Source organism: Hoplias malabaricus, chromosome 1, assembly GCF_029633855.1.
Source record: "Hoplias malabaricus isolate fHopMal1 chromosome 1, fHopMal1.hap1, whole genome shotgun sequence".
NCBI classification, from domain to species: Eukaryota; Metazoa; Chordata; class Actinopteri; order Characiformes; family Erythrinidae; genus Hoplias; species Hoplias malabaricus.
Window position 1 is genome coordinate 70,887,854 of NC_089800.1, and position 288,358 is coordinate 71,176,211.

At 39.1% G+C, this 288,358-nt stretch overlaps 10 protein-coding genes across 20 annotated transcripts in view; 6 read left to right on the top strand and 4 right to left on the bottom strand.

Annotated features, from left to right (window-relative positions):
* entpd6 (ectonucleoside triphosphate diphosphohydrolase 6) overlaps positions 1-14,169 on the bottom strand; it is a 19,867-nt gene extending 5,698 nt beyond the window's left edge. Inside the window, exons 1-9 of one of the 2 annotated variants that reach the window (XM_066672670.1) lie at positions 14,044-14,169; positions 11,989-12,315; positions 8,800-8,876; positions 7,909-8,052; positions 6,685-6,760; positions 5,530-5,565; positions 3,863-3,951; positions 1,791-1,870; positions 87-151 (exon numbers count right to left, since the gene is read on the bottom strand). In XM_066672670.1, coding sequence (XP_066528767.1) covers positions 87-151; positions 1,791-1,870; positions 3,863-3,951; positions 5,530-5,565; positions 6,685-6,760; positions 7,909-8,052; positions 8,800-8,876; positions 11,989-12,247 — 826 coding nt within the window. In that variant the 5' untranslated portion in view covers positions 12,248-12,315; positions 14,044-14,169. The remainder of the gene's footprint in view (positions 1-86; positions 152-1,790; positions 1,871-3,862; positions 3,952-5,529; positions 5,566-6,684; positions 6,761-7,908; positions 8,053-8,799; positions 8,877-11,988; positions 12,316-14,043) is intronic. The other variant, XM_066672680.1, reaches the window with a different exon arrangement.
* A 41,511-nt stretch (positions 14,170-55,680) lies between these two features.
* Positions 55,681-61,124, top strand: vsx1 (visual system homeobox 1 homolog, chx10-like). 2 transcript variants are annotated; one of them, XM_066642022.1, is made up of 5 exons: positions 55,681-56,107; positions 57,949-58,027; positions 58,376-58,499; positions 58,979-59,171; positions 60,351-61,124. In XM_066642022.1, the coding sequence occupies exons 1-5, from the start codon at positions 55,729-55,731 to the stop codon at positions 60,602-60,604; spliced, it is 1,029 nt and encodes a 342-aa protein (XP_066498119.1). In that variant the 5' UTR covers positions 55,681-55,728; the 3' UTR covers positions 60,605-61,124. The 2 variants fall into 2 exon arrangements, with proteins under 2 accessions (XP_066498119.1, XP_066498128.1); XM_066642031.1 differs by having other exon boundaries at positions 58,979-59,159.
* A 17,253-nt stretch (positions 61,125-78,377) lies between these two features.
* LOC136697364 (uncharacterized) lies at positions 78,378-82,640 on the top strand. The gene is made up of 5 exons (XM_066672446.1): positions 78,378-78,447; positions 79,808-80,024; positions 80,148-81,224; positions 81,537-81,705; positions 81,946-82,640. The coding sequence occupies exons 2-5, from the start codon at positions 79,808-79,810 to the stop codon at positions 82,073-82,075; spliced, it is 1,593 nt and encodes a 530-aa protein (XP_066528543.1). The 5' UTR covers positions 78,378-78,447; the 3' UTR covers positions 82,076-82,640.
* A 17,022-nt stretch (positions 82,641-99,662) lies between these two features.
* On the top strand, positions 99,663-111,507 carry ube2d1a (ubiquitin-conjugating enzyme E2D 1a). 5 transcript variants are annotated; one of them, XM_066682691.1, is made up of 7 exons: positions 99,663-99,815; positions 103,412-103,475; positions 104,638-104,669; positions 107,408-107,485; positions 107,769-107,874; positions 108,008-108,101; positions 108,941-109,426. In XM_066682691.1, exons 2-7 carry the CDS (start codon positions 103,463-103,465, stop codon positions 109,065-109,067), a joined length of 450 nt encoding a protein of 149 aa, XP_066538788.1. In that variant the 5' UTR covers positions 99,663-99,815; positions 103,412-103,462; the 3' UTR covers positions 109,068-109,426. The 5 variants fall into 5 exon arrangements, with proteins under 5 accessions (XP_066538788.1, XP_066538798.1, XP_066538804.1 ...); XM_066682701.1 differs by lacking the exon at positions 99,663-99,815 and adding an exon at positions 100,687-100,775; XM_066682707.1 differs by lacking the exon at positions 99,663-99,815 and adding an exon at positions 100,717-100,808.
* Positions 111,508-112,079: 572 nt separating this feature from the next.
* Positions 112,080-171,385, top strand: bicc1a (BicC family RNA binding protein 1a). The gene is made up of 21 exons (XM_066682758.1): positions 112,080-112,548; positions 129,100-129,146; positions 141,461-141,530; positions 142,917-142,996; positions 143,198-143,356; positions 145,766-145,819; positions 146,571-146,756; positions 149,490-149,759; positions 151,989-152,120; positions 154,508-154,835; positions 157,253-157,477; positions 158,055-158,254; positions 159,564-159,699; positions 161,272-161,413; positions 162,095-162,200; positions 162,822-162,861; positions 165,492-165,646; positions 166,435-166,597; positions 167,653-167,816; positions 168,127-168,226; positions 170,482-171,385. The coding sequence occupies exons 1-21, from the start codon at positions 112,350-112,352 to the stop codon at positions 170,610-170,612; spliced, it is 3,087 nt and encodes a 1,028-aa protein (XP_066538855.1). The 5' UTR covers positions 112,080-112,349; the 3' UTR covers positions 170,613-171,385.
* A 5,891-nt stretch (positions 171,386-177,276) lies between these two features.
* Positions 177,277-199,484, top strand: phyhipla (phytanoyl-CoA 2-hydroxylase interacting protein-like a). Of its 5 annotated transcripts, XM_066672708.1 has the most exons (7): positions 186,962-186,999; positions 188,610-188,679; positions 188,793-188,984; positions 192,905-193,095; positions 193,208-193,382; positions 194,508-194,625; positions 197,249-199,484. In XM_066672708.1, the coding sequence occupies exons 4-7, from the start codon at positions 192,934-192,936 to the stop codon at positions 197,784-197,786; spliced, it is 993 nt and encodes a 330-aa protein (XP_066528805.1). In that variant the 5' UTR covers positions 186,962-186,999; positions 188,610-188,679; positions 188,793-188,984; positions 192,905-192,933; the 3' UTR covers positions 197,787-199,484. The 5 variants fall into 5 exon arrangements, with proteins under 5 accessions (XP_066528798.1, XP_066528823.1, XP_066528814.1 ...); XM_066672701.1 differs by lacking the exons at positions 186,962-186,999; positions 188,610-188,679; positions 188,793-188,984 and adding an exon at positions 177,277-177,411; XM_066672726.1 differs by lacking the exons at positions 186,962-186,999; positions 188,610-188,679; positions 188,793-188,984 and adding an exon at positions 184,589-184,615.
* Positions 199,485-199,685: 201 nt separating this feature from the next.
* Positions 199,686-205,638, bottom strand: LOC136697559 (protein FAM13B-like). The gene is made up of 7 exons (XM_066672757.1): positions 205,510-205,638; positions 205,084-205,385; positions 204,767-204,850; positions 204,488-204,589; positions 204,040-204,185; positions 202,842-202,943; positions 199,686-201,886 (listed from the first exon to the last, which is right to left on the bottom strand). The coding sequence occupies exons 2-7, from the start codon at positions 205,378-205,380 to the stop codon at positions 201,760-201,762; spliced, it is 858 nt and encodes a 285-aa protein (XP_066528854.1). The 5' UTR covers positions 205,381-205,385; positions 205,510-205,638; the 3' UTR covers positions 199,686-201,759.
* A 3,135-nt stretch (positions 205,639-208,773) lies between these two features.
* LOC136697553 (protein FAM13A-like) lies at positions 208,774-220,264 on the top strand. Its single transcript, XM_066672743.1, has 9 exons — positions 208,774-209,017; positions 211,800-211,980; positions 214,970-215,176; positions 215,552-215,732; positions 217,150-217,318; positions 217,460-217,566; positions 217,815-217,934; positions 218,755-218,804; positions 220,112-220,264. The coding sequence occupies exons 1-9, from the start codon at positions 208,988-208,990 to the stop codon at positions 220,132-220,134; spliced, it is 1,068 nt and encodes a 355-aa protein (XP_066528840.1). The 5' UTR covers positions 208,774-208,987; the 3' UTR covers positions 220,135-220,264.
* Positions 220,265-233,925: 13,661 nt separating this feature from the next.
* Positions 233,926-249,565, bottom strand: slc16a9a (solute carrier family 16 member 9a). The gene is made up of 6 exons (XM_066672769.1): positions 249,543-249,565; positions 247,365-247,624; positions 241,229-241,372; positions 239,108-239,203; positions 237,455-238,300; positions 233,926-234,554 (listed from the first exon to the last, which is right to left on the bottom strand). The coding sequence occupies exons 2-6, from the start codon at positions 247,555-247,557 to the stop codon at positions 234,358-234,360; spliced, it is 1,476 nt and encodes a 491-aa protein (XP_066528866.1). The 5' UTR covers positions 247,558-247,624; positions 249,543-249,565; the 3' UTR covers positions 233,926-234,357.
* Positions 249,566-263,051: 13,486 nt separating this feature from the next.
* Positions 263,052-284,814, bottom strand: ccdc6a (coiled-coil domain containing 6a). The gene is made up of 9 exons (XM_066672781.1): positions 284,395-284,814; positions 279,390-279,539; positions 275,861-275,989; positions 274,662-274,765; positions 274,102-274,262; positions 272,614-272,770; positions 272,187-272,287; positions 270,514-270,635; positions 263,052-267,105 (listed from the first exon to the last, which is right to left on the bottom strand). Exons 1-9 carry the CDS (start codon positions 284,668-284,670, stop codon positions 266,935-266,937), a joined length of 1,371 nt encoding a protein of 456 aa, XP_066528878.1. The 5' UTR covers positions 284,671-284,814; the 3' UTR covers positions 263,052-266,934.
* Positions 284,815-288,358: the final 3,544 nt, after the last annotated feature.

The window sequence follows — 288,358 nt, forward strand, 5'->3', positions numbered from 1 at the left end:
TATTAAGAGATTAGATAATGGCTTATTTATCGGGGGAAATGAGGTCTTTAAAAGCCAAAGATGAGTGGAGATTGAAGAGCACATACCAGGCTGTCCCTCAATCCCTCCCAGCACTGCCAGCCTAGCCGACATCAAACCCAGACCCAGGTAGCTAAAGAAAAAAAAAAAATAAAAAAAAAAATAAGTAATTCTCTTTAATTTCAGTATTTGGAATAAATAAACAACAAAAAATAGAATGCAAATTTGATTGATTGTTTTCCTTTTATTTTGATCGAAATCAAAAACAAAAGTAAGATTAAGGATGACATTTCAATAAATGTTAGAGGTGGGGCGGCACGGTGGCACAGCAGGTAGTGTCGCAGTCACACAGCTCCAGAGACCTGGAGGTTGTGGGTTCGAGTCCCGCTCCGGGTGACTGTCTGTGAGGAGTTTGGTGTGTTCTCCCTGTGTCTGGGAGGGTTTCCTCCGGGTGCTCCTCCGGGTTCCTCCGGGTGCTCCGGTTTCCTCCAACAGTCCAAAAAAACACATTGGTAGGTGGATTGGCGACTCAAAATTGAGTGTGTGTGTGTTGCCCTGTAAAGGACAGGGTGTATTCCTGCTTTGCGCCCAATGATGGTAGGCTCTGGACCCACCGCGACCCTGAACTGGATAAGCACTTACAGATAATGAACGGATGGATGGATGCTTATGCACTTTGTGGTCAAAGGTTTGCAGACACATGCTCATCAAACATCTAAAATGAAGGATATCGCTGGTGAGTCTGCTTGTGCTCTTCTGAGAAGACTTTATGCTTGTAGGCCGAATGCCATGGTGAAATATTGCTTTGAGAATTTGATGCCATTCAGCCTTAAGATCATTGACAAATGATCTTAATGATTTTCAGATCCTGTTTACGATCAATTCATGTGTAAGGTTGCAAAATAAAGATAAAGATGTGTGCCTCTCACAGACTATTAGATCACTCTGAGATTCAACCAGAGCGCTCAATAAACATCATTATATCCAGACTGGTCTCCTCTCTTCACTTTGAAACCACCAGAAGACAAGTTTACAACACAACTCTATAATTTTAATAGAGACTATACAAGTTACGTTTGCTAAACATGGACACAGGGATGTCAATAAGTCCACTTCATTTAAATCGAAGTCTGCCGTCAGCCTGATTTAGAGCTTTATTGGAATACGCCATGCGTACGAGGGATCATTAGAAGATCCCTGTGAAAAGCAGTAATCTAGTAATCTAAGGTCCTGCTCAGACACTTTAATTGGAAGCTTGAGTGCTTATGCTCTAATCATGACAGAGGGAACTGGGATACACACGCACATTTTATCTCTCACTCGCTGTCACACACACACCAAACCGTATTTGAGGAACACAGATATCTAGTCTAATGACAGAGCTAAAAGATTTGCGTGGTGGTCATTAAGAAGCAGGGTGCAGGATTCAAAACTAATCAAAAACAAAAAGGTACACACAGCACTGATTGTGGAAATTTCTAGGCACTACAGGATTTGTTCTGATTTTAATTCCAAACGGTTAATTATTTACTATCAAAAAATGCATTGATGCATTATTTTCCTGTTCAAATAAACAGACCTTGAAATATTTTCCATTTCCAGTTAAATACTTCACAAAAACATGCATGCTAATACCTCCCAAATATTTGACTGCTAACACATGTTCTACATGAATAGACAGGTGTGATTCAAAGCCGTGCTCATGTGCTCCACTTATTATCATTTACAACAATATTGCCCTCACAGGACACCCCAAGACCCACCCACTTTACCTGTGTGAGTAGAGGGCGTGGCTAGTATTGAACATCTGAAACGATGTCACGTAATCAATCGGTGCCATCTGGATGGTTTTCTGTGGAGAATTAGAAAATATATATTCAGCATTCACAATTATAGAACACTGTGATGATAATTTGAGTACACTTATGGAAACTCCAGTTACTAGTGCTAATCTGGCCCTAGTGCTAGTTTTAAATTATCTTTAATGTGGAAACTGTTAAACACAGCAGCAGGAGGACAAGTTTAATTAAGTTGGGTGAGATGAGAAACAGGTTGAATATCCAACTCAGAAAAGACCTAACCAAAGTGTGTTAAGAAGTCAGTTAAGTTCACAGGAGAAAGTACTATAGCTTGTGGAATGTGTTCTTCAGGAGGATTTCTGGCGTGCTATATGGCTACATGGCATTATTATCAGTGGTTTCCTTCCTTGTGATCTCAATAACCAGCAGTTTTTCATTCAAGTCTCTGTCTCCTCTCACACGGCAAAATGGACAAATCACATCCTTGAAGCTGCTGAAGGTGAATTAATGAAATGTTCCGAGCCCTGATCTGAACCCAGTTGAAAACCTTTGGAAGATCATAAGCAACAAAGAAATGGCTCAGAAGCCCACTACTGTTACTGAACTGTGGAGGTACTGAAAGAAGAATGTAAAAAATTCCAACCAGAGTAGTGTGGGAAATCATCATCATCATAATTTTTAAAATGATTTAAAACAATTAATATTGATATATTCTAATATTTTTACTTAACAACATCATACAATTAGCCATAATATGAAATATATTCTTTACATGAGTCGTTTAGGCACAGTGAAGTTTGGTGGAAACCGTCTCTGAATGATTGAACTTACATTTGTAGGAAAAATAAATCTTTTTAATAAATAAAACCATTTAATATTTGTAATAAATATAACATTTATTTAATATAATTCATATTAATATAGCTTTTTTTGTTGCAATAGTGTGTTCTTGAAATTAATAAAAGTGTTTTTCATTGTTTTGTCATATCGCCAAAGATATCGTTCATGAAAATACCCTGAAATATTGCGATATTATTTTAAGGCCATATCGCCCACCCCTAGTGGGAAACTGATGGCATCACGTGCAGATGTCCTGAAAACATTCAAAGCAGAGGCCTCTGTGCTTTGTACTAATTTTTGAAAACCATAACATAAATAAATAAATAAAACAGAATTTTGTAAGCTTTTCTTCCACAAATATTACTGTTCTCTAATTTTGATCAAAGCGCATTTGTATATTGTGATAGAATATTTAAAATGATGAAATAATCATTTTTCACCTACATCTTTTCTAATAATGTTAGGATAACTTTGAATGGACTACGTTTGATTTTTAAATAAAAAAAAAATAAAATAAAAATAAATAAAAAATTCGAAAAATCTCCAAAACAGCTTTCTATAAAAAAAAAAAACATAATATTTGGGTGGTTGAGCTGTAAAGGATTTGCGTCTGAAGAAAGGGGGAAGTGTCTGCGGAGTATGTTTTCTAATTCCAGATGCTTGTCCTACATGATTCCACAATGGAGTTTAATTAGTATTGAACCAAGCAACAAAAAACAAAAATATCTGATGGACAACAGTAAGAAGAAAATCCTGAGTAAGTTGCAACCCGCAAAACCAATTTTGCTGCAAAGCTGTCACGCGGCCTGTCTGTGGAAGCTAGAGGATGGGTAATGACATGATAAATTGGTCCTCAATCCCTCCTCTACATGCTCTGACCTAGTTAAAGAACAAGAATATCACCCTGCCTCCCTCTCACTATGTCCAACAACCCTTATTTACCAGGCTTGCAGGATTAGCAGGGCATTTGCAGATTACAGTATAAGACAGGAGGCTTTCACCATAGTTTGCGAAGTGAGATACGGATTCATTATGAAGTATCACCGCTGGGAACTCTGTGTGTGCTGACAGATTCTGATGAATGGTGCTGTCAAATTTAGCAGGGCTCAACACACTTGGAGAAGAAGTTTTTATTTGCTGGACTTCAAACTCTTCATAAGCAGTGCAAACCAAAGCCTGTGTGTGTTTGTGTGCCTGTGTCTCACCTCATCCTGAGGTGAGAAAGTGATCTGGGTGGAGCCTCCTCCCAAATCTAGCATTCCAACTGTTGGAACTTCAGCTTTATGAAGACTACCTGAAAAGGGAGGGAGGAAAAAAAGCTGGTGATGGCATGATAGTGGATATGTTTCATAAACACAAATCCAATAACAGTTCATTAGAAACTCAATCTGTTACATTAGCGAACAAACTCCAAAGCTGTGTAAAAGGTCTATAAAGGGGGCTTCAACGTGAATGAATGAATTACCAAAATGACCCGGATAGCAACGATTTTGGGGTGGACATAAATGCTGCAGAAAAGAGGATTTGGTAATGCAGTAAGGTCAGTGTAACAGTTCAATATGCTGATCGTTTGAGGCTAAATACAAATATAGAAAATTGGGTTTAAATTTGTTTTTCATTTTTTAAATTTGTATAGTAAGAAAATAAGGGATTTCCTTTGTTTTCCAGACTTCTAATTTTTCATTTCTGCTCCTCAAAATCAGAATTTTAGGAAAATGGGAAAAACGGCTCTTTTGTCAATTGCACCTTTCCTGCGCCTTGTGATGAAAGTGAAAGGACTGTACCATCACAGCGGGGGTGACATGCTCTCTGAGAGTAAACAATAGACATACATAAACCACCGGCTTTCCACTAAACAGCGAATAACATCTTCATAATTAAGGCCCAACATTATACACAGACACATGGAGCAGCAGGGTCAGCATTTACTCAGCCAGTGCGGTCGAACCATCTACACGTCAATAAACGGAAGTCATGCCACGTAGGCTTCTGTGTGTGTGTCTATAGCAGTGTTTCTTGTGGAAAAGCACAAAAAAAACTGGACTCTAAACTTTAATTTGATGTAATTTGCTGACTTTTAATCACAAAATCAATCCTAATTTGTCAAAAAAATAATTGTTATAACCCTTAAACCAGAGAGCAAACCCCCCATGAATGAAATTCACACAGCCCCAGATATTAAAAAGTAAAATCGTTTTGTGTAAATGCTGACGCTGCTACTGTGTGTCTGAGTATGAAAACATTATTCGCTGTTTGGAGGGCAGTCTGTGGTTAATGTGCAGAGAGGTACAACAGGTTGGTCTACCTCGCTGTGTTGGTACAGTCCTATCATTTTGCTTACAAGCTGCAGTAAAGTTGAAAATGAGAAAACGGAATAAAGAGTCGTTTTTCCATTTTTCTGAAATTCTGATTTTGAAAATTGGAAAAACAAAGGAAATCCCATTTTTTTCATACTATACCAAATTTAAAAAAATGAAAAAATTAAGTTTTCAAACCAAATTTCTATATTTGTATTTAGCCTCAAACGACTAGGAAATTGAACTGATAAACGTTACACGAACCCAGTAACTACATAAACATCAAGCATTAATTAATAGCACAGTAACTATTTATTAAGAGTATGGTAATCATTAACAGTAATAGAGGTTTTGTACTACTATAATAAACATGGCTGCTCCCATGAGGGAGACATGCTCTATGCAGCATAAACATTCATTCAGGAACTATGAAGTAATTTGATCTCATATGAATTTAATTTTATAGGAATAAAAATGTGAAAAATGAAAACCATTTTCAAAACTATAGTCTCCTACTTTTAAAAAGGCTGATTTCTACTTTAAACATAGAATTAAAGGAAATGTAAAGAACTTACCTAATAGGAAGTTGATGGTGATCCAGGCCGAGACCCCTATGAAGAAACAGACATCAAAATAAACATTGGTGTGTTGTGTGTTAAAACTTTTTAAATCAGTATAATGCCATCAATATGGAATGCATAAGCTCTGTTTTGATATAGTCAACACACCACATGCTACGTTTTGTATCCATTCTTAAGGCTGCTTAATGAAGATACATAAGTGCACGGCAGGATCTTCGCATTAAATCTCTTCTAAATCGTTAAGAAGTGGTTGAAAATTCACAACAAATGTGGAAAGTTTGGGGCTTTGGCACTTGGGGAAACGAGCAAAATGTCACTTAGCGGCTATAAACTCGTTCCACTTCTGAGCTCACAAATACCACTTAGGCCCTGCATTAACAATAAGTCCTTATGATTCAGAGATGCAGTAATCTGAAAGGATAAGCGGCGGCCAGGAGAGTCCACAATCTCGGCTGTAATCAGCCCAGAGAAAATCTGGTTAGAGACATAACTCGAGTTTTGCTTTCTACCACCACCAACACCTTTCTGAATGATGTGTGAACAGTGAGAGATTTCACTTTTAAAGTATATTCTAAACGGTGTTCATTAACACAACTGCCAATTTTCCCCTCAATAAAAAAACTCACACTTGGCTCTAGTTTTTTTTTTTTTTTTAGCTATGTTTCTTTAAAGAAAATGACATTTGATGCTTGGCAAATTAATGGAACATAATCCGTTTGCGGAGATTACGAAGGGACATTATCCGCTGCACTCGTTACTGCTTTGGAGAACTACTTTAGAGGATTGGATTAAGGCCTCATATATGCATTATATACCACAAAATCTATATGGCTGGAGCCATTATATAAATCTTCAAACAGCAACTTGTTACTTTGTTTTGGATGGTAAAACTTGAGTGAGGCTGTGGGCTACATCTTCTGGCTTTTCATTAAATGTACAGCAATACTCTGACCATTTGGTTATAGAACACACCTACAGTTACTGGCAATTTATTCCCAAAGTACCGCTACTGACAGCTCAAAGTTTGACTCCTGAAGTGCTCATGAATTGTTAGTATCCACGGAGGTTCTAAAGGAATAAGAATAAAACCCCAAAGTCATGTCATGTTGGTTCTATGGGAGGTTTAACATACAGCATTCACGCACATACCTTCATCAGTACCATCCATGATTGATACACTGTCTGACCCTTGGAGGAAAGGAGAAGCACCAAACACCTCCTTCACCTACAGAGGGAGAGAGAGAGAGAAGTACAAAAAGAAGATAGAAGAAGAGATTGAAAAAGAGAGCAGGAGTAAATATGTCTTTAAAAGTGGAGCACATGAAGTATTATGTGATGATGTGTATATCACATTAATGAGACTTGTTTAATAGATTTTATATTTATTTGAGCGCCAACCATGATTTTAAAAAGGACAGATTGAGGGTAAAAAATTAATAAAAATAAATCATTCAATTTTACAAGCAAAGGTCATACAGGTGTGTACAGCCTTAGAAACTGTGTTAGCATTTCACTCAACCATTTAAACCCACTGCACATCAGGATCAACCTGTTTAACTGGTGGCAGGAAACATGACAAAGGCAAATGCCAGTGTCTAATAAAACCAGAGTAAACATGCAAACGCTGAAGGCAAGAACCTGTTCCTCTTCCAAGATTTGAGGCTTGGCTGTCCTACAGGAAAACACCACTTAAACTACCTTCAGAGCCCAAGCTAAGAGAGAGATGGATATTAGTGTGTGCTTCATTTCAAACTAATACAGTGTCTCTAGTAAGGGTGCACCTGAATCATAGGATTTGATGTTGACTGTGTATATAAAGTTTTAATAAAATCGCCCATGCAACTTAATATATTAAAAAACAATGTAAAATTGTTTGTAATTATTTCTCTCTCATAGTTCAGTAAAACTTGTCAATTTTCAATGAAAATCTAAGATTCTATCATTTAATTTAGCAGCACTTTTTTCAGAAAGCTGAGTTTTATTACGATGTGATAAATGTGATAAAACTCACTTTATTATACATTTATACATTATCTACATTTTTTTAGAATTAAAATGTTCTCAATATAAAGAGAACACACCCTGCTTTATTTTGCATTTTATTTTACCCAGTTGTCCGATTTTACAGTTTGCTGGGGTTCTGAATTAAAAACACAACTCATTCCAAAGGTCAAGAGAACAAAGCTGCACTGCTTCACTGCCTGGGACTTTTTACCCCTCTAATTGATGCTTGTTATTGGGCTCATTTGCAGGTGCTCTACATGTTCACACCTTAAATTTGGATTGACTAATAAAAAGCAGTGTCTACAACATTGGGCATGCAGTGTATCTCCAATTTCTGATGTTGCTTAAAGAGCTACATGGTGCTCTGACCTTGTCGAGTAGGTGGGAAGCCTTCTCCCCAGGCAGCAGTCGAAGTCCTGCAGTAGCTTTAAGGGCCAGAGGTGTGGACCCCCATAGAGCAGCGGGTACAGATTCTTTTGCCACATCAAGCAGCTGCAATATTCCGTCTTTACTCTGTAAAACAGCAGCCAAAATCCACATTAGTCCAAGACAATGTGATTAATTGGCAAAAAAAAAAAAAAAAAAAATCACTGCACCATAATTTAGTTTAGCTTACAGAAGAAGGTAATAGTAATAGTGCAGTTGTAAATGTATATATACTGACTGTTATACTGACTTCTAATAGTAAGGTCATAACAAAGGATATGGATAACAACATGGATATGGATAACAGGAATACCACTGTATTTGAGTCTTAAGTCAGCAGTGGTCAGTCACAGACATGTAAAGAGTACTGAGTTGTTACTGCTTCTTTTAATTTAGGTGTAAAGTTTTTGCAATGCTAACTGGTGTCTGTGGGCTGTGAAAATAAGTGCTATTGATGCTAATGTTAATGATATTCAGATTATTTTTAAAGTATCTTTGCTGGAATGAAAAGGGCTTGTATGCTTTCATTTACTATTAGTCACATGAGTTCTTCTAGGTGTAATACTCTCGTAATTCTATGACGCCTAGGCGAACACTACAAAGAGTCAGTCTGATGTGTGAGGTAAATATTCATTCAACTAGTCAAACATTTATACCATCAGTCAAGTACTTTATCTCCACTTAAGCAAGAACTGTTTAAAGGAAGTGATGGAAATGCTTCAATTACTTTTCTGTAATGTGACGTGGCCCCCAATCGTGAACAGCAACCTTTTCTGGTGCGATTATTATTTCATATAATAATTTGTTTACGAGGTAAAATAAAGTGTTTCTTACCTTGTCTGGGTCATCAGCATAAGCTGAAAGTCCAGGTTTTATTGCTTTAAATGTCTCATGTGTTAATTTTGGAGCCTCTGTTAAAACAAAACCCAAAACAAACATGTCAGATTGTACAAAGGGAAATTTATATATAAACATAGCACAAAAAGTAAGAAAATTTGTGTTTGGTAGATTACTTCTTTGTTGTAACAATGCTTCTTGGCAACAAATCTTATACCCTTGGAAAGCCTGTTAATTCCCATTTTAAATGGTGCCAACTTTGTACAGAACATGCATTTGTGAGATGAGCAGTAGAGCTGTGTATGTGGGTGGTGTCCATGAAAAAATTGCCAAATCCTCTCTGCCAGTGCCATATCTCCATAGACAAACATGAAAAAATAGGATGCACTGAAGCAGTTGCACAAAAGCTTAAGGTTTCCATGGTCAGGGCCAAGTGAATGCACGTTATAAACCACAGAATAATTGGACGTGGAATGAAACTGTATTCTCTGTAGAAATAGAGCTCGATCCAATACCTTTGGGATGAATTGTAGTAGTGGTTATGATCCAAAACTATCCAAATCATCAAACATCAGTACATGACCTCCCTCACAACTGCTCTTTTGACTGAATGCCATCCAGTCCTCACAAAACTGTTCCAACATCTGGTTTAAAGATTTCCAGGAGTGTAGAGGATCTTAGAGGCAGTAAAGGGGGACTTAATGTCTTTGATTGCCCAAAAAAAAAAAAAAAAAAAAAAAAAAAAAGATTAAATTAAAGGCCTCATGTCCTACCCGTTTCATTCTGACAGCTCTAAAACAAACGTATCTGGCTTGAGCAGTGTTAGACCATTATTAGCTAATTTTCAAGTATTTACAAGTTGAACTGCCATATTACCATTGAAAAAGCACCAAATTCTGGTCTTCGAAAACTGGTATTTGGCATCATCGTTTTATATGATATTCAAAAGAACCCCATCCAAACAGTATGGAAACAGATTATATAAAACCCATGTGCTCCAAATCTGGGCCAAAGAGGACATTTAGGACTTTGACATTAAGAGATTTTGATTAACTACTGTGAATATGTTGCAAAAAAAGTGAGGGTTTTTATGTGAGTCAAAGTTTTAGCATAATCATATAATAGCAGATATAAACAAATACTTTGGACCAAGATAAAAACCTCCCTCTTCATCGACCTCTCTCTGCCATCAGGCTTAAGTGGAGTGAGTGTGACCATGTGTGTGTGTGTCTGCCAAATAGCAGAGGCTTACAGAAATATTAACATAAATGGCAGGTGCTTGCCATCCATTATAATATGACAATCATAGGTTTAACAATAAAGCCCAAAGCAGCACTTAACTGATTTAGCTTAATATTATGATGCGATAACTAAGCCATTGGCAGAGCGCTGCTGAAAGTTGCAGAAGGTTGGGTAAGCCTAATAAACGCAGAGAAACTGGAGGCAGAAGAGTCGTGTCTGCCCAGATTTAACATATTCCTGACATCACTGTTATATGGAAAGGGAAGCTATCAAAAATTAATCATTTGCAGGTCCACTTACATTTCTGTTGTTTTTAACACTCCTGAAAAGACATACAGTACCAGTCAAATGTTTGGACATGCCCACTCAAGGAGGGTTTCCTTTTACACATATTGTGAATGTACAGTACCAGTCAAAAGTTTGGACACATCTTATTCAATGTTTTTTCTTTATTATTTTTTATTTTCTACATTGTAAGTGAATATGGAAGACATTATAACCATGAGTGAACACATATTGCCTTCTTCGTGTGTTTGAGACCACAGTTCTGTACAGTGAATAGCTCAGCTCCACCAATGACTAATGAGATGATGTGTCCAAACTTTTGACTGGTATACTGTACTTCATTTTACCATTACCATTATCAGCCTCTCTTTATTCCTTACACATGGTATCTTTTATCTGTTTGTGTGTGACATCAGTAAAAACAGGCTGCTTCTGCAGCTTAGTGTCCATATATAATCTTTATAGAAATAGTCAACATATGATAAAACTTAAACAATGTTTGCATTGTAAATACAGCAGCATCTGTGTGCATCTTCCAAGTTTTCATCGGAATTCAAAGGGGACATATTTTTCCCTAATTTCCACAAGTCAACAGAGTTCTGAGGTTGTAATGACATGCTTTGGTCCAATACCACAAGGATCAAAAACCACAGCAATGTTTCATCCACTGTTTTTAATCTATGTTACGCTCTCACATTAATGCGCGTCCAGTGCTATGATTGTGGAGACTCAGATGAGGGATAGATCTAAAGTCTCTGAACTCCATGTAAAATTCAGCACCAACATCAGAACAACTCATTTTACTCCATGTTTTCTAACTTGGCCAGAACAAAAAACAAAACAAAACAAGAAAAAAAAACAGACTGGGTGCATTTACTTCACAGTCCGTGGGTTGGTAGGAGCTCCAGATTCCCAAATTGATGTGTTAATGCGCCAACAATGTATTTTGTTTCACAGTATGTCCCCTTTAAGATAATGTCATATTTACTAAGGTATTCTAAAACAAATTAATTATTAATTAGGGCCTGCAAAACCCTGTTATATTCTGCCATGTATTTACGTATTTAGTCTCCACTTTCTGGCAGCACCTTGGCTTGAGGATGTCTTAAAATTGCCACACGTGTAGAACACAGACAATAATGTTGATGCACTTCTCTGTACTTATTAAAACAGAAAAGTATTTATGCATTAAACACACTACAAAAAAGCCAGTGAGCAAGCTCCAGGCCCTGATTTTTTCATTCAAAACACATTTTGGAAAGCATGCAATTTTCAAATTGCAGGAGATGTTCAGTGATATTCTGTGTTGTCCTCACAATACTCTAAATAGAAAAATTTTACTTGTTAACACAGAGTGTGTGAGCTGGTGGTCTGACACATCTTTAAAGTTCACCTGGAACAAAATTGTTGTTTCTTGGTAGAAAAAATTGTGGGGCTTATTTTATAGAAGATAATCACAATTTTAATACTAACCAGAAAATCACCATTTTTAAGCTGTATCTTAGTACAAAATGTAGTATTTCATGTTCATGAATGATAATTCTGTGGTAGGATAATGGCCTCATGAATCCTTCTTACAAATATCAAAGTTCCATAAGTAAATAAATATATTTCTACGGACTACTGTAATAGCAATATATTATGTAAGTCGAACCATACCATTAGGCTCTGTGTGAAACTGGAAGACATGGATTCTGGTGCCAGTGCTTCCAGCGTCGAACATGATCCCGTATTGGAAATTTTCCCCAACTACTTCTGCTGATGTGGGCAGTTTACGATGATCTTCTCTGGATGGATTCTGTAGAGGCTGCTGGGACAGTGGCGAAGTCTTACTCTCAAAACGCCGTTTAACGTAAGTGAGGTAGACCACCACACAGCCCAGCAGCAGAAAGATGAAGGCCAGCTTGGGGAGCTTCATTTTAGAGGTATATCACCAGGTGGTGGATGTGTGTGCAAAGTTGTTTCTTCAGGCCCGCCCACTACCTGCTGAAAACATAGACAGATTAACACCCACGACAAAAGAAAGAGCAATTGTCATACTGTGTTTTGAAAGCAAACCATTGTGATCCATTGGTCATTTCACCCTTTACTTCAGGCAGCCACATGCATGTTTACCAGCTTCCAGGGAAACAGCTAGTGCTAGCATTTAGGCAGCTTCTGGACTTGTCCACTAACAGTGGGAGGAAACCTGTACTTTGACAGTTTTGTTGTTGTTATTTAATATTTTTCCCTATGTACATTCTACATTAAAGATAAGTAAATATGTGAATATGTACTTAAGTATCAACAAAAACGTATACAAACATACAATACCATTCTAACATTTGGACACGCCAATTCAGGCAGGGTTTCCTTTGTTTTGGGCCATTTTACACATATTGTGAATGTACAGTACCAGTCAATATTTGGACATCTCATTCAATGTTTTTTCCTTGTTTTTATAGTTTTCTACATTGTAAATGAATATGGAAGACATTAAAACTATGAAGTGACACATGGAATTATGTAGTAAACAAAAAATGTTAAACAACCCAGAATATGTTTTATACCTATACTAAATTCTTCAAAGTTCCCACCTTTTGCTCTGATGACAGCTTTGCACACTCTTGCCGTTCTGTTAAGGACTACTAATCACTGAAATTTAAGTATTCCAACAAGGCCACAGCGAAAAAACTTAAACATGCTTGTCAGTACAACTCAGTACATTAATGTTAAAAGTTCACAAAAACCATTGGAAGTATCACCAGAATGAATGTACGCTAGTCAAACTGACACAGAACCAAATAACAGCATTATTTCAGCATGACAAGTTTGGAGAAAGAGTTGTGTGTATGATCCCGTAGAGGTCAAGTATTGTGGTGGGAGCATCTGTAGCAAGTGTACTGAAGCATTACAGTAGAACTCAATCTCACTGACCAAGAAACTAAATATGAGGAGATGGAGGAGCTTTCAACATGACATTCAACTGAAACATGAAGCCAAAATAATTCAGGACAGGTATTTGAAGGTCCTTATATATTCTCTTGACTTTCTTATTGTGTCCTGTGGAAAAGAAAAGCTGGTTTGATGGCAAAAACCGAACGACAAATCTTTAAAAGCTAAATATCTCTTACTTAACTTAATATGTGGTGTCTGTATACATTTTGTAATAAGACTTTTACTTTTTTAGGTCATGCTTATATATAAATAATTGTCTGGTTCATATTATTAAATAAGACATTATTGTTTCCCCTCACTATTTTATTTACTAGTCAAAGTGTGAAATACTGACTAACTACATAGGTATATTTTCAACATTTACCGATATGCTAACCACCCAGTTATTTAGTTCTAATTTCTGACGACTAATATGAGCTTTAAGTACTGCACTATGAATTATTACTCTTAAATGGCGCAGCACTTACACGTAACACTCCACCTTTTAAAGTGCAACAGAAAACTAAACCTGAACCTGCGAACGAGAAACCAAACAAATCAGAAGAAATAACGTGAACATAAGTCACTTATTGAATAGTGGTATCGGTATGCGCCTTAGAACTAGGCTTTACATCGGTTAGTGTTGAGTGAGAGAATATTTTGAATAAAAGTCTCGATGGCAGACGTCCTTTGTTTAAAGAAAATTAACGTTACTGTAAAATACCAATTAATTTCTAGACATATCTAAGCATATAATTCACCTTGCTGTAAAATAACATGAACGTTTATTTGTTATACCTCGCTTTAACTTGCCAGATCGGATTCCTTCTTCTGACTGGAGTCATTTTTAACGTGTTTGTCAAGAAATTCACTCCAAAAAATCCACCCCAAAAAGGACAACCCCCCAGCTAATATTACTCTTTAATACATCCGGCTAATAAAGTGACAACCTGGCCGCGTGTCCCTCTTTGATTACGTTGCGCGTGAGTAGTCGATGACGTGAAAACGTTAAAGGGGCACGCTGGGAAAAAAATTAAGCAATGTTTCGTCTTAGTAATCATGACCGCTCATCTCCTACAGCAGTGCCTCAGCTGTCTCCAAAGTGAGATTTTTTTTTATTAAAGACCAGAAAAGCAACCTTCAGATGATGCAACTTGTAGGTGGGGAATTTCTGAAAAAGAATGTGTGACGTGATACAGTGGTTTTGTCCCATTATTTGCTAATGCTGAAAGACGACAAACTATTTTTAGCCTTTCATTATTATTACATTATTAGCCTTGTCAGTGGGTTTAGAAAGTGCAAAAAGGATGACAGACCGTTTTCAAAAATATGTTTTTACACAAATTATTTTATACCCTACTCCGTTCTCTCTTATAAAACAAAATACTTGCTAAATTTGCTGAAGGAAATACCTTTTAAAATCTTCTAGGATCAGGGAATGAATGCAAAAAAAGAAAAGACCAGAAATGAAAGAAAACAAACAGGTAAGTAACAAAAGAAAAAATTAAAAAAGAAAGGAAAGGAATAAGTGAAATAAAAAAGGAAGGACAAGAGTGAGTGTGGAGGAAACAATGGAATGAAACCAATTTTAAAAAGAAAAAAAATGTAAAATTTTAAAATTTAAAACCAAAACAAAATATGATAAAAAATATAAAGAGTAAAAACTTTAAGGAAAACAGTTTAAAAATATTTATATGTTCACACTAAATATGTTATGACACCAGCAGGGGCAATTGGAATTCAAAATATCTGAATGTTGGACAGTTAAGACCTTTTTATACAAAAATGTTTAATTACAAAAGCACAGTGCACACATCCAGCTGGGTACATGTACCTTTCATTAATTGGTTTTCCATTTCTAATCCTGCAATAGAAAAACCAAGAACGACACGTTGCTCTATTTTGTATGTTATGAAGAGTACCAGAAAATGTAGATTTTATGGGGTTTTTTTTCTTTTCTTCCAGTGCATCAAAACACAAATACAGGGAATATAAGAATCGGATATATTTTTATTTTAGTTCACTATAAATTGGTATTTTGTTTGTTTATGACTAACATACTAACAGGAAGATAACAGATATAGCTACGCGTCACATAAACATCACCATCCGCTTCTGTGGTTTCTCAGACTTACTTTTAGCCTTAGAACACCCTCTTGGGACACCCACGTGCATAGAAATCTTAGCATATGTTCCCCGTCCTTGACCATATTTTTAATTAAACCGTGAAATGGGTCAAGTATGCTCATCTTTAATCTTCCAGCAGAATATCTTCCACTGTTTCAAAGTATATGGTGCTATTAGCGTTAAACTTCTGGTTCTGGCTAAAATCTGCAGCCCAGCACATAATTAGCCACAAGCAGGAATGAAAAAAGAAATCAGCTATTTTTATTTACATATTTTCATTCTCATTTTTGATATTTTTATGTATATTGTTGTATTTAGGTTAAATATGTTGGAGAAAATGTTTTCTTTTCCTTAAATCAACGATAATTATATCATTCAAAATAGGGAAATGGGTCGTTCTCTGTTTTTCTATTGCAGGATTAGAAATCAAAAACCAATTAATGAAAGGTACATGGACCCAGCTATAACTATCCAGTACACACCAGCATTTAGAGTTTTTACATTAAGTAAAGTGTATTAATTGCTTTAAGAGAAGAAAAATGAAATGCAATACTGTTCATATTGTGAGCAATGTATTGCAGATTTACATCTTGAAATGTAAGTATTAAAATCTGTCCTCTAATCTACCATGGGACAAATGAAAAAAAAAAAAACATTTGTCAGTTTCCACTATCCAAAGAATAGACTTAATCGTGTTGATGTGGTCTTTAATTCAGAACTTTAAGGCACATTCAATGCAACAAGTCTGATTCATGAGTTTGTTTTATTTTTTTTTAAACAGACTCTAGAATAATTTTCCCTCTCTTTTTACTCTCAAGAGACACTGCAGAGCCAATTACTGCCACATTGGGCTTTTGTCAATATGGCACCAGCTGGTCTCCCTGTTGAGCTCGTGTTGGGAGGCCATCCTACCTCTGCCAGACCCCCAGTTTAGTTAAAGTTTACTGGGCGGCACAGTTGACCCTCAGCTGTTTTCAATTCATTGGCTCAATTAACCGTCATTAGGCTTGATATGGACAAATCTATGTTCAATAATGGTGCTTTCTCATTTTCTCATGTGACACATGGGACGCCGATGCATGAATATATATTAGCTGAGAGGGTGACCCATATTGAGAGGGTCTGGCTGGGTGTGACAGAGGGGGGAGGAGTGTGGGGGTAAGATATTTTTACTGATATTCAGTTAGTTTGATCAAAACTCTAGGCTATACACAATTTGTATGAAGGTGTAGTAGATTTGGTGCCCTCAGTTGCCATATTGAGTACTGTTGACTATGTTGAGTTGTTAAACAATGTCTGAAAAACATGATTTGGTGACTTATGTATAAAAATGCATAAATGTAGCAGCCAAAATTTAAGCTTGAAATAAAAGCTACTATTAATGTAGCAACAGAGCAGCTGACAGAGTAACAGAAGAGTATACATTAACATTTAAAATCATTTATATTTCTTGTTTTGTTTTTCATGTATATACATTACGTAAAAATAGACTCAAATATTAAATGATGGCTACAGCTACAGTTTTTAGCCAGTAAATGTAATTTGTCAATTTATTGATGTCACACAGTTTCAGAAATGATATAATAGTGGCTTAACATCTTGACCTCTATGTTTGAGGCAAATGTATGATGATGCATGGAGCTAGTATGATGTTATTTTGCTCTCAGCTTGTTTTGCAAACTACATTAGCCTCATAACCCCCAAAAGAAGACTCCAGAAAACCCAAATGATTGGATATAGATTGGATATATATATAATTAGGCCAGCATTAGTACATGCCAAAATATGCTAATTGTCTCCTGTCCAATAGAATTGTGCTATACTGCTCATACATTTATCCCATTAATGTGCATTAGTTCTTTCTTTTTCTTTAAGGAAAGTGTGTACAAATCTAATTCTTTACCCATATATATTAATTTTTAGCTACGTTATTAGCTCCTAAAAAGGAAAATTCAGAACCTTTAGTTGAAGTGGAAAAGTGGAAATTTAATGTTTGAAATACTATCACTTTAATGCAAAATGTCTATAACGCCAGACACTCCTTGAAAGGGACATATGGTCAGAATCAGTGTGTTGTGTGTGTCCCTATCTAGGGCACATGGTTCCAAGGGGCGTCAATTGCCTTTTGTGAGGCCTTTCTCTCTTATCACAGATCAATGAAGGCGGGACAAGCGGAGGTTAGAGGCCCCAAAGACCCAAACCCCCAAACTGTTGCTTTCTATAAGGATGCACCATCACACACACTTGAGTTCACCCATTGTATCCATGGCAGTTATTAGAGAGTTACACCAGCAGTTTGGGTGACCCTCAGCTTTGCATTGTTCTGCTTTATTAATTGGCTAAATGGTGGTTTGCATGGCTGCGAAGTGACTGAGAGAGAGAACTAATGGACAGCAGGGGGACAAAAAGAAGAGCACTAACCCACAATGTGGCTTGGAGGGAAATTAAAACAGATGACATAAGCAAAATTGCATGATAAAATACTTTTGGAGCTACATTAGAGTCAAAAGTTTTGTTCGTTTGAAATAAAAACCTGAAACTGAATGTTCAAATCTTGAGATTACAACAATATATTCAAAATTAAAATAAGCGTAGGATGATTTTTTTTCAGTTTAAATAGAATTTTGATTCAATTATTCTATTTTTTTAAATAAACAATTTATTTTAAATTTTCACTTTCCTATATATTTTGATATTTTAAGTCATATATTGAGAAACAGTTTAAATTAAAACACGATTTAAGGTGGAATGGAACATCAGACTAAGAACCTAGGGAATAAGGAGCTTATTCAGATTTGTTACCGGTTCGCTGCAGCTTTGTCCTGACGGAGCGGACACCATCGCCCGCAAAGTGCCAGGAAACTAAGAGTTTATAGCTCTTTTACTGTGATTGGTGTCGAATGTTGAGAGCTCACTATAAAGGACTTTGCACTAAAGTCAATGTTTTACACTGAATATTGCATATAATGTGAACATTCAGTGATAGTTCTCATTGTTAACACTGAGGAAGCTCCTCCGCCTTCATTGCTATGTTGTCAGTCATTAGACCACGCCCCTCTCCGCTGATGTCCCGCCTCCCACATGAGAAAAGTCTGAAAAGGATCGGAAACTGGAAAAAAAAGAATTGGAAACTGAAAAAAAGAATGTGAAAGTGAAAATAAGATCTGTGACCGAAAAAAAGATATGAACCTTAAAAAAATAAATAAATAAATAAAAAACAAAATCTGCAATTGAAAAATATAAGACTTCAAATAGCAAAATATATAGGAAAGTGAAAATTGACAATAAATTATTCAAAAAACAAATAAATGAATCAAAATTCTATTTAAACTGAAAAAAATCACCCTACACTTATTTGAATTTTGAATTCATTTTTGTATTTTTCAAAGTTTAATCTCAAGATTTTTTTTTTCAAATGAACAAAACTTTTGACCCTAATATAGCTCCATAAATACTGTGAACAAGTTTCAAAAGTTCTTCTGTCAATCAGTCAAGGCAGACTTGGTGTCTAAGAAGCTACAAAGCTAGTATAGCTAAGTAATGCATTTCTAAATGATCACATTTGCAGGAGACTGTCCAGTTTATGAGTAATCTCAAGCATTATGTTGTTTCTGACATTGTATGACATACTGTTATAAAATTATACCTAGCTTGGGGGATGAAGACTACCATGAGCTTATTACTGTAGTGCCACTATTGCAATTTCACATGACTTAACATTGTTGGAGGGCAGCACCACTGCTAAATTAGCTAACTAACATTCTCAGTGGTCTCAAAATGCTGGTTTAACTAATCAGATACCTTTGGGGTTAGGGGGATTTATGAAGAATATAACTTCACTTTCCTGTAGCCTCAGTGACAGTGTCACTTTACTACTTTGTTTACTGGCTAACCACATTCAAATTACACACTGAAAATAGAGCCACTAACCCCGCCATCCTACAACACTGATCTTTAAATATGTAATTTAATCTGTAAGTTTTTAATACATTTTATACCCATTTAGTGGGTCAGACAACATGTTTAATGGCCCAGTAATCTCTGTGCTACCAACATTTTAACAATGATAATGATAACCCCAGAGCAGTGGATGTGGAGATTTGCCTCATAGCACTATTCCCTGCACTTATGGCTCATTATTTAAAAGCACTCTCCATAGTGAGATTAATAATAATCCAACTAAATTATTAAAGGCAGAGCATGTGGACTACTGCTGTATTTATTAATATACATATCATTGCTGTAACAAAGCATTGTGTCTCTGAAATAATAACTTCATAGCACAATAATAGTAAAATTACGTATTTATGAAATGTAAAAATGTGTATGTATCTGTTCTGATCATTTTCAGTTTGTCTATTTATGGCATAATAAAAAATTGGACAGGAACAAAATTATTGCGAGAGAATGAAGAAATGTTATCATTTATTTTAAGTATATGTTATTATATTTATATTGTATTATGATACTTCATTCTTTTGTTCATTTTCTAAAACCAATTCATCCTGTTCAGGGTTGTGGTAGGTCTGGAGCCTACACTGTGTCATTGTGCACAAGGCAGCAACACACACTAGATGTTGTGCCAGTCTATCACCAGACACCACACACACACACCTATTCAATAATGTCCATAGGTGTGAGTAAATGGGTGAATAAGTGATGTCCATCACAGGACATACACTAACAACAGTAGACGCTTTTGTATAGCCAATCCTCCCACCAGCAAGATTTTGGACTGTGGGAGGAAACCAGATTATCCGGGACACAGGGTGAACACACCACACTACTCACAGACAGTCACCCGGAGGAATGTCTGTGAGGAGTGTGGTGTGTTCTCCCTGTGTCTGCGTGGGTTTCCTCCGGGTGACTGTCTGTGAGGAGTGTGGTGTGTTCCCCTCGTGACTGCGTGGGTTTCCTCCGGGTGACTATCTGTAAGGAGTGTGGTGTGTTCCCCCCGTGACTGCGTGGGTTTCCTCCGGGTGACTGTCTGTGGGGAGTGTGGTGTGTTCCCCCCGTGTCTGCGTGGGTTTCCTCCGGGTGACTGTCTGTGATGAGTGTGGTGTGTTCTCCCTGTGTCTGTGTGGGTTTCCTCTGGGTGACTGACTGTGAGGAGTTTGGTGTGTTCTCCCTATGTCCGCGTGGGTTTTCTCCAGGTGACTGTCTGTGGGGAGTGTAGTGTGTTCTCCCTCCGTCTGCGTGGGTTTCCTCTGGGTGCTCCGGTTTCCTCCCACGGTCCAAAAACACACGTTGTAGGTGGATTGGTGACTCAAAAGTGTCCGTAGGTGTGAGTGAATGTGTGAGTGTGTGTCGCCCTGTGAAGGACTGGCCACCCCCTCCAGGGTGTATTCCTACCTTACGCCTAGTTATTCCGGGTAGGCTCCAGTCCCACCGCAATCCTGAATTGGATAAGAGCTTCCAGACAATGAATGAATGAATGAATAAATTAATATCTCTCAAGTCATCAATATCTGACTTAGGGACTTTCTTTAAAACCACTTTCAATGACTATCTTTACATCTTAACCAATTCTGCTTATGGTTTTATGAGGTATTTGAATGGGAAAAAAACACTTTGTTTCCTATAATTTCTAAATATTTTTAATATTGCAGGTGAACATCCTTACAATTACTCTTGTGAAGATGGAACCAGGTCCAAGAATCATCTAAGCTTCAAAGGGGTTTTATATGTGTCTTGCGAAGCCAATTTAGTTTACGATAGTTACAACAAAATTGATAGAAAAAAGTAACATTACTTTTTATTTGATGTCAGGCTAGCATTGTGTTTTCTTTCTTTACAATGTTATCTGTCCACCACATATTAGCTGGTAGCAGGACTAACTCAGGTCAGACTGCCAAAACAACATCCTAGAACTGAACTGAACTCAATTATGATTTTATTTAACCTTTGTAACTCAGTGTTGTTGTTGTTTTCTTTTTTTAGCATGCAGTGCTGTCTTGTAATAGCTTGTTTTCAACTGACATTCAGTTTACAAGCCACATAAACCAATCATAATATGAAGAAGATAGTTAAGCTTTGTTCAAAACAGTGGCTTAATCCTGCTCTTATGGGTTATTCCACTTGTACCATAGTGCTCCAGGACCTCGGTGAGACCAGCGGCCACCCTTGGGTTGTATGGAATTAGATCTACTTTAGGAGAATTAGTTATTGTTCCTTATTACCAGAGTATTTTTTTTCCACTGAAAATTCCCTGAAAATCCTATTGAACAGACATTTTAATTTCATTTCTGGTGGCTTAATCATGTAGCAGCCAACGTAAATAATCCATTGGGATTAGGCAGTTTCTTTCTGTCTTTCTCCCCCCATTTCAGAGATATTTGCATGGGCTCTTAAAGGAACATTCCATGCAAAACCAATAAATTAATATAGATAACATTCTTCTGGAAAGAAAGTTTAAACTGAATTTCCTCAATAATACCATCAACAAAATCAGTCAGTTTTTACTTCTATAGACACTTAACATTTTTAATTGTACTGCCCTTCTTATGCATGGTATTATTATAAAGGTCTTAATATCAATATATATTTTTTATATTGCCACCTTCTGAAGAAAATATGTTTAGATTTTATTTCTTCAAAACATTAGATGTGTTATGCAATGAGTGAAAATGTAATGATAATTTGGCCATTAGAAATGGTCTAAAATTGATTACAAAAATTTTACATTAATGTTCATTGAAAATGAAGACAGCTGTTTCCTTCTCCTGTTAACATATCATTTTTAAGATAGGGCTTTTTTTTCTGAGAGTGGCAACAAACTACATTTTGCATGCAGCTTTCTATTGGAAAAAAGCCAGCATCAGAAAATGTCCTGACACCAATAATGTTTTTCAAATACTAGAACTATACATTGTCAACAGGTGTCAACCTATGGCCTTTGCTTAACAGTGTATAAATATATAAATTATACGTGTTGTTGTGTGTTCTGCTGAGATTCAAAGGCTGGATGTTAACTCACTTGGTGTAATTAGAGGTAGCTCTGTCCAGATGTCCACTTCCTTCATCTAATCCACAGAGAACCCACAGACTTAAGAGATGAAAGTGGAATCTTCTATTAATTATGATTCTAATATACTTATACTGAATTATATTCCAGATAAAGCCTTCAAATTATTTCCCAATAATCCTCCTTATCAGGTCATGTGGAGTAGCTTTACAGTATATGTGTGCAGAAGCAAGCAAGAGAAAAATCACACAGATGTGGGTTTAAGTTCCATGGATTACATCAGGGATGTGCTCCACCATGACACTGAAATAGTTTAAGTAAAATTTTCTTTGAGTTGTTTTTTAGTTTTTTAAGGACTTTTGTAACTCTATAGTCAATGAATGAGTTTATTAATAGTTAATAAAAACTACTAATTCACTCACTGAATTAGTAGTTAGTGTTCTCCTCCAAGTGTGTTAAGCTCCAATGATAATTAGAAGTTAAAAATAGGCAGTGAAGCTTCTTATATGCATCAGACAATGCTTGTACTACTCTTCACCCCTTCATGTTGTGTGATTTTATGTACTGTACTTAACATTTTAAATATTAGACAGTGCCATTATAAGATGTTATTCACTGCACCTAATTTTTTAATCTCATGGCTTGTTAATGTATTCCTAATATAAATATATAAGAAGCAAAAGAAATATTTTAAAACTGTGTGGCTTCCTACAAAACTGCAATAGGCATTGTAAGATAGCTCAAAAATGTCCCATGATGAGGTAAACACTTGTTTTCATTTGCCCTCTGTGCTGTCCAGATTACCCATCATCCCTACTGGGCTTTTATTTGGCAGGGCATTTCAGTGTAAAGGGAGTGCAGATCTGGGGTCTGAGAGCCAGTGCTCCAAAACCTTGTCCAATCTCTTGATTATCATCACAGCATTAGCCTAGCCCAATCCAATTTCCATTCACTAGCATGCTACCTTTTATAGATGGAAAATAAAAGGATAAAGGGGTAATGCCCCTTCGGTTTGTTATATAATTTTAAGAGGAGGGTCAAACCAGGGGAAATATAATAATATTAATGGAATAATTTAATGCAATTTACTTTAGTTAATGTGCTCTCCTTTTGGGGGCAGGCTAATCTGAAGGAAATGTTTAGTAAATCAAAATGGAAGAAGAATCCCAACTAGAGCAAATCCCCTATTGTTCTCTGTCACCAATCACATTAGTTCATTTTAAGAGTCTGAGAGAGAGAGGGAGAGAGAGGGAGTCAGAGTCTGCTGACAGTGTGACTAATAAAAGCATATTTTAAGTAATACATTTGAATAATGGAAAATTGATGCTTCAAGCTTGAAATTGAAATAACGAACATGAAAGTTTGATTCATCACTGTTGTTCATTTGATTCTTTGCATTGAGTTGGCCAAATTGATTAAAAAAAAGAAGCAGTATCTTCTTCGATCTCCTTTCTTCCCTTTCTACAAATATCTTCCTAATTTGTTTGTCTTTTTTATTTTATTTATTTATTTTTGTAAATGATGAATGTTCTCTTTCTCTATCTACCAATAATTAACACCAACATATAAACCTAACATCTCAAATTATGACTGGCATATGATACCATACACACATGCGCATTCAGACTGCCAAATATTAAGATGTATACCCCTCATATCACATCCAATAACCTGACATGTGGAATATCAAAGGAACTATATCTCAGGGAGAAAAAAAAAATAAGATACATAATCACCTTGAATACTTAAAAGCAGATGTATGTCTTCTACAGGAAACCCACTTCCATATCTGAATCTGACCAAAACTAACATACATCCGTACAAAAATTCACCCTATAACAATGTGTCCATGCTCCGATCTCAATTATCTGGAAAGAAAAACAACACAAACCAGTTATGAGAAGGTGTTTCAATACATCCGTGCTTACTGTTCCTGAATTTTTGACTTGTATCAAAGGAGAATGGGCATCTTTCCTAGAGATAAATGATTTGCTAGAAATCTAGTCTACAACTCCTAAAATGATAATAATAATAACAAATAAATAAATATCTTATTCTACATATAAGAGAAAAAGCTAAATTAGAGGAAAAAGATCAAATAAAAAATAAAGCATAATTCTAATCAATCCCACAGAATAAATATATAAAAAGTTTAGAAACTACAAATGCCAGCTTAACGAACTGATAAATGATAGAACCAAATCTTTATTACAAAATTAAGGCACGAAAATATAGAATGCACCAATAAATTTATCAAGTCTTTATTAAGTCTCATCAAAAGCACCAAAGAAAATCAGTAATACCTGTACTGAAGGACCCAATGGGAAAAATGATACAGAATCCAAAAGACATAAACAAAATATTCAGAAATAACTTCTCGACAGCAGAATTATACAACTCATTAAATCAGATGCCAAACAGTAAAATGCCAGGTCTGGACAGTTTTCCTGCTGAGTTTTACAAACACTTCTGGCCAATATTATCCCCACTATACAATAAATTATTAACAGTAATCAAGCAGAAGATGAAATTCCCAAAAATATGAATATGGCAACAATTTCCCTCCAGCGCAAACCTAAAAAGGATCCCACCATACCCTTCAGTTACCCTCTTCTATCACTTATTAATACTGACACAAACATTATAAGTAAAAGAATAGAAATAAAAAACAGATTTTATCAAAAGCAGAAATTCCTTAGACTGTTTAACATAATTCAATATACTACTCAACAAGAATCACAGACAGCCATCATAACTCTAAATGCAGAAAAAGCTTTCAATAAAGTAAATTGGAAAATTTTTAATAACCTAGGGTGACCAGATCTGAGATGGGGGGTGTATGCTTAGCTGAACCTATGTGTGATTTTAGGTCCTTTACACAGTTATTTGCTACACATGGGAAAACATAGGAATTTCTTTTTTAATTCATCTCAGAACTCACATTTACGTTTCGGCATAGCTGCTCGAGATGAGGGTAGGTACATGAGCTTTGCCTGACATAAACAAGGACTACTGACGTGCAGACTGACCAATTAAATGTTTACAGAGAAGGTTATCGACCAATAAGACATTTTTTTAAGTCTAAAGTAGAGGACATGTCCGGGTAAAAGAGGACGTCTGGTCACCCTATAATAACCACACTAGGTGCGTCATAGTGGGGTTAAAGATGGGACTGAGTTACCAGGATGGGGAGAGGGTCCTTGAGGAGTCTGGAATTTTATTTTCGTTTACATATTAATATAATTTAAAGATCACAATAAATGTTCATAACTAATGCGAATTTTAAGTTTTGGGTAAATATATCCGTAGATTGATGGATTGAATTGTGTGTCTAGGGTTACATATAGTGTCTGTGGATAGGCACCCTCACCCTTTGCAAGAAATGGATTAGTCCACCTTCACCGGGCTTTTTAACTAGGTGCGTTTAACATAGCATTCATTCTGCTGAAGCAGCAGTACGTGTTGTATCCGTGCTATGGAAGATGTCCAAGAAAGTTAAAAACCGGTTTTCAAGAAAGAAAAGAGAGGCAGGAAAAAAATGAGGGAAAGCAACTGCTAACAAACTTCTTTCTTACAGAAAGGTGAGCCCAAATGTTGTAAAAACTGCATAACACAAAAACACAATGCCTTATCTGAGGTAAACTCTATATACACTTTTGTTTGCATCGCCTACCACACCATTGAAATATTATACTAATTTGAAAATTAAATAAATATTTATTATTGGGATACAACACAATCAGGTTAATAGCCTAACTCAGCAGACTCAATTTCACAGGGTCATAAGGGTAGGCTGTTAAATTACTAGCTAACTTGTGAAATGCATGGCACTCAGTTTCAGAAACAGCAGCAACAGACCCCTCATCCTCTGAAACTGTGGAATTGAGACAAGGTGAGCCTATAGTTTAAAATGAAAGTATATCATTTTAGCTATTTATTCTGTAATGTGTTTATCAACACTAAAGTCATGCTCTATGTTTTACTGTCGTCTAAGCTTGGCTGTAACCTAATTAGATTAAGAGACTAAAGGCAATTCCATCCAAAGTGTACTGTTTTTGACACATCCATAAAAAAAATTAAATGCCACATAGTTTTGATGATGCAAATGTTAGGCTACCTGGCATTTACAGTTAAGCTTTTAGTCATTCTGCAGATAAAACTAAATTCAGTGAAGTCTTGAGTGATTAGGCTATTTTCTGTTATACATTTAAGAGCTGTTAGATTAACGTGTGGTTAGATAATAACTGGACTGAGCTGGGGGGTTGGTGGTTGAGGGGGAGCCATGTGCACTGCTTGGGCCTAGGGCCCAGAATTTGTTGCTATGCCCCTGGCTACACTACACAAGCTGTGTTTCAGGGAACCATTTGTACAATGGATTAAGACCTTATACACATCACCTATGGCCACCGTAACCACGAATGGGGTAATATCACATCCTTTCACTCTCCACAGAGGCACTAGGCAAGGATGCCTTCTCTCTCCTCATCTGTTTGCAATATTCATAGAACTATTAGGCTCAGCCATTCATCAAAATATAAGTATAAAAGGAAGTCAGACACCACACAAAGAACATAAAATCAGTTTATACGCAGATGACATCACAATCTTTGTACAAAATCCATTATCCTCAATACAAGAAATGATTAAAACTATCGAGATTTTCTCTCAAAATTCAGATTACTGCATTAAATGCTCCAAATCTGCTGTTGTAACATTTAAATATTCCACTGAACACCAATTTCATTACATATTTGGGTGTTAAAATTTCCCCCTAGCTATCAGAGTTGTCCAATCTGATTGAAAACAATATCTGATGGTCTTCAACGATGGCCAAATATCCCGATTTCCTTCATAGGTAGGATAGCCATACTTATTCATTCGTTCATTGTCTGTAACCGCTTATCCAGTTCAGGGTTGCAGTGGGTCCGGAGCCTACCCAGAATCACTGGGCACAAGGCAAGAACACACCCTGGAGGGGCGCCAGTCCTTCACAGGGCGACACACACACATTCACTCACACACTCAGAGTCGCCAATCTGCCTACCAACGTGCGTTTTTGGACTGTGGGAGGAAACTAATTTCACAACAATTCAAAAACATGGAGTTCACATATTTGGAATAATTCTGACTTGTTCATAAATAAGGAAACACCACTTCATGTCATGGAGGCATCACAGATCTTTTTCATCACAAAACACATCATGCAAAACAACCCTTTGGTTTCACTTTCATATCTTATCCAGATGTTTGACATTAGTAGTAATCAATTCCTTGAATATCACCAATTAAACTCTGTACTCAGATCCAAACTTAAAATGACTGGAAACACACTTGATTTAGCTCCTACAAATGTTGACTTTATCAGCATAACCTGTCCACATAAACATCTATAAAAATGATAGAAAATAATATCAAAACCAGACCCAAAAATAACTTTACCAAACAAACAATGGGAAGATGATCTTTCCATCATCCCAAGTATAGATTTCTGGACAAAAATATGCAAAAGTAACTTCCAAAAAATCTCTGATACCAATCTACAGTTTATACAATATAAAATTATTCACAGAACACACTACACTGGACAAAAGATTTTTAAGATGGGATTCACTGCCTCTGAAATATGTACACATATTCACATATGTACACATGTACACCTCGCAGACCACCTCCAACTGAACACTTCAAAGACCAAGGAGATGGTGGTGGACTTCCGCAGGTCAAAGCCTGTCCTGCTACCAGTCACCATCGATGGGGTCGACGTGGAGGTGGTGGACACCTATAAGTATCTGGGCTTACACCTAGACAATAAACTGGACTGGTCAGCCAACACTGAAGCACTCTACAAGAAAGGGCAGAGCAGGCTGTACTTCCTGAGGAGGTTGGGGTCCTTCAATGTCTGCAGTAAGCTCCTCAGGATGTTTTACCAGACTGTTGTTGCCAGTGTCCTCTTTTATGCTGTGGTATGCTGGGGAGGAAGCATAAAGAAGAGGGATGCTGGGCGACTAGACAGGCTGGTTAAGAAAGCTGGCTCTGTGGTGGGGGCTGAACTGGAGTGCATCACTTCCATATCAAACAAGAGGACCCTGAACAAACTGATTAGCATCTTGGACAATGAGTGCCATCCACTCCACAGTATCATAACCAAGCAGAAGAGCTTGATCAGCTGGAGACTTCGCTCACTGCCAGGCTCAACTGACAGACTGAGGAAGTCATTTGTCCCCAGGGCTATTGAGCTGTTCAATGCTTCACTAAAGGGGAGAGGAGAGTTGGACTTCTCTGCATAGTCTGTCTGTCCATTCAACACCACCACCACCTCCACCTCCTCCATATTGCACATGTGTACCTAACTGGACAATAGACAGGTCAACTACTGGACAAGTCAACCAACTCATCTACCTCATGTGTACCTTAATCTGACAGCTACAATAGTAGGTGTATACTTAATACAGGTACATTGCACTAAATTGCCTTGCACTATTTTATTTAATATATTTATTTCTAATTCTGAAACTGCACTGTTATTGCACTGTACTTATATTGCACATTCCATACCCTTTGCATTATCCACACTTTTTCAACTTTTAAATCATATGCTGCACTAAAGAGATCATCCCCAGCTGCTCACAGTATCACAGATTCTTGCCAGGCTATGTTTGATTACTCTGACGATTGATTGATTGATTATTCTTAAGCACACTGTCAACTTCTTGGGTATTTGATTTTGATTTTTTTTTTTTTTTTTTTATTTTTTTTTTTTTAAACTCTATTAGTCCATTGCTGTTTAGTGATTCGTGTATGTGATGTCTAAGTCTGTAAGCTACTGAGACCTTGAAATTCCCCTGGGGATCAATAAAGTATCTATCTATCTATCTATCTACATTGCATGCAGAAATCCAAAGATAACTACATCCACGCAATGTGGCACTGTACACCCATAAAACATTTCAGGAAAGAAATCAAAAGTATATTAGGATCCTGCTTAAATATCACTATCCCACTATCTCCAGAATAATGCCTGCTTAGAGCCATATCAACAATCAGCATAGCAGAGGAAATCTCCTGTTCCGCTCGCTACTCTAACCATCGCCAAGAAAACTGTCCTCAGAAACTGGAAATCAAGAAACACCATTTCTATCAGTCACTGGAAAAAGTTACTTATTGATAATATATCTATGGGAAAATATCAGCTTTAATCAAAAACATTACCGATTACAGCCCCCCCTCCCCCCATCACCTGTACTTGAATTCCTTCAACAGTAAGTTTCCTACCCAACTGAATTGAAAAGCAGAGATCCAGCACAATACCTTTTTTTCCTCTCTTCTTCTGTCCTCTATTAATATTATTATGTGTAATTAATATTATTTTATAGCTATTTTTATTCTATATCTGTTAATTTATGTTTAATTTATGATATATTATCAATTAAAACAAGGTCTTAATAGTCCTCAGAAGAAGGGGGTTGGTGGCAGGCCAAGAAAATAACTGAGTTGAACTTTTCAGTTTTTGCGGTGTTTGTTCTGTGTCAAATAATCCTAATTCAATTTCAATGGCATTGTTTTAAAAAATAAAATCATAAATCAAATAGACAACCTATACAGTAGGTATATACCTATACATATACCTAAGATAAATATATATATTTAAACTAATGCCTTCTCACTAAGCGTGGTGCTTGTATAAAGGTATTTATGATTATAGTAAATACAAAATTTTTTTTTATATAAAATAGTAGGTGTGAGTGAGTTTGAAGAACAATGTTTGATTGCATGAAATTGTTAAATCAACAGCACACATTATTTAAAATCATTATTTATCAACCGCTAAAACTAGGCATTGGATGATAATGTCAATTAATACAGACTCCACGAGGAGAGATTTGGAAAAATTTAAACCAACACATTCACACACAGAGGATCACACTGGAATAATGTGATTGGGTTTATTCTAATGTTGGGGTTTATTTGTTGTTTGTTTGTTTGTTTGTTTTAGCAAATAAACACTTACTGCTCAGATAAATGGTTTTTAAATCTCATAATCTCTGGAGCCTAAAACTTTTGCACAGTATTCTACCTCTTCAAATGAATATTGTGAATTTAAAACTATGATATATATTTTCAGGCTCTGCGTAGAAACTTTTGTGATATTTATTAAGTACGGTCACTTGAAATTTTACACAAGACAAGAAATTAGTGCAATAATGAAAATGCTTTAATTATTGTGGAATTTGTCTTTGTGAAGATTTTGTGAATTGTTTTCACAGCCAGGGATTTTTTTCTACTCCCCTTTTACCATTTATTGCTCACTAGCAGCTTTATTTATAATCAAGAGATCGCCTACTGGGGCGGCACAGTGGAGCAGCAGGTAGTGTCGCAGTCACACAGCTCCAGGGACCTGGCGGTTGTGGGTTTGATTCCCGCTCCAGGTGACTGTCTGTGAGGAGTTTGGTGTGTTCTTCCCGTGTCCGCGTAGGTTTCCTCCAGGTGCTCCGGTTTCCTCCCATGGTCCAAAAACACACGTTGGTGGGTGGATTGGCGACTGGTAGGTGTGTGTGATGCCCTGTGAAGGACTGGCGCCCCTCCAGGGTGTATTCCTGCCTTGTGCCCAATGATTCCAGGTAGTCTCTGGACCCACTGCGACCCTGAACTAGATAAGGGGTTACAGATAATGAATGAATGAAGATCGCCTACTGTGTCTCAGACAACAAGTATGTAATGTGCTGAATGTAAAGTTTATTCATTCTTTGTCTGTAACAGCTTGTCCAATTCAGTGTTGCGGAAATCCCGAAATCACCAGGCACAAGTTGGGAACACAACCTGGAGAGGTTGCCAGTCTTTTGCAGGGCAACACATACTCCCACATTCACAGACACACTCGCATTGTTAGCTCAGTTAACCATAGTCAGTCACAGAACAATCGAAACATTGACTTCTGTTCTTCCTTCAACACAGTCATCCCCACAAAGCTGGTCACAAAGCTCAGCCACCTGGAAATGAACATCCCTCTGTTTAACTGGGATTTCAACTTCCTAACCAACAGACTCCAGTCTGTGAGACTGGGCAATCATAGGTACTCCACTCTCACACCAAACACCAGCTGTGTGCTGAGCCCACTGCTCTTCTCTCTCTTTATCCATCACTGCATTCCTTTGCATATATCTAACAACATCATCATCATCATCATCATCATCATCATCCTCATCAAGTTTGCAGATGACACAACAGTGGTTGACTACTTCAGCAATGATAATGAATGGGCCCACAGGGATGAGATCTAGAGCATGGCTGCCTGGTGTACTTCCAAAAACCTGACCCTCAACACAGTGTTAACCAAAGTACTCATTGTGGACTCCCAGAAAAACAAAGTCTGCACACATTCTCCCTACACACTCTTCTTTTGTGGACCCTCAACATCTCACACCTGGTTAAGAACGTGCAGAAGCATCTTTAGTTCCTGGGTCTTTACCTCCTTGAAAACTTCTACCACTGCACCACTAAGAATATACTGACCAACTGTAAGAGTGTGGTACAGCAGCGCTACTGTGGTTGACAAAAAGACACTATAAAACATGGTGAATACCAATCAGTGCACCATCCTAAAATAAAAGTTATTGTAGAGGTACATTATTGGTCACAAAAGGTACAAACAGTGTAAATGTACCTTTACAGGTACAACGGTGGAGAGATAAGATAAGATAAGATAAGATAGCCTTTATTGTCATTGCATATGTACAACGAAATTGAGCAGCAATCCTTAAAGTGCTTAAACAAACAAAAACAGTAGAAACATGCAGTTTTTTTTTACAATATAAATAACAATTATTGCACTAGCCCTGAGTAGTAGAGGAGATTAATGTGTGTGTGTTTGCTGTGTATTGCACAGGCCCTGAGTGGCTTAAGAGGTATGTGCGTTCAGTTCCCGTACAGCACTGGGGTAAAAGCTGTTTTTCAGTCTGTTTGTCCTGGATGTGATGGACCTGAAACGTTTTCCTGAGGGCAACTGTTGGAAGAGATGGTGTCCAGGATGGGAGGAGTCTTTCAGTATATTGGCTGCCCTGCTTAGGCAACGGGAGCTGAACAGATTCTCCAGCCTGGGCAGTGGACAACCGATGATCTTCTGGGCCATGATGATCACTCTCTGTAGAGCTCTCCTTTCTGCCACTGAGCACCTGCTGTACCATGTTGAGATGCAGTAGGTCAGCACACTCTCGATGGCACAGCGGTAGTAAGACACCAGCAGCTTCTCCTGAAGGTTGTTTTTACTGAGAATTCTCAGGAAATAGAGTCTCTGCTGTGCCTTCCTAACCACAGCTGTGGTGTTGGTGTTCCAGGAGAGATCTTCAGAGATGTGCATACCCAGAAGTCTGAAGGAGGGGACTCTTTCCACACAGTCCCCATTTATGATGAGTGGTGAGGGGTCTATGCGTTTCCTCCGGGAGTCAATGACCAGTTCTTTTGTTTTGGTGGAGTTCAGGGAGAGATTGTTCTTTGCACACCACTCCACCAGTCCCAGGACTTCATCCCTGTAGGCGGTCTCATCTCCACCAGATATAAGTCCCACCACGGTTTTGTCATTGGCGAACTTGATGATTGTGTTGCTGGAGTGGGTGGGGGTGCAGTCGTGGGTGTAGAGTGCGTAGAGGAGAGGACTCAGCACACAGCCCTGTGGAGCTCCAGTGCTGAGTGTTACCCTGGAGGACTGATGGCAGCCTAATCTAACAGACTGGGTGCGGTTTGTTAAAAAGTCTTTAATCCAGATGCATGTTGATTGAGAAAGACCAAGGTCTATGAGTTTGGTCACCAGTCTGCTGGGGATGACCGTATTAAAGGCGGAACTAAAGTCTAAAAATAATATTCTTACATAGTTTCCCTGGTGTTCCAGGTGTGTGAGAGGTGGATATTTGCAAGATTTTATTCTATAAAAGAACACAATATATGTCATGGAGATAAAATGAGGCATATGAAATCAATAACAATAAAAAAACAATAGTAAAATTATTATACACTATTATTATTATACACAGACACTATAACAATTATAGAATTTAGTACAATTATGTTTCCTAATTAAATGGTACTGAAATGTAACCTTGAGTGTACCACAATAGTGACAGTTTTTCTGACAGTGCATTGTTGCTGTATAGCTCCCTGCCATTCACGACCATCAGGGATTCCTCCCACCCTCTGCGTAACCCTTACATTCAGGAGGAGATACAGATGTATCTGGGTCAGAACCAGTCAGCTCAGGTCCAGCTTCTTCGCAGCCACCATTACTGAATTCCTTTTCAGTTTGGTCCAAAACAAAATTGCATAAGTAAATTGTGCCTCTGAACATGTTTTGGACCAAAAGAGTTGGTTTCTGTCTGGTTCAGACTGGACCAGGAAGTTGAGGCAGTATAAATGGCACAGCCAGACATAAGCAGATGATTTAATTAATTTAAGATGATTATTAATTTGGGCGGCACGGTGGCACAGCAGGTGGTGTCGCAGTCACACAGCTCCAGGGGCATGGAGGTTGTGGGTTCGATTCCCGCTCCGGGTGACTGTCTGTGAGGAGTTGGTGTGTTCTCCCCGTGTCCGCGTGGGTTTCCTCCGGGTGCTCCGGTTTCCTCCCACAGTCCAAAAACACACGTTGCAGGTGGATTGGCGACTCGAAAGTGTCCGTAGGTGTGAGTGAATGTGTGTCTGTGTTGCCCTGTGAAGGACTGTATTCCCACCTTGCGCCCAATGATTCCAGGTAGGCTCTGGACCCACCGCAACCCTGAATTGGATAAGTGGTTACAGATAATGAATGAATGATTGTTAATTTATCCATAAATTCATTACCAGAACCATAATATTCTGCTTCAGGGAAAACTATTTCATCAGCAAACATCATTTGATATATAAAATAAATATATATATATATACAGGGGTTGGACAATGAAACTGAAACAACTGGTTTTAGACCACAATAATTTATTGTTATGGTGTAGGGCCTCCTTTTGCGGCCAATACAGCGTCAATTCGTCTTGGGAATGACATATACAAGTCCTGCACAGTGGTCAGAGGGATATTAAGTAATTCTTCTTGCAGGATAGTGGCCAGGTCACTACGTGATGCTGGTGGAGGAAAACGTTTCCTGACTCGCTCCTCCAAAACACCCCAAAGTGGCTCAATAATATTTAGATCTGGTGACTGTGCAGGCCATGGGAGATGTTCAACTTCACTTTCATGTTCATCAAACCAATCTTTCACCAGTCTTGCTGTGTGTACTGGTGCATTGTCATCCTGATACATGGCACCGCCTTCAGGATGCAATGTTTGAACCATTGGATGCACATGGTCTTACTGGAGCAATGTGCAATTAATGTAGACCGGCCAGCAGGCTGGTCCAATTTAGCCATGAAACCTCCCACACTAAAATGACAGGTACTGTGGCATTAAATAATCAGGATAGTTGTTGTGTGAGACTGGAGAGTTTTCTCCCTCATGTATGCAAACCTGAAAGTTAAAACACGCAGAGCCTCTGAAAAATATATATTGCTTTGGAAAACAGTCTCTTTGCTGCTATAAGCTATATGCGTGAAGGTCAGCACATGCACCGTCCTAATCGGGTAGGTCGCGCAAATCGGGTAGTGACACTGCGCGGGTCCAACAGGGTCGCGGTGATTGCGTCACTTTTGGTGCGCACACTCTCGTGCCGTGTTCAGTGCGTCAAGTATAAACCTAGCTTAAGCCACCATTTCACACTGTCTTAGAGTAATGTAGGTTATTACATTGGCTGTTCAGTGTAGTTTCATGCATATCGATCATTTCCATTAGCATTAGCATATTGAGTGCTAAGACTGGACTAAAATGCACCTTGGCTTCATGGCCTTGGAGACCGGCTTTGGTAAACTAAAGTCACCATGAGAGGGGAAAAAAAATCAAAAGCAAATTACGTTGCGGTATTAGCAATAAAATTATGAGGATTAGCATTTCTTTGTTTGGAAAATGAAAAGGCAATGGTAGAGAGGATGATTACTGTTCTGCCTAAAATCCCTTTCGTGTAGAATGACTGGAGCTGAAACAAATCAAATCAACCCGGATGAGCAGCGGGCCAGCGCTAAAGCAGCAATCATAAACTCCCAACTTTAATCATAAGTATTACAAAAAACATATTTCTGGATTAGCAGAGCTGCCTTTAAATAAAAGATCCCAACTTTAGATTATGGCAGTTTCAGGGCTTTTTTTAATATCAGCAAAGCGGGTGAAGGAGCGGCTTTCGCTGGGAAATCTGTTCCAATCTGATTTGCGGTGGTGGTAGAAATGGGGGTGTTTAAAGCTTGTTAAATAATACAGGGTGACATTCAGGCAGCACTGTGCCAAGCCTCCAACTGGACATCAAGCATGCTTTAAGATAGATAACAGGATGTGATTTCAGATGACATAAATTTGTCTTTTAGAAATAACTTCTGCTTTCAAAGTTTTTCAGCTAATGTTAGAACGGTGCTTGATATAGGACATGATCATAACACTGAGTTAAATTTAGGATGATAAGTGTATAGATGGGAACCAATGAGAGCAGTTGGTTGACTGTAATCACTTTTCTGTAAGTCAGATTTTTTGAGGAAATAGTATTGGAGACTCATAATAAGGAACATAAAGTAATGTATGCTAAATAAACTTTCTCTGTAATATGTGACATATAAATAATTAAATTAAATAAAAATTAATTGCAGCAATCAAAAGGTTCTTATCATTACTAACAAGCTTTTTGCTTGTCTTCCTGGGGTTTTGGCCCATTCCACTTCTGTGACAATTTCCATGTTTTTGAAGTTGGAAGACCTTCTTGCTATCACTTTGGTTTTTATTTCCGTCCGCAGGTTCTCAGTGGAATTTAGGTCTGGACTCAGGCTAGGCCACTTCAACATGTTGCTAATGTTTTTTTGTTTCATTCCTACCTGCCTCCAGAAGTTACATAGTGTAGTTTCTGCCGTGCTGAGCCCAGAGTGGCAGTGTTCTGTTGTAAGGTAAAAATAATACTAATAAATATGTAGATATGGTTTTATTGCAATTTACCCGCTTGAGGGCAGCCACAATGTGCAACTGGAGGTTGTCACTAAGTTCTTTGGTTTTAGCAATTACTTGCAATTGACTAGTAAATAATTAGAGAATTACTGGATTGTGTGCTTTTAATGTTGCAGTGAATCAGAATATTCTAGAACATGGTTGAGATTACCAGGAAAAAAAATCTTTGCAAAATATTTCATGCAGTGTAAAAAACTTTGGACAGGCCATTTTGGATTTAAAGAAAAGAAAAGAAACATAGAAATAATTCAAATAATAATTCAAAAACATCTCTAGCACAGTGTCTTAGTCTTTTATCAATTCTTTAGTTAATTTCCAGGCATAAGAGTGCCATCTATTGCTCTGCATAAGTTGTTAGCCCCTTTTCATCGTGTTCTTCAAAGGTTAGGACCCCCACAGGATCTCCACAGCAGGTATTATTTGGCTGGTTGGTCATTCTCAGTGCTGCAGTGACACTGACATTTGTGATGGGGGGTTAGTGGATTTTGTGCTTGTACAAGTAGATCAGACACAGCAGTATCCCTGGGGTTTTGAAAGAGAGTGACACTCTTCACTTTATTAGATCCACCTACCTCACTGATCCACCTTGTAGATGTAAAGTCAGAGACAGTAGTTGCATCTGTAGCTGCATGCATTTGTGTTAGTAATCATCTAGTCCATCATCAGCCAACAGGGTGAAGCCCGTAATAAAAGACACTTATATTTTATTTATGGCATTCAGCAGACGCTCTTATCCAAAAGTCTTTTCAAATACAGCTCTCTTACACTGTTTTATATAATAAGCCAGAGGTTAAAGACATTGCTGGAGTTGCCTAGTGAAGAATTATAGTTTTGTGTTGTATTACACTCCCATTTTCTGTCATTAATGTGTTGATTCTTAAGCTGTTTATTTCATCCCCCTGTGGTCACTTTCTCTGATTGGTCTTTACACAGTAGACGATTAATATCCGGATATAACCTGTGCACTTCATAATTTTATTTTTTTTCTCCACTAACACAGCATGATTACATTAGTGATAAAGGAAATCAAATTATTTAATGCATCAGCAAATGAGGCCAGTCAATCACCCTCGCAGCCGAGTGACTCTTGATATTTTGCTTTTAATTTAAGCAATCCAGTAGAAGACTCATTAGAGCAGTGAGTAGATTAACTCGTAGAGATGTCTGTGGCCTAATGCCTCTCTCTACAAGCATTTAATCCGGGTTATCTTGGCTTTGAGGCCCTCAATGAGATAAGCAGTAAAAAATTAAGTGATGCTTTCATCAGCAAGACACCTCATCATCATCAGCATCATAGCTGCAATATCAGTTCATCTCACTGTTGCATGCTTTAGATTGCATTAACTGATGTGCACTAAATGCAATTTCGTTAATAGGAGAGTTGTTTGTAATATTTATTTCTTCAAATAGAAAATGTGGGTTTGTGTTGCATTTATAAATAATATTATTCAGTGACTGCTTTTAATTTATTTAAAGGGCCAATAATTAATATTATTTCCAAAAAACAACATAATATTTATGCAATTGATTGATAACTTAATTTTTAAATATATTATTTCTACGCAGTGCAATTTAACATTAGAGGAAGGATCAAATTGCTTTGTAGACCCTGAACAAACCAGTTTAGACTCCATAGAGAGGGTCCCCTACATGAGGTGGTCCTGCTTAAAATAGGATTTCAGAATAATCAGAATGTCTAACACATCCAGGGCATTAGTTGTCGGTATAGTGGCTGTTTTATGACAAGTCTCATAGCTGTGCATTTAATTTTCTTTAATATTTAATTCTTATTTAGTTTAAAAAAATCAGTTAACATGTTTTAAAGCCTCATCTTAAACATAATCCACTGTCCGTATTTGATGAATAAGGCTAATAACAGACTGTCCCAATAAGAGCACTAAAAAGTGATCCTAAATGGCCTCATCACCTTGTGCCCCCACCCACGGCATAGTGGAGGGGTCCTGCTGTTGGTTATGGAGCATATGCCCAAAATTAGCTGCAGAATAACTGCATGCTTCAGCCTTGGGGCAGAGAGACAGAGGGACCAGACTGCCACTGCCAGCACAAACATGTCTAAACATGCACTGGTCCGGCCACTAGTGCCTCCTCACAGGAAGCGAGTTCAGGTGCTTGAACTTCATTATCAGTCAGAGATTCCACTTTATGTAAAACTTTAATATATTACTGACTAACTGACACTGTCAGGACTGGACAGAAATTGTGTTTTTTTTAATGGCTAAACTTTTTATAGAGTTCAGAAATTTTTTTCTCAGCATTTGCTAGCTCTCTTGTCTGTTTTCTTGCTGGAAAAAGGTCAGTGTTTCTACATAGTCCTGGCTTGGGAAATGGGAAACAAACTAAATGTCTCAGTCAGGACCTCTCCGCCTCCATTGCTTGCTCAGGCATGATGGAGTAACTGTATCTGGAGTGGTTTGGATGGTGGCGAGACCTCAGAAAATTGAACAGCATTAAAAGAGATGAGGGTGTTGCTCTATTCCTGGTCCATAGAAGGATAACACTGATATATTTTTGCTGTTACAGATTACTTAAATAAGAACTGACTCCAAATTAAGGAGACTGCTAACTGCATGAAATCAAACACAGACCAAAAGTGTTACAAAACTAAACCAATGACAAATGAGTTTCGGTGGTAAGTCAAACCATGTATAGAAACGTGCATTCATTCCTCTTATCCAGTACAGGGTCCAGGTGGGACCCTGGAATCATTGGGGTGCAAGGCAGGAAAACACCCTGTAGGGGGCGCTAGTCCTTCACAGGACAACACACACTCACACCTACGGACACTTTGGAGTCGCCAATCCACCTACCAACATGTGTTTTTGGACCGTGGGAGGAAACCGGAGCACCCGGATGAAACCCACACAGACACGGGGAGAACACACCAACTCCTCACAGACAGTCACCCGGAGGAAACCCACACAGACACAGGGAGAACACACCACACTCCTCACAGACAGTCACCCGGGGGAAACCCACACAGACACAGGGAGAACACACCACACTCCTCACAGACAGTCACCCGGAGGAAACCCACACAGAAACAGGGAGAACACACCACACTCTTCACAGACAGTCACCCGGAGGAAACCCACACAGACAAGGAGAACACACCACACTCCTCACAGACAGTCACCTGGAGTAAACCCACGCAGACACAGGGAGAACACACCACACCCCTCACAGACAGTCACCCGGAGTAAACCCACGCAGACACAGGGAGAACACACCACACTCCTCACAGACAGTCACCCGGAGGAAACCCACACAGACAAGGAGAACACACCACACTCCTCACAGACAGTCACCCAGAGGAAACCCACACAGACACAGGGAGAACACACCACACTCCTCACAGACAGTCACCCAGAGGAAACCCACACAGACACAGGGAGAACACACCACACTCCTCACAGACAGTCACCCGGAGGAAACCCACACAGACAAAGAGAACACACCACACTCCTCACAGACAGTCACCCGGAGTAAACCCACGCAGACACAGGGAGAACACACCACACTCCTCACAGACAATCACCCGGAGGAAACCCACAGAGACACAAGGAGAACACACCACACTCCTCACAGACAGTCACCCGGAGGAAACCCACACAGACACAAGGAGAACACACCACACTCTTCACAGACAGTCACCCAGAGGAAACACACGCAGACACAGGGAGAACACACCACACTCCTCACAGACAGTCACCCGGAGGAAACCCACACAGACACAGGGAGAACACACCACACTCCTCACAGACAGTCACCCCGAGGAAACCCACACAGACAAGGAGAACACACCACACTCCTCACAGACAGTCACCCGGAGTAAACCCACGCAGACACAGGGAGAACACACCACACACCTCACAGACAATCACCCGGAGGAAACCCACAGAGACACAAGGAGAACACACCACACTCCTCACAGACAGTCACCCGGAGGAAACCCACACAGAAACAAGGAGAACACACCACACTCTTCACAGACAGTCACCCAGAGGAAACACACGCAGACACAGGGAGAACACACCACACTCCTCACAGACAGTCACCCGGAGGAAACCCACACAGACACAGGGAGAACACACCACACTCCTCACAGACAGTCACCCGGAGGAAACACACACAGACACAGGGAGAACACACCACACTCCTCACAGACAGTCACCCGGAGGCAACCCACACAGACACAGGGAGAACACACCACACTCCTCACAGACAGTCACCCTGAGGCAACCCACTCAGGCACAGGGAGAACACACCACACTCCTCACAGACAGTCACCCGGAGGAAACCCACGCAGACACAGGGAGATCACACCACACCCCTCACAGACAGTCACCCGGAGGAAACCCACACAGACACAGGGAGAACACACCACACTCCTCACAGACAGTCACCCGGGGGAAACCCACACAGACACAGGGAGAACACACCACACTCCTCACAGACAGTCACCCGGAGGAAACCCACACAGAAACAGGGAGAACACACCACACTCTTCACAGACAGTCACCCGGAGGAAACCCACACAGACAAGGAGAACACACCACACTCCTCACAGACAGTCACCTGGAGTAAACCCACGCAGACACAGGGAGAACACACCACACTCCTCACAGACAGTCACCTGGAGTAAACCCACGCAGACACAGGGAGAACACACCACACTCCTCACAGACAGTCACCCGGAGGAAACCCACACAGACAAGGAGAACACACCACACTCCTCACAGACAGTCACCCAGAGGAAACCCACACAGACACAGGGAGAACACACCACACTCCTCACAGACAGTCACCCAGAGGAAACCCACACAGACACAGGGAGAACACACCACACTCCTCACAGACAGTCACCCGGAGGAAACCCACACAGACAAAGAGAACACACCACACTCCTCACAGACAGTCACCCAGAGGAAACCCACGCAGACACAGGGAGAACACACCACACTCCTCACAGACAATCACCCGGAGGAAACCCACAGAGACACAAGGAGAACACACCACACTCCTCACAGACAGTCACCCGGAGGAAACCCACACAGACACAAGGAGAACACACCACACTCTTCACAGACAGTCACCCAGAGGAAACACACGCAGACACAGGGAGAACACACCACACTCCTCACAGACAGTCACCCGGAGGAAACCCACACAGACACAGGGAGAACACACCACACTCCTCACAGACAGTCACCCCGAGGAAACCCACACAGACAAGGAGAACACACCACACTCCTCACAGACAGTCACCCGGAGTAAACCCACGCAGACACAGGGAGAAAACACCACACACCTCACAGACAATCACCCGGAGGAAACCCACAGAGACACAAGGAGAACACACCACACTCCTCACAGACAGTCACCCGGAGGAAACCCACACAGAAACAAGGAGAACACACCACACTCTTCACAGACAGTCACCCAGAGGAAACACACGCAGACACAGGGAGAACACACCACACTCCTCACAGACAGTCACCCGGAGGAAACCCACACAGACACAGGGAGAACACACCACACTCCTCACAGACAGTCACCCGGAGGAAACACACACAGACACAGGGAGAACACACCACACTCCTCACAGACAGTCACCCGGAGGCAACCCACACAGACACAGGGAGAACACACCATACTCCTCACAGACAGTCACCCGGAGGAAACCCACACAGACACAAGGAGAACACACCACACTCCTCACAGACAGTCACCCTGAGGCAACCCACGCAGGCACAAGGAGAACACACCACACTCCTCACAGACAGTCACCCGGAGGAAACCCACGCAGACACAGGGAGATCACACCACACCCCTCACTGACAGTCACCCGGAGGAAACCCACACAGACACAAGGAGAACACAGCACACTCCTCACAGACAATCTCCCGGAGGAAACCCACACAGACACAGCCAGCTTCTTACCATTCCACCTTAAAAGATACAGAGCTTTCAATGACAAATGCAAAAGTCTGTTCCCCTGTGACACAATAATGTAGTTTGTGGGCTGTGTATGTAATTGTTGATAATTAGCTATGTAGCTTAAAGTTACAACAAACCTTGTCATATCACCTTACACTCAGGCCCGTGGGGGAGGTGAAGACCACTGCGTGCCTACAGCCGGAGCTTGTGCAACTCTAACAAACTGGTGTCACATTGTCCCTACTTTGTACTTCTGTTAGAAATTCTGTTACATTTTTCATTTTCACTTTAATAGTCACTTAAATAGAAACCTGTGCCTTCTTCTATTTCCTACTTTAGTAGAGGTATAAACCTTATGCTTTTACACAGAGACCACATTACGAAATTAATCTACCTTACAAAATGTGGTCAAGGTCAAAGTAAAATATGACCTTACATTTCCAACTTATTGGGAATTTCTTCCTTAGAATTCTGCTAAGTGGTCATTTTGATATTATATTTGCAACAATAATGAAACAATAGTTTAACATTGCTCTCAGGCCCTTGGGGTCTGCCGCATGTCCAGAGCCTGATTTTGTGGAGCTCTGACAGATTGGCGCCATATTGCTTGCCCTCTGACGTCGGGAGTCGCGAGGCTGCCACTCCTCGAGGTTAATCAGAGAGTTGAGGCACGACATCTGCTGCCAAGCAACAAACGCCACAGGGCTCGTGCCACTTCATCAGGCGTCACACTCCCCTAATTACTCTGCGGAATTATTTTTTTTCCTCAAGATTTCTCCTCTCGTGCACTTAATCCAGCCCTTTCCTCCGCCCCACACTTCACTCTAGGTCGCGCCACCAGAGCAGTAATCTTGTGTGTAAAAACTTCTATACGTGCTTATATTATGAAAAACATCTTATTGACACTCACAAATTGTTGATAAACTGAATTTCCACAAAACCCAGCATCATGAGCACATATTGTTTCATATAAAAATGTAGAGGAAAGAATCAAAATCCTTTTGAGGAAAAAGAATCAAAATCCTTTTGAGGAAAAAGAATCAAAATCTGAGTCACGTGGTATAAAAAGCCCTGTAACCTGACAAGAGCTTTAGCAAGAGGCCAGCAAAAGGCAGAATATTAGAAATTTACCAGAAATAACCTGGTAATCCATCAGAAAGATTGCACTTTTTCTTTTCTCTCCACCCAGACACAGGCCATATGTCTCATACCATATGTGATTTTTTTTTTGGGTGACCAGACAAAGACAAGAGGACAGTCAATGTTTCTTTTCCTCTTCTAATAATCCTCCTGTGATTTAATATCATAGCTATTATTATTAACTGCAGATTTTGTTTTCATTTTCCTTTTATAATACTCTTATGATTTCTCCCTATCACTTTCAGCAAAGTCCTGGTGCAGTTAAAGCTAAACTCTCTCTGATTGGACACAAGAGTCAAGAATGTGCTTTATTATGTGTCTATCTTGAAAAACTTAGAATTTACATGAGGCTTTTGGATTGAAATTGTTTTTTTTTTCATTATAACAGAAGATCCATATTAGTTCTCAAAATCACCCAAAGTGGATTGATGACGATTTAATGATGTGGATTTAAGAGGCATTAAATCAGGGCTGTGAAATTATTTTTAAAAATTACAGCGATTAAAATCTTATAAGTCCCTTAATCACATTTATTGAATTTGCTTATATTTGACCCAAAAGTATAAAAAATGGAACAAATGTGCATTGTTCAAGACATAAGACTACATATAACAAGATTCATCAAAATGTATTTATTACTGTGTGTAATTCAGGTGACCATCCTTGAGATGTTAACTTTAACTATTAACAGAAGGGTTCTTTCTTCAATACAACACAGAAATACTGATAGTCAAGCTATAGCTATTTACTCTATATTACTATATACAGTTACACTACAAATACATGTAAAAGTACTTTTGAGTTACTGCTTCTCAAACATTCTGCAGTGATGCCTGTGAACCATGAATGTAACATCCAAAAGACATTTGATCAGAAAACAGCACAGTTTGGTTGCTGTTATCTGCAAATATTCTAGTTAAATTATCCACACTGAGATTTTTACACATTTTAAACAACAGTAGAAAGGTATGTGGACATTATATATTTATTATATTAATACATTTATACAATATTTAGTGTTTTGTTGTTGATGTTTATTTCCTTTGTTTATAAAGAGTAAGCATATTTACTTTTGCTTGCTCCGCATTACAACTTTTTAAACAGAAGATGACACATTTCATGCATTGTGAATAACTTTGGACAGGCCATTTGGTAGCAACTGGGCTTCAGTTAAACAAGAGCTATGGATGGTCCAGAGGGACAAACACTAAACAAACTAACACAGTTAGTCCTCTTTATGGACTAACTGTGACACCCCTAAATTGACCACTTCAGATGTCTGGTTCTTATAACCAGGACTGGGAGTAGTTACTGACCAGCCACCTATGGGCCTATGGGACGTCTGCTTATGTAATATTCTTTCTGCACTAATGGAATTTTGAGTACGTTTTCCTGTTTTGCTGCATAACAGCTTCTGTTCCGTGGGTGAACCTTTAGTCTTGATGTTGATACATTTCTGTAAAGATTTGATGACATTCAGAATTTAGAGCATTACTGAGAGTTAGGTGCTGATTTAGATGGCAAGCTATAGATCACAATATCCACTCTAACTCATAATTTATTGAATGGTAGCAAACCACTTCAGAGAAAACAGATTCAGCATTCTAGAGCCCAGTTCTCTGCACCTATTTTATTTAAGGCTTTTCTAGGTAGATAATACAAGACTGTGTCCACAAAGTTTGGTCCTTAAAATACTTCCAGAACTGACTGATGCAATCCAAAGGCAAGCTAAAAGTGTGGGGTTTCACAGGTATCCATAAAAGTCTTTTAATGCCCAACAGCAGGGAGAAACTATTTGTGTTTTTTCAGTGTTCCTGAATGTGACAGTTGGCTGTCTGGTCAGCGGGACATTTCCCCAGCCTTTTAACTTCGTCCTACAATGGACACTGTGATGATTCATTTCTAATTAGCACACTTTGAGGAGGCCCTGCGTGTATGTGTGTATGTGTATGGTGGTGGTGCTGGGTGGGGGGGGGGGGTCGAAATAGAAGGCAAGAGAAAGAAAGTGAGCGATCACTTGTTGATGGGCTAAATTATTCAGACAGGCCTGAGGTGGGAGGAATAATGGCCACATTGTTGGTTGACTTAACTCAAGTGGACAGTACATTTATTGTCTTGTTGCTGGAGAGCAAGCAGTGGCCTCTCCTTTCTCTCTCTCTTTCGGTTCTCTCTCTGTTTATTGCTTCTTCCCAACTCTAACTCTTGCCCTTGTCTTCCTTTCTTTTATTTCTTTTGCTGTGGAGAATGAAAGGCATGGAGAGAAATCAGCTCTTACATGCCTATAATTATGTAACTCAACGCACTATTAAAGTTATGTTACATAATTGATGATTGCACTATAAGCATTATTATTGTTATAATATTTTTGAATGTTTTCGTTATATTACTTTTGCCTGCTAAATTTTCCCAGTTTTTCAGGTGACAAACCAGCTCCAAAATCTTCCGTTTGAATGTGAATGTGTGCAGCTTTTTGACTTGTTTGTGCATACAAACATTCTAATTCAATGATACAACAACATCATTTTAAATAATACAACAACCACATTTCCCCATTCAGTTTACATTCTGTATGTTCTGTCAAAATGTCAAATATTTTAGTGATAAAAAAATGGCAAATTTAGAGTGGATTTAAATTTAGGGTCTGAATTATCAGCATGACATAATTTCCCAGAATTTAAGAAGAAGCATTACCAACAATTAGTTCATAAGTATTAGGTGTACAAGTAAATATAATTGGAATTCAGTATAGAAAATATTCTTTAGTTTAAGAAAAGCAAGAAGGATTTATTCTTCACTGCGTTCATTATGATTTGGGGACAGCTGTGGTCTGGTGGTTAGGGAACTGCACTTGTAACTGGAAGGTTGCCTGTTTGATCCCCACAGCTGGCAGGTCATGACTGAAGTACCCTCCCCAGGCCCCGTGGCTAGTGCTGCCCACCGCTCAGGGCAAGTGTGCTCACTGCCCCTAGTGTTTACTATTGTGTGTGTAAATGTGTGTTTCACTGCACGAATTGGGTTAAATGTGGAGAATAAATTCCTCTGTTTGCAAGCACAGTGGCCAATAAAGTGATTCTAATTCTAATGAGTTCCATCAAGGAAAAAAGGGCTGTAAGTAATGTGCATCAATTGGTTCTGTTCTTGGGTTAACATTGTATTGTGTGAGTTTAGGTTTAGACAATTTAAAGATGCTGGTTTTGATGTTAGCGATCGTGAACATTAATACTTAGTTTTTAGGTTTTTAGGTTAACAGTAACCATTCATTCATTCAATATCTGTAACCCTTATCCAGTTCAGGGTCGCGGTGAGACTACCTGGAATCATTGGGCACAAGGCAGGAATAGACCCTGGAGGGGGCAGCAGTCCTTCACAGGGCCAACAGTAATCATAAAATGACAAAACAGCAGAAGAATGTTTGAATTTTAAATTACAATTATACTTTATGTTAAAAACTGCTTTAAACTTACTTGTACACCTAATATATTACCATTTAGCATAGCGCACAAATTCTGTGTGCTGGTCAGGTGAGTGCCCAGAGATTAGCTGCGTGAGGGTCAGCTCAGATCGAGCCAGACTGTCCACTGCTTCCTAAAGGGAAAGTGTATTTGGGGAGTGAGTTTATTTGACCAGCAGGTCAGGGGTCAGAGGATTACCTCAGCAGCCAGAACACAAACTTGTTTCAATTTTCCAAAATGCACCAAGAATAAATATTTTAATACAGTCCTATAGGGCTATTATTGTAAATAAGAAGCTGTTCATAATGACTTGCCTGGTTAAATAAATAAATATTGGAAATATTACCCAACAACACATGAAAATCATAGTGGTCAGTAATCTGGAACCATAGATTTGGTTTCTGTTCCATCTGTCTATAGCCCAAACATCTTCAGAATGTAGGATTTTAACCAAAAGACAATAATGCTGTTTGTTGTATCCTTTGTGTTCAATAATACATTTAAAAAAAAATAGAGCTTAAGTCATTAATATGTCAGAATGCACTTGTAAATGACTAATGTAGGTTTCTTAGAGCCAGTAGTAAAGGTTACAAAAACAAAATAAAAGAATAAATACCAAGCCACGCGCCTTTGCGAACAATGCCCTTATGATCTATCACATTGGGCAAAGTAATATCCCCTTTTGTCCTCCGCTGAATTAAAGCAGGCGACAGCATAAGGCTCAGAGAGTATCCAATATGTGACACAAGACTTATAAGCAAAGCAAGTGCACGGTCTAATCACTCTAATAGCGCTTTAAAGGACGTCTAAGGAGCGTGCGTCTTTAATCATAATCTACGGCTAATGCGGCCTTGTCCGTACGTTATGCTGTTTGTGTTTTTTTTCCCCTGCGACAGATTTGAAGTGTGTCTTGATGCAGCCTCCTTATAGACATCGAGGGTCATTAGCGGCTCCCCTGTCTAATTTAACCCCCCCAACATAAAAAATCTTTAATCCTGGGCCTAAGAGTTGTTTACATGACCGAATTAGGTTAATCTAACAGGAGCCTATTTGCATAAATGTGCATTTTTGAATAATTAGTGGGGCAGAGGCGGGGTATGGGATTGATTGGCGGATGTATGTGTGGTGGGCCCTGGGATGGGGGTGGGGGGTGAGACGCATGGCCAGACAATTGTTGCCCCCCGATCATACGGTAAACAATGGACCAGTAAAACAATTGACAACAAAAACCCTGTTAGGTCTGGTGTTTGGTGGGCTTTGTCAGGATTGACCTAGGACATAATCGGCCGTCTGGATGCGGAATTACAGCCTCAGCAATTGCTGCTATCACTTACAGCACCAACAATCATGTACACACTCCGCCACCATGCTGGACACGCGCTAACAAACAGCCACAGGCTCCATCTGCCCAATTACCCTTGCCCCTAATATTGGACATTAATGATGCCCTCTAAAAGTGTCTATCAAAAATTCTAACTGATTTAAAACCTTCATTATTAGGTTTTCTCACATAATTCTCAAGAACAAACGCCTCTAGTTATTTGACTTGCCTGGCTTTAGCTTTCATCATTTAGCAACACAAACACCACACAAACACAACACATTCCAACTGGCATAAGACCTGGGTTAAAAGCAGAAAAAAAAAACATTCATACGTTTCATTGTGAACACATTTACATTTTCCATTTCGCCTCATTTCTTTTGCTGTTATTAAATTTTCCATTGCATTCAGTTTTTCAAAGAACACTACTATTATTTCACTCCTCCACAGTTCAGTCTTTAGAAGCTGGTTGGGTTTTTCGGCTTTTCACAAACTCATTAGTTCATAAAATCTTCCTTTGTGTTCGTTTCCTTTTCTCATCTAGGGCTTCAGGACAGTACAACATCCTTTCAGACCCAGAGTCTTGAGTTGTGTACTCACAGTTGAGCCTGGTGGGGAATTTATCAGATAAGGCACAAGCCATGCTTGATTTCCCTTTAAAGAACATTTGTATTCAGTATTTTAGCATGTTTGTGTATTTTAGCATAGTAGTTTAGCATGTTTTTATTCTGTACTGGATATATTTGTTAAGCTTGTTTGAGGACCTAAGGTTAGTCCATGTCTAATGTGTGTGTGTGTGTGTGTGTGTGTGTGTGTGTGTTTTCATTAGAGCGCGTGTGTTAATTAACCCGTTTCACTATGTCCCAGGTGGGCTTTTCACTTCCTTTGTCTTTATTCTCCAGAGAGACAGAAAGAAACGCGTCCCAACGCTTCACACACTCCCACACACACCAGTCATTGTGCATTGTGTGTGCGTGTGTGTGTGTGTGTGTGTGTGAGAGAGAGAGAGAGAGAGAGAGAGAGAGAGAACAAGAGAGAAAACAAAAATTGATTTAATGTGACCCATTCAACCCACCATCCTGCTGTTCTGTAACTGACTATCTGTTAATGAGTTAATTGATTAATTATTTAAGCTCTGTTTCTGCCTGTGGATAGAGTTAGAGTTAGGGTCATTTATGTCCCTGATATTGTGAACAGCCCTCATAGTAAGTGCCTTCAGCTTGTCCATCCACACTAAATGTCCAAACTCTGTCTCACCTAAGGGCACCATGCCCAAAGCCAAATGTCTACCAGAGGGATATAAAGCTGCCCAGCTCTAAGCAGTGCAGCATTGGAACTGCATTCTTTGGAGTGATGTGAGCTCCATCTAACAATTTTGGGATGAGGTGTAGTGCTGTTTGCAATCCTAATTATCCCATTTTTGTACTTGACGTGTCTAATGCTCTTGTGGTGGAATGCCATCAGATCCTCACAGCAAAGTTCCAACATCCAGTGGTAATCTTCCCAGAGCAGTAGGGGCTGTCACTGCAGCAAAGAGAGTTGAACAACATTTTAATACCCTACATTACCTAAGAAATGTCGGATGAACTGGTGTCCAATAGTTTTTGACCATGTGGTGTAGCGTAGCATTCATTCATTTATTATTTTATTTATTATCTGAAAATGTTAAATGACCGTTATTTATTAAAAATGTGCTCTTACTTTATTATCAAGGTTTTGTCTCAAATACAATCTGCTGGAAGGCCGAAGTGGGGCCAGATTCTTGGTGACACGTTTTCTTCGACATCTGAATGACCTCGTAATTGTGGAACATGGAGTGAGATGTCCATCACAGCATGGCTCCTAGGGTTTTAAGGACGGACATGGCCCAAGAACACAAAAGCAAAGACTGTGCACAGCAGGGGGTCTGTTGATTGGCGGTGGGACAAGGGGCTTCACTCTGCTGCTACCAGTGAGACATGTCCCTGATGATTACAAATCAGCCCCAATCTTAATAGTCGAGGCGAAAACATCTGGACAGCCGCAAACCCAGCTGTTTAACCAACAAGGGATATGAGCGAGGCCTGACCCTATGATTTACACATAGAACATTTCCCCTTACAATTACCACAGGATCAAGAACTTGACGTTGAACATCTGCCCAGATGTGGGCACTGCTGGAAAGACCAGTCTCTGAAGTCTCTACATCCGTTTAAAGGAGCAAAAAAATTTTCATTTTCACCTATGTTCAACAAGCGACATTACATATTATTTATTATTTTTTAAATATTTCCTCCCACGATCCAAAACACACATTGGTAGGTGTGAGTGTGTGTTGCTGTAATGGACTGACACCCTGTCCAGGGTGGGTTTCCACTATGTGCCCAGTGATCCCGGGTTAGCTCCGAACCAGCCATGACCCTGAACTGTATAAGGGCTTACAGACAATGAATGAATTAATGATTATGCTAATACTGACCCCTTCTCTTCACCGAACAATGCTCCTTCTGTATAGTGAACACTTAATCCTGATTTGGGACAGGCCCTCCTCTAAAATTAGAGGATTCTAATTGAATTAAACTCTCAGACACATTGCAGTTTCTTTAATAACTGAATGTGGCTGAGATGTTTGATTACAGAGCACACTACCAACTTAGAATGGTCCAACCGTGGATGATTTTTACATATCTACAGTATCTACAAATATAAGTATTTGTTAACTAGCACTGTAGAAAAATTAATAAGCGTATTGGAACACTAGCCAGGCACAAACTAAGAGTTTTAGTATGAATGTTGCTGCACTATGGAAGAATGACTTTTGCATACTAGTTCTAGTGTAGGGGCGGCACGGTGGCGTAGCAGGTAGTGTCGCAGTCACACAGCTCCAGGGGCCTGGAGGTTGTGGGTTCGATTCCCGCTCCGGGTGACTGTCTGTGAGGAGTTGGTGTGTTCTCCCTGTGTATGCGTGGGTTTCCTCCCACAGTCCAAAAACACACGTTGCAGGTGGATTGGTGACTCGAAAGTGTCCGTAGGTGTGAGTGTGTGAGTGAATGTGTGTGTGTCTGTTTTGCCCTGTGAAGGACTGGCGTCCCCTCCAGGGTGTATTCCCGCCTTGCGCCCAATGATTCCAGGTAGGCTCTGGACCCCCGCGACCCTAAATTGGATAAGCGGTTACAGATAATGGATGGATGGTTCTAGTGTACACATATCTGTCCATATTACACACAAATTACACTGGTGGTCTCCCAGTGATTGTGTAAACAGGTTTTGTTCCACATAATGTGATGTATTACTGGTACACACACACACACACACACACACACTGTGGTGTACAGAACCTTGTTCCCTATCTTAGTATTGTACAACAGTATCCTGCATGATGAAAACATTTACTCATATGGTGCTGCAGTTTGTTGCTGCCACAAAGCACCAGGTCCTTGGTTCAATTCTCACCTTAGGTCACTGTCTTTGAAGAGTTCTCCCTGTGTGTTCTCCCTGTACCTCAGTGGGTTTCCTCAGGAGCTCTGTGTTCCTCCCCCAGTCCAAAAACAGGTTGGTAGGATGACTGTATAATTGTTTGTAGGTTTGACTGTGTGAGTTACCTGTGTCTTATTCAGTGAATTAGCTACATTGTTGTCAGAAGTGGATGGCACTGAAGAGAAAACCATACATTTTTGCAACATAGCTGTGGCCCATCTTCATCATCAGGGATGTCCAATTCGATCCACTGCAGGATACCTGCTTCACCGATGATGTAGACACAGGGCAGAACTGCTGCTTAGTATGTGTTTATATACATATATCTATCCAGTTCAGGGTCTCGGTGGGTCCAGAGCCTACCTGGGATCAATGGGCACAAGGCAGGAACACACCCTGGAGGTGGCAGGGCAGTAAAACACTCATAAACACATGATTGCACTGATTGCACCAGCAAAGGTGCACAGAAGCATTATAGACCCTTACTGTGAACTGAGATATCTTAACTATGGCCCTGTTGAGACTGAATGAGTTAACTGGGCAAAGTTTTAATTACAATTTTCACATCTCTCCTCATGGATCTGGACATAAAAAAGGGAATTAATAGAGGACCAACACTTCCTAGTGTGTTGTATTTTCTGCAAACTCTTGACACATGATATTAGGTCTGCAGGATCTCCAATTCACCTTTATTTTCAAAAATAAACACCCAACCACATCTGGCTCAAGAAAAATAGAGAAGTGGTGGATTTAAAAACACTAGGTATGTCTGCAATTTTCTCAAGGCTGCAGGGAGAATTTCACCCATGTGATCAATCTTGAGGGGGAAAAAATGACAGAAGAGCGCCTGTAAAAAAAAAAAAAACTAGGACAGCAAGTAAATGTAATCCCATGTAGAGCTAATGAATGCCTGGGTTCTACAAGCCAGGGTTCTAGAGCAAGTGTAAAGAGACTGGAACCCACCCAGTAAAAAAATGAGCTGCGACACAGTTGGAAAATGGAAAATTAGAGCAAAACGCGATTTCCCGCCCCCCGATGTCACGCTCTCTCAGAGATTAAGAGTCTTGGCGGTTTGGAGAACAATCTTCCGCGGAAAATAATGAGCAGAGAAACATTTACTGATTAGTTTAATCCGGGATTATCCAATCTGATCACACCATGAAACCCAACCTTGTAATCTGTCCCTTAAAATAACAATTTGTCCTCCGCGAGCGGGCCTCCGCGAGCGCTTACAGTGGACAAAGCGCACGAGCGACTTACTGAACACTGTGAGGGGTTGGCTTTAGTGTATTTTTTTGATTAAATTAATTTATTTTTTGTTCATTTATGTGTGTTGTGTTTGTGGGTGGGTGGAGTATTTGAACATTTGACTTATTTGGGTTTACTTCATTTGGATTAATTCGCTTTATTTTGGTTATGTACAATTTAATTTATCCATTTTTGCTATAGTTTATTTATTTTAGCAATTGGTTTATTGTTTTTTTTGCTGATTTGCTGTGTTTTTGTCATTTAAAAAATATCTTGCTCAATTGATCATTATGAGGGGGTGAATGGAGTTATTTATTTTTATTTTATTGAGTCTTAGGTTTGTTGGTTTATTTGCAGCTGTTTATTATATTATTATTATTATTATTATTATTATTATTATTATTATTATTAGTTTATTTTGATTTCTTGGATAGTTTTATCTGAAGTCCAGTGTTATTCAGGTCTAATGTTCATGTAAATGAATGTTACCGGGAGATTCACAGCTAACTCCAGCAAAACACTCAGTTGCTAGATTCTCACTTGGTTATCAATTTAAAAACGTTAATTTTTAGCACGTTTCCATATTCTATAGCATCAGTTGAACCACACACACACACCTTAAAATTAATAACGATTATAAACTGTTTTAAACTTGTTTCTTACAATGTTTTAGAATTAAAACAAACATCTGAACTAGGCCATACCTCTAAACAAACACAAAAACCTAGACCCGACTGTACTATGCTTTTAAAAAAGGAGTTTTATTACTTCGTATATAATAATAATAATAATAATAATAATAATAATAATAACAAAATTGTAATTTTATTTAATATTAATATTATTATAGAATGTTAATCATACATTAATTATTTGTATAAATAAAATATCGAGTATAACACAAATAGCCTAATAATTAATAATAAAAAAATATATATATTTCATTCATTCATTCATTATCTGTAACCCTTATCCAGTTCAGGGTCACGGGGGGTCCAGAGCCTACCTGGAATCATTGGGCGCAAGGCGGGAAAACACCCTGGAGGGGGCGAATAGTAAATATATTTATTATTATTATTATTATTATTATTATTATTATTATGTTGTTGTTGTAATGTGTATTTTACATTGTGTGTTAAATGTGTATAATATTTAGTGGTGTCAGTGCTAGGAAAGAAAAATACCTCCAACAACAATGTCAAAGTTATGTATTTATATATTCGTACGTTAATGGTGCGAATATAAGCGTGTATCAGAGGTTTCTGTGCAGTCTTTTTAAATAAAGGAGCTGGAGGCTAATCGCTAGCTGTGTATGATTTGAGATTAAACGCTTACTGTAGATGAAAATGTAAACATATTTATAGCCTTCATCTGATTTAAAAGGCAGATTATTTTTGTATTATTTGCTGATTCTTATATTTCAGTTTAAAGAACCTCTGATACCGTAAATTAAGAAAAACTGGATACACGTTACACGTTGAGGGGATGTTGCTTTATCCTGAACGGTGTACAATATGTTCATTTAACTAATTACAAATATATTCTTAAAATAGCAAACTACCTGTTTTCTAGCCTGTGCACTTCCCTGGTAGGTGTATTACCTCTACATTTCCTTCATCTTTATTTCTTTCTCGTTTCTTCTCGTTTATTTCTTTCTCTTTATTTTCGTTCTCTCTCTCTCTCTCTCTCTCTCTCAGGTGGTGTTCTCGGGGCTGGTGTGTGGATTACGGAGAGTGAGGATGGGATGAAAGCAGCTTTCCCTCGGCACTGATAGATTAATGTTAATGGGGTAAAAAGGAATTGAATGTATTTGCTTTAATTATCTTGTGTAAGACGATTTGTGTAATTGCTCTTTAAGTCAAAGTCAGGGTCAGAGTGACTGAGAGGTAAGACCCTGCGTCTATCGCTCTCTCTCTCTCTCTCTCTCTCTCTCTCTCTCTCTCTCTCTCTGTCTATATATCTGTCTGCTGATGGAATATCTTTATTTGGCTCCTGCACCTAAAGAGGGTTCTGACCACAAACACAATCTGGTTTTAATCTGGTCTTAATTTGCTCCTAATTTAAATAAATCACTTTTTAAAAATCGCTTTTAATTTTGGCGCGAAAACAAATTTCCCACAGCACTGAGCTCTTCATACAAGCTCATAACCCCCCCCCCCCTCTATTCAGTTAATATCTCCATTAGAATGACTGTGAAGTTCAATTTTGCCAAAGCCCTAGAGCCTAGCAGTAAGAAAGTTACAAGAACAATAAACAACAGCGGAATTACTGATGTAGACGCATAACAACAACAATAATAATGAATATAAAATGTAATAATGATCTCACCCTTCTCTCTCTGTGATTAAATGTGGTGTGATTACTAACAAAATGATTATTTTTAAGTTGCTATGAATATATAATAATCAAATGTAAACATAATGAAATAAATAAATTAATACAAAAAAGACTTTTGTAATGGAGTGATAGCAGTGGAAAAAGCATGAAGAGAAAAGACAGGAAAAGAAAGAGGAGGAATGGAGCAGCGCTGAATCTCTGACCGGATCTGAGGCAGAAATTGGTGGCAATTAATCCGGCGAGATTGTGAGGATATTAAATAAATAAATAAACAAACAAACAGAGAGAGTTCTGATTGGCTGCTGACTCTGGGGCGGGGGTTATAAATGTAGCCCCTCTGCCCCGGGCCGCCCCTCAGTTTGTGTGTGTGCTTCATAGCTCTTCGAAATCGCGCGCGCATTTGTTACTGTGCTTTGATTGTGCTGATTATGGAGAAGGCGCGCGCGCTCGGGGCCGCGGGCCTGCGCGCGAAAGGATTCGCCATCACCGACCTGTTGGGCCTGGACGCGGAGAGCGCGGGCACGGCGACGGGCGGAGCGGGCTCCTGTACGGGCGCAACGGGTGGCGCGTGCACGGGCGCGCTTCCGGGCAGCGGGGGCAGCGGCGGCGGTGTGAGCGCGCTCCCTTTCCCTCTCGGACTCAGCTTCCTGTGCAGCCTCGCGGCGCAACAGCAGCAACAACAGCAGCAGCTTCATCACCACCACCATCATCATCACCAGGGCGCGCGCGGCTTCCTCCCAGCGCACGTGCCGCTGTTGCAGGCGCGAGCCGAGCCGCCCTACAACGAGCAGCGCGAGGACTTCTCCGGTAAGAGCGCGCGCATCTGTAAATTTGAGCGGTTTGACTCTGGAGAATGGAGAGTATTAATCAGAGAGTATTAGAGGTTCCATTAGGGATTCTGGAGATTCTGCACAGGTGTACTGGCGGAAACAATACATGGCAATAAATGGAAAAACGGCACGGCAACTTTAACCCTATAACCCTTAAATATATTTAATAAATTTATATATTTTTAAATTAACATTGTAAAAAAATATATATTATTTCGTTTTTCCTTTTAAAACAGCTCTATTTAAAAAACATACAGATACAGAATAGCCTTTTGGAAAAGGGCATGTAGCTACTTTCAGCTGGATTCAAATCCTCTGCTGTAAATTTTGGAGGAACACTTACACTGTCTGTATTTTTTACAATGCACCTGCATCATTTTTTCTGACACTCTTATTACAAGGGTTCTTTTTTTTAAAGACAGTGGCTCTACTTCAGATAATGAGTTCAGTATAGAACCATCATGAGACAGTTCTTCAGACTTATGCTTTACAATTCCCAAATGACTGTTCACTGGAATTACTGTTCTTATAGGAACCTTTAATGTTTAAACAGGGAACTGCTATTAGGGTTCTACCCCACGCTAAAAGAAATGCAGTAAAGTTGTATAGAAAACATTTCATATTTTATATAAAAATCTTTCAGTTCAATGTGAATAAAAATAAATAAATAAATAAACTCAGTTGGAGGCTCCCTTATCAGAGTCCATAACTGAAGTTCCACTGAACAGCCGGCTTCAGTAACTCATCATATAATCTCGGGACTTCCATTCCATCTGACATAAATAATTCTCACTAAAAAAACTGAACAGCTGAATGTGAATTTAAATTCCCCATCACACCTTAGAATTTCTTCTAATGTCTGCATATTATGAATGGCTTTTTATTTCAACTGAAGGCTTTCAGAGTTTTATTTGAATGGCTGTATATACATATTATTATTATTATTATTATTATTATTATTATCATTATTATTATTATTATCATTATTATTATTATTAGTAGTAGTAGTATTAGTAGTAGTATGTATGTACTATAAAGGTGTCTGGGTGCTGTCCAGTGTTGCTGGTGCTGAAACAAACCCTCAACAGTTTTCTCTGTGTGCGTGTACTGGTCAGCCACAAGAGTGGAGGAAGGCTGTTAGAGGAAAACTGAGTAAGGTTGATTACCTTATTACAGTGGTATTGTGGGTGGTAGGGGGTATATTTGGCAACAGATGAACAATCATTTCTTGAAGTTGATGTTGAAAGCAGCAATGTGCAGGCATAAAGATCAGAGAGATTTTGACCAGATCCAAATTATGATTGTCATAATATTTTGGTAAGTTCATCTCCTAAATTGCAGCTTTTGTGGGGTGTTTGTCGTATGCAGTGGTTAATGTGGTGTGGTACAACAAAGGACATGCAATGGGTAGCCCATGACACACTCACTGGTTGCCCATGACACACTCACCAGTTGTCCTCTTCAGAACACGTTTGGTAGGTACTAAACACTGAGAACATCCCACAAGAGCTGGAATTGGAGATTTGACCAAAAATGAAAAAAAACATGACTATCCCTCCATTACATTTTTCCTGCTTCCATCATTAACTCTGGGAGCTGACTCTTCACTAGCTGCTCGATGTAGTGCACCCCATTGACAGTGCTATTGCAAAGAGATATTGAGTGTTATTCCCTTCATCCATCAGTGGTTTAAATTTTTTGGCAGATAGGTGTGGATATAAAATTAAATGTTACTCAAATCCAACATCATTTAATGTCATGAAAAAAATATATAAATAAATAAATTAATTAATATTAATATTTCGATCATATTTTCAGACGATGACTGTCTCTCTGGGGACCACAATGATGGAAAAAGCTCTGGCAACTCACAGAAGAGGAAGAAAAGGAGACACAGGTAAACCTTCTTTGTCCTTCACTGTAATTGCAACAAGTAATTTTGACCACAAAAAGCACGAATCAAATATATAAAAAATGATTATGTATTATTTTGCTATAATTTTGTAAAAGTACAATTCACAAGAAGAATCCATGTTAAATAACGGTTAAATAAACAAATCAAAAAAGAATAATCTATAAATATAATCCATAGAGTGGCCCCCCCACATGGGGGCAGCCATGATTAAAATAGAGGTTTTTTTTAATGATCTCTGATACATCCAGGCCACTAGGGGGTAATGATTGTGTCATATAGAACAATCTTTGTAGACAATGCACTTTTAACAGTGTCCGGTTCTGGTTACAGGACAGTGTTCACGTCTCACCAGCTGGAGGAGCTGGAAAAGGCCTTTAACGAGGCTCATTATCCAGATGTTTATGCGCGGGAAATGCTGGCGATGAAGACAGAGCTCCCTGAGGACAGGATACAGGTCAGCAATTTAAAGTATATAGACAAATGTTTGTGGACACCTGCTCATATACACCATTTCCTCTGTAATTAGGTGTTCCAGTAAGACAGCATCAAACAGCCTCTGCTAACTAATTAGTAGTTATTCGCCACTCTAACTCATCTTTACATATATGGCTAGAGCTCCATTATCTGACTACACAGTTCCTTAGCACCATAACCAAGTGTTGAGGGACTTTCTGACCTTCTGGCCTATGCTTGGCTTTGAGCATGTTGACTGTAGGCTCATGTGTAGCTGCTCTAGAGTATTTCATTTCATCCTTTTCTAAATAGTGGACAGTGATAACTTAATAAACTATGAACACTTAATAAAATAAATATTTTAAAGCTTTGGATTCACTAATTATGAACACCCAACAAGCACTTTATGACCTGTCCATGGACAATCTGTGAGCACACTATGACCCCCAGTGTCTGAATATCGACTTTCTTTGTTTCCAGGTGTGGTTCCAAAACCGGAGAGCGAAGTGGAGGAAGCGTGAAAAGTGCTGGGGGCGGAGCAGCGTGATGGCTGAGTACGGACTCTATGGTGCCATGGTCCGGCACTCGATCCCTCTCCCAGAATCCATCATCAACTCTGCCAAGAACGGCATGATGAGTTCATGTGCTCCCTGGCTGCTAGGTGAGCAAACAGGTGCTCCACTTTCTCCATCCTATATATGGTTTCAAATGCATAGCTAGTTTGTCTTGTGAAAGAAAGTGCACTGTAAAAAAATGGCAAAAAAGGGCCATATTAAGGACCAATATAATACATTAAAGGTGCAATAAGTAATTTTTTTTTCATTAAAATATCCATACAAATAGCAAACACTATTTTATTTATATGTATACAAAGTGTAAATCACTTTATATAATGAACTTCTAATTGCTTTATAGTCCCCAACTGGAAAAAAAATGACTGATTGCTCCTTTAACTTTGAAAAATGGACCTTCTTTACAGTATACTTCCTTAGTGTCAGGATAACTGGACCAGTGGGTCAAAAGTTTTTATTATTCAACTCCACATGGAATTTTACATTACTGAATCAGCAGATCAAAGATATCTGAAACCCTTCATCTTGAGGCATATTAGATTCTTACTTTTTTTAAATAAAACAATCAATAAATCCACAGTAACAATTGGATATTGTTCAGTAACTACTGCACATCATTTCCTAACCAATATGAATTTGTCAGTAAGCAGTATGAAATACTACTATCAATGTTTCTTGGACCAGTGATTTATTCACTAACCACTGTAAATTAGAAAACAACTGAATTTCAATTTTCTATTCAATGGGGAGGGGGAGGATGGGGGGCTGTTTTCCTACCCTTCTTCAAAAGTTACATAGTACAGTTTCTGCAGTGCTGAGCCCAGAGTAGCTATGACAGGGGCTCTATTAAAGATCAGTGGAGCATCACAATAATTTTGAAACTGTAATTTTAAGGTAAAAATATTACAGTTTTCCTTTAAATACCTGCTATGGGTTATATAGTTACCACTATGAATATTTGGTAACTATTTGAATAATTCAACAACCACTATGAATGATTCTACTATAAATTGTGCAGTAACTACTATGAATTATCCAGTAGCCACTGTGAATAATAGCACTATGAATTAATCAGTAAACACCATAGAATATTCCATAGTTGCATAAACCAATTGTTTTTTCAACAACCACTATGAATTATCTGGTAACTACTATAAATAACAGTTCCTGGGAGTTGAATGGGTTAAACCAAAATGGCTACCTTAAAAACTCAAGCATTTCAAACTCTACTGGTCACTTTTTGAATTTAAAATGACTTGTGTTTTCTTCTCCGAAATAAGGAATGCACAAAAAGTCCATGGAAATGTCCAAGAAGTCTCCGGGATCGCCAGAATCCATACACTCAGACTCATATACAGAGGAGGGGAATGGGAAAACCAGCAACCTCTTATGGTCAGGAGGACAGACCGCATTGGATGAGCCTGAGGACATGGCCATTGATCTGTCCAGCACGGCAAAGCAGGAGAGCAAAGTCACTTTGAAAAGCTCGCCGGTCCGCAGAGAGCCCAACAGTGACTCAGAGAACGAGAACTGAGGACAATCTGAAAAAGTATATCTGTACAGTCGGAGAGAGATATTAGTTTTTTGGGGTTTTTTTTTTGGACCATTGGCACTCAAGGGCTCTGTATCATGGACCTCTGCCTGGACTCTCATGCCATGATCCCCATAATGACCTTGTCCAAGAGGCTTGTTTTTGTGTTCAATTGTTTCTGTTGTTAATATATGTTTTATGCTTAAATATTTTTATGTGATGATCAGAAAAAGACTTATTCATAATGTTAAAGAATCAATCTGTCATTTTTACCATCCAAAACATAGTAGGCATCATGTTTAATGTCTCTGATACATGCAGACCACTAAGTGTTTCACAACATGAAGAACCACTGGAGAAAATGATTTGTTGCTTCTTTAAGCTAAGAAAATCCAAACAGGCTATTTATTTTTATTGGAAATCAAGCACACATTTATGAAGCACTTTATCTGTGTTAATGCTGAATGTCCATTTCTGATCAGTCTTTGTCCACAGCAAACAGCAATGTGATGCCACACAGAAAAACCACATATCACCAAAATAAATTATAATTTTTTTGGCTTATTGTTCAAATTGTTTCTTTTTTTTCAGAACTTTAATTTCCAGCAGTAGCACATAACTCCATTTATATTCAGTTACATTCTTAAAAATAAAGGTGTGACAAAAGGTTCTTTGAGATATGTTACAGAACCAATTTTGGTTGCATTTGTTTGATAATATGTTTAAATTGGTAAAGAACTTTTTAATGGTTAAAAATCCATCCATTTAATCTTAAGGCTCTTTACCAATTTAAACATCTCTTTAACAAACATGGTTCTTGATGGAACCAAAAGTGGTTCTATGGCATTGCTCCAAGAACCCTTTGTTTTTAGGAGGGTAAAGATCAATTTGAGGAATCAGAGTGGTTTCAAGTGATATATACATTTCCAGAAATTTGGCAGCATCTGTTTTTACAACATTTCTTCTTGAATCGATGGTATGAAAAGGGACTTTTGACCCGTTTTTCTGCAGTAGCAGCAATATCACCCCAGAAAACACTGCCCCAAAGACCATTGCTGGGGGGATTTTTGCCCTATAGCCAACACTCTCACTGTGGTGGCACCCTCAAAGGTACATATTCTGTAACTTCAGTTAGGGAAGATGATTTTACTTTAATAAAATTGTAGATTTTAAAGTTGTGCAAATAATTAGAAATATAAATACATATTTAAATAAATAAATAAATATATACATATACACACATACATACAGAGAGAGAGAACACTGCTGTTGGCCTTAAAGGAGCGAATTAATATCCAGTTGTGCTTTAACGTTGAGGTTAAGCTTTAAACCTCCCCCACATAATCGTCTGTAATTCCCACTCAGTGGCTCTGAAATCACGTAATTGCTCTATGACCTTGTTTTTCTTATCGTGCCCTGCACAACATCTCTTCATGTGGTCTCTATAAACAGTAGAGTGAGTATAGTACCATAGTGTCCAAAAATACTATACAGAAACTAACACAATCCTAAAAAATATATTATTAATAGGTAATGGACTATGCTACATTTTTGCTAAAACAAAGGGTTGTTATAGGTAGCTTGCCCTGCCTTTTCTGCAGAAAAACGGCCTCTAATCTTTTGGAAAGGTCTTATTAGATGGTAGAACATTGTGTGTGAAGATTTGATAGCATTCAGTCATAAGGGGTACTGAAGTTGGCTAAATGGTTCCAGATAACACCAGTCCAACACATCCCAGGACCACAGAATCACTGCGGACAGCCAAGTGCTGGGGGGCTTTATATAGCTCTCTCTTATATAGTCTCTTTTCCTTTCATACTGTCCTGTGGTAATATATTGAAACATGTACATTTGTAGACACCCCATAACTTTATTTAGCTACTTTAAGGTACACTAATTTAACTTTAAACAATAGCTGAGACTTAATCCACCCTAAGTTCTCCTAGATCAGAGCATATTAGAACAAACTGGAACTGTGCAGCTTAAATGCAAAAAGAAAAAAAGTGCATTCTCCTTCAAAAACATATGGGATCTAAGCTTCGATTAAGTATTAGATATGTTAGCATCAAAGTAGAAAAATCAAAACTTAGTAAACATATTTTAGATGATGAATTCATAAAATTCAATTATACTGAATCTGAAACATTAGATGTGGAACACAAGTACACTTTAAAGAAGGTAAATTCACAAGTTACAATGGGTGTCTTAAAGCCCCTGGGAACCAATTTTGAAATTAAACATTTTTTTTGTATAATTCGAAACCTAGGGCAGCACAGTGGCGCAGCAGGAAGTGTCGCAGTCACACAGCTCCAGGGACCTGGAGGTTGTGGGTTCGTGTCCCGCTCCGGGTGACTGTCTTCGAGGAGTTGGTGTGTTCTCCCCGTGTCCGTGTGGGTTTCCTCCGGGTGCTCCGGTTTCCTCCCACAGTCCAAAAACACACGTTGGTAGGTGGATTGGCGACTCAAAAGTGTCCGTAGGTGTGAGTGTGTAAGTGAATGTGTGAGTGTGTGTGTGTTCCTCTGTGAAGGACTGGAGCCCCCTCCAGGGTGTATTCTCGCTTTGCACCCAATGATTCCAGGTAGGCTCTGGACCCACTGCAACCCTGAACTGGATAAGCAGTTACAGATAATGAATTAATGAATGAATTCTAAACCTGGGTGTTATGTGAAACATTCAGGAAAGTTTAAATAAAACACACAAAAGAGAAATATGATTAATTTCTCTACCAAAATACGCTCCTCAGAGCTCTCTGTACGTGGTGTGGGTGTGGTCCAATATACTAATGACCATGTGTGACTGACATCTCTCCATCACTTGTAATGCTCCTTACCCAGAGAGTAGTGTGATGTATAAGGGTCTCAACTTGGCCATGGGGAGCAGCAGGGAACACACGGATAGCACACGGACACAGTGGTGGATACTCCAAAAGGCTTATTTATTCAGTGCAACCATGCAAAGCCAGGTCTCTCGGCTCCTAATATTCCATACATGAAAAAAGAAACTGTACAAGATCCCATTGTAGCGTTACTGAAAAATAAGAAAATATTAATCCACTAAGTCAGTAGTTTCTCTCTGCCTGCCTGGACCAGCGAGGGATGTCACATAGTATGTACAGATATCCAAAACAGCATGTTTTAAAGGCACAGCATTATGCTGTTACATAAAATTACAAAAGCTGACCTTAGCTGTGCACAACTGAGAAACAAACACAAACTTATCAGACTGCCAAACACGGATAAAAAGTTCAATAGCTGTCTAACCCACACAGGGTATACGCACAAGACACCCTATCTATAACTGGCATACATGACAGTACAAACGGCATACCTAAGAGAAAATAATAAAACAAAACATGGCCAGCGTTAGGTAAAACAGATTACCATTATAGTAAATGAACATTAGAGGAAGAGGAAAAATAAATAAACTTCTTCTGAATAAGCAGTAGTATTATGCCAAAATATTAGAAAATATGCATTGCAAACATTGAACAACATATAATGACAAAACAAATTTTCTTCCCCTTTTCGTTTTCTCATACATGAATAAGGAATTTAAATGACTCTTACTTAAGGTCAGTTCTCTCAGTATGATATGAACTGGTCCATTTATTCGTTGACCAACCAGATGTAACTCTCGGAACCAGTCGGGGTCTAAAATTGATCTAAAATAAAAGTGAAGGGGTCAGGAAAAGCGTCGGTTGTTGTGTCAACCTGGTGTGTTTTATGTGAAGTGTGTGGTAGGGTAGTCAGGTTGTCAATGTCATCTGGGGTCAAGTCAGCAATGTCAAAGTCATGTTCTGCTGAACTCAGGCCACGGTCAGGTTCAAAGTCAGTCTGGCTGTCAGGGGGGTTGATGCTAATGAACTCAGGAGAATTTGGGCCAGGACTGTCTGGATCGGCCATAAAACTGTCCTCTGTTCCCATGAATCCTGGGGTCTCCTTGCAGAACTGAGTGTGCTTTCTGTTGGTGGCACTATCCCATGTCAGGAAGATATGCTGTGAAGTTTGCAACCGCATCTGATCTGGGGTGGCTTTTAACCCTAACCAGGTCTTCCAGCTAATAGGTTATTGGCTGGCGCTTCAGGTCATAGTAGTGTTTGCTCTTTTCTTGACTTGTCTCCAACACTACATGGACATGATCTTGTGCTTCCTTAAATGAACTTTTCAAGGTCTCTGGGTAAGGCACCTCTGGCTTGCCCAGTACATCAACTTCAGGCTGGGTAATAAGGTCAAGTGGGCTCAAGCAGGGGACTAAAGCCTGTATTCTTGTATGGTGCTGTTCACAAAGCAAAACAAATCTGGGGTAGGTATTTATCCCAGGCAGAATGTTTACCGATTCACCCACTCCGTTGCGTTCGTCTGTGGGTGATAAGGAGTTGTGAGTCTGTGCTCAGACCCAAGGGTCGACAGCACACGTTGAAAGAGCTCACTTACAAAGGGTGAGCTTCGGTCATAAATTAGGAACCTTGGAGCGCCATGCCATGCAAAAATTTCACTCATGAACTTGCTGGCTGCTACTTGGGCTGTGGCCTCCCTCACAGCACTTATCTCCACCCATTTGGAAAAATAGTCAATAAAGAAAATTATGTGAACATTTCCACAGATTGTGTGTGGTAGGGGCCAGACAAAGTCAACTCCCACATACTGCCAGGCTCTCCGGGGAAGGCCAGGGACCATAAGCCCAGCTGGCTTCCTTTGGCTTGGCTTTGTGAGTTGGCAAACTGTGCAGGATATGACACACTTCTTTATGGCTGAGGTCATCTTAGGCCAGAAGAATCTGAGTTTCAGACATGCCAAAGTCTTCGAGACACCCAAGTGTCCTGCAGTGGGGTGGTCATGGTAATACCTCAGCAATATACCCGGATGGACATTGGCGCACACACAACTTGAGTTGTCTCATAGAATGCAGACCACAGAGTGACTTAGAATCATGAAAATACAACAGTCCATCGTGCACAACATACTGTGGATCCACTTCATCACCCAAAGTACTAGATATGGCCTCTAGGTCCCGCAACAGCTTGCCAGTCTCTGGGTCATTCAACTGTAGCTACCTGAGTTGGGGTTTGTTCCTTAGCAGAACAAGAGACAAGACACGAAGGTCAAAGCCTGCTATGACAGCATAATCTGGGATGATATATATAGGCACACTATCACTGGGCATGGGGTTGCGAGAGAGTGTATCAGGGACCTTATTACAGACACCAGGCTTATGGATAATGTTAAAATTGAAGTCCTGGAGATGAAAGGATCGTCTCGCCAGTCTGCCAGAGGGATTAGTCTGAAAAACGAGCCACCTCAGACTGCCGTGGTCAGTAAAAATCATAACATGTAGACCCTCGATATATGGTCTGAAATGTTCTAGCGTGTGCAATGCACGTCTCACATATGCCACAACAATGTATCTGCCCTCCTTATCCCTCTACATTAAAGCTGTGCCCAAACTAGCATCACAAGCATCAGTGTGGATGAAATCGGCGCTTCGGGAAATCGGGGAAAGAGAGTATTGGGGCAGGTGTTAAAAAAAAACTCTTCAGCAAATTCATGGCAGCCTAACAGCTGTCACTCCAAATGAAAGGCACCTCATTCCTTCTCAATGCAAACAGAGGATCTACATGCTCTGCATAACCTGGGATAAACCGGCAGTGGTAACTCCTCAACCCTAAGAACTGGCTAACCTCCTTTACATTCCTCTGGATCCTGAAATCAGTCACGGCTCTCACTTTAGATGGGTCTGGTAGGATGCCACCAGGGCTCACACAATAGCCAAGAAACATAAGCTCACAAAGGCAAAAATGGCATTTGCTCAGTTTCTGGGACAAGCCTGCAGAACAGAGCCTAGCAAGAATTTCACTGAGATCTTTCAAATGGTGATCAAAGGTTGGAGAAGCAACGACAATGTCATCAAGATACACCCCACAGCTCTTGTAAAAAAGGCCAGCGAGGACTGTGTTCATGAGCCTTTGAAAGGTTGCTAGGCATTGTTTAGACCAAATGGAAGCACTTTAAACTGATACAGACCACCAGTGAAATAAACGTGGTCTTAGGCCGTGACCCTGTTCAACTGTCACCTGCAAGATCAATGGTGGAGAGAAACTTCGCTCTGGTGAGAAATCAAGTGATTTGTCAATCCTTGGGAGAGGATAGGAGTCCTTAGCTGTAAGCTGATTTAGTCCCCTGCAATCTACACAGAACCTTGGTTCACCACAAGGCAAACACACAGTGACGAGCGGGGCAGCCCATGGCCCTGAGGAAGGCTCAATAATTCCCTTTTTAAGCATCTTTAGTACCTGATCCTCGATTATTTGCTTTTTGGCTGGTGAGGTGCGAGGCTGATGGGTCTAGCATCGCTGGTGTTAATAAAATGCTCAGTCAGTGACATGTAGCCAAGGTGATCATCAAAAAGTTTGGTAAAACCCTCCAATAATTTCAGCAGCTTCAACTTTTGCTCCGCCAACAGGGAAGCTTCCTCAAACTTTTTACCAAGCAAAGCCATTGGAGCTTGGAGTCACATCATGCAATCATCACTACAGGCAGGGTTATGCAAGTCTTCCACGTTCAAGTCTGAATTAAACACATTGTCATGAATTGTCACTTTTCTGGTTGGTATGTGGATACTGACTGAAGCGTGTTGCATGAAATCCATTCCAAAAATCATCAGAGAGGATAAATTTTGAATTATGACAAACCTATGATAGAATCGCCCACTCTGAAATCCTATCATTAGCCATGTGATTATTAACCTCTCACAGCAGGCACCATCAGCTAACTGTATTGGCGGCACTGTCCAGGATTGGCTTTTGGAGTTGTTAGCATTGTTTTGGGGAACAAGGTCAGCTTGCACAACTGATAAAGAAGCACCTGTGTCCAAAGTAGCAGAAAGACCCATACCTTTTAAGTTTACTTTAACCTTGAACCTAGTGTTCAAAACACTTCAGAAGTGACATCTTCCCCATGCCCAAGGTAAGGCTGATGTGAATGAGGTGAATCTATGATGTGGAGGGAGCCTCTATAAAACCTCCTCCCTCCCCTGAAGTTTCCCTACTGCCTGCCGGAAGATTGCCTGCCAGGAGTCTGGTCTACAGCATCCTCCTGCGGGGCAGTAACCTGGGAATTTGCAGGATTTGGTTCACCAGAAGAGAGACTGCCACACTTAATATTAACCCGAAAGGAGGAACTACAGTGTGGGCATGTCAAAGAGGTGAACCCAGGCAGAGAGCATTTAAAGCAGTATATCTCCATGAGAGGGCTGTTTCGTTTTTGCACATTGGGGTGGTGGTAGCCACTGAGACCAAGGGCAGAGTGTAGCTCATGATCCCGCAGAAGAAGATCCATAACTGAGGGAATGGGTGTGCCATAAAAAGCTACCCTATACCTCTGCAGTGTATGTTTACATATTAAGTCAATCTGTTCTTGTTCAGGAGGAGGGCCTCCAAGTTTATTGTATTCGCTAAACATGTGAGCTACAAATGTAGGAAGGGGTTCCTTTGGTTTCTGGATTCGATCAAGAATGCCTCTCATAACTTGCTCTTGATTGTCAGACGGTAAAAAGGCTTTCATGAAAAGATCACAAAATTGTCCCCATTAGACCATGTGTGCCCTGAGTACAGTAAACAATTTCCTTGGTTCTTTAGACATTAAACGTGGCAGTTCAGGAAGTACCTGGGAATCAGATAAATCAAAAGACGTTCTATATACACTGCTCAAAAAGATAAAACGAACACTAAAATAACACATCCTAGATCTCAATAAATTAAATATTCCAGTTGAAAATCTTAATTCATTACAAATTGGAATGCGTTGAGAACAAAACAACATCAAAACTACAATGTAGATCACATGTAGATCAAAATTATTATTCCATGGAGCTCTGGATTTGGAATCATATTCAAAATAAAAGTGGAAAATCAAATTACAGGCTGATCCAACTTCAGTGGAAATTTCTCAAGACAAGTACAAACGAGGCTCAGTAGTGTGTGCCCCCTACATGCCTGTATGACTTCCCTACAACACCAGAGCGCCAGTGGTGAATCTGTCAATCTTGGTGTTCTCTGGCAAATGCCAATTACCCTACACAGTGTTGGGCTGTAAACACAAGCCCCACTTCTGGACGTCGGGCCCTCATACTATCCTTATGGAGTCTGTTTCTGACAGTTTGCGCAGAAACATGGATATTAGTGTCCTGCTGGAGGTCATTGTGCAGGGCTCTGGCACTGCTCCTCCTGTTCCTCCTTGCACAAAGGAGGAGGTAGCGGTCCTGCTGCTGGTTTGTCGTCCTCCTACAGCCCCCTCCATGTCTCCTGGTGTACTGGACTGTCTCCTGGTATCTCCTCCATGCTCTGGACACTGTGCTCACAGACACAGCAAACCTTCTTGCCACAGCTCACATTAATGTGCCATCCTGGATGAGCTGCACTACCTGAGCAACTTCTGTGGGTTGTACACACCGCCTCATGCGACCTCTAGGGGTGAGAGCACTGACATAATGCAAAAGTGACCAAAACATCAGCCAGAAAGGATGAGAACAAAGAAATGGTCTGTGGTCACCACCTGCAGAACCACTCTTTGTAGGGGTTGTTTTGCTAATTGCCTCTCATTTATACCTGTTGTCTGTTCTATTCACGATCAGTGTTGCTTCCTAACTGGACAGGTTGATTTCACAGAAATGTGAATGAGTTGGTGTTACATTGCGTTAAGTGTACATCACTAGACTGAACATCCTGCGCAGGTGCCCCAAATGTAGCGTGTGTGGATAAACCTAACGCACATGGCGTCGAAGATGTGACTTGGGCTTTGTGAGCACGACAGGCAGCTGGTGCATCTGCAGCTATCCTACTAGTATTATTCCACTGCTCTAGCATGCTTTTCTGTAGTTTCAGCAATACATTCAAATAGTCCTGTAATACTCTCACCTCAGCTTGTAGGGAATGCACCTGATATTCCACCTCTTAAGTGGATCGTTGATGTGGGCCCTGACTTCGGGTCGGCAGTGAGTCAAACAAGTCAGTCCGTGAGCCTGAATAGATGAACATGTTGCATACACAAGCAATACAGGGTAATATGCAATATAAATTAGCTAATACAAAACACACATATAGAACAGTACTCAGCACAAAAATGCACTAAATGTTTGTTCAGAACCCTTCTTAAGTACTATGTTCCACAATATGCAATAACAAAACACAGTGTAACAATTCAGGAAATTAAAGTAATATTTCCAAATTATCCCAGCTTCATGAATAGCATTAATGCAGGACAGACGGTAGAAAATTCTGTCCTGTTAAACACTGAAGAACAAAATGCTGTTTACGTTACCATGGCAACACACATCGAGACAGAGCAGTCGCGGGTTTTTTTCTGGACTTTAACTCTGAACTGTGGTTGTCATTAAACAATAAAATGGCACAGGCGGGTAGAACTGGCATTATACAGCCGTTCATGTACGAACCTACGGATGTCTTTTGTTGTTTATGTGTCTTTGGCGTGGTTTCCTCTAATTATTTTGTCAACATAATTGTACGAACGGGATACCTTCTAGAATGCCCCCAAATTTGTGTAGCTGTTATCCCCGCCGCTACTTTGCTGTACACGCCGGCCGACCGAGTGGGTCTGCCTTCCCCTCTGCTAATCTGCTCTATGCGCCGGTCCAGTGCGGCTACTATCTACAGTGATACTCCGTTAAAATCGCTCACGGATTGTTGCTGCTATCGCTGCTGTATTCAGACTTAATCCATTTATGTTCGTTCTGTATTGTTGTATGTTCGGTGTTTGCTATGTTTGTCTTTCACTACCTCCCCATAGCTTGCTGTATAGCTGGACAACTATGGAGTAAGATTACTGTAAAAAAAAGTGTTCATGCTCACCTACGTAAATGTTTAAGTTGTACACAAAACATACAACTAAAAATATATATAGTATATACATGATTATATACTAAAATACACGATTATAAAGACGCATACGATTTGAATTATTACGGGTACGACTTCTAGATTAAGAATTGGAAAGTGAAAAAACAGTCAAAAAATACGCCACTAATATATCGAGCAGACTACCAAAGACATAGTGCGCATGCGTGGTGGGAGAGCTGTCAAATGAAAGCTTATAGTGTCCCCTTGTGGCCGATATAAGTTATTTTACGATTATATGGTCTTTACCTGGGTTGAAGTGCCTTTACATATTAGAGTCCCATGTCTAGGTTTTATTTTATTTTCATGTTGTAACTGATATGTAAACAGATACTGGATCATGTTTGATAGAAAAGTTGTAGACAGACAAACGAGAGCTTTTTAGTTTCAGGATAATCTCAGGAATTCAGTGATGTCAAGTGTATAACCACATATGTATTTTAGTAGAGGAGATGTGTTTTTCCCAAAATCAAGGATTTAAAATATTTCCTGTAATAAACAGAAATTTGAACACTTGACTGAATAATATTTTGTCAGTAAATAATCCCAAGATCCAGGCCATATATTTGATGAATGATTTATAACTTTTGGAAGACATTTATTTTTGTACAGATTCTTAATCTCCATTCACTTTCATATTTCTGCGTTTTATTTTTGTGTTTTATATTTGAAGCAGATTCTTTATTAGTTGTTCAAATTTTACCTAATAATACTGCTCAGATGAAAAAAGGATAGTTCCAGCTTTCATATGAGACCTTCATCTTGTATCTGCCTTATAGAGTATGAAATTTAGGAAGCTGAAGAACGTGAAGAAATCTGCGTCTTTCCAAAGTGTGTAGAATCAAAAACTTTAAGTTCAGTTTGAAACAGTGCATATTACAGAGAGATAACTATATTCATGAAAGTGACACATTTATTAAAATTAACATAATTTGAGTTTTATTTTATTTTGATAATTTGTTTTTATCTGGCATTTTGTTTTGTTGTAAATTTTTCTGCTTCTGTAAATTGAAGCTTTTGTGCCTAGACCATGATAATAATAATAATAATAATAATAATAATAATTTAATGTTTTTTTCTGTGGTTGAATTATAGTACCAGATAATAGAAACATTCCCATGTTCATGATCTTTAGTTAAAACTCTATGAGCAGGAAAACCTTAATTAGTTTATGAAACTTAATTTTGATGTATTTTTTTTTTATCATGTTTTTGTGTTCATAATCTAGAAGTCGTATCCAAAATAATTCAAGTCGAATGCATACGTTTTTATGGTTGTGTATTTTTTAAGTTGTATTTGTACAAAACACACACAAAACAGACTTTTGTGAACAAATTAAATATTTATGTACGAATGTAGATGAGCATGTACACATTCTTTTTTAAATCTGTCTTACTCCATAGACAGCTAGCTTGCTCACTAATGGCTCCTGAACTTTAGCCCACCAGTCTCTTTGACTCAGAGAGGAGGCGTGGCTATGGAAGCCTTGTGATTGGTCAAGGTAATACTGACTTAAGCATTACCCACTTTTAGAACTGACCACATCATCTTCCACATCAAGAGGACTGTCATATTTTTGTTGTGTGTTTTTTTTTTATTTAAACTTTGCTGAACATTTCACATAACACCCAAATAAATAAATAATTAAATACAATCAAAATTTAAAAATGGGTTCCCATGGGCTTTAAGCTTCCATTATATGTTAGCTAAGTTAACTTCCAAGATCCTCCAAACCTCAACCTACAACAGTGATTATTTTTATCAGCCAGATACTGTTATTGTGTCTGTTATTGTGTCCTGCTGCTCAAATGTGTCTCCTGAGATAAAAAAAGTCTCTTCTTGGGTTTTAGTGGAGTTCTCAGTAAAGTCACAACCAGTGCTCAGATTTGCCAGAAGAACTAAATCCTACCAACGTTCTTATTTATCTCCTTATCTCTGCCCTCTGTCTCATGTATCCTGTTTGTCTCGTTCTATTTCTCCCAAGGAATTGGAAGAGAATTCCCATTAAGTCTCCTGAGTCATTACAAGGCAACCTACAAGCAATAAAATGTTCCTCTGGGGATCATAGCTCACATAAACCAATCACTTCTCAGTCTAATCAACAAATGTATCTGATTTGCTTTGGTCCTGTTATATTCATCTTTCATTTATTAATAGACATAAAGGCATTAGACATTAGGCACTGATGGTGTGTTAAAGGTAATTTCAAAATAGATTTGCGTCAACATTACGAGAGTGATTTGTTGGATTATACAGAAGAGAGAGAGAGAGAGAGAGAGAGAGAGAGAGAGAGAGAGTAAAAATCTATTAGCAGAAGTGAAGGTTAAAAAAACAAGGATTAAAAACTCTCAACTGGGAATTAAATCTATTAAAATATCATCAATCACTACTTATCCCAATAATCCCCCAGTCTCTCTTCCGCCGCCCTTAACAAAATAACAGTTATAGATTATGGACCCACTTTAAGCTCCTATTCAGAGCTGTTAATCCTGCCTATTGTTAAAGATACACAATAAAACAAAAAATAAACAATGAAAAATAACCAGATTTTGGGACCGAGAAATAAATGTAAACAAATCTGCAACCCTTCAACCCTCAGTGGAAATACAAAATAAGGTTTTGTTTAACTGCTTCATAAGGCTTGTGCTTTTGGTGTATGCATCAATCACTAAGTTGAATAAATAGGTTATATAACTAATTTATATAACTATAATTTTTAAAATAAGCACCCACAATAATATCCTGCTGGTGTACAGTTAGAGACTAAAGCCTATCTGCTGATGTGTTAGTCCAGTCTGCCAATGGACCAATAGTATCTGGACAAGTGTGGGCCTGTGGTCAAACACTGACTGGTTTGGTGAACAGGCAGCCTGTACACATACACCTATCAGCTGTAGCATTAAGATCACCTGCTTCTTTCTACACTCACTGTCCATACTCTCGGCTCCACTGCCACAGCAGTGCTGCTAGAGTTTGTAAATCCCTCAGTGTGCACCAGCCAAAAATATTCAGCCAACAGGATTGTGTGGGTGAATGATGCTGTGTCCTATGATGAAGGACTAAAGATGACCAACACAAATTGTGCAGTAGCAGATGAGCTACTGTCTCAGACTTTACAATGCTCAGCATCCATAGCTAAGCTGACATTGATCAAGGCACACTGTGTGTGTGTGTGTGTGTGTGTGTGTGTGTGTGTATGTTCACTACAGCAGACGGGTTACCTGCAAAGATTTTTTTTTACTGTTCTGCAATAACAGACAAACAAACAATGTGTGTGTTTCTTGAAAACGTGGCCAGTAAATGTAAAATATATAACGTAAATTCTAAGTGCTTAATATTGCCAGAGAGTGGAGGAACAATATGCTTCTAATAAAGTGGCCAGTGTGTGGAAGATAAGATAGCTAAAATGGCCAAATTTGTTTATAATAAAGTAGCCACTGGGTGTCTAAATCAGAGTTTCTGATAAAGTGGCCATTTATTTCTGAAAGTAATATCAGGACAACATTAAAATTGACCACCTTCCAGATAGCCATATGTTTCAGTGGGTTGGGCCTGTTTAGGGCCACAAAGAAGATTGTTGTTGTTAGCATGTTAGCGGCTTTAAGATGGGACCAAATTAGCCATGTTTGTCGGATGTTTTGCAACATCTGTCTCCCTGTGGGCGGTGTGTGTGAGGGAAGGGAATTGTGTGCAGAGGAGGGATTGACTGCAGTAAAAGCTGTGTGTGGTGATGTTTGTGATAATAATGAGGAGAAACGAAGGGACGTGCTGCTAATTTCTAAGTAGCTTAAAAGCTCAGAGAAGCTCAAACACATGGATTCTCCCTGCTGCCCACTGGCAGTTTGGTCTGCCTTAAAAAACAAAAAGCTCATTTGATTTGGCAGTGGCCTGCTGATGAAATGGATGGGCAGTCGGGAAACTTGCCAAGGACACATGTATCATCATAGCAATGGAGAAATTTAAATGCACATGTTATAATAAAACTAATGTCAACCTTCCACCAAATGAATTTTCAAGCAAGTTCACAGTTTAGACACATTTTCAAACGCAGAATAAAATGATAGGGGTTTTTCTAGAGCTGTGGCCCAGTCATCTCAATTGTTTGGTGTATGGTGGTGGGTAGCTGTTTTAAAGGAATACTAAGTAATATTTTTACATTAAAATTACAGCTTCCCGCCTGTATTCCCGCCTTACGCCCAATGATTCGAGGTAGGCTCTGGACCCACCGCGACCCTGAACTGGATAAGCGGTTACAGATAATGAATGAATGAATGAATGAATGAATGACCTGTAATAAGGAGAATAGAGGCTCTGTGAACCCACAACCCCAAGTCCCTGGAGCTGTGTGACAGTGAAAGTACACTACTGTAAAAATGAACTGCACCTGGCGGAACCCCATGAGTGATTTTTTTTACTTAGTGTTCCTTTAAAAAAATAATAAAAGAGGAGGGGTGAGGGAGGACCGTTAGTTTCCTACCCTTTTCCCAAAAAATACATTGGGCTCAGCACTGCAGAAACAGCACTGAGGAACAACAACAGAAGCTTTGTTGGTACTCCCATTTACATTTGGCCTCAGGGTCTACACTTTGACTGTTACACTGATGATATTCAAATCTATGTGAGCACCTTCTAGTTGAACACCCCATCTCTGGTACACTGTAAAAAATGACTGTGAAATTAACAGTGAAATGATGTAAAGTCATGACAAAAAAACATTGTAAAGTGGAAAACAAGGATGCAGTGTATAATTGACAGTAATATGTAGTAAAATGATTAAGCAAACAAAACTGTTAATTTTACTATAAATATATGTTAAAACAATCCCAAACTTATGTTGAATTTACAGTTTACTGTAGTTTAAACTGAGAAAAATTGCAATAATGTATACAATAAAATACAGTAAAAATTACAGCATGGTGGTGTTAAAATAATACTTTTCATAGGTAGATTTTATTTTATACAGAAAAAATCTGTAACATTTTACAGATTTATTGTGTTAATTTTCAGGTTGTACAAAAACATTGATTTACACTGATCTGCCATAACATTAAAGCCATAACATTAATTTTTTTTTCTGCTTCCTTTCACCCTGTTCTTCAATGCTCAGGACCATAACAGAGCAGGTGGATCATAGCAGTACAGTGTGGTGGTGGTGGTGTCTTAATGTGGATCAGAAAAAGCAGTGATGCTAGCATAGTCCACCAACCACAAATAACCAGCCAAAAGCATCCTACAGGCAGTAATGAATTGACTGCAGGACAGCCAACACAAACCAAGGAGCAAGATAATTACTATCTCTGATTTTACATTTAGAAGGTGGCCAGACAAGGTAGGCATGTCTAACAGAGTGGACACAGTGTTTAAAAACTCCAGCAGCACTGCTGTGTCTGATCCACTTGTACCAGCAACACACAGTAACACACCACCAGTGTCACTGCAGCGTTGAGAATGATCCACCACCCAAGTCATGTTCTGATTGGGTTCTGAACATTTAAAAAGTGGGTGGAGGTATGCAAAGCAACAAACAGACTACAGTGTAAATTTACAAAATACATATTTTCAATGGAAATGATCAAGTGGACAAAAAGTGTACAAACAAAAGCAGGTGGCTTTAATGTGTTTAGCTAAATAAATAAAAATAATATAATTACAGATTTAATTAGGTCCATAAATATTAGGACTTCACCAGTATAAAACACATTTCCTTCCTGTTAGACCACTGCAAATTTATTTTGAATTTAATTCTTATTTTGAGAGTAATTACAAATATTATGATTGTAATTGCCTTCATTTGATCTTAGTCTTCAAAACGGACAGTTACTGATCATCTGCTCCTGTATATTATTTTGCATCACCTGTGCATTGTGATTTGTAAAGTATGAGATTTGTATTGTTATTATTACAGAATATTAAATTTTGTTTATGATCTATATGATATATATGTTATAAAAGTAATTATAATGATTTTTTTACTTAAAGTTTACATTCCCGCGAAAAAAAACGTCTGTTTGGATTTCAAACAAGAAGAACTCCCTCTCTTCAAATCACTGTGCCGTAGTGTTTGTTGCTGTTCTTTCATTGGATTACTAGTTATCGCGTAACAAGTAAATCTCGCGGGATAATTAAACTCGGCGAAGTTCACCCGTCGTTGCTGAAAGCGCGCCCATTTCGTCAGTGAGTGGAGTGTGAATGTGTTGACATTGTGAATCACGGTATGTTGCACTGGTAGACGAATAGTTCACTTATTCTGACTTCTGTTGGTTTGACCGTTTGTTCTCAGAAAGGTACTAGCGAATATTTGATGAACCAGTGTTTAATTTTCATTCATAAAAATCCAACCGTTACGCAAGAAAGAAACTATAAAACGGGGGGTTATTGTTATCACTAGTTTGCTAAAATGATTACCTGCCGTTTTTGTAGCAAATCACTTGATTCTTTAAGGGGGTATGTGTTGCATTGTAGAATTCATAGGAACGAACCTCATTGTTTTTTCAAATGTGTTGGCGCTGACTGCAAGCGGACATTTTGTACTTACGCAGCTTTTAAAGGTCATTACTATCGGGTTCACCATGTGCTTGCACCCCCTGTTACTGCTAAAGCCGTTGTCACGGATTTTAAATGTGCAATTTCGCTGTGTCAGCGCCAATTTCACACAGTAAGAGAACTTGTATCCCACTTAAAAGAGCATATAGTTGAGGGGCGATATGTGACATGTCCAATAACAGGTTGTAAAACTACGTTCGCAGTGAAATCATCATTCACTGCTCATATGTCCAGGAAACATAGAGCATGTTCAGTGGATAACATAAGTGACATGTACAAGGAAACTATTTCTCAGTCTTCTGCTGCCTTTGCATACGAAGATGCTTCCCAGAGCTTACATGATGCAACAAAAGAAACCATTGAAATACCACCAAATTTTAAAGAGTCCTTTCTTAAGAATATGTGTTTATTATACCTAAAATTGCAAGGGCTGCTTCTTCTTCCTGCTTCAGCAATACAAACAATTGTTGAAGAGATGCAAAATGTACACGAGTTAGGACAGGATTACACTTTAAGTAAAATACATTCACTTTTAAAAAATGACATGTGTCTACCAGATGATGTTATTGCTAAAATTTGTGAGTGTGTGAAAGAAACTGATCTGTTTTCTTTCTGTCATCAGGGACCACTGAGAACAACATATTCAAGAGCTCAAGCATTCAAAACTTTGTTCAAATACATAGAGCCTAACAAAGTAACATTAGGAAATGATGAAAATATGACACAAAAATTTGCTTATTACATACCTGTGAAACAAACATTGAGTAGCTTATTAGAGTCAGATTTATGGAGTATTTCAATGTCACAACAATCTTTTGAAACAGACACAGATGCTTTTGGTGACATAAGTGATGGACAGAACTTCAAGTCCAATCAGTTTTTCATTGAAAATCCAAGATGTCTGAAGCTAATTCTGTATCAGGATGCTTTTGAAATTGTCAATCCCCTTGGCTCAGCTAAGAAAAAGCACAAAGTTGTTGCAGTATATCTTTCTGTTGCAAATTTACCTGTTCATGTGCGATCCAATACTGATCATATGTTTCTTGTTCTGTTGTGTGGAGAGAATGACCTTAAACAATTTGGATATTCTAAGGTTTTCTCCGAGATGTTGGTGGATTTAAAAGATTTAGAGGAAAATGGAATCAATGTAGGGGGTGAAACAGTCAAAGGGGCTCTGTATTGTATTGCTGGTGATAATTTGGGTTCACACAGCATTGGTGGGTTTACTGAAAATTTTAGTCGGTCGCAGTATTTTTGCAGGTATTGTGAAATCACACGGAATGAGTTTCAGAGTGATGATCCAAATATATGTGGTCCACAGCGCACCCCTGAGAGTTACAATTCTGCTGTTGGTCAGCTACAAGTGGAAGACAGACAAGACACCAAAAGCATAAAGGTAAAAGCTGTTTTCAGTGATCTGACATCTTTTCACGTTTGCCAGCCTGGACTCCCCCCTTGTTTAGGCCATGACATATTTGAGGGTGTCTTAGCCTATGACATTGCACTGTACTTGAAATATTTCATAAAGAAAAAGAAATGGCTTACATATTCTCTTTTGAACCGGCGTATCAAGCAGTTCAAGTACAAAGGACCTGATGCTCTCACAAAGCCATGTGCTGTCAACTCTGAGCTGTCCAAGCTTTCAGGTCAAGCCATTCAGAACTGGAATTTTTTAAGGTTGCTCCCTGTATTGATTGGTGACAAAATACAAAATCCTGAAGATGATATTTGGCAGTTAACCCTCCAGCTTAAAGATATTGTTGATATGATTTGTGCACAAAAGATTTCATTGTCACAGGTAGCCTACCTTGACATTATTATCCAGGAGTATTTGGAATCAAGAAAGTGTTTATTCCCCGAGAACACGCTAAAACCAAAACACCATTTCTTGCGGCACTATCCAGCCCTAATTTTAAAATTTGGCCCCTTGATCAGGTTGTGGACCATGCGTTTTGAAAGCAAACACAGCTACTTCAAGAGATGCGCCAGACATTTGAAAAACTTTAAAAACATCTGCCTAACTTTATCTGAAAGACATCAGATGTTCCAGGCATATCTTTCAGCTGGGCCAGGGTGCAGTCCACTTTTGCAAGTCAAAGACAGTTGTACTTTTTACCCCAGCCTGTACAGTGATGCCATTAAACATGCAGTGAAGGATTTTGTCTTTTCAGAAAAAGACACTAGTGTTTCCACAGACATACAGTATAAAGGTACTTCATATAAAAAAGGGCATTTCCTTGTGGTAAATAATGAAGAGTCCATGGAGTTTGGAGAGCTTCTTATTATTTTAATTCAAAATGATTCAGTTGTGTATTTTGTGACAGATGTACATAAAGCTGACTATCTTTCTGAATACCATCTGTACTCAGTGACAAAAGGGAATTCAAGGTTGCAATGTCTTAACATTAATGACTTGGTAGATTTTTATCCATTAACATCATATATTGTTAGTAATAACCAAGTAATTCCCCTGAAACACAGTGTGCTGTCTAAATAAACATTACTTTATCCACTGTGGTTTAGCAGTCATAGAAATTTGGCATGCGTTCTTTAAAAAAAATTGATAAAACACAATTTGGAAAAATACAAAAATGACTGCAGTTTCTTCATTTTAGATGCAGAGAAATTATAAGTCCTCACTGACATATACTCAGAGTAGACATTTCTCTTGTTGTGTCAGTTGACCAATTTTTTTTTTAATGATATCTTTCATTTCTAATATTGAAAACGGGTGTCTTTCTTCCTTGAATCTAAAGATGACTGATGCAGAGCAATCATTACTGCGCACTGCCATTTCTGAGGTGTTACCTGACCTTCCAGAGGTGACAAAAGATATCCTAGAGGAGACCTTACAATCCCTTGGGGTGGAGACATATTGTGACTTTCAGTTTATCACGGAAGCTGATTTGCTGTCAGCGCTGAGGCCAGTTCAAGCCCGTAAAGTTGTTGCTGCTTGGAAGCTGAGATATTCAGGTATGGCAGTAGAGAATGCAGCCACTGCTCAAAGTGGCCTGCATTGAAAAATCAATTATAAGCAGTAAAAGACTTAGAAACGTTCATATTGTGTTCTTGATATGTTTGTGTATGTTTTTGCAGGCCAGACTCCTGAAACCAGCAACTCACCTGTTGGTGCCTCACTGAGCACACACGGATTCTTCCAGTGTGTTTCACCTAGAAGTTCATCCTCAGCCTCTTCCAACAGCTGCCCAAGCCCTGATATAGACTGGGTGGATACTTTCATGATTCCATGGGAGAAGTTCCCAGAGGACCTAATGCAGTCATTAGAGAGAGGAAAACGACCAAGTCCACGAATGAGAAGAGAAATGGTCCGGATTGTAGTTTGTGAGATGATGCGAAAAAGTTCTTGTGTAAGTAAAAGGAATACTACTCAAGTTGCCAAAAAGATGGTGGCAAAATATCCAAATTCTCTGCAAGACATAATAGAGGGAGATGTGATTGGCTCAGGGTATCACTCTCTAGTCAAACAATTACAAAATAGGATAGAAAATGTGAAGAGATCAACAACCCCAAAAATGAGAAAACGAAAGAAATGCACTGAGGACTCAGACACAGATGAAGTGCCTCCAGAACGCAGAGCAGCAATCCAGGACACATATGGGTGCATAAACTGGGATTTAAAATTCCTGCCCCTTGGAGAGACACCTGAGAGCCAGGAAGAAAAGAAAGAAAAACTGAAGATGATGTCTCAGCAAACTGAAGTAAATCCAGAGGAGGTCAAACTAATTATGAAGGTCACTTTCTACACGCAGCGTAAACAAATCAACCAGGGGAAAGATATAAAATATCTACTGGAGGAATGGCCATTTTTGTTCAGTGAGCTTGGCATGGTGGTTCACTTCAAGGAGCTCACTGGAATTGGACTTAAAGAGACTTTCACACGAAATGTGGATATGAAGGGGAAACGGCTTCTGAACTACATGAAGACTGTTTGTGTCAACAAGAACAAAAAGTTCCTACAGGCTGTGTTAAAGCATAAAACAACAGTGGGAGAGGTGAGTGGATGCTCAGAAGACATCAAAGAGATGGTGTTGCTTCTATTGTCCTACTTTGATGAGAAGGAAGACGTGATGTTCTGTTATGTGGAGGACACGTGCCTTGCTGGAGAAGTACAGATGGACCAAGTTCCCTTGACTCCCACCATTGTTGTGTGTGGTAAGTTAACTTCCTTGCTCTTTAATTTTTTCTGTAGTGTTTGTTTTCATACTTGTTTTTTTTTCATTTTCTTTCACCTGTTCTCTCTCTGACACATTCAGATTGCACATGGTTTGTTAGTGTATGCTCTTAAGTTTGTTTAAAGTGGCCTTAAAAAGCCTTACATTCCTGCATGCTTAAAAGCATTTTAATTCACCTTTAAAAAAAATAAAATAAAAAAAACCTTTCCACTAAACTGAGTATAAATGTTTAGAATTCTTTAAAGTTATTTACTTTTTTTTTTGCTTGCATGTTTGTTTGTTATTCTGTTAGGGCAATCCTGCTATTCTACAAGGCGGTTTATGCTGAATGTGGATCGAAGCATTGTTCAGGATAAAGTCACCTCTTTTGTTTCTGCTCTGTGCATGATGTTTGGGAGCTATTATTGTTTCAACATTCATTATCCGTCAGACCTGGCATCAACCTTGGAGTTTCTGCAGAGGTATAATTTTTTATTTTATTTTATTTTTATTGATTTATTTATTTATTTTTGATTGATATTATCCAATATTTTTAATTTACTTAAATAAAACAAATGTAAAAGTAGCTGCTACAGTGGAGACTTGTATAGTGTTTGTGCGTGTGTGATTATTATTATTTATTAATTTACCCACCCCCCACTCTCCCTCTTCCATTACTGAAGGCATTTTAATATTCCATTGTTTTTCTTCTATATCAAAAGGTGTTTTTTCTCCATCAACCCAGAGATAGGCACTAAAGTGGAGAAGACAAATACATCTCGTCTTCATGTGAACCCTAGAGTCCTTACCTTGATCCAGGAGCTTTCAGATCACGAGTGGCTTGATGTCTGATTATGGACTAAACTCTGTAAGGTTTATGGCAAGTGATTTGCTCTACTCACAGTTTCTGTTGATTATCTGCTTAATTCTTCTGAAATTGTTTATCAGTTTTATTAATTTTGCAAACAGTAATTTGTTAGTATAGCTGTTCTATTCTTAAAATCCTGAACACTGCTCCTTTTTAGTTTTTTTAGTTAGCTATTTCTAGTTATTTGTATACTACAAACACATTTCAGATTTACCTCATATATATATACACAAACACACATAGCTTTACGCCACTCGCAACAGACACTCGCATGCACTGCATAAACTACACACATTTAAGAGCACTCCAAACAGACAGACAGAGACACAACACAAGCATTCGCACACCTCAAGCCCCACTTAAAGAAACTTGCACCACATAACACTTTCTCACACACTACATAAAGTACAGCCAGACTCTCGCATTCATCTCACACCATGTACACCACACACTCATCTCACAAGCCATACATATGCATTCGCAAACACATATAGACAACAAACACTACAGACAGGCTTTTACATAATTTCACACAACACACATTAAATTAAACACACTCACAGCACAAAATGCATACAACCCACACCACACACATACTCACAGAAACATACTACATACACCAGACTCTCACTTATTTCTCACACCATTTACATGCCACACGTACACTCATCCACAGACACACTCCACACTACACATATACAGCTTAAATAAACACACTCGCACCACAAAATGCATACAACCCACACCACAAATATATTCTCACACAGATACACACCACATACACTCACGTATTTCTCACACCATACATATGCCACACACATGCACTTATCCACAGACACACTCCACACCCCACACATACACACACACACACTCACATACCCAACACTACAAACACTACACAGATTCTCACAGGTATCTCAAACTACAGACACTGACTTCTGAACTACACAGATTATCACATACTGCACAAACCTTAGAAAAAGCTTCAATAAACTAGCAACAGCCTTAGCATTGCATTTAGCCCTACAATACCTTAACAATGGTATAGCAAAACCTTGGCTTTCAAGCTCTTGGCTTTGGGGCACCAACTTAATTATTTCACAAAATTCTTTTTTGTAGTTGCTTTTGTATTCATTTTTATTTACATGGCTCAATTTAGTATGCTGGTTTTAAGATAATGGTACATTTTGTACTGTCTAGTCTATTACGAAAATACAGTAATGCTTAAAAAGTGCAGTATATTCCTTTCCTGATTCATATTTCTTTCTTTCATTCTTTATCCTTTTGTCTTTTTGTTCCAGTAAGAAAATCATAATGTCACATGCTCTGTATTCTAATGTTTATTAAGTGTGTGTGTGTGTATATATTGGTGTTTGTTTTTGTTAATGACTTTGAGGTTAATAAATCCTTGGAAAAGCATATTATTGGATTTTCTTTTTCTTACTGTACAGTTTATTTAGCATTGCTTTTTTTCCAATTATAAATGCTTTAGCATTTCTGGTCGGGAACTATATGAAGATATTGTAGTTTAAATGAAATTGATATTAGTCAATAGAGTCATAGAACAAATGTTATATGCTTTTAAATCCTAAAGAATACGATAATAAGAAATTCAGTTGCAGTATTTAAATATTTATTTTACTGTAAATATGTTTATTAATACGATAAGTAATATAAAATAATTAAGTAAAATTTGCATAAATATTTTGTGAAATGACAGTTGCATAATGAGACTTTTACAGTAAAACAATGTTGTTATTTTGGTATTTTTCCATGTATTTGAAAGGGAATCACTGTAAAATAAGCAACAACAGCATGTAAATTTTACTGAATGTATTAGTTTATTAACGGTATGGTTATGCTAATTTAGCAGAAAACTGCTGTTGGGTTTACCAATTTAAAAATGTATTTTTTAAACTTTTTTAAAGTTTAAAACAGTAAAATTTACAGTTTGCTCTGTAAAATGTTTTACGTTTCTAATGTATTTTTAACAAAATTATTCTGGTAACCACAGCTGCCAGTTTTTTTCCGTAAAAACAACGGAATTTTTTTTACAGTGTATCCTTTATCTGAGACTTAAGGAACTGGTGGTGTGTTCTCCCTGTGTCCATGTGGGTTTCCTCCGGGTCCTCTGGTTTCCTCCCACGGTCCAAAAACACACGTTTGTAGGTGGATTGGTGATTCAAAGTGTCCGCAAATGTGTGTGAGTGTATGTGTCGCCCTGTGAAGGACTGGCGCCCACTCCAGGGTGTATTCCTGCCTTGCTCCCTGAGATTCCGAGTAGGCTCTGGACCCACCGCAACCCTGAATTGGATAAGAGGTTACAGACAGTGGCGATTGCTCTAAGACTGCAAGGGAAGCTCAGCTTCCCCTAAAATGTCAAAAAATAAGTGATCAAATATATACTGTTGTGTGTACATGTCATCGAATAAATATGCACTACAACGCGCTCAACTTTTGTTCAGATTCAGTTTCTTATCACTGGTAAAGACGCGGCTTTCCCGCAGATTCACAGTGCTTTAAACAGTGAGGACGCTGAGCGTCCACAGAGTTCAATAGCGAAGCAGCGAAGTGCAGCGAAACGAGACGAGCCATTGGATAAATGCTGGGCTTTGTCCCGCCCATCGGACGCTCAGCGTCTCTGGGGGTCTATGGGGCAGTGGGCTGGCCTCGGCTGGCCCGGACGCTCAGCTTCTGCATGATGATTGGATGATCTGTCTGAGGCGGAATCCCTTTTTGATTGACAGCCAAATGAGCGAATCAGTGATCCTTTGGTGTAAAGATTCGTGGGAGCACAGGCGGACACACTTCACATGGGCCAAGGCCGTTTAAGCAGCCTAGCTCTGCTGGCCATTGAGAGGGCACTAGTCAAGTCTCTGGAAAAGACGCCTCGTTGGTACGACAGGGTCACAGATCATTTTCTTGAAAAGGAACGGAGGGTAGAATTTACGTATAAATAAACAGACACATTTTATGATGTAGGCCGAAATTAAGCTTCCCCTCCTTGAAAGACCAGCATCCGCCACTGGTTACAGACAATGAATAAATAAAAATATTAAAGATTTTGGGTCTGGGCACATGCAGAGCTACTAAATATCAATAGGTAGCATAATTTGTCAGGACAATTAGAGATATTTTAAAATGCTTTTTATTAAAAAGCGGAAAGCACAAACTGAACAGCTCACTTTCACTGAACTCTCCCAATTTGTTGATTATTGCTGGAAAGTAACTAAAACTGCTTGAAAAGTCGCTAAATGGTACAAGCTGAAGTCCTGCATTTACAACATATCTCTTTTAATGATTAAAAATTACATTTGCTACGAGACATCTTCCTTGATCCATTTTCCTTTCTCAATAATTTAATACTGTGTGTAAGGGATGGTGGTGCCCTCTAGTGGAAATACAAGGCAACGGCAAGGTTGTATAAACAAACAAACAAAAAAATGTCAACTTAATTTCATCTAATTCTCCTCAATGAACCTAAACCTATTTCACAAACATAGGAATGAATACTGTGTGTATATGCAATGACTATGTATGGAGTCATTAATAACCACCAGTGTTTTTCCAAAACACAAGCCAATCAGATAGCACTAGGCCCTGAGAAGGTAGGAGATGGAATCTGGCAGCTTTACACCAAATCACACAAAGCCCAAGCTGATTACCTCTGTACCAGCAAACAAACAGGAACACAAACATGTCTCTGTGCTGTTGTGAATGTAGATGCAGGCTGTAATTCTGTCTGATACTCTGTTTGTTAGTGGATTAGCTCTAATTTTGCGATTAGTGCTCTGAACATCTGCATGTTCCACAGAAAATGTATCATGGTAATCCTATTTTGCCCTGAACACACATCATCTTCTTTTCTTTTGTAAAACACAGCTCTTAAATTTGGACTATATGGTCACCCCTTAAATTCAGTGAATTCAGTAACTTTGGTGTCACATAATCAGTATAGAAACAAATTATAGAAGTGAAATTGGGACATTTTGGGGCAGTTGCATGAGTTTAAGGTTACAATACTCAGTGCAAAAGCCAAACACTGAGCTGTGAAGCAGTGCAGCTGTGTTCTCTGGAGTTACAACACTCTACTCAATGCCTTCTTGGTGATTTGTCATCCAGAACTATTCATCCAATATCAGTACACTCTCAGAACAAAAGGTACAGTGGAGAGTTACATTATTCTCATTAACGGTACAAACAGTGTTTTAAAGTCCAGTTTAGGAACGATTCTCTTCTCCTGAAGCAGAAGGGAATATTGCTTTCCAGGTGTGGATCATCAGATGGAGACTGGACAAAGTGCGTCACTGACACATGCTTGTCCACATTTCAGAAGAATGTCTCTGTTCTCAGCATCTGGAACTCGACTGCCTTCCTACTGTCAAGTGTTGAGTTAGGGTGCATTCACTCTCGCAGGAAGGTGATCACAACAGATGCATCAGCCACCGGCTTGGGGTCGGTATGTCACCACAGGGGGTGACACACGCCCACACATACACCATGGGACGAAATCAGAGCAAATCATTTGCCATTTATATCACTTCTGTAATAATAATTAAAAAAAATGCACAACCTCTGCTACAACTTGGACATTTTTTTAATGAAGCACAGCACAACATTTTTCAAAAGCAGTAGATAATGCTCATTAAGCAACTATAAAATATATTTTGATGAACAATAGTTTGGGTAAGCTGTTTATTACAAAATACACAATTTATTACAAAATAATACACAATTTATTACAAAGTAGTAGAAGTGAACAAATCTTAACAAATTAAAAGTAAAAAGACTGAAATATTATATTTTATTGGTCTAGGACATTGGCTTTTAAATGTAATCCATATAATCTGAAGTTCTATTATTTGAACCTAACGCATTTGTAACAAACAGTATTTCTTGAATTTATAAGAACACTCTTAAACAACTTTTTTACGTTTTCACAAATAAAAGGAAAAATGTTATTTTCATATTTGTATGTGTGGGGCTATGTTTTTGTTCATTTGTTTTTTAGCTCCTGTCCTGGTGAATGACCTGTGCATTTCCTGGTATTCCTTGCCCCCTAATGTTTGATGTAGGACTTATTAATCATTAAGGTTTTCAAGAACAAGAGATAAGGAAAGTGGATACACTGGACATTCAACAAGTGATTTACAATACAACAAAAACAAAACAATAATTAGAAAAAGAATTAAAAAGGTGATGCTTGTGGGATAAATTTATATTTAAAGTTAATATTGTTTACTGGACTTACACCTCAAGCCAACCCAAAAGTTGGTGCCTATGTTACTGCAGAGTTCATCCAATTCTCAAATTCATTATAGATGGAGTGCGTTGGCAACCTAATGCAAACTGTGCAGGTATTTGTTTCTGGGAGCAAATACAACCTGCTGCATGTAGAAATTCCAGAGATGGAGAATCTTGAAATCCCTGAGGTGGGAGTCTGTCAAGTCCTGAAGCAAAGATCAAAACTCTTTCCTGGGTCACAGGCTTACACCGGCCTCCTAAAACGAAGTAACAATTGATCAGAAATTATGTATCACTTACTTACATACACATCATCTAATGCCTACTTTCAGCATGATAATGCTGACAAAGCAAAAGTTTTCATGACATGACAGTGACCTGAAAAAATGTTTTTGTCAGCAAAGGAGGCTCTACACTACAATGGTGTTTCAGGGATAAATACTCAGCCCTCTGCCACATCAAGACCAGATTGTGATTAGTATTTAAACCCTGAATCGGTGCAAGAACATGTTTCTTCAGAAGGGGGCATGTAGTTTCACAGGAAAATAATTAATCGATCTGGAGCACATGGAACTCCGATGTGCCCACGAGGCTCCATCCTGTTACAGCCCATGGACAATAAAGTAAAGCCATATGCATCACAGTCAGGGGCTGCACTGACGGATTTAGTTGTCATGTCGTGTGGATGCATTTAAAAAATAATTCTGTGCACTTCACTGACTGTTTCTTTCACAAGTCACACTATGGTACACAGACGTAGTGTGTCTGTCTAGATATTATAATAAATAATAACCCCAAAAGAGTTTCTGTAAATATTCTGATTTTATTCTCAAAATACTGACCTTTTTTCTCAGAATTATTCTGAGATTATTCTAATAAAGTAACTTTATTCTCTGATTTTTCACCGTCATACTACATAGTAATAGTATGTTGCTCCTAATAAACTGTTTGGTAAGTTAATCTGATACACATATATTTTAATGAACAATGATGTCACAGGGGGCGGCACGGTGGTGCAGCAGGTAGTGTTGCAGTCACACAGCTCCAGGGACTTGAAGGTTGTGGGTTCAATTCCCGCTCCGGGTGACTGTCTGTGAGGAGTTGATGTGTTCTCCCTGTGTCTGTGTGGGTTTCCTCTGGGTGACTGTCTGTGAAGAGTGTGGTGTGTTCTCTCTGTGTCTGTGTGGGTTTCCTCCGGGTGACTGTCTGTGAGGAGTGTGGTGTGTTCTCTCTGTGTCCGCGTGGGTTTCCTCCGGGTGCTCCGGTTTCCTCCTACAGTCCAAAAACACACGTTTGTAGGTGGATTGGCGACTCAAAAGTGTCCGTAGGTGTGAGTGTGTGAGTGTGTGTGTGTTGCCCTGTGAAGGACTGGCGCCCCCTCCAGGGCCAATGATTCCAGGTAGGCTCTGGACCCACCGTGACTCTGAACTGGATAAGGGTTGCAGACAATGGATGGATGGATGGATGGATGATGTCACAGGAAATACTTGTAGAGACAGAGGTAAATGCAGTGTAAGTTTTATTAAATGAACAGGACACGAAGGGAACAAAACAAAGAATAAACCAACAACTAATAAACAGAATGTGCAACTTCATGACAAAAACACTAGACACAGCCAGAACAGAGACTCACGACATGGCTTATAAACTATAGAACAGACAAAGAACACCTGGGAGGGGAAACAAGAGGGCCACAAAGGAGACACTGATGAGAAGGCGGAGCTAAGGACCAATGTGGTGCTAAGGGAGAGACAAGGGAGGAGAACAAGAACAAAACTAAGAGTTTAAGAGCCATGAGCTCCTAAGCACATGACAAATAAGTTAGAAGGCAGAAATACACTAAAAAGGACCATTCATGACAGAGACCCCCTCCTGAACCTAGAACCCCCACTAGAACAGAGAGCTAAAATTAACCTAAACACAGAGAGCTAAATCTAAACCTAAAAGAATTTACTAAGACAAAAGAGAACTGGTATGTAAAATGGTGGACCAACACTGAGACTCAGAAATGTAATATTAGGTGATTTTTCTCAATAAATAAACTACCGTTTTATGTAATTTTAGACATTTGTCCAGAGTGTGTGATGAAATGACTAATTTCAAATATACCTTGTAATGAATACATCTTCAAATTGCAGTTTGTTTACATTCATTTAGTGATTGAGAGTTCTTAGAATTAACTTGATGTGTTCTAATGTTATGGACATGAGTAAAGCAATAGGCTCTTGAATACGGCAGAAAAAATATAACTGAATATTATTAGGAGCAGCACAGTGGTGCAACAGTGTCTTGGGGTTGTGGGTTCGAGTCCTGCTCAGTGTAACTACCTGTGAGCAGGTGTGTTTTCCCCATGCTAGGCCTGAGTGTGTGTCGCCCTGCAAAGGATGTACACACCCTCCAAGGTGTATTCCTGCCTTGTGCCCAGTGATTCTGAGTAAGCTCCTGGCCCACCGCAACCCTGAACTTGATATGTAGTTACAGACAATGAATGAATAATTACAGATACAACAACATCCTGCCCTTACTGACAGTGCAGCATCACTGAATGAGAGCCATGCACTACAGTATCAGCTGCCAGAGACACCCAAACTGCATGAGCCCCACCTGAATCTTCCAGCAACATTGGAGAAGCTGGTATATGCAGGAACAAAGCTGTCACTTTCCCTGTCAGCTAGTCCTCAGGTACAGAGAAAAATCAGCCCAGATTCACCTCCACTACCATCTACTGCCCCAAGGACTCAGCAACTCTCTTCCTTCCCACTACACTGGTCAAGGAGGTAGTTAAAGCTGCCTCTATGAAGCTCAGCCAGATAGATGAATTACTTACAACACCTCAAAGAAAAAGGCAAGCTCGCAAAATCATCAAATAGGAAACATTGCTCTCTATCTCATCGTCAACAGGAGCTCCACCTACCTTCTTCCAATGAAAGGGAAGAGGCCACCTCAAGTAATCAGACAGGTTGATAATTATTGCGTCCATGCTGCTACAGTGATAATGTCAGCAGTCCATATTTTCAAGCTTGGGCCCTGTGAGTCTGTGATGTCTCCCATTCCAGTACTTATCAGAAACAGAAAGCACAGGGAGCACAGAACAGATAGTGTAAATATTTCCAACCTAAAGTATGTCCTTAGACATCAGTCAGATCTGGAACCCAAGTCCATTGTTTTAAAACTAGCTCTTCTTAATATTAGGTTACTTACAAATAAATAATTTACAGTGTATATATATGTATTTAGTATGATGTATAGATATATTTATGTAGACTGTATGCAAACATGTCTATATATATATATATAAAAAATCCCCTATTTTGCCGCGTAGAGGCCACTGCCCGACAAAAAGCGGGATTCATTTGATAAGGTGATTCGGTTGAGTCATTGGTTTGATTCAGATTGAATCACTAAGTTGATTCATTGAGGTGACAATTTGATTCATTTAAACCTTACATTTGTTTACATCAAGTTTATGATACTTTGTTTCAAATTTCAACTTGTAGAAATTGATTCATTAATTATCACCGAATTTGTTGAGTTTGGTGATGGTTTGATTGAGTTTTATTCTAATACTTGAGATTTTAAAATTATTATTGACAATGAGATTCATTTTATCTCCAGTTTGATTAATGGTTACCGGTTATTGATATGAATTGAGTCATTATTGATTTGAGCCAACCAATTTGCTTAATATAAGATCTGATTTAACATGTTTTAGAACATGTGATAACTGAGAAATCAATATATCACATTTTGAAGAGTTTGCGCTATTAATAAATTTATATCACCTTTGTTAGATATGCATGTGTGTGAAACCCCATGAAACCTGACATGGTATGGGATAATTATAAACTCATGTAGCTAAACACACAGCTTTCACAGCTCCGGTCGCAGCCACACAACTTCCTGTAATAGATCAAGAGAAACCCACTCTGCAGGCTATTCAGTCCACTGCCACTGGAGCAGAGCAAGCTCAGTGGTCCAAATCAGGGTGCATTAAGCAAAATAATGTATGGGTACACACTGCAACGAAAAGACCATGTCTCCCAAAAACATACATGAAAGGGTTAATTGCCATTGCTCATGGGAGATATCACATAAGCAAAAGGGGGGAATAATGTATACGATAGCTAGACATTGGTATGCACCAGGACTCTCTACAAAATTTTTGTTCAACATGCCACACATGTGCAGAAAACACACACAGTCACACACCACCCCTGTCGCAACAACCTGTAGGTCATGCCCCATCTCCCAACATTGGCAGATTGATTTTGTGGAGCTGCCACCAGCAGAAGGGAAGTGGTTTCTCCTGGTCTGTGTATGCATATTCAGTAAATGGGTTAAGTCCCTCCCTCTGGTCCTCTGGCAAAGCAGAACCAGACCACAGAAAAGAACTGGTCTCAGTGCCTTTGAGATAGTGTTTGGCAGGCCTACCAACACGAGGTTAGGTCCACCTCCACTTGATAATCAGTTGCTTGACCCACTCTCTCACAGCATATTGTGTCTCGAGACGTTTCTGCCCTTATCCAAGCAGGTGCAGACAAAGGTGGAACCGACCCAAGTGGACTGGACCAGACCAGGTGCTCCTAGTGACCCACACGGCCGTGAAAGTGGAAGGACGAGGGACGTGGGTACACCATACTCACTGCAAGAAGGCTCCAACCTCACCTGAAGAAACAACAACTTAAGGGTGATAATAATGGTCAACCCCAAAGGACTAGTAATGATGGCAATAGGACTGGGCTGTCTGCTGTCCATCATAGGGACACTGTGTTTTAACCACTAAACATGACTTTAGTGGCTCTGATGAGGTGTACTTCAGACATCCAGGGAAGAATTCCTGGCAGTTTGCCAACTTGCCAATTTTTTTGGCACTATGCCAACTTCACAGCCCATACATCAGGTGTAAAAAATATTTGTTATGCTTGTGCTCTGATAACACACGCTGCAGCTGACCCGTTTGTTCTTGAAATATACAGACACATATGACACAGTGAACGAAACTTGGCTCAATGGTGTTCATAGGAATGCTGATGCTTTTCTTAGAGAGAAGTGAGGACAACCAGAAGCTGATGTTTAGCTTAGAAAAACCAATACCAGGGTTTTCCCAATTTGTTTCAGACACTTCAACAGAAAAAAAACAAAACAAAACACTGACACAGATTCGGAACAACGCTCTAACAACGCCCACTCATTATTCACAATATTTGATCGGCTGAGAAATCCAGAACAACAGGTTTAACCCAGAACTATTCTCTGTCGAAAAAAGTAATGAATCTGCAGCAATAAAATTCTAAATATTCGGCAGGCAATCTTCAGTACGGCTTTTGACAGCAGAGCTGTTCTGATACAGCCTCAAAGTTTGAAATGTACCCTGTCTGAATTTACTGCTATTGATCTGAAAACAGGAAACTGTCCAGCAGCTAAAACCATCCACATGCATTAGACGTGTTGCCTGCACACTTTATGAAGGAAGTCTTCTGTTGTCTATCTGAGGACATACTGCAAACTGTAAATGGGTCTTTACTTTCAGGGATCTTCCCTCAATCATTAAAAACTGCAGTAATCAAACCTCTCTTAAAAAAGAGCAGTTTAGACAGCACTCTCCTGAACAAATACAGAACAATCTCTAATCTTCCGTTCATAGGCAATAGCGCAGAAAATTTCTACATGAACACTATTATTATGATGACTTCCAGTCAGGCTTCCGTCCACATCACAGCACAGAAACTGCCCTCAAAGATCCTAAATGACATCCGTCTGAACAGAGACAGCGGTAAAATATCTGTGTTAGTGCTTCTCGATCTTAGTGCAGCATCCTTTTAGACAAACTAGAGAACTGGGCGGGTCTTTCAGATAACAGTTAAGATCGTATCTAGCAGATAGAATCTACTTTAGTGCTTTTGGTAACTATTAATCAAAACAAACATTGGTGAGCTGTGGTGTTCAACAAGGATCAATTCTTGGGCTTCTTCTGTTTAACCTTTACATGCTACCACTTGGACAAATCCTTAAAAATAATAAAATCGCCCATCATAGTTATGCAGATGACACTCAGATCTATTTAGCTCTGTCACCAGGTGACTATAGTTCCATTGACACTCTCTGCAACTGCCTGGAATCAGTAAATAACTGGATGAGGGACAGCTTCCTTCAACTAAACAAAGATAAGACAGAGGTGATTGTGTTTGGCAGTAAGGAGCATAGACTTAACTGCTGAGCTTAACAGCAGAGCTCTAAAGCCTAAAGGCCAGGTCAGAAATCTTGGCACAATCCTAGACTCAGATCTCAAATTTAATGGCCAAATAAAGGCAATAACAAAATATGCCTTTTATCACGTTAAGGACATATCAAAATTCAAAAAGTATGTGTCACAACCAGACTCATTCATGCATTCATCTCTAGCAGGCTGGACAACTGCGATGGTCTCTTTATGGGACTTCCCAATCCACAATCAGGCAGCTGCAGCTCATTCAAATGCAGCAGATAGAACTCTTACCAGAACCAAGATAACAGAGCACATCCTGTCCTTAGGTCATTGCACTGGCTCCCAATTAAACACATGGTTGATTTTAAAATGCTATTAATTGTTTATAAATCAAAAAACTGTCTCAGACCAAAATATATTTCAGATCTGCTAGAAGCGTATGAACACAGCAGGCCCCTCAGATCACTCTGGACTGGTCAGCTAGTGGTGCCCCGGGTCAGAACCACACAGGGGGAGGCAGCTTTCAGTCACTATGCTGCCTGCATGTGGAACAGACTCCCAGAAGACATCAGATTTGCCCCAAATATTACAATCTTGAAATCTGTTCTCCTGTGCCTTTGAGCAGCGTTGCACTTAGAATTAATAAAAATGTAGATCTATTTATTTATTTTTAGTACTATTTTAATAACTGTCCTTTTTTATTGGACTGTTTTATTTGTCTTTTATATTTTCATTTGTTTTTAATTTTACCGAATAGCTTTTAAATAATTTTTATTTTAATTTTTATTATATATTCTGTTCTAATTCTATTTTAATACTTGTAAATAGTTATTTTCTTTTACTTTGTTAATTCTTCTACTGTAATTTTTCTGTATCACTCTGTAAAGCACTTTGAATTGTCATTGTGTATAAAAGGTGCTCTATAAATTATCTTGCCTTGCCATGAGAAGGTTCAGGCTGCAGAAATGCACTCTCTGCCGTACATGCACTGCCAGCCTATTTATGATGTCAGTGAACTCTCTGCCACTGAAACTGAATTATGGGGTGTCTATTGAGGAATACATTTCACCTTCATGTGCATGGCTGATATGAACACTACACTGACTTAAGCAGTTTATCGTCTGGTGCAAAATTAACTTTATGGTGAAAGGTTTTTAATATGTGTCTAACATTTTGAATTCGTGTTTTGGCACATTTACTTAGGGTTTAGCTTTATTCATTTTTGATTTTAATTTTAATATTAAAAAAATAATAATATCAGAAAAACCTAGAGTTTAACAAAACAAAACTGCTTATTGCTATGAGCTTCGGATTGTAAACATGAACAAAGCACACACGTGAACCGGGCGCATTCCAACCTACAGAGAAATAGGGAGCAGGCTACACACTATAAACTGCTTATGTCTACTAAACTTATGGTATTATAAGTCTACATATATTTTTTATTATTTTTTTTTTTACTGGGTCTGTTTTTTTTTTTAGAAACAGTAAGCCACTGCTCTGCTGCATGAAGCACATTAATAATAAAGCTACTCTAATTAACTATAGAGCACCAAAACAAAGATGACACCATTTTAAGATATCGCTCGACTTGCTGAAACAACAAAACAACTGTTAGGCGTTGCCGTTTATGTCATTGTGGTACAGAGTGCATGTCTGCAGTCAGATTCTAGTGGTCATAAGCAAACAAAAAACAACAAATAAACGAAGGCCTGTCTCATCTATAATGAAGCCATAATCTTTACATTTGGCATAATTCCTAATCTCTAATCCACTCTCCAGGTTCTACTTCTGATTTTTTTAAAGTGGGCACTGACCTGATCTCCTCACCCTTAACCTCTCTACACCCAACCACAATTAAAACAGGCATCTGTATTAAAGGATTGAGGGTCTTGTCATGCTTGTGAGTCTACATTAGGTTTGCATACTTTTCTCTAGAATAATTTAATTAGTTTTTCTGAGTAGTGCTAATACATATGCTTATTTTGAATCTGAATAGCTACTAAACTAAGACTGACTCTCCTGCATAAACATGTTTGGAGAGTTTATCACAGGATGCAGTGGTTAAAGCAGCAGCACCAGTCACAAAAGCAGGAAGGAAGTGGAACCCACGACCAAGACAATATGTTTTAACCTAATCGTTCACAACTGCCAAAAAATGTCAATTAAACTAATTTAGTTATTTGTAATGGTGCAAGCAACCTACAGTGTTCTAACTTGCCCCAAGTTGTTCATAAGTGAATTATTAATTTCCTTAAATGGTCACACCCTTGAATGATGAGACAGTGACAAGCAGCTGAGGTTCTCCACCTCCACAGCATGTGAGAGTACAGTTCCTCCCACTCGAGACGCTCCCTATTTATTACTGCCTGTGTTTCTCAGGCAGACCCAGGTTCTGTGTCAGGATGAAGCTCCTCGTTCTGCTCATGCTGCTGGGTTCCAGCAATGCTAGGGTTGTTCACTCTTTCAAAGAATGTAGTCAATTCTTCCTTGCAATCCCGATAGCCCCACAACATGGAAAACCTAAAATGATCACTCCCACTATTCTAAAGGGAGAGAGGTATAAACAGATTTGTCAGCGTTATAAGGAAGAGGATAGATTTGCAACACTTTATGATACGCAAAAGCGGATCCCTGTGTATTCTGCCTACACCTACAGAGGTATTGATTATGCCCTTCATAAAGACCCTCGTTGGAAGTTCGAACCTCAGGTGAGTGTAATTTGTGAGGATTGTAGAAGATTGTGATAAAATAAGGCTTGGTGCTCTTTTACTCTAGTGATATTTTACCAAGAGTATTTCTAATTTTACAATAAAAAAGATTTGCTCTCTGTCCAACTTTGATGCTTTGTTCAATTACATTTCCTTTCTCTTCTTACATTTTGTAACAGCTTGACCTTCCAATAACTAAGAGTAATGCAGAGATGTCTGAAAACATACAAACCGACCAGCTTGTTAATCAGGCTCTAAATAAAGACTATGAAAATAATTACCATCCTGAAAAGTTCACTAGAGGACATGTGTTTCCAAAGAGCTATGCTGCTAATGATAGACAAGCAGACTCCACCTTTACACTCACCAACGCAGCTCCACAAACTGAAGAAAGCAACAGCGAATGGGCAAAACAAGTGGAGAGACCAATGAAGAAAAACATAAAAGTTTTATGTGTGTTAGATGCAAACACTCCAGCATACATCGTGACTGGAGTCGCCCCGAGTCAGAGATGGCTGCCAATAGAACGTGAGAATCAAAGAATTGTTAAAGGCATCAATGTTCCCAGGTATTTCTGGTCCGCCTTTAACTGCATCAGCAAAACCACAAAGCAACGAATTTCCCATGCTTACATTGCTGAACAAGCTTTTGAAATTACTCCTGGGCAAAAAGTTGAATTTAACAGCACAGGCATGCTCCAAGATAAAGACATAAACCATAAAATCACTAAACTTTACAAGAAGGACTTCAAAGTGTTTGGTTAATTCTTAATTAAATCTTATTTTTAAACAGTTGGTCTCTTTAATGCTGTCCTTGCACTTTCCTCCTGACATTGTATCTCCTACCTTGTAGTCTTTAGACTTTGAAATACCTTTACAGTTATGCAGAAATATAGTAATAGTGAGGATTAAGTGTATGTGTGTATAATTAAAGATCTGAAAGTCTGAATATTATTAAAATATTGCTGTGAAACTCTGTTATTTACTGTTAAATATAAAAAACACTTTTCACAGATGGTGGAACTCTCAAACACCAACAGAAGTCTCGTTCCTTAAACTCATATAAGGTTGTGCTGCTCTGTGGGACCTGTATTAAAGGTTTACTAAAACACAATTTGTGGTGAAACCCTTTCAGTTTTATTTATTTAAGATAATCATTATTTGTTCCACTCAGCTACTCAGTCCATTCAGGTTAAGTGCAGATACATTTCCCATTCTTTCTATTTTTTACTGTTTTGGGAATAAATGCTCAATGATCATCAAGACAGTGGGGCAAGAAAAAAACTGCAATTTTGAGGGACACAATAAATTTATCTGTATTTTGGAGTTAAAGCATTTTGAAATCAGATGACTTCAATTAATAAACAACTAGGCATGTAGAGCTTTGGTCAGTGTAGTATAAATAACATATAACACCTCTCTCCAGTCTCAAACATAAATTGTCTTGGTTTTTTATGATCATGTGTTTCGTAGAAAACATAAGTTAAAGCTAAAATGCAATTCCCACTGTGTTACTTCTGCTTCATCACAAACCACACTAGCACCCTACACAAGGCAAAAAAATACTGTATAATTATTAGAAGGGCATTCTGTAGTCTAGAAAAAAAGTGCATACTGATGTGATTTGAGACACAGCCAGTGAAACTTTTAAGGTGGAACAAAAACGACAAATAAGAATCTGACAAATGAAATAAGCTTACCAAAAATTCTTTAGTGTGTTCAGGCTTTCAGCTTTGAAAACATTCTTTGTGTTTTCCATCTAAGAAAAGCCAGTGCACTGGCAGGAACAGTGGGGTCGGTGGGAGTGAAGGAAGAGCACTGTCCTCCTCCCTCAATGCATGACTGAGGTGCAATTGAGAAAAGCACCGAACCCACAACTGCTTCTTGGGCACAGGGGATGGCTGCCCTCCGCAATGGGCGTGTGATCGCAGACCCTAGTGAATTAGTGTGTGTGTGTGTGTGTGTGTGTGTGTGTGTGTGTGTGTGTGTGTGTGTGTGTGTGAGAGAGAGAGAGAGTATTCACTGCCACCGATGGGTTAAATGCGGAACACACATTTCGTTGACTCCGGTAAAGTTGGTTTCATATTCGCATATTCAGATTTCTTTCTTCAATAGCTCTCAAACGGTGCATGCAAATGACTTAAAACTTGCAAAGTATTGTTTTTGGGATCCAAGACAAGCAACTACACCTCAGTTTATGTCAGAATTGTTTGCCATTTAAAAAACACGAAATATATTGTTTTCTATGGGCTGCCGCAATCTCCGCGAGAGCTAAGGGACCGTTTACAAACTACACTACACAGTAAAAACGAAGGTGACGAACCTCACACATGATGTATGCTACATCTCTTACCTTGATAAATTTAACCATTACTGGCCCGTGATGATACATTTAACATTACAAATTTCAATAGCTTTTGAACCTTTGATGATATTGTTTCAAAACTAATTGTATTTGATCAAGTGCCACCCACATGACATACTACACCTGTTAGTTTGGTAAATTTAACCCTTACTGGCCCGTGGTGATACATTTTTCATTATAAATTTCAATAGCTTTTGAACCTTTGATGATTTGGTTTCTAAACAAATTGTATTTGATCAAGTGCCACCCACATGACATACTACACCTGTTATTTTGATAAATTTAACCCTTACTGGCCCGTGGTGATACATTTTTCATTATAAATTTCAATAGCTTTTGAACCTTTGATGATTTGGTTTCTAAACAAATTGTATTTGATCAAGTGCCACGCACATGACATACTACACCTCTTATTTTGGTCAATTTAACCCTTACTGGCCCGTGGTGATACATTTTTCATTATAAATTTCAATAGCTTTTGAACCTTTCATGATATTGTTTCTAAACAAGTTGTATTTGATCAAGTGCCACCCACATGACATACTACACCTCTTATTTTGGTCAATTTAACAATTAATGGCCCATGATGATGCATTTTTGAGAATACATTTCAATAGCTTTTGAATGTTTATTGAAATTGCTCAGAAAGAACATGTAGCTGTTTGAATGAAGTAATGGTGGGGTAGGCAATAATTTGAGCAGGTTTTTTAACAGGTTTTAAAATATTTTTATTGACCAACTGTCAATATTTTGCAGAATGTAAGTATATACACACAAAACAACAGCAATAGTTATAATCCAAAAAAATTACTTTGAATGTAAAAATTAAGTTGTCTGACTCATGAGAGACATAACTTTTGCCAGAGGTGTACATACAGTAGGTGTATGCAAAACGTTGGTGTTTCCACAGGATACATTTAAAGAAAGCTGGAGCAGACATTCCCAGAAACAGACAATTGCATAAACATATTCACTGTAGGAAATAAGCAAAAACGTGTCTTTTGACATATGCTGTGGCAACATTTTTCGTTGGGCTTTTATTTTGAAGTGAATACAAATCCTGTGTCTGAAACGAATGGAATGCTATCTATCGAGGCAGTATTCCGAGGGAGGGAAGAAGCATAGCGAGGCTAGTCTGAATTGAATGTAGAAAACATTTGCGCGACCTGCCCGTATGTAGCATTGTGTTCCAAAGCAGAGGTGAGCTTTATTTTGAAGAGAGAGTGTAAACATAAACATGAGTTAGTTAAACAGCTGAAGCAATGGCACAGTATATTTATTTACAGCTGAAATATCCGTGTATATATGCTGAGATAGTCCGTTCAACCAAAAAGGGCTGCGTCTATTTAAAGACTTCCTTTAAGAATAAATTAATGAAATATCAGAGATAAATCAGTACATAATATACTCTTAAATGTATAATATAGCGACAAACACTGCCTACGAATGTTCCTTCGCCGGTTTACATTTAGATAAACATTACAATCGTTCTTTATATTTATACATTCATTCATTCATCGTCTGTCTACTCGGAATCACTGTGCGCAAGGCGGGAATATACCCTGGAAAGAAGGGGCACCAGTCCTTCATAGGGCGACACCTACGGACAATTTTGAGTCACCAATCCACCTACCAACGTGTGTTTTTGGACCGTGGGAGGAAAACGTACCACCGGGAGGAAACCCACGAGAACATGGGGAGAACCCTCCAAACTCCACACACAGGCAGTCACCCGGAGCGGGACTCAAACCCACACCCCCTGGACCCTGGAGCCGCATTATTATTTTAAACATATTTTCTCGAAATAAACAATAACAATTATTACCACATACATCAATTATAAAAATAATTATAAACCTAGTTACCTTGGGACGAGCAGCTAAGTAGTAAATTGATGCAAATTTCAAAATGTTATGTTGCTGTTTCTTCTTTTTACATGTGTATAAGTTATTGTGTGAGTATTAAAAAATTCTATTATTTTCCTTCTTAACATTTTATTTCAGTTATATTACTGAATATGTTGTTACCTACACTTGACGGCAGTCAGCTCTCGGTATCCTAGCAACGTCATGCCGTGTTGTTGCCTTTCGAGCCTTCATGTCTAAACGCTTCCTTCTAATGCTCTGACTAAGGAGACAACTTAGACAACACGGCATCGAGGTTTATCCCTTCTGTTTCAGACACAGCCGAAGAGTATTAACAGATACTATATTTTTGTTGGACTTTTATTTTGATGTAAATAGAGACCCACTGTATGTGTATACATGTGTGTGTGTGTGTGTGTGGCGCGCGCGCGTGCGTGAGAGAGAGAGTGCGAAAGAGGGAGAGATATTGGTGGGTGTTATGGCTCTGAAGAGGATCCAGAAGGTAAAATGTCCTTCTGTAATGTTTATTGAATGATAACTCGGCGGACAGTTAGTCTTGGGAGTGGAGGGCTCTTTAGCTCTTCACCCAGTGCGGCTAAAGGCGGTGTGAATGTGATTTAACGTCTGTTTATCGGAGCTGAGAGTGACAAAGCCGGCTGTGTGCTAAACTGGACAAGGCGTACACTCTCAGCTATGTTTACCAACATCTGTCTGCTTCTGATACCACACTCTTCCTAATAGCATCCCTCCACGTAACTGGGAGTCTGAAGTGTGTTACCGAGATGGAGCCCCCACGATGCTAAAACAAATAATATTTTAGAGGCTTAAAACATTCCAGCGGACATTCAGCTGATTATATCGTTCCCCCAAGTTAATGCATTCCCTCAGTTGAATTAATCTTTACTTCAATTTATGAAGTTTGTCCTTCAGTATAAAAATAATCCACTGCTCCCAAAACATCCCAAACTGACACTTGAGACCTTTCCTAGTAAAAAATATTGAGACTTAAACACTTCCCTCATTTTAAAGGGGACATTTTGTTTCTGTTGTTATTGAAAAAATACTTTTTCAGTGCATTAGCATTTACATATTTGGGACTGCGTATCACCCCAGAAACTGTAAAATAGGACAACTCAGTCATATATCAGAATATACGGGACCAAGTGAGCCATCCTGTTTCTGCTCAGCTTCTGAAATAATAAGGGGAACCAATCAAAGTGCTGGACCCACGTCCACAAGAGAGCTAAAATATGGTATTAAACAATATAATAAAACAGGCATGACAAGAGAAATAAGAGAACTGAGCAAAAACTGAGAAGATGAGAGCAGAACAGTCAAAATTGAGAGCAAAAAGATGTTGGAAAAAGAGAGTGGAGAACTACCAATAGGTATGTTCTGGAATTCCAGTCAGAGCTAATCTGGGCCCAGTTTCCCAAAAAACGTCTTAGTGTTAAGATCATGGTAACAGGGAGAGTGTTCAGCTTTTAAATTTGGATCATTTTTATAAGCCAATATCTACTAATATTGACACTATTCCTATATTTATTGTACATTCCTAAAAAGTATAAAAGGTATGATACATAACTTTTCCAATTTAATAAAACTTTTTTAAGTGAAAATCAATATTTCGTAGACGTTATTGACCCTTTGCCGTGGAACAGAACAGTTGGTGTGTTTAGGCCCAAATTGGGTATTTTTACAGTGTTGACTTCAGGAATCAAAGTACAGGTTATGTGTTTTGGGAAGATGTTTAGAGACAGTTGTAATTATATGGCTTGCTCTAAAGTGTTTGTGCAGCTATGCCATCAGTTGTCATGCCACTGACAAACACAGGGAAGGGTTTTCTAAGCATAAATAAGGCCTAAAAGCAACTTTAGATGAGGTCTTTGCCTTGTGAATAAAACAGTAAAGCACATTTGTCCCTGAAGCTTAATTTTTACCATAAAAGAATAGCGTAAGATAAAGGATAGCTTTATAGTCCATGAATAGACAATATAGGTCCCACACACGAGGGTGGCCATATTTATAATAGGTTAGATACAGAATCTCTGATACATCCAAACCACTAGGTGTCAGTATATTAACATGAAGAAGAATCATTACTGGACTGAAAGCTCATTTAAGTGCATACTGTAGTGATATATTTAATACTAAGCCTCTTTTGCTGTTGTAACACATTTCATCAAAGAATTAATTAGATTTTGTTCCAAATTTCAAAGTAGCTCTATCTCTAAGATATTAATTAGGTCATTAAGATTGGTTTAGACAAAAATATGGGCTCTTATGACTAATAACCGACTAATAACCTTAGGCTTGTTTCATTGTAGAGGATCTTACAAACTTTCCTAACAGTGGTAGTGACAGGAACCAGATGTCGCAATGTCTACACAACACAAATACAGCCATTTTAATCACTGTCCAAGACCAAAAAGTCAAACTTCACCTGTCTTCAGGGTTTAATGTGAAGTGATGATAATGGTAAATCTGGAAAACATGTTTTTATTTCCCTAATTATTCCTTGTGTATACCTCTTTGACAATGGCTCAGGCATCAGGCATTCAGCTTCCTGTGAAGCTCCCTTAAACATCTGGTTCCATTTACCTTCACTGTTCTTTAAAACCTAACCATTCCAATCAAACCACACCCAGCAAATGTTATCATTTTAACCATTGAATTATTTGGGAAATTTGAAACATCAGTGGATTTCCCCTGTAAATGACTTTTCCTCCAGTTCACCGGAAGTGAATTGGGAAAAAAAGATGCTAATGCCGTCAAGCTGTAGAGTGCCTTCTGGCTAAATTCCTCCAAACTGACTTCATCTTCATCATTTTGAATGAGGGATTTTTCCATGGAACTTTCCATTGCAGTATACAAACATTTGGAAATGTTGTATAGCCTGTTTCAGTTGTGTGTGTGTGTGTGTGTGTGTAGGAGTTACAAGACCTACAGCGAGACCCTCCTTCACAATGTTCAGCAGGACCAATGGGAGAGGATTGTGAGTGTTATGTTTCTGCCTATCTCAACTAGAGCTGGACAATGTATTAAATGTTTATGGCTGTTATACAGTAACTTGTTTGTAGATTATTGCAAACATCACAGTCCCATTTTTTTTTTCAGCCATTTGAAAAATTGTATTCCTGGACAATCCTCTCGAAAAACATACAAAGCTATGCAAAATTTGATGCCAACAAAAATAAGCAAAAAATGACTATTCTAAATGAATTCTCACAGAATATACACCTTATTGACATATTCTCAAACAGAATTTTGTGTGAAGTTCAAAGGAATCAATAGCCAGTTTGCCCCCCTTTGCTGCGGCAATCTCAAATGCCTCTCCAGCTGATCCTAAATGTATTGGATATATTCCATTGCTCCACAGGCTCTTTCCTTATGTACAGTTTCTCCAGTGGGCAGCACAGTGGAGCAGCAGGTAGTGTCGCAGTCACACATCTCCAGAGTCCTGGACGTTGTGGGTTCGATTCCCGCTCCGGGTGACTGTCTGTGAGGAGTTTGGTGTGTTCTCCCCGTGTCCGCGTGGGTTTCCTCCGGGTGCTCCGGTTTCCTCCCACGGTTCAAAAACACATGTTGGTAGGTGGATTGGCGACTCCAAAGTGTCCGTAGGTGTGTGAATGTGTGTGTTGCCCTCTGAAGGACTGGCGCCCCTTTCAGGGTGTATTCCCGCCTTGCGCCCAATGATTCCAGGAAAGCTCTGGACCCACCGCGACACTGACCGCGACACTGAACTGGACAATGTTACAGACAATGAATGAACGAGTTTCTCCAGTGCATCCCTTTATTTTGCAAGCTTTTTCATGTAGATTATACAAGCTGTGTGTGCACAGCTGAATGTTTGCTTTTACAATGGGTGTACATAAAAATGGATGGATTCATTTTTTAAAATTTTCTACATATGTTTATACAGTCTTTATACGTATCTTTAACGTATTAAAATAATCAAAAAGTCGAGATGTAAATTAATCGTAACTTAACCACATACCTCAAACAAGATAAACTGCAGTAAAATGCATGACTCTGTTGTTTTGCTGACTAAACCAGCACATTTATAGAATGTTTATTGATGTTTGTTTTACTAAAAATCTAAATCTAAAGGGGAAAGAATAGAAGTTTTCATCATTCTGCTGTTTTCTTAATTTCAGTGTTTCACTGGCAGGCTACCATAATGGGACCAGTAAGTAAAGTGTTATTAATAATAATACATTACATTCATACAGCGCTTTTCAAGAATCCAAAGACACTTAAAAGTTACAGGTCATGTAGCAACAAACAGAAAACATAACATAGACAACAAGAAAAAACAAAACAAAAAGCAAACATTTATAGCACTGGGAGGTTGAATGCAAGGAAGAATAGGTGAGTTTTAAACAGGGACCTAAAAGAAGACAGAGAGTTTGACTGCTGGATTTGTGATGGAAGAGAATTCCAGAGATGGGGAGTGACTCTGGAGAAAGCCCGCTCTCCTAGGCTACGAAGGAGACAAAAGTGGTGGGAGATTTAAGGCTTTGTACGTGAGCAACAGGATTTTAGACTGAATACGGTATTCAACAGGGAGCCAGTGAAGATTATAAAGGACAGGTGTGATGTGTTGATGCGAGGAGGTGTGGGTAAGAAGGCGGGCTGCTGAGTTTTGGACCATCGGGAGCTTATGGAGAGAAGAGTAATTAATTAATTAATTAATTAATAAAATTAAAGAGAGAAGAGAGTTACAGTTATCAAGATGGTTTGAGATGAATGCAGAGATGAGTTTTTAAGCAGCAGACTGAGAGTGGGATGATCTGATTTTTGCAATGTTTCGTAAGTGGAAGAATGAGGTTTTAACAAGGGAGTTAACATGTAGATCAAAGATAAATTTGGGTGTCGTCTTCATAATAATAAACGTTCAGGTTAAAGCAACGGGTGATTTAACCTAGTGGGAGAATGTAAATAATAATCAACAAGGCTCCCAGCACAGAGCCTTGAGGGACACCATGTGTAAGTTGGTTAGCCACTATTCTTTTGAGAACTTTTGAAAGGAATGGGAGGTTAGAGATAGGGCGAAAATTGTTTTAGTTATTCTGATCAAGACCAGGATTTTTGAGGATTGGAGTTACTGCTGCAACTTTATAGATTGAGGGGATGTGGCCATGGAGCAATGACTGATTAATAATGGCTGTGAGGTGGGGGACCAGAGTAGTTATACAGGCTTTGGTTAGGGGTGTAGGGAGTGGATCAAGATGGCAGGTTGTAGTTTAGATTTAAAAATAATTTCCAAAATGAGTGAATCAGTAACAGAAAGCAGAGAAGAAAACCGGGGGGTCCAGAGGCAGTAGGGGTGAGTAACATGGAGAGAAAGTATAGGTTGCAGGAGTGGTAAGTGACTCATTAATTTTAGTTATTTTACGTTCAAAGAAATTAAGAAAAGAGTCACAGAGTTCAGAGGAAGAAGTTTTTACTGATAAACTGATAAATAATCAGTTCCATTGATCATACAAGAACATGTTTTAGTTCTAAATTTACAGGCTGTAGTCCCCCTGGTGCAAAAGATATTTTTGCTGTCACATAGTTACAGGGTCCTAGGGTTTTGGGTTTGAGCCCCACCTCAGGTGACTGTTCGTCAGGAATTTGATGTGTTCTCCCATGTCTGTGTGGGTTTCCTCTGGGTGCTCCTGTTTCCTTCCACAGTCCAACAACACACGTTGGTAGGTGGATTGGCCATGCAACAGTGTCCACAAGTGCGTGTGAGTGTCTTGCACCCAATGATTCTTGCTAGGCTCTGAACTCACCACGATCCTGAACTGAATAAGTGGTTACATTCAGTGAATGCATGAATTAACTTTTAGTACCAAATTGATAGAGCAAAAATCTTATTTTTATTTATTTTTCTGTCACTTAAAGGAATACAATGTAAGAATTGTCTTGTCTACTGAGCAACCCCTACCCGCTACTGAGTATAATCCACGTTTACAGTACTGTCGTGAAATCAAGTCTCACACACACCTCTCTCTATATATATATCTCCCCCTCTCTCTCTTTCTCTCTCTCTCTGTCTCTCTATCTCTCTCACACTCACTCACTCAGTGATATTTACATAGTTTGCGAACAGCTCTTGGGGCTTTAGCTGATGTCGAACCAGAGGAATGTGTAATCGAATAAAATAATTGATACATGATAAAACCCACATATCGCTCATAATACACATTGGACCATGTTATTACAACCATAAAGAGTAACATTGGTGGTAATCTAGCCATTATAACCACAGCAACAGATAGAAAAACACTTATAACCAGAATCCGTGTCTAATGCTAAAAAGTGAGCTAATCCGGCTAAAGTTAGCTGGCACTACCACTCGCCCTGGTTAATCAGTAACTCTCAAAAACCTGATTATAATGCTGTTCTCAACCAAGCTTAGGTTCCACCAACACAAAGTGTAATTCTAGTCATTTATTCCACACAGCAACCGGAGAAAAGCATCAGTGTCTAATGCTAAAACGTGAGCTAATCCGGCTAAAATTAGTAGCCACAAACCCTGGCTCACTGCAAAGTAACTCTCAAAAAACTGACTATGGCATTTTCGTCAACAGAACTTATCACTAACTAACACCAAAAAAACATGAAAAAAGGGCAACAAATACTTACTAGTACATCTTGTCCTCATGTCTGTTTATATAATATTATTAATATATGTAAATGTTATTCTATCAATATGGAAAAATGTTTTCCATAAAAAGTTTTAAGCAGTGTATTTATATTATACTACTACAGGGCAATACATTCCAGCTGTAAATTTTAAAAAATGTTAATGTTTAATAACTTTTTAGGGCAGTCTCATATCCAATTTTATTTTTGTTAAAATCATGCTTTATATTATATGATTGAAGCTTCTATTATATTTTATCTACATTAACTTTTTTCTTTTTTCTTCCACAGGGTGACAGTCCATATCAGGGTGGAGTTTTCTTCCTCACCATACACTTCCCCACAGATTACCCCTTTAAACCACCAAAGGTAAGCGGAGTTTGGGAAATAGGTTGTTGGATATATTCTGTATTAAAAAGGAGGTGTGTTGTGCAGTATATTTATTATTTTTATTATGATTTGTAGCAGTAGTACTTAACCTAAAAAATTGTGGGAACCATTAATCGTCCACCTCCACCTACTCTTCCTAATCTAGCTCAGTAGAAGCATCATCATCTTTATCTTCATCAATAATACAGTCCTACACCTTAATGAGCACGTTAGGCACTGTCTGATACACAAGCCCAGATTTCAGTTCTTGTTTCTCTCTTAGGTTGCCTTCACGACAAAAATCTACCACCCAAACATCAACGGTAATGGCAGTATCTGTCTGGATATCCTTCGCTCTCAGTGGAGCCCTGCTCTTACAATATGTAAAGGTGTGGATTCTACAAATTTACTGTTCTGTCCCTATAACCTCCAAGGAAAGACAAACGCAGAAATTCTCTAATCAAATGTTTCTTAAATTTTACAGCCTCATGTTTGTTTGTTTCTGTATTTTTTTGGTTCTAGTTTTGTTATCCATATGCTCACTGCTGTGTGACCCAAATCCAGATGATCCTTTAGTCCCGGACATAGCGCACATCTACAAATCAGACAAAGACAAGTAAGAGACTAGTCCCAGGACAAACTAATTTCATTCATTCATTGTCTGTAACTGCTTATCCAGTTCAGGGTCATGGTGGATCTGGGCCTACCCGGAATCACTGGGCGCAAGGCGGGGTCAGACCTTGGATGGGGCACCAGTCCTTAACAGGGTGACATATTCACTCACACAGTTACACCTATGGCCAATTTTGAGTCGCCAATCCACCTACCAACGTGTGTTTTTTGGACCGTGGGAGGAAACCGAAGCACCCGGTGGAAACCCACGCAGACACTGGGAGAACACATCAAACTCCTCACACACAGTCACTTGAAAAAAAAGGGACTTGAACCCACAACCTCTATGTCCCTGGAGCTGTGTGACTGCGACACTACCTGCTGCCCCACCATGCAGCCCCAAAATACTAATTTGCATAAAAAGTTTTAGTCAGTGAACTACCCCACTTGGCATCTGTATTGTAATAACGAAAGAATAAGCCACAAGCTAAAATGATATGTAATTTACAAAGGCTGACTTGTTAATTGTCCCCGAAACTTTACTTTTGTGACATAATGACGAAGAAAAGATTTCCGATGTTTCCACTGAACAACCTGATTGCATTTTGTACATATAAACAAATTGAGATTATGATCCTTTGAACACACTCAGAAAAAGTTGGGACAGAGGCAGGCTTACCTCTGTGTTACATCACCTTCCATTTAATTGCACTGTTTAGTCATTTGGGAACCGAGGATACCTATAGTTATAGTGTCACTAGTGTTTTGCCCATTCTTTTCTGATACAAGACTTCTGCTGCTCAACAGTCTTTGTCTGATTCTCCTCTTTATGATGCACCACAGATCTGGACTGAAGACAGACCAGCCATTCTCATTCAAAGCAACAGACTCTATAACAGGTTGCTCTGAGCAGGGCTGTTTAGACAGGGAGAAAAGGCTGATGCGTTGTTTGATCCTTGTGGTATTTTGACCAAGGAATGTCACAGAAGACCCCCAGAGCTGTGTTAATTGGTGAAAAAGGGGTAGAATATGCCACCATCGTATATATTTTATAAACTTTTTATTTTCCTATGTTTTAGTGTTGCAGGCATAAAATTCTGAATGTGTTCATATTTACAAAATAAAATCAAGTTGTACAATAAACCATTGGGAATCTTTTCTTTCTGCTTTTGTCAGTTAAATATCACAAGGCCAGCTTTTTCATAGATGGGGTTTGTTCACAATTTACTCCTCACCCATACAGTAAGCGGTTATTCGATGTATTTTTCATGTTTCTTTTTTTGTTTTTTGCACTGAAACTACAAGGGTAACATAAATAACATGTCACTGCATGCGTAAATCATCCCATCCTTGTCTCAAGAATTCACCCTCACGTTTCAGTCTTTCTACTCTAAAGCGACTTCTTTATTTACAACATGGAATATCAGGTGGATTGGCTATTCAATGTGTCCACATATGTGAATCTGTGAGCATGTGTTATGCTTAAAGCTAAACACTGTATTTTCTTTTTCTTTGTCAGGTACAACAGACTGGCCAGAGAATGGACTCAGAAATACGCTATGTAACTGCCCCAAATTGGACAGTCAATGTTTCAAGGAGTTGCACTTGGACAATAAATGCAGCTGTACTGTAAACCACCTGAATCAGAACTGGTGGAATGTCTTTGGTTCTCATACCACAAACACACACTTTTTACAGAGGATGTCCTGTAGCTAAAACTGAAACTGCTTTACGAAGATAGAAGCCTTTCACTTTTTTTTTAAACAGAAATCTAAAGGAGTGTGGGAGTTCTCATCACCTGGCTATTGCTGAAGGGAGTTTGTGAGTAGCCATATTGAAAACTACCAAAAAGCCTACCATGAAAATGATTTCTGTTTCCTGTTATAGCATTATTGTATAGTATTGAAAACTATACTGGAACTGTTTTTATTATTTGCATTAAAAGTGGCAAGAGAATGTGATGGTTTTGGTTTTGTTCTGTGGTCATGTTGATACATGGAAGTGAATCTAAGGTTCTGCTGTTTGAGGTTGTTATTATTGTTTTATTGTCTATGACTCAACAATGAGGATTACGCTTGGGTTTTGTTTGTGTAATATAACACGTCCAAAAGGACAGGCTAAGGCGTGTGTTTGATTATAATATTTTTTCAGTAGAAACTCCAATAACTACATAATGACTGAATTTCTGCATAATGTAATTGCTTACTTATGTCTTAGTTATAAACAGTTGTTCAGAATGGTAATGTGAAATGTACTGACTTGTGATGGGAAATCTCTACACTACAAATATGGGTATTGCATTTACTATCCAAAGTGCATACATCTTTAGAATTTTGTTTATTTGTAAACACGCAGAAGAACTCAGTGAGAAATTGTGTTTATCTTCATCTTCCCAGTTTATCCTTTACAGGTATCTGTCACTGCTCCATTGCCAAAGATACAATGTACATTTGAACTTTGGCCACAGGAACACAGATTTATTTGGTTAATACAAGCTTCCATTAAAAATAAGCACCATAAGCAACATTAAACTTAAGTACAGAACAAAAGATCAGTCTCAATAACTTTTTTAAATTTTTTTATTTTAACCATTAAATTATACAGAAAATGTAGAAAAAAGCATTCCTATGCAGTTCTAACATATCTGTATAGTGAAGTTTATTAGCTAATAAATGGCACAGCCATGGCACATATATATCACTATATATATATATATATATATATGCGCATATACAGGGGTTAGACAATGAAACTGAAACACCTGTCATTTTAGTGTGGGAGGTTTCATGGCTAAATTGGAGCAGCCTGGTGGCCAATCTTAATTGCACATTGCACCAATAAGACCATGTGCATCCAATGGTTCAAACATTGTATCCTGAAGGCAGTGCCGTGTATCAGGACGACAATGCATCAATACACACAGCAAGACTGGTGAAAGATTGGTTTGATGAACATGAAAGTGAAGTTGAACATCTCCCATGGCCTGCACAGTCACCAGATCTAAATATTATTGAGCCACTTTGGGGTGTTTTGGAGGAGCGAGTCAGGAAACGTTTTCCTCCACCAGCATCACGTAGTGACCTGGCCACTATTCTGCAAGAAGAATGGCTTAAAATCCCTCTAACCACTGTGCAGGACTTGTATATGTCATTCCCAAGACGAATTGACGCTGTATTGGCCCCAAAAAGAGGCCCTACACCATACTAATAAATAATTGTGGTCTAAAACCAGGTGTTTCAGTTTTATCGTCCAACCCCTGTATATCACTATATATACTACTTAACGTATATATATACATTAAGTAGTGATATTCTGAATGAATGTTTTGGTTTAACCCTTTCTAAATCTCCTGGCAGTCTTGTTTTATGTCTATCATCTCTAGTTTTACCAGTGAATAAATACTTCATACGTCAAGTGTGCTGTACATTTGATCAAGGAGAATATCTGGAGCTTTGTTCTTCACACTAGCTCACAGCATATCTACTACATTTTAGAAAAATGTAAAATGTTTTACTTTTACTTGTTAAATAAAACATGTTTTACTGTATTTGTTTTTGTGGACTAATTATGTATAATTTTATACAAGCACCATGGCTATTGAGAAGATAAATGATTTTGAAATATTCAGTACTGTATATCTGCAAATAGTGAATTAAGATAAAGATGAATAGTTCATTTACGTCAATTTACAAGCATTAAGGGATTCTGATCCTTGGAAATAAGTAAAATATGTCATTTCTATGAACAGATGTGTTTTAGGTAGTTAATTAACAAATTATGGGTAATTTCCCCCTGCTTTTAAATAGTTCAAATGTGTTTTACACTCTTTACAAATAATTTGTACTGTTTGTCTTTTTTCTAGAATCGGATAGAATTCAGTCTAACGTTCATTGTTTCTGTGGCTTAAAATGGAAACGTGTGCGCGCGCGCATTCGCGTGGAGCGTGGAAGGCCAGTGGAGTGGAGGCGCGCGCTGAGGTTTTTGAAAAGGTTGATGTGAACATCGCGCTGGAGCCGAATATTTCCGTCCGCCACCGTTTCTTCTTATTTCCACTCTGGGAAAAAAGCTGGAGGAGGGAACAGATTTCGTTCTGAAGGGAGAGCCCTGAATATATCACAGAACCGGACCCGAAGACGAGAAAAAAAGCAGACATAAGACGCCAACTCGTCTCCGTTTACCGTTCTATGAGAATCTCGGTGTTTCTGTCCGTGCGGAGCATCGTGGCTTCAGAGCGCGGGCGTTTTTACTCGCCATGGCCGCTCACATCGTCACTCATAGCGGATTCTCTCCTCAGTCAGACCCGCGCTCGGGCTCCAACAGCGAGCGGAGCTCCGACTCTCCGCTACCCGCTTCCGAAGACGACTCCAGCGACCACGTCTCCCCTCCAGACCCGACCTGGACGGAGGAGAGGTTCAGGGTGGACCGCAAGAAGTTAGAAACAATGTTACTTGGTTGGTATAAAGAGAAAACTGCAGCTGGTATCTTTAGAAATCCTCGTTCCACCTTAAGTGGTGCAAAAGTTAGTGAGGTTCACGCTTAAATTAAGCTCAGGGTGAATATTTATCTAAATTTTATCTTCCACCTTAAAAGTTAAAGGAGTTCTAGGTTTAATAAAGTTCAGGTCGACATTTTCTTCGAGTTCCCTTTTCACCTTAAACCACACATCAGTTATAGCGTATTCGCCAGCTTTGCTGAAGTCTGCGTTCCACCTTAAATGGGGCATTCTGGTGCACCGTTTAAGGTGGAACGGAGAATTTGAATAAGAGACCATCTTCACTTTCATGTATATGTGAATGAGAAGGAACTTTCCAAGACAAAAGGAGACACCTTTCCCCCCAGTCTTTGATGGAAGTGATTGAGTGTTATCTAGTAGTCTGTGGTGGAAATGAAGAAAGTGAAGCCTGTCTTCTTTATTCGCCTTCGGTTTAATCCGTTTTCAGTTCGAATGCGAAGTTACGAATATTCGAGAATTCGAATCAGGAGCTAAATAAAGCCCGGTCCACAGACGCTGCTTAGAGGATTCCTAATCACTCATTAATGTATTTCTCATCTCAAGTAATTTAGTTTTACTTCTCAACATTAATTTATAACTTAGATATGATTTTTAAAACTCTCAATAAGTTGCAGCTCTTGAATCTGGTTTAAGTTACCAATTGTGACAGTGCTCCTTTCAGTCAGCAGAGGTCACTACTGAGTTACCTTTGTCCTTCAAAGCTTTCCAGGTTTTTCCATCATAAAATATGCATTGAATTGTGTCTGGATTAGTGGTTTAATTTTTTGCCCTTTTGATGACATGCGTTGTCACAACTCCCAGTCAACGTATAACATACTGCAATAATTTTTACTACCTTCCTGACACTAACCTCTACTAACACTGACTGTGTCTTGGTTAACTCCTTTCTGTTGTCCTGTCACACTTGACACAGGTTTAACTAACCCTTCATTCTTATATGAACTGCTTTAAGACTCATGTTTCTCAGAAATAGACGTGCGTCACTGGTCCTCCGTCTAGTGATGCAAGTGTCCTATTTGTTAGAAACATTCTGAACAATATAAGTATGACTCAAATATCACTGCTATCCAAAGAAAAACATGTATCTTTATTTTTGTCCATTTTAAGTTTACTACATCATTTTGGAGATGCATGTTTTTACTTGGGGCAGCACAGGTAGTGATGCAGTCACTCAGCTCCAGGGACCTGGAGGTTGTTGGTTCAAGTCCTGCTCTGGGTGAATGTGAGGAGTTTGGTGTGTTCTCCCTATGTCCACGTGGGTTTACTCCAAGTGCTCCAGTTTCCTACACGACACATTGGTAGGTGGATTGGTGACTCAAAATTGTCCATAGGTGTGAGTGAATTTGTGAATGTGTGTCACCCTGCAAGGCACCCACTTCAGGTTGTGTTCCCTTGGAATTTTACTTAGAATTTCTCCATTCAGGTGGACAGTCTACTATTACAGTATCAAAACATGTCCACTGTGTTGTACATTGTGCTATGCTTAAGTAATATTTAGAGCATTAGGGCTGTGCAGGTGGAGGATTGCATGATCAGAATGCATTAACACTACAGTTGGAAAGCATGTTTGTCTGGAAACAGCTGTCCTTTTTATGATTAGTATTCTGGAAATACTTTGTTCTTTTGTGTTTTTTCTCTACCTTTACACTCACTGGATTCAGAGATCAATGTAGGGTCAGTTATTGTAGGAAATACATGAACCCCACAACCCAGAGCTGGCCCACTAGACTTTAATGTGATGTCTATTTTTTTCTCTCTCTCTCTCTCTCTCTCTCTCTCTCTCTCTCTCTCTCTCTCTCTCTCTCTCTCTCTCTCTCATTCATCCTGAATGATTCACTGACCAGCCCACATGTGTAACATCATGTGGTGTTGTGATTGGCTGGCAGGATTTGTGTATTTGGGACTGTCTTGTGATTGGTCGGACTTTGGAATGGGTGTGATAAGAACTTCATTGTGTGGGAAGCTCTGTTTTATTGCATGTGAAGTAACAGCAGATCTTTTCCAGGAAACGAGTGAAGGGGGAAAAAACGAAAGCATCTTTACTCTGTTCCATAACATGTTAATGTAGTGTGCCGGGAATCAATTTGTGTGGCCTCACAGTTCACTAAATTGTGAACTGAATATGAAACGTTTTTAGAGATGTGAGCAATATAGATGGCTTTATTAAAATTGTAGCCATGATTTTAAAATATCATTTTGGCTACCTTACCCTATATTTTCTCATGTAACCCAAACAGAATCATACACATTTTATCACAATGGCATTAGGCTTTAGTGCACACACACACACACACACACATAAATGTCTACGTAATACTTTGTTTAAGGAATTATGTATTCTAAATAATCCAGATTTAGCCTTAAATTGTAGGTATTCCACAACATGCTCCGAATCACTGAGCAGCACAAAAGAGTTAAATACACTCCCAATTCTAATGAAGTTGGGACGCTGTGTAAAACATAAACTTTTTTCGCAAATATTCACTCATTTTGAATTTGACACCTGCAACACGTTCCAAAAGAGTTGGAACAGGTGAATGTTTACCACTGTGTTACATCACCTTTCCTTTTAACAACACTCAGTAAGTGTTTGGGAACTGAGGACACTAATTGTTGAAGCTTTGTCAGTGGAATTCTTTCCCATTCTTGCTTGACGTACAACTTCGGTTACTCAACAGTCCGGGTCTCCATTGTCGTATTTTGCGCTTCATAATGCGCAACATATTTTGAATGGAAGACAGGTGTGGACTGCAGGCAGGCCAGTCTAGTATCCACACTCTTTTACTACGTGTTGTAACGTGCAGAATGTGGCTTGGCATTGTCATGCCTAAATAAGCAGGGACATCCCTGAAAAAAAAAATACTTGCTTGGATGGCAGCATATGTTTCTCCAAAACCTGTATGTACCTTTCAGCATTAATGGTGCCTTCACAGATGTGTAAGTTACCCATGCCATGGGCACTAACACACCCTGATATCATCAGAGATGCTGGCTTTTTAACTTTCCGCTGATAACAATCCGGACAGTCCTTTTCTTCTTTGGCCCGGAGGACACGACGTCCATGATTTCCAAAAACAATTTGAAATGTGGACTCGTCAGACCACAGGACACTTTTCCACTTTGCGTCAGTCAATCTCAGATGAGCTCAGCCCCAGAGAAGCCGGCGCTGTTTCTGGGTGTTGTTGATATGTGGCTTTCACTTTGCATGGTAGAGTTTTAACTTGCACTTGTAGATGAAGCGACGAACTGTGTTCACTGACAATGGTTTTATGAAGTGTTCCTGAGCCCATGTGGTAATATCCGTTACAGAATGATGTCGGTTTTTAATGCAGTGCCGCGTGACAGATCGAAGTCATGGGCGTTCAATGTTGGTTTTCTGCCTTGCTGCTTGCAGAGATTTCTCCAGATTCTCTGAAACTTTTGATGATATTATGGACTGTAGATGATGAAATCCCTAAATTCCTTGCAATTGTACGTTGAGAAACGTTGTTCTTAAACTGTTGGACGATTTGCTCACGCAGATGTTCACAAAGTGGTGAACCTCGCTCCATCTTTGCTTGTGAACGACTGAGCCCTTCAGGGATGCTCCCTTTATACCCAATGACACTCATCTGTTTCCAATTAACCTGTTCACCTGGGGAATGTTCCAAACAGGTGTTTTTTTTAGCATTCCTCAACTTTCTCAGTCTTGCCCCTGTCCCAACTCTTTTGGAACGTGTTGCAGGCCTCAAATTCAAAATGAGTGAATATTTGCAAAAAACAATGAAGTTTATCCGTTTGAACATTAAATATCTTGTCTTTGTAGTGTATTCAATTGAAAATAGGTTGAAAAGGATTTGCAAATCATTTTATTCTGTTTTTATTTATGTTTTCTACTACGTCCCAACTTCATTGGAATTGAGGTTGCATAAGCTTGTATTATACTAGCCCTAAACAGTAAGATTTTTAATGTACTAATTAATAATACATAGTATAATCATATTCCCAAACATCCCCAAAATGCACTCTTCATGGTTAGCGCATGGCACAAACCAAATTTGAGCCCAAACACTAAGATTAACCTCTCAGTCTTGTTCAGTTATGTAGGAAATAAGTGTGCATGTGCTTTTGCTAACTAAAACACACACACACTCGCTCACATGCTCCTCTGTTTTGTGTTGCGTTCTTGGCGCAGGTGGTGTGTGTGAGACCTGCTAATGGTTCTCAGATGCCTGTTATTTGCAGCCTGACTGGCAGATTCTACTGATATCAGGTTTTATTAACCAAGTTCTCTCTGTTTAATGTGAAACAGAATGTCAGATCAGTCAGAAGAGATTTGGTTCTTGTTTGTGTATCCAGGGTTTTTGATTTACCGAGATAATATTTGTGGTCTACAGAAGTAGCATTAGCATCCCCCAATAAATATTAGCAACATGTTATTAAAGTCAGTGTTTATTATAGTACAGTTTTCTTTGTGATGGAAGCTTATGGGAAAATAAGATTTCCCATCCTTGTCACATGTTTTAAAAAGCAGTACAAACTGCAGACGTCCAGCTTAAAATATAACATGCCACATGAGTGTGTAAAGTGTCAAAATATTAATACGATACTTGATTTCAAAATGCACACTGTATTAGGGATGTGCATGGGTACTTGCAAAATCAGTTAGACTGTATTCAAATACTGAAATCATTATTCGATTATCTGTTACCATTGGACTTTGCAGCACCAGACTTGCTTACAACAGTTTGAGGAACTTTGTGCTCTGTTGCTGAAAACATCCTGCACAGCTGCTTAATCCAGCAGAAGGAGAATGTAGAGCTAAGTATATGTCAGTGACATACTTCCATATCACAAAAATGTGATTCCTTTGAAATACTACTACAACCTAAAATCTAGCAGTCCTAGATCACTGCTCCAAAGTGAGCCTCTGTGTGAGTAAATGTGGAATGGGCTCCGTTCCAAAAAATGTATGATATCTGTGGGCGTGTCTAGTTGTAGAGCAGCAAGGAGCAATGGCAACATCCACGAAGAGCGTACTGTGTAGCCTTCTTCGTATTCTTATTGCCAAAGGTTGATCCATGTTTGCTTTTTGGAGAAAAGCAAATGTATTTAACAACAGCACAAATGCTCGCAGGTTGTCTATATGCTTTGCCATCTTCTCACTCCTGTTTACTCCCTCTGTTGATGACGTATTCTGTGACGTATCTTCGGTTCCACTAAAACTGGTGTAAACGCAGGCTGGTTAGCTGAAAAGCACCAAGGTTCTTATAAGCCTGAACGGAACCAGAGTAAAACATGGTTTAATAAACCCTCCTGCTAGAGGAAAGTGGACATGCAGGTTTAGGACTTTGTATCTCCTATTTGTTAAACGGTTCATTAACTGCTATGATAACACAAATATAAAAATGATTAGAAATACACATGCCTAGTATGTATCAAAATATTTTGCTCTTTTGAAATTTACAAAAAAGTAGAAAAGAGCAGAACATCAGCAAACTGTATTAGCTTGTTTTAGAATCTGTTATGACAAACTTCACAGTGATTGGGGGAAAAAAAGATTTTAATCATGTAGCCAACCCCTAATGTATTATACCCACATCAGAGGGCCCTAAAGGCACATTTGGCATCAGCATGTAGGCAGGATGCAAATGTATACTTGTGTGGGGTCAAGTGAATGCAGTTTTAATTCTTGTGGCTCATGTATGTGTGTGTGGTTGGCTATTTTCTGTATGTGTATGGATACAGGAAAAGAGGTCTGTTAAGGGAGTATGTTCCTGACTCCCACTCAGTTGACTGATGCCAAGCAAATGTAGTTGATGTGGACAGGGTGGTTTTTGTGTTGAGTTGTGGATATTTTCTCTCCAAAACCATCTCACAGTCTACAATCAGTAGACATTCAGACTTGCATTCAGTTTCATGTAGGACGTTGATTCCCAGAAAATTTGATTATAATCAGATGATATAGTAGGTCTGGGCTATGACAGATACATTTTTTTTTGGCAATTATGCTTTCATAAGAATGAACAAGTGTCATAATTATGTATGGTTTACCAGTGCCCAGATTGCCTTCATGGCACTAATATGCGCATACATCGCAAAAATCCTCAAAAGTTAGTCGACGCTCTTCTAATGAGTGATTTCCATCTAGTTGCTTCATCTAATTACTTTGGGAGGAGTTGGGGTGAGTTAATTTTACCCATACCACAGGTGCTACAGTGTAATTGCTCCACTCTAAGGTGGAACTGGAAATTCAGATACATTTTTTGGTCGTTTGCGCTGCTATTTTGCTTGTGATTCCCCATGTATAGCATATGTAAATTCATAGCCCTTCATTTGAAGTGTGCCCCTGAAAAATCTCAGTTTCAAGGGGTATTTATCCCTACCCCTTGCCCCTACCCCTCTTTCACAACAGGACCTGAGATCCTCCTAACCCTAGGCAAAATGGAGGGATACGGCTAAGGGGAGAAAAGGGATTCACACTTGGAGTGATGGATAGATAGATAGTGATGCAACGTCAGTACCTGACCTCACAAAGGTCCTTATGGCTGAATGTAATCGAATCTTTACAGCAATGCTGTAATATCTAATGGAAAAACTTTCTCTGAAGATTAGCAACTGCAAAGTCCATAACCGAATTATTCAGCAATACGAAAGCAACTGCACTCCTAAAATTTCTGTCAGTAAATAGATAGCTGCCTCAACATATCTAAAATAAAGCAGAATTAGTAAATATATCTTACTAAATTTCTTGCCATGAATGTGATCCTATGGGCAGATATGGCATTAATTACAAACTAACTCTGAAGGGTAGACACCATTACTGCAGCAAATGGGGACAAACTAGAGGACAATGTTGAAATGTTGGAGAAGTGGGCTGTAACATGAAACTCATTGTAAATCTTGGTAGTTTAGGTTTTAAAAAGATCCAATGTAACATTATTGGCCAATAAGCAAGGTTTCAATGTTGTTATCTGGATTAAAAATTGGTCTTATGCTGTGTCTAGTTCATACATTTTCAGCAAGTTCACATGGGTATGATGACATTAATAGAATGGTACAGGTCAGTAAGATTGGGTGCTCATGGTTAAGGGGAATGTTATTCATTTTGAAAGACATTACTGATTGTTTATCAGTACTTTGTTCCTGCTCCTGATTTTACTACTTCTGTTCCTGAGAAATGTGGTACTTGCCTTAAAGCCCAGAGCTGAGAGAAACACATTGTGCTAATTAGTTACTCCCAGTCACTTGCTGGCTCAACACATTCCTCTCCCATACACACTCTTTCTGACACACACACACACATATACACACATATTTATATATAAAGGAGTTTGCAGGAGATCCGTTATAATCAAGCTGTGTGAGAGCCTGCATCTCATTAACAGAAATTCAAAAACTGAGCATAGTTTTTCTGAACAACATTCCATACAGAACAGGAAAGAGATGGAATCAATGCCTATTCGTCTCTCTCTCTCTCTCTTTCTTTCTCTCTCAAGCACACACAGTATTCATTTTGCATTCTGTCTGGTTAGTGGTTTACTATTTTAGTGTATTTCTGTTGAATGTGAATGCTCATAACATATGTTGGTATATATATTTTATTCTGGAACATGTGCGCTGATGCTAAATGTATGATTATCTTTTTATTTTTTTTAAGCAATGTCTCAGTAAAAATGTGTGCACTTCAGTTAGCAATTTTTAAATATGATTAGGGACAACAAGATTTTCAGATTTTTTTTTTATTTATTTATTTTTTTATATTTAAATAACTTGACCTTTCTTGGTACACTGTATTGTAAGGTATTTCATTCACTACTATTTCATTTTCATTGCTACTAAATATACCAATGTCATGTCAGTTGTTTGTATTATAATAATAATGTGGAAGCAAATTGGGAACAACAGCAACTCTGCCACAAAGTGGTAGGCCACCTAAAATAACAGAGTGGGGTCAGCAGATGTTGAGGTGTATAGTGCACAGAGGTTGTCAACATTTTTTAGACTCAATTGCTACAGATTTCCAAACTTTATGTGGCCTTCAGATTAGCTGAAGAACAGTGCATAGAGAGCTTCAGGGAATTGCTTTCCATGGCTGAGCAGCTGCACCCAAACCTTAAATCCATCCATCCATCCATTATCTGTAACCGCTTATCCAATTTAGGGTCGCGGGGGGTCCAGAGCCTACCTGGAATCATCGGGCGCAAGGCGGGAATACACCCTGGAGGGGACGCCAGTCCTTCACAGGGCAACACAGACACACACACATTCACTCACACAAACCTTAAATCACCAAGCGCAATTATAAAGTGTTGGATGCAGTGGTGTAAAGCATATGGCCACTGGACTCTAGGGCAGTGGAGATGTGTTCCCAGGAGTGACAAATAATGCTTCTCCATCTGGCAGTCCGATGGATGAGTCTGGGTTTGGCGGCCAGGAGAACGGTACTTGTCGTACTGCATTGTGCCAAGTGTAAAATTTGGTGAAGGGGGGATTATGGTGTGGGGTTGTGTTTCAGGAGTTGGGCTCGGCCCCTTGGTTCCAGTGAAAGGAACTCTTAATGCTTCATAATACCAAGAGATTTTGGACAATGTCATACTTCCAAATTTGTGGGAACATGCTTGGGAATGGCCCAACTGTTCCAACATGACTACGCACCAGTACACCGAGCAAGGTCTATGATTGGAGCTTGACTGGCCTGCACCTTAACCCTTGAACACCTTGACTGGGAGCCAGGCCTTTTCATCCAACATCAGTGTCTGACCTCACAAAATCTTTTGTAAGAATGGTCAAAAATTCCCATAAACAAAATCAAAACAAAAGAAGAGTTGAAGCTGTTATAGATGCAAAGGGTGGGCTGACATCAAATTAAACCCTATGGATTAAGAATGGGATGCCGCTTAAGCTATTAAGTTAATATGCGTGCGAAGACAGACGAGGGAATACTTTTGGCAATATAGTATATCTCTTGGTATCAGTTTAGTTTTAATCCAGGATTAGAAGTTATGTAAAAAAAAAAATACAATATTTATACAGATATGTTTTTGAAAACCATTTGTAAAATTCTGAGATTAGTGCAGCCAGTCAGCTAAGACCTCATAACAGTGAAGGAGCTGGAGGCATCAAGTACAAAAGTTTCTGTATGTGGTATTAAAATAGTATTACATAAAAAAGTACATTGACATAGTCTGAAATGAAAGAAGTCCCTGCACCAAGACCAGCAAGCAATAAATTCTGTCATACACATTTTTGGCCATACCTCCCACTCAGAGAAAGAGAGAGATGTGCACCACAGTTCTGGAGCTGCAATGATAAACAACTAAGACCACACTTGCTTTTTGATTTTCAGTGTTTGTACACAGCTTCATTTACAACTTTTTTGCTGCTTTACACATAAGGAAAGTTCACACTGTTCTCATGTTCTGTGACTTACCAGAGGCTGATTATATCTGCCCAGTGTCATTCATATGACTTCAATCTTAGACAAAGAGTTGGTTGCTGTTTGTTGTGAGGGACACACATCTGTGCAGTGTTTAGTTGCCCTTTCATTCGTATAGTTTTGTTTTAATTAAGTTTTTTCTTAAAGAGCTTTCAATTGTGGGGAAAAAGTTAAAGGACCCCTTTAGTCACTTATGTTAATTCCCTACTGTGATATTGAATCTTTCTTAGTTTAATGGTCTGTATTAACCATGAGTAACGAGATGTTGCTTCTGTAATCTCCTGTGTTCCTTCTAGACCCCAACCCCCTTCATACACAGATGAGCCCCTTATTTAGTGTTGGAAAACATGCAGTATTAACCACATGACATATTGGATCATTAACTTCTGGTTTATCAGGTTCTGTTGAATTTTTGAAATTGTAATATTACAGCTCCATCCAGGGTGTGTTCCTGCCTTGCGCCCAGTGATTCCGGGAAGGCTCCAGACTCACCACGACCTTGAACAGGATAAGTGGTTACAGACAATGAATTAATGTAATATTACAAGTATATATACCAAAAAATGAAATATCGCAGTGTCATTCTTTTACCCCAATATCATGCAGCCCTACTGAAAAAGCATGTTCAAAAAACATGATTGCAGATTCAAGTAGATTTCCAGAAGAATATTGTGAGAAGTTTTTCCAAAGCTGCAATTAGTGTTTGATTTATGTAAACAATTAGAAGATCAAGTTCTCAAATACTAATTATATGTAAACTTTTGATGATGTGACAATATTTTATAGTAAATTAGATTAGCTAGATGCCCTATATAAATTACGTGTGCTACATTTTATGTAACAATATTTATTTGTATTTGTCCCTGTCAAAAAAACCCTGAAATAGCTATTATTTTGAAATAGTTGTTTGTGCAGTTTAACTTTGTGAGGTGAAATATGTAGAAAAATCTTTTTTTTTTTTACAGTTTTAAATGCTTTAACCTAGGTATTTGGCATCTTTTGTCCTCATTTGCATCCAAATTAGCACATGGCTGTTTTATACTTGTGTTTGCTGGTTTTTGTCTGTCTTAGTTTTTAAGTTATAGCCGAAATCATACATGTTTTGGAAATATCAGAAGGTGGCTCTGCATCCCCAGACATTTGATGACGTGTGTGTGTGAGTAAATGTATGTAGGATATAGGGCTGCAACTAATGATTATTTTGATAATCGATTAATCTGTCGATTATTTATTTATTTATTTCGATTAATCGGATGAAAAGGAAGACAAGCCAGATTTGGTTTCCTGTCTGTTTCTAGCATATTCAGGACACCATCAGTGAGAACAACTGCTTGCTGTAGTGTGCAGATCGTCTTCAAAACATAGTCAGCAATGCTGGGCTGTTTTTATCTGAGGTGAGAGAGAAAGTGTAAATATGAACATACATCTTTTTAAAGTTAATAACTACTGATCTAAAATGCAGACAACAATACAGGCAAGTTGAAATGACATAAATGGATATTGGGTGATGCTGCCATGTGCTGAGAATAAAAGGGAAATTCATCTAACACATGATCAGATATCGTTAAGATATTTAAGATTTTAGAGAACTAATGTTGTAATTATATAAGGAAACACACAACCTAAAAAATTAGCGTTTACATGAAGAATTAACCCAACCGTTACATTAATTTTATATTTATCAATATTTAACACAGTGTATGTAATGTAATATACACTTGGCTGTGATACTCAAACACTAACACGCAACGCCAGTCAGAAAAGACCTTGAAAAAGGGCTTTAAATATATTATTTTCAAAAAAAGTTTGGATTTTTTTTAACTCTGAATGTAACTGCCGCCACATTTAAGGTGGAACGGAAAACTCGCTAAATACAAGAGTGATATAAATTTACTAAAAATGAGACATCTTGTTTGACTACTCTAGCAGGCTCTAGTGACACTGAGTGAGAGAAAACCTAACGTCGTTAATGTTATCTTGACTAAAACTACGGCTTGTTTTGGAACTGCTGGTCGAGCTGACACATTTAAGGTGGAAGAGAAAACTCGGGGGGAGGCTAAGGCTTGTTCGCTAAACACGAGTGTAATATCAATGTACTAAGAAAAACAAATGTTTAACTACTCTAGCAGGCTCTAGTAACATTGAGTGAGAGAAAACGTAAAATTAACTTACTATACGTCATCTCTTTCACACATAGCTCCAACAGGCTTCATTTTCAGGTGCTCATGCAGTGATGTGATGATGTGCTGCTGTGCCATGCGGGATCAGCTGTGCACATTTTGCTCCTAACGCTGTTCCTTGAAGGCGTTAATGTAAAGTGTTCCCATACTTTTGATGACTTGGGTCCTACATTTTTCTCTCTGCTTGTGCAAACATTATCCTCTGCTGTGACCGCCTCCGCCATTTTTCGAACCCTTCTTCCAGAGTTCGTCACGTGTAGCAACTGTTCCTATGTGTATAATAACTTAGACCCAACTAATCGATTATTAAATTAGTTGCAAACTATTTTAACAATCAATTTTAATCGATTAGTTGTTGCAGCCCTAGTAGGATATTATCTTTTCAGTCCCTGCACTGTACTTTCCACCTTGGCTCTCCTTGGTTTTTTCCTTTTGTATTTGTCCTCTCTTTTTCTTTCGATAGTTGCCAGATTGTGATGTTTTTAGTGATCAATGTATCTTGTTTTAAAAAACAGCTCCAGATCAGATGATAAACACACTTCTGTTTAGATTGGATGCATAACAGTTGATAAGCTTAGATAAAGATTATTTCCTAATTTAATTAGCTCAGTTTTCATCTGAAATTTGATAGTATCTGAGTCTAGTAGAGTTGTTGTTATTATGGGATGTTTTATTAATAGTTAATGTGTGAATACGAAGATAGAATGTTTACTAAATTCCCTTTTGATTTTATTATTATTATTATTTTGCCTATAACATGTTTTACTACATTGCTGGATATGTGGCCAATGCGCATTTCCAGTGTTTTTCATGTATCTATCTGTTACTGCTAATGCATAATAAAATGTACAAAGTTGGACCTCGTTTACCTGGATTAACCTTGTGACGAAAGATAGTGTTTATTTCTATAGAGTTACAAATCGCCTAAAATGTCTACAGGCTTTCCATAAACACAATTTTAAATCAATTATTGGTCAGATTGGTCGGTCTGATGTCGGTCTCTCTCTCTCTCTCTCTCTCACACACAACACACACCCCACATTCTTTTGGATCTTTCTCTTACCCTTTCAACCCTCAATATTAGCAGTGCAGTTTGTTGATGGAGCCAGTGGCAGGGCAGCTGATGAATAATGTATTTAATGAGTGAGCAGCTGATGAGTGTTCTGAGACAGTGGTTCAGTTCCAGAGGTCAGCGTGTTTGATTTGTTTTTCGGACAAGAACCCAGGGCTTCAGCACATCCTGTCTGGAGCTCCAGTGCGTTGCTGAAATATGAGAAACATGCTTATGATTATCCATGTAATCAGGTCTTCCTTGTTTCTGCCTGGCTGGGCTTCATCTAAGTCCTTCCTTTGGCAGCAGAGCAGAATTCCCAGATGGACAAATGGGCTTTTGGCTAAGTGATTTGTGGTCAGAGCGTAGGGATGGATGAAGGGTTTTTCACTGGTTCTCTCTCTCACATTACTCTTACACTTCCTTTTTTCTCCTTATTTTATCTCAGTCTTTTGGTTACTCTTTGTCTCACGCTCTCTCACGTTTGCTTGTTTATCTTGTTATCACTCATTTTTATCACAGTCACTCATTTTATTCCCTCTTTGTGCTTGGTGCTAAACAGAAATACTTATTGTTGTGTTATTTGCTCTGAGACCACCCTCTATCTGTGATTTTGTTTGAATGTTGTAATAATCCTGTAACACATGCTGGTACATTTATATCTTTAAAATTTTGTTGGTAAAGCTAACTTATTGCTTCTCTAAAAACACAAATTCTGCTAAATTTTCCAGATGTTAATACAGTTCTCCAAGGTCTTAATAAGACATCTGTGATATGCATTGGACAAAATATAGCAAGGATCAAATATTGCAGCACTCTTCTTGCCATGTCTAAGCACTCCTGCTCAGAATGATCAGTTTTAGTTCCCAGTTGAGAATTATTCTCTGTTTACTCCAAATTTAAGGTGCCCAGGACAGAGGCACGAGGAGCAGATAAAACTGTTTTGTGCCATTTTCACAGTGTTTTCTTTCTTCTCGGTTCTTGTTGTCTCCAACTTTAATCAGTACTCTTATTTCTTTGAGCTTTGTTTTTTCTTTCTTTCTTCCCCCCTCATTTAATCTTGTCTTTGCTCTCTCACAAAAATGGGTCCAGTGCTGTGAGAGACTCTGATGAGGGGGGTGAGACAATTTTGAAGTGGTTGCTGCCTATAAAAGTTGCAGCACAGAATCAGAACATCTTGTATTATCCCATGTTTTCATACCTTGGCAGATCACACAAAAGCTCACTGAGTTTTTTTTATTTCAAAGTTTGTGCATTGGTAGGAGCTCCAGATCCACATGTTACTGTGTACATTCACTAAACAAGTCCCTTCTACAAAAATCCCCTGTGAAATATTTCCTGTGGTTTTTCTAGTGCCAGATCTCATTTGGTCCAGCATGTGTTTTCATTTTTCACTTCTTTAACGTTCCTGCAAAACATCTCTACTGCCAAGAATGTGTGCTGTGATTTTGTTATTTTGTAATTGAATTTGAAGCACTCCATGTATTTCATTTGACTTGAATAGGAAATATCTTATTAATTGGGCAGTGTACAGAGCATTTTTAAGCCATGCATTTTATTACCTTTACAACATATTAGGATGTTGAACATTGGAAGAAACCAAATCGATAGCCTAGCACAATGGACTTCCAGGTATGGGTTGACAGTATGGCAAACGTACAACCAAATACTTGGAAAGTGTTGTGCTATAAGCAATATTTATCATTTATCACTTTTTAGAAGTTGTACGAGAATGCACCAGTCAAGTGGTAGTGACATGTTAAAAATCTTTAAAAGATTTATTGGTTGCAAAAGTACTTATTTATAAAGCCCCTAGAGTTGGGCAGTATAACAATAATACCATATTCAGCAGTATTTAATAATGTGGATGGTATCTCAATATGAGGGTGCTATTTATAACGTGTTTGTGGTGTGCCGAATTTCTGTTCTGTGTCAAGGCCAGAGTTTATTCATGTGCATTTATAGTTTTTCTCAGTCACTTTGGAGCATTTCTCGTATCATCATTTAAAGTTATACAACTTTATGTGCATTTCTCAAAACATGTCGTACAAACAGCACCACATCCTGGATTACCAGCAAATACCTGTAACTTGCTCAAAATCCTGTCCCAAAATGAAGTTTTTATGTCAATGAACATGTCAGTGTCATCAGAATGACAAGATCGTGTGTTGTTGATTATGAACAGGACAGTTAAAATGTTTAGCCACATTGTCAGTACATCGGTAACTCTGCAAGTTATTTCTAAATGTTTTTGATGACAGCGAAAATGCTCGGGGCTGCATTTTTACTGTGAGGTGCATATAGACGGTACAAAGATTCATTACAGTATGTGGGAGATTTACTGAAAGAGACTGGACCAGATTCACATTCCTGCTCTTTACTGTTGGTCAATGACAGACCAGAAAGTCAAGAAGAGACTGTTTAGCACAAATGATAAATAATCCAATCAGACAAATCAGTAATATCAGCATGGGAAACACCCTTTATGCAGAGATGTACATATAGGGCTGCATGGGGAATTACACTGTAGTCTTTCTAGACATCCTGATGCTCCTGCCTGTTGGGCCACAGATTTTCATGACGACTGGATCAAAATTTCGGAATGTACCGACTTATGCAATGAACTACTGCCTGGATGTTTTGGGGTGGTGTGTGTGTGGGGGGGGGGGGGGGGGTTAACTGTTCAGCAGGGGACCAATCTTATCCCAAAATGATAAAAGCAACTGATAATGTAAGAGAGAGCAGACAACTGTACAACATCATCTGCATGATTAACAAAAAAATGTGCTGTTTGTCCAAAATGAGTGAGAAACATCTTTTATGAGGTGTACATGTACTACATGATGGATAGTTTGAAGACGTCATTTTGAGAAGTTTAATTTTGATCTGAGGACTTCTCCAAAGCGACTGAGAAAAACTGTAAGAGAGCCATAGGGAGGGGGCACTGTGGGAGCTCACTGACTAGTGATGTTATACTTTGAACACAGGTGGGGAATATCCACAAGCAGCCCATCACAGTTTTTGTTTAAAGAGAAAGGAAGTAAGATGAAACCAGAAAATACTCAGAAGACATTTTACTTAACTGTATGCTCACAGGTATGAGGCTTTATCCGCTAAACGTGTGTAATTTGAACTCCGGTTGCTGGAAAATCATCTGCTGTGGTGTGCTAAACAACAACGGTCTCTTGGCTAGTTATGCTTCTAAACAAAGTAGAACCATCTTATTTTGCTTACTTTCTCTTTCATATTGTCAACATGCCTCAGTGTGCACTGTCTGAAAACCTTCTCTCAAAAGTGGCAGTTTACTGACACTGTAGACTGGTATTGTAGCAATTATGAATGCATTGTATTCCAATCATGGTTACTGACACACGCAAGCAGCTTTTATAGAGCATGACTCCATCACAGAGAATTTTACTTTTAACTATAATTTTCTGTTTGATTCAGACTCTTTTTTTTAAAACATAAACACGTTCCCTGATGCAGGTGTTTGTTTTAGAACTGCAAATTACAGAGTGATTCCATAATATTTTCCTAAGAATTGAGTGAGTACATATTTTTTTCCTCTACTTGATCTTCAATAAAAATGTTACTGACTACAACATTTATATTTCTTTTTTGTTTTATATTTTTTCTTAATGCCAAAAAGTTGGAACTTTGAAAAAATATTGTGTGGCATGTCTCTGTGATTAATTTGTTTCTACATAATTAAACTATGTAACACATCCCCCAAGGGTCGTGATTCCGTAGTTTCGCCAGGGGTTTTAGTATTGCCCTGTAGCTGTTTCAGTTATATGTGCTGATTTTAACATTCTCTCTCTTTCCCTATTTCTCTTGTAGCTGTCAGTGAAGGGAGAGTAAGTGGAGGAGAAGATTTCTTTCAGAAGGTAAAGTTTTTTTTTTCATGTTTCTTGCAGTTGAGATATATGTTGGGGTCTGAATTTTATTTAAATGTATCCAACAGTAAGTTCTGACAGAGTGATTTGATTAGACTAAAGATGTACCATGAGTGCTGATATCGTGTGTAACAGCACTGGGACTTCTGACTCTCCGCATATCACTCTGCTTTACAGGAGCAGGGCTAAATACTTAAACAGGTCAATGCACATGTTATCAATATCTGGCTTTGGTTATGAAGACCTAAACAAAGTAGCAATCTAGTGTGCAATGCAAAAGATTTAGCTGCTTACAATGGTCTAATTCCAGTCCAGGTGCAGACCAATCATTGTGGGCAGAGCCAAATAATTAATTAAAGGGGACATATTATAGCTCTTTTTAAACAAGATAGAATAGGTCTATGGGCTATACAAATATGTTCATGAAGTTCTTTGCACAAAATCACTCTCACATAAAGAGATATCACCAGCTCAGTTCTTGCCAGTTTCAGTCCCTTTGAGAATGAACCGTTTAAGGGCTCTGTCAAATAAGCTGTGGCTGGCCAAGCCCCAGCCATTTCATGTTTAGCCCCAGCCATTGAGCGTTTGCCACATGTAAAAATGACAGAAACCACGCTATCTAAAAGGCACTATCCAACCCTATATGTTCGACCCAGAGTCGGACCCAGAGCAAGAAGAGGAGCCACTTAAAGAGCTGGTCCAGACTTTCTTAACTTCTGAGCCAAAATGTGTCCCTTTTTGACAATTGCACCTGACCCTCCACCTGACTCTCCTTTTTTTGGCTTAAGAATAAACAGCCAACCATATACAGATCAAAATGCGGTGTAAAAAAACTATATTTATTAAAAAATCAATATATAAATAAATAGTTTTAACATAATTAATTCTGTGATGAGCCCTCCAGCATCCAAGTCAGCATTTGTCTGATTCTGTAACAGCTGCAGTCCCTAAGGTGGAACAGGAGAAAAAGCCACAAATGTAGCTGTTTATTCTGCAGCTTTGTGTCACTTTAAATGATGCAGTAGTTTTATCCAAGCGCCTGTAACTGCTTAACTGTTTAAGGTGTTTAACGAACACTTCAAATAAGCCTATGTTAGTGTGTGTGAATATAGCGGCAGCATTTAATGTGGAACTGATATTTCGAAGAACTCAACTTAGCACTTGGAAAAGACTACATAATTTTTTAAGATGGTATAAAATGGTAAGCAACGTTTAGACAGTACTGGTGTGTTTTGGGAAGTTTAAACGTGTACTAGACAGTATAAAAACATCAATATATGTTCACTTTTCATCTTCAAAGTTTGGTTCATGACGCTGTGAACCTGTGAGGCTTTTGAGGTCGTGGAATTGAGTGGAATAGAGGTCACCACCTCTAAATATTTTCCTGTGGCTGTGGCATAGACTATTATTATATTTATTAACAATCCAACCTCGAGAAGAACAGTCACAGGTTTCCCTCACTGCTGTTCCTGCATCTCAGTCTTGTGGATCCTTTTTATTTCCTGAAGGATGGTTTCTCTTTATCTTCTGATTATTCACAAACTCTCCCCCAACTTGAGACGAGAGGGCCTTCGTTAATTTGTGGGCCCATACGCAACGTGCGTAGTGAGCGTATTTCCCCAGTGTGACGTTACAATAAGGGAGCCATCCAAACAGCTCGTAGAAGCATATGATTCCTGACACCAACATCTTTCAACTGACTCACAGAAAACAAATGGATGGTTTTATTCACGCATGGAGTGTTTATAGGAGCAGTAGAGACCCAAGTGGAAATACAAAAGCACACAAAATGTGAGTTTTGCATAATATGTCCCCTTTAAATACAAACCGGATTCCAAAAAAGTTGGGACACTAAACAAATTGTGAATAAAAACTGAATGCAATGATGTGGAGATGGCAAATGTCAATATTTTATTAGTAATAGAAAATAGATGACAGAAGTTCTGAGAAAATGTAACATTTTAAAGGAAAAATATGTTGATTCAAAATTTCAGTGTCAACAAGTAGCAATAAGTGGCTGGAAAAAGGAAATTGAGCATATAACAAACAGCTGGAAGACCAATTAACACTAATTAGGTCAACTGAAACCAACTGTCTCTCTGAAACCAAGATGGTAAGAGGATCACCAATTCCACCATTGTTGCGTAGAAAGATAGTGCAGCAATACCAGAATGGTGTTACCCAGCGTAAAATAGCAAAGACTTTTAAGTTATCATCATCAACCGTGCATAACATCATCAAAAGATTCAGAGAATCTGGAACAATTGCTGTGCGTAAGGGTCAAGGCCGTAAAACTCTGGACGCTCGTGATCTCCGGGCCCTTAAACGTCACTGCACCTCAAACAGGAATGCCACTGTCAAGGAAATAACAGCGTGGGCTCAGGAATACTTCCAGAAAGCATTGTCAGTGAACACAATCCACCGTGCCATCCGCCGTTGACAGCTGAAACTCTACAGTGCAAAGAGGAAGCCATTTCTAAGCAAGCTCCACAAGCTCAGACATTTGCACTGGGCCAGGGGTCTTCTAAAATGGAGTGTGGCAAAATGGAAGACTGTTCTGTGGTCAGATGAGTCACGATTTGAAGTTCTTTATGGAACACTGGGACGCCATGTCATCCGGACCAGAGAGGACAAGGATAACCCAAGTTTTTATCAATGCTCCGTTCAGAAGCCTGCATCACTGATGGTATGGGGTTGCATGAGTGCTTGTGGCATGGGCAGCTTGCATGTCTGGAAAGGCACCATTAATGCAGAGAACTATGTTCAGGTTCTAGAACAACATATGCTCCCATCTAGACGTCATCTCTTTCAGGGAAGACCCTGCATTTTTTAACAAGATAATGCCAGACCACATTCTGCAGCAATCACAACATCATGGCTACATAGGAGAAGGATCCGGGTACTGAAATGGCCAGCCTGCAGTCCAGATCTTTCACCTATAGAGAACATTTTGCACATCATAAAGAGGAAGGTGTGATAAAGAAGGCCCAAGACGATTGAACAGTTAGAGGCCTGTATTAGACATGAATGGGAGAGCATTCCTATTTCTAAACTTGAGAAACTGGTCGTCTCTGTCCCCAGACGTCTGTTGAGTGTTGTAAGAAGAAGGGGGGATGCCACACAGTGGTAAAAAATGGCCTTGTCCCAACTTTTTTGGGGATTTGTTGATGCCATGAAATTTTGAAACAACATATTTTTCCCTTAAAATGATAAATTTTCTCAGTTTAAACTTTTGATCTGTGATTTGTGTTCTATTCTGAATAAGATATTAGATGTTGGCACCTCCACATCATTGCATTCAGTTTTTATTTACAATTTGTTTAGTGTCCCAACATTTTTTGGAATCCGGTTTGTAAAAGCAGGTTATGATTTTGTTTGTTTATTATTACTGCTCAGTAATACATGAGACTTTTATAAAAGCAAGATCACCCTTGTAATTGTGCAGTTAAATTTAATGTTTGCATGGAATTATTTATATTTCAAATTTTGAGATTAAACCTCAAGGTAGATTTTTTTAAACAATAAATAAATAAATGTGCACATTCTAATAAACACTATTGAAATATGATCAAATTATCATAAAATTATTTTTTTAAATCAGCTTAAAATGCATGAAGATGCAGCTAATGTTAAGCTGTCTTTTCCTGATCTTGAGGCCTGCAATTAATAACCTTTTCAAAGGAGTTAGCTGCTAATACTGTCTTCCTGTCATTGATCAGTCTAATTCACTTTGTATTAATTATTCTTATCTTTCTACCCTTCCCGCTTTTATCTTTGTTCCGCTTTGATGAGACATATTAACTTCTCAGTGTCAGGTTCAAAGTAGCGTGTGATTAATTCTCATTGCTTTGCTGTCATTGGCTGCTTTAATGGATTTCCTGGAATTAGTTAGACATGTTACAGGAGTGATGAAATGCTACTGAAATGAGACTAAACTGAACCCTATGTACCGTGTGGTGTCTGTGACTGTGTGTTGGACATATAGGGCATGTACAATGTGTTTCACACAGGTGCTGACATTTATCTTTCTGGCTTTAGACAAAACATTTACCCCTATTTTGCTTTGTGTAACCTTAAGATGCAAAGGAATTTCTGAACCATGGAAACTTTCAGTAATAAACCTGCACTGTTTGAAATCAGGCTGTTGTAATACCTTTGCCAGCTTTTTAGATTTATATGGAGCTCAAGCACTTTTTTCCCTTTCCATTTCACGGGATATGGGCAGAGAGCAATAATGTCCAAGATTGATCTGAATTGGAAGAACTGACCTTCAGATAACACTTGTGTCATTTCTCTTCCTTTTAGATCTACTTGCTCCCAGAGATATACCTCAAGACTTGAAAGTATTATCGACTATACATACAGAATTAAACAATAATGCAGTCAAGGTGTTTAAATTTTGCTGAGTGCCATCATCAGGAGCATATTTTTATTTGTACATTTGTTTTATTTTTGTGCAATATGGCAAATATATAATATTACTGTACTATGTTCAGTTCTTTTACAACACATATTTTTGATATTTAATTTCTGGAGGGGTGGTATGGTAGTACAGAAGTACTGTCGCTGTGTCTGTGTGGGTTTCCTCCAGAAGCTCCGGATTTTCCAACAGTCAAAAAACACATGTTTATAGGTAGATTGGTGACTCAAAAAGTGTCCATATGTGTGAGTGTGTGGTTGCCTGTGATGGACTTGCGCCCTCTCCAGGGTGTGTTCCTGCCTTGTTGCCCAGTGATTACGGGTAGGCTTCCCACCCACAGCGAACCTGAACTGAATAAGTAAGAATAAGAATAATCACACTAAATATGTATTGTCTGTTGCATGTAAGTATGTCTATAATGATTAAGTGTTTACATTTACCCCTAAGCACAATGGAAGAGCTAGATGAGTGTGCATACCTAAACAAAATAACATATATATATATATATATATATATATATGGACTTAACTAAATTGTGGTCAGTTCAGTTTAGTAAAAGAATCTGACAGCGGTATGTTTTTAGACATTAAATGAAATGGTGCACCTCTTTAGCTGTGTCTGTGTGTGTGGTCTGCCGGAGATCTCCCACATCTGCACTCTGCCAAAAACAGCAGCAAAACAGGGGCAGTGGGAGGGTGCGAGAAATACCTATGGAAAATCCTACTGTAGGGCAGCATGGAAGAATGAGAGCTTGGATATGGTCCTGGTTTAAATGAGACGACTCCATTTAAACCCAGTTTAAATCCTTGCTTCTGTGTAGAAGTTTATGTTCATATTTGGACCAACTGCTTTGGTATTTCCATTCTTTTTGTCATTAAGTAAAATTTCCCAACATGTAAATTTTCCCGAATTCACTTTCTCTGCCTTAAGAGGATCTGCTAATCAGGTTGCATTATGGGATGTGTAGTTCATATAACCAAGTCTTGTTAAAAACAGTCCTCCAGGTGACTGTCCGTGAGGACTTTGGTGTGTTCTCCCTGTGTCTGCGTGGGTTTCCTCCATGTGACTGACTGTGAGGAGTGTGGTGTGTTCTCCCTGTGTCTGTGTGGGTTTCCTCTGGGAGTCTGTTTACAATCTGCTCTGACTTTAATTTGAGCTGCATCTAGTGGCGTGCATGCGCGTCAGTATCTGCTTCATGGGGTCTGTCCCAAAAAGTGCCCTGTATACAACATGTAGGAAATAGTAGTGCGCCATTTCAAACACACCTATGCATTGGTGCTCTTTGTAGCTGATACCGATACTGTGTTTAAGTTCCAGTATCGGTGCGGATACCGATACAGTATCGGTGCAACACTAATTGAAAGTTAAGAAGGTTTTTTCCTTCTCCTTTTAATTGTACAGTGACAGTATATACTGTCCATTTGATGAATTAGTGAAAGGTTCATTAAACAGCAGGAGGAACAGTGAAATCATTGTGGCTATGCAGCATTCTTCATTTTCTTAGTCAGATCCTGGACATTTCAAGAAATCTTGAACATGGTGTGATATTCCATAGCCTTATAAGGCAGTGTCCTGTTGTGTTTTGTGTTACGTAGCTCTGGAAATGCCTTTCTTTCCCGTTAGAAATGTGACAAAAAAATCTGTAGTCTGTTTAGGTAGTTCACAGTTCTGTTGAAATAGAGATTGCAGCATTTGCAACAGCTGGGCACATGTGATTTAAGGCAGCAGCTGTGATCTTACACTTTTTTTTGTATGTTTCTCCATCTCATGGAGAATGTTTCCTTTTATTTTTGTAACACAGACCAGGAACATTTACTGTAACTCAAGAGCCCCAGAGCTGATTAGAATTAAGAGGAGAAATAAATTCTTTAGTGAGACATTGAACAGAATATTCATGGGTTTTCCTAAATGTTTCCTGTAAGTGAAAGCTTGAATGAATAGAATGATTCAGATTTGCGTGAGTGTATGTACCTTAGAGAATTAACACATGCCTTGTAAATTGTGTGAAAAATATAAGAATGTGCAAAAGTTAGAGGCCATCATTAATTAATTCACACATCACATAGCTATTATGTACAATTATAATTTTACTATATTTTAAGAAAGCAGAAGGTGGATGTCAGTAAAAAATTACACAAGAGCTTTTACCTTTGTTTTTTTTTCCAGGTTTTTTTTTTTTTGTTTTTTTTTTTTTAAAGAATAGTTTCAGGTTTTTTTTTTTTTTTTTTTTCATGCCTCCAAAATTTTCTGACTTAGGATCCACATAATTTCAAACACCTTAAATGATGTAGAAATCTAGGTTCTAACATGATGGCATTCACTTTGCTACAGTAACAGCTACAACTCCTATAGGAATACTTTACAATAGATGTTGGAACATTTACAGGTGGAACCATTTAGTGGCATTCAGCCACAAGAGCATGAGTTCAGCTCCTCAATTTGGATAATATGTTTTAGATCACAAATACCACTCAACTCATCCCAAGGTAAATGGATGGAGCTCCATGTTGCCAAAGAATAGTTACTAATCATGCATTGCAAATAAAGTATGTTATAATCATAACTATTGTCATCATCATCATGACCATTACCATGAGCACTAGCAGTACTCTGATTGAATGTCAGTTGTAAAGGTCTGTGTTGACAATATCTGCTGTGGCTGTTTGTTGAAGACCAACAAAATTATTAACATTCAGTGCCTCTTCCCAACTTCAGGAAAAATAGATGTATTGTTAGCCACAGATAATGTAGCTTGACATAAACACTGTGAACTTTAGTGAGTATAAAATATTGTTTTGTTTTTGAAGTGTTTCCATGTGGAACCATAATGCCTGTGAGAAATTCTAAAGCCAAAACCTCTTCTGTGAGATCTGCAGTTTGGCAATCACTGTTTAGGCACTGGAAGAGCATGATGCTCGCAAATGAGAGAAAAAGAGAGATGTGTGCGTGCATGAGAGAGACAAAGCACTCCCTTACTGCCCAAAGCTTCTGGTTAGGATGTGGGAAAAAAGGCCAGGGGCCGTTATAAAAAGTGTGTGCAAGCGAGAGAGAAATATTTCATAGAACAAAGCTAGAACTGGGATCTGGTTTGTGACATGAATTTTATGAGAAATTCATCCTCAATAATTTCCTACAGTCTTTCAATGATAAAAAGTATGAATGATCATAACTTACAGTAAAGTGGATACCAGGGGGCCCTGTGAAGTACTGGCGTCCCCTCCAGGGTGTATTCCCGCCTTGCGCCCGATGATTCCAGGTAGGCTCTGGACCCCCCGCGACCCTAAATTGGATAAGCGGTTACAGATAATAGATGGATGGATGGATACCAGGGGGAAATGGATTTAGTTTTTCAGAAGTTGCTTAAATGTTTTGGTGGTTTATTTTGTTAGTGAAGGGTGGCACTGGTAGACTCGCTGTCAAAAGGCTCCAGAATCCTTGGGTTTTGGGTTCGAGACCTGCTCTGGCTGTCTGTCTGTGAGGAGTGTGGTGTGTTCTCCCTGTGTCTGAGTGGGTTTCCTCCGGGTGACTGTCTGTGAGGAGTGTGGTGTGTTCTCCCAGTGTCTGCGTGGGTTTCCTCCAGGTGACTGTCTGTGAGGAGTGTGGTGTGTTCTCCCTGCGTCTGTGTGGGTTTCCTCCGGGTGACTGTCTGTGAGGAGTGTGGTGTGTTCTCCCAGTGTCTGCATGGGTTTCCTCCAGGTGACTGTCTGTGAGGAGTCTAGTGTGTTCTCCCTGTGTCTGTGTGGGTTTCCTCCAGGTGATTTCCTCCAAATGATTGCCATATTGGTGACAGTCTTGAATGAATCCGAAAAAATACCTTTTGTATACTCCTATTGATAACTTCTTTAGTGCCCTTTTATACTGGTTTTAATATTGTCTTTTTGTTCCATGTTGCTTGCTTTATTTCAGATAAATCAGATTTATTTCACATGTTCAGATGGTCCAATTTGCTTTGGTTCTGCAGGACTGAGCTTAATCTGTTTCCGGAAATAACCCCAAACAGCTCTGCACTCAACCATCACCTGCCCACAGTTTAAAAGTGTCTACAGCAAGATGTTGAGTTGGCAGACATTTAAGGTGGAAACAAAATTTCAAGCAAGAAGCTGGCAATGAGAAAGTCATCCCCATCTTCATGGCATGGTTGAATGGCTGGCTTTAAAATGATTTAAGGTGACATCTGGTCATAAAGCTGCAAGACTGTGGCTATTTCAAAAGTTTATTGAAATGTTTTTTTCCCTAATGTAATTGCATTCATGTTTAGTGGCTTTTGTGCTGTAAGCTTGGGATTGGCCAGCCACATTCTTTAATTTCCATAGAGCATAAATGTCCATATTATTCATATGGGTTGTACAACCCCAATTCCAATGAAGTTGGGACGTTGTGTAAGACATAAAAACAGAATACGATGATTTGCAAATACTTTTCAACCAATATTCAATTGAATACGCTACAAAGACAAGATATTTAATTTTCAAACTATAAACTTTATAGTTGTTTTGCAAATATTCACTCATTTTGAATTCGAGGCCTACAACACATTCCAATAAAGTTGGGGGATGTTTACCACTGTGTTACATCATCTTTTCTTTTAACAACACTCAGTAAGCATTTGGGAACTGAGGACACTAATTGTTGAAGCTTTGTAGGTGGAATTTTTTCCCATTCTTGCTTGACGTACAACTTCAGTTGCTCAACACTCCGGGGTCTCCGTTGTCGTATTTTTTTTCCGCTTTATAATGTGCCATGCATTTTCAATGGGAGACAGGTATGGACTGCAGGAAGGCCAGTCTAATACCCACACTCTTTTACTACGAAGCCACGTTGTTGTAACACGTGTAGAATGTGGCTTGGCATTGTCTTGCTGAAATAAGCAGAGATGTCCCTGAAAAAGATGTTGCTTGGGTGGCAGCATTTGATGCTCTAAAACCTATATGTACCTTTCAGCATTAATAGTGCCTTCACAGATGCGCAAGTTACCCATGCCATGGGCACTAACACACCTCTATACCATCAGAGATGCTGGCTTTTGAACTTTGCACTAATAACGATCCAGAGAGTCCTTTTCCTCTTTGGCCGGAGGACATAATGTTCATGATTTCCAAAACCAATTTGAAATGTGGACTTGTCAGACCATAGGACACTTTTCCACTTTGCGTCAGTCCATCTCAGATGAGCTCAGGCCGAAATAAGCCGGCGCTGTTTCTGGGTGTTGTTGATATATGGCCTTCGCTTTGCATGGTATCTGGTAGATGCACTTGTAGATGGAGCGATGAACTGTGTTCACTGACGATGGTTTTCTGAAGTGTTCCTGACCTCATGTCTTAATATCCGTTACAGAATGATGTCAGTTTTTAATGTGGTGCCATCTGAGGGATCGAAGGTCATGGGAAATCAATGTCAGCCTTGCTGCTTACTTGCAAAGATTTCTCTGAATCTTTTGATGATATTATGGACTGTAGATGATGAAATCCCTAAATTCACTGCAGTTGTTGTACGTTGAGAAATGTTGTTCTTAAACTGTTGGACGGTTTGCTCACGCAGTTGTTCACAAAGTGGTGAACCTCGCTCCATCTTTGCTTGTGAATGACTGAGCCCTTCAGGGATGCTCCCTTTATACCCAATCATGACACTCACCTGTTTCCAATTAACCTGTTCACCTGGGGAATGTTCCAAACAGGTGTTTTTTAAGCATTCCTCAACTTTCTAAGTCTTTTGTCTCTGCCCAACTTTTTTGGAACGTGTTGCAAATTCAAAATGTGAATATCTAAAAAACAACTATAAAGTTTATTCATTTGAATATTAAATATCTTGTCTTTGTAGTGTATTCTATTGAATATAGGTTGAAAAGGGTTTGCAAATCACTGTATTCTGTTTTAATTTGTTTTACACAATGTCCCAACTTCATTGGAATCGGGGTTGTAAATTGAAAATATAATATTCTTATGTATTCTCACAGGCTTCTACATTTAATATTCAGTATTTCATTTTTTTATTTTTAAAGCACATTATTGCATTAGAACAGGCTCATTTGCATATGTTGCGGTTTCTCACACGATTAAAATGTACTCCTACCAGTTGGAACTAATAAATATATGTTTACTGTAACTTTCAGATCAATAATTATAAAATTGTTTTCAAAACTTAGTTGTTAGGTATTGGATAAATTACATAAATATTTATATTATTGCTTCTAAAGTTATGGCATTTTTAAACTAACTTGGTGGTTCTAAGCTTAGTATATGTCTTTGTGGTAGTGCTGGAAGCCATTTTTTTTTTTTTTTACATGAACAAAATTGTGCTACTTAATGATTTTGCCTTTTGGCTGTAAAAAAACAAAAACAAACAAACACACACCAAATAGTACAAATACCTGGTGGGCAGGCTTGTGTTTGAAAAGGATCTTGGTGTGTCTGTGTGTACGTGTTTGTGCTACAGCTCCAGAGGTTTTTCCAACTCTCTAAGAACACCTTGAATACATTTGTCAGATTTAACTTTTCAGCATGGATATTTTAGCTTAACAGAAACATAAGTGTGAGGGTAGACATTGCGGGTGTGTGTTAACTGTCAAATCTGTGTTTTGTCATTCGTGCCTGTGCCATACGTGTGTGTGTATGTAAGTTGGCTGTACCATACATTTAGGGTATTTAACATGCAACAACTCCTGATTTCTTTTTTTTTTTTTTTTACTTTAATAAAACTCTAAGAATGACTGTCATCCATTCATAGCAGCTATTTTAGTGCTATTATATGGTAATGAGAATTTGACTCTCCAGGAGATCAACAAATCTTGCATTTACATTTTTATTTTGTTTCTCATGAGACAAGACGCTTGAAACAAAGTTACGTGTTTCCTTTATCGATAATCACATTTACCCAAAAATATCCAAATCTCAAAATTAGAAACACATACCCAATGAACAAATATCTGAATACCTGAATGTTTGGGACCAGCTATTGTTCAGAAAATCAGCTCTCAGCACCCGCAGTAAAATTAAAGCTGCACTTTGGCTCCCAGCATGGCTCTGCTTGCTGAATCGTTCGCTAACTTGTACATACGCGGTACCACTAAGAGTGTACAAAAATAAACCAGAGCTTCTTTGAGGTGTAAAACTGAAAAAAAATGAACTGTAGCTTTGCCATGCTTTGTTCTATTTAGGTTGGTGTAGCATGTTAGGCTGTTTTAGGCTTCGTTCAAGACTTTTATGTTGACCAGGCTGAATACATGTGGAAAGGAGGGTTGCATTTATCCAAAAAACGAATATCCGAATCTCAAAATTATAAACTGAATACCTAGCCAATGAACAAATATCCAAATTTTTGGAGCCAGCCCTAAAAAAAAAACAACAAAAAAAAAACAAAAATAAACAACACAATTTTTCAGTAATTCAGTATCAATGTATATATCGTAATTTAAAAACTTTCAATAACAATTATATGATTATTAAACATTTAAATATTTCAGTATATTTACTTACAGCATCTGTCACTGACTGACGTTCATTACAGGGTGCTGCCCAGTTAATCCCCCTCAATTTTAAGGTTACATTAATATTAATATTGACAAAACCCAGGAGGTAATTGTTTGATGGGGATGTTGTGTTTCCTGTTTGTTCTTGGCAGCGTTATTGTGGATTTTCTTTTGTTTATAGCGATATCAGGATTATATCATATTGACTGAAATTTTAATTTAATATAAAGTGTTAATTCAAAATGTTTTCTGCTTGTATTTTCCTCATATCAATACTTTATATCAGTTTGGTATCTTAATTTAATGAGAGCTGTATTTGCTCCAGTATATTCAGTTACATTTTTCTTGAACAATACCACATTGTATAGTCATATATATAGAATAAGAAAATGTGTGTGTGTGTGTGTGTGTGTTTTTCAGGTCATGGATGAAACAAGCACTCAGATCGCCTGGCCCTCCAAATTGAAGATTGGAGCCAAGTCCAAAAAAGGTCCAAAAACACCCACACATCTATACGACACCATAGTGCATCTGTGTATTAGTCAGATTGTGTTAGTCATAGAGGGGAACAGTGAGAGGCAAGGTAAAGAAAATGGAACTAGAATAGAAAGTGGACAAAAACCTCTTTTTGTTTACTTTCTCACACACTTGTGTTGCTGTAATTAAGATTTGTTTTACAGGATTAAAATGTACTAATAGTAACTACTGTAGTAATACTGTAATTTAACCTAAACCTATGACTTTTTGGATGGTGTTAGATTTACATGGGATTTTAGGTCCATATCGATCCTAAGGAATAAGGGCTAAATTATTTCCCCTTGGAAAAAGAAAGTTTGTAAAAACATTGTAAGGGTATTTTGTAGGTACATATATCCATTTACTGCAAATTGTTATTATTTCATTCCATTATTGTTGTGGCTTTGTCTGTGTATACGCTCAATTAAACGGTTTACACAGTACACAAAGTTTTTATGTATGAACGTTCATGTCTGCCTGCCAGAGACTAAACGTTTGTGTACAACACACACACACACACACACACACACACACACACACACACGCATTAACAACATATTCTGTAACATGCCATTTTAAACCAGCACACATAAACGTTAGTACACACACACATACCATAAGCTGATGACTTCCATATGGCAGGAAAAGAGACCTGATACACACTCCCCACCCCCAAACTACAGCTCACGGTGTGCGTGTGCCCATGCATGTGCACTGCAGGGCAACCGTCAGTCATCTTAACAATTTAATTTTTCTTTTATGATTTTAAGATTTAGATTGAATTTGGATTAGAAAAAAGGTAACATTTCAGGAGAAGGCAAACTCTTATGAGAGAGAGAGAGATGGAGATTGGGTAAAACAAAGGAGAATTCCATCAGGTATTCTTAACAAACAACAGGCAATTGTAGGTGGCTATTTTTAGAGCAGGACTATAATCCTTATGTGAATATTGTCGTCTGTGTGAGGAACTGAGAACTGAGAAAAAGTATTGCTTACTGGAATAAGTGTATTGGTTAGCAAGTGTGTATGCACATGTGGGAAAGCGAGTAAATAAATGACTGCTGTGGCTTTGACCCAGAACTAAAGCTACAGTAAGCTACAATAAGTACATTTTATGAATGCTTCTTTGCTTGGGTTCAAGTGGCCATGGCTGCACTTTATTCCAGTTAGTTGTAGCAATTGAGATATATTTCAGAGTATGTATAATAGTTTAAAAAAATATTTTAATAAAATGTAATTATATTTTTAGTAATTTAATTACGTAATTTGGGCTTTAAAGGTCACATAATAAAAGAAAAAAGACTGTCCTAAATATTTATTGCATTATTCTGAAATGTGTTTTTTTTCTTCATCCTCCTAGATCCTCACATCAAGGTCAGTGGGAGAAAGGAGGATGTGAGAGAGGCAAAGGAGAAAATTATGTCCGTGCTTGACACAAAGGTGAGGCAAGCAGAAGCAGCATTAAATAAACAATAGCAATACACAATAGCTGTATTTGAAACAATTGTACAGTTGTTCATTAATCGCAGTCACAGTATTGGTCAGAAGTCACAGTTAGATATTCCCCAAACTGTCCCGCCCTATTGTCCACCCACCACTTTCACTGTGATTTCACTGATTATAAATTTCTGACTCCTTCAGAGTAACCGTGTGACCCTGAAGATGGATGTGTCTCACACAGAGCATTCCCATGTGATCGGGAAGGGAGGGAACAACATCAAACGTGTGATGGAGGAGACAGGCTGCCACATCCACTTCCCTGACTCCAACAGAAATAGCCAGGGGGAGAAAAGCAATCAGGTAGGTAATACATAAACAAGCTCCATCAGGGGAAAGTCTCATTCAGAACCTAAACTCAGATATCACAAACAAACTTTTCAAAAAAACAAAACTGCCCAAGTGACTACAGCTAACCTCTCGATTTTCACTGCTGACCCAGTTTTATATTGATCTGTGTGTCTGTGTAACATTTATTATGTAAAACAAAAGTTGAGAGGCTTGTTTTGCACATAAATATAAAGTAAACATATATATATATATATATATAAACAATAATTTATAGCTTAAAAGAATGACATGCAACCTCATTATAGTTAACCTGCCTTAAATTCCTGAAAAATCTCTGTAGTATTGGTTTCCTTCATTGTAAAGCAATATTATTTGAGTCACCTAGAAAAAACGGCAAGGTGTCGGTTTCTATTAGTCTCTAAATCCTGCCCATAATTGGTCTAAGACCAGTTTTAGCAACAAGTTGATATGGTGACACGGTCTGGTTAAAAACAGATCCATCAGCATTAACAAGTATTCAATAGATATCTCTCTTTTAGAAGGGCAGATAAACTTGCTATCTAAATAACTGGCTTCAGTAATAAATAAAAAAATATAATAAATAATAATCACATCATTTTCTGAAATGTGCTTTATTGCATTGTCCCGTTTTTATAACTGAAGCTTACAATAATGTATATTGTCACTGTTCTAAGAAAAACATGTACTTTCAAAAAAGTAACTTTACAGGAGAAGGACAAAACCCATAACTCTTTAAGGAAGCCAGTGTAAAAAGATTCTATTTCAAGTAATTTTGGATCATTTCTATTAGTCCATTCATCATGAAATTTCACACCGCATGAAGGACAGCTGCTGAGTTCAAATTATGTAGTAAACTAAATATCCACAAAAATGGAGATACATTTTCATTGGACAGTGTTATTTAACCGCTAATTATTGGAGTTATTGGATGAAGTTGTGGTCAAATTTGGTAAAAAGCATACAAAATATTAATGTGTTAATAGTAGGTAGCGTTGCTGTCACACAGCTCCAAGCTCCTGGGGTTGTGGGTTCAAGCCCCATTCCGGGTGATTGTCTGTGAGGAGTTCTGTTCTCACCATGTCCAGGTGCTCTGGTTTCCCATGGTCCAAAACACATGTTGGTAGGTGAATTGGCTAATCAAAAGTGTTTGTAGTTGTGTGTGTGTGTCACCTTGTGAAGGACTGGCGCCCCCTCAAGGGTGTATTCCTGCCTTGTTATCAGCTATTTCGACCTTGAACTGGATAAGTGATTACATACAGTGAATGAATATTTTCTATTCTTGCTTGTTATAGGATTTTAGCTGCTCAATATCTTACAGTCTCCATTATAGTATTTTTCTTTAATTCATTCATTTTCTGTAACTTCTTATTCAGTTTAGGGTCACTGTGGTTCTGAAGCCTACCCCGAATCACTGGGCGCTAGGCAGGAACACACCCTGGAGGGGGCGCCAGTCCATTACAGGACACTGCACACTCACACATTTACTTATACATTCACACCTATGGACAGTTCTGTTTGTGTGTTTTTGGACTGTGCGAGAATACAGAAGCACTCAGAGGAAACCCACACAGACACTGGGAGAATACACCACAGACAATCACTCAGAGTGGGCGTGAACCCACAACCCCAGTACCCTGAAGCTGTGTGACAGCGAAAATACCTGTTGTCCGGATCCATGATTAAGAAAAAGAATTCCAAAATTTGATTCATCAGACCACAGAACACTTTGCGTCAGTTCATTTTAAATTAACTTCCAGAGAAGGCAACAGTGTTTCTAAATCCTTTTTGTTTATAGTTTCTTAGTTGCATTTGTGAATATAGTGCAAAAATGTGTTCACAGGCAGTGGATTTCCCAAGTGTTTCTGAGCCCATGCAGTGTTTTTTCACAACAAAGACATATCTGTTTTTAATGCATTGCTACCTGAGGGCCCAAAGATCACAGCCACCCAATATTGGCTTTGGGCTTGCCCCTTGCATATAGAGGTTAATTATATCATGTACTTTTACATGATAAAGTCCCCAAAATCTTTCCTATTTTAAGTTGAGAAATGTTATGCTTGAAATGTGGCACTGTTTTTGTCTGCAGTGTTTCACAGCGTTGTGAGCATTGCCCGATATTTATTCCAGAAAAACACTCTGAGAAGCTACTTAATTTGCCAAAGTAAAAACACACAACTTTTTAACCCCTGTCCTAATCTAATTGTATTGTGTTGTTGGAATAAAATCAAAATGGGCGCTTATGTATTTTTTGAAAAACAGCAAAATTTCAGTTTCAACATTTGAAATATTGTCTATGTTCTATTTTTAATTGAATGTAAGATTTATATAGGTTACTACATGTAATTAATATCTAGTGTGTTTGCAGCTCATGACAGTATTAATTCTCTCTCTCTCTCTCAGGTATCCATAGCGGGGCAGCCAGAAGGAGTTGAGGCAGCAAGGGCTAAAATTAGGGTAAGATCTCACTGTGATATACACACACACTTTTGTTTTGTTGTAAAACCATATGTCTTGTTGGTACATTCTCTAAGTTGTTTTATCTGTCACTGTTAAGCACATTGTGTTTTGATCTACAGCACTGTGCAGATATGTGATAGCACCAAATGTTTATTGTAATTATTCCATTCAAAACTGCTGTTTTGACAGCAAGTACGTACTTTACTTTTTTTCAGAATACCTTTATAAGCAGACTACATGCAAGATAATCCATATATAATCCATACATAAATGAAAAATCAAATCAAGTTCCCCAACTAAAAAGTTTTGTTATATTAATATGCAGCATGGTGGCACAGCAGGTAGGTGTTGCAATCACACAGCTCCAGGGACCTGGAGGTTGTGGGCTCAAGTCCCGCTCCGGGTGACTGTCTGTAAGGATTGTGGTGTGTTCTCCCTGTGTCCATGTGAGTTTCCACCGGGTGCTTCGGTTTCCTCCCAAGGTCCAAAAATACACTTTGGTAGGTGGATTGGTGACTCAAGTGTCCGTAGGTGTGAGTGAAGAACTGGCACCCCCTCCAGGTTGTATTCCTGCCTTGTGCCCAATGATTCCGGGTAGGCTCCGGACCCACCGCGACCCTGAATTGGATAAGCGGTCAATGAATGAATGTTATATTAATATAATTTAGCTATTTTCAAAGGTTTGTATCAGTTTAAAAATATTTGTAACACTTCTTTTCCTCTGTTTCGTTGCAATTTAAACATCCAGGAGTTGTTGCCATTAGCTCTGATGTTTGAGTGTGGTGGTCTGCTGGAGTCACTAGACTGTAACTCTCCGGTCATCCAGCACATCTGTCAATCCTGCAATGTCTCTGTCGCCTGCAAACCTCCCTCTCAAGTCTATGGCAACACAGCCATTATTCGAGGCAACCAGAGCAATGCTGCTGCAGTCAAGGTGAGAAAAGAAGAGTAAAGAATTATAACAATCATCTCTGCCATGATAAAAACTTTTTATTAATTTTTAATTTCCTTACAAATCAGAATGCTGCTGCAGACTATAGTTAATTCCAGAAAGTGTAAAAGTCCTGCATCACCAAATCCTAATTACATGGAAAAAATTATTACTGTTATTTTAAGAAAAAATATGGGCAAGATGCTGCAGACAAAGATGAGGAAAAGAAACAGAATTTTAAAAGAATTCTTGAGCCTTAAGTTCAGAGAAAGAGCGAGAGAGAAACTAGGTCATTGTGCGGTAAGTTAATATGAAACGGAGAAAGTCTGGTTTTACTGTGTAGTCTCCAGAAATCACTCTCACACTCTCTCTCACTCACACACACACACAGAAGCTATCTTCTCAAACACGCGCCCAGGAGTCTCTCATTTCTCCTCTGGTATTGTGAATAAATGGTTTTGATGGTTGTGTTGGTCATCCCAAAGGATTTCTATGTGGTAAGCAGCATTTCTGACATGGGAAATGATTCCCAAGTGTATGGCCTCATCTGAACTCCGGGTCTATTATAGGGTTAATGGCTGTTTCTCATTTGTGCCTAATACTTGAGTCAGTCAGGACCAATTCTGACCCTACTTTGGGATGGGGCTAATTATCACAGATTTGTTTTCTTTCAAACTGTGAATTAATTTGAAAAACCTATATATCACCTTTGTGCACACAACTGTGTTGGTTTTGTGTTGGATAAGAAGTCTGTCTGTGCTTATTTTATAATAAATTACCCGGAAATCAACTCTCATTCAGCATTTTTTGTTACTGTGGTAGGTCCTGCAGGATGCTGCAAATGAGCGTTCTTAATTCATGTAAATTGTACATGACATTCATTGTTTTGCAGTACGTCCCTATGTCAGTGCTCTAAGGACTTTCTAGTTCCTTGATATTGCAAGACTTGAACAGGAAAGTAATATGCCAAACCAAGCTAGAAGACAGTAGAGCCAGGGAAAACAGATTTTATACACAGCTTAATGTTCCAAAACCTTGGGAAAATGGCACAGGGTCTGGAAACTGTCCTAAATCTCCTCATTATTATGATAAGTAAAAATGTAATGCATCTGAATTATTTGATTATTGTGTTGGATGCAGAAATTTGACTTTGTGCTATTATTTTTCCACAGAACAGTGGAACATGGACAAATACAAAACAGTCCATATTAAATGTATAAACTGCTAAAGTTGGGACATAATTTAAAATGCAATAAAAAATAATAATAAAAAAAAAAAAGAACCTGATTTGTTCATGCTCTTGAACCTTTATTTTCCTGACGGAAATATTTTTTTTTCCAGCTATATTGTATTTTGTTAATATTAACAACATTTAGTATGTAATGCCTGCAGCAGACTAATATAATAAGAGTGAAAATGTCAACGATTTTGATTGATAACCTTTCAAATCATTCCATGATAAGCAGGACAAAATCAAAGGTAAAACTGATTGAGGCTCAAACAGTCAAACATTTGTCAAAAAGTTCAAAAAGGATATTTTTCTATACAGCATTGCAAATAATTTAGGTTTTTAACAATCTGCCATCCATAATATAATGAAAAGTCTCAGGGATTGCAGAGAAATTGCACTCTGTGTAGGGCAAGGCCAGAAAGCAGTCTTACATTCTTGACCTTCAAAATCTTACACAGCATTGCTTTAAAAACTACCATGCTACAGTGATAAATCTAGCCACATGGACACTGGAGTACTTGAGAAAACATTCAGCATTCAACACTGTCTGCCACTGCATCAAGCATCATGAAATCTGAAACTTATACAAGTTGAAAACCATTCATGAAATGGTCTGGAAGATATGGCCAAAATGCACATCACAGTTAATTTTGTGTGTGTGTGTGTGTGTATGTGTGTATACATATACCAACAGCATGGATGTCTTATATATGTGTAAAACAACTATGGATTCCATCAAAATAACTTCTGTTCCTGAGATGTCTGTGGTTACTTCAACTGGACAATGCCAGCCCTCACCATGCATGTTGTACCAATGTGGCTTCATAGAAATATTGTGTGTGAATGATCTAATTCCCTGCGGTCCAGATCTGTCTGCAATTAAAAATGTGACCCATCATGAAGAGGAGAATTGGACAACAGTGGCCACACACAGCTGAAGCCTTGTGTCAAGCAAGAGTAGACAAAAATTCCACTTGCAAAACTGCAACAGTTATGTCCTCTGATCCCAAATAATCCCAAAGAAAACGATGTTGAATATGCCCCTGTCCTGTTTTTCTCTGTTTGTATTGCAGGCATCAGATTGTAAATTTGTTTATATTTACAAAGGTTTTTCAGTGAAAATATAGAAAATCCATTCATTATACATTTGTCAGTTAAATCAAGGTTCATGAGAAAGAATAAATCACAGGTTCTTGTTTTCACTGCATTTTAAAGATGTCCCAACTTTTCCAGAAATGGATGTGTATTACTTCAAGAAAACTGCCTCAGAATTACTGATATTTAATGTCCACACTTAAGTAATTTAGCCACAGCATAATGCAACATTTTCAGACATTATCAAGGACTCTTACTGGGGTAACATGGTGTTTATTTCCAGACTGCCACTCAAAAACTTTGTAATAAACAGGGATGTGTTTATATATTTGATTTGCTTCATAGACACATGTGTTTTTGTATATCTGCCTGTTTGTGTGTGTGTGTGTGTGTGGGTTTTTATTTTTCAGCGTGGTACAGCTTTGCTGTTGGATCACCTGACTGGCTCTATGTCTGGATCTGTTGTGGTCAGCACTCAACTCGAAATCGCGCCTCAGCACCACCTGGCTCTGCTCGGTCGGAATGGAGCGAACCTAAAACACATCACTCAGAGCACCGGTGCCCACATTCACTTCCCTGACCCCAGCACACACTCACATACACATGGCCATGCTCGCCGTTCCACCATCTATATCCAGGGCAACATCGATGCCGTTTGTGACGCTCGCCAACAGCTCATGGTAATCGCACACATTTTAATATGACACTAAAATTAATATCTCTTAGTTTTGGAATAAAAGGCAATTATTTCTAACTATTTAGTAAGGGTTCAAGAAAAGGGTTTTCTTATCCTTCATCTTCTTTCTTCTCCTCCTCTTTTTCTTTTCTATAAATATTGCTGCTGATACTTCAGGAACATCATTGATTTTTCCAGAAGTCCAACTGAGGTAATGTATCTTCATAGGCAGTTAGCTAGGTGGATATTTAAATACTGATATTTGTTTTCTTTTTTTTAATAATATGGCTGTTCAAATTGCAAAATCTATATGTATATTTTTTAATTTCCTAGAAGACTCTGCATTAGATTCTCATTAATTTTTACAAAGTACATTTACAGAAACATTGTGTTCTCCCTGTGTCTGTGTGGGTTTCCTCCGGGTGCTCCGGTTTCCTCCCGCTGTCCAAAAACACACGTTGGTAGGTGGATTGGTGACTCAAAAGTGTCCATAGGTGTGAGTGAATGTGTGAGTGTGTGTTCCTCTGTGAAGGACTGGCGCCCCCTCCAGGGTGTATTCCTGCCTTCCGCCCAATGATTCCCGGTAGGCTCCGGACCCACCGCGACCCTGAACTGGATAAGGGTTACAGACAATGAATGAATTTACAGAAACATTGTTATTTTTTGCAGACTACAGTAAAAACGTGTGATTTGTTAATTATATCAAAGCTTTATTGAAGCTTTATTTTGTAAAAAAATAAACAAATTTAGTTTAGATGCCTATAAATTAAGCCAAAGAAGCCACCACCTTTCCAAATATCAACATTTTGTAAAATCATTTAGTATACGGAGTATACTAAGTTTGCAATTGCTATTTTTCCTGTTTGTGCTTGACTTCAGCTGCTCAACAATCCCTGGTTGTCATTGTCTTATTTTCCTCTTCGTGATGCAGTGACAGAGTTTCTCTGTTGTCTTTGGTGCTGAGAACTTGACATACACTGACAGATTTACCTGGCTTTACCCATTAGTATTTTGTACAGTAGATCATGAAGGCCTTAAATTCTTGTACACTCATATATACTCACAAGTTTAGTGCAAAGTGGTGAGCCATGACACCCTTTTTTTCTTTATATATTTTCTTACATGCAGTGGAATGTTCTTTATAACTTTTTTAAACCTATTGGTTTTCTTTACCTCTGTCCTGGTGCTTTTGAAAGTTCTTGCAGGCATCAGATTGAAAGTTTATTCAAATTTTAAACTAAAAACGATGATTATTTAATGCATTTAAATTCTTCCTGTAAGGTCAGGGGAATTTATAAGTCACCGTTTTTGTTTCACTGCATATTACTAAAAATCCCAACTTTCCTGGAAATGGAATTTGAAGTTTTATTCTGGCTTTTTCCATTGGTCTGCTGATTTCCCACACTTATTGGTTTCTTTTTGGCTTCTGTCTCTTTCCCTCCCTCCTTCTCTACACTTCTGTCTTTCATTCCCATGTTTGGTAATCTCTTTCTTCTATCTTGTCTGGGCAAGCAAATGTCCCTTTATGTTCCAAGACTAAGTTAGCCCTTCATTACTTTTAGCAGCATCAAAGACAGTGAAGACATTGGATTTAAGAATGATCTGGTACTGCATCATATTTCAGATGGAATTAGCTTTACTGCTGAAATTTCAGCAGCTGGCATAACATGCAACACCTGGCAAAGCCAGATGTCGTGTTGAAATCAGTGAGTTTCAGGGCTGGTGTTTACAAAGTACAAAGTATTTCAAACTGGGAGTAGTGGTGCAGCTTTTTTATGAGGCTACCTCAGGGTACTGGTTGAAGTCTCTCCTGTATCTTTTCAGTACTGCTGCATTTATACATTTGGTTCAGTTTTATTTGTATTGTGTCACCATGAATCAGGTTTGCAAATAACAAGACCCTAAACCCTTCTTTCTGTTTGAACCACAAGCCACAGTGAGCTTGGTGGACGCTAATCACTCAGCGTTAACTGTGTGACCATGCAGATTCTTCACTCAGATCTGGGCACATGTGGGGAGGAAGCTCAAATGTATAAGTAGGCCAGTTGACGCACAGCTGTGTGTCTGTGTGAAAGAAAGAATGGCTGAAATTATAGAGTATACCTCTCCCAGTGGTACAGTGTGGTTTTAATGTGAGTCTGCAACGGCAGCTTGTGTTTTTCCCTCACTGAAGTGAATGAGAAATGCAAGGGCATGTTTTTTATATATCTGTGTTTTTGTGTCTTTGTTTCAGGGCTGCCTTCCACTAGTTTTAATGTTTGATATTAAAGAGGAAGTTGAGGTAGGGACACAGTGCATCACAACTCTAATGGAACAGCTTGACGTATTCATCAGCATCAAACCCAAACCCAAACAACCCAGCAAGGTAATACACACTTGCTCATGTCGATATGCCGAATGGTTAAAGGGGCATATTTTGTCTCTTTTTAACACAGTTATCTGGGGTCTCTATGGAATGTCTTTGTCCTGCTTTGGTCAAAATACTACAAAGGTCAACTTTGCTTACTTGGCTTTCACCATGTTTAATCAGTTTACCTTTCTCTGTGTTGTTTGTTTTGCTCCATTTAACCTGGTCTTAGAGCGTTCACATAAATGTAGGTTGAGTGCTGTGATTGGAAAGGGTCTGGACAATTTTGAAGTGTCTGCCATCTACAGAAGATGCAACACAGTATCATAACGAGTTGGTAGGATTTACACATCCCCAAATTAAAGTAATTAATTTCTTCATAATATCTCCCCTTTAAGGGGCCATGAAAGTATTTTTTATAGCAATTATTTACATGACTCCTAAAGGCCTGAAATACGTCATGAGAGTCTGAACTAAAGCTAATTAAACAGCAACATCAACTATAATAATAATAGTACATTTTGTTTGTTTAATGCTCTTCAAGAACCCAGAACACTTATAGTACACAGAACAAAGAACAGCACAGATACCAGGTGAGACAGTACGCTGACATGTGGAGAATCACATGTTTTTTAAATAATATATGGGAAGTAAAAGTGTGAAAGAGACATGCTTTATGATCATTTTGCAACCATAAAACAGAATTGAATGTATTTATATGTATTTAACCCATCCGTGGCAGTGAACACACACGCACTGGAGATTAGGGGCAGTGAACACACGCACACAAAGCAGTGGGTAGCCATCCTCAGTGTAGTGCTGGGTGATTATGAGCACAAATCAATATCACGATTAATTGTACATTTTACCACGATTACGATTAATGATCCGCTATTTTTTGTATTTTTGACCCATAGTTCAGTGATGAGGCTTGTACTGTAAATATGCTCCAGTATTAAAGTTGAGATATTTTTTCTAGTGTTTTGCTGGGTGCTTGTTCCGCTCGTTTTCTGAGCACTGTTTATATTTGGTGGCCGAAACAGTTTTTTCTCAGCGTTTACATTTGACTTCTTTTAGTTCAGTGTCGTCTTAATTATGTAAATATAGCACGTCCAAACCACAGACGCTGTGTTTTTTTTTTGGTTTGAATTGCTCGTGTTGCTTGGTTGGCATCGCTGTTTAAGTTGCTTCCATGTGGAAGATAGGGGCAGAATCAGGATATCAGCTTGGTGTCATGGTTTTAAAAAGGGACAGTACCAGAATACACAGTGGGGACATAACAGAGGAAAAAAAAGCTAAAACAATTGATATTCTCAATATAGACAAGATTATGTCGATTAGAAGTTCTGAATATTGATTTTGATTAATTGTCCAGCCCTACCTCACTGCCTAGGGGGCATTTTGATGGTTGCAGTCCTGTTGTGGATATTCCTGTCAGTCATGTGATTGAACAAGCCTGCTCCTCTAACTGTTAGGCCGCAGCTGCCACATTTATTATAATTTTCACTTTAATAAATAGTTTACTACTTGTTTGGTGTTAAAACTGTCTTATTCCCTCTCTTTGTCAAACTTCCATTTAATATGTCATTGAATAAAAAAAAGCTGAGGAGTATTAATATTGGTCCCTTGAAGAGTTGGATGGTGTCCAATATTTAAAAATTGTCTTATAAGGGACCACACTATGAAGAAAATATTTTTTTGAGTGCAGTAGCACTTGAATTTGGGGATCTGGATCTCATATCAACAAACTACACTAAAAGAAAACAAATCTGAGGACAAGATATAAAATAAGCCATTCTGATTGTGTCTAGCCTTCTCACCTGAGTCTCTAACCACAGAACTTTACCTGCTTTTATGTGAAAGAACAAGGTCAATCTGAGCCAAAGTGTTTCAAAAATGAATGTGGAGAAATGAGGTTACTGACAAAATGTGCAGAAAAAAACCCAGAAAAAAAGAGTGACAATTATTTAAAGCCAGCTTTTGTGCTCCTTGTGCCTCACTCCTGGGCACTTTATTTGAAAGTGTACAGAGGCTCATTTTCAATGAATCATTCTGAGCACGGCTTTTAGGGTAAGCACAGTGCTGTGTTGTTTGACTTTTTGGTATTTTGACCAAAGCATGTTTCATTAAAACCTGATTTTTAATGGGGGGGGGGGGGGTAATACTGTATGTCTTCTTTAATGTATATTTCTCATCATCAAAAAAATAGTAAAGTGCTCAAGAACATACTTTAGAGTGTTTATGTAGTTTTATATATTCTTATATATTTTATGTGTGTATATAAGCCTTAATGCTGTTACTCTGGATTTACAAATATATTGTTTGTATTTATTAATTTATTTATACATCATCTACACATCATAGCTTTATTTTTTTCTCTTTGTATTTCTCTTTTTTGGCCTTAGTCTGTGATTGTGAAGAGTGTTGAGAGAAACGCAGAAAATATGTACGAGGCTCGCAGGCTGCTGCTGGCTTTGGAAAGTAACTGTGGAGCCTCTCCTAGTCCTCCTGTCTCCCTCTGTACCTCCATTTGTCACACTGCTTCTGGAGCTCCTTTTTCTTCTGGCACCTGCAGTGTCAAGGTTAATGGACACAGCCCCTCATCCTCTGTCCACAGCACTTCATCCTCTGTCCACAGCCCTTCATCCTCTGTCCACAGCCCTTCATCCTCTGTCCACAGCCCTGTGGGGCTAGACATCTTGGCTTCAGCTGGTCTGGGGCTAAGCTCTTTAGGTAATGCAGTTTTACACTTTGTCTTTACTATTTATTAAATTAGACCTACTTGAATTTTACCTTACACAAAAATTTTGATTATATGTGTGTGTGTGTGTGTGTGTGTGTGTGTGTGTGTGTGTGTTTTGATAAAGTGACACATACTCCTTTTCTGTACAGAGGGTGAACGTGTTTTATTAACATACTACTTTATTTCCTTTAGTCTGATGAATTTAGATTTGATCCATGTTTGTACATAAATTATGGAAAACGGAAGTGTGCTTTTATAATTCTGTAAAAATGTTGAATAAAACAAGCAAGAAATAAAGGTCTGTTGAATTGAGGTTGAGTTAGTTCCAACAGTTTGACCAAGACTTCCAATTTAGACCTCTTATGGCATTTAGTTCCTGGTGGTGACTCTCACACTGCTGGAGTTTCAAGTTGCAGCTGGTCTTTTTCCAACCAACTATTATTATTTAAACAGTATCATTTGCAATAAGGGTGGGCGATTTGTCCATAAAATCATACCATGATACTTCAGGGTATCAGGGTATTTTGGCAATAACGATATTCTTAGCAATATGATATATATATAATATTAAATATTTTTATATATTAATGTAAACATTTGTTTATTGTGTAAACAAGTCAGAATATATGTATTTCACATTTAAAACATTTATATGATATTAACTTTGACATTAATTATGATCAAGGATACGATATGACACAGGCCTAATTAGCAGAATAATTCAGAGCTGATTACTGTGCATCATTCACATCTGAAGACTACTCTAAAGCCTTTGTGCTAGTAGCTTTGAAATACTGCGTGTAGCATTAGTTAACTCTACAGAATCTGCTGTGTTGCTCCATATCTGAGTGAATCGTAATTACTACTGTCTGTGTCAGCTGATTACAGCTTATACTGCCAGACAAGTCCGAATTTAGGTTCTTGTTTACTTTGAGTGCTCTGTGCTTTGATAAGTCTTGATTCTTCTTTTTACACATAAAAAAGCCTGTTCATGTGACTGGAGCTTATAACTCTACAGTCAATTTTTTCTGTGTGTATATTAAGTTCAGTAAAATAGTAAAGAGTCTATCTGGGTAATGTTCTCCTGTTTAAAAGGAGAATGTACTGATTACAGCTTCTAAGTATATTCCTTGATTTATGGCTAAAGAAATATGGGCTGTGGACAGGTTCCCCATCCTGAATAATATATTTACTATTGCCACTAGTGCTCACATGTTTTTCTCTGCCTAGGTTACTCTATATTATAAATCTCAATGTTCCCCAAAGGAAAATCTTGGCTTACAGTATACAGCCATCTTTTTTTTTCTTTTTTTTTTTGGTATGTGGTACAGATGTGAAATCATTTGACCAAAATTATCTCTTTAACCCTTACTTACTTTGGATGACTGGTAGGACTTGCAAAGTCTGTACTGTAAGAACTGCAAAAAAACTGTATGTGAGGATATGACTATGAAGTAGGTAGATCTCATTGGTGTTTATTTGTGTAGCATAGTGTAGCACAACACTGCTCTCCAGGTTGCAGACTGGTTGCTTTCGACCCTACACATCTGTCTGTCTATCTACAGTCAGAGCTGATGCTATAGGTTGATTGTTTAATGTTATACATTTTATTACATCATGATATCATTATATTGATAAATGCATTAAACTAGTGTTGTCACGATACCAAAATTATGGCTTTCGATACGATACCTGCCTAAAAATCTCGATACCGATACTTAAATGATATCATCGCAAAAACTTAAAACATCAGGTAAACCTAATGTAGTTTCTCTACAAGCTGCAAAATCGCTGGTATCTGCTTGTTAAGTGTGACACCACATGTGACGTTTCGCCATTTCTGGATCTAATCGTGCCTTCACCCCATGTCATAAGATGCCTCAATCAGTTATGAGATTTCAGTTCAGGAGTTCAGATAAAAGGAATAAATTCAACATAAAAGGAAGCAAGCATGTCTTTGGCAGCACTTTTTACAAATTTGCAGATCATTCTCTCTAATTGAGGGAGCTGTGTCTCCCGGGAGCAGAGAGAGAGAGATCAGTCCCACTGTTCCAACGAGTTGTGCTACCATCGATTCTCTTCTATAAAAAGTAGCTTAAGTTTGTACAGAAAGTCGCTAGTGCTAGTCAGGTTTAGTTTTTAAATAACTCGCTTAAATGTCTGAAAATACCCTAAAACTAGCTGCAAAATCATTAATGTTAATGATGGGAGAGGAGGCAAAGGGTCATGGGCGTACACTGCCCCCTTCTGACACTCCTAGATACATTTCTATCTACACCGTGCAACACTACATTAAACTACATTTTGAAGGTCTTATAATAATTGGACTTGATTTTGACATTTACTGTACAGCTGAGTTTTTGTCTTTGTTCTTTTATATGCATTTGTATTTATCTATCCTCTGCAGGGCTTTTGGGTTCCTCAGGCATTTCCAGTCATAGCAGCTCTTCACCCCCGAACCCAGTTATGTCTGGACACAGTTCTGCCCTAAATGGTCCTAACGAAATGGCCAACACATTACAGAACAGCACTCACACACATTTAAACACACCTGTACATACACACAGTCTCACACATTTACACAGCCCCTCCCTCTGGTCCAGTGCTCTTAGTACAGCAACTAGCACCGAAGGTAAGAAGACTTTATTTATCACAGTGTATTACATAGATCTTCTTAAACAAATACACAGTAATGCAAGTGTTAATCTATTAGATATGTCTTTAAAATGTTAAAAAAAATCACCAGAACAATAGTTTACTCGATCTACACACAAACAATTACCTTTGAAACTAATGTAACACAGCAAGTAGATATATTTACAGCAGATGTATCAAGAGTTAACTTAAATCTGAGTGTTTAGTTTTCTGCAGTATTTGTATTAGTGCCTGTATTATATTTTTGTCTCACGTAAAGAAGGTATAGTTAAATGTTGTCTGGATATTTTAAGTATAATTGCAACTTTTTTTTATATATAAATGAACTGGAAGCATCCCACACTGAAACATATCTGCCTCCTCTAGTGCTCCCTCTAGTGGAGATACCTATGCATGTAGCATTTATGATCATAGACCCTGAAATGGAGAAGCGGAGAAGAAAATGATGATGATGATGATGATGAGTTAAATTCGGACGCAAAGCTAGACTCACATTGATCATTTCTCTCTCTCTCTCTCTCTCTCTCTCTCTGTCTTTCTTTCTCTTTTCTCAGGGTTCTCTGTTCTGATGCTGCAGTCTGCCTCTCAGGGATCCCTCAGCAGTTTGCTGCTGTCTGGAAGCCACAGATTCAGCCACAGCGCCACACACACACTCGCACATTCACCGACACATGTTCACACACACACTCCTTCTCCTCCTCCTGGTCTCGCACCTTTACACAAACCGGTGACCACAGAAAAACTCAAAACACACGTGAGTGTAGAATCAAAATCTGTCCATATGCTTGCATTATTGTTGCTTTTCTACTGCATGGTAACAACTCTGCTTGGCAGAGTTTTTTTTTTTACCACTAGGCCCATAGTGTACCTGGTTTTTGGAACCAGTATCTTTTTTTTTAATGTACTAGCTCATGTGTGGTTCAAATTGAGCTGTGTAGGTACTAAATATGAAGTGTAAACCTTGCAGAGCACTGACTGCTCAGAGAGACTTGTCAAAAATAATGAAATTCAGACCTCCAGCACAAACCCATGTGCAAGCTACAGCAGGGATCACATTTGCATTTATCTGACTTGCAACGGCAGCTCATAAAATTGCACCCTGGTCTATTGAAGAGATTCAAATGCTCCTTAAATTAATGGTCAATGGAAAAATTCCAGTGGGAGGTGGATGTGCAACAAAAAAGGAAATAAAAACTCTACGGAATCACATTCAATCACAATGTGTAAATGGCGTTACCATTGTTGTGGCTCCCGTCTGAAATGGGGTGTTGTGATGTCACCAGCTGCTATTTGGGGTGAGCTGTGCTAGTATAAAAGTGACCAGTGACCAGTGCCTCATGACATGCCAAGTCAAGTAGGTACCATGCAATGGAAGAGCATCACAAGTGAGTTTCTTCTGGTGTGTCCTTTAAACAAGAAGCAAATTTCTAAATAAAGGATGCTATAGTTCCTCTCTAGATTTAATAATATTTTGGTAATGATCTGTAGACATGGCAGTTGTTCAGACTACAGTTAATTTTCCTGCTCAGGGGTGTACGCATCAAAGCAAAATTTCTCAGATGACCAAATAATTTAAACCCAAATTTGAGGGTTGCCCAATAGGAGTGTCCCTTTGGGCTTAAGTTATCTGGCTTAACTGAGAAATCTTGCTTATACAACAATAAGTATACATTCGCAAAGCAAGTAAACGTAGCCCAAATCTGATCTGTTTCTTCATATGTGCCACAGATGTGTTATTTTTGTGGCTGTGTTTCAATCTATTTGAAATCAGATTTGGGCCACTTACAAATGTGGTATTGAGATCCGATCAATATCAGATCTGTGGCCAATCGACTACAAAACACCTGTTTCTCATTCATGAGAGCATAAATCTTGTTGAGTGATTTATAAAACACATTATTTACAGTGTGAACAGCAAAACAAAAATATCAGATTTGATCACAAACTCAGATTTGGGCCACATTAACCTACTGTGTAACTGTAGCCTAAGAGACTCGTAACATTTCTTTAGCCTGCTTATGTAACATGATTACAATGTTTTTGTGTGTCTGTGTGTGTGGCAGATGACAGGGTACAGGGGGATATCATCAGTTCCGCTTACTGAATCTATGCTTGGCTCCACCCACTGTGACTCAGCGCCAGACGTTAATGGACACAGCCAATCAGAAGCTCTCTCTAGCAAACCCACCTCGGACGAAGGTACAGGTCACACCTTTGCTATGTTAGTTTATACATCAAGATCATATTCTGATCCTATTAAAACTCCATCCCTTAATCATTGTTTATTTTCTGATAACTGAGGCTCTCTTCTTAACTGTTTTGGTGTAGTTTGGTGCACCTATGACTTTTGATTCACGTGATATGTATAAAAGCCCTGGCAACACCACGGTATCTGCACCTTAATGTGTAGGAGACCATAACTTGGGTTGTGCAGAGGTAGGGGCTGGTACACAGTTCTATACAGTTGTCACGATACCAAAATTATGACTTTGGATACCAAAACTGCCTAAATATCTCAATACCGATACTGAAACTATACCACCACAAAAGCCTAAAACACCAGGAAAAATAATGAACCTCCTCAGGGTGGTCGGCAAGATCACAGGTATCTGCGTGTTAAGTGTGACGTTTAGTTATTTCTGGGTCCAGTCGCGCCTTTGGTCCCGTGTCGTAAATTCATAAGACGTGTTTATTTTTTGAATAAAGCTGAATGCCTCAATCAATTACGTGAGCTCAGTTCAGGAGAAAAAGGAACAAATTCAACATAAAAAGGAAGCAAGTGTGTCTTCTGCAGCGCTTTTTGCACATTTGCAGCTCATTCTAATCTGTGTGAGCTGCCATGCAGACCGACTGTGCTGCTCCGTCTCTGGAGCAGATGAGCCACAGAGAGAGAGAGCTCTCTCCCGCTCATGGTCAGTCCCGGTGTTCTAACGATTTGTGCTACTGGCGATTCTCTTCTACATAAAGTAGCTAAGGTTTGTACAGAAAGTGGCTGGTGCTCGTCATGTTTTTTGTTTAAATAACTCGCTAAAAGGTCTGAAAAGTCACTAAAACTAGTGGCAAAATCCTTAATGCAGGGAGAAGAGGCAAAGAGTCGCCTGTGGCACTTGAAGTACTGGTACTACTTATATGGGGTGTTGTACCGTTTTAATGACAAAGTATTGAGATACTTTTCTAGTATAGTATATACAGTGAATATCCCTATTCCATCAGTGACTAATGAGAAGATGTGTCCAAACTTTTGACTGGTACTAGAAAACAAAAAAGAGCTCTGTGGTCAAAACCTAAACCATGATGAAAGAAGTTAGAGGGAGTCTGATAATTTGTGGAGCATCAGATCTGTCAGTATTATATTCACCTATGTATTGGACTTCATAGGTGGAGTTCGTAAAGTATAATAAAGAGAGTGCAGGTATAGTAAAGTTAAAGTAAATTAAGTATTTCTCACTCTTCTCTCTTTCTGTCTTTCTCTCAAACACTTTCTCTCTTTCTAGCAGCTCCGTGCATCTTGTTCAGATAATAGAAAGAGTGTGATAGAGCAACGCCTTGTACTTTTAATGTCAGTCAATCGTTTAAATCCATTGTTCACAGCCCAGTTCATTTCAGTTTAATTTAGTCACTCCAGAGCTCTGTAAATATGAGAGCCAGCCAGACCACAGGAGGTGAAAGAAGACAAAGATAGGACCATGAAGAGCAGATATTTTTGTAGTTAGTGGATATGTCTAATGATGACTAAATATACCAAAGCACATTTTCCTTCACTTTTCCCAGGCTCAGATACTTTCGTTGAAGTCGGCATGCCCAGGAGCCCGTCTCATTCAGCCAGTGGCAGAGAGCTGAAACAGATGCTGGTGTCGTCTGGTAAACGACAAGCAGTTGAACTTCTACAGGACACCAAGAATTCCCATCTCCAGTATGTTCATCAAAATCTTCTGTGTTGTACTAGAACAATACTATATGCCCAACATGATCCAAATCCTACAGACCTCTAGTATTTGTACAACATGGTTTACATAGCTGTGAATCACTTCCAGGTGATTATTAGTTCCATAGTTAAATAATAATACTGTTTACATTAGCATTAGTTTCTGTATAGGTTGTTCCTCTTCCACTAACAATCATGGTATGGAATGAAATTTCAGAATCTGCACACACATCACAATTTCTATACTCATTCAAATGAGCTAAAAGTCAGAATACTCTACACAGTTTGTAACATTTGTCATCAACTCTGATTGTTTACATGTGTTCCTGACTGTTTCCATGCTGTGCTCCACTTGACTAATTGTGGCTGCTGATTAAATCAGCTGTTATTGTTTACAGATCTACCACATTCTGCTGTTGTAAAGGTTTGAGAATGAGTACTTACAGTAGGATACTATGAGATATGCAGCAAACTGGAAACTGTAATTAGCCAGAGAGGTGGAACGAGAATGTGTGCAATTGGTGCTTAACATGAACTTTCTCATTCACTGACCACATCTCTCTCTCTCTCCCTCTTCCTCTCTCTTCAATCAAATGTTAATGGGGTTCATAAAAGTCATCTGTTAATTGCTCTCTTCATGGGTTACTGAATTACTGTATGTGTGTGTAGTTCAGAGTGCTTGCTGTCGAATGCTGAAGCTGATTCAGTAGCTGATAAGAGAGCTCCAGGCAGTGAGAGAGCAGCAGAAAGGAACAGAATGGCACCTCATGTACAGGTACAGACCGAAATAAGTATGAGCATAATCTTTTAATATTGCCTTGCAGACTTTCTTGGTTTAATACATAAAATCACACTTACCCAAATGTATGAGGCACGTTTTAAAGTTAATTTTATTCTGGAATGTAATAATGTTAAAATTAGAATGCATTGCATATGGAGCCACAAAATCAGGAATACAAATCCTGATAAACACCACAAATATACATTGCAGTTTACCTGCATGAGAACACATGTATTTATGTGTTAAAGATGTATTTATTTATTTTAGTTTTTTCTCTAATATTCTAGTATAATGTTCTAGTATAAAATATAATATAAGAGACATATAATAAAGCCAAAGGCCACCCTGCTTAAACTGGAGAGAACAATCATGGATGTGGCTCTGTTAAGAAAGTATTATTTTATTTATTTGTTCATTTAATTTTATTATTTTTTTTTTTGATATATAAAGTTTACTGTGTTTGGGCTATAGGCTGCTTTATTGTCGTCTACTATTATTTGGTGACTGTGGAATTTTTTTTTCTTTAGTTTTGTTGTATGTACATACACGGTTATACACATACAACAAATGTATTTGCCTTCAGACTCAGTGTTGTGTGTTTGTGTGTTGTATTAGGCTTACGATTATGAACAGAAGAAGCTGCTTGCTACTAAAGGTTAGTGCTGATTTGTTCAAAATGTTAAATATATGTTATTAGTAGGTACTAGGGTTGTGCGGTTTAACGTTAATGCCATGTACCATGGTATTTAAAAATGTCGACAGTCTCTTAAAATGAGGGTGGTACTTATGAAGTGTGTTGTGTGTCAAATTTCAGTTCTGTGTCTTTAAATGGGGGGGGTGGTGTGGGAGCTCATTAACTGCTGATGTCACACTGTGAAAACAGGTGGAGAATAGCACATGCCCAGTAGCGCACCGCAGTTGTGACTTTAGCAGTGGGTTTGAGGTATGAGGCTTTATCCTCTAAATATGTGTGTTTTGAGCCTCAGTGCCTGGTAGTTGGCCAGCTGTGCTTCTAAACAGTGTAGAACAGTCTTTTCTTCCCTTATTTTCTACATTTTCTGTTCCTCCAGCACAACTCGCTGAAATTTGCTCTCTCAGAAACTGTATTTTTTTTTTTCCCTCCATTGTCAGTACATTGTCCGGCTGTGCTGAGCTAAACTGCATAGCGTGAACTCTCAGAAAACCCTTCAATTGACTTTGTGCTCACAGATTATGAGGCTCAGTGCAGCCTGACATTGCACTATTGACATATGAAATATTTCTGATACAGATGCAATACAATTTTCGATACATTTTTCTTAATTGTAACAAAAAAAAAAAAATAAAACACAAAAAGGGATAATTATTCTCACACAATGTATGTATTTGATTACATGAGAAATCTCATTCTCATACAGCACTGAAATTATTCTAAAGTGAAGAAGAATACATACACTACACAATAAATTTGACACACTATTTATTTTCATAATTTCAGTTACATAAACTGTAACGTGGCACTTCATTTTCCCTGATTTCTTTGTTACAAAAGAGCTTCAAGGAATAACCCTGCCAGAGTATACTGCAACATTATTCTCTGATAAATTACAAGTTAATATACTAGTAATTCTTTGTACAGTGAGGAATAAAACAAATACATGTGTAAGTTAGTGTAGTATACATGACAAACTGGAGAGAGGATTTTTTTTTCTTTATTATAATTACCTCAGTGTAGTTTTGATGATTTCTGAATTATAATCTCTTCATTTATTAATAAATGTTGGAGCCAAACTTTGCCATATGATTAATTTGTGTTGAAAATGAACACATTAGTCCTAACAGCACTTTTTTAAAGCTTATATGTAGATTCTAAACAGGCTCCATTCATTAGGCTGTATGTGCCAAACCGAAACTAACATCTAAATGTTTCCAATTGTAAAAACTCTCTAACTTGACGTCAGCTAGTTTAATCTACCTTTCTTTCCTTCCTCTCCTCTATTTCTTCTCTTTCTCTCTTTCTCTCTCACTCTCTTACTTCTCAGGTGTGTAGAGAGAGAATTTTTCCAATTCCTGTAGTACTCACTCCAGACTAAAAGCACATTGTTTTTGAAACAGCGGTTTCATGTAATGATTTATATTCAAGCGGTGGCGGGCCTCTGCTGCAAACTACATGTACTGGAAACAGTGGAGCCAGACTTTAGGACTTTAGATTTCTTCGACATGTTTTTTTTTTTTTTTTTAACTTGTTAGGCACGCTCTCTGCGTTTGTCACTTTTTTTTTGCATTTTATGCAAAGTATCGAAAGTCAGCACCAACATTTTTTAGACTTTTCGGTACTCTGTAGTACTGTAACTTTTTGGTCGTTGCCTTTTTGGTGTCGAATTTTGATACCCAGCTCTAACAGGGAATGAATGACTGAGCTTTATAGTTGCTATATATACTTATAGTTTAATTTCCAATCCAGTGTACTTATGTACAGATCAACCAAAATATATAAAATCTGTTTTGCAGTCATGTTGGTTTTTACTACTTTAACTTCAGTTCTTGCATGTCTGCATGTATTAAACAGGTTTTTTTAATAGATTAATAACAATCCTTTTTTGGACTATTAAACATCCATTATCTGTAACCGCTTATCCAATTTAGGGTTGCGGGGGGTCCAGAGCCTACCTGGAATCATCGGGCGCAAGGCGGGAATACACCCTGGAGGGGACACCAGTCCTTCACAGGCCAACACAGACACACACACATTCACTCACACACTCACACCTACGGACACTTTTGAGTCACCTATCCACCTGCAACGTGTGTTTTTAGACTGTGGGAGGAAACCGGAGCACCCGGAGGAAACCCACGCGGACACGGGGAGAACACACCAACTCCTCACAGACAGTCACCCGGAGCGGGAATCGAACCCACAACCTCCAGGCCCCTGGAGCTGTGTGACTGCGACCCTACCTGCTGCACTACCGTGCCGCCCATCTATCACCGCCGAGTGATACTATTCCTCCAAAATAAAGACATTGAGTAGATGCTCAGTTTAATAAAGCGAGAAAGATCTGAGTTGTCATAAATTGGCTTGGGGGTGGTCACAGCTGAATGCCTGAGTTGGTGATATGAGAAGGTTTCGAGGAGACATCTATGTGTGCCTGTTTCTGCACAAGCATGTTCATGTGGTTGTGCAGTTCTCCATGACACATACAATTAAGAAGCCATGATAAACTTAATCAGTTGAAATAAAATTAAATAAACAGTACTTACAGCTCTAGAGGACTCTTTTTAACATTGTTGGGGTGTGCTTCTCAGCCATGCTGAAGAAACCAGTTGTGACAGAAGTGCGGACCCCAACCAACACCTGGAGTGGTCTTGGGTTCTCAAAATCTATGCCTGCAGAGAGCATCAAGCAGCTTCGCAGAGTCAGCCATGCACCATACAAACCTGCCATCAGAACCACATATGAGGTATATATGATCCAACTCGCACAACCTTTCACCATAGCCACCAACCATGGACTCTACATTTGTGACTTAATCTTGTTAAAGTTCTTGTTAATTCATCAAGAAATGACACTTCTCTCGGACGATACTAGATTTGAAGCAGATTAAGTGACAGATTTATAATCTAAAGGTGCTGTTTGTACTATTATTTATTAATGACTATATTTCTAACTGCCGCTGCTGTGCTTCTGTATTCAAAAATACGCTTTACAGGAGGTAATTCTGTGAAACTAAAAAATATTTTTTAAAGGTTTTCATTCTGTTTGTTGAGTAAAACTAGTGCTGGACAATAATTCAGTATCAATATATATCGCAATATAAAATGTTTTAATAACAATGTAATGATTTTTAAAAACATTTTCAATATTTCAGTATTAAATACTCTACAACATTTCATTGTACTCAATTTCAAAGTTAGTTTTAAAATATTAATATTGTTTGATGGTAATGTCATGTTGCTTTCAGCATTTTTTCTGTGGCTTTTTTATAGTTCAAATTGATATCGGAAAGATACTGTATTGACCAAAATTAAGAAATATATTGTGATATAGATTTTGGCATTTCTGAATGTGCCCATGCAGAAAAATCATGGTGAATCCAACAAAAGCGAAGTCTTACGCATATTTTCTTTAAGGACAGAAAATATAATTTTGTGAATTTGAAAGTGAATAATAAACTGCTCTAATGATTAGTATGTTCATGCACAGGTACTTGTTCTTATGTTTGTTTGCTTATTTGTATTTGAATGTCAGGGTTCTCCTCTCTCTTGTGCTGGTGGTGGGGAGCCTCTGTGTAATGGGAGCAGTGGCGAGAGCTCTAGAGAGATATATGGCAGTGCTGTTGTTAATGGTAACGGAGCAGCAAATGATTTCCAATCTGCCATCAGCTTTCCAGAAAGGAGCAAGAGCAGGGCTGGTGAGAGACATGTTATAATATTTGTTTGTATAATAACATGGTTACCATTGTTGCTATCCTTTTGGAAGATTGGACTTTGAGTCTCCATGTGGGAAATCACACAAGAATCTGTACCATGTTTAAGTCTGAGTTTAATTTTGTTCAATTATTAGAGGCGCAGCAGATAGAGTCCCTGTCACACAGCTCCGGGGTCCTGGGGTTGTGGGTTCGAACCCCGCTCCGGGTGACTGTCTGTGAGGAGTGTGGTGTGTTCTCCCTGTGTCTCTGCGGGTTTCCTCCGGGTGACTGTCTGTGAGGAGTGTGTTGTGTTCTCCCTGTGTCTGCGTGGGTTTCCTCCGGGTGACTGTCTGTGAGGAGTTTGGTGTATTCTCCCTGTGTCTGGGTGGGTTTCCTCCAGGTGATCCGATATCCTCCCATGGTCCAAAAACACATGTTGGTAGGTGGATTGGAGACTCAAAGTGTCCCCCCTCCAGGTTGTATTCCTGCCTTGTGCTCCGTGATTCAGAGTAGGAATGAATTAATTATAATTTATTAGTGTAGTGCCTTTTTTTAAAATAACCATTATTGAAACAAATGAGCTTTTCGTTCACATCAACATTGCTGAGACAAGTGTTACAAGAAAAATATCCCTCAGAACATGATGAAGAAATATTGAACGTAACCAAGACTCAAATGAAGGACCCACACCTCCCCTAGAAAATATTGGAGCAAAACAATAAAAGCTATGTTAAAAGAAGTAAATAATAAATAATTATGAAGTTAATGTTTGTACAATAGTGCAAACAGACCAAAACATTTATTTGAATTTATTTGAATACACAAATAAAATTTATGTAATAACGCAATTTCATCTATCTCTGTTATGTGAATGGAAGTTTGACAGACTATATTTATAGTTGAATACTATAAATATTAATGTACATTAAACCACACTGTTGGTTTGGAACCTGCTACATAATGTTGCTGTTTGCTGTTTAAGATATTATTACTGCTAGTCAAACCAGTCAGGATAGAAATGGCAGCAGAATTTTACTGCCATGCCTTTGTTTTCCCAGCTTTAGATCAGTTTTTGAGCAGCAGTAACTATATGGACTGCATCACCTCCATGTCTGGCACTAAGAGCTGCTCTCTAAGTTCCTCTCTGAAAGGGACAGATCTTCCAGAGCTCTTCAGCACTCTGGGACTGGGGAAATACACAGACGTTTTCCAGCAGCAGGAGGTAATTGCACGCATGCACACACACACACACACACACATGGTAGGTACGCTGTGTTACATCAGCATTTCTGAAAAGCTGTTTTCCTCATGCACACAAGAACGGTGACAACAGCATTTTTTTGTTATTTCCACCTTGGAGAGCTTTTTCAAAAACCTCCTTTTTCATTGACCTAAAATGCAGCTTTCGTGTAGACAGGAGGCCAAACTCCTTTTTTAAAATTGCCAAACCATGTGGATGGGGTCTCAGTGATCACACTGTGCATACTAGCAGGTAGCTAATTTAGTGCTTTGTGTGTGTTTGTTTGTTTTAGATTGATTTGCAGACATTTGTTACACTGACGGATCCAGACCTCAAGGAACTGGGTGTCACAACATTTGGTGCTCGTAGGAAAATGTTGCTGGCCATCTCAGGTGTGTATGTGTGTGTGCATATCATTTGAGGGTTTGCATCATTTCATTTACAGAACATGCCTACAACTTTGATCATTTAGGTTTTGTCTATATTGTGAAGCAAACAACAAAATAACAGAAAACATCAGTGTGCATAACTTTTCACCCTTAAAAAAAACAGTACTTTGTATATCCACCTTGTGCAGCAATTACAGCTGCAGATCGCTTTGGATAAGTCTTTATGAGCTTCTCACATATTGACATGGGTATTCTTGCCTATTTCTCAAAGCAAAACTGCTCCTGCTCCTTCAAGTTAGATGGTTTCTGCTGTTGAACAGCAATCTTCAAGTCCCAATTGGATTCAGGTCTGGGCTTTAACTAGGCCATTCCAATACATTTACAAGTTTCCCTTTAAACCACTCAAGTATTGCTTTAGCAGTATGCTTCGGGTCATGGTTCTGTCGGAAGGTGAACCTCTGTCCCAGTCTCAATTCACTGACAAACTGAACCAGGTTTTGCTCAAGAATATCCATGTATTTAGCACCATCTATCTTCCCCTCACCTCAGACCAGTTTCCCAGTTCCTGCTGCTGAAAAACATCCCAACAGCATGATGCTGCCACCGCCATGTTTCACTGTGGGGATGGTGTTCTTGGGGAACACTAAAATAACACATCCTAGATGTCAATGAATTAAATATTCCAGTTGAAAAACTTTATTCATTACATAGTGGAATGCGTTGAGAACAAAACAACATAAAAATGATGAATGTAAATCAAAATTATTATCCCATGGAGGCCTAGATTTGGAATCATACTCAAAATAAAATTGGAAAATCAAATTACAGGCTTATTCAACTTCAGTGGAAATTTCTCAAGCCAAGTTCAAATGAGGCTCAGTAATGTGTGTGGCCCCCACATACCTGTATGACCTCACTACAACGCCTGGCCATGCTCCTGATGAGGTGGCGAGTGTTCTTCTAAGGGATCTCCTCCCAGACCTGGATTAAAGCATCAGTCAACACCTGGAAAGTCTGTGCTGCAACATGCCGTTGGTGGATGGAACGCGACATGATGTCCCGGATGTGCTCGATTGGATTCAGGTCTGGGGAAGGGGCAGGCCAGTCCATAGCATCAGTGCCTTCATCATGCAGGACACTGCTGACACACTTCAGCAACATTAGGCTAGGGCCTACTGTACCAGCATATGGTCTCACAGTGGGTTTGAGGACCTTAATGGCAGTCAGGGTACCTCTGGCTAGCACATGGAGGGCTGTGCGGCCCTCCACAGAAATGCCTCCTCACACCATTACTGATCCACTATCAAACCGATCATGCTGGAGGATGCAGCATGCAGCATAACGTTCTCCACAGCGTCTCCAGCCTCTGTCACGTCTGTCACATGTGCTCGGTGTGAACCTGCTCTCATCCGTGAAGAACACGGGGCGCCAATGGCGAATCTGTCAATCTTGGTGTTCTCTGGCAAATGCCAATTGCCCTGCATGGTTTTGGATTGTAAGCACAAGCCCCACTTGTGGACGTCGGGTCACCCTCATGGAGTTGGGTCACCCTCACTTTTGTGCAGAAACATGGATATTAGTGGCCTGCTGGAGGTCATTGTGCAGGGCTCTGGCACTGCTCCTCCTGTTCCTCCTTGCACAAAGGAGGAGGTAGCGGTCCTGCTGCTTTGTTGTTGTTCTCCTACATCCCCCTCCATGTCTCCTGGTATACTGGCTTTTCGCCTGGTATCTCCTCCATGCTCTGGACACTGTGCTGACACACAGCAAACCTTCTTGCCACAGCTCACATTGATGAGCCATCCTGGATGAGCTGCACTACCTGAGCAACTTCTGTGGGTTGTAAACACTGTCTCATGCTTCCTCTAGGGGTGAGAGCACTGACAATATGCAAAAGTGACCAAAACATCAGCCAGAAAAGATGAGAACAGAGAAATGGACTGTGGTCACCACCAACAGAGCCTCTCCTGTAGTGTAACTGATCAGGAATTAAATGTTTGGCAAAAATTAACAAACAGAATGATTGGTTATTAATGGTTTTATTAATGGTTTATATACCAAAAATGCTTTTCTAATCATATTAACATATTTGTTGTGCTTTTACAAGTAATCATAATTTGATTAGAGGTACATTTTTCTTATTGACTAAATTGATTCCTAAAGAATCAGAATAAAATGTATTCATTGTTTGGTCAGAGATGTTTGTCTTTTGTTGTAAAACACATCTCACTATATCTTTCTTTTTCTATTTATTTGGACAGAGTTGAATAAGAGTCGGAGGAAACTCTTTGAGCCGACAAACCTTTATTCCTCTTTCCCGGAGGGTGGGCCGAGTTCATGTCTCTCGCGGCAATTCCACTCTGATGTGGCGAGTGTGAGTGGACGCTGGTGAGCTCCTGGTCTCCAGACCTTCAGGACTCAGCCATGAAACCCCCCCACTGACAGTGCCTCAACCTGGGCTGCACATGCCCCAGCCTCTAGTCTCGCCCCTGCATGAGTTTGTAGTGAGGATTACTACAAAAATGTATAGAAGTGTCAAAAAATTAGAATAGCCTTAAAGATATGAAGGGTTAGCTGCTACTTTATTGATTAGTGTTCATATTTGAACACATCAAATCATGAATATTTGATGCAGTATTAATTCAATAGGTGCATATCAAGCCTTATCTGTTTACTGCGGAAGTAAGAGTAGGCAAAACAAAAATATATATATATATTTTTGGTACTCCTGCCATCTCTGGCATGTATCAGTATAAAGCACTTTAAGACAGCTTTTAACTGTGGTTCCTTCAACACGTCTGATCAGTTTATATGCGTGTGTGTTTTCTCATATGTCCAAGCCATTCCAAAGCACTTACCTTCAGTATTTCGAGTTTTGAAAGTGGCAGTGATCAGTGTTGTAAGGCTGCATTTATTACAGTCTGTGTTTTTTCAGTTGTAGGATTTATGTAGGAAATATGTTTACCTTAAGCATCATGAGTTTACATTTTCGTCATCTCTGTGATTTGTCCGTCAGAAGACCACTATTTCTTAGGTTGATAGCTTTAGATCAAATGGCAACAACTTACAGCACTGCAGTGTCCATAAAGTTCACGAGAACAAATATAGTCCTTCACAAGCTATAAACACCTTTTCCTTTAAGCATCATTTGTCATACAGGTTGCATTTGCCCAATTTTATATATATATATATATATATATATATATATATATATATATATATATATATATATATATATATAATTTTGAATTTTGCACCTGTGTCAGATAACAGGTTGTTTTATGGTGGAATCAAACGGTGAAAAATTGTCAACTGAATTGGGTGTTATGTCAATTTGACAACAGCCTTTATGATAAAGAATGTGGAATGGGATAAGCCTTAATGGCAGGTTTATGTCGGTTATGTACCCATCTCATAACCTTATAGGAAAGTGTTTCTGAATTATCATTAAGGGGTCCGTTAGGAGTCAAATACACACATTTTATGTTTACCATCATGACATCAGTCCATAAATCAGTTTGCCTAAAAATATGACTCTGCAAGAAACCTCTTTATTTTCTCCAGTTAAAACCAGAGCAGAACTAGTAAAGAAGACCCCGAAATGACCCATATCTCAAACAAATTTAAACTGTTTCACAATCTGTGCTCTTAATCTAGGCTTACATTAGGAGATTCTTTATTTCTGATGAAATTTCCCCCAGCAGTTCTTAAATTCCTGGCCTTTTTTCAGTCTTAACACTAAAGTAATTTCCCAGGACCATAAGTGTATTTTTGAAATGTTTACAACATTAATTGGAATTAAATGCATTTTGAGACGTCTTGATGGTGAAATGTGTTTGCATCAAATTGACTAGGGTACATCTTCGTGTGTTTTGTATTTTCTTACACTTTTATATTGTTTATTGATGACTAAACTTTATTTTACTTTTTACTTTGTAGCATTTGTTTTACATTTAATTACATTTACTCTTGTTTTGTATTTTTATAAGGTCAGGGTTTGTGCTGTATTTTTTTTCAGAATACAAATGTATGTATTCAGTAACTTAGAAGAAGGATTGCCATCAAATGCCTTATAGCCTCTTCATTGTAATGCATGCAGTTTGAATATTTTCCTGCAAGGGCTTAACTGTGTAAATGCAATCAAATTCTTAGAAGCCACTTTGAAGAAGTGTAGGTTAGCTTACTATTGTGACAATCCTGATTGTATAACACGTTATTATTGTTATTATTTTATTTTTACACACATCTGCTTTTACAGAATAGATGTTGAACAAGATGTACTATAATTAGCCTTCTTCAATAATTCTTTTGTTTTGTTTTTCAGCAACCTGTGACTTGGGTCATTTGTCAATACTGAAAATGTAGATTATAGACCTTGCCATATTTTACTCAGTAACACCTTACTGTAGATGTGTTTTCAGAAGGTTACATAACACCTACATAAGCCTTCTATGACATCAGACCTGCTTTTTCTACATCGACAGCTATAAGTTTTGTAGATGACTGTAGGTTTCCGACTGTTGTCATAAAAGGCTCGCGTAGCTGGAAACAGTGCAAAAGTGAGCCTTTCATGACATAAATATCTACAAATGTTTATTCAAAGTAATGAGTCAGTTTCACCCAGTGATAAGAAAGCTGATGTTTGTTGGAAGAAGCCTTTACAAATGTTTGTCGTGAAAAGCTTATGCATATGCCACGTAGTCTTATAAACAAACATCTTCAGTAAAGTGTTATCAGATGCTAAATTAATTATAAACTGCCAGATACAACGACTAGCACATACCCAAGAACCAATAAGTGTTAGGTATAATTTAAGGAAGCAATTAAGGCTTTATAAAAACTTACATTTATTATTTGACAAATGGTGCCAGTTTTGGATCGAGTTCATTTCAGCTGTTTGTCGAATGGTTTTGACTCAAGTGTTGACTGGTTTCAGCAGTATTTCAGTAGTGTGTTTTATAAATGAACAACTGGGTTGTTCTGTTGTTGGTTGTTGTCTCTTTGACCCAAAGTGGAGGACTGTGGGAACTGTAGTGGTTTGCCCACTCCAAAGCAAATGCCAGAAAAGACCCTGCTTTGGATTATTTGACAAAGGGAACAAAAATTGTGTCTTTGCCTTTAAAAAAAAAAAATCAATGTGTTTCTAATGGAGAAAAAAAAACGATATGTTGTGGTTGTGTTAACAATGTCATCGTAAGGATCCACCCCAGTAGCAAGAAGATTAAATACTAATGTTCAGAAATAATGTTCACTAAGTGTGGTTTTGTCCTTTTTTTAAAAAAAAAAAATATATATATATATAGGTTTGCATATCACTAGTATTTTATTCCAAACTACACAGTCTCCTCAGCAACTTGAAATATTACAATGTATTAAGCTCTGATTGGTGTGTCCACTCAGCTTTGCGGATAATATTCACCTGCAACAGTTTAATGAAAATCCATCTAAAGCACTGCTCTATTTCTCAGTTGATGTGACAGATCTGGACAGTTTGCATTCTCATCTGCAGCATTACAAAACAGCAGCAGTTCATACGCTCAAGACACTGTGAGCTGGCCATGCTTTGTTTGCCGCCACCTTCCAGAGGCTTTCTGTGAGTGTGTGGAATTTGCGATGACTAAAAGTTACAGACACAGTTCAGCAAAACTGGCGGGAAATAATATTTTTAAAAATCATTTCCAGTTCCAGTCCTTGTCCCTAAGAAAATTTAAATCAAGTAAAAATAGAGGAGTGATTGACTGCCACGGCAGTGTAATTAAGGCCTAGCATCTCTCTAATGATGATGATGACAGTTACTCGTATGCACCCTTCACACTAGCAGGCGACAAGTTGTTTACCGCTACATACTTGTCTCTTGTTGGTGTGTTCAAGGCACTTACATTGTCATGTGTGGGTGTGTACAAGGTTCAAACTTCACAGTTCACCAGAGACACAAACGAGTATCTGCTATTTTATTTCATACTTAACTTTTTAAATATTTTGAATTTTTTAAATTGGGGGGAAAAAAGAAAGTGTTTATTAGCTTCTCTCCCGTGTTTAAAAGAATACTGCTGAGAAGAGGAACAAAAAGGTAGGGACAAAATGTGGGAGCAGGATCTGGGGACTGATGACTGCTGCGTCTGTAATTAGGCAGAGGAATTGGTTGGGACCAATCATTGATGATGTGTCATAAACCATTTGCATTAAGTTGAGAAAATCTGAACTCTGTCACTGAATCTTGGCCACAGATGGCATCCTCCCATAGGAAATGACTGGTTGCTTGTTGCTCTGTTGCCTGTCAACGTGAATGCACAGTTAAGATGTGTTCAGACTTGTCAGCTTTTGTTTGATTAAAAATTACCAAACAACGGTTCGTTGAAGTAAGAGTAAATGCTCCCTGTCAAACTCGTGTCCACACCAAACAAGCGTCCCGTAAGCAGGTGGGTCTCACCTAAGCTGGGGCTGAAACAACACCCCAGTAAGGATTGAAATAAGAGTTGGGGGAGGAACAGGCTTTAAGTCAATGACTGGGGTCCCTGTCCATCTTGGGCCATGTGTCAAGGTGGAGTTTTGAGGAGGTCAGTGCTGTGGGTCTCTTGGATGAGCCAGTGGCAAAAGCTGCCTCTGTTGTGTTGAGTCACTTCACCTGCTATTGCATGCCAAAAAAACACAGTAAGAAACTTAGTAGTTGCATGCCTCATGCTGAAGCTTCTCTCTCCTACTAACTGATAGACAGTGTTTTAATTCTCAGACCCTGGGTGTTTCACCAGTTTGGAGAGTGGATGTGAGCTCTGGAGCAGCTCGAATGGAGCTTGTGTGGCTGGGGCTGGAGATGATGAAATCAGCAATGGACACTTGTAGATTTAGCTGGACGATGGGTCTCCTCTGATGTATGGTGCCATTTGGCCTTGTGACTGCACTCGGGCATTGGGATCCACACTGACTGCATGGAAAGTGCCCCCTGTTGGCCTAGGAAGTCTGCCATGCACCGACTGGCCTGGCTATGACTATGATGGCAAGCATTTAAAGTTATTTGAAAGGGAATGGCTCCCTCTTGTGGAGGACGTACAGCCTGCTAAATGTGTCTGAGTGAGTTACTGAGAACAAATCACATACAAATAAACTAAAAAAACAAGAATAAAACAAAACATACAACAAATATAGGAACTAAACTCAAAATAAGATATAATAACATATAAATTAATAATATAATTCAAAGATAGAAATTACATTTAAAAAATGGATAAGAATAAAACTCAAATGAATAAAGAGTGGAATATATAAGAACAGTAAGTAATAACTAAAATAATAAAAATAATGATAAAAGAATTAAAATAAAATAAGATCAAGTAAAACACTCCTGGACATGGAGCATAGTGTAAATACGCTGCAATATATAATGGTCCATTTGTACCATTGTGTATTACCATTCTCCTCCAGCAGTGGGCAGCACTCTCCCTGTGTCATTGCCTCAGCCTGAATTAGCGATATATTTGGCAGGAATTTTGAACGAGGGAAATGAATGGCCTTTCACTAAAGCCCTCAGCGGGTGCTGTTATATATATATATATTATCTGTCTTGCTGTCTTGTATATATTCGATATTCGTATTTGTAGTATCCTGTTCGCTGTTTTCCTCCCCTCCTTTTCTTCCCCTATCCTTTTGCTGTTCATGAATTTGATTCTTTCTCTTTATCACTCACTTTTTTGCTCAGCCTTCACTCACACTCTCTCTCTCTCTCTCTCTCTCTCTCTCTATCTATCTCTCTCTCTCTCTCAGTGTTAGCGCGCATTCACAGAGTTTAGGTCTCGTGCCTAGCCGCGCTGTGGAGGCGCGAGACCCGTTTGGTACCAAATAAGGACATAAGCGCCAGACGCGGTGACGTCACCGTGAACAGACAAGGAGAAACGGAGGGGGGAGGAGGGGCATAGAATATGAAACTTAACGGCAGCGGAGGCAGGAATGTCGTTACATAACTGAGAGGTTTAGATTGAAAAGAAAATGTATGTGTGTGCATATACACAATACACATACACACTATATACACACACACACACACACAATTTGACCTCTGCATTTAACTCAGCCATGGCAGTGAACACACACTCACGCTAGTGATTAGCGGCAGTGAACTCACACCTGAAGGAGCGGGCAGCCATCTTAAGCTCCCGGTGAGCGTTTAGGGGTTAGGCGCCTTACTCAAGGGCCTTTTATCCATGGATGTCCCAGCCGCTCCTGGGAACCTCCGGTACCATTAGGTCACGGCTGCCCCAGTGCCCCAGTTTGTGTTGGTCGTCCTCTAGTCCTTCATCTGGGGACACAGGATAGTGTTGGCTGGATACATTTTGGTTGGTGGACTATTCTCAGTCCAGCAGTGACACCGAGGGGTTTAAAAACTCCAGCAGCGCTGCTGTGTCTGATCCACTCGCACCAGCACAACACACACTAACACAGCAACACTACGTCAGTTTCACAGAGGCGCAGCGGTGGTTCTGAGCATTGAAAAGCCCGGTGAAAAGGTGCAAACAAAGTAATTGTAATCGTAGAACTACAAAGCGCTCGTGTATGGTGAGTGGAGCTGGGAAACGGAGACATTAGTGAAAGCCTAGGTGTAAAATTGCACACTTTCTTGTGAGTGGGGGCATCATAGGAAAACACCTGAAGAGTAACAGGAGTTTCCCAAACTGCAGCACCGAAAATGATTCAGAGACAGAGAAAATGGGACCCCAGATCATATCTATAGCTGTTTGTGTCCTCCTCAATGTCATGGGTCTGAAAGAATGTGCATCTGTTAAGGAGCATTTACTGAGAAAAAAACGTAGAAGAAACCGCTGGTATCTTCAGATGACTGGATTGAGGCGGATCTCTCACTCGTAGGGGATGCTCATCAGTGAGACTGGGGGTCAGAACCTAGAGAACATTAGTGGAGCTCGTGCTTGTGACGATTCAGTGACGCAGAGAGAGAGAGAGAGAGAGAGAGAGAGACTGACTCACTCCAGAAGGGTGAGGACCGCTCGTGCCTCTCGCTCTCTTTTCCTCTCCAGCTCGCGCCAAAACCGGACAAATTAAAAAAATAATAATAATTAAAAAATATAAAGAAAATTAACCCAGATTCCTCGCTGACCCCTCACGTGCCGGACGGACAGACATGGAGGCTCCGGGTCTCGTGAAGAATGTGAGCCTGGAGTCGCTCCAGCTGTGCGAGAGAGACGGTAAGAGGAGCCCGTACGCCGGGTGGACCCGCCTCGCCTCGCGCGCCGCGTTGCGTTTCGCTGCAGATCACGTTCACTTGTCACTCTCCGAAATCCGCGTTCAAACGTCTGCCGGCTCATCTGGGCGTGTCATGACGCGTTGCGTTTATTGCACGAGCTTTAAAGTAGTGGCATGCCATGCCGAGTCACCATCAACACCTTCATCCTCCCCACCATCATCATCATCATTACCACATTGCACATAAGCTTTACACTGCAAGGGTGGCTGTGTTTTTTTATTTTCTCATTCTGTAGCGAAACAACGTGCCTGTATTGCACGCGGCGGGCAACTCGAGCTGGGTGTTGCATTATACGAAGCGAGAAATCGCCGCATGCTGTGGTCATCGACCCTCTTCCTGCAGGGTTCACTTCCATCTAACACATCCTTTAGATAATCAGGCAGTCACTTCCAAAGAAAAAAGATTAGATCAGGTGAATTAATGAAGGTTAACGAAGAAAGGTAAATGACCAGGAGTCCATTAGTGGACGATTGGTGCTCTGTGCCATATTACCTCAATCCATAGAAGACAGTCAGTGCACAGTCCAATGCAAGGGGGATTTATACCCCTCCGGCCGATGACTGGCATTGAGAATGGTGACCTTAGGCTCATGTGCAGCTGCTCCAGAGCATCCCGATCTATTGGTCACTGCTTTGGAATAAACTCATTGTAAAGGAGATGGAAACCCATGGGCACGTGGGTCTTCTTCAGCACCACGGACAGAGCAAGTGCCAACGCTGTGGTCAAGTGTTGAAATGGACTCTGGATAATGCACTATCCGTGGTGCTGAAATAGACTTACTCTATTTGATTCTAGTGTAGAAATGGACTCCAGCAAAGAGGATGACTGCCATGGTGTCCACAGGACTTCTGCTGCTTTAATAGCATAGTCGATATGAAAGGGACTCAGGTGTACAAATACAGTGTTCAGTGTCCTCATGTCTGTAGAAACAATGGACTATAGTATTGAATGCTAATGATGCCAGAAACAGACACTGTTCTCTCGTGCCGAAATATTTTCCATATTCAATACTCAGATTTTATCTTCCAGTACTACAGTAAATGGGACTGAAATTGACTATGGACTCTATTAATTGATGTTAAATGCATTTTTGTGTAGAAATTAACTCCTTAGTTATAAGTGAATTGAAATGCTCTCTATCCGTGGTGCTGAAATCAATTTTAGGGTTGGTATTGATCATCTGAAATGGGCTTCAAGTGCTATCTATGCTTCTAACAGTAAAGGCTCCGGTCTTGGAGCTGAAATGGTATAGAAATGGACTATGCTTTAGAAAAGGATTCTAGTTGTGGTGTCGAAATGGACTATATTTTAGAACAGGACACTCTGGTATAGAACTGCACTTTGATATCAGGGTTGTAATAATGTATATTCTAGTGATGAAAAAAAACCCTCTTTGGATCTGTGTGAGAAGGCAGTGACTTGACATTTATTTATTTATTTTTTTCAGCCTCCTCTCAGAAGCGAGGAGCAGATCAGTGTTAGTAATGCAGGGATTCTGCTACAGGATTTTCTTTTGCACTGAGCAATTTAAAAGGAATACACAAAGATTACCCTTAGAAATGAGCAGCAGAACATCATAAGCACAGAGGGAGCCACACACACTCTTACATTGCTTATTTAAGGAGTTAGGATTTTATTATTGGTTCATTTGTTTGTTTGTTTGTTTAAAATGACAATTAACTATATGACAATAAAAATGACAGTATACGCTACTATCGCTGACTTCAAAATCACCATCTGTAAATCGTATAAACCAAAATGTACACATACTTTTTGATTAAATATTATCCCCAATATGTTCACCCCAGAAACATGTTGGTATGTTGATTGGCGACTGAAAATTGTCCATAAGTGTGAATGAATGTGTGAGTCTGTTTTGCCCTGCCAAGGACTGACACCCACTCCAGGTTGATTTCCTGCCTTGTGCCCAGTGATTCCAGTTATGCTCCGGACCCACCACGACCCTGGTGGAGTTCTGGTAAAGTTAGTGTTCTGAATAAATTTGAATAAAAATTAATATCTTGAATTTAATTAGAAAGAAAAATACATCCTGAATTAAGGTCCATCAAAAGTAATGTACGGGAAAATGTTCCAGTAGAAGTCTGAATGGATCTGGCTGTAGCTCGTGTGGGTGTGTGTCTGTTTTATTTTATTTTATTTCTCTCAGACCCGTGTATATGAGTGTGTGAGTGCGTGTGTTATTTTTATCTCTCTCTGGAGCTCCATTCGCATATGTCCATCAGGGTCACTTTTATTTGCATTCCATGACACATTCACAGCATTTCTTTCAGTACACTGAGTGCTGTGTGCCATAGAAATGCATCTGTTTATGTTTACACCACTGTGTAGCTGTAGGATTCCCCCAATCACACATAATGCCACCAGCCTGGGAGAGTGAGGAGTACAAGCCTTCTCCAAAACATGTGAAGCCAACTACTGTTTTTTTTACTGAAGAGGTGAATCTTCTAGTAAATGTGGTTATAAAATTGAAATACAATTAAAGTGAACATTGAGTTTGCAAAGATGCCCAGTATCTTGTTTGGCCTGCAGCCTCCAGAATGGAGTTTGAATAAATGTAAAAGTCCAGAACCTTAATCCAGATATACCCTGACAATAATTAAATGTAATAATTACATGTATTATGTCAGAAATATCCTTCTTCAACTGAGTGCTCAGTGTAATGACCCTTACGCATATGACCACAAACACTCGCCTAGAGGGCAGTGGTGGATTCCAGTCTGGAACTGCAGGGCCAAAGTGGTCAGCAGCAGTGGCTTGCTATCATTCGGCTGCTCCTGTGTCCTTCAGAAAAACTGTGTCCTTAATCCCAAAGTGCTGCAGGCAGCTCCAGCACAACATGCCTGAGCAGTGAAGAGGAAAAAAGAAAGATGGGGAAAAACACTTTTTCATTCCTCCAAGCCACAACCTCCATCACTTTCTCCTTTTAAGAAAAATACAGCCTCCCTTCCACTGGGCTGTGATCTAAGAAAAGAAAGCTGACATAAGTATAAAAACTGCTAGGGACTTTAATGCATCTCAAAATACAATACTGTAATAACGCCAAAAACAAACTGAGACACCATCACAAGCAATACAGGGAAATGACCAGAGATTATGTTTTGATCATACCAAAAACTATACTGAAGTAACATGAAAAAAACAGTAGGATAGTACAAAAAACCATACTGCAATAATAAAAAAAATGTGTGATAATACCAAAATCAACACTGAGAAAACACCAAAATATATACAACACCTACACTGCAATGATATCAAATATATTATGGCAATAATAAGAAATATACTGAGATAACACCAAAAACAAAACTCCACTTCCCCGAGAACATCAACAAAAACACCAGTCCATTAACCAGAACTTTTTCAGTATTAACTCCAAGTAAAATAAACCATACTGTGTTTCCATGCCTTCCCGGCAGACAATGAGTAGAACAGAAATGGTTTCATGCCTCTAGAAGTAAAGTTTGTGATCTGGAGTGGACCACCACTGTCGACTACAGCGGAGGTAGTTTGCATTTGACATTTGGTGGGAGTTGTGGAGACCATTAGCAGTGGCGCTATAAACTATGACATTGTGAAATGCCCCCTGTATTCAGGTTCATTTAGTTGCCTCCAATACATTTAACTTGATAAAAATCTTTGGTTTTTAATGTCTCCAGCTAATAATAGCTAGCGGCTTTTGCTGTAGTTGCTAATGTCCTGAAAATGGTAACCAAATAACATTAAAAACAGTTAATTATATCACTTGCCACACAGCCCTGGGTTCATCAAGGTCTTCACCTCAGATCATTTTAGTGGGTTCTCCCTGTGCATTTGTGTGTTCCTGCTTTGTGTAGACATTAATATCTGACATAGAAGGGTTGGTTCACGAGTGGCAAACCATCTGCCGATGTCAAACTCTGAACACTTGAAAAGTATGTTTGGTTGTTTCTTCTAGCACTTGTAGCAAAGAGATTAAATGCTAAAGAGAAGCAGAATATTTGTGTGGTAGATCTGCCGTAAATAACTGCTGAAGAATGATTGTGAATCGCAATTAAGGGCAATAATATCGCAAATCATACTAGCAAAAAAAAAAGTGATTATACAAAAACATCTGGAACATTCTGCTCCAAGCATGATGAACTGCAATAATGTGTTAGGGGTAGTTTAAAAAGAAGCAGTACCTCTGAAGACACGCCTTCCTATAGCTTTGTAGCATTGTATTGATGGACCACTGGAAAAAACGCTTTCTTAAACTATTATAAATTCAACATTGTAATTTAATTACTGACTGACTGTTGTTAAGAAAAGATGGCAGTAGTTCTTTTGGGCCCATTTGTTTCTTATGTTATGCTAATGCTAGCACAATGATTCATCATGTTTTTTTCTCTTTATTTGGAGAAGAAAAGGCCTGTAAGAGCCTGTCTACATCAGATTTAATCAGTCATTACCACACAGGCTTAACAGTGCCCCTCTTTTTTTTCTCCCCAAGTGTTGTTTCTTCGCTTTTATACTCCTGTGTTTTTGTGGCACGGCAGAGGCGGGTTAGCTGTTTTCCTGAGTTAGCAGCTAATGGACTGAAGAAAATGAGGAGTGAATGGTGCTTAGGTTTGGCACATAATTTTGGGAGAAACAAAGAAATGGTGTTCCCTAGGTACAGGCAGAAATACAGAGGCTGGGGAGGGCTGCATTTTAGACATATTTTTTTTTGTCTTGTAGCTACATTACATGGCTAAATGTTTCGACACCTGATAATCCAACATTTCTACCAAAATCAATGGTATAATAATAATAAGGATGTTTGTCACAGTGAGAGCCTCTAGTTTTCTGGAAATGTTAAAATGTAACATTGATTAGTGCTGTTGAAATTCTTTGCATCTCATCTTCTTCAAAAGTATTGGTTCCATGGCTCCAACTGCTGGGATACTTCACGCCACTCTCTCCATGCTGCTGTGATAAAGTCACATGGGCTGAGGTGTATTTTGAAAAAGCTTAGTCACTTAGCACAGTTTGACACTGCATCAAGAAATGCAATCTGACATCTTCCTACCCTCCTCCAGAATTTATATAATACACAGTGTTCTCCCTGTTACAGGTCAGTGCAGCATTACAATTATTTTAAAGCTGTAATTTTAAAGTAAATATTCTCCCTAGTGTTCTTTTAAAAGGAAAGGTGATGTAACATATTTGTAAACATGCCTCAGTCCCAGCATTTGTCTGGAGTGTACTGCAGGGACCAAATTCAAATTTGTCCATATTTACAGAATCAATCAATTAGATACTTGTTATATTGCATTTTACAAAAAATCCTAAGCTTTTTCTAGAAATGGGGTTTGTGTTATATATGATCAGTTATAACTAATCTATACATTAGTTTAGATTATTTTTCAGTTTGATGCATCATTGTTACACATTTAAATCTATATATTAGCTTATTCTGAGAAAATATCCTTCAAATCCTAGGCCTAAGATCAAGTCAAAGGTCAAGTTCTGGTCCACCATCTGCTTATAGACAAAGACTAATGGCTCATAATTGAACTCATATTGTTCAGAGAAGAAAGACGGATCGCTAGATCTAATGTACACAGAGTAAATCATTTAATCCGTTTTTCCAGGAACGTGCTCTCTTGCTGTGGATGGATTCCCTTGACAGAATTCCTGGCAACCCTTGAGGAATGAGCCTGATTTAGGCTCTGTGGTGGCTACAGTGTCATTCAGACACATTTAACCATAATTACAGCCCATGGCTTTAGCTACATACCCAACACCTGTTAAAGCCCCTGGGAACCCATTTTGAATATTTTTAAAATAATGTTAAATGTGGGTGTTTTGTGAAACATTCAGCGAAGTTTAAATACAAAACAGAAATATGATTAATTTCTCCTCAAAAATGACCAGTACTTCTCTCTTTTCAATGTAGAATGGGCAGTCCTAAAAGTTGGTTATGCTTATGTAACTATTACCCTGACCAATCACAACATTTTAAAATTAAATCGTGACTGGATTTACATTACAAATAGCTGCAATTCATTTATGGTTGGACATTATTCTAAATTAACATATCTCTAATTATATTTTGACTTGGTGAAATAACAATTTGAGATATATTTAATTACAGTATGGTGAGTGTAAATGACATCTGAACTTAATTATTGACTGTTTTAAACTTACATTTCAGATATCTACAATTAAATTATAAATAGTCAAAAAGTAAATTAGAGATATCGTTTGTATTTCTGATATCTCAAATTATAATTCTGACTTGTCAGAATGTAATTGTAGATATCTTAAATTATTATTCGAGTCAAAACGTAGCTGACTTACACGGCACATTTTCACGCCATATAAAAGTTGCTAGGTCTACATATTATAGGGGACTTTCAGTAAAGTCATTTGCAAATATGTGGGTTGCTTTTTGAGCTTGGCAACCGTGGCAACCGTGCCAGCACATGGGGGACTGATGCTCGCAATGACTAAAATTCAGATGAGAGTGTCTTTTTGACTAGTCACAATATAGTTTTAGACATTTTAAATTACCGTTCTTTCCAGTCAGATTGTATGGCAAGCCTTTTTTAAACATTAAATAGCTTCGGTTAGTCCGACCATCTTTAATGAAATGCTAGTTTTGACTAACAATTACGTTTGGACTAGTCAGAATGACAAGATATCTGCCTTTACAATCTGACTAAGAACAGTACTTTAAGATATCTACAATTATAACTTTTTTAAATAAAATGTAATAATAGTAACTCTGTCTGGCATGAGCCAGCATATTTATGACCATTTCTTGCTATAACATTTTGTAAAGAGCTTTAAAATAGGGTAACCAGACCTGAAATGGTGAAAAAAAGGACACGTCTCGGATGAGCTCTCGCGAGAACTTACATTTACGTTTCGGCATAGCTGCTCGAGATGAGGGTGGGTACATGAGCTTTGCCTGATGTAAACAAGGACTACTGACGTGCAGACTGACCAATTAAATGTTTCCAGAGAAGTTTAACGACCAATAACGGTAGCTCTAGAGTCAGACCGTCCAATCAGAAGATTTTAGGCTACTTCGCCACGCCCCCTTCTCACTCAAGAGAACCAATCGGAGTAGGGAAGGGGGCGGGACTAGTTTGTGAACGAAACGCTTCTCCAAGTTCTATGTAAGTTCTAGAAAAACAAAATCCCGGACGTTTGTGAAATTCCGCCCGGACATTTTTTTAAGTCTAAAAAAGAGGACATGTCCGGGTAAAAGAGGATGTCTGGTCACCATATTTAAAAAGCATTGAGCTCTGTAGAGCGCAGCAGGTAGTGTCGCAGTCACACAGCTCCAGGGACCTGGAGGTTGTGGGTTCCATTCCCGCTCCGGGTGACTGTCTGTGAGGAGTTGGTGTGTTTTCCCCGTGTCCGCGTGGGTTTCCTCCGGGTGCTCCGGTTTCCTCCCACATTCCAAATAAAACACACGTTGGTAGGTGGATTGGCGACTCAAAAAGTGTCCGTGAGTGTGTGTCTGTGTTGCCCTGTGAAGGACTGGCGCCCCCTCCAGGGTGTATTCCCGCCTTGCGCCCAATGATTCCAGGTAGGCTCTGGACCCACTGCGACCATGAACTGGATAAGTGCTTACAGATAATGAATGAATGAGTCTCTGACGGTTTATTTCACATTTTAACAGTTCATTGAAATATCAAGGATTTTGATATGGTCGTTTTTGGAAGTCAAGTAACCTTACATTTAAACGGTTTAGCTACTTTTTAAGAGGTCAATCGATATAACATTTTTACATTATCTTATATTACGGGACAATTTAAAACTCGTGGTGTAGTCTGGGGCCGGGATGTCGTAAACCCCCACACACAAGCAAGCAAATAAAGGTTGAGGTAAGATTGAGTTAAAATATAATGTTATATTTTTGTGAAATATTATTAGGGAGCCCATGTTCCTCCAAAGGACACAATAAGTATAGATATGAATAAACTATTCAGTAGGCCCCTTTGTTTGCGTCCTTAGATTTACAACCTGACAGCTAATTTTACTGAAGCCTTCAAATTAAATTTTTCTTCTCCTTTAGTTTGTTATGAAAATTAAATAATTCGTGTTTTAATTCTTAAAGACTATGTATTTTGAGAGCATATTTAAAGTAACCAACTCGAAGTAAATTTGAAATGAGTCGGTTGATTTTGTTTGCATTAACGGATAAATTTAGGCTGTGTCTCAAACGGTCCAGCCTTCCTACATAGTGCACTACACTTAGACCAGAACAGTGACTTCTACACAAATAGTAATAGATGTATATCATAATGGACTAATACTAAAGACTGGATTAAAAAAATTAGCTACTATTAGAAATGTAATACACTATTTGTGTGTAGAACACTTTTTATCAAGACCCACAGCCATGCACTACAGAGGGATTAGGGTGTCATTTGAGATTTGGCCCTATATTCCTTCATTTGGCTTTTCTCTCCTGTATACCATGTATTGGTACTACTATGTATTAACTGAAGAAAATATTAAGGTTTAAGCAAAAGTTGTTAGCTACATCTATAGAAAATTTGATTACTACTAAAATCTAACTTTTAAAATACTCAAAGCAAATTAATCTAAACTTAATTAATTTAATTAAAAAATGTCAGCTTCACTTTATGTGCACATTTCAGGGGTGGCCAATAAAAAGGATCTGTTTACTTTCATTACAAGTAAATACATCTTCTTCTCTGGTAAAACTGCCATTTTACCCCTTTCCAAAAAGTTGGGACACAATATTTATAAAATGTTAAAACTGGAAAAAAAAAAGTTTTTATGCCGCCCACCCCTATCGCCCGCCCCCCCCCCCCCCACACACACACACACACACTTTGAATTTGATGCCAGCAAGAAGTTCCAAATAAATTGGGACAGGGGCATATTTACCAATGTGTTGCTATATTAGGGAACTGAGGAGACCAGTTCGTTTAGTTGTGATTAAGTTGTGAATTTTTTCTCATTCTTTTTGATACAGGATTTCAGCTGCTCAACTACTTGGGGTCACCGTTATAATGTTTATTATTTCATAATGCAACATTATAAATAACAGTTGTTTTTTTCAGTGGGTGAATGGTCTGGATAATTTTAACTCCCGGACTATTTTACTAAGGAGCCATGCTGTTGTAATTCATGCAGAATGTGAATTAGCCTTGTTCTACTGAAATAAACAAGGCCTTCCCAGGAAAAGAAGTAGTCTGTAAGGCAGCATGTTGCTCAAAAACCTGTATATATTTCAGCATGACTTCACAGATATGCAAGTAACCCATGCCATGTGCACTAATGCACCCCATCCATAAAGGCAGAAGTTATATTTAAAGGAGGCAGTTAAGGACATTGGGGTGGTGGGGGTCTAGCTGATTAACATATAAGCTGTGTCTATGACACAGAGAGAAAAAACCTGGGTGTGTCCGTGTGTTATTTGCTTTTTCTCTTATCTCCCGGAGACACTCACTCTTTCAGAGAAGGAACCGTTAGTTATTCAGTTTGGAGGAATGTGGCGTGAATAATGATCTCAGTCCACACCGTGAGTAAAATTTAAAGAAAAATATGATATGCATGATAAAAAACTTATCTTAGCAAGTGAAATCAACTTAAACATAACCAGTAGTGTAAATATATCTCATTTTGTTAGAATATTATAACGTTATTCTAGATGTTTTCTCACTTGTCTGTCCTGCTTAACCATTGAAAGTGTCTTTATCGATTGGCAAATAATTTGTGGGTAATTTCAAACAAGCAAAATTATCAGACAAAACAACAACTGCCTGGTTTGACCATACAGGAGCACTTTGTAGTATACAATTACAGACTATAGTCCGTCTGTTGCTCTGTATACATTGTTAACTCTCCTTCACTTTGTGTGTGTTGTGTGGGTCACCGTTATAATGTTTATTATTTCATAATGCAACATTATAAATAACAGTTGTTTTTTTCAGTGGGTGAATGGTCTGGATAATTTTAACTCCCGGACTATTTTACTAAGGAGCCATGCTGTTGTAATTCATGCAGAATGTGAATTAGCCTTGTTCTACTGAAATAAACAAGGCCTTCCCAGGAAAAGAAGTAGTCTGTAAGGCAGCATGTTGCTCAAAAACCTGTATATATTTCAGCATGACTTCACAGATATGCAAGTAACCCATGCCATGTGCACTAATGCACCCCATCCATTAAGGATGCTGTCTTTTGAACTGTGCACTTAACAAGCTGGATGGTTCCTATCCTCTTTAGCCCAGAGGATGCCACACCTCTTATTTCAAAAACGAATTTCAATGTTTGATTTGTCAGACCACAGGACAATTTCCCTTGCCTCAGTCCATCTTAAATGAGACTGGGCCCAGATAAGGCTGCAGCATTACTGGATCTCTTTATATATAGTTCTTCTTTGCATGATTGAGTTTTGTCTTGCATTTGTGGAAGCAGTGGTCAACTGTTCACAGACAGTGGTTGTGGGAAGTGTTTCTGAGCTCATGCAGTTACACCTTACTGAGTCATGAAACATTGCTTTTGGTACTTGTCTCTTATATATAGAGACTTCTCTGGATTTTCTGAATTGAATAAAATAAAATGTATTGTCCACAATGTGGAAATGCATCTTCGATCACTCATAGCATAACAACACAATACAACATATAACATCCACAATATATACACAGTCACATATGAAGAAATCCCCACGTTGTCTACTATTCTACATTGAGGACCATCATTCTTGTATTGTTGGGCTATTTTCCTGTGGAGTCTTTCAGAGTGGTGAACCCCTCCCCATCTTTACTTCTGAAAAATTTAGCCTCTCTGAGATGCTCATTTTTAACCCCAAATTATGTCACTGATCTGTTGCCAGATTAATATTCTTCTTCTTCTTCGGTTATTTGTCTTTACCTGTCTTTGGTTGTCCAGTCCCAACTTTATTTGGAACATGTTGCTGGCATCAAATTGCTGAAAAAATTTCTTAGTTCCAACATTTGACATTTTGTCTCTGCACTATTGTCAATTAAATGTAGGCTATAAATGATTTTCACATCATTGCAAGCCATTAATGTTTACATGATGCCGAATGTCCCAGCTTTTCTGTAAACGAGTAAATGAGCCATCCCACCACTGTGAGACCCTGTGATCTGATCTTGGTGTTTACAGAGCCAGTGAATAGAATGACCTCCCAGACACCTCCAACTCTCGACAGACTGTGGCCTTCTTCTGTGTCAGAGTGAGTCAGTGTTGATGAACACTCTTCAGTCTGTTTATGGCCAGGAGGAACTGATGTTTGATCCAGATAGGATTTGAATAATGAAATTAAACTCTCGTCATATTGACTCCCAGTGCAGGGTTCTTCTGCTGATGATGGCTGCTGATGGTGATGTACGAGGCTGTGAATTGCACGGAGAGTTCATCTGTCTCACATTAAGACACCTCAGCCCATTTACACAGTTCATTCTGTAAACGTGCTCTACTGTCTACAGCCTTCAGCACGGCTGTAGTGAACGGGAGGGAACAATCTGGAACAATTAACAGGTGATTTTTGGGGCTGGTCCTGAACACTCAGGATGATGCTGGCCAATGAAAGCAATTTGGGAGGTTAGTATTCTCCTCCAATCATGTTGAGCACTTTGGAAAAGATGCTTTGTCTGATGTTTAGTGTCTCAGGAGGAGCTGGCATGGTAGCATTATGTGATCAGGAATGACTTAGCAAGTCAATGGAATTAACAATGACTAAAATGTGGAGAAATTGGGCTATGATTTTGTTACCTGGTCGTCTATGGAAAATAGTGCTTTTTTCATTAGCCTTTTGTTGTGCTTTGTGCAAAAGCCGTTGCGAGCTGATATTGCTTATTACTTTACCTTGAATGGGTGGGGCTAAACTGATGAAGGTGAAATAACCCTCTGCTGTAATGCCCATATCACACCATTATTATGCATATTTGAGGTTGTGTACTCTGTTTTATGAAAAATTAATGACTGTATTGGTGTAATATATGATTTGAAATGTTTCTAGGAGTGTGCTTTAATAAATCACTGGTGCTGTCCGTGCCAATGATATTTTCTAGCATTCATTCTAGATTTGAGTATTTGCTATGTTTGAACTACACTGCCATCACTGATTGTTTCAGTTTAATGCATTAAACCCTTCTGGGACTTCTGGGATATTGAGTGCTTTACACGGCTGGAGTCAGTAATTGCTGCAGCTGGTGAAATAGGTGGAATAAACTTCTTTATTAATAATATTCTGACATCAGACTCTGAATGAGATATTACATATTTTTAACTAGATTGAAGATAGTTTGCAAGAAACAAAGTGTTTGAGGTCTGAAAAAAATGACCTGAACAAGACCAGGAGCCATATTATCAGCCCTGCAGATAAACCAATGCGTCTCTCTTTCTCTCTCTCTCTCTCTCTCTCTCTCTCTCTCTCTCTCTCTCTGTGTGTTAGTTTCAGAATGGACTGCAGTCCCACAGGATGCTTTTAGCAATCCAACACAGGACCACAGACCATATATAATCTCTCTCTCTCTTTTTCTCTCTCTCTCTCTGCTCCTCCCTCTCTTTTTCATTTACACTCTGCCTCAATGCTCTTTGTGCTTTTTTCCATAATTTTTATTTATATTTTTCTTTATCTGCCTGTTTCCGACTTTTTTATTGATATTGTTTTCTCTCTACTTTTGCCTTGTTCACACTTGACTTTGTGTTTGGTGACTTCATGCAGGTATTTAAAGCAAGTCTAAAAGCATCTCTCATCCTGGTGCAGCTCTAATACATCAGTAACTGACTCTGTTTGTCCTCGTGTAGTTCAGTGGTCAGCAGAAATGTTGTAATCGATTGGAGGTTCTTGAATTTCTCCATATATTCCATCAGACAGGTCCTGGATTTTGCTGGAAATTTCCATGATCTCTCTTGTGTTCCTCACTTAAAGCACCACATCTCCATTCACAGTGAGAACTTTCTCTTTAAATGGATTGAAATACACTGACGAACCAGCTTGCTGTGTTGCCATAGAAACTGCTCACCCTGTGCATGTGTGTGTGTGTGTGTGCTTGTGACAAAGACATTTCTCTTGTTCAGGGTGTAGCAGCTCTATGATGCAGTAGAGCACCCTTTTCATTTGCACATGGCTTGCTGTTGGATTGGATTTATTCAAGTATCTTATAACTGATATATAAATCTAAAACCATTGTGATTCTCTACTGCCTTGTAATAGGGAAAGTAGGGTCTATAAGTAGGAAACAAATCCCCTCTCATCTTTCCCTTTGATTTGAGTAAAAACGTGTTACATGAAGGGAGCCCCTATCTTACCTAGTGTTCTTTTAACGTCTCTAGACACATTACAGGACCAACTTGCGGATGTCTACTCAGCCAATACTCTCTCTTAAAAGAAGGGTGTTACACAAGGTGTTTGCTTTTGTACGTCTCGTCTCTTCTACAAAAGCTTGACATCAGATGTTGAAACATATCTGTGAAGATTCAATGACATCCTGCAATAAGAGCATTAGTGAGGTCAAGTGCTGACGTTGAATGATTAGTTCTGGTACACATACATCATTCTAGCTCCTCCCAGAGGTGACCTCTGTTACTCCAGATAACAGTGCCACTGCTCCACAGCCCAGTGCTAGGGGTGGCTTGATATCTCTTGATGATAATTGGCATTGGGCAGGTGGAGCTTAGACTCCAGATCATGTTATTTCATTTCGTGGTTTTCTAAGAGATTGAACAAGCTGTGTGTGTGTGCACAAATGTATGTAGCTCAGACCCAGAATTTCCCAGAATACAGGAACTGTCTATGGAAACAACATGAGAAGGTCTATCAACGTTCTATTAAATGCTGCAGGCTTACTGATACTAATACAGTGTACGTTGAAGCTGTGATAGTAATTAACAAAAGAAGTGTCACTTTTCCAGGTTTGGCTCCAAAAGACAAGTGTAAAGCAGCGAAAGGCAGAAGTTATATTTAAAGGAGGCAGTTAAGGACATTGGGGTGGTGGGGGTCTAGCTGATTAACATATAAGCTGTGTCTATGACACAGAGAGAAAAAACCTGGGTGTGTCCGTGTGTTATTTGCTTTTTCTCTTATCTCCCGGAGACACTCACTCTTTCAGAGAAGGAACCGTTAGTTATTCAGTTTGGAGGAATGTGGCGTGAATAATGATCTCAGTCCACACCGTGAGTAAAATTTAAAGAAAAATATGATATGCATGATAAAAAACTTATCTTAGCAAGTGAAATCAACTTAAACATAACCAGTAGTGTAAATATATCTCATTTTGTTAGAATATTATAACGTTATTCTAGATGTTTTCTCACTTGTCTGTCCTGCTTAACCATTGAAAGTGTCTTTATCGATTGGCAAATAATTTGTGGGTAATTTCAAACAAGAAAAATTATCAGACAAAACAACAACTGCCTGGTTTGACCATACAGGAGCACTTTGTAGTATACAATTACAGACTATAGTCCGTCTGTTGCTCTGTATACATTGTTAACTCTCCTTCACTTTGTGTGTGTTGTGTGGGTAGGAGTGATCAGACACAGGACTGATGGAGTTTTTAAGCTCTGTGTCCACTCATTGTCCACTTCTGTTAGACACACCTACTAGAAAGTATGCATAACAAAATTCTGTAACACTGTTTTGTAAAAACATTGCACATATATTTTGGGCTGTTCTTCTGGACAAGGCTAAGTATGGCTGTTTCTGTGTTCTGAGATATATATAACACTGAGACACCCTAAAGCAGCTGTTTTGGAACGCTAGGACACAGCACAAAGTTTAATTGGCATCCTACCTGGAATCACTGGGCGCAAGGCAGGAACACACCCTTGAGGGTGCGCTAGTCCTTCACATGGCGACACACAGTCACACATTCACACCTGCAGACACTTTTGAGTCACCAATCCACCTACAAACATGCGTTTTTGGACTGTGGGATCAAACCAGAGCACCTGGAGGAAACCAATGCTGACACAGGGAGAACACACCTCACAGACACCTGAAGCATGCCTTGAACCCAGAACTTCCAGGTCCCTGGAGCTGTGTGACTGTGACACTACCTGCTGCGCCACTGTGCCACCCAGAATTGTTATTAAAAAGCATTATTAAAGTATTTGAGAAAATATGAAGCATGCTACTAACTTTTGTCCAGGGACTAAGGCAAAAAAATGTTATGTCTACTAACACTCATATTTGAAAAAGTAGAGCCAAGTGAGTACGATAGCTATAGTCTTGGTATTTAAAGCAGACCCTGATTACCATAAAATGCTAGGAGGTCCCCAGTACTTTTAGTACTTAACAAAATATAGGACAGTTTGCATTACAGAATAATGGCCATTCCCCACAAGCTTCTGTATTCATTCTTGGCCTTCCATTTTATAAAGATGATTTCAGTATTTTACTAGCCTATGTTATTTTATTGTCTCTCTCTCTGTGTGTGTGTGTGTGAGTTTAGGTAAGGCAGAGGACAGTGGCGTTGTAGAGATGGAGCTCCCCGTGCCTGTAAACATTCGCATCAGTAACATCACCTGCGACTCATTTAAGATCTGCTGGGACATGGACCCCCGCACCAAAGAGAAAATCACCCACTACTTCATCGACCTCAACAAGAAGGAGAACAAAAACTCCAACAAGTTCAAACACAAGGTACAGTGAAATCATCTAATAAGATAGAAGCTGTTCTGTATTGTTTTTCAAGAATGGAATTGATGTAAATTATCCTGCTCTTACATCTCACCCCTCATATCCCTGTATCCAGGATGTTCCTACTAAGCTGGTTGCTAAGGCAGTGCCCTTGCCGATGACAGTGCGAGGCCATTGGTTCCTGAGCCCGAGAACAGAGTACACAGTTGCTGTGCAGACCGCCTCCAAGCAGAGCGACGGTGACTACGCTGTTTCAGAGTGGAGCGACATTGTAGAGTTCTGCACTGCAGGTAATACCCCATAATAACCATCTTTAACTAACACCACCCTGTGGCTTAAACTTAACTGAATAAGACATGCACATTTAGCTTTCATAATGTACATTTTTGAAAAATATATTCTGAGTTTTGTGGTTTCTTACATTTTAAACATGTAAGACAATAACTAGCTGTACCAATCTCTTGCAGCGGTAAATGCAATAGTTTCCTCTTACATAAAGTTAGTTTTGCTAGATATTCTTGATGCGTTATATGAATCATATTTCAGTTGACAGTAAATGTAGTCATGGGTAACTGATGGTATCTGAACACCAAACACAATTTCATTTTGGACAGTGAAAATGTGGCAGTATTTTATTTCCCCTCTGCTTGATTTTGCAAACTTTCCCCAGTGACAAAAACTCCCTAACAAATCATCTGTGCCTCTGGCATTGGCATAGCAACAACCAGCCAATCGGGTCTTTGTATTTGTGTCTCAGCTCTCTGTGCTTTCTGACAGACCTATGCAGAGACACTGAACATAGACCTCAGTGTGTGGACTGTATACACTTGCCCAAAAGTTAGCGGACATCTGTTACAGTCACTGGGTTACTGTCTTCTGAAATGATGTGAGAGCTCATTATAAATGTTTTGTATGAGACCGAGGGCTTTGTGTTTTCCCGAATCAGCTCTACCTATTATAGGCATTAACATTTTTATCTGTGAGGAGCTGAAGGAGATTTACCGAAGATGACATTTTATTCAAATTGTCCATGTTTTTCACTGGAAAAGGTTAAAAAATGTGGTGACTTTCTGCAAAAAATTGCATATAGCTCAGAATCTTTTTCATTTTGTATTTGTTTTTCCAATGTCACCTTGTAAGGTGTGTAACAACCTTAATCCCTGCTAAATAATATATTTTTGGTAGACATAGATATAGATCTTAATGAAGTGTTTTCAGATGTTTTAAAAGGTTTTATTGTCATGGTCTGTGTTTTATCCGTGCCTTATCAGTAGATTACTCCATTACCAGTATAACTCACAGCCCTAATATGAAGCTGAAATCTGAACAATTGATCCTCAGTTTGATCCTGGAAGTGCTTGTAGTTTAATTATGATTTTATTTGTGCACAACAAGCTGTGTGTCCTACTCTGCAGATTACTCGACTGTACATTTGACTCAGCTGCTTCAGAAGGCTGAGGTCATCGCTGGCAGAATGCTCCCCTTCACAGTTTTCTACCGCAATCAGACCCAAGAGTACTTTGACTACTGCAGGTACAGGAGCCAGTCTCATCTGCTTCAAAACACAAGCATGGCACAAGAAAAGACTACAACACTGAAAGGATGTTTACATTTAAGTGAAATAGGAATACATAATAGAGTTGTAACAATGCTCAAATTATCCATAAAATAATTATTTTTCCACTATGATATTTTTACATTTCTGATACAGATATATGTAATATGCCTCCTTCGAACAACTAATAACAAAATGTAACATTCCAAGATCACATTTCTTTAGATACCTACAAATGCGTAGTTTTATAGTCTCATTTCTCTCTATTTCCTTCTGTTTCACTGAGTTCATCCTTAAGCTGGGGGCAGATTCCAAGCAAGCTATATGTACGATATATGAGCTTCTCAGTACATATAATCTGATAACTCCAGATGATCTCAAATGGAGGTGGGAAGAGGACCTTGCCAACCAAATTCCAGAAGAAGAAATGTGGCAGCAAATTATTAGAAGAGTGAACACATCATCTGTCTGTCAATGGCATTTGGTGATACAAATTATGGTAGTGCAGAGGCTTCATTGGAGCAAATTTAGACGGTCTAAAATTAGGCCAAATTTGGATCCTACATGTGATAGATGCAAACAAGACCCTGCAGATCTATTACATATATTTTGGACATGTCCAAATTTATATAAATTTTGGCAATCCATTTTTAATACCCTTTCTAAAATTTTGGAAGTGCCACTAGACTGTTCTAGACTGTTCACCTTATGTGGCGCTATTTGGTGTTCAGCCACTAGGCGTCCACCTAAGCCATCCTATGTGTAGTGTATTGGCTTTTTTGCACTTTGCTAGCCAGGCAACTAATACAATGTAGGTGGAAAGATCCTCTTCCTCTGACTTACACCCAATGGATCAGAGAAGTTATGTGATATCTCAAACTAGAGAAGATAAAATACTCTCTCCAGAGTTCAGGGCAGAAATTTTATGTGACATGGCCAGAACGGTGGTGCAGCAGGTAGTGTCACAGTCACACAGCTCCAGGGACCTGGAGGTTGTGGGTTCAAGTCCTGCTCCAGGTGACTGTCTGTGAAGAGTTTGGTGTGTTCTCCCCATGTCCGCGTGTGTTTCCTCCCATGGTCCAAAAACACACATTGATAGGCGACTCAAAATATCCATAGGTGTGAGGGGTTGGTGCCCTGTGAAGGACTGGCATCTCTCCAGAGTGTGTTCCTGCCTTGAGCCCAGTGATTCTGGGTAGGCTCTGGATTCACTGTGACCCTGAACTGGATAAACGGTTACAGACAGACCGTGTACCATGGTATTCGATGTGCATAAACGTTTTCTTCTCTCTCTTAAATGCCGGTCGTGGGATGGGAGGGGTTAAAGGGATATGGGACTGTTTGTATTTTATATGCTTAAAATCATTTGATTCCGCTTTTGAAAGTTTGAAAACTCCTTGACTCTAGGAACTACATATTACTAGAACTTACTACACAACTCACCTCTTTTGAATGACACTCGTGATCATGCATGGGTCCATAGCAAAAGCTCTGCCCTTCCCACCCAGGTTACCGTTTTAGAAATCAGCCAGATGTGTAGTTTTTATTATAGATGTTTTTTTGAGAATGGCTCTGAGGAGAACTAGAAGTGCATCTGATGCCTGTGTACTGTCCATTCACTGTTTTTTCTATTTTATGATTAAAATTAAAATACAGGGTTTTTCATTTTTCTATTAAAGTAAAAGAAAAAAAAAAACACCTGGATATTCCATTCAAATTTAGCAATGCCTTTGTTTTTAACCTCCTCTTTCCAGTACACAATAAAATAAATGCTATATTTACAACACTCTGAGAATGAAAGCCTGTGCGCCCTGTCCTGTGTCCTGTGTGCTGTGTGCCATGTGCCATAACCTCAAAAAAGTAAGGTGCTGAACTCAGTGAAACTCAGTGGATCCATCCTTTTATTTCGGGGTAGCACCTGAGAGTGTGTGAGATGAGGACCTGTGAGGGATTTTCCAAGTGTGTTTATTATTTTGTGTAACCAAGGAGGAGGCGATAACCACATGTTTTAGATTTGTTTTGCTTCAACATCAAAATAAATATAATTCATTCATTCATTATCTGTAACCACTTATCCAGTTCAGGGTCGCGGGGGGTCCAGAGCCACATGGAATCATTGGGCGCAAGGCGGGAATACACCCTGGAGGGGGCACCAGTCCTTCACAGGGCAACACAGACACACACACCTACGCACACGTTTGAGTCGCCGATCCACCTACCAACGTGTGTTTTTGGACTGTGGGAGGAAACCGGAGCACCCGGAGGAAACCCACGCAGACACAGGGAGAACACACCAAACTCCTCACAGACAGTCACCCGGAGCGGGAATCAAACCCACAACCTCCAGGGCCCTGGAGCTGTGTGACTGCGACACTACCTGCTGCGCCACCGTGCCGCCCAATAAATATAATTTTCCTTTTAATTTAATTTCAATACCAATTGACGGAATACACGTCTCCATCTCCAATATAATCCTAACTTTTGATAGTTTCAAATAAATATTATTTAATGCTATTAAAATTCTTAACCATGATGCAGCTGGGAGTCAACTGTTCACCACCTCAAATATTTCACCTCCCACGCTCTGTTCCTCTCTCACAGGAATGCACAGGGTGGCCGGATGCTCCCCTCAGTGAAGGACAACAGCGGCAGCCATGGCTCCCCTCTGAGTGGGAAGCTGGAGGGCATCTTCTTCAGCTGCAACACAGAGTTCAACACAGGACAGCCTCCGCAGGACTCTCCATACGGCCGCTACCGTTTCCAGATCCCAGCAGAGGAGCTGTTTGGCCCGGACACGCGTGTGTACTTCGGTGATTTCTACTGCATGTACACGGCCTACCACTATGTGATACTTGTGCTGGCTCCGCGAGGCTCTACTGGTGATGTTTACTGCAGCGAGCGTCTGCCCGAGCTGGACGTGACCAACAACCGCTTCCTGACTCGAGTGTGCGGCCCAGACGGGCGAGTGGAGTTCCGGCATGCTCAGGACGTCATCCTGGAGCTCATCTACACAGAGCCGGTGGAGCTGGGGCAGGGCAGTGTGGCTCAGATCAGCGGCCATCAGCTCATGAGCCTCTCCACCATAAATGCAAAGAAGGATCCCAGCTGCAAGACCTGCAACATTAGCGTTGGACGCTAACAGAAGCGTGAGTTAGACTCTATCCGATCCTTATATCCGACACCTCAAGAACTTGAAAACTAGCATGGACTGATACATAGATTCCTCGTAAACAACTGTGTCCAATCATCACTTAACACCCCATGATGTGCAGCATTAGCACGGGACGCTAACCCCAGTGCTCATGTGTAAGATGGAGTGTGTTTGAACCTTAGATCAGACACATCAAGCGCTTGAATGTTAGCATGGTCAAAGATATCCATACACACATTCATACCACAAACTAACCATCTGTGTCCAACATCCCAACAGCTTCAACATTAGCTTAGGATGTTAATGCAGAAGCTCAGGCTGCAGTGCATCAGACACCACAAGAACTCGAACCTGACACTAGCTAGCACTCATGCTGGACTCGTTAACCAACCTTCCTCACCTCAAAAATCACCTGGACACTCCGGGACACTAACAAGTCAAAAATCCAATGCAAACTCAAGCTGGACTGACTAACCAACTGTTCCTGGCCCTCAGCTCACACACCCCAAGAGGTGCAACATAAGCGTGAGAAGCTAACAACACATGGCTATTCATTAACATAAATAGCTGCCTAGCTTTTGGAATAAATATTGTTCTTGCAGAGTCAGTGTGGGATGCTCATTAAAAACAAAACAAGTAAAATGACTAACAACCCCTAAAATTCAAACCAGCCATCTAATAGAGGCATCCTGCCTTTTTGTTTATCGTCCGCAACACACATTCATTGTTTAGATCTTATGACAAGACCCTCGAGCAAACCTGAATTTAATAAACTCAACAACTTTACTTAAATATTAAAGAATACTTAAATAACCAGCCTGGACTGTATTACGCCAATACTTCGTTTCCTAGCATGGTCCTACAAACATCTCGTGGATGAAGATGAGAACGAGGACCATTAATAAACCCTGACAGTGACACAATGCTGTCCATCCTTCAGTTACCACCACAACCCACAACCACAGCTAGCTACGCCTACCGGCTTCACTTCAGAATGCCAAACAGTGCTGAAGAACATTCACACTGTTGACGTGAGCATCTAAAGGAACTGAGTGCAGGGCGCCATGTCCTATGTTTGGTCCCTTTTTATCCCACATTTTCTGACTCAGTAGGCTGAATTATCTGGATGACTCCCTGCAGAGACAACTGCAGCAAACTCCCCAAAATCCTTATCTGCAGTGATGGGAAAGAAAGGAGGAAGTAGTAATGGAAGAAAACAAAGAAAAGTGACCATCCTTGACCACTCTGGGAGCTCTGTTTGCTCTTACACAAGCTTCTTACAGTCTTTTCAAAAGGAAGGAAAGATAGAAAGAAAAACAAGACACCACCACCTTGCTCATCTTTTCATTTCAGAAAAACAACACCACTTCTACAGCTGGTGTTGTCTACAAACAGACCACTTTTTTGTGCTTGCTCTTACATTTAAGGAGTTGCTTCCCATCTACTGAAGATAATTACATTTTTTTCTGAATGGAGAAACTACTATCAGCGAAGTTTGTCTCTCGTTTTCCAAGCACAGATTAAGCCTTAAGTAAAAATAAAAAGGTTTTTCGGTGGAGAACCCAACTTTATAATTTATTCAAAGGTGAGGTTTAATCTTTCTTTGGAAAAATGTAAGACATTTCCAATTTTCCTTACGGCTAAACCACATCCCACAGACTTTTCCCCTCAGTGTTTTCACTGACTTTATGCTCTTGCACAGACACTTGTTTATTTTTTACAATATTATCGCAGTTCTCCTTTAACCTGTTGTCACTGTTTCTGTTTAGTTCTTGTTTTTATTACAGTTGCCATTTTACTTGATACAAATATTCAGTTCTATTTTCCTGAAAATATAGGATGCTTCTGCATTGGTGTATATGTGTGTGTGTGTGTGTGTGTGTGTGTGCGAGAGAGAAATTTAGTAGCAGCAGCGATTTCTTCTGCATGTTCACCAAAAAAAAAAAAAAATTAAAAATTGACGTATTTTCATTCAACGTTCGTAGACCCTGAAAGCTGTGCTACTGTATGCCAAAGGTATTGTGGTGAGAAACATTTACCTGAACTGTGCTTCACACACCTGAGGTGACTCAAGTCAGACCCTGTAAGGGGAGGTTTCTGGTGATGATATTTTAAAAGGGTCCTTATTCAATGCAACACAGGCATGAATCCCTGAGAAATTATATCCGTTTCTGAGTAAATCAACAGGATTTTCATCAAAAATGTGCAAAATCCAGTCTCTGCAGCCAAGCCTTAACTGTACATATGTTTTATTATTAGTGTTGCACAGCTAGAATCTACGAAAATCAACTGTAAGTTTAGTCAGTGTTTTAAATTTCTATTCTCAAAAAAATGGCACTCCTTTATTCTAAGCCTAAAAATGCAGTCACCAAAATTCATTTGCCCAGTTTTCTCGTACCACTAATAACCTCCTTGTTTTCAAAGTGGTGTGAGTCACAAAGCTAAGTCAGTCTTGTAGCTTCTAAAAAAAAAAAACTAAAGAAGCAGTCTCTGGCAACAAACTCTGTTTGGGTTGAGGGATTGAAATTGTTTAATTACATTTTTCAGCAAACTACTCTTTTAAGTCAACTATTACATACAGTGTTAACACAAGGGTCAGACAGACATGAGCATTTTAAGTTTGATACCAATATTAGGGGACAATTCTGAAAACAGCTTTATATCAGAATTCACTGCCCTTTTGGTTTCTGTTCATCACTGCTTTTTGTTTTATATTTTTTATTTGTTGCTGAATGTGAGTTTGGTTGCATTGTGTGTGCTTGTGTAATACTTACCATGATGGTACTTTGTGTTCATTAGCATAAGTTCAGTTGATATCACCTTCCAGCCAATACACATCTCTGGGACCTATTACTCTTACGTCACTAAGGAAAAAAATATATCTATAGCAACACAAACATTCAAAAGTAATCTTCGAGTGCTTCAGTTCCATTCCGATACTCAAGAACACAAGCGCAGAGAACGATTAGATAAATACCTGGACTCGGCCCAAAATAAGGGTGCATCGGTTCATGAAAACGAGAACGGCCAAAAAAATCATTCATGAATCTACTCGTTCTTCTCAAGTACATTTTCTAGAGAACACGGGTCCATTCATTGTGTTCTTGGTATTGAGAATCAGCCCAACAGTCTTCTTTAATAGCCTATTAAACATCAATATCCGTATTAATTTTGAAATTATGTAATATTGAAAATTGCAATATTTAGCTCATGCAAGATCATTAAACACCTGCTCTATGTTCTGATCAACCCCTAATAGTTACACTGAAGCAAAATTAGCAGCTTTGTCTGAGGGTCCTCCATTTTGTGGGGTGTTCCACCAAATGAAGCTTACATTTACACTTTAAACAGTTTCAGCTTTACAAACATTCCTCCTGCATATAAAGTGAGCACAGCTATAATTATAGTTTGTATGTTTATTTATTTATTATTATTTGTCCACGATAGAAAACATATAATGGTCACTGTTAGAAAATAAATCTAACTGTTAAGATCAACAATTAAATGGCCAGTTTGTCTTCAATAGTGACTGCTGCATTATCACACAGCATTAAGCTAAAAGCAGGCGCTCTGTAGCAGCACTGCAACTCTATGCAGCACAGACAGAAATAAACTCCAGAACCCACCTTTCATATAAAATTCAGATTAGCCTGATGTCGTTTGAGAGCGTCCACCTCTCAACTAATTCTGGTCACTGTGAAAAGCTTATGTCTTGCAAATATCTAAAAAAAAAAATAAGTGCCGTTTTGATATTTGAAAGTTACATTCCATGTTTTCATTTTAAAATAAAAGACTGCATATTTGTCTCAGATTACAGATTTTATAAATAATTTCAAACATTTCCATCTAGTACAGACAGTATTAAAACATCAGCTGCCTGTTTTTTTTAAATAATTTTCCTTTATTAAAAAAAGAAAAATCGATTAAATACATAAGTGCTCCAGCATGGCACACAACGTTTTCACCGGGCTGCTTTTGAAGTGTGTGTCTTCCCCAGTATCCCTTTCAGAAACCTCAGTCTGGCTTTAACAGTCTTGTAGTGGTTGTATTCTGCCGCCATGGGCACCAAGTCTGCTTTCTGAAGTCTCCTTCATGGAAGAAAGGATGGAAAACAAAGAAAAGATATTGAAACACAACACTTGTTCACTCGTTATTGCCTTACTTCAATAGCTGTGTACGGTAATGTTTCAGACTGGACCTTTAAACTGGCTGTACATATGTAAACAATGAAGCCCCCCACTTCTCTTTAAATCTGTCTGTTCTCCTCTTTCTCTGACTATGGGTGGGTTTCACACTGTCATATCCTTTGGCTGATGCTGTTTAGTGAATGTTTTTTTTCCTTGTTTTGAGTTTCTTGACGTGTTTCCTGAAAACCAAACGTGACTGTTCAATAAAAAGCTAAGTCTGAAAGAGCTGCCTCCTTTCCTTAGTGTTTCTGGATTAGTTTATGGCTGGGGCAGATGTCCAATGTAATGAAGTGTGACGTAGAACCACAGCAAACGTAATGCTAAACAGCAACATGAAGATACATCTTCAGCAAAAAATTATTCATTTGTACAATGTAAAAATGAGCTATTATCACTTTATTAAGCTACTTATTAATTCCACCTTGAGTATACTGGAACATTCAACATAGTATAAGAGCAATATTTAAAGAAACACTGGGTAAGATTTGGATTTTTCGCTCCTGGGGCTCCCCCTAGTGTATTTCTTTATAAAAGCACTGTACTGAAATCAATGTGGAGAGGGAGGGGTGGTTTCCTGCCCTTCTCCACAAGTTACATAATACAGTTTCTTCAATGCTAAGCCCAGAGTAGCAATAGCAGAGGCTCTATACTCACTATTACAGGTCAGTGATGCATCACATTGATTTTGAAGCTGTTATTGTAAGATAAAAATATTACATAGTGTTCCTTTAAAAATGGCTGTATCCCTAGCCGCAAGATAATAAACCAATAGAAAATACACAATATGAAATATTTTTACTAGGACATTTGAATATTTCTTGTTCATAAAAGATCTACAGTAGAAAAACGTGTGCACCTGCCAGTCTTTAAAAGCACTGTCTTTTCGTACTCTTTTAGGATCTTCCTCAAGCGTCTCTTCTCTTTCCTTGTTTCTTTTAGTTGCCTGAGGAGCTCTGTCCTAGAATCATACAAAGAAAGATACAAACCAAAGATCAAATGATTTAATATGTTGTGTTTTATTGATTCCGTCTTTAAGAGCCCAGGTGCTTTTTTGCATGCATTCCTCTGTGAACCTGATCCTCAGATCTGCAGTTATGACCATATAATCTGATTGGAGTCTTTGTACTAGTCTTAACTTGTACCAGTCTTAATCTGACCTAGCTACTTGGAAAGTGTCTTTAAAAACGTGGTATTTTCATTGTTAATTTATCTTTCTTTTTTTTAAATAGTACTGTGAAGGCTGGTGTCAACAAATGAAACTAAACACTACATCTTTTCAAACTGCCACTAACACAGCGTCACTGGAGATTAACATGCTTGGAGAACATTAAATGTCCAGTTCTCTTACGTTAGCTAACAGATGCCTACACTGGCATCATTTTGGATACAGAGGGCACACTCAGAGAGAGCGAGGTCAATTGTGCTCAGATGGTGGATGCACTGCCGTTGATCAAACGTGCAATATCCTAAAGACAAGTTACAGTATATAAAGGCGCTATTCCACTGCATGGTACCTACGCAGCTCAGTTCTTCTCTGTTTTATGTCGTATTTTTCATTAGGGAAATCTGGATCCGGGTACTTTTTTAGTCCCTGCTCACTCGTGGTTCCAAGCATGACAAGTAGGTAGTAAACATGACGTGTAAACCGTGCAGAGTGTTGATTGGCCAGCCACAATGAGGCCTCCAGCATAAACTCAGCATTTGTAAAATCGGAATGCTTCAGCAGAGACCACATTTGTTCGTACCCATCCCACAAAAGCAGCAAGTAAAATGACACATTTGTTTTTTGGAAAGTTTCGAATGCTCCTTGGATTTGTGGCTGATAAACTCCAGTGAGAGCTGCCATTGTGGATTCCAAAGCCACAATCTAGTTCCTGCTAGAGATGGTGTTTTGCAACATTACCAGCTACGTTTCGAGGGGAGCTATGTAAAGGGATAAACAATCAGGGACCAGGTCCCAAAAAGCAAGTAGAGCCGAGCTGAGCAGTGTCATATAGCACTGTAAATATCACATCAGTATGGATACAGTAATGGCGAAGCACTAGTGTTTGTACCTGTCGACAAATTGTGTATTTTCTGTCTGAGCTGGTCCCTGTTTGACCTCCTCCATCTGTGATGTGAAGGCAGGGTAATGTTCTGCTTGCATTGACACAGAAACCGTACTAAAAACTGGTTGCTGGCTACAGCCCTCATTCTTTTCCTGCATACACACGCACACACACACACACACACAGATTATGGTCTGTTAGTCTTAGAATCCAACCAATGTCAGTTCAGTAATATATATATTTTAAAACTTTCCAAGGCTTTGAAAACAGAGTGTATATAGGAAGAGCAGCATTTCTTTTATTTATTTAAAATAATTAAAAAAATGTTGTATGCAAAACTTTGGACATACAAAATGTATAAGAAATGAAATATCCATAAAAAATTAATAAATTAACATAAAGATATAATAATTTAGAGAGTCATAATATGTGTGAGTGCTCATGTGAGACATACACTGGCAGTGGTCGTCTGCGTGTTTGAGGTGTACAACGCATGCTTTACTGAACGATAGCGGTCGTAGAGTTCTCTCATCACACTCCTCTCCTCTCTGGACTTCTGCAGAACGAACACACACACACACGGAGCTTATCACACAATTGCATCATACTCACAGTGTATCCCAGGCAGAGTGGATTCAGAGATGTTGGAAGATTGCACTCTGCTGACACACTCTAATGTACGTTTCATAAGTAATTGAACTGTCTGATGTTGTGTTTGTTTAACCACTCCCACCGGTCTGCCATGAAGACCCTCGTAGTAGAGAAGACACTTCTGCAGTGTTATCTTCTCCACAGCCAGGTGAGCCTGAGACATGTCCTAGACAAACACACACACACTCAGAAAATAACAGTAGAGAGATGCTCTATAACTAGACACGTGTCAAAGTAATTAAAAACATGCATCATTTATCTGCTCTTCTCCATAAATGCAAATGTCAGCTAGAATGGTAGAAAGTACCGAAGGTTTGTTCTGTAGAGCAGTGGAACCACATTCTCTGGAAAAGTGGAGCTAAAAGAGAGGCGTGTGTGTGTGTGTGTGTGTGTGTGTACCTCTACACATTCTGGAAGGTTCCGTTCCAATCGTTTGTCTTTAAGACGCTGTGTTAGTGTTTTCACTGTGTCCTCTAGTGCAGGTTTAGCCTGAGACACACTAAACCCCGGCTGGACAGCGGAGAAACTGCAAGACGTTTTCAATCTATCTTGAGCGGTATAAACTTCCAAAGATTCTGGCCAAAGTAGAACTGGGCTCTGCAGATGAATGGTACTCCATCTGATATCTTTGGAATGAGTCAGAGTGGTGACTGTGAACCAGAATGCAGTCAAATCCTCACAGAAATGTTCCACCATCTGGTCTGAAGGGAAAAACTACCTAATAATGTTGGATGAGCAGGTGTCCACAAACATATAGTGGCCTACTGTGTATGTAAAACAAGAAAAGAAGAGATGTGCATGAGGATGAAGATGATGAAGGGTTACCTCTGCTGCTGTGGATGATGTGTTCACAGCTGGGCTCTGTGTATATGACACCATTGTGAGCGTGTGTGTGGTTGCTCTGTGTGTGTACGGATGGGTGACTGGATCCGGAGCTGTGCGGGTGTGTATTCCTGTGCTCAGAGACTGTTTTAACCAGTGTATCACTGATTTGAGTGTGTGTGAGACTCAGGCCATGTGTCTTTCTGGCCTTAGATTGTTGTCTGGTCTCAGGATGTGTGTTGTCTCTTTGGATATGTGTGTGTGCTCTGTGACAGTATGCGTTGTTGTTGTTGTTTTTGTCTGGAGATGGGAGATCTCTATCAAGGAACTGGAGAGGTGGGCTCTGTAAAGAGAAAAATAGATAATTGAGTTGCAGAAACTCACAGTTAACTTTTATCATTTCATTAATTAATTCTCTGCTTTGACTGACAGTCTTGTATTGTCCCTAAAAGCAGTCCAGGCTTCAATGAGGACAAAACTGTAATCCTCAGGGCTGTACAAACACAACAAACGTCTTTTGAATGCAACAGTACCATGTCTCCACAGATTTTCCGTCCATGACCGTGCTGACACAGCTGCAGAATATGGCCCTGTCTCCCCCTCGCGCAGACTCTGCAGCCAGTTATAGTGTTTGTGTTTAGGTGTTTTTGTTTTGATTTGTAATCTTTAATGCAGCTTTACTGAAAAGTTTGTCTGTCGTTAGAATATTTGGGTTATTTTGACTTAAAGCAACAGGTCAGACTGGGTATTTTTGCTCCATGGCTCTTCCTACAGTCGTAGAATATAATTCACTTTTACAGCACTGCCCTGAAATCAAGGGGAGAGGGTGTGGAGAGGGGGAGGGAGTGTCCTATTGTTCTCTAAAAGTGACATATGGCCGGCGCTCTTCCATTGCATGATACCTAATCGACTCTGCATTGCTAGATGCACTTTTCAGCCCTCATCCCTTGTTGCTTTTCCATTAGCAGAGCTCCGGCTCAAATGTCACAAAACCCCGTCTCTATCAAGAACCACAGGCTTTAAACTGTATTCACATGTTGTGGTAGAGTTTTTTCATTTCTTGTTTTATGTCTGCTTCTAGCTGGATTTATTTACTCTGCAATCAATCCAAGGAATTTTTGAACTTCTTCAAAAGATCACGGTGTAATCTGCAGGCTGCCGCTGTGAATCAGACAGGAACAAATGATTGTGGCTGTACCTTGGAGATTTTACAGAATGTTAGTTGTCATAAATGGCAAGTGTGTCTGGCCAATCAGTGCTCTATAAAGTTTACACTTCAAGTTTGGGCCCTACTCAGCATGCTTGGAATGGACTAAATAGTACCGGTTGTATGTACCAGGTGCCAGGTTTGCCTAGTGGAAAAGCAAAAAAATAAAGCAGAGTAGGTACCACGCAGTGGAAAAGTGCTTATAGTACAGTTTCTGCAGTGTTGAGTCTGGAGTAGCAATAACAGAGGCTCTGTTCACTTTATTGTAGATCATTGAAGCATCACAGATTTTAAAGCTGTAATTTTAGGGTAAAAATATTACACAGCTTTTCTATACACCGGTGACATCCAAACCATAATGATCTCAGCTTAGTTCACGTAGACTGACCAGTGAACAAAAATGTTTGTTCACAGACACAGGGAGAACACACCACACTCCTCACAGACAGTCACCCGGAGTGGGACTTGAACCCACAAACTTCAGGTCCCTGGAGCTGTGTGACTGAGACACTACCTGTTGCATCACCATGCCGCCCATATTTCATATTAAACATATATTAAACAAAAAGAATCGCACAAAAAAAAAAAATCATCTCAAACATAAAACTTATAACTTGCAAACAAAATACCCAGTTCACAACGGCTTTTATGATTTAAATGCTCAAATTTTATTTTGATGATCAGAGTTACTCGGAGAAAAGAGAAACATGACAATAAGGAGTGTGAGAGATGTTCCTGTTCCTTTAATCAATGCAAATTTAATAAAGTTGTATTTAACTTCTGCAAAGTCCATTGTCATTTTCACATTTTGTGAGGAAATGTGAATGATTATTTAAAAAATCATTATCAGCAATAATTATATATATTATTAATATTAATAAACAAGAACAGGTGAAGTGACAAAAAATGTAAAATGTTCTTATAGTATGCAGTATAAGCAAAAAAGGGCTATATGTTTAAATATTAGGAAAGGGGAAATTCTATGAGAGCTATTCTCAACGTTTACATGTGTGATATTCGTATGGGCTCCAAACGTGTGAACACAATAAAAGACTGGTGTTTAATACCTTAAAATTTGTAAACATGCATATTATTATATAACTTAATTCATAACATACTCTAAAGCGTTTCGTAATTTTATATCAAGCATCACTATTCTCTCACACTGTGTGTGACACATACTGAGGTGTAATTCATTCACATTGATAAATTATGTGCATTCTTTTAATAGCAAACTGCTAAATACAAACTGTCAATACAAACCCATAGTGAAATTAACATTCCAGATCCTCCTCTTTCTGTAAACATGTATAATATGTTTAAAGATACATTAATTTACTCGTGTTTTATTTAATTATGTGTATCTACTTCTATATATACTTTAAAAACTTGAGAGTTTAAATCTCCTTCAAGATGGAATTGAAAAAAAAAAAAAATATATATATATATATATATATATATATATATTAAAAAAAAGTGCTTTTTTTCAGCAGTAAATTCTGTGGTGGTTGAAGTGAGGGGTTTATATATACGTAAAACACACACACACTCCTGCGTGTATATGCTACGGAGAATCCAACACGTTTAGAGACCAACAGCGTTCCATATATTCGGCACATGCGGAGTCCCAAAGCCAAATAACACACGCTTGCTGCATTTGAGTCGTGAACAACGTCAGTGCACTGAATTGTAACTCAAAAACTCATTAGCCAATGGGAAGGCACCCCTGAGAAAACCCACACACGCGAGAGGTTTGTGCCTAAAATGCTCGCAAAACTCTGGGATCAGAGGCACATAACTCGGAGTGCTCGTGCAGTTCGTAACACAAAACTCAGAGAACTCGCGCACAAAACTGAGAGAGCTCGCGCACAATGGGTGTACTGGCACAGTAGCCGCTGTGACATACTTCCGGTATTAGTGTGACCGCACAGTCACACTAAGTCTACTGGAGAATGTTACCAAGGCAAGAGTCACGGTCTCCATGCCAACATAAATCCAGTCACGTGATTAGCAACTTGTAAACAGTAGGCTCAGGGCAAATGCTAACCGCGCGAGAAGGAGTCACTGTATTTGCATTTGTATCAAGTATTGGTATTTACAGCAGTTAAGAAAAAGAATACGCTCTCAACGATGAAAACTGCTGGAGCTGGCACCAACTGGAGACGCGGGTGGCTTTGCTTGTTAACGTTAATGATGGCTTAAGCTGGAAATCTTATTAATTCATGATGGAAATGTCGAGGAAGAACAACTGTCCTTCACTCGTAGAAGATTAAAATGGGAGCAAGCGCCTCTTTAACTCTTTGTGTAAGTGATTAACATTACTCTGAAGAAAGAACGTCAGCCTCTTCCATAATTGTCCGTTCCACCTTAAATGCTGCAACAGATACATTTTTCTTGCGCCTTTAAAGGGCCAAAAGAAGAGTTTAATGGCACCTCCTTACCTCTTCAGTGCTGGTGGGCTTTACACACCTCTAGCCAATTCTTTGCATTGGGCATGGTGACCTTTGGCTCCAGTGACTTTTTCAGGGTCCCATTTGACAGTTTGCAAACCAGTGGTGGACAAAGTACGCATACCATGTACTCAAGGTAAAATATTACTCCAGTAAAAATAGAAGTCCTCTTTGTGGATCTCCACATAAATGTACAAAAGTATTTACCTCAATGTACTTTAGGGAAAGTAAAAAAAAAAACATGATGTATTATGGCCCTAATGTCCTATTATTATCTTTGCAACAAAACTCATTCTTAACACATTGTAGGTGAAAAGACTGTAGTGTCACTGTTGGTTCCCCAGTCTTTAATAAAATGTCATTAATTAGTCTGACATGGATGAACACAGTAGAAATGGCCACAGATTAAATACAATGAACAAGGTTATATCAACTATTACATACACCCGATTTGCTGCCCCTCCAAACCAACAGTGATCGCTGCCTCCTGAATAATAAACCCAAATTATGCTTCTGTGTTGAACCTATGGCATAGGCAGCACAGACTGAGGTTCAGCTCTCCACAAATGCAACGCAGTGTCCAAAACTGTGCTCTATTTACTAAATAGCATTTTGCAATATGCATTTTGTGGTTCCGCCATTTTGTAGTAGTGTCCGAAAACATAGTGGACATATTTCAGTGCACTCAAACAATCCCACAACGCACTACAAAAAGTAGTGTACAACCCATTTACACTAGTAGATATCAGATTACCCCTAGTCCACTGCATTGTTTGGTGAAACCCCACATGAAGTAGTGTTTGAAATCATTTACTACCCTTCTGAATTCGGTTCCCTACTATAGTGCACTATATAGGGACATACACTGTCCCTGACAAGATAAACTATTTTATAATTTGTTATTACTGTCTAATTTGAATGGAAAAGAATATTTTCTGTCCATAAAGGCATGTGTTGTCTGCCCCAAGTGTCCTCTTTTTGGAAACCATAATATGGTCACTCTACCCCTAGTACAGTTAACTTTTACAGCACTGTACTGAAATTGTTAGGGAGGAGGGGGGAAGGTGTGGTTCCCTACCTTCCTCCAAAAGATACATAGTGCAGTTTCTGCAGTGCTGAGCCAAGAGTAGCAATGACAGAGGCTCCATTCTCCCTATTACAGGACAGTGGATTATCACAATGGTTTTGATGTTGTAATTTTAGAGCAAGAAGTTTACATAGTGCTCCTTTAAGCTCTCTGTTTTGTCTACATAGTTGTAGAGTATAGTTTGAGCTATTTCTGCAATTCTAAAACACCTGTTTTTTAACAGGCTACAGTTATGTTTTTCTAACTTTTTGCCTGGTACTCGTTTTTGTCTTTAGGACTTGTCACCATCGGTGAGTGATTTGTGTTTTCTACAGATCCGTAAACCGTGTATATGAAAATCAAAAGGTACGACAGATTTTCAGAATGTAGCGGAGTTAAAGTAAAATGTCGCCCAAAATGGAAATACTTCAGTAAAATACAGATACATGAAAAAATTACTTAAGTACAGTAACAAATTACATTTACTTCATTACTGTCCACCACTGCTGCAACTAAACGTAACTTAAGTCACTCATTATAAGGGGTGTCTGCAAACGTCTGGTGTGTGACAACTAACTGGTGATTTTGGATTTTGAATATTATAACCTCATGCTGTGCAAAATGTAAATGTTCTTATGTTTTTTTGCAAAGAAGAAACAAGACCCAGAAAATAAATAAATATATTTTAAGAAAGTACCAAAAATTCTGTTGCATTGTCTAGGCCACAGATCATTTAAGACTGAAGCAAAGTGTTCTATAATCCCATAAATCTAAATTTAAAATTGTTCTTGGATGCTGTGTCTTCAAGATTAAAAAGTAAAGAGCCCGCGGAGTTGTTATCAGTGCACGGTTCAGAAGCCAGCATCCTTGATGGTATGCAGGTGAATTAATGCAAATGAAATGGGTGACTTTCACATTTGTAAAGGCACTGTTAATGCTGAACAAGATGTTTGAGTTAACATATGCTGCCATCCAGACAAAATCTTTTTTCAAGGAAGGCCTTGGTTATTTCAGCAAGACAATGCCAGTTCACATTCTACGCATATTCTAGCACTGTGGCGCATTATGATAAACAAAATACATCAAAGGACACCCTAAAATTGTGAGCAGCTGAAATCCTGTGTTAAGCAAGAATGGGAAAACATTTCACTTACTAAATTATAGCATTTGGTGGCTTCAGTTCCCAAAAAATGTCAGTGTTGTTAAAAGAAGAGGTGATGCAACAGAGTGGTAAAAAACCATTTCACATCAAACGCTTCTGAATGACTCTGATTCATTCATTCATTCATTATCTGTATCCACTTATCCAGTTCAGGGTCGTGGTGGATATATAAATATAGTTTTTAGAATATATGTAGTACAAAACTTAATGTGACGGACTAAAAGGGAGTAACGTTAATGTGACTCAATGCTATTTTGGGGCACATTGATTGCATTAAAACTAAGTAGCCAAAGAATATGTGATATAGCCATATTGGTTTAGAATATTAGAAGGGATCAGGTCTAAATCTGTGTGTTTTGCACCAGTATTTTTCATGCTTAAATGGTTTAATGTTTTGCTCATTTCAAGCAAACCCTGTCATCAGTGGCAGTACAGAAGCACAGTGCTCGAGTGAAGCCAGACCCCAGCAACCCAGAGCCGGACCCCAGGGCAGTGTTTGGCGTCCCGTTACAGAGACTGAGAGAGACTGAGAAACAGCATGGTGTTCCTCTGGTTCTCAGAAACATGGTGGACTTCTTGGAGAAGTATGGTGCGTGTGTTGGGTCTTTTCCTTCTCACAGATTACCCTTTGACCCAAATGTAATATTTAGTTTTTCACTGGAGATACAAGGCTTATCTAAAATCATGCATTGATTCAGACATCACACAGCTTCCTCAAATAATGTAGACTTCTTTGTTTGAGTTTATGTTTTGCCACATTCACAATTTATATAAAAAAAATGATTTTTTATACAATTCCGAGGTTGTTACCTCACCATTTGCTTCTCTCCAGTCTGCTTGGTCAAAGCCTGTCGAATGTGCCAGTAAATGGTTATAAAAAAATAAATAAATAAATAAATAAATAAAAAACTACCCACAGTAGAGAAAAGGCATCTGTTTTTTTAGACAACACAGAGACTTCCAAATGTTGAAAAGATAAGGATATTGCTCTATTCCTGTTCCATAGGTGGGTAATAATGACTTATTTCACTTGCAGTTTCAGATTTCTTAAGGTAGAAATGTCTCCAAATTCGAGAGACTGCTAACTGCATTACTGATGTAAAACAACCTGAGTTACAAATGAGTTTCAAACAGTGAATAAAAATTTACAGGCAAGTTAAACTTTAGCCACATACAAACAATTTTTTTTTCTCAAAAATACTGCTCCACTTTAAAAGATGTGGTGCTTCTGAACGTTGACAAACCAGAGAACAGCATTTCCCTCCAATCGTAGATGGCCCTGTGATGAGGTCAGTGAATTGGCCCCATCACCAAGACTGGAATATACATTAAGGAATGTATGTTGGTATTATTACTTACCTTGTGTTTCAGGTCTTGTTCCTAGGGGAATGGCGGCAAATTTCCTGTCTCTCTTTGTGCTAGCCAAAGGGCCCACTGTGAGGTATAGAGAGGGGGTGGGAAGAGCTGGATTCGGGAACCTGTGAAAGGGAAAAAGCAAATAAGTAAAAATACTAACAAACTATGTACATAGATAAATACTTACCAGTGAAGCCAGAATAAGATGTGCTGGGGATATCAGTTATTGGTTATATTGTAGGGAATAAATATCTTCCTGTAAGTAACTTTGTTACCCCTTTGCCAGAGTTGGTTTAGTCCAATTAAGAGAGGGGTGGGTCTAAGTTCCTAAAAGGAGGGGGATTTGTCTGCTGTAGCAAGGGAAGGTAGATGGAACGGCAGTATGGACAAACTAGGTCTGTTTAGGTTTAACTCGCTCTTTTTGTTTATTTTATTTTATTTTCTTTATGGGTACCTCTCTTATTGTGACATCATCACGTGTGCTATGTTTGAATAAATTCTCACGGACAGAGTTATTTTGAGTCCTGCCTGCTCCTTGCTGAGTGAACCCACACTTCTTCAGCCAAACCCTCCACACTTCAATTCTAACATCCTTTTCACAGGCCCCTTTAAGTGATTATTTAGACATTTTAACTGGTTTACAGGGGATTGGTTTAAGGACACCCCAGGACAACCCAGTTGATGCTGTTCTAATGTCAAGGGTGAATCCCATTTCTTATTTTTACCCCTACCCCTCGAGTGTCATCCTTGGAACGGAGTTAAATGGGGCAGTGGTTTAAAATCTTCCCCTACAAAATGGGAAGAGTCTGATATGTTGTCAGGACACAAATATAACAAGAGCAGTGTTTCATTTCCAGGTTATTAGCAGTGCTATGCAGCCATATCTGAGAACTACTGGACTTTTCATAAATATTCTGAACAAAAATGTAAACACAACACTTTTGTTTTTGCTCCCACTTCATGAGCTGACTTCAAAGATCTAAGACTTTTTCTGTGTAAACAAAAGGCCCTTTTCTATCAAGTAATATTTACAAATTTTATTAGACAGCATGATTACTGTACAAGTGTGCCTTAGGCTGGCCACAATAAAAGGCCACAATCCTTCGCATGGTGACACACACACGCACGCTCACACACACACACACACACACACACACACACACACACACATTCACTTACAACCTCACAGCTATGGACAATTTTTAGTAGCCAATCCAATTTTTAACCTGTGTTTGGAGGAACACACCAAACTCCTCACATGCACTCACCCAGAGCAGGGCTCAAACCTACAACCCCAGAATTCTGGAGCTGAGTGACAGCTACATTACGTGTTGCACCACTGTGCCACCCCAATAAGGAACTGCATTACATTCAATCACATTTTTAAATTTAAGCAGACAGTGTCTTTAACTCTTCATATTCTCAAGGATTTCAGCACTGTGGCCAGAGTTTGTGAGCTCCCAAAGTGCCATGTGATGGAACATTCTTGATTTTAGATCCACATTTGGTTGAAGTTTGATTCGTTATTCTGAATTAATTCTTTCATTTCATCTTGTTTTGAAGTGTTTTAACTTACTCATATAACTTAGTATATATGAGGCATCTTCTTGTTCAGTTACATTCAGGCTAGACTAGACACATTTCACGTTCAATTAGTTTACTTGAATTAGTCTGCCGTGAAATGCCCTGTACATAATCATGTGTTGCCTGTTATCCCACCATCTTTAAAATGAACAAATTCAAGCCCCTAGGATCATAGCCATGATATTTAAAGGAAAGGGTTTATGATTATTGGTAGCGAATAACCAGATACTCAATAAGTGCTGATGTTTCTGGCCTTGTGTTGAGGAGATGACTCTATAGTCGTTCATCACCATATTGGCTGTGAGCTAGTGCAGTGTTCTCACAAATTAGTCAGAGAGGCAGATGGAGTAGGAAGATTTGATGTTGATTTATTTGTTTACAAAAGGTTTATACACATGTACACAGACTGTTCATGTAATCATGCATTGTCCTACACGAAGAAAAAAATCACTACACTTTAAATAAAGTGTACAGAGAAGCAAAGAGTCAGAGAAACACAGAGTCATATGGAACAATGAATCTATGAAGTGATCCAAAAGGATAAACATGATTTTAATTTTGTCCAGGAAAACTCTCTTATTCTTTTTACAGGTGATGATGACTGTGTGTGTGTGTGTGTGTGTGTGTAATTTGAGCAGGTCTCCGGGAGAGTGGAGTGTTCAGAGTGAGTGGGTCTGTTTCACGGTGCAGGATGCTCCGTATGTGTTTGGACCGTGGAGAGCGTGTGGACCTGCAGGGAGAAGACGTCCCCAATGCGGCCGCTTTGCTGAAACTTTACTTGAGAGAAATTCCCAATGGACTCATACCAAACACACACAGCACACGCATGCAGCAGGCACTTACTGGTATATGCACTATATTATATGAACATGCTGGGTTTGGGAATGCGGTGCAGGCTGTTTTATCTGTTTCATTTGCATATTGTCCTTGTCCAGTGAAAACATGTATCTCCAAAGACAAAAGGATAATTTTCAATGGAAATCAAGGTAAAAACATGGTATTCCAGGTAGTTTTGGAGCATTTCTATTGGTCTATTCAGCTGCTGTTTTCAAATATTGTAGTGAACTAAAAATGGAGATGTTTTTCATTGGACAGCGACGAGCTATGGACTTTATGTTCAACAATGTTTGCATAGGACAGCTTTTGCATTACAAATCATGAAAGAAATGTTGGTGTTCCATAATATGAGATGTTTGTTATGCGTGTGTTTGTGTGCACAGACTCTAAAAGTGCAACAGAGCTATTCGGGACACTGAAGGATACCTTGAGTTGTCTCCCTGACGACAATTACAGCATCCTGTCGTACCTCCTGAATTTCCTGTCCAGAGTGGCTGCCCACAGCCAGTGGAATCTCATGACCACTGAGAACTTGGCCAAAGTGTTTGGGCCATGTATTTTCCGGTGAGTCTGAAAGAAAAGATTTGTGTGTTTTTCTCTCAGTGTGTGTGTGTGTTTATATGTAAATAAAAACACCAAACAAGTCAATGGCAGAACAAGCTGTTTGGCATTGGCAGAGAGGATGTGGCAAATTTTTCATGGACACAACCCACATATTCAGCTCTACTGCTCATCCCACAAATGCATTCATTCATTCATTACCTGTAACCGCTTACCCAGTTCAGGGTCGCGGTGGGTCCAGAGCCTACCTGGAATCATTGGGCGCAAGGCGCCCACAAATGCATGTTCCTTAGAAATGTGGCACCATTTAAAAGGGAAATTAAGAGGCTTTCCAACGGTATAAGATTTATTGCCAAGAAGCATTGTCACAACAAAGAAATAATCTACCAAACACAAATTAACTTACTTTTTGTGCTATGTTTATATAGTGGTGAATGCCCAAAAGGACTACTGCATTTTTGCAATCATTTTATTTGGTTCTGATTTATTTGTTAAAGTGGATCCAAGCTGAATGGGTGTCCCAATTATTTACATATAACTGCATAATTATTACTTAGTTTTTTGTCATTTGTGTGTACAGCACTTTGGCCAGTGTAGGTTGTATAAAGAGTGCTTTATCAATAAAGTTTACTTATTATTTACTTAGTTTCATACATACACTACGTAATTGTACAGATTTTCAATTCTAACTTTAACTATTAAAATGAGTCTGGATTTTCCTACATTAACTTTGTTCAGTTGTCAGTCCATTTACACTGAATGATCACTAGATTAGGAACATGTACCTTTTATCTACACTCATTGTCCATTTTATCAGCTCCACTGACCATACAGGAGCACTTTGTAGTACTACAATTACAGTCTGTAGTCCACCTGTTTTTCTGCATACTTTCTTATCCCCATTTCATCCTGCTCTTCAATGGTCAGGACTCCCACCAGACCACCACAGAGCAGGTATGACATGGGTGGTTGATCGTTTTCAGTGCTGGTCCTGTGTGTGTGTGTCAGCTTTTTTATTCAGTTCTGAAGGGATTAAGTGTGCAATGCTCTGAATGATGCATGTTCCCCCTTCTGGTGAATCATACGCATTCACTGCAATCCATTTGAAAAGCATGATGTCCTGATATGATTGCATGGGAACTGCATGCTTCCATTTGTAAAAGGCCAGCAGAGACACTTTCCTTCATTCAGTCTGTCCTGCCGCTTGTCCAGGAGGATGGCTGGATTTCTGATTAAAGCTGTGAGAGAGAGAGTCGTGGATTTCCCTGACCAATAAAATACATGCAGCTATTTTCCATAAATTAGGGCCCAAGGCCGTTTTTTAATGCCCAGAAAATAATGCTATTTTTTTTAAAGCTGAATATAGTTGTAGTCATGTTTGTAACTTGTGTTATAATCAGTCTTTGATATGTTTGTGCAGTGTCCCTGAGGGTCCCAGGATGCTGGAAGAACAGGCAGTGTGTAACACCCTCACATTGCACCTTCTGGAGAAGCACGGACACCTGATACCAAACACACACCACTCCACACACAGTGGGGACTTCACACTGCCCACTCCTCTGCTCGCTAATATGACACAGCTACAGAAGGTGAGAAGTAAATGTGTGTGTGTGTGTGTGTGTGTGTATACAGTAGTGTGCAAATGCCATATGCCCAAATGTCTGCACACAGCTGTAGTGTAATATCTTTTTTTTTTTTCTACTTTTTTATTATATATGCTCTTATTCCAGGAGCAGTCTTGTGACCTGCCAAACACATGCCACATGAATGTGGAACAGACCAAAGATATGAGGGCCCAACTAGTGACCACCAATGATGCACAGTCACTGTCCAGCAGGTTAAATCTTGAATTAGAAATTGATGAATAAGTCAATTGTGTGTCTCTTTTGTGGTCTGTATTTCAGCTGAATATTTATAATAAATACGCCACGCATCCATATGTCCAGAGGTTTATGTCCAACACTTCTAGTTAGTGAACTCAGCCATTTAGATAAGAGTAATATATTTTTGCATTTGGTAAATCTATATAGAAATCACTGTTACATGGGACTAAGGTTTATAACACACTGTGTACTTGCCCCACAGCAGTGATACACTCATCTCGAAATCAGATGAGACAGAAGTGGAGGAAGGAGAAGAGAGGACAGGTGGACTGGAGACAGAAACTGAGGCAGAGAAAAAAAATCAAATTAGTTCCAAGCAAGAGTGAGTCTTTTACATGCTACTTTTGTTCAAATAAAATTGATGTAATGTTCTTTGAAATATGTTTAACATTTATGTTTGATATGAAATATGGGCGGCACGGTGGTGCAACAGGTAGTGTCGCAGTCACACAGCTCCAGGGACCTGAAGGTTGTGGGTTCAAGTCCTGCTCCGGGGGACTGTCTGTGAGGAGTGTGGTGTGTTCTCTCTGTGTCTGCGTAGGTTTCCTCCGGGTGACTGTCTGTGAGGAGTGTGGTGTGTTCTCCCTGTGTCTGCGTGGGTTTCCTCCGGATGACTGTCTGTGAGGAGTGTGGTGTGTTCTCCCTGTGTGTGCGTGGGTTTCCTCCGGGTGACTGTCTGTGAGGAGTGTGGTGTGTTCTCCCTGTGTCTGCGTGGGTTTCCTCCGGGTGATTATCTGTGAGGAGTGTGGTGTGTTCTCCCTGTGTCTGCATGGGTTTCCTCCGGGTGCTCCGGTTTCCTCCCACGGTCCACGGTAGGTGGATTTGTGACTCAAAAGTGTCCGTAGGTGTGTGTGCTTGTGTGTTGCTCTGTGATGGACTGTCACCCCCTCCAGGGTGTATTCCTGCCTTGCGCCCAATGATTCTGGATAGGCTCCGGACCCACCGTGACCCTGAACTGGACAAGCGGTTACAGATAATGAATGAATGAATAATATTAGATATGTTAAACATTTCTTTTTTTCTTTTCCAGACACTAAAACATTAGTTATATTTAACAGCTATTTTCACTGGAAAACAAGTAAATAAAGGGTGATCTGTAAACATTTTCTCACTCTCTGCATCTCTCTCTCTCTTTCCTATAGACCCTGTTTTTTTCGAGAAAGACCAATCCTCCCTCACTCACTCAGACACGGTAAATAACAGTGACTATTAAAGGACCTGGATTTTTCTGGATACATTTTTGTTCACTGGTCAGTCTACGTGAACTAAGCTGAGATCATTATGGTTTGGATGTCACCGGTGTATAGAAAAGCTGTGTAATATTTTAACCTTAAAATTACAGCTTTAAAATCTGTGATGCTTCAATAATCTACAATAAAGTGAACAGAGCCTCTGTTATTGCTACTCCAGACTCAACACTGCAGAAACTGTACTATAAGCACTTTTCCACTGCGTGGTACCTACTCTGCTTTACTTTTTTGCTTTTCCACTAGGCAAACCTGGCACCTGGTACATACAACCGGTACTATTTAGTCCATTCCAAGCATGCTGAGTAGGGCCCAAACTTGAAGTGTAAACTTTATAGAGCACTGATTGGCCAGAGACACTTGCCATTTATGACAACTAACATTCTGTAAAATCTCCAAGGTACAGCCACAATCATTTGTTACTGTCTGATTCACAGCGGCAGCCTGCAGATTACACCGTGATCTTTTGAAGAAGTTCAAAAATTCCTTGGATTGATTGCAGAGTAAATAAATCCAGCTAGAAGCAAACATAAAACAAGAAATGAAAAAACTCTACCACAACATGTGAATACAGTTTAAAGCCTGTGGTTCTTGATAGAGACGGGGTTTTGTGACATTTGAGCCGGAGCTCTGCTAATGGAAAAGCAACAAGGGATGAGGGCTGAAAAGTGCATCTAGCAATGCAGAGTCGATTAGGTACCATGCAATGGAAGAGCGCCGGCCATATATCACTTTTAGAGAACAGTAGGACACTCCCTCCCCCTCTCCACACCCTCTCCCCTTGATTTCAGGGCAGTGCTGTAAAAGTGAATTATATTCTACGACTGTAGGAAGAGCCATGGAGCAAAAATACCCAGTCTGACCTGTTGCTTTAAGTCAAAATAACCCAAATATTCTAACGACAGACAAACTTTTCAGTAAAGCTGCATTAAAGATTACAAATCAAAACAAAAACACCTAAACACAAACACTATAACTGGCTGCAGAGTCTGCGCGAGGGGGAGACAGGGCCATATTCTGCAGCTGTGTCAGCACGGTCATGGACGGAAAATCTGTGGAGACATGGTACTGTTGCATTCAAAAGACGTTTGTTGTGTTTGTACAGCCCTGAGGATTACAGTTTGTCCTCATTGAAGCCTGGACTGCTTTTAGGGACAATACAAGACTCAGTCAAAGCAGAGAATTAATTAATGAAATGATAAAAGTTAACTGTGAGTTTCTGCAACTCAATTATCTATTTTTCTCTTTACAGGGCCCACCTCTCCAGTTCCTTGATAGAGATCGCCCATCTCCAGACAAAAACAACAACAACAACGCATACTGTCACAGAGCACACACACATATCCAAAGAGACAACACACATCCTGAGACCAGACCACAATCTAAGGCCAGAAAGACACATGGCCTGAGTCTCACACACACTCAAATCAGTGATACACTGGTTAAAACAGTCTCTGAGCACAGGAATACACACCCGCACAGCTCCGGATCCAGTCACCCATCCGTACACACACAGAGCAACCACACACACGCTCACAATGGTGTCATATACACAGAGCCCAGCTGTGAACACATCATCCACAGCAGCAGAGGTAACCCTTCATCATCTTCATCCTCATGCACATCTCTTCTTTTCTTGTTTTACATACACAGTACGCCACTATATGTTTGTGGACACCTGCTCATCCAACATTATTAGGTAGTTTTTCCCTTCAGACCAGATGGTGGAACATTTCTGTGAGGATTTGACTGCATTCTGGTTCACAGTCACCACTCTGACTCATTCCAAAGATATCAGATGGAGTACCATTCATCTGCAGAGCCCAGTTCTACTTTGGCCAGAATCTTTGGAAGTTTATACCGCTCAAGCCTATGCTTAGCGTTGAAGGTCTGTTGTGTGGAGGGCAGTGGTGCTACTCTTTATGTTATGACAAAAACTTGAAACTTTAAATTTTAAACAGCATATCACTGAAGAATTCCCATCTAGGGTTCAACTCCCAGCTTCCAGTGAGAAAGTCATTGGTAGTTTGTTGTAACTGGCTTAAAGAAGTGTATAAATGTTTTAGACTGGCTTATGTTTTCCTGCTCTTTCCCTCTGCAGTTCCTGTTTGGAATGCTTTGAGTGCCCTCCCTTCTCCTCGCTGTCCACTCCTGATCCAAAATCAGCAAATCGGCAGCGAGCAAGACTCTCAAGCCACCTCCAGCCAATCAAAAAGGATGTAGGAGCATTTCAATGTTTGGAAACAGCCTTTTCTGATTGTCTTCAGTAGATTTGATGTAGTTGCACATTGTCTTTGACCTGCATCATTTAACTTGTGTTTACTCTGTCTGTGTGTGTGTGTGTGTGTGTGTGTGTGTGTGTGCGCTCTGACTGCATTAGCACTGGAAACAGTGCGGATACTTCCAGTGAGACTTCTGCCTCTCTGCTGCAGTGCCATTCTCACAATCTTGAACAAGTGATCAACCACAAGAACAAGGTGTGTGTGTGTGTGTGTGTGAGAGAGAGAGAGAGAGAGAGAGAGAGAGAGAGAGAGAGAGAAGGAGAGACAAATCTCTCAGACTTTCACTCATGACATAACAGTGTTGTTACTGTTATATCATGAGTGAAATTGAGTGAAATTCATGATATGAAATTGATATGAGTGAAACTTAGTTGGAGATATTCTACTACACTGTCGCCCTCTTGTGGCAGTGTGTATATAAAAGTGAATACAAACAATGACAACACTTCGCCGCAATATCAGTAATCTGGGATGAACTATGTCTATATTGTGAAGTGTATAATTGTTAATGTGTCTATGGCGTTCACAGATTGACCACAATGATATAACGGCTGACTCTAAAATGCTGAATCTTAGAATGGACCTCAGTGAAGCCCCCCAGGAGCTCAAAGGTACATGAGGATACTGTTTGGAAATGTACCATGGAAATGTTTTGCTTAACTACAGTTAGATGGTTTTACACTAGAAGGTGGAACATTGCTGCAAGGATTTGATAGTATTCAGGCATGAGACCAATAAAGAGGGCAATCCAACTCATCCCATAATACTGGACGGTGCTGTAAGTCCAGGGAACACTTTGCAAGCACTTGTTATTGGGAATGGTGACCGTAATCTCAGGAGATGCTGCTCCAATGTCTACCATCCTATAAGCAGTGCTTTTTTAATAGTCCCACGCCAGTCGTCAGTTAACTCCCTAAAATCTGTCTGTTTATATAAAAGACACATTTCCAATAGTAGAAAAATCCCAATGCTTTAAAAGTGGTTTAGAGGTAAACTCTACACTTTCACCTTTATTTAGTACATGCAGATATGAGTATTCATCTCCACCCACACCTCCACCTTAGCTGTCTCCTGACTGAGACTGTATCTGGAATACTGCAGTCTCAAAACAGAAAAATCATCCATGACGTTAACTGTTTAGGACTCGGGCGATACGTCCAAAATTGATATCACATTTCTTTTTTTTTTGGGTCGATTCAATTTCATTTTAACCTAAACCCATTTGGCTTTGTTAATATTAATATTTTTAATCTAAATATAGACATTGAGTTCAATGAATTGAGGGAAGCCAAGTTTTGAACGTGTATTGATTATTGAAAATGTGTTTAAATATCATATAATTATTTTTGCAACATTGAATATAATGATTATATTTTGACATGAATTATTGTGCAGCTGATAAATCTTCTAAGGCAGAGGTATTCGAGTCTTTTCCTTCCGAGCCCCCTTTGGCATTTATTTGAGAACGTGGTGGGGGCCCTCAACTCAAACATGTGTTAATATGCAGACTACTACAGTGTGTATAGAAAAATAACAACAATTTAACAACAAGTCATTCCATTTGTCCAGAAGTTTTATATATAACAATAATGAATGAAATAAATAGCAGCACATATATATTTTCCTCTGTTTAGCACAGAATAATACAATTATTTCACTCCCAATCCAGTCCATAAATAATCTAGATTCCATTCAGTCATTTAGGTTTTTATCTTCTTTATACCATTTATTAGATCCTTTACATCATAATTTTTCTTTTTGTGTGTGCTTTTCTGTCTCTTTCTGATGTTTTTGTATACACAAAGCAGTCCATTTTGGCCCTTTGCCAGCAACACGACGCTAAATTTCTCACGCGACAATAATTTTGGCCGTTTATCTTTTATAAAAATGAAATAAATCAACATCACAGATTTGGAGCTTAGATAATAATAGATAATAGTGCATTAAGTTTGTTGGCAGATATGCTCTCAAATTGTTCAAAATGCATGTTTGTTTCCTGTTGTCTACAGACCAGTTATTTGTGTTAAACGTTAATGTGGCAGAGGAAGCCGACAGCCAATGAGGTGTATTGTTTTTGGCACGTGGTATAAACCAGTGAGCGGGAATAAAGAGTTGGTTCAAGCCTGGAAAACTGATGGCTGATGTGTGTGTTATTACTAATTACTGTCGATAAAGTGTAGGCTTCCACGTCAGGATCTCTGCTAACAGGTTATGGGCCCAGTATAGCTAAGACTTGCCCAGAGAAAGTTATCAAGTGTTTTTCCACCGAAAGAAACGTCGCAACGTACAGCGTGTCCGGTGAGAGTTAGCATGCTAACACCATGAGTCGACGGGTCGCCGAGTCAAACAGCCGTTGGTCTCGGCTAGTTTTTGATGGAGATGAAAGAACTATGAACTGTGCGAGACGACGTTTTTGGGCCATCTTCGATTACAAGGACTGAAGGATATCATTCTGAAAGATCCTGCCGAGGGAGAAGGGGGCAGCGCAAAAAAATGCCGAGGCATATGCGGAGCTGATCCAATTTCTGGATGATAAAAGTTTGTCTCTAGTGATGCGAGAAGCGGCGGACAATGGACAGAAGGCGTTGAAGATCCTAAGGGACTGTTATGAAGGTAAAGGAAAACCACGCATAATTAGTCTGTATACAGAACTGACTTCACTCCAAAAGTCTGCCAGTGAGAGTGTGACTGAGTATGTAATACGGGCAGAGGCCGCCATCACTGCTCTGAGAAATGCTGGTTAGACATTGAGTGATGGGTTATTGGTAGCAGTGGTTTTGAAGGGACTGTCAGATTCATTCAGCCCGATTGCTATCCATATCACACTAAGTGAAGAGACAGTGACCTTTGCAGAATTTAAAACTAAACTGCGGAGCTATGAGGACAATGAGAAAATGCGTACTGCAGCATTGGAAGATAATGTTATGAAAGCAGGGGCACGGCCAGGTAATAAACCCGCGTCTGAAATTCCAAGTGACCGGGGCGCCGGGAATACAGACATTGTGTGCTTCAGATGTGGATTAAGAGGACACAAAGCCACAACGTTTCAGCGCAAGCAGTGGTGCAGTGAGTGTAAAAGCTCTACACATCGGGACGCAACCTGCAGAAGGAAACAGCGGCGGGACAACGCGCGAAAAGTTTCTGAGGAACCGAGCGGCAATTACGCATTCCGGACGAGCGACGACGATCCAGGGATTCAGTCAGGGCGTGGTGTCAAAAAGAAAGTTCTGATGGTGCACACGGGGGCAACTTCGCATATCATCACGGATATAGCAAAGTTAATAAAATTCGACGATAGCTTCCAGACCAAGACACACTACGTAGAGCTGGCTGATGGTACAAAGTGCAAGAGCACAGAGGAGATGCAGAGGTTTGCTTGATCGACAGCAGGGGGCAGTGCCACAAAACCACTCTGAGACAGGCACTGTACATTCCTTCATACCCACAGGACATCTTTTCTGTGAAAGCAGCTACTTCCAGCGGAGCGACTGTTATCTTCAAGCAAGGGGAAAATACCCTACAGCACAGAGACGGTACAAAGTTTTCCATATATGAATATAACAGATTGCACTACTTGCAAACAGTAGAAAAATGCGATGACCAGTGTAACAGTTATGACATGAAAACTTGGCATGAAATACTAGGGCACTGCAATTATGATGACATTCAAAAAGTTCAAGGTGTTGTCAATGGTATGACAATCAAAGGTAAAACTGATAAATCAGCTCTAAATTGCCAGGTGTACACACAGGGGAAGTTTGTTCAGACTAGGAACAGGGAGCCTGATGTAAGAGCCAAAGCTCCTCTAGAGCTGGTGCACACAGATCTAGCAGGACCAGTAGACCCAGAATCCAAAAATGGATATAGGTTTGCGTTATCATTCACAGATCATTATTCCAGTGCAGTGTTTGTGTATTTTCTGAAAAGTAAGAGTGACACAACACAAGCAACACAGAGGTTTCTGGCTGATACAACCCCATATGGGCAAATTAAATGTATCAGGTCCGATAATGGAACAGAGTTCATGAGAGAGGATTATCAGGCACTTCTCAACAAAAATGGGATCAGACATGAAATTTCAGCACCATACTCGCCACATCAGAATGGTACTGCTGAGCGAAACTGGCGCACACTCTTTGACAGACATGGCCAGGTGTATGTTAATAGAGAGTGAGTTACCTAAGGAGCTATGGACTTATGCAGTACAAACCGCAGCTGTGGTGAGGAACAGATGTTTTAACAAATGCACAAAACAGACACCATATCAAATGTTGACAGGAAGAAGACCAAATCTTTCTAAGATGCAGAGACTTGGGACAGTGTGTTATGTTTACAGACAGAACAAGAGGAAACTGGACTTGAGAGGTGAGAAAGGAGTTTTTGTCGGGTATGACAAGAATAGTCCAGCTTACATGGTCTACTACCCTGACAGTGGGAAGGTACAGAAGCACAGACTGGTGAAGTTTGTTACCAGAACAACTGTAGAGAGAGAGAGAGACAAACTCACATGATACCAGGTGATGATGATGACTTTGAAGTACAAAACAGGGCAAGCAAGACTAGAGGAAATACTGATGCTCAATGTCAGCTTCCAGTAACCATGCCTGAGGTGAACAGCCAGTCACAAGAGCGTGAGATCAACCATGAGGCTGCATGTTACCCTTCCAGAGTGAGGAAAAGGCCAGAATATTTGAATGAATATGTAACTGGTGAAGACAGTGGTGATCAAGTACTGACTAACATGGATTATTGTTAGAGTCATGTGTAACATACCCCTGACATTCAGAGAAGCAGGAACCTCACCTGACTCTAAGAAATGGGTCAGTGCAATGGACGAAGAAATAGAGTCACTGAAAGAAAATGACACGTTTACTTTAACCACCTTGCCAGAGGGTAAGAAAGCAGTGGGGGGTAGATGGGTATACGCAATCAATGTTGATGGAACCGAAAATTACAAAGCACGATATGTAGCCAAAGGATAGTCAGAAGATGGGTGTAGATTATGGAGAAACATTTTCTCCTACTGTTAACGTGACCAGTATCAGAGTGTTAATGCAAAAGGCAGCGCAAGAAAACATGATTTTGCATCAAATGGACATCAAAACTGCCTACCTACATGCACCAGTAGATTGTGAAATATACATAGAACAGCCAGAGGGTTATGAGGTGGAATCTGACACAGATAAGAGATTGGTGTGCAAGTTGAAAAAGTCACTATATGGGCTAAAACAATCAGGCAGAATTTGGATGTTACATGAGTATTTGAGTGAAAACAACTTTGTGCAGAACCCTGCTGACCGTTGTGTTTACACAAGGATGACAGAAAATGAGAAAGTGATCTTAATAATATGGGTAGATGACCTGCTTATTGGAGCCAGTGATGTGAAAGCATTGACTATTGTGAAGGAAATGCTCACAGCAAAGTTCAAAATGAAAGACTTGGGTAAACTTAAACATTTCATTGGTATAGATTTTGACCAGAGTGATGGCTGTGTAAGAATGCCACAGAACAGGTATGTTGAAAGAATACTTACAAGGTTGACATGCAAGATTGTAAAGCCAGAGTGACACCCTGTGAACAGAAAGTAAACTACACGGATGGTGCAGAAACGATGGACAATGTAAGGAAATACAGAGAAGCAGTGGGCAGCCTGCTTTATTTGGCTACATGTACAAGATCGGATTTGAGTTTTGTAGTAAGCAAACTTTCACAGTAATTTACTGAGCCAACTGAAGAACACACATGCACTGTGCTTCTGTACTGCCACTGATGACAGGGTTTGCTTGAAATGAGCAAAACATTAAACCATTTAAGCATGAAAAATACTGGTGCAAAACACACAGATTTAGACCTGATCCCATCTAATATTCTAAACCAATATGGCTATATCACATATTCTTTGGCTATTTAGTTTTAATGCACTCAATGTGCCCCAAAATAGCATTGAGTCACATTAACGTTACTCCCTTTTAGTCCGTCACATTAAGTTTTGTACTACATATATTCTAAAAAGTATATTTGTATATCCACCGCGACCCTGAACTGGATAAGTGTTTACAGATAATGAATGAATGAATGATTATTTATGTATGAATCAGAGTCATTCAGAAGCGTTTGATGTGAAATTATTTTTTACCACTCTGATGCATCACCTCTTTTAACAACACTGAAATTTTTTGGCACGGTGGCGCATCAGGTAGTGTCGCAGTCACACAGCTCCAGGGACCATGAGGTTTTGGGTTCGATTCCCACTCTAGGTGACTGACTGTGAGGAGTTGGTGTGTTCTCCCCATGTGTTCTCCCCGTCTCTCCGGGTGCTCCGGTTTCCTCCCACAGTCCAAAACACAAGTTGGTAGGTGGATTGGCAACTCAAAAGTGTCCATAGGTGTGAGTGAATGTGTGAGTGTGTATATTGCCCTGTGAAGGACTGGCGCCCCCTCCAGGGTGTATTCCTGCCTTGCACTCAATGATTCCAGGTAGGCTCTGGACCGACCGTGACCCTGAACTGGATAAGCGGTTACAGATATAGGATGGATGAAATTTTTGGGGAACTGAAGCCACCAAATGCTATAATTTAGTAAGTGAAATGTTTTCCCATTCTTGCTTGACACAGGATTTCAGCTGCTCACAATTTTAGGGTGTTCTTTGATGTATTTTGTTTATCATAATGCGCCACAGTGCTAGAATATGCATAGAACGTGAATTGGCATTGTCTTGCTCCACGGGCTCTTTACTTTTTAATCTTGAGGACACAGCATCCAAGATTAGCAAGAACAATTTTAAATTTAGATTTATGGGATTACAGAACACTTTGCTTCAGTCTTAAATTATCTGTGGCCTAGACAATGCAACAGAGTCTTTGGTATTTTTTTATTTTCTGGGTCTTGTTTCTTCTTTGCAAAAAAAAGAAAAAATATATATAATTATTTTTAAATTAACATAGGCTTTTAAGGATTTGCACATTATAGCATTATAATTTATAGCATTATAAATACATTTACATTTTGCACAGCATGAGGTTATAATATTCAAAATCCAAAATCACCAGTTAGTTGTCACACACCAGATGTTTGCAGACACCCCTTATAATGAGTGACTTAAGTTACGTTTAGTTGCAGCCGTTGTTGCAGCAGTGGTGGACAGTATTGAAGTAAATGTAATTTGTTACTGAAAATTCAGAAAATTCTTGAGCTACAAACTATTTATTTAACATTGTTAAATTGTTTATATAATATATTTTACAAGCCAATATAAGAAATAAGGAATAGGTATAAAAATAGGTATTTTCCTTAAAATGACACCTTCAAAAATACTGTGGCGTTGCTACTACAGGCTCTGTACTAATTATTGATTGCAGCAACGCCTGGTAGGGACCTGCCCATTGAAGGATGAAAGGGGTCAAAAAAGTATCCAAAGCATCATATGGACTGCAGTCTGTAACTGTAGAACAAAGGGCTGCTGTATAGTGAGTGAAGTTGAAAGAATGGACAGAAATATTGTGGTCATAATATTATCATATGACTGTATTCTAAAATGTAATTGAAAGAGCTCTGGCTGACCCTGTGTATCAACATTAATCTACTGGGACAGATCAATGTGACATCGATTTACAAAAAAAAATCTCAAACAGAAAAAGTCTATTATAAATTTATTCAGTACCAACATTTTCTTTAAAATATATTTGGGACCAACACAGGCAAGTTCTAATAAAAATATCTATAACCAGAATTCCAGCACTCACAATTTTCCCATCTGGAATAAAGTAAGATAATTTAGTCTTTCATAATATTAATCCTTAACAAATTCCAAAGACTCCTGCCCTTCACTGCAGCAAAGGATGTTTCCGTATAACAGATAACCATCTAAAGGTTTTGGCACAGAGCATTAATGTAGATTAATGGGACCCCCCTGAATTTATTATTATTTTTTTTTTTGGTCTAGTCTTGCTGTTTTTGCTGTAATCAATATTTTGAAATGTCCCTGCCAAACATATTTTCTCTGATGTGTAGGCAGTTCCAATAAGTAAAAAAGAGGAGACAAACATTGGAATGAAAATAGAGAAATGTTAGCTAGTACATTTTTTACAGAAAATGCACTTTTTATGACTACAGGAATATAAAGTGTTGAATATTGGATATTTTGGACCATGGATTATCTTCGTGGTAATTGGTCACGCCATGTACAATAAAAATCACAACACTTTAACACAAACACATCCAATATTTAATTAAGGTAAAACCCGCTGTTCTGCTGTGTGTACCGGCACAGGAGCTGCTGTTCTGCTGGTGGGCTTTTAAAGGGGATGTGCCACTTTATATTAATTCACTCTTCTATTCATTCATATTGGCTTCCTATTGCACCATGCATAGAGGGGCTGTCAGTCCATCATAGGCCATCACACACTCACCTGTGGAAAGAGTGTGAAAGGACACTCGCCATCAGGAAACTCACTAGACCTTCTCCCCATATACACCGTGTGTGTATTCTGTTAAGAAAGCAATACAGACCGATAGCTAACGATATCAAAGGGACATGCAATAACAACAACAGCTCAACATTGTTAATATGGAGATTTGGAGGGTGGGAGGGTCAATTCTCACATCTGTGGACAATTTTTCACCGTCCCCGCTAACAACGTGTGTTTTTGGACTGTGAGGAAATCCATGCAGAACACACCATAGTGATAGCCCTCACAGGGAAGCCGAGACAGGGAAGGATTCCATGGTAGCTTAGAGGTAATTTTATGGTTTTATGGTAGCTCAGAGGTAAAGTTTAGATCTCTTAGATGTTTCAAATCCCTTACTGGTGGAGGGTTACATGTAGACTGCTGTAAGGCTAAATGGTGTCATGATTTTTTAGGGTTAAACATTTTATCGTTATAAATATTCCATATAAAACTATGAAATATACTACTTTAGGGCTCAAGTATTAATTATATTCATGTCAAAATCACCTTCTGAAAAGTCACAGGCACTGCAATTCTAATTCTAGACTACATTATCAAAAACATTATCTTAAGTTTTAAATGAGGACATTTAACTTGTATAAAATGGACCAATCAGAGGAAAGTAAACATTTCACTGAATACAAGACAACACAACCACAAATAATTCACTCTGATTTTAAATTTAGTGTTCAAAATTAAAGCCAGATCTTCTTGGCTTTGTTGATTATAGCATTATAAACAAGCCTGGACCCTAATATATATAAAATTGCAATTGTACAATTGGTCTGAAAAATTGCAGCAACATATCTTCCTTATACAGTGAATGTTGTGTGCAGTAAATCTTGTGGTGTAGACATTATGACCCCTGGTTCCTATCACAACAGCTGTGAATAAATTCTGGACTGGGATGCACAATTTCATTTCAAAATAATAAACGTATAACCAATATATTTACCATTTAAGAAGTTATAAAGAAGTTATAAAAATAAAAATAATAATTTAAATAAATTCCACATCACTTCATATCCATATAAATCATGTTTTACCATTCAGTGACAGTATTTGAAACTTTCAAACTTTGACTTTGACCAAGACGTTTTTTATTGGCACTTAAAAAACACAACCACTGTAACACTTGTATTAAAAAAAACAAACAGTCTTAAACAGTGTAAATATTTAGTGGCGTATCATTTTTGGACATGTGTAAAACTATTCATATATCAAAAATAAGCCTTTAGCCTTAGACAGAAACAAGCAAAAAAAATATATAATAATAATAATAATAATAATAATAATAATAATAATAAAAATCAAAATAATAATAATTAAAAAAAAAGCTTTTGCCACTAAAACAAAATGTAAAACTCTGTAAATCAATACACTTTGTTCAGTGTGTGTCAAAGAAAAATTTCCAAAGGGCCATTTTCACAAGTAAAGTGCCAGTAAATGTTAAAACAAAAAGTGCAAGAAATATCGTACTCAGGGACCAGCCTGCTGAAGGATGGCTAGGAGAACATCTTTACAAAAGTGGACAGACCTGATTTCTTCTTGCTTATATAATATTTTTTGTCTTTATTTCTACAGCATGTTATATCTACATCGTAAGCATTGCATATCTCATAAGGAGGCAGCATAACCACTAAGAAACTTGCTGTGGTTCTTACTTTAAGAAAAAATATTTCTATGTTTTAGAATAAGGCTATTTGCTGGTCAGGCATAATGCGTATGTGGTGGACTGGGTGAGGAAAAAAGCTCAGTCCTCTTGTAGCTTTGGTTTCACACTGAAATAGAAAAGTAAGAGGAATCACAAAGAGACAGAAAGTTAAATTTGTTGACACGTCTTTTAAGGACTGATTACCTAAATTTGTTCTACAGCACATTCACCATAGAAAGGCACTGTCTATGGAATACTCTCGGACGGCCACACTTTCGACCATGAGTCTTAGTCCCTGGGCACACTGATCCATTTATTTTTGCCTGCATTTAGGCATTCACATAAAAATTTGTTTTATGTCACTGAAAACTGAGGTTTTCGAAAAGAGGTTACTTTGGAAATGCTGACGTCATGCAGCATGCCTGTCTCTGGCTGTAATACAAATACCTCCTCACTCCCTATATGGTGAAGTACATAAGTCATTAAACTACAATTTACATGCAGCTAGCATTAGATTTCAAATTCCCACTTATGAATAAATATAAATGATACTGCATTAGAAATTAATAATGCACTATTATTCCATGACTTGCATAGTGCACTACATAGGGAGTGTGGAGAGATTTTTAATTAACAACTCTGTATTTCTCTCATACTTCGTGGTGTTTTGATGTCTCTCTTTAAGAGGTTTGACGGCCCTGTACTGGACTGACATGATAATGCAGTCGTTTTCGTATTTGCCTGGATGGGGATTTGTTATTTTTTTTAAAAACAACTTATCTGTGTGGATGGGGTCTTAGACCACCATGCCCAATGCCAGGTACTGTCCAGAGGGGGTATCCCACTAGCATTGGAACTGTGCTGGAACTGATAATCCAACGGCAAGGGAGCATGTGTCTACAAACTTTTGGACATAAAGTGTATGTATGAGTAAACAATGAAAAGTAGAAAGAAAACTGTGCTAGGAACGCAACTAGTACAGTTGCTTCAGAAAGTTTTAATAAAAAAATCTAACTCTCAATTTTCTAAATTAACTTCTAACTCCAAATGTAGCTAATCAGCTAGGACATGTCTAAACAAAGGGGAAAATGTATTTAGACAGCAAGTCTAAATCCTAGCTAGCATCATAATGGTCTCTGGAAAGGTGCTAAAAATCTCATTCACCTACACAGCACATCCCTGTTTCACTATCTATCTACAGAGAGACAGAGAGAACACTAGCATCCTGTGGTAATGCTAATCCAAATGTAGCCAGCAATTTCACATACTATGGGCATTCCTATGGCTCTAACACTGCAACTTACAAACTAGTTTTAGCTTACCTCAGTAATTTTGGAGCTAGCTAATTTATGACCGGCCCACTTGTTTTGTTTTATAGCCAAGTCTGATTTGGAGTAAATTTTGTATATTGGAATTGTCTGCAATTTGAGAAACCAGTCTGGAAGTGTCCAACAATTGGGCTGAATCTACAATGGAAACCTGCTTCATATGAATTATGCATTGTAGGTTATAAAGTAAGGGCATATTTCTAACAATTCATAAATTTGAAAGTCATAGGTGACAGGACTAACATTATCTAATATTTGCTCCATTTGGGCATAGGCCCATTGGCATTGACTTATGTTCACTAGGGAGTAGGGCACCATTTGAGATTCATACTTAGGCTGTGTCCTTCCATATTAAATGTACAGCATTAATAAATTCACTTTAAATGGTGGTGTACATGGCATACTATTTAGTATGGGAGTACATTATGTGGTTTTGGACACAGTTTTGTTCTTGGTTAGCAAACAGTTCAAAACAAGAACTAAGCCTTGCTGTTCCAGACTGGAATTTTCAAATTGATTCCCTTCATGATTCCCTGTCAACATTCCCTGGGAGACCATAAGAAATATTTGGACTTTGGCAATGGATGAGAGATAAACAGCCTTGAAAAGACATTGTGCATTATGTAGCTAATCTGAATATTCTATGGTATTTTCTATACTGTGAAAAATTCCCATGTGTCTTTCCTTTATCACATTTCTCATTGTAAGTTTTGTCTGCATACATCTTAAAAGCTGATTATTTTGTCTGGTCAGACTGAGCAAATGACTAACTGCTTGGTGGAGTTTAGTGGGTAATACCATGGCCTTCTATACAGATGTGTAGGGTTTGATTCACAGCCTGGGTAAGCACCTTATGAAACACCAGTAGGAATCCTTTGTGTAGACCCATAATGCTCCATTCGCCTACCCCTGTAACATGGTTTTGTAAGTCTCTCTGGAAAAGAGCTTCTGTTAAATGCCTTAGATGTAGAAGCATAAGTATATACTTTCTGCTAAATGTATGCTACTTCACATTTTTACAAATAAACCATACAGGGTTCTAGAAATGAGGAACAATTATGTGAGATTACAGATACAATATACAGAAAAAGAAACAAGATACAGAAACTATAACTATGCATCAACTGCATTTAAAATCCATCAAACAGTCTATTTTTGTGCGTTTTCTATGCTCAAATCTGGCTCTGGGTGTGATTTAGCTACAGGTAGCTATTCTTAGCTGGTGAGAAAAAGAAAGGAAATATAGAAAGAACGAAGATGAAGCACTGAATGTCAGAGCATGAGGCATAGCATTAAGAAGAATGTTCAGTGGTCAGACTTCAAGATGCGATGGTTCAGCCATAAACAACAGCTGGAACAATCACACTGGCAAAATGGACACTTCTCCAAGGGTAGTTAATTTCCCGGGGTATGTGTAGTGTCTAAAGTTTGTTTGCTTTTTTTTTTTTTTCCTTCACTGGAACTACGAGGCTAATGTAGTTAAAAAAAAAAAAACGACATTATTAGAAAAATTCATTACACAGTCTCAAAAACCACATTTGGACAAAATCCTTGTGTTTCCAAAATGGAAAATTTACAGGAAAACAAAAATTTTGTCCCAACATTAATTAATCACACTTTGTTAACTGGTGATTATAATCCTTCATTACCTTTAAGTCACAATAGCTAAATTAGCCTCGTAGCTATAGAACTAAAATTTGGACACCAAACATTCCTTCACTGTTTGACTATATTTGTTGCAATGTGTACATTTTTCATTTTGGTTGAAATATTGCTCTTAAAGTGGCTCAAGCCACAGAAGCCACTTTGTCACAGGCTGATGTGTTTTCTTTTTCTGTTTCAACTGCAATCACATTACTCTCTTTCTCTCCCTGGTCCCAGCATGGCAGAGTTGCTAGGAACAGGACAATGCCTCCCAGAACCACACAGGACCCACTGAAGAAGAATGCCAAGTCATACGACTGAGTCCAGTCAAAGAACCAGCCTAGGACAGAAAAAAGAGAGATGAAATGAACTAGGAATATATATATATATATACAGTATCATATAATACCTGCAATTTCATTCCCATGGTTCAGACCAAATTAGAAAAGCACATTGTATTTTAGACCCTGGTTCTTACTTACACTGACACATTAGACATTGAACCAACAGTCCAAAAACACAAATGTGATATGGATAAAAAATCTCAACTGATTGGATACATTTTATGGCTTACTATTGGCAGCAATAACTTTGGTTGCGTCAGCTGAACTGCCTGACCTGGGCTGGTCAGTCCTGACTGAGACTGTGTCTAATATTTCAGACTACACACTATTCCCAAAATTACTCATTATAAAATGCATTAATATAGGGAGCTGAATTCAGGATTGAATTGAATTGAAGGTTATTGAATTATTTTGGACTCTGCCTAATGTGAGTTTTTACCAAAGAGTGTAGTGGATTATTAGTGTCAGCTATCCACTAGTGTACATGGGTTGTACACTACTTTTTGCAGTGCATTGTGGGATTGTTGGAGTGCACTGAAAATGACAAGGGCTGTGTCCCAAATGTGTACTACACATTAATACTATACAGAATATATTATGTACTAATATTAACAGTGTGAATTTTGCAGGCATGTATACAAAATAATAACATACTAGCTAGTTTTCATACAGCATGTGATGAGTGGTTGCTATGACAACACACCTCATTCACTCAGAAATGCTGCTATTAACCTTGATAATTCAACAGTAAAACACAATGCCATCATTAAAAACTTAGGTGTAGCCTTTGATTCGACTCTCACATTTGATACCCACATATCCAATACAGTCAAAACCGCCTTCTTCCACCTACGCAATATTGCCAAAATTCGGCATATTTTATCATTAAAAGATGCAGAGAAACTAGTGCATGCTTTTATAACTTCACGTCTAGACTACTGCAATGCGCTCCTGGCAGGGAGCTCGTGCAAAGCGTTACACAAGCTTCAGTTAGTTCAAAATGCAGCAGCCAGGGTGCTCACTAGAGCTAGAAAATTTGAACATATCACCCCAGTTCTCTCGTCCCTACACTGGCTACCTGTAAAATTTCGCATTGACTATAAAATACTCCTCTTAGCTTATAAATCTCTAAATGGTTTAGGCCCGCAGTATCTTACTGAACTTCTCATACCTTATCGCCCGTCACGTACACTTCGTTCACAGGATGCCCATCTACTCTTTGTTCCTCGCATTAAGAAAAACACAGCAGGAGGAAGAGCCTTTTCTCACAAAGCTCCCCAACTCTGGAATAGCCTTCCGGTTACTGTTCGGGGCTCAGACACACTCTCAATCTTTAAATCTAGATTAAAAACCTACCTTTTCAAACAAGCTTTTGGTTAATCACTCACCTTCAGGTTACTCCTTCTATATTGGTGTTCGGGCTGGTTTTCATATTATCACTGTTCTGTATTAATCCTGTCATATCACCATAGCTACAGCATTCTTAGTTAGCTTTGTAGTAATTGCCAACAACGCTGTCTGTCGCTGGGTTCTCTTGCCTGACCAGTGGAAGCTTTTTTCGCAGGACAAATTTCCCCGTTCTTTACCATGACCCTACTAACCTTTTGTATTTTTATTTGTTCCCTTTGTCTGGCCTTCTTTCTCCTGTCTCTCTCTCATGCTTTGAGATGTCCTGCTGCTCTCCAGGTTTTGCCCTGATCCAGCCCGTGTCCTGTACAAGATCCTGGCCTTGCTAAGACTCATACATCACTAATATCATCATCCTCACCATTTTCATTTCTACTTCTCCATCATCACTAATATACTACATTTATATTACTATAACCCCTTCACTTTTACTTCTGTTCTCTATTGTGTCTCCGGTGTCGACCCGAGGAGGATGGGTTCCCCGTATGAGTCTTGGTTCCTTCCAAGGTTTCTTCCTCGTGTGCTGAGGGAGTTTTTCCTTGCCACTGTTGCCCCTGGCTTGCTCATAGGAGGCTTGGACCCGGATCTCTGTAAAGCTGCTTTGTGACGACTTTTTGTTGTGAAAAGCGCTATATAAATAAAATTTGATTGATTGATTGACCTCATGCCAAGCTGCAGTTTTGTCTGCTAATTTTTTTTTTCATAGGCTCCCTCCATATATCTCCCTACACACAGAGTAATGTACCATGTAGGTGATAAAATAACTTTTCTGTACTAAAATAGAGCATTACATGTCAGATAATATATCCATAAATATTCAATATAAGCTACATGTCCCTCTGTCTAACATTTAGGATACTAAATATTAGATAGATACAGTTTTATAAAATGTGAAGTACACTATGCATGGAGTAGGACACTATTTGGGACAGAGCCAAAATTTCCCAGATGTGAGAAGCTCCTCCCTTTCTGTTTCTTGTTGAGATGTGGGACAATAGCACCCATCAAGACCACATTCAAAAATCGACTGGCTTAATGTATGCATTGTGTATTTCTTGATTACTCTGAAACTTGTAACTATGCTACATTCTACAAATTCAAACACTAGCCAACATTAATATTAAGTACACAATTGAGACCCATCTTGTGTTTTCAGATACTAACAAAATGGCAGAACCCCAAAATGGTGCAGTATATAGAGAATAGGGCACAGTTTCAGTTTCAGACACAGTATGAGTGTGGATGTCTTGATTGATCTATCTGACAATCTAGAGCAGAGCTCTTCAAATCCAGACCTTTGATACAGGTTCCTTGCTTCTATGTTACAGTGACTGACCAGTACGCCTCTGTACCTGGCTAATCGGGTGCATTAACGTTTGCAACTATAGTGTGAACACAGCCAGTCATTTTAAAATTAAAAACCTGGATCCAAGGTCCGGATTGAAGACCTCTGTTCTAGAGCAACAAGAATTGGTCTCCATCTCCATACCTACGACGGGAGGTCCCAGCGTGATCCCAAATCCACCAAAGCACATGAGGACACCATGAGCCTGGCCAAGTCGCTCGATTCCCACAATGCGTGTGGTGATGTAGGATGTGAGTGACCAGTTGCCTGAGAAGAAGCCGAGGGCAGCTGACAGCACCTGGAGTCCCAGGTAGCTCTTCCAGGCAGGCATGAGCAGGAGGGCTACCCCAGAGCCTATCAACGTCAAGGCATAGAGGTGAAGCCCACTGACCCATCTCATGTCCACCAGGGCTCCCAGGACAAGCTTTCCTATGCCTGTCGCCACAGCAACGATGGAGACCAGCGGGATGAGGGCCACGTGCTCGATGAGACCCTCACTCTGGGCCACATCTTCCATAAACAGAACTGGTGGGAAGGCTCCCAGGCTGAACAGAAAGATGGAAATGCAAAATGCAGTAAAGGTGCGGTCTTGAAAATACTCTCCCATCATGTGCAGGTAGTCCACATGTGGCCGGAGGCGCCTCTTGATGACCTGGACCACCTGGGAGCACACAGGCTCCACCCCTGACTCCCTGGACTCCATGGAGATCAGGAACTCCTTGACTGGGGACTTGTGGCCAGAGGCTTGTGTACTTGCGGGGTCCAGGGTGATAATAGCAGCTGGTTTGTCATACAGTGGTCCATCTTTGTGAACTAGGGCAGCCTTCTGCTTCAGGTAATAGCCTGGAAGGTCCAGTGGGCGCATGGGACCAGCACAGGCCATCAGGTTCAGTGCCAGAGCACCGACGATCAGCAGACAGCCGTCCAGTCCCAGCAGCTCGATCAGCTCGTTCTGTGCTGTCGCATAAACAAACCCACCCACACTGGTCCCTGAGGAAAAATACAAAAAAACGTCATGTGAATGTACAGACACGACTCTAGATTTAACCCTTTAAACTTATCAGTTCATGTAGATATCTGTATATAACATAATCCATTTTCCACTGCACTTTTACCTAAAATAATGGACCAAAATGTATCAAACAGAACTTGCGACTCTAGTTCTAGTTCATTTTCCACTTGCTTGAGAGACAATTGTGAAAATCGCATTTGACAGTTTAATTGTTTTGGTCATTTTTGACACTCTTGACAGTTAGACAGTGTCCTCTTCAAAATGTGTTGCAGCGGAATTAGCAGCACACTGAAAAGAAGCAGTGGCTGATTTCACAAGGACCCTCAAAGATGCTCGTATTTGCCTTTGCCCTCCCAGCTTTGAAAGCATCAGCTTAAACAGAGCAGATGTAGCTAGTGGTGGAATTGGTAATGAACCAAGTTGGGAAGAAAGCTGGATAATAGTATTAGGTGTTCAAATAGATATTAAAGCATTTTTATGTGACATATAATTGTAATTCAAAATTTAAACACACTCTTATGTATAATCTTAAAGTACGTGTGAGATTTGGTTTAGATTATTTGAATATGGTGATTAAAAAAAATGATATATATATATAATATGTGTAAAAATCTGTCATATTTAATACTATATTATACTATTGTAATAATACAATACTATATAATAAGTTACCATAAAATGACAAAAGAGAGGGAGACTGTTTGAATTTTGAACTGCAATTATACAAACAAAAACACTTTAGAATTTGTATGTATACATTATATTTTGAGGGGATGGGGCCATACCTGTGGTAACGATGCCCAGAGCCAGGCCACGCCTCTTGTCAAAATACTGGCAGGTGATAGTCAGAGTGGCTGCATAGACAAGACCACAGCCAATACCTGACAACAAACAAACAAATCAACAAATAATCACTTAAATACACAAGTCAGAGTATAAATCTGTATCACACTCCATCAAAACAACAGCAAAACCACATCTGATATGTGATATTTCATGAGTAATCCACGAGTTACAGTTGCTGACTACTGTTTGGACTTTTTTTTCCCTATTTCTGGAACTCCATACATTGCAAAGACCAGCAGTGTTTTTTTTTTTTGTGAATATTTCCTTTTCTCAGTAAGAGATTCTAATCAGCTCCACATCCCAAATGATGGTAGGCTTAATCCTTTCTCTGTAAGGTAAATGTTTTTAAGCTGTTTATCTGATGGGGACAGTTTTGGTGCTCTCCCAAGACTTTTAGGGTTGCTATGAGTCCAATATTCTTAATTCTTCATTCTCAGTTTTTAACATTTTGTAAATTGCCCTGCTGTGGGGATATTAAAACATTAGTTTTTCTTAACTTATCTTAAATTCAGTGAATGATCTTAAATCTAAACTTGCATTTAATTGGCATTTTCATTCATTCATTTATTCATCCATTTTCTGAAACCGCTTATCCAGTTCAGGGTCACGGTGGGTCCGGAGCCTACCCACGGCGGGAACACACCCTGGAAGAGGCATGGGCATTTTGACTAAGTTGTAAATAAATGAAGGGTGATCTTTGACTGATGCAGAGTACTGTAGGGATACATTCTGTATATGACATCTTTAAAAAATGCCTAGTGAATCTCACACACAAACAACACACAGACAAATACACACACATCCACATCAGCATTAAGTAATAACACTACAAACTACAGTGTAAATAAATACAGCATGTTCACCAATCGATTCAGGCAAAAACTACAAGCGTATAAACTTCTGAAGGTCAGAGCTGAGTGGAGACACACACACAGACACACATTTGTTATGCCTGAAATAACTCGAGTCATCCTCTTGTTTCCCAGTACACTTAAGCCCTTTGAAGTGTTTAATATAATGCCTGTAGAAGCTGGAGATTCCTGAATAAAATGTGAGAATCCCCTCTGAAGGATCACGCTAAGATCTGAGCCTAGAAAGCTGTCCAGAACATTAGGGTGATCACCCTGCTTGCAAATGCCATATTATTGGGTGTTAAGAAGGAATGTTACATGACACCCACCTGCTTTTCCAGCCTCTATTCTTCTGGGAAGGTTTTACACTTCATATTGGAACACTGCTCTAAGAATTTGATGGTATTCAGGTAAATGTATCACAAGTGAGGTCATGTACAAATGTTGGATCATTAGTTCTGGATCTCAAGCCCCACTCCAACTCATCCCAGACATATTGAATGAATGTATTCTATGTAAGGATCTGTTCTCACAAAGGAAATCAAGTCAAGACTGATCACACTGATACTTCAATATTGATCCACACATAAACCAATGGATTCTCCAGCTCTCTGCTCTCTAGGCATTGCATTATACATTATAAAAAAGGGGGCGGCGCAGTGGTGCAGCAGGTAGTGTCACAGTCACACAGCTCCAGGGACCTGGATATTGTGGGTTCCAGTCCTGCTCCGGGTGACTGTCTGTGAGGAGTGTGGTGTGTTCTGCCTGGGTTTCCTGCGGGTGACTGTTTGTGAGGAGTGTGGTGTGTTCTCCCTGTGTCTGCCTGGGTTTCCTCCGGGTGACTGTCTATGAGGAGTGTGGTGTGTTCTCCCTGTGTCTGCGTGGGTTTCCTCCAGGTGACTGTCTGTGAGGAGTGTGGTGTGTTCTCCCTGTATCTGCTGGGGTTTTCCTTCGGGTGACTGTCTGTGAGGAGTGTGGTGTGTTCTCCCTGTGTCTGCGTGGGTTTACGCCAGATGTTCCATATGTTGGTAGGTGGATTGGCGACTCAAAATGTCCATAGGTGTGAGTGAATGTGTGAGTGTGTGTCCAGGGTGTGTTCCTGCCTTGAGCCCAGTGATCCACCGTGACCCTGTATTGGATAAGTGGTTACAGAAAATGAACAAATTAATTATAAAAAGGAGAAGAGAAGAGGAGAGGTTGTTATTGTACCAACAACGATGCCATAGGAGAAGATAAGGAAGGAGACGTTGGGGGCAAAAGCACTGAGCATAAGCCCCCCTGATACCATCACTCCGCTGAATATAGTGACTGGACGTGCTCCAAAGTTATCCACACAGGCGCAACAGAGTGGACCTGAGAGAGAGAGAGAGAGAGAGAGAGAGAGAGAGAGAGAGAGAGAGAGTTTATCGCATGCCTTAACATTGTTTGTAGGAGTAATATAATATCCATTAATAATGGGAATCTGGTAGTTCATGCTAATTAAATGGCTGGAGCTCTAATCATGATTGACACTGGACAAATATCTGGATAAATTTCTATAGATTCTAGAGCTGGAAACAAATAATTTAAAATCTTGAAAGACCAATAGATTTTGATTCTCTTTTGTATAATTTAAGACACAGTCATGCTCACTCCCTCCCATTGCTAAGGCTTTGAGCATCTGAATTGAAGGACTGACACGTTACCATTGCTTTAGATTATACACTGGCCTAGAAATAAACACAAAACAATAGCACAGTAATTCTGACACTGTCTGGGTTGAGTGGCGCATGCTTGTTTGTGTTTGTATAGAAGCCACGTCTACCTAGACCTACTTTTATATGTGTGTCATCTATTGTGCTGTTGGGAGAGTTTGGTATATGGTGTCCAGAGACAGCAGTCAATATTATGTGTGTGTGTGTGTGTGTGTGTTTACAAAGACATATGAGAATATATTTATCCGATCTGGACTGCTGGCTGGTCAGTCAAGCAAATATACTCTTTGTCTTCTATCATTGTTCTGCTGAAATAACTATGGGCTTCCCAGGAAAAGACATGTCCTGCATCCCAGTAGTGTACTAGACACTAATACTATAATGAAACTACCATGTAATAACCCTAAGTGTGAATTTGGCAGCCTAGTACACAAATTATTAACACACTATGCAGTTTTCCTACTGAAAGGATGTGATGAACTGTTGCAATGACAATGTACCTCATATCAAACTGCAGCTGCAATGCTGTCTGCCATTTTTTACAAACACTGAAACTAATATCATCCTCCACACTGTGTAGCAGTAGACAGTGTAGGTCATAAATTAAAGGCTTCTGCGTTACAATAAAACAATGCCTATTGGTTAATAAAGCTATTTATATTATAATCATGCACAAGATACAATGCAATTATCCTATGCCAATCCATTAGAGCTTCACATAGTGCTCACCACACTCTCTTCCTACCTGCCACCACCAAAATTCCTGCTGAATCCTACACCTCAACACTAAGGTCACTGCGGCTGTTTATGCTGTTGATCCGATCAGCAACCAGCTATCCTTAACAACTATGACTACTCATTGAGACCAGTCCATGAACACCCAAACCACCCACTGTATCACTAGCTCTTCACAGGGGTCATAGGACAGACACATTCTCTCATTGGTGTTTTGCTGAATTAAGCCCAAAAAACCTCCAGAAGGCTCAACAGCGAAGTCTGGCATCCCAGACCCAAGCCCTCCAAGCCAGATTTACAGTCCTATCTTACCCATTACCAACAACAACTGTAAATCCACACTGGCCTCCCTAGTGGCAAAGGCTGTACCTACCTCTACTGGCACCGTTAATGCATGCTCAGTGCCACCAGTTCCATGTGAAATGTACATGCTACATTACCAACAATCCCAATAGCATCTCTACAGTGCATTTCCCCACATAATCAGTGCTCTCCTTATCCATTATACTTATCCTTTTTGTGGCCCATTTGGCTACAAATCCTCTAACACCTATTTCCACCGGTCTTACATGTGCCTGCCACCTGCGTTCCCTCACCTCAGCCTCTAAGTCTGCATACTTCAGCTTCTTCCTTTTGAATGCTTCATCTACTGCATTCTCAAATGTAACCATTAACTCTATGAAATAAACTATTCGTTTACTTTCAGAATAGAACAACACGTCTGGCCTCAGTGTAGTTAACACAATGCACTCTGGGACCTGCGGCATTTTTCCTACGTCCACCAGCAATGTCCAATCTCGTGCTTCACACCATCTACCAATATTTGTAGCCTGCACACTTTCTTGAAAACATTCCCCCTCATGCACAAAGCTAACTATTTTATTACTACAGCCGTCAGTGCATTAACCTCTAGCCCCACTGCGGCACCCCTACCCACTTCCTTATGGCCTTGTTCATAACCCTTTCCATCCTCTCTACTTCTGTGATTGAAACATCATAAACTGTCAATGGCCATCTAATATGAGGCAGTAAGCCAAACTGCAGACATCACAATTTCAACTTCCCTGGCAAACATGATCTATCAATGCTATTAATAGCCTATACCAATTCAGCCTTTGTTCCCACAACTTGTTCTGTATTGTTTAGCGCTGCACTATACCATCTATGTAAACTCTTCACTGGTCTCTCCAGTACTGTAGGGATAATTTCTCCTTCCATTAAAACAATTTTCTTGCCCAAGTTTTCCTTTGACAATCTACAGACTTCTAGACTTGCTTAGTTTAACTTTCAGCCTAGCCAACCTTAGATTATCATTTAACTTCTCAAGCAACCGCTGTGTGCAAGGCACAGTAGTCTTTAGCGTTGTAATGTCATCCATATAAGCCCTAATTTGGGGGAGCCGAGTACTGTCATGCAACATTACCCTGCCTACAACCCACTTAGAGGCCCTAATTACTACTTCCAATGCCATTGTAAATGCTAATGGTGAAATCGTACATCCAGCCATTATCCAACCTATTTCAAATCGCTGCCATGATGTAACAAATTCTCCTGTAGTAAAGCAAACTGAATATCCTCAAAGTATGCTTTAACCAGCCTAATAACCTTATCTGGCACCTGGAAGAATTCAAAAGCTTTCCACATAAGTTTATTTGGCACTGAGCCATATGCATTAGCTAAATCTAGGGAAACAACATGTCCCTACCCTCTTTCTTAGCTGTCTGAATCTGATGCCAGATCATGCTGCTATGTTCCAAACATCCTGCAAAATCAGAAACCTCTGCCTTTTGTACTGATGTATCAATTAATTTGCATGACTTCAAATAAATAGCAAGTCTCCGTGCTATTACACTAATGAAAATCTCATCCTCCACGTTAAGAAGACTTATGGGCTGAAACTATACTCACAACATCTTTCTCTTTAGTGATAAGAATACCTCCTGCTTTTCTCAACTAATTTGGAATGATCCCTTTTTTCCAAACAACAACCATCAACCTCCACAAAAACTTCAAGACTTCAGGTGCATACTTGTACACAAGATATGGCCTTCTATTAGGCCCTGGAGCAGAACCTGCCTTTGCATGATGCACCACATCTTGAACCTCACTCAATTTTGGTGGGATAACCTCAATTTGCTGCTCGATTTCACCTAATGGTGGAATATCTCATGGCAACTCTAGCTCCTTTGCCTCATGTTTATCTATATACATACCACTGAAATGGTCCTCTAATTCCCTATTTCCAACTTTTAAACTCCCAGATTTCTCCTTACCAAATAAAGTCTTCACAAAACTAAATTGATTCCTATAGAATGCTGCCATTGCATGTTCCTTCCTCAAGTTCTCTGCTCTTAACACTGCCAGCCTACACTTAAGCTTGTTCTGTAGTATTTTAATATAATTTCTTTCCTCTTCCCCTGCTTGCCTCCACTGCTTTCTCCTGAATTAGTTTATCTATTTCTACTTGCCATCTTGACCTTACTGTGTCTTGTGCCCTTTGCTTTTTCAGCAACATACCAAACCTTGCAATTCCATATTCGTAAATAACTATACCTAAACTATACAATTTCTTCTCTGCTAATCCCTTCAAACCAGCCACTATACCCACTATACATTTCAAATCATCATTTATACATTTCCACCCTATGCAGCTGGCCATTTTACCTTTATTCTCTGCCCAATTCCTTTCTCTTTCCTCTGGTTAACATTAGATTCACCTTCCTGTACATTTGTGCTGGTGTTCTCGGTAGTAGCAGAGGTGTTGATATCCTGTGAACTGTGGTGAGTAACCTGTCGCTGGACTTCAGCTGACTGATTTGAACAACCCCGTAACAAGTACCCTTGATGAATCCTCAGACCTCTTACTGATGTCACCTTTTCCCATCCGCACACACAATCCTGCAACCTTTTTCCATTTCATTACCATACACAAAGATTGACTCTACCTCATGTGTACACAACTTTGATATTTGAAACTGTACTACGTGCTACATACTTAAACATTAGTGAGAACAAATATTAAGTGTGCAATTGGGACCGTGAAATTCCTGAACCACTAAAGACTTATAGTCACCCACTGCCTAAACACAGAGTCAGAGGCCAATTTCTCATATAAAAAATGTATAAGAGATCCAGTTCTAAACAATGGTTGGTCTCTCCAAAATAGTAACTTTACACACACACACACACAAGTTCAGCCTTTCATTCATGCTTTTTCTCCAGCCCTTTTGCAATGACGGCACTATTCGATTTTGTCTGGTAATAAACCTGACACCTATTATATGTGCACATGCACACACACACAAACACACACAGAAACACACACACACACACACACACACACCTGCTGTTAACTCACAGTAACATGAAACTATAATATCTGACCTTCTGTACAAATACGCAGGGTTGTTTACTGTTTACCTTCCATCACATTCTGTCTGTCTCTCTCTCTGTATCTCTGTCTCCTTTCTCTCTATCTCTGTTTCTCTCTCTTCACTGAATCAAACTAAGCAGCCCTGAAACTGAGCTGCACAGAACAAAACCACATTAAACTTAACTGAGCTGACCTAAATTGAATTTACAAAGTTAAACTGAACTAAACTGAATTAAAATGAATTGAATTCAACTGAATTAAATTGAAGCTCTTTTTCCCAGATGCTGATTCTTTGCCTAGTCTTAAAACTAAGGATCAGCTCCCTGTCCCTGTCTGTTTCTCAGTCTCTGTCTCTCTCTGTCTCCCTGTATCTGTCTTTCTGTCTCTCCTGATTCAGCATGACATTTTCTTTTGCTCAGTAAGACCACACACATAACTGAACTCTGGCTGAACTCTGTGTGTGTGTGTGTGTGTGTGTGTGTGTGTGTGTGTTGTACAGATCAAACACACAGTGATGAGTGGTCAGGGCGCTGAATATCCTAGTGGGGCTTATCAGATCCAGACTAACACTCTGTGCTGACTGGCTAGTGTTTTCTAATATCAGAAATAAACGGTATAACAAAATATGCATTTCCAGCTGTTACAAATGAGGATGGGTTCTAGATATTTAGGTAGAATTAATGTGCACTGAGTTTACTGTTTCCAGGGAGTCCTGAGAAAGGTAAATCATCTCTCTCTCTCTCTCTCTCTCTCTGAACTTTACACGGCTCCACTATCAAGTGCATTGTGCAGACAGAGCAGAAGACTTTACTGCAGTAAATCTCTCTTTATTGCATCAACTGGTTCAAACCAGTCTTGGAACACAGTTTAATAAACACACTCTTTATACAAAACTCTACACATACACACACACACACACATAGACACACAGAGACACTCCCAAACAGGTCAGGTAACCCAAAATTTCCAGGTGCAGGTACGTGGGCAATTATATAACAACGGAAACCTCAGGGCACCTTCTGTTCTACAAGTTTACAATGAGAGTCTACATGAGTCACCCAGTCATCACATTTCTTTCTGAATACAAATTGTGGCGCTTTACAATGACCAAGAAATTCTCCACCATGGAAATTATAGCACCTTAACAACACCACATCCCACACACAGAACACACACACACACACACACATTAAAGTTCCTTTCTAAATCCCCTCTGATATTGTTAGAATAAAACTACCTAAAAATGAACAGAAAGTGTACAAAAATTGTTAAAAAAACCTTAGGTGCCACAACATAACAGGTGCCCTATTTTAGGAGGAATGGAAAATATATATAAGAAATTTCTGCTCTATAATGTAATTGCAGCACCATTTATGGTGGAATGGAAAATTCAGTTATAAAGCTTAGGGGCCACAGTATAAACGCTGTACCATTTTGAGGACCGAAGCCTGAATGTAAAGGCTGCATCATTTAAGGTGGAACAGAGAAAAGGTAAATTAATATTCTGGTGGTTCTATGAGACAAGAAGCATATGTTTACTCACTTGTGATAAGTGCCACCCCAGACACCATGGAGCCAACCCAGGCGGTCATGCCCTTGCCCTCATTGAAGGTGCTGAGCCACTCTGGGTACAGCACACCCACTGACTGTGGAGAGCCGAACGCCAGCAGTTGAGCCAGGAAGGAAGACAGCACGATGACCCAGGACCAGCCCCCATCCAAAGACCCGGCAGCCATCACCACACACTGCTGGAGCAAACACACACACACTCACACACACACACACACTCACTCACACAGGGACCTGTGGAGAGAAACATAAATCACATAAATCATAGCTCATAACTACACTGTACATTTATACTGTACTTTTGATGATGTGTGAGAGAGAACAGCTTTGAGAGATAAAGCGAAAAATGTTTCAATGCATTTTAATATATATTAAAAACTCTCTGCCATGCGATTCATCTATAAGTGCTCACATATAGCCCAGCTCAGAATAAACCAAATCACTTTGTATTAAGCTTCTTAAACCAAATGGAGAGTATTTAAAGAAAACATCTACAATTGTGAGGAAACACTGTTCTCTTCCTGTTACCCACATATGGAGCAGGAATAGAGCAATATCCTCATCTCAGTTCACGGTTTTCAAAATTTGGAGGTCTACTTATTGTCTAAAAACCTCGTAAATGCCATTTCTGTTGTGAGAAGAGAAAGTCTAGCATACCATACCAAGACTTTTTTTTAGACTTTTTTACTTTTTTTTTAGACATTTACACAGTGGTGCTTCATAAACACATTAGACAAGTTTTGTGCATGCAAAACTGACTAGATATATAGAAAATGGTGGAGTAAACATCCTCAGTTTTATGAAAAGTGTTTTTTGATTAAAATTGTGAATGTCACGTTTAAGTGTGTTACCATTTACACTGCTTATTATCCACATAGAAATACAGGTATAAATGCATTCAAAACTGAAATTGAATCTGACCATTGCATTGGAAAAGCACACCTCTAAGTCTCTCTCAGGACTAAATCCTCCAACACAAGAAAGTTTGCTTATATAACTGATAACATTAATAACACAGAGTGTGAAGATCACTGATGTAAGAATATTAATGTAAAGCAAGTTATAATAAACCACCTTCTTGTACAATAAATAAGAAGCAGTTTTTTTTTTCATAAAATTTTATTCGAAATTATCTGTAGGCATGAAAATATTTTTTAAAGAGGGAAACCATCACTAAGCTATCTTATGTTATCATTTTTAGATATTAATATGCTTCATACATCCAGAGAAATATCATAATAATAAATGCTACTGGTGCAATCAGTGTTCTCTCACTCACTGTTACCATACTTAGTGTTCTATATAAAAAAAGCTTAGTGAATGAGTACTCAAATTAATCATTTCAGACACCGCTGAAGTCTCCTGAAACAACAGGTATAAATGGGCTTTTTAACATACTGTTGTCCAGGACCTAACAAAGGGTACTGTATTTTATTCTTCCTTGTTTATGGCTGTGTCCAAAACTGCATGCTACCTTACTATCCACACTACACTAATGAATAGATTTCTAATAGTGACGTAGTATAACTGACATACTGTTGAGTGCTGTAGTTTGCAGTTTTGGACACAGCCACAGCCAGCACCCATTATTAAATTTAGACAGCCTCTAATATGTCACACATTTCTAATCAAAGCATTGGATAGACTGATAGTTATATAAACAGATAGACAAACAGACAGATAGAACTTGACTGATGTTTGAGGGTGGCTGTTTTGTTACAGAAGTTAACAGAGCTACAGAACTAAACATCAAACACACTAACACACACCACACACAACACAATAAACACTAAACTTACATACAGAATAAACACTATCACACACTAAGAAAGAAATATCTTACACTATCAAACAAAGTGACAGCTGTCCTAATACAAACTGACCATTACATGGAGAATAAGAGATAAATATATGAAACATAGAGAGGGAGAAGGGGAAACACAAAGAGAGAGGGAAAGTGGGTTATAAAGAAATAGACAGAGGGGGAGAAACAGCAATAAACAGAGAGAAAGATGGAGAGAGATAACATCAAAGAGAGAGAGAAACACGGAGAGAGAAAGAAATAGGAAAGACAGACGATAATTTAAGAGATGTTAGCTACAATGATAGAGAGAGAGAGAGAGAGAGAGAGAGTGAGAGGTTCTCGCGCTACCTGCCCGGTGTCCGCTGCTCTCGCGCCCTGCTGCAGAAACGCGAACTCACAAACCGCGCTTTAAACGGAGGGCGCGTAGGCCACTCCTCTTTATTGTGTGTTCACAAGCCAATAGAAACCGACTTAAGGATGTTGTGTGCGTGTGTGTGCGTGTGACAAAGAGAGAGAGAGCGAGAGAGAGAGAGAGAAACGGGGGGGTGTATATTAATAACTTTATTTTTTTAATTATTTGTATAGAATGTTGTCACAAAGCAGCTTCACAGAATTTCGGTAAGACAAATTGTGGCATTCATTCATTAATTCATTATCTGGAACCCTTATCCAGTTCAGGGTCGCGGTGGGTCCAGAGCCACCTGAAATCATTGGGCGCAAAGCAGGAATAGACCCTGAAGGGGGCGCCAGTCCTTCACAGGGAAACACACACACTCACACATTCACTCACACACTCACACCTACGGACACTTTTGAGTCGCCAATCCACCTACCAACATGTGTTTTTGGAGCGTGGGAGGAAACCGGAGCACCCGGAGGAAACCTACACAGACACAGGGAGAACACACCACACTCCTCACAGACAGTCACCCGGAGGAAACCCACGCAGACACGGGGAGAACACACCACACTCCTCACAGAAATGTAAATGAAATGAAATGTAAAAATGTAAAAATTCCATTGGCAAGGAATAACTCCCTCAGTTGAGGAAGAAACCTTGGGAGGAACCAAGGCTCACAAGGGGTGACCTGTCCTCCTCTGGTCAATCCATTGGTAATAGATTCAGTTTTGATCTGTTTGAGTGGATGGTAAGCAGAAAATGTGAACATTTCCAGAGTGTGGCTAATGACTCCGGCAGATCTGACTATGACAGCTTTAACTAAAAGGAGAGAACCAGAAGGACACACAGACGCGGGAGCTTCCTGAAACACTGGCATCCCTCCCCTCCATCATTAACAAACCTGAGTGATCGCATGAAGCAGCGGGATGACAGCCCCTGCATCTCAACTTACAATAATTCCCTGTGTCCATGGACCTCCTGGATCTGCCGCCTTTATCTATGGGGGAACATTAACTACCAAAAGATAAACTAAACAAATGAGTTTTAGCCTAGGTTTGAAGATTGCGACTGTGTCTGAGTACCAAACATTTTCTGGAAATCATTCCAGAGTTGGGGGGCTTTATAAGAAAAAACTCTTTCCCAGCTGAGAACTTCTGAATTCTAGGAATTAAAAATCCATTATTCTGTGTAATCGTGGAGGCTCATAATAGGAAATAGTATCTTGAAGGTATTCAGGAGCGAGCCCATGTAGGGCTTTATATGTTAATTACAGAATTTTGTAATCAATAGGGAATTTAACCAGCAGCCAATGAAGTGATGATAGAATAGGGCTGATATGCTCTAATTTCCTAGTTTTAATGAGGACCCTGGCTGCAGCATCCTGACAGTAGTGCATTACAGTAGTCAAGCCTTGAAGTAATAAAGGCATGTACTAATGTTTCTGCATCCTGAAAGGATGAGGTATTTCTAATCTGGGTGATGTTGCGAAATTAACTTATTTCATTACAATAAATAATAACGTGACACTGGTGGTTGACATAACTTTGGATCCTGTGATTTTGCAATTTTATCATATGTGGTTTCTAGGTTGGTTGCTAAGGTATTTCAGATGGTTTGTATAGTGGTTGCTATGTTGATTCAGGTGGTGGCTTTGGCGTTCCTGTGTTACCACTTGTTGCTGTGGTACCACTTATGGTTTGTATAATCGCGCCATAAGAAGGATGCACAAACTTTTGCAACCAAAACATTCCTATGACCAAACATTTTTGTAAAAATCTTGCAAAAATATATCTGATAAAAAGCCAGTGCAAGCATAAATTGCATGGAAGAGTCTAGAGTTGTTGATATCTGGATAAATGTGGGACGAATTCAAAGACAGAAATCTGGAAGATATATACATACAGGGTGGGCCATTTATATGGATACACCTTAATAAAATTGGAATGGTTGGTGATGTTAACTTCCTGTTTGTGGCACATTAGTATATGGGAGGGGGGAAACTTTTCACGATGGGTGGTGACCATGGCGGCCATTTTGAAGTCGGCCATTTTGGATCCAACTTTTGATTTTTCAATGGGAAGAGGGTCATGTGACCCATCAAACTTATTTGGAATCTCACAAGAAAAACAATGGTGTGCTTAACGTTTAACGTAACTTTATTCTTTCATGAGTTATTTACAAGTTTCTGACCACTTATAAAATGTGTTCAAAGTGCTGCCCATTGTGTTGGATTGTCAATGCAACCCTCTTCTCCCACTCTTCACACACTGATAGCAACACAGCAGGAGAAATGCTAGCACTAATCCACTTTCCAGGAAACTGTTCATCAAGGGAATGCTCGGACCTGACACCCATAATGTGGTGGTGCACCATCTTGCTGGAAAAACTCACGGAATGTGCCAGCTTCAGTGCATAAAGATGGAAACACATCATCATGTAGCAATTTCGCATATCCAGTGGCCTTGAGGTTTCCATTGATGAAGAATGGCCCCACTATCTTTGTACCCCATATACCACACCATACCATTAAGATTTGCAGCACCTGAAACTATGGATACTGGAAGCCTGTGATAGCATTTCTCCATGGTCACCACCCATCTTGAAAAGTTTCCCCTCTCCCATATACTAATGTGCCACAAACAGGAAGTTAATATCACCAACCATTCTCATTTTATCCATATAAATGGCCCACCCTATATATATATATATATATATATATATAAGAAATATAATAATATGATATTAAATGAATATATATATATGAATATATATATATATATATATATATATATATATATATATATATATATATATATATATATATATATGAATGAATATATATATTTGAAATTCCCAGTATTAAGAAAACCTGCATTTCCAAAGAAAACATTCATTCATTCATTGTCTGTAACTGCTTATCCAATTCAGGGTCACTGTGGGTCCAGAGCCTACCCGGAGTCATTGGGTGCTAGGCGTGAACACACCATGGAGGGGGTCAAAGAAAACATGTATCTCAAAAATAGTAACATTAAATGAAAGTTTCTATTTATTTTAGATTTTATTTAGTAATTGTAGAGCATTTCTGTTGGACCATATATCACCAGCTGCAGTTCAAATGATAAAAAAAATCTATTTATTTGACAAAGACAACATAATACTATAAAGCAAGTAGCCGTAATTTCAATTTACAACATAATTTTACAATATAATTAAAGATGCATTTATTATCATACAACGAATGCCAATGCTAAGCTCATGAGCATGTCCAACACTGAGGTGATAATCAGTTTGATCATCCATCAGTAGAATTAAGTGTCTTTGAAATACATAACCAGCTTTATAAATTGATTTATCAGTTTACACAGGCTTTAACTGGGCTCAGTAGCACTGAGAAAAATAACTTAATATTATTGTGATAAAACAACAGGTAATTTTATTACATTATTATTTGAATGCAGCTACTGTAGGCTTTGCTTAATCTACCCACCTCAAAACAAGGCTCCTCCAGCCGTCTGTGGTCCCTCTAGATTGCAGAGGTTGTTATTATTTAATGAAGCAAATGTTTCTGGACAACACTGCAGCTCATGGTGATCATGAATCATGAGTGGCCGATGTTCTCAGTAGTGTTTATTGTAATATAGTGTGAGTGGGTTACAATTGTGGGGTGGGATGGGGTGAGGGAGTGGGGGTCCAGGAGCACTGTGTACTTGTACAATTACAGTCTGTAGTATATCTGTTGCTGTGAAAACTTCGTTAGCCCCCTTTCACCGGTCAGGACCCCCACAGGACCACCACAGGGCAGGTATGATTTGGGTTGTGGATTGTTCTCAGTACTGCAGTGACAACTGACATTGTAGTGGTGTATTAGTGTGTGCTGAGCTGGTACAATTAGATCAGAAACAGCAGTGCTGCCGGAGTTTAAAGCCCTGATTCCAATGATTCCAGGTTTATAAACATTAAATCTATAAATAATTATATAAATAATAAAGGAAGACCTACTTGTGTTCCCCGCAATGAATTCCCCACAGTGTGAATGTGTATATAAGTTATAGTCCCCACAACATGACATGATACACACACACATTGAAATACATTGGATTTAACTTATAAAACAAAATATCTTATAAAATGAGAATTCAGAATCATTGTACTTAATGATTACATTCAGAAAACACATTTCCCATGGACACACATAACAGTGTCTTCTCTAGATATACAGATTTCACATAACTGCTAAGACAGGACAGTTCTTCACACACATTACACACACACACAAACACACCTCACGATCTTGTTCATGAGTAGCCACCCCTCAATGGACATCCTGCATGTTTATAACGCTGACAGGTAGCAACTCAAACTGAAACCTGCACAGACATGCCCACACCTGTACCCCAGCCAACAGCTATTGTAACACTGGACTGCGGACTGATAAGGCAATCTAGTCATGAATCAGCAAAAAACACACTGTCCACTGACTCCTAGACTTCTACACTTGATAACACTGGAGATAAGATTACCCCGACAATTATTACATTCATCATGTTATAAAAGATAGAAACTCTGTCAGTATGGAGAGGAATAGGTGCCAAATCGAAAAGCAATCACTGCAATATGACAATGTGAAATGCAGTCCACACACGTCATTGCTTTAATCACAAATTTTAAAAGTCCACAGTAGTGCACTGACTGTCTGACATTTATTGCCCAGTAGTAAAGCCACATCGGTGAGAATTTTTAAAGACATTTGTAGCCATCTTTAAGTTTTTATCAGTTTGAAGACGAACAAGCTTTTGTTTAAAGGGTTAAATGCAAGCCACAATTTGTTAGTATTTGCAAGTTCTGACCACCTCCTGAAGTTTAGTTTGAGATGATACTGGAAAGTTAATCAACCAATGAATATACACTTTGTTTCAAGCAGGTTTTTTTTTCTTTCTGCACTCATTTTGAAAATTATCTAATAAATAATTTATATCATACTACAAAATGTGGCTGAACATTTTCCAGGTTATTTTGCTGTCAAATTAAGCAGGAAAAACATCTGAGAAGTAATAATAATTGCAATGTTCATCCATCAATCCAGAGCAGTTACTACTTCAACCAGTTCAGGGTCATAGTTGGTTGGGAGCCTACCCTAGAAAGGGCACAAGTCCAGTACTGGTGATTATACACTCACCCAGTCACACACATTCACACCTGTGGACACTTTCAAGCATTTATGCAGCTATGCACGCAGTCACTGACACACGCACATCTGTGAACAATTTGACACTCACCCAGTCACAAACACACACACCAGTGGACGATTTCAGACACTCACCATGTCACTCATGCCCTCACCCACACCTGTGGACAATTTGCCACACTCACCCAGTCACACACACACACACCTGTGAATAATTTTACGCACTTATCCAGTCACTCACACCTGTGGATAGTAGGTCCATGCCATATCATATTGTTTGCGATAATATCGTCATAATTTTTTAAATGATATAAAAAAATCAATATTCTGACTTTATGTAATGACTCAGCACAGCAACTGCTCTGTGCTAGTTTTGTTATTTAAAAGTAACCTTAGTTTTAAGGTTACTTTTTGTATAATTGTTTAAGTTTGCTGTTTGTATGCACACACAATCTTCAGCATTTTGGTTGCAGCATTTGATTTATATGCTGCAGAAATGTTTTATAGTGGGTTCAAGTCCTTCTTCGGGTGACTGATTTCAAACATTCACCAAGTCACGCACACCTGTAGGCAATTTCAAACACACACACACACATCAGTGGACAATTTTACACACACACCTGTGGACTATTTTTCACTCACCCATTCACACACACACACACACACACACACACCAGTGGATAATTTCAGACACTCACCATGTCACTCACACTGGACCCTGAATGCATTATTTGCTGTGCCACTGTGTCACCTGGATGTGAAGCTATTAACAGATTTACATATTCATTCGTTTATCCAATCATTGATTTTCATTGAGACATGCATTTTTTTTAACAGTCTAGAGCAGATTAGCACTTTCCACTCCTGCTGAGTGATGTGGAGTGTTGTTACAGTTAGGGTTCTATAACATTGTGCTGTTCTTGGCTGTGAGGAATGAGTTTTTTGTGCAATAATAATAATAATAATAATAAAATAAAATTAAACATTGTACAAATAATACAAAGATCATTTACATAGCAGTCTAAATGTTTCAGTTTCTGTATGTGCTACATAGTCATGAAACTTACTACACCTAATCCCCAACAGGCTGAAGCTGGAATTCAGACTGCCTCTCGTCTTATCTCAATACTTCAGTCCTTCACTCCTTCCCTCCAGTCAGTATGTCTCTCACTCCCTCTCTTTTTTAACCAGAGTGGGCCACTTTAATTCCTGCTCTGGGTGAGAAAGTCTGGGAGTTTTTGGAGAGTTCCCACAGAGCTCCTGCCTGTCATACACATATAATCCCCTGGATGTTGGGGAGAGTTAATATCGGTTGAGGAACGCTGTTCTTGTATGACCTCCATGTCCAGGACTTTCTCACTATAGCTGTACCATAACGTTGGATCAACAGCTTAAAGTAGCTGAATTTCCTAACTATAAGGAATGTATAAACAAAGTATAAAACAAAGGCCAATAGAGGCATTTCACCTTGGATATTTTTTAAAAACTTAAATGCCAAAAAATTAGCTCCTGTTATTTGGTCAGGCTTAAAAACCTTTACTTAACTGACAAAAGTACAAAGAAAATATTTTCATTGTTTTCACTAACAGGCATGATTATATTTTTAGGCCTGGCTGTGTCTTGTTGAAATAACCATGGACTTTCTTGAGAACAAATCTTGCCTCAATGGCAGTGACTGCCTCCACATTAGTGGTACCCTCACACATACGCATATAGTCTCAGCCACAAGTTGACAGTGTCTCTGATACTTTCAGTTCACTAACCCGGCCTCACTGTCAGGATTGTACCCGATGCACTCTGTATATCCACATATACGCACATCCGTGTATCGTGACTCTTATTTGTCTGATGTGAATCAAGACTGCCTCTTTCTACACGTCATGCCAAAATAGCAGGTCCTTGTGCATGTCATTCAGATTTTCCTGCAATAGTAGGCCTTTCTTGGCCACGTTAAGTAGTGAAAGGCACCAGACTCTCCCTCCAGACTGAATTTTTTTCACATTATGTATATTAGGTGTCAGGTAACATACTAGTGTTACTCAGGTTCCTGTTGGTGGCCATATTGTGAGTGTGTGTGTGCATATATATATAAAGTACAGGGCGTAATAGGTTCTCTGCGAAGTCTTGTTCTTGGTTCTGTCCTGCAATTCTAAGCCTTATCTGTATCTCATGTCCTTTTTTCCTGGTTTTTGACATTCTGCTTTAGTTCTTTGGTTTATGAGCTTTGGAATTGTGTTTTTTGGAAATTCTGTATGGATCTTTGAACTGTTTATTTGGTATTGACCTGGATTGAATTTTGACTACGTATTTGGATTATTAAACCTGCACTTGACTGCCTTTTTCTGGAAAGTGATCATTTGTGACATTAGGGACCTACATCCTTTGCAATCTTGCTTGAGAAATGTACCTTGTAAAGAACATGAACTTTGGCAAAACGTAGTGAGCCATGATTAAAATTATTGCCCACATTCTGCTCATGGTGGAGGACCTTTTTAAACCTTTTATACCTACCTGCTTACTGTGGAATATTTCAGAAAGCTCCAACCTACATATTTGAACTTTTCACTGTAATGCCCCTTTCACACATTCACAGTAATCCAGACATGTCCCAGAGTTTACAAAGAGGAGCTGTATGCTACTTTATCCTTAGTAAAGACTCTGGGTAAAGTCTGAGTCAGTGCATGTGAGGATGGCGCAGGGAATGTTCCAGAGTTTCTACTGCAAACACTGCACCATGTCTAGATCACATGTTTCATTTCCCACTGGGAGAGGGTGCCTTCCATTGTGTACTGCACATGTGAAAGACCACCCCTGGACATTTCCAGACCTGATACCCCAGAGTTTCTCTAGAGTTCACATGTAAAGGGGCATTATTTGGCCATTGTCCAACACAGTTGAGGTTTTCACAGGCATGATATTTGAAATTAGTTTATATTTACAAAATTTAATTAGGTTGCTTGTGTTCTCCCTGTGTCCATATGGGTTTCCTCCTGGGGCTGGTGTTTCCTATCACAGTCAAAAAAACACATTGGTAGGTGGACTGGCTACACAAAACTGTCCCTAGGTATGAGTGTGTGAGTGAATGTGTGAATATGTGTCGCCTGAAAAGGGCTCTGTACCCACTGTGACCCTGAATTGGATAAGCGATTGTAGACAATGAATGAATAAACGAAGCTGTTCAATTAATTTATTTTGAACTGAATTTTTTTTTCTGTTCAATAAAGGTTCAAGGTTCAAAACAAGTGACAGGTTCTTGTTTGTACTTTTTATTCATACATACATTAATTTATTCATTGTCTTTAAGAGCTTATCCAATTCAGGGTCATGGTGCGTCCGGAACCTATCCAGAATCACTGGACGCAAGGCAGGAACAAACCCTGGAGGGGTGTCCTTCATACACATACACATGAAGGGTGTCCTTCATACACATACACACATTCACACCTATGAACACTTTTGAGTCGTCAATCCACCTACCAACGTGTGTTTTTGTACTGTGGGAGGAAACCCACACAGACACAGGGAGAACACACCACACTCCTCACAGACAGTCACCCGGAGGAAACCCACACAGACACAGGGAGAACACACCACACTCCTCACAGACAGTCACCTGGAGGAAACCCACGCAGACACAGGGAGAACAAACCAAACACCTCACAGTCACCTGGAGTGGGACTTGAACTCCAGGTACCTGGAGCTGTGTGACTGTGACACTACCTGCTGCGCCACTGTGCCACCCTTGCATTCATACAAATCATGTATTTTTCTCCAGATTATCAGATTAATAAAATTACTGCTCTGTGTGAGTCTGTCTGAATCAGTGTTGAGCTGCTAGTGAGGAAGGACTAGCAAGCTGCACTGAGAAAAAAAAAACTCATCACAAATGCAGCTGCCACAATAAAACTATTAACTATTTACCATAGCAACAGGCAGAATTGTGGCACAACAGGTAGTGTGAACTGTCACATTCAGGTTCCTGGGCTTGTGGGTTTCCGTGTGTGGTCTCCCATAGCACTTTTCCACCAACATGGAACAGGCTCCGTTTGCCAAACCTAATTTTGAACTGTTCTGTGTATTTCAAAACAAAAATAGGTTTCATCCCACCATCCAAAAACCTGTGGTAGGTGGACTGGGTGTGTGAGATTTGCTTGTGAGCATGTCAGTGACTGATGTCCAGTGATGGACTGGCGGCCAGTCGAGGGTGTGCACACAATGTTTCCTCATGGGCTCCGGGCTCACCGCAACCCAGCACAGGATCAAGGGCTTACAGAAATGAATGAATGGATAATAACAATAATAATAATGATAACTACAACACACGTTTATAAATGCTGAGCTTCTTGGTAACTACTGTAAAAGGGGATTAAACCTGCCTTTCCTTTGGTTCCTTCTGAGCTGTTCAGTGACAGGCCACAGAAACAATTACAAAACAAATGCATCAGATCAAGCTGAGCTCTTGGAGCGATAGCAGCTGGACAAGAGCTGGGCTTAATCTCAGTAAACCTTTCTCACACGTAATAATGAGATCAATGAACAAGCAACACTTTGGCCACGCCAGTTTTAACACCCTAGAAGGCCCTGTTTGTTCTGAAACAAAATTAAATTACATTACTAAAGGCAATGTAGATGATCCTGGAGAACTGCTGTTCTCAATTAAGTTTAACTTGAATGTAAGTCTTAATTCACCGTTTTAATTATCATAGAGATTAGCAAATGGTATGGAAACATTTTTTGAATTTCATATTTAAAAAATGGATTAAAACTGTGTCCATCACCTTTAAACATATCACATTTATATTTGCATGCAGTGTTAGAAGTCTTGCCCAACATTCTTATCAATATCTACCTTATTCTGCCACACCTTGTTTCTTCTGCATTTGATTTCCAGTAACTCAGTAAAGTACAAATGCATGGATTAAAGATCAGATAAACATGTGTTTTGAGTGTTTTATAAGAAAAAACGTGAGGAATAAAAGTCTGTTTTAAAGGTTTAAATCAGTGGTTTGTGTGTTTTAAACAAAGAAAATTATTAATGAGGGCTAACCTCAGCTACAGTCACCTTTTTAATTTGAATCAGAAAATTCAAATAAGAGGCTGGAGAGTAATGCTAATATTAGCCTCGTAAACTGACCAATTTAAAGTGGAAATAAACATCTGAATACAAAAACTGAGAATAGGAAACATCTGCTTCCTAAAATGACAATTAAGGTGGAAGGGAAAATAATCAATAAGCAAGATAACACTAAACTAGTGACACATTTAACACTAGAAACGTAGAGAGCTGTGTGTTACTCTGTTGTGAGTGCTCTGTTGATTTTGGTGTGAGAAGGGAGGCACTCAGAGTCAGTCATAGTGGTCAAATGAGCGACTCTCTGTGCTAACACAAAGTAGAAAGATGGGTCCTCCCTTGACATCATACCTGAGCACCATAGCCTGGTGTTCCTGTCTGAGCAGGGGATTGAACCCCACTCTGTTATGCGGGAAGGCCGTGGTGTTACGCACTACACTATAAACTACATGTGGCTAAGAAGTAGGCTATGAACACCATATTTAAGTACAGATTGTGAGCCCTATAACTATACCCTATACACATTTTAATGGTCATCCACTGAGCCCACATCAGCATGTTGACCTCAGATGGCCCATCTCTTGGCCACACTTGTAGACTTGAAGTGATTTTGACTGGCTTTGGTCAGTGGGCTAATATCCAGGTTGCTAAGCAAGAGATTTCGGCACCGGCAGTATTTTAGGTCACACTGTGAAGGGAAGCATCCAAACCATCAACAGTCAGATGAGAGGTGGTCATTTTAGGAAATTCCTTTGGTTCCTCTAACAACTCACTGAAAGAAGCTGTTGGCACTGTGGTGTGTTTACAAGAGAGAGATGAGGCTATAGTGGGCTTACGGCATGTGCACTTACTGTCCAAAAGTTTTGCTTGTATGCTTCTTCAGGAAACAAGGGTATTCAAATGGAGTTAGGGAACTACATGTTGGAACATTGCTATAAGGATATGATCGAAGTCACTAAAACAATAGTGAGACCAGGTATGGATGTAGGAAAATTACATGTGCATCTCAATAAATTAGAATATCATCAAAAAGTTAATTTATTTAAGTAATTCAATTCAAAACATGAACCTCATATTATACAGATTCATTGCAAATATTGTTTTATTTCAAGTGTTTATTTCTTTTAAGTGTTGATGATTATGGCTTACAGCCAATGAAAACCCAAAAGTCATTATCTAAGGAAATCGAAAAAAAAAAAAAAAAAATTTTTAATTTTTAATAAATTTTTAATACAGAAATTGCATGAAATACTGCATCAACACAGCATGGGATGGAGGCGATCAGCACTGCTGAGGTGTTATGTAAGCCCAGGTTTCTTTGATAGTGGTCTTCAGCTTGTCTGCATTGTTGGGTCTGATGTCTCACATCTTCCTCTTGAGAATACCCCATAGATTCTCTATGGGGTTTAGGTCAGGAGAGCTTGCTGGCCAATCAAGCACAGTGATACTGTGGTTATTAAACCAGGTATTGGTACTTTTGGCAGCGTGGACAGGTGTGAAATCCTGCTGGAAAATGAAATCTGCATCTCCATAAAGCTTGTCAGCAGAGAGAAGCATAAAGTGCTCTAAAATTTCCTGGTAGATGTCCACTGCTCCTCAAACAATTACTGACTGGAAACTTCACACTAGACTCAAGCAGATTCCTCTCTTACTTTCATCTGAAAACAAGACTTTGGACACTGAACTGTCCAGTCCTTTTTCTCCTTGGCCCAGGTAAGATGTTTTTGGTGTTGTCTCCGGGTCATGAGTGGCTGGGTCTGTGTGTGGTGGCTCTTGAAGCACAGACTCCAGCAGCAGTCCACTCCTTGTGAATCCCCCAAAATTTTTGAATGGCCTTTTCTTGACAATTCTTTCAAGGCTGTGGTTATCTGTGTTGCTTGTGCACCTTTTTCTACCACAGTTTTTCCTTCCAGTCAACTTTCCATTAACATGCTTGGATACTAGGGCTGTCCCGAATACCTTTTTCAGGCTTCGGTGAATACTCTGAGTGGGGTAGTGTATAATGTTGTAATTAACAAAATCCGTTTCTCGAGGCTGCGCCGTGGCTCAAACACGGCTTCACTTGCTATGCTCTCTAACCTGCAAACTAGCTCGCTAACTAAGGGCACAGAGTATACGCAATCTAACCAGTTTGAGCGGACGTGTTCTAATTTCTGGCACAAAGCTGACAAAATAAACTGTGGCGTCGCCTCGCTTCGTTGTGTGTTGTTTTAGCATGTTAGGCTTTGCACAAAGACTTTTATGTTGATGAGCCTGAATACCGGTGGAGTGGGAAGAGCACCGTTTTTACTGTTTGAATGTTGCCTTTATTAATAATCACATTTATCCAAAAATATCCAAATCTCAAAATTAGAAACCGAATACCTGAATATTTGGGGCCAGCTATTGGTCAGAAAATCAGCTCTCAGCACCCGCTGTAAAATTAAAGCTGCACTTTGGCTCCCAGCATGGCTCTGCTCGCAGAGTTGTTCGCTAACTCGTGCGCTACACGGTGCCACTAAGGGCACAGAGTGTACACAACAGAGATTCTTTGAGGGTGTAAAGCTGAGTAATGAACCGTAGCTTTGCCATGCTTCATTGTAAGTAGGTTGCTGTAGCGTGTTAGGCTGTGTTAAAGACTTTAATGTTGACGAGACATACATGTAGAGTGGAGGGTTGCCTTTATCACCATATTTATCTGTAAAACGAATATCCAAATCTCAAAACTATAAACCGAATACCTACCCACCGAACGAATATCCGAAAAGTAGGGGCCAGCCCTACTGGATACAGAAGAAGGGTGTCAATGACTGGCTTCTGGACATCTGTCAAGTCAGAGGTCTTAGCCCATGATTGTGTAGCCTACTGACCCAGACTAAGGGACCATTTTAAAGGCTTAGGAAACCTTTGCAGGTGTCTTGTGTTGATTATTCTAATGACTTTTGGATTTTGATTGGCTGTAAACCATAATTATCAACATTTAAAAAACAAAAAAAAGCTTAAAATGTAATGTAATAAATCCATGTTTGTAATAAATCCATGAGTTTCACATTGAATTAAGTTACGGAAACAAACCAACTTTGTGATGATATTCTAATTTGTTGAGATGCACCTGCATTGAAACAAGGAAGATGGAGAGAACAGAGTGAGTTTTTGCTTTGATCAGAACTGTCTTTACAGTGATTTATATCAAAAACACCTTTTATATTAATAAGGTTAATTTAATATTTGTCTTTGTCACTTCTGTGGCATACAGCTTGTATAAAGCAGAGTTGTAAATGTTTACAATATTCTACACAGGCACTAAGACAGACCCTCAGGTAGCGCTGGCATGAAAAGAGAGTGGTCCTTAAAAGTGAAGAGGGGAGAATAGACTCACAGCTCAATGATGGGGGATTTAACACACCTTTGGCCATTTGACATTTGCTAGGAAAACCTTAGGCTCACGTGCAGCTGTATTCTCATGCTTTTATGTGAGGATTATAGCAATGAGTGCATCTTATAGTAGCTGAACTCATATGCAATGCATGTTCTAACACTTTTTGACTGTGTGTCTAGGATAAAACACACAAGAGTCTTCTTATATAATCATCACTCTCAAGTGAACTCTTCTACTTCTGAATTACTCCTCACAGTAATTTTGCAAACACACATGATTTTCCCAGCAGCCTCCAGGAGGCCCCTGAGCATGCCCATCAGAAACCCAGCACGACTCTTGGGTCAGTCTCGTACTCTGGTGTTTTGATTTCATCCCTCAGAGCTTTCCTCGTCAGTATCAGGTTCCATCACCAGAGCAAACCCTGGACAGATCTGTACAAACCCATTCAAACTTCTGTTATCACTGTGGCTCTGACTCTGTCTTATGCAATGCAAGGAAAGTGGCTTGGCTAATACACAGATCTCACAGAAGGAGAGTAAACAAAAAGGTTCTCTAAGATAGGTGCCCCGGTCTAATTAAGCATATGATTTTTTTGATTTTCTTAAAGATGCCCTTCATCAGTCTGAATTAAATACTGGACCTTATCAAAACCGTTCTCAGTAGGGTGTGATTTTTATGTCAGCATTTGGAATAATAAATAGTGCTTCAAGTATTTGGCGACTAAAAGCCAGAGAAGCCAAAGTTTTTATGCATTTGAGGATTGTTGTGGTGACTAGGCGCGAAGTAGAAAAGAAAATGTGTTCGAAGGTAGGCGAATGCTATTGTACTAAATATTTATGCCAGAATACAAAGACACAGCCTAGTCATGGATTCAGATTCATGATCTGAATAAAGCCAGATTTGGAATTTCCATAGCTAAACTCAGAACAGCAAAGTATTAATTGTCTAACACTACAATGACCTTATCAAGTGATTAAGACCCAACTGTGAGTCTAACAGCACAATAGTCCTACCTGTCCCCACAATACAGCACTATGCGAGCCAATGCAGGCATCTCTTGACCAGTATAGCACATTTGGGGAGTGAATGTTCTCAAAGCCTTTCGAGCTTGAGACATTGTTGGCATCAGATGGGGGAAGATTGAGTTAATGGGTTGATGGGGTTGCAGGGGGCCACTGCTGAGCTACTGTCACAGATGATTTTGAATGTGATCATAATCTTGAATGTTGCAGTCAAATGTTACAGCAGGAGTTAGAACCCCCACCCCCTTCACTTGGCAATGAGAACCTAACATTTCTCTCACTCTCTCTACACACACACACACTTCAGACCATCGTCAGTGCTGAACGGGGTGGTCAATCTGGATAGAGCCGGTCAGAACCAGGTGAGACCAGCAGAGACCAGAGAGGCTTTCCCTGAACTGCTTAAACTCAAATACCTCAGGGCAGATTAATACACAGCTCAGTGTGTGGGCATTTGTGTGAGAAAGAGAGTGACATAGATAGGGGGCCACACTCAACCAATATCTTCGAAGAAAGTAGTGACGCTGATTTTGAGTTCAGCAGCAAGGGAGAAGTGAAGGTGTGTTAGTATCACACAGCTGAGAGTTCTGATTGGCTGGCTTCATTATAGTGGAACATTGTAAAGATCATACATACGGTCTGTCCATCTATCGTTTCTGCTAAATGTAATCACTTGCATTTAAAAACTATCCGTCCATATAAAGAAACCGACAGTAGGCTGTGCCGTGAACTCATGAAAACCAGTGCATCGGCTCCCACCCTCCAATTTCAAGTAACACATGTTCTCTGTTCTTATTGGCTGTAGTGTATTGTACTCTGCACTTGGAGTCTCAACACTAATCAGAGATGTTAGTTGAATGGTTGGCTATGAATATGTAAATACGCTGGAGTGGCCCAAGCTCCAGGTGGTTGAGGGCTCTCTAAAAAAGCAGCCCTGGAAGAGTCTAAACTTTGACCTGGGAGGTGGGGCACAAGCTACATCAACTAAGGCAGAACTGCAGCCATTTAAGTCCACTCACTGACTCTCAGCATCATTGTAATTTAGGCTCCAAATCCAGTGTGACCCTGAACAGGATGAAATGGTTACAGATGATGAACGAATGAATCGCATTCATTAAAAAAAATAAAGATGTGCTATGATATGGGCACTGTTTTCCCTTCATAGGATTCTTCACTGTTTGGTTGACTCTTAAAAGAAATAAAAGGTTGGGTGATCAGCCCTCCTACACACACCCACTCTTTAATAACTAGCTCAAAGCCCCAGTTTTGTACAAGCTTTTAATTGTAACAAGGTTAATTTTGTTCAAACAGTACCTTGTAGCTCACTTGTTGCTGTTGGTACATTCTGTTTATGACAGTGAAAGTTAAGTTGAGGGCATTTGCTTTGTCCTCCTCATCCCACCCCCCACCCCCTGTTCTGCTCTGGATATTTAAGGTGGAGCTGACAGAGAGGAGGTGTGGAGGAGCAGCCCAATGCCTGCTGACCCGAGACCAGCTTTGACTTCTTAAGACAACTGTGAACAGTCTGATCTTAGATCAGGATTACAGAACTGGTGGAAAACTATGCAGAAGGTCTGAGTTGATGTTTCTCAATTCTGGTGGGAATCTCAGTGGAAACTACTGCAACTTGTAGATCTGCAGATTTAAGGATTTGAAAAGTAGCTCTGACCAGGTTCCACAAAGAAGTATTCCTGTACAGGAAAATAAGTTAAAGAAATGCTCAATTAGTTTTCAGGTGAATCTTTTGAAGTTGTCCAAGACTGACTGCCACCGAACCTTCCTTTTCCTTGTTATAATAACAATTATTAATGATAACCAAATCATTTTAGCGCCTGACACGGTAATGGCTGACACCTATATTGTTAATTCAGAAACATCACCCATTTCCTGCAGTGGGTTGGGTTGTTAGTAGGCACTCCATTTGGTGAGGCCATATTGTTTGATAGGAAGTGAAAGCCAAGACTAACAGTTATGAGAGAAAGTGCAAAACTGGCCTCAGGTCAGCGTTTAAAGAGCAACTTCCACCAACACCAAATTCACACACGCTCACACGGCACTCTTTCAGCTTTATACACACATGCAAAAGTGGCGACAAGTGCTGTCCAAGTTTCTGTTACTGTCTTGAATTTACCCTCTCTACGGTGCCTTATGTCAGTTTTTTCTCGACCTAAAAAAACAAACAAACAAACAAACAAACAAATCAACCTCAGTTTTTTTTTAGACATCTGCTGTGCTTATCCAGAGCGCTTCCCATTTCCCTTCTCGTACTGCAGCTATTTGGGATTGTATTTACACCGGTTTAATGTCGTATTTGATCGTTTTGATGTGTCAAATGCATTTAGCCATTAGTCAGCCAATAAGAAATTAACCACAAGGACCAGGGTTGGGAAAGTGCCGGACAGCAAACCTAAAAATACAAACTAAATAACCCATCCATATGCTTTTCCCCATCTCTTTCATTGTAAAGCAAAAAAACAAAACGCGACACAATCGCTGAGTTTTGGATTTTGAGTCCAAATCAAGACCTGGCTGCGTTCACCTCAGATCTGTTGCTAAAAACCTTAAGTGTCCAGTTCTCCCTCTTGTGCAGTCGCTCCGAAGCCGCTGCCTTTCTTGCCCGCTGTAGCAGTGGCCCAGTGGAGGATGGCCTTGTTGGTGGTGGTTGGTAGCCTAGCCTAATGTGTGGTGGTGCGCTACGCATGCATTAAGGCTGGATAGGGGGCTGCTGGGAGGTGGAAGAGTGGACCCCAGCCTGGGCTGGAGGAGGGAGTGGGGGCAGGGGCTGCTGCTGGGCTCCGGAGTGTGTGTTTGGGGAGGGAGGAGGGGTCGGCCGCTTGAACTTGTCAGGGCTGCTGCTTCTCCTTGGGGACGGCCTCTGTGGAGAAAAGTGGGAAAGAAATGAGAACGTCATGAACGGTTAATAACGCTGCTGGTGGGGCATGGTGTGTTCAGATTTCTGTGGAGGGAGACATACCAGAGATGTTTGTCTCTCTGCAACTGAAGCGCTGGAGAGCACTGATTGGATGCATATATCATGTGGTATAACAGTGGTTATTCATGGCGAAATGGAGGAGGCAGAGAGTAATACAGTTTCTAAACAAGTTATTTGCTGTAAAAAAACAAATGTTTATATATATATATATATATATATATTATTATATATGTTATATAATATTATATATAATTGTTTTAAATATAACAGCATTTATCTTGAGAAAATATGGTAGTAAATATTTAATGCAATAAATGCAGCCAAATTATGCCTCGAAACATTTATTAAAAACAAAGCACTATTGCTTTTTATTATTTTATCTATTGCAATATTCTAACTTTTCCACCTTATATTGATGTCAAAATTTTCTTGTGATATTTGAACATTTATTTTTAATTTTGGGCATTTTCCATTCAGTAATGTATGTACATTTTCAACATTTGCAAAATCTGGATGGAAAACCCACTATATTATATTCTGTCCTTCCTATCTCTCTATCCACCCATCCATCCATCTCAGACAGTCCCACAATCCCTTTCTTCATGCATTTACAAAAAAAAAAAAAAAATGGCACAATGCCAACTAATTGCTGGCAAGAAGGATGGTGCATGTTCTCAGGATCCAAAAATTTCTGTCATGCTATCGTTAAGGTGCGCCCATAAGTGCCTCTTATACCCTTAGAACTGTTGGATAAGCAGGTGTAAAATTTATCAATAATGCATAAATGCAACTGCGTATGCACAAGTGAACCAGTCTTTGACATGAACTTATTGTCCGAGTGAATGACCAAGTGTGTGTGAATGAGAGATGCCAGCTCCTCTGTTGATCTGGTATAATCTGTGCTAGCGGACAGTGTCAAGCACACTACAGAACATCAAAAGGACCCTGAACCTTTTGTCGCCAAAACCAAACATCCCCCAGCAACCATTCAGTCTCCATAGCAACCAGCTCTGCTCTAATCCAGCTCCTTTCAGAACAGCTGTAAGGATCCTAAAACATTTAAAGCAACAATGGCTACAGGGACTTAAGAAAAAACAAACAGACGTGAGATGCATCATGGTGAAAAGGAACAGTGTGCAAGTCTGAGGGGCTCTCACAGTGTGAGCACACTGTACTGTTATTATAGTCCTGCTGACAGCACAGAAAGCACAAAATTGCATCACCAGTTTGTGTTATTACAAACTATGAATCACATGGACCTTTTGTCTCTTTTAGAAAATTTCAGTGTGTATTTATCAAGTCATTTAAACTGCAAGCACATTTGTCATAATGTGTTGGTTTTTTTAAGGTCCATTTTTATTGCCAAGTGGATGAGGCTTTTATTTTGAGCACTGAAGGTAGAGTGATAGACTGTCATTTGGTTGATATTCACACAACAGGGTTTGGTTGCCATGTGTGTCTGTCTTATATATTTGAACTTAAAGAAAAAAAAAACAATCTACTGGATCAAAACCAGCTACAGGGTTTGGACAATGAAACTGAAACACCTGGTTTTAGACCACAATAATTTATTAGTATGGTGTAGGGCCTCCTTTTGCGGCCAATACAATGTCAGTTTGTCTTGGGAATGACATATACAAGTCCTGCACAGTGGTCACAGGGATTTTAAGCCATTCTTCTTGCAGGATAGTGGCCAGGTCACTACGTGATGCTGGTGGAGGAAAACGTTTCCTGACTCGCTCCTCCAAAACACCCCAAAGTGGCTCAATAATATTTAGATCTGGTGACTGTGCAGGCCATGGGAGATGTTCAACTTCACATTCATGTTCATCAAACCAATCTTCCACCAGTCTTGCTATGTGTGTTGGTGCATTGTCGTCCTGATACACAGCACCGCCTTCAGGATACAATGTTTGAACCATTGGATGCACATGGTCTTACTGGTGCAATGTGCAATTAATGAAGATTGGCCACCAGGCTGCTCCAATTTAGCCATGAAACGTCACACACTAAAATGACAGGTGTTTCAGTTTCATTGTCTAACCCCTGTATATCATCCTTTCTCCTTTAACTAGTGAACCACATGGAACCAGTCAAACATACATGACTGCACTAATATTAAATAATGAAAATATTGGTATTCAGCAATATTCTTGCTCTGATTAAGTGATTTTAAAATTCAAAATTAAGTGATTTTATGATTATCATACCAACACTAGTTCTAATAAAGCAAAACTGAGCGCATTTCTAAACACCCCCACATTGTTGTGTTAAAAATATATCTATCAGGTTTGTCCTTTGTGTGTTTGAAGCACACTTGAAATATTGAAGAGGATTTTTAAGGTAGATTTATTAAAAAAAAAAATTACTCTTTCAATGTTATGTTATGTTTTGACATTATTTGTATGTCAAAGAGGCATATGCTGCTCTGTGTAAAGCTTTCATTAAAAAGGGACCAGTAGAAATGCTCAAAAATGGCTTGGAATAAAATCAGCACACCAGCTTATATGAGAAATAAAGGAATATTTTTACCTTCACCTGTAAAAGTTTGACCATGAAAATAAATTTAATCTGAGCCAGACCAAAATATTAGAATCCAGGATGAGCAAAAGTTTGAAATTCACGTAGATAAGCAAATGTGGTAATAGACTGTATCCAGTAATATGAGTGTCTACAACACAAGGACCTTAGAAACCAAAAGTGAGAGATTTACAGCTTTGTCCTTTTCCTGTGTGAATTTCTTTTTTTACCTTTTTAACTTAGTGGCACTTATATACAAGTCAATTCATTCAGGACCAGATAAAGACACACAATACACCCCAAAATTGGTTGCATTTTCTGCTCCTCACAAGCCACTCATCTCAAACACACTCCATTTTGGGGCGGTCAGTATTTTGTCCTGAGACCATCAGCACTTTCGGGGCTTGTTTTCTTGTTTTGTAATTTTTTCTTTTCTCAATAAAGCTTTTTAACTCTACATCATTTCTGACCCACGGTGTTAGAGCAATGTTAGACCACCGTGGATCTCTGCTGATCTGAAGGTAAAAATGGAGCAGGATTCTTTTTTCCTGTCTCTCAGATGATAACTTTAAGTTCTGTTTATCCAGTAGAGGCAGATTTCGTGCTGTTGCCAGGTCTTTCCGAGTATCCACTTACTTTCCTTTGACCGTTCTCCTGCAAGCGGATTATCTGGTATATAGTCTTTTAATATTCACTGACAAATAACTTATTTTTAGACCTTGGCCTTTGCACCGTACAGCAGGGTAAGCCTAAAGGAGTGCTGATGTTCAAATACTCCATGAGGTAGATGTGCCATGTTAGCAGTGTGTGTGTGTATTTAAGCGTATGTACCTGGACTCCATGGGAGGGTCCCGGGTGAATGTGCAGTCCTGGTGGAGTGTAGTGAGGAAGGGGGGCCCGGCTGAGTGTGGCTGGAGGCGTGAAGCCCACAGTATGACTGGCGTATGACAAACCTGCAAAACACAGGTCAAAAGTCACCAACTACTTCAAAAACTTATTATTGACAATCCTTTAAACAAAATTATTAAAGCTAAGATTTTTGCGTTACACAACAGCTGTTCATTAATACAGATAATAATGCATTATACAGTGCTAGAGATAAGCAAGATTATATAATTTCCTGTGTAAAATGTGAAGCAACTTTCTGTTATTTCTATTGTTCTCCATGTTAGCCTGGTAACACCAGGGGACAAATGACGGAGTTATGGCTACTACGTCCATGATGACATGGGGGAGAAAAAAATAATTTCTAATGCTCACATTTTAAAGAAAAAATCACTTTTGCTACTTTCAGAGATGAAAACGTATTGCTACTTTAAAATGAACTAAAATAAAAAGCCAAGCTTCGTTAGATTAAAAGCAATGAGTAATGACCTAATTTGGTTCAGTTTCCCCTTACATTCTTTCCACCTTATTTAGGCCATCACTTGATATTTAATGGTGATCGCCCACTTCAGTTCAAGACTCAAGACGGCTGAGGAAACCGTTCCTTAAAATCTTCAAACAGCAGTTAATGAGATAACAGCCAGACTTTTTCCATTTGTTTAAGACTTGGCAGAGTTCCTGTAGTTCCCTCTTTTATGCTTCAATAATCATTAGCCTACATTAACTATCATCCAGTGTTCTTGTCCAAGTCAAAAGGCACAGTCTGAAGAACAAATTAATTCCTGGAGCCCAGACTGCATAGTTTCCCTGTAACTAGGACACTAGTTTCTGTGAGGTCCTGCAGGACAGGGAAATAAATGAACATGGATAATTCCTAATACATTTTTGTCTGCATCAGCAGACATTTAAGGTAGAATATTTATGCTGTTGTATTCCTCAATCCAAGGACCTTATTTAATAGACACATTTATTAGATATTAAACTTTAATATCACAATTAATGTAAGCAAAGATATCACTATTTTTAAAACGTGTACGTTCAAAATATACTGCTACACATTTCAGCAAGTAATTATAATCCGTAAAAACATTTATAATCCTCAATTGTGTTGTTTTTGTGGAAATATTTGCTGCAAAGACATAATCGAGTTCCCTTTTTAAGGGACATGTTTATTTCAAATATCTCATGGCGCACAAAGGTGAATGTGTTTGAATGTAACGTTAAATCGTTTAAGGTGGAACTTAATGTTAATGTTGGCAGCAGAATACGGAGCTCTATTTAAGGTAGAAAAAAAACTTCAAAACTTAAGGTGGGTGGGAATTCTATAAATTATAGTGCCATTTAAGGTGGAACAAAGAGCATAAACTTATATTATTGCATGGCACATAAAACCATTGATCACCCTGTCCTGAGATTTGAAACCACAGTTTTGGCTCTGTCACTGCACCATGTTTCCCCTGACACAAAACAAACCCATGTTACAAGCAGAGCAGTGCTGCAGACATAAAATAACAGTGCATGGGGCAATCTATATTTTTTATTCACATTATAGGAATAAAAATATCCCAAAATAGCATTCAGTTTGCAAGCAGTGAAGCTTGTTTGTTTTGTACACATACCTGGGGAGATTGGGCGGCTGGAGGAAGGGGAGGGGGTGTAGGGGATGGGACTGGACACAGTGCGAGCTCTCAATCCCTGAGCAGACATCTCATTAAAATACCTACATAGAGACGTTGTCAGAGAGAGATTATTGTTAAACAAGTAAACAACGATAATAACGATGATGCTAACTACTAATAATAAATGTATTAGTCCCTTTTTATATGAAGTAGCAGTTGGTCATTGCTTCAATGTATTAGATTATGTTAAACCTATGTGAAACATAACTGCCCCCTTGTGGTTGACCCATTCTATGGTACATAAACTGGTTCATTGAGTAACAATGATGCAATAAATTTCTTTGCTACACATGACTTTATAGAAATCCATTAATTATCACTTTAATACATATTGTTTGGAAAATGTCTGATTTGTGGATGGTGGTACCTCTCGTCATCCATCTCCAAGCTACTCTCACTCTCGCTGAGCTGCCTGCATAAAGCCTCTCTCCTCTCCATCTCTCTCTGAAGCTTCCTTTGCAGACGCATGTTCTCCTCCCTCATCTGTCGCTCCTCTTCAATGTACTGAGCCCTCTTCTCCGTGTCTGGGACAAGAACAGTTAGAACATGAGTATGAAAAATTGAGAAAGAGCAACAAACTGTAAAAATGTATGTTAGAGAGAGATCTGATTGCTTCAGCATTTTACTTTTTTTTGTTTTCTGCTGGTGTTATTTTAAAACAATGGGATTGGAGTCAACTGAGCACATCCCATAAAGGTTATATTTATGGTTTAAAATATATATATATATATATATTAAAATAAATAAATAAATAATAAAATAAAATAACACACTACAATCTGTCTGTCAAAAATAAAAGGATACATCTACCAAACCATTACTTCAGCTTATTACATCATTGTTTACCCATGTAAATGCAGAGTGCTCCCTCTAGTGTCTCATCAAAAAAAGTACACTGACATCAAAACTCATAGCTGAACTGCCATATCAAAGGGAATTGGATAGATAGATAAATACATAGATAAATAAATAAATAATTATTTATTTATTTATGAAGACACCTGCCAGTAAAAATGACAATGCTTTTCAGCAGAAATAAGATAAAAACTTATTTATCTTAAACTAAAAAACCATAATCCAAACAAATCTCCACAACTAAATATAACATTATAATGAATAAGTGGGCGGCACGGTGGTGCAGCAGGTAGTGTTGCAGTCACAGAGCTCCAGTGACCTGGAGGTTGTGGTTTTGACTCCTGCTCCAAGTGACTGTCTGTGAGGAGTTCTCCCTGTGTCTGCGTGGGTTTCCTCCGGGTGCTCCGGTTTCCTCCCACAGTGCAAAAACACACGGTGGTAGGTGGATTGGTGACTCAAGTGTCCGTAGGTGTGAGTGAATGTGTGTGTTGCCCTGTGAAGGACTAGCGCCCCCTCCAGGGTGTTCCTGCCTTGCACCCAATGATTCCAGGTAGGCTCTGGACCCACAGCAACCCTGAACTGGATAAGCGCTTACAGATAATCAATGAATTAATTAATTAATAAATAAGTGACCTCCCCCCCTTTCAAAGTTCAGTGTTGGGAGATGGTTGTAATTTCTGCCTACCATGGTCCAAGTATTTCCAATATAATTAATGATGTGGGATGTGCTAGGATGACCACAATCCATTTTTAAAGTAATACCAGAAGAAAATAAAACTCTCTTTCTCTATAGGAGCTTATTGACAGCACCAAATTATTTAAAGCCCACAACACTGAGCAGTCTTCTGACTGTGAAAGGATGGATGGAAAAATTGAGTGGAACCTGATATGAATTTCTCCTCTCTTTCAAAGATACAAACCAAGTGATGGTGACAGATTTGATTTTACATCGGGGTACCCATAAATGTGAAATCTCTCTCTCTGTGTGTGTGTTGCTCACGCTGTAGCTCAGTAGTGCGAAGGCTTCGTTTGAGCCTCTCCACCTCACTCTTCAGGAAACGAATGTGCCGCATCATGTTCTCAGGAGAGTCAATCTCCATGGAAACCTCCCGTGGAGAGGGTGGGGCTGACACAGGCTGGTCAAGCTTCTCTTGCAGAATCCTGCCAATGAAAGAGAGAGAGGGTGGGGCCAATGTTAATCAAAATACACCAGCAACAGTAATTGATAAGCATGAAAACAGCAGATGTTGGCCTATGCTTTTTCCTTTATTAAAGCATCAATAAGTAATTTTCTTCCAAAGCATATATAGCATGCATAAAAATGATAATAAATATTATATTTTTTATTTGAAATTTTTGAATAAAACTACTTTGTAGTGCTTGGATGAATAAGTTTATGCTTCATGCTGGTCCCACACCAGTTTGCTGGTCAATAGGTTTATTACAGAATATGACACATCCAGGCCGGTGGGGGTTTAGTAAAATTGGCCTTTTGTAATATGATAAGGAATCAGGAAATGATAAGTCTTTAATAATTATGGACATTAAAGAGGTAAGCACCTTTTCTCAGCCTCCAGCTTGTCCATGCGCTTCCAGAGCCGGTTGACCAGGGCTTCCTGCTCCTGTTCTAGAGTGTTCTCCAAGTCTATCTTCTCACGACGCAGCTGAAAACACACCCATTTTTTTTAACAGCTTTAAGTTTTTGTTGATTACAATTTTACCCACATTTTAGTCCTTCTGCTCATATTTGTTCTCTATCAATTTTCACCTTAAAAGGGATGAGGCTAGCACAAGCTTCCTACAGTAACCACGTAGTTCCACTGCATCTTTTCAACAGTAACAGCCCATGTTGTCACATAAGCTGACAGTAGTCAGTGTAGTGTAGCACCAAACTGAACGATATTAGAAATGGAGCAATATCGCTCACACAGAGAGAAGACTCTTATAATCTCCCAGACACCTATGTCATTGTTGTTAACAGTGTTTTTGTGTCCCAACAGTAAACACTATCCAGGTTTAGCGCTTCCATCCTCGTGCTTGAGCCTCCCATAACAGCAAGGTCTAACGAGGGGTAGCACTAATAGTGCTTTTTCACTGCATGGACCCTACTCGACTCGGCTCACATCTACTCAATTCCTTTTCGTTTTCATGCGACTCACAATGGCAGCTTGTAAAATTACACTGTGGTCTTTTGAAAAGGCTCCTTGAATTAGCCGCAGGCAAAAGACTCCAGCAAGAACCGGACGGAGCAACAAGGAACAGAAAAACTGATGCAGAGCTGTATTCAGTCATAAAATACAACACCAAAAGATGTGTAGAGTGGAGTAAAGCAGCTACCATGCTGTGAAGAAGCACCATGTTTGCTTTAAATGGGATTTCCAGGGGTAAGTTCATGAGCACTGCAAGAGTTGGATGGTCTCTATCTGACTTCTTTTGTTTTAGAATGAGTATTATGTACCAAACCCTCTCATAGTACTTCAAAGGAAATTCCATGACTCAAATTGAATCAGTTTTTGCTGTACACACTTAATATTATATTTCTTCAAGAATTCTCCATCAATCTAAAGAAACCCTTCATGACGTAAAGAACTTTTTAATCATGCAAAAGGTTCCTCGAATTTTCAGGGATCTTTATAGAATAATTTTTTTTTACTAAAGACCCTTGAAGAACTATAATATTTAGGTGTGTAATATTAACAACACAGTCAGAACAGGGTTCGACAAAGTGTTGGAAAACTTTAAAAATAAACGTGACATACTTGTTCTAGGGTGAGCTGCTTGGAGATTGTGTCGTTCTCAAGCTTCTTGATCTTCTTCATCAATTTGTTCACTTGAAACTCCTGCTCTTGCTCCAAATGCTGCTCCAACTCTGCCTTCTCATGCTGGAGCTACAGAGGGCAAAAAAAAATAAAATAAAAAATAGTGAGAGAGCGAGACGTTGAACAGCATTGTTTTTAAGCTATGCCCACAGTGTAACAGATGACTGTACATTATCCAGATGTATGAAGCCATACAAGCCTCAAGGACACTGGAGTATCCAAAACTCAGTGCAGTTTGAAATAAATGCTTGAGGATTTAGACATTTCACCACGACTAACATTCTTCCGAATTAGTCAGTATCTAATCTTGCCCCTGTCCAATAAATCAATAATTCAATACATGAATTTCATACAACACAAAATGTTTTCTCTCCTGAAAAATTGAGAGTTTTCTTTTTTCTTTTAAGAGCGACAATATGAATATAATTGAACACACCAAGAGAGAAAAATGGAACTTTCACACAGTTCCAGTAAAGTGGTTACAGGACTCTGTGGCTTACTAAAATAAATGGACTACATTACGAACACAAATCAGCCTGCATGTTATTTGTACAGAAGGTCTGGTTAAGATCCAGATAATGTGTCACTACGTCCTACTGAGGCACATACGGTGGAGGAGGTGACTCAGATGGCCAGCATTCTTCCCAGCACTGCCTATTCCTGACAAAGCCTTGTTATTTCACTGAACTTTAGACTGTGGCAATCCCCCACACAACTGCCTGCCAATCTTCATACACATGGCCTGCTGTTTTACAGTAGGTTCCTCCAGATAAACTGATCCCTATTAGTACAAGACAAGAGAACTCCAGGCAATAAACTGAATGTACATAATCTGATCATGTGATACCAGTTATTAAAGCCACATGCCAAACATTTTGTAAATGATACAATATCCCCTTTGTCCCCAGACAGGTGGGAACGCAGCATTAAACATCTAAATGTGGCTGCTACAAATGTCAAACTGCTCATTTTAACTAAATTAATTATTGGTTATATTGTGAACGCCAAAATTATGCATCCATTTACTGCTGCATAATAATTTGGCATCTGATAACATACATTTATAATTTCAGCTGGATTTCACACTGCATTTTAGTGCTGCAGGCAGCTGATCTGAGCTACTGCCTTAATTATGCTGTGGGCGTACTAGAGCACAATTGTTGGAAATGCAATAAAGATATGGACATTCCCCTGATAAAGTACCTATAAGATTTTAGAACCTTTTCAAGTGGGTAAATATTTACAGTGACTGGCCAATTTTGAAAGTCTGGAAGCTTGGGAATATACTTCAAGAGGATCTGAGAACAGTGGCTAAAGCCCTGCAATAAACTTGCACAGCTAAAATCTGTAGAAGCACACATCTCAAACCTTCAATGTCATGTAATCACTAAGTCTGAATACTAAATAATTAGACCCAAGGAATCTTGGCAGACTGTCTACAATTGGAGAGAGAGGAAATGTGTCTTTAAAAGAGGACTACAGTATCTTTCATTTCATAGCCCAACACATGAAAAGAAACAGTACAGTTACTGTAAGGCATCTGGTGATATACTCATGTAATGTACACAGACTATACAAACCACCAATGACTAACTCCTAGTCCAAGAGTTCTGTCCAGTTACACACCCACAACACCCACACATCCCCCTTAAAACATGTCATTTGATCAGCTCTAGAACACACTGACTCAGTCTCTCCTTACTCACAGCACCTGCCCAATACCACACAAAACACGGTATCCAGAGTGGTGTCCAAAGCACTGGAGAACTGAATCCTAACCCAACGTAAAGTCCCAGCACTAGCTCTACTCCTCCAATCAAACTGGGATGGAAGAAGTTACATTTTATGAGCTGACATTTTGAACTAGGTACTAAATAGCTTTTATGGTACCAAATGACATCTTTAGCAGGAGTGGGCGATATGGCCCTAAAATTATATCATGATATTTCAGGGTATTTTTACAATAACACTATTCTTGTCGATGACAAAACACTGATAAATAGTTTGATTTCAAGAATACAACTGCAATAAAATAATAGTTAATGTTTTATTTTTAGTGTAAATATAAACTTTTCAGTAAAATTTAGTAGCTAAAAATAAATAAAAAAAAGGTAAACATTTAGTCATTTTGTACACAACAGTAACTTGCCAAGATTTTGATTTTGTATAAAATTATATAATAAAATAAATATATCCACCAAAATACTAAACTGCAGAATGCATGCGTGTAAACAGCAAATGTAAGCAATCACACCATAAAATACCCTGTAAGCTTCACAGTAAATAACAAAAAATATAAAATATAATATGCTATGCTGGGTCAGTAGATCCTGGCTGGGTTAGAGATCACATAGGCTGGTAAGCTCACTTCTAGCCATTTTTCTTCTCCTTGTACACAACTGGGTGCTTCTGGTGGTGAAACAGATTAGTTTTGGTTCCCCCTTTTGCTGTTACAGACATCCTCAGTGTCTAGTGTGGTTTGTTGTACATTTGATATTTGTAACCAAACCCCCTCCACATGACTGGCTCCCCCCTTCTTGGAACCACAGCAGAGTCACTTTCTGCCATTCTTGTGGTACCTAAATGACTCCCATAACTAATCTAGGCCACATTATGCATAATGTCATTGCATAAACTAGTCAGAATAATGCATTTTGTTTTGTTCAATTTTTACTATCATCGCAAATGATACAAAATGGCACAGCCCTATACTTCAGTGTGTGTGTGTATTTAAGACAATAAAAATGCTTGCTTCGAAATCTACTTTAAAGATTGGATGTCCAAATTATCATGTCATCAATATCAGTGCTTCTAAATCCCACATTCAGATTTAAGCCACACAAATATTGGTTTCCAGTTTTAAAAGTTATTAAAAAAAAAAAACGTACGGTTCTAGAATCAGTTCAGAAGTTAGTGTTTCACACATTCACTTTCAACCAAGTATGACATGAGTGTGAATGATTTCAAGAAATGACATGAAAATGTACCTATTTGAGGTCTGTTATAATACCTGGGAAATAACCAAGTTAATGTGTGAACAGAAGTTAAGACTTTATTGAGAAACACTAACATTTCAATCTAGATTTATATACAGTTCCGGTATTCTATTTGTGAGGACAAGAGTATTTGGAACACGATTATACATTTTTTCATTTATTTGTTTAGCATTGTTTTCTGGGGTAGGATTAAAAAGCATGTTTGCAAATTTGTTTCAGAAATTAAGCTGCTGGCTCTTGTGCAAAATATTACCTCCCATTCCTAAGAATATCAAAGCAAGTATGAACACATGCACCCTTAATAGCTGCATGTGTGAATGACCCAAATCCCAAATTCTTGATGACTTTGAGTTTTGTTTGTGAAAAGGGTTTCCAACAACAAGCACGGACATGACTTTCCTGACACTTGGTGTCTCAAATGTCCCACTCAGCTCTGCATGTTTCATTTATAGTTTTCTGGTCTGCTCTCTTACCTGCATGAGTTTCCGGGACAGGTCATTAGTGAGGAACTCCTCTTCTTTCTCATAGTTTACAGCAAGTGTCTCTTTCTCTTTCTGCAGAGCTTGGATCTTCTTGAACAGGGTATTTGAGATGAACTCCTCTTCTTGTTCTGCCCTTGCTTGCTGCAAAAACAATCAAGACACCTTTAGATTTAATTCTTGAGATGCAGTATAAGGAATGAAACTACAGCATAATGAAAAAAAGGCATTATTCGTGATATTATTTTGCATAGTTACAATTGGTGCCACATTAAATGAGGCTACAGTTATTGATTTATTTACTTATTTTCAAACATTTGAGAAAGAATAAGGAAAAAAAGGCTTCATTAAATTAGATAATTGTTTAATAGGCTAATTACATGTTAGTTTTAATAACACATGGCTGTCTCCCAATACTTGAAGGGTATAATTTAGAGGTGGTGGACGATATGGCCATAAAATAATATCACAATATTTCAGGTTATTTTGGCGATTTGAAAACACACTGAAAAACTCTTTTATTAATTTCAATAACACAAAAGAATTTAAAAAAAATGTAAAAGAATTCTGCAATATTATTGTGCATGGTACAATATGGCACAGCCCTAGTATTGTTTTACTACTATGATACACCAATGACATACACAAAAGAGGTTACACCAGTCATTGTTTCATAAGCCCAAATGTGTACAAAAGCCGGAAATGTCCCAAATCAAGGTAACAGACCTGGTGGGAATTCAATTTAGACAGCCACATGCAAATCAGCCCTATGTGAAAAGCTGCAAATTTCCTAAACCAAACAATGGCACCAATATAAGCCCCCCAACAAAGCCATAATCTTTCCACTATTCTTTGCTATGCTTGAAACCCAAATACCAGCTTCATACCATCTCCAGCTAGAGGCATTTGTCATGCCCTAATTAAGAGATTATTTTGCAGCACCCACTTTGGTTTTAGCATTTATCTAATTTATATCAGAGGCAAATTATGTACAACCAAATCTACTAAGGACAGTGGGACAGTCAGTTTTAGATCTAAGCTGTGCTCAGCTCTAGGGAATAATGCTGTTACCCCTTTTAGTAAGAGCACAAAAGAAATGCAACATCACTGGTTTTAAAGACAATGTTCACCAGAGACTACAATCCTGTTCCTCTCTCTTTCAGCAGTTTATATACTATATGGCCAAATACATTGTTCGTCCAACATTTGTTCTGAAATCAAAAAGGTACAGAGTTTGTTCCCCTGTTGCTACACTTCTGAGAAGACTTCAGACAAGACACAGGAACACTGCTGTGAAGATATGATGTAATTTTGTCATGAGAATGTGAGTGAGGTCAGGTACTGATGATGTATGATTAGCTCTGGATCACAAATATCACTCCAGCTTTTCCCAGAGGTAATGAAAGGAGATCCATCTCTCCAAAGAGCAAAGTTCCACAGCTCCACTTTCCAAAGCAAGACCAGGACCCCGTTTCCAGCTGGTCATTTCATGTCACTAATATATGCACTGAATTCTGATAAAGTATTATCCACTGGCATTTCTACTTGGTCAAATGTGTCTCTAGTTGATGAAACTGTAAAGTCATTTCTATAAGAAACAAATCATGCAAATCACTGTGTTGTGATTTTGGGGGTTTGTTCAAAATGAAAGGGGTTTTCTATGTAAAGACAGTGCTTACATGGTGAGTGGTCTTCATTATGAAGGTTTTTGAGAAAATTAGAGGGGGTTTTAAATATAAGGGGGGGGGTGGCTGCAAAAAAGAGTGGTTTTGGTTAAAATGAGAGGGCTTTTCCATTATAAAAAAAGAGGAGTTTGGGTTAAAATGTGAAGGGGTTTTAAATATTGAATGTAGCTTGGCGAAACAGATGGATTTACATGGGTCTAAAATACATCTGACACCGCCTTTAATGGTTTGAAATAAGATTTAAATCTGTTTTAAATGCTTCATTGCTTGTATCGATCGAGATGTTACAGAAGATGAACACATTCCACACTTGTATTTGTATATGGATAACCCTGATCCAGGCATATTTATGATGATCATGACCCATGAACTGACCAGATGTAAACTTGATGTTAAATTATATGCATGAAACAACAAACAAGCAAGAGGAGAGAGACTGGCAAAGTGAGGTGTGGTGGCTTTCCTCGGACCATAATCCACATTTTCTCACATCTCTCAGTTCTGAACAGTATACATTCCATCCCACAATCCTTATTAATAAGCCTGTTCTGGTACTATATCTTACTGCAAATATTAGTGTTTCACTGATACCATATTGGTATCGGCACTAATACTGGTACTTAATCACAGTATTGGTATCGGCTACAGAGATCACTGATACCAAAGGTGTGTTGGAAATGGCCCACTACTCACTATTCCCTACATGTAGTACACAGGGCACTTTTTGGGACACACCCAGTAAAGCAGATACTGACGCAAATTTGTGCTGCTAGATGCAGCTCAAATTTGGATCATAAACAGACTGGGTATTTCAAGTTCACACTACACAACTGTTTATATTGCTTTTTACAGAGACTGATTAATGTCACACACATGACACGACCAGGGATAACACACTAGATGACCGCAAACTCCCCAACCAAACATGCAATTTGTGTGTTCTTGGAGAGACATAAATATGGACGTACAACTTGCCGTGGTTATTGTTTGTGCTGCTATTTGTGTAGATCCACCAAGGTAAAAATACCTGTAAAATATCTTTGGGTCGCGGATGGGAAAAACTGTCAATGCACACTGCATTGAGAGAGTTAACTAGAACAGTTCATAGTTGCGGCTACGTTCCACCTTAAATTCTACAGAAACAGCGGTAGCCACAGCATGTGCCATGGTGTTGCATCATTTAATGTGGAATGGAAAATTAAAACACAGTTGGAATAAAGGCTGTAACCGCATGATGTGTGGTTCACTATGTTCTCCTACAGGTAATAAATGTTGTGCCTGTGTTTACTTTCTGTGCTCTATTCTCATTGGCCATTGAGGGGACTCGTTCAGCTTTGGGTTGGTGGAGAGTTTACATTGCGCGACTACGTCCAAAATCAGACCGAAAAAAATCAAACATTTGACATTTGAGACTGGTCTGAAACGCGATTTCAAAGCAAACATATTTAAAATCTGGCTAAAAGTCATGTAGTGTAAGCCCAGCTTAAGGCATGCCAAAGAACATTGACTTCATTCAAGCAACCACAAAGAAAAATGCTAACACAGGTCAGCAGCAGTCCTTAGAAAGTGCATTTCATAGTCGTGACAGATATCCTCCTGACAGTGTAAAAAGCTGTTCAGTCAGTTTAGACTATGTCTTCTTACTTGTATTTATTACTACATTGTGGAAATTTTTATTTTTTCATGGTTTTGAAACTTTACATTTTTTAACAGGCAATTAATAAAGAAGTAAAATGTTGGTGTTTATCTTCTTATCGATACAGATTACAAATAAAATCTGTAAGTATAGCAATATAAATATGTGGATTTATGGCCACCTATCTAGTAACTAAGATGGATAGAGTTGCTTTCAGAAGGGAAGATGTGGTATCAGTGCATCCGTAAAATATATGCATTGTATAAGTGTAAATATGTCCATAAGCGGTGCTTTTATGTACAGAGATAACCAATTCCTTGTCCCTTGTCAGTAGTTCTTAAAAGTACCCTTTGTTTGTATTTTTAATGACACATTAAGACATTTACTACTTGGCAGATAATAATATAATGACTCTGAATTGCTAAACGTATTACTGCTGCTTTCCTCAACTTATATTTCTGCAGGTGGCTAGATATTGGTGCAGGACTAAAATAAACATCTTAGATCTTTATACTTGGATACAAACGTTAAAAACGGTATTTATTTTTTCATTAAAACTGGAAGCTTAACGGTCAGCGCTTATTTGGCAGATGTGTGACCAGTTATGAGTCACTTGAGTGCTGTTCGAATATATAGCTGAATTCTGGTTCTGCAAATGATTCTCAAACACCTTTACAACATATAACAAGTGAATACAAGCGCTGAAGGTCAGCAGAGCTGGTTATATCACTCATATGAACGGCCGCACCGCTAACTTGCCCAAATTGTCTTTGTTGTTGTGGCTAACTTAGCTTAGCTCAACGTGATAGAACCGAAGCTTGGGGCGCCAGAATGTAACCAATGTACCATTTAAGGTGGAAATGTAATATTTTAAAAAGAAGCTGGATAATAAGAAACCATTTAACAAAATTAACAAAATCTAACACACGTTAGTTTTCTTAAGCGCATTCAGATGAATGAATTAAACGTGCGTAATGTTACATAAAGTAACAAGTAAATAAATATATAACCCTAGCTATGCACGTATTAACCGCTAGCTATGCCAGATAGCTTAGCAACCAACATGCTGCATTAAAAGCTAATATATCAGATATAACATATCTTTCTTTTGCGAATGAATAGGTGACATTTGCTCCTGTGGGTTGAATCCAATGTTAGCGACGCTTGTCATTTTTTGCGAACTTATAAAATAAGTAAAACCAAATAAACAAAGAGTTTACATTAGAAAATATCCCGTTCCACCTTAAATGTAAAGTTAACTGCAGCACCGTTTAAGGTAGACACAATATCCGAACAAGAATCCAACTTTATTGGATCTTTTTTGGACCCTGTCCAACTGCTGCCGCATTTAAGGTGGAACAGAACGTTAGCTAAACTTGAGTATGACCAAATCACGTCTCTTTGGACTGAATCCATCACTGCTGCAGCATTTAAGGTGGAAATTAATAAATTAAATAAGAAGCTGGCCAATCAGGTGTCTATTTTAGCTTCGCTAAAAAAGACTCAAAGTGCTACAGTTTATCAATTCAAAATAATCCAACTTCATCTACTGCAACATTTAAGTTAGAAAGAAAATCTGAGTAAAATGTAGCCAAATTCATTCTTAACAAAACCCAGTCTGGCTGCTGCAGCACTTAAGGTGGAAGGGACAATTCATACACGTTAACTACGGTCTTACGATGGTGACGCTGGCTTTGCGCAAGCTGTGGTTCTCCTCTTGCAAAGACTTGCACTTGAGCTTGAAGGTCTCCAGCTCGATCTTGAGCACTTTGTTCTCCTGCTGCAGCGAAGCGAGGCGGTTGGTGAGCTCTTCGAGGCGAAAGTGGGAGATGAGGACGCCCTGCTTGGGCGCCGCGGCGGAGGCTGAGGCGGAGGAACCGCCGGAGGACAGCGGCGGCGCTGAGCCGCTGCAGCCTGCGCCATCCGTGTCGCTCTCGCTGGCGCTGTCTGCCATCGTCGCGCCGCCGGGGAGCACGGACCACGGAGACCTGAACCGAGCACCGGGGAGGGTGTGCGTGCGTGAGAGAGAAAACAGCACGACAGCTGAGGAGAGACAGCGCGTGTGCGCGAGACCTCCTCGAGAGTTGCGAGAGCTACGAGAGAGTGACGTAAGAATAACGCGAGAGTTAGGGCTGTTGCTATACATACCCTACATCCTGCGAGGTACAAAATGTATACATACACAAGTACACAGTGTTAGTGTGTAGCTCATAATTTGGACACTGTTCTAATTTCGAGTCATTTTAAACAAGGCGGCGTCTCAAACCACCCTCCAACATGCTTAAATATCGGTAATCTTCAGCAATACGTCATGTTTAATTTTAATTAGGGTGTGTTTCCCAAGATAATAATATTTTATAAAAAAGACTTGAACAGAAAAACGGCTGATGCATTGCCAAAACTTAATTGAATTCTCCATAAAACCAATCTATTTAAAAGTTATTTCTAAAAATAAAAATCCCCTAAGGACACGAAAGTGGATTAAATGTAACTGTACACCTAACCTTCATTCAGTACGTCCTTGCAGTGGAAAAGCTCCATTAGTCACCTCACCTACTTGTCAAGTTGATGAATCATTTATCATATAAAGACACCACATGGACAGATTCACAAGGTAAAAAACATGAATTACAACAGAAAGGGTCTTTTTGTCTTATTAATAAAGAGTATTGATAGTATAGTATTTGTATTATTGTATAGCATAGGAAAATGCAGTCTCAACATATTGACCACCTCCATGTTTCTACACTCACTGTCAATTCTCTCAGTTCCACTGACCATAGAGGATCAAGTTGTACTTCTACAATTACAGTCTGATGTTTACCTGTTTCTCTACATACTTGTTAGCCCATCTTCAATGGTCAGGACCCCACTGGACCACAAAAGAGCAGGTGAACAAAAGAATTAGGTGGTGGATCAATCTCAGCGCTACAATGACACTGACATAGTGGTGTGTTAGTGAGTGAATTCGACCAAAATGATCAAACCAACAGCGTATTGTGGGGGGTGTCCTGTGTCCACTGATAAAGGACTAGAGAATGACCAACACAAACTGTGCAGCAACAGATGATCTACTCTCTCTGACGTTTCAAGGTGGACCACCGAGTAGGTGTGTTAGGGTGTGGAGTGGACAGTGAGTGGACACAGAACTCCAGCAGCACTGCTGTGTCTCATCCACCACATGAATATTTAGCAATACTTCCAAAAGTCTTTGTGTGCAAATAAAAAGGTATATATTCGTGATTTAATTAATTAATTAATTATTCATTTTATACCTAATTTATATTTAGCTAGAACTCCTCCTGTCACACAATTGCCAGCCTGAAAGCACATGCTTTTTCTGAGACCTGTGTCATTTTCAAACTGCCACTAACCCAGTGTCATCAGAGCTCATTATGGTTGTAGGAGAACACTAATTGCCAGATTCTGCTAAGTCAGCTAACAGACAAAGAACAAAGGACAAAGAATCATGAATACTCTTTACCATTTAGTCCATTTCATTGTCATGGTGCAAACAATTGCAGGGCAGTCAGGAAATATAGTCCCTCCAGTGAGCAGTACCTGGTATACCTCCAGCAGGGGTCGTCCAGGAACCAACAAAAAGCTCCTCTCAACATGAAGGAGCAATGGTTCTGCTCTTAGCGGATCATGGAGATTGTGCCCAGTAACCCACAAGAGAAAACTCATGTCGACTACTTGTATCTGTGATCTGGTTCTTTCAGTCATTACCCAAAGCTCCTGACCATATGTGAGAGTAGGGGAAGCTGACAGAAGCCCTTCTCAGGTCCTGATGAACACCAGGAACATAGTTTTTGTATATTTTTAACATTATCATTATCCCTGTGTAGCTGCAGTTACTAGAAACACTTAATATAAAATATAAACCCTTTCTAGTTTTATATATTTTATGTATTTACTCAGAATACAATACCATAATCTATTAAACACAAAAACGGGCACACACCCGAATGTAGAAGACTTGAGTTTTTTTCCATTCAAAAAAAAACAACAAAAAAAAAAAATCTTGTGATGATGCAGTCGCATCACTAGATGTCACTGTTTGCATATTTGTAGAAAGCATTCTGCTGTTTCATTCATTAGAACCCAGAGAAACAAATGAACAATTAATCTAAATTAGGCAGTGTTTTTCAGTAATTATGGCATAATTACTCATCATGGAATCCACTATATTTATGGTTTTAAAATGTCTTGAAAGCCTATTCGACGATTGGCAGAATTACATCATGCCTTATGGAATGCTTTCATTTTTCAAATAGCAAGGAACATAAGCTTAACATGAATTACTTAAAACAGTTGTCCTTTCAGCAAATACTGAAGTCCTTTACATAAAATTGCACAGTATTTGCATTTAACCTACACACATCTTCCTGTAAACTTTAGCATTTAACTTATGATACTCCATACATTGTTGTATCTAGATTTGTAACTACCTTCTATAGAGTATTATACAAGAAATATTCATTCATTCATTGTCTGTAACCACTTATCCAGAGCCTACCCAGAGTTATTGGGCACAAGGCAGGAACACACCCTGGAGGGGGCGCCAGGGTGACACACACACACACACACACACACACACACACACACACACACACACACACACACACACACATTCTCACACACACACACACACACACCCAAGCACACACACACACACACACACGCACACACAAACACATTCACACCTATGGACTCTTCTGAGTCGCCAATCCACCTACCAATGTGTGTTTTTGGGTCGTGGGAGGAAACCAGAGCACCCAGAGGAAACCCACTTAGACACAGGGAGAACATACCACACTCCTCACAGACAGTCACCTGGAGGAAACCCACGCAGACAAAGGGAGAACACACCACACTCCTCACAGACAGTCACCTAGAGGAAACCCTCGCAGACACAGGGAGAACACACCACACTCCTCACAGACAGTCACCCGGAGCGGGACTTGAACCCACAACCTCCAGGTCCCTGGAGCTGTGTGACTGCAACACTACCTGCTGCACCACTGTACAAGAAACAAATATATATTAATATAAATACAAAATAAAATAAATATTTTAGGGAAACATAAAAGAATTATTAAAAAAATACACAATTTCAGAGTGTATTCATTGTTAATTGGAAAAAATTTACATACGGCCATATTTATTGCCCATAAATTCTGAGACAGTACTTAATGCACATAAGAGACTGTGTTACCAGTTATGGTGTTCAAGGGTGTGTGGTCTACAGGGAGCAGACTTTGTTATCCAGTAACTGTATGTAGATATGCTATGCGCATATAAATGCTCATATATAGCAGTTTCATTACTACTTAATACACCACTAGAAGTTACGATGCCACAGCTTTTCTAATTATAGCTATTGGAGACTTTTGTAAAATTGTGTGTGTCTGTGTGTATTTAATTTAGGTAAAGCCTACTCCTTTCTGAACCTGCAGTTTATGTCATGATGTAGTGCTCTGTGAAAAACCAATGCTGGTCATTGTCATTGTTTTGTGATGGTCAAAGTGTTATCAGTTCTTCTGCTGTGAGATATGGAATTTCATTTCCTGTTCTTTCAGGATGGCTGAAAAACATGCTGAGGACCTGGGAGGATATGGGTGCCTATCTTAAAATGTATG

Excerpts from the sequence above, each read along its gene's own strand:
- vsx1 (XM_066642022.1), top strand. The coding sequence starts at position 55,729 with ATGGAGAAGGCGCGCGCGCTCGGGGCCGCGGGCCTGCGCGCGAAAGGA. Across the intron at positions 58,500-58,978 it reads TCCCTGAGGACAGGATACAG|GTGTGGTTCCAAAACCGGAG; the intron begins GTCAGCAATTTA and ends CTTTGTTTCCAG. Across the intron at positions 59,172-60,350 it reads GCTGCTAGGTGAGCAAACAG|GAATGCACAAAAAGTCCATG; the intron begins GTGCTCCACTTT and ends CTCCGAAATAAG.
- ube2d1a (XM_066682681.1), top strand. The coding sequence starts at position 100,959 with ATGGCTCTGAAGAGGATCCAGAAG. Across the intron at positions 100,983-103,411 it reads CTCTGAAGAGGATCCAGAAG|GAGTTACAAGACCTACAGCG; the intron begins GTAAAATGTCCT and ends GTGTGTGTGTAG. Across the intron at positions 103,476-104,637 it reads AGGACCAATGGGAGAGGATT|TGTTTCACTGGCAGGCTACC; the intron begins GTGAGTGTTATG and ends TCTTAATTTCAG.
- phyhipla (XM_066672701.1), top strand. The coding sequence starts at position 177,348 with ATGGAGGCTCCGGGTCTCGTGAAGAATGTGAGCCTGGAGTCGCTCCAG. Across the intron at positions 193,096-193,207 it reads CCAACAAGTTCAAACACAAG|GATGTTCCTACTAAGCTGGT; the intron begins GTACAGTGAAAT and ends CCCTGTATCCAG. Across the intron at positions 194,626-197,248 it reads GAGTACTTTGACTACTGCAG|GAATGCACAGGGTGGCCGGA; the intron begins GTACAGGAGCCA and ends CCTCTCTCACAG.
- ccdc6a (XM_066672781.1), bottom strand. The coding sequence starts at position 284,670 with ATGGCAGACAGCGCCAGCGAGAGCGACACGGATGGCGCAGGCTGCAGC. Across the intron at positions 279,540-284,394 it reads GCAAAGCCAGCGTCACCATC|CAAGCAAGGGCAGAACAAGA; the intron begins GTAAGACCGTAG and ends TTGTTTTTGCAG. Across the intron at positions 274,766-275,860 it reads AGCAGCTCACCCTAGAACAA|CTGCGTCGTGAGAAGATAGA; the intron begins GTATGTCACGTT and ends GTGTGTTTTCAG.
- LOC136697364 (XM_066672446.1), top strand. The coding sequence starts at position 79,808 with ATGACTGATGCAGAGCAATCATTACTGCGCACTGCCATTTCTGAGGTG. Across the intron at positions 80,025-80,147 it reads TTGGAAGCTGAGATATTCAG|GCCAGACTCCTGAAACCAGC; the intron begins GTATGGCAGTAG and ends ATGTTTTTGCAG. Across the intron at positions 81,706-81,945 it reads ACCTTGGAGTTTCTGCAGAG|GTGTTTTTTCTCCATCAACC; the intron begins GTATAATTTTTT and ends CTATATCAAAAG.
- LOC136697553 (XM_066672743.1), top strand. The coding sequence starts at position 208,988 with ATGGGAGCAAGCGCCTCTTTAACTCTTTGT. Across the intron at positions 217,567-217,814 it reads GCACAGTCACTGTCCAGCAG|CAGTGATACACTCATCTCGA; the intron begins GTTAAATCTTGA and ends CTTGCCCCACAG. Across the intron at positions 218,805-220,111 it reads CCCTCACTCACTCAGACACG|GGCCCACCTCTCCAGTTCCT; the intron begins GTAAATAACAGT and ends TTCTCTTTACAG.
- LOC136697559 (XM_066672757.1), bottom strand. The coding sequence starts at position 205,380 with ATGGTGGAACATTTCTGTGAGGATTTGACTGCATTCTGGTTCACAGTC. Across the intron at positions 204,851-205,083 it reads ACCTTCCAGAATGTGTAGAG|GACATGTCTCAGGCTCACCT; the intron begins GTACACACACAC and ends GTGTTTGTCTAG. Across the intron at positions 202,944-204,039 it reads AATACACAATTTGTCGACAG|GACAGAGCTCCTCAGGCAAC; the intron begins GTACAAACACTA and ends GTATGATTCTAG.
- bicc1a (XM_066682758.1), top strand. The coding sequence starts at position 112,350 with ATGGCCGCTCACATCGTCACTCATAGCGGATTCTCTCCTCAGTCAGAC. Across the intron at positions 143,357-145,765 it reads AGGGGGAGAAAAGCAATCAG|GTATCCATAGCGGGGCAGCC; the intron begins GTAGGTAATACA and ends TCTCTCTCTCAG. Across the intron at positions 145,820-146,570 it reads CAGCAAGGGCTAAAATTAGG|GAGTTGTTGCCATTAGCTCT; the intron begins GTAAGATCTCAC and ends TTAAACATCCAG.
- slc16a9a (XM_066672769.1), bottom strand. The coding sequence starts at position 247,557 with ATGGCTGCCGGGTCTTTGGATGGGGGCTGGTCCTGGGTCATCGTGCTG. Across the intron at positions 239,204-241,228 it reads CTCCTATGGCATCGTTGTTG|GTATTGGCTGTGGTCTTGTC; the intron begins GTACAATAACAA and ends GTTTGTTGTCAG. Across the intron at positions 234,555-237,454 it reads GCTGGGACCTCCCGTCGTAG|GCTGGTTCTTTGACTGGACT; the intron begins GTATGGAGATGG and ends TTTCTGTCCTAG.